Source organism: Bidens hawaiensis, unplaced genomic scaffold, assembly GCF_021521415.1.
Source record: "Bidens hawaiensis isolate Kalapana, Puna unplaced genomic scaffold, B.hawaiensis_p1.1 tig00012045_1, whole genome shotgun sequence".
In the NCBI taxonomy this organism is placed as follows: domain Eukaryota; kingdom Viridiplantae; phylum Streptophyta; class Magnoliopsida; order Asterales; family Asteraceae; genus Bidens; species Bidens hawaiensis.
The window spans coordinates 218,582-506,939 of NW_027491966.1; the positions used below are offsets into that span (position 1 = coordinate 218,582).

At 37.5% G+C, this 288,358-nt stretch overlaps 1 protein-coding gene across 1 annotated transcript; it reads right to left on the reverse strand.

The window, feature by feature from the left end:
- Positions 1–74,752: 74,752 nt before the first annotated feature.
- Positions 74,753–198,223, reverse strand: LOC143539772 (uncharacterized). Its single transcript, XM_077032989.1, has 3 exons — positions 197,907–198,223; positions 78,030–80,180; positions 74,753–74,757 (listed from the first exon to the last, which is right to left on the reverse strand). The coding sequence occupies exons 2-3, from the start codon at positions 79,369–79,371 to the stop codon at positions 74,753–74,755; spliced, it is 1,347 nt and encodes a 448-aa protein (XP_076889104.1). The 5' UTR covers positions 79,372–80,180; positions 197,907–198,223.
- Positions 198,224–288,358: the final 90,135 nt, after the last annotated feature.

Sequence of the window (288,358 nt, forward strand, 5' to 3'; positions counted from 1 at the left end):
TGTTTAGCTGCTGGCTTCATTGTTGAGGAGTAGTAGTTCTTGGCTTCGACTTGGTCATCATCTATCCTTACCACTCCCCAAGGAGTTGGTAGCTTGATGCATTGATGGTAAGTAGAGGCCACTGCCTTCATCCCATGTAGCCAAGGCCTGCCTAAAATAACATTGCAACAAGAAAGGTTATCTATAACACAAAATTTTTTGTAAGAGTTTAACCCTTCAATGTTATTGGGAGTTTGATGTCCCCCAATGTCTTCTTTGTTTCTCCATTGAAGCCGAGTAACACTGACTTCCTCGGGATGATTTCTGAGCCTGGGATATTCATCTTCTGAAGGACATCATGTTGGATGATGTTGACCAAGCTTCCACCATCGACAAGGATCCTGCGTACATAATGGTTAGCAATAAACAAAGTAACAATCAAACCGTCCTGATGAGCATCCTGGATGCTTGATTTATCTTCTTCATCAAATAAGATTCTTTCGCCAGTTGTCAAGGTAGTGGATATAACCGGTCGTTCCCCGTTATCCAACTTGGTCTCTTTGGCCAGCCTCTTAGCTGCAGAGAAAGAAGTTCCACATATGTCTGAGCCACCGGAAATGAAGTTGATCACTTGAGCATCTGGTGGGGGCGGAGCTGCTTTTTGAGGAGCCTCTTCAGGATCCTGGATCCTTGACTTCTTTCTTCCTAACAGCTCTTTGAAGTGGCCCTTGCTCAGGAGGTACCCAATTTCCCTCCTTAAACCGATGCAGTCGTCTGTCGTGTGGCCAAAATCCTCATGGAAAGCACACCATTTGGACTTGTCTCTGAAGGTGGTTGACTTTTCGTTATTTCGGGGCCACCTCTCTTTCTCATCCAGATCCTTCATGGCACAGATTAAACTATGAGTATCTACTGAGAAGCAGTATTCTTAGATGCTGGGGTAATCCTCATCGTCATCCTCCTCTTCAACAGCTCGAACGTTTTGATTGTTGAATTTGGAGTAGGGCTTTGAGTTGTTGTTCTTGAATGAGAATCCTTTCTTCTTGTTGGAAGATTCTTGATTTGTTTGATTCCCCAGACGATCCTAGATCCTCTTGTCATCTTCTAATCGAATGAATCTGAGTGCCCTATTTCTGACTTCATCTAAGGACCTGCAAGGAGTCATCACAAGATCATTATAAAAGGGGGAGCCTATCTGAAGTCCCATCTTGAATGCTTCAACAACAGTAGCCATGTCAAGATTAGGGATTTCCAGAGCTTCCCTGCCGAACCTGATAACAAAATACCTAAGGGATTCATCACTAGGTGGATAACTCGGTATAAATCACTAGTTAACTTCTCAAATTTCCTACTACAGGAAAATTGACTGTTGAACAAGTTAACTAAGTGTGAGAAAGAAGTAACTGAGAAGGGAGGAAGACTTAGCAGCCATTTTAATGCAGATCCTGTTAGTGTGGATCCGAAACCCTTGCATAAACAAGCTTCTTTAAGTCTCTTAGGAATGGGATTGATCTCCATCCTTTCTCTGTACTGAGCTACATGCTCCTCAGGATCAGTAGTCCAATCATAAGTCGTCATAATCTCTTTGGGATTTCAGCATCACAGATAGGTGGAGCAAATCTGGATAACTTGTGGCTCCCCTCTGGTATCTCAGGGATTGGACGGATCACCCAGGGTACGTTGGATATCATATCCTTAAGTTTCTGCAATTCCTTAGCCATTGCTTTGTTGAAACCTACATCCTGCATGGAACCACAGTTAGCATCTAAGTATATGGGATCATACGTGTTACCTCTTTGCTGTGTAAAAGTTGGCATCCCAGAAGAATGGCTGATATAAGAAGTGTCTGCTATAGGAAATGGTCAACCCGAAGCTATGGTCTGCATGGGGATTATATCTCCTTCATGGACCTCAGAAGATTGTTGATGTTGAACCCCAGAGGATCCTAGATCCTGGAAGAAGGATCCTTGATTGTGGATAAAAGATCCCAGTGGTTGGGAGTTGAAGGATCCTTTTGGATATGATCCGAAGGATCCTGGTTGAAGGATCAATGGTCCTTGCTGAAAGGTCAAGGATCCCTGAGCTCGCTGACCCATGGACCCTGGTTGAAGGATAGATGATCCTTGCGGAAAAACTAAGGATCCTTGAGCTATCTGACCCATGGACCCCGGTTGAAGGATGGATGATCCTTGCGCATGCTGATCCAAGGATCCTGGAGTAGTGAAATCCAGCATCCTAGGCATTAGAGGAGTTTGATCCTCTGCCGGCCTCTTAGTCCTCTTGAGGTCTTCTATCTCCCAGAGGATCCTCTGGTTAGTCTTGGTTGGCTGTTCCATGTATGCTTTAACCTGCGAAAACATAGATGAAACATCACTGTTAGTATTAACCACCGGCACGGCAGCAACGGTTTTCGAGCTCTGGAAGACTGGTAGTTGCTTCTTGCTTCCAGCAGCAGCAGCAGCTCGTGCGTGGTGCTCCCGTGATTGGTGGAGGCATCGGTGGCAAAATCCTTGATGAGAGAGAAACTGATGACGGCATGGTTGATGAAGCAGAAGTTGATTGAGAGGCCATTGATAGCGATATGGGTATGAAAAAATCGAAAATTGATAGGAATGATATGGATTATCGCACCAATTGCCCCATGGTGGGCATCAAATTGTTTTGGATAAAAATCTGCTAAGGATAACGTATCCATATTTGTAAAAGTGTGATATAGTGCTATGCTAATAATATCGATTGTATGAACAAAAATGAAATGAACACCGAAATTTATTGTGAGGAAAAACCCTTTGATCTTGTTCAGATCAAAAGAAAAAAACCCCGGGTGATGACAACTCGTCGATCACCAATTTATTAATAAAAAAGGTTACAAGTTTTTGGAGATTGTGATCGATGTTACAATGAATGCTAGTGTGTAGAGAGAATAGTTCTGCTCCAAGTATGTGTGAGAGTACAAGTGAGTCCTAATCGATCATCATCTCAATGTTTATAAAGAAAATATTAACTAACAACTGTAGGTTCCCTGGATGGATCTGCACGGGATATCTCGATCTACACAGGTGCGGAATCCCTGCGTAGGTCGTTAGGAGCGTAGAACACGAATCAAACAAACACACGATACGAATAAACGAACACACGTTATATTATAACCGAAACACGTGATATACAGACTCAATACTCTCTGGTTCTCACGTCTCTCGACTCACACACGTCTGTATACGATTACCTTCAACAACTTCTAAACAAGCCGTGACCTATACGTATAAATACACGACAACTTCGCCTGATATGTTCAGGCGAAGTTGTTGCTAACTTCGCTTGACTAACAAGTTCGCCTGTTAAGCGAACTTGTCAGTAACTTCGCTTAAACATAAACAAAACACAATTAACATTACAGACTGGATTACAGACATTAGACTATGAACTACTGACATTATGCACCAACAACAACCTCTCCTAAAACTCGTCCATAATTCCTCCAACATTCATTGACCACGTGCTTGGGAGCTTCCAGTAGCGAAGTTTAGGGTAGACCGAGTCATAAAGTCGTTATACCTGGCTAACTCATCACCATTCAAATACAATCATTAGTAAATAAATAATACCGAGGATCCTTAATCCTTCATAACTTGAAACAGATCTCAGGGATAATCTATCCACAAGATAGTCAAGAATAATGGATCCTTAGCATAAAATTCATGCTCTAACATGCGTCGGCTTGATACTGATGTTGGTTTCGTTTGCTATGATAAAGAAAATAACCCAATAATATCCGACCATTCAATTTTGAATAAAATTTTTATAAAAAAAAGTTAATAATAAACACATCATAACGATATATCCAAAACTTTATAGTGTTATGCTGTGTTATCTTATATTCTCAGAATGGTAGAAAGGGAATCAGAAACTATATTGATTTGTTCAAAAATCGGATTCAAGGATAATGTAACCAAATTAGTTTTATGAGGTAAGGTGCTTGAATGAAAATGGTGATTATCAGAGTAACAATGGAAAAACACAATGATTTTGTTACGAGGAAAAGCCCTTGATCAATATGAGATCGCTGGCATAAAATACCCAGGTGATGACAATTATCTATCACTGATATTATTTTTAAACAAAGTAATGCTGTATAAACCGAAGGCTATGGCAACGATTATAAGAGAAAATTCTGAGTTTGTGTATGTGTATGTTATAGGTGTGTAAGTTGTGTGTATATTCTACTGCCAAAGCCTCTTAAAATAGAAAATATATCATTAAATAACACTTCTATTTTCTCGCCCCTAATCAAGCTCATTTCTTCCACATAGCCGTTACATGTTTTGACCACGTTCTTTAATGACTTTGATGGCGAATGGACTTAGTCGTTAGCCGTTTTACGTGTGCTAATATTAATATCATAAGTAGAACAATCATTAGTAATCAATAATTAGTTATAAGGATCCATGATCCTGACAAGATTTGGAACACATGCTAAGGAAAACTGATCCATAACATATGCTAAGATAATATATCCACAACGTCAAAATTTCTGAGCCCTAACAATTTCCCCCGAAATGGTGGTTGGGGTAAGATCACAACTGTCATTTTGCCTTTAAATTCAAATCCCTACAAAATAGGTGAGATTTGACATGCTAAAAATAATCATTATATAGCTATAGGGTTTTATCGGGAACTCCCCTTCCGGCTATATCTATACCGTCTCTTATTATTCATTCTTCATAAAACAATGGAGCGAAACCATGTATCCTTCTTCTTGTTTTCTTTCTATTAGTTTTAGATCATGTCGAAGAAACATATTTGTTCCTCTGAGCAACCGGATCCTTATTATTTGCATTCGCAAAACTTGCTTACTAACCCGTCTTCCGATATCTGTAAGTTCACAGATCCATAAGTTGACGCCCTAATTCCTCTTTTTCCGACCGCCACTGTTTTCAGTCCCCCCGATTCTTCAAAGAGAAGTGATTGTGGTTCCCAGATGTTGCTTTGCTTTCCTGCTTTCCCATTTCTTCTTGGATATTCATATCCTTTCCCGGAATTCACTCAAAGATTCTTTACCTTGACTGGTATGAGCTATATACAAGCTATGCCTATGCTATGGAGAACGTTGTTTACTGTGCAGGAGATCATTGAAAAGGAAGGTTTTGAGTTTGTTGTCTTGGAGCTTTCGTATATTTTGTAACCCATGATTCCGGCCGCTTTGTTTTATAAACCAAGCCTCGTCAACGAGTTCCTATATACAAAACCACCTAGAATGGTTCCTTTTGGAAGAACCCGTTCTTTTTCATGAGCAGAGACTCGATCCCTGGTGGGGATAGTTTACCCTTCAAGTGGATAATGAAGGGTAGGATACTGGATCCTTTGATATGTTGTTGTTTCTAACTTATCCTTATTTTGACATGTATCTTTTCTTTTTGCAGCGGACAACTTTGCTCTTCTCTCTTATCTTCCAGGTGTCAAGGAAAGAGTAGGTACCTTCTAGGCTCTGGATCCTGCTGATAGGACATTCATGGATAAAGTTCAAGATATTTCCCGAGAATCTACTCAAGTATCAGAATCAAGGAAAGATGTCAAGTAAGTTGTTTTAATATTTTGTAATAATAAATAAAAGTAATAGATAGAGACTTATCTTTTTTCATATGTTCTGTAGGTGCCCAGAAGTCAAGTAAGTCTATCTCCAAGTTCTCTTTGGAGGATATCGACAGTCTCATCATCAAGAAGGAATCTTCCAAGATTTCACACTCCCTGAACCGTGAGCTATGACTCCCGTGCTAAGTCTTCGAAGCATGAGTATCCTTTTGAAGCCTAGAGGTAGCTCCATGAAACGCTGACCACGGTAAGAATCCTCCATCCTATTTGTTTCTATTTATGGATCAATATATTTTAGCTTTGTCTCACATCATTTTAATGTGTAGGCCATGAACTCTTCAAGAATATATCATGAGAAGGTCGTCAAGGAGCTGGAAGATACTCACTCCGCAATGCGGGCCATGGCTGCTGCCAAAGACAAGACTATTTATAGCTGATGAGGGAAAAGAAACAACTGGAGGATCAATCATATGCAGTGGAGGCTCAGAACCAAGAGGATGTGAAGCAAGCCACAGAAGAAGCCAATATGTGGGCGGCCAAATCCATGTTTCAGGAGAAGAACAAGATGGCTACTGAAGCTGGTGATCCTGCTTTTGACAAGTCAACATAGGAGGTGGCTAAGGGGAGGCAGGATTTGGTTGCACTTGGTGGAAATGAGGATGAGGCTGGTGAGAGCATTGTGGATGCAGCTGGTGAAGGTGAATGTGCAGGTGAAGGTGCAGGTGATGGTGGAGGTGCGGCTGAAGAAGGAGCTGCTAATGCGGGCGATGAATGATGTTGAGCCTAGGCATGAGCCCACTTTTTTATGTGTCCTTCTGATTTTGAATGATGATGGTGTGTAATAAGACAATAGATAGTTAGGGTAAAGGATCCATGATCCTTAGACAATTCTAAGGGGTACGAAAGCTGGATGGATCCTCTTTTTACGGGGATGAAGCCTTTGGTTCCCCTTCTTTTAATTTCCCTGCATATCATGAACAACTAGTAGCACCTGCTTTAACCCGGGTGGATGGACCATGTTTAGATGGGGAAGTCCGGGTTAACACTTTTGGTTAATTAAAGGTGGTACAATAATAAATTTTATTCCCTATTAATTTGTTAACCGTTTATTATTATGAAAACATAGTTGTTTTGATTTATACTTTTGAAAGAATTAAAAACAAATTAGCCTTTCAATTAAAGATTAAGGATCCTAGATCCTTGAAGATAATAGTTTTCAAAAATATAATTAAACCAATATGTCACACCCCAAAAATATAATTACACCAATCTGGCACACCCCAAAAATATAATTAAAGATTAAACCATCTTCGGCTGTGATACCAATCTCTCACATCCCAACCTAAGGCGGAAATGTCGGGACACGAACTGATTGTTCATAGCTCTCAAGGTACTATCATGCAACATTTAAAAATGACCATATCTATTAATTTAACTTAATTATCCAAACATATTCAAATAACAAAGTACATAACCATTAAAGTAAAGACAAATAAGTTCAAATTCAAAGTCTTGTTAAATGTAAATCTTGATAAAGTTCTTTTAACTTAAAGCATCAATAAATCTTCATCAATGTTGCAATTAGTTTAATCTAAAACCTGTATATGCGTATAAAACAAAAATAGATTTGTCAACAAGAGGTTGAGTGATTAAAACACCAGTCAGTTAAATATAACATAATATAAAAGGAGAAAAAAATATCCTTATGAGATATACAATCAAGCCAATGAGCAATTAATGAGTGTCGGTAAAACCATTGGCTTGCAAAGTAGGCTTTGGCTACTACGACGGTCGTATGATCATACTAATAGTGTGAATATGATAGAACTCTCCGAATGCGTTCGAATAAACAAATTAATATATAGCAAGTTAGGAAAATAATTGATAGCACACAAGGTTATCAGTTTGCTAATGTGAATGCTAATAATATATAAATAATGTAAGATACGCATATTGCCTGCCAAGAATAACATTGCAACAAGACAAATAATCAATAACACAAAATTTTTTATAAGAATTTAGTCCCTCGATGTATATACGAAGCTTGATGTCCCCCATTGTTTTCTTGGTTTCTCCGCTGAAACCAACGAGCAAGGATGATCGTGGAACGATTTTTGAATTTGGGATATTAATATTGTTGAGCACATCATATTGAATGATGTTGACTGAACTTCCTTCATCAACTAGGGTCCTGCGCACATAATGATTAGCAATAATTAGAGTTACAATCAAACCATTGTGGTGAGGATCCTGGATGCTTGTCTTATCTTCCTCATCAAAGAAGATTCTCTTATCAGTTGTTAAGGTAGTGGAGATGACAGGTCGCTCTCCGTATTCCAGCTTGTTTTCCTTAGCGTATCTCTTGGCCGAGGAGAAGGAGATTCCACATATATCCGAACCGCCGAATATGAAATTGATGACATGTGCATTTGGTGGGGGCGGAGCTGCCTTATGTGGGACGTCTTCAGGATCCTAGATCCTCGACTTCTTTCTTTCTAAGATCTCCTTGAAGTGGCCCTTGCTTAGGAGGTATCCAATTTCCCTCCTTAAGCCAATACAATCTTCGGTATGATGGCCAAAATCCTCATGGAATGCACACCACTTGGATATGTCCTTGAAGGATGTTGTTTTCTCGTTTTTTCGGGGACACCTTGCTTTTTCTCCAAGATTCATCATGGCACAAATTAAGCCATGAGTATCAACAGAGAATCAATACTTGGAGATACTTGGATAATCTTCATCATCGTCATCTTCTTCCTCGACAGCTCGGACATTCTGTTATTGAAGTTTGAATAAGGCTTGGATTTGTTATTCTTGAATGAGGATCCTTGTGATGACCCTATGCAGGACGTTAGATGAAGTTAGAAACATGGCATTCAGGTTTATAAGGCTAGAGGACGACAAGAATATCCAAGAATGGTTAGGAGCTCCAACAAAACAAGAGTCTCCTGACAAGAAACAAGGATCCTCATTCATGAACAACAACTCGAAGCCTTATTCCTAATTCAACAATCAAAATGTTTGAGCAGTCGAAGAAGGAGACGATGATAATGAAGATTATCCAAGTATTTCCGAGTATTGCTTCTCTGTTGATACTCATGGTTTGATTTGTACCATGAAGGATCTTGGAGAGAAAGCAAGGTGGCCCCAGAAGTATGAGCAAACAACATCCTTCAAAGACAAATCCAAGTGGTGTGAATTCCATGAAGATTTTGGCCATCAGACCGACGATTGTATTGGTTTAAGGAGGGAAATTGGATACCTCCTAAGCAAGGGCCATTTCAAGGAGCTCTTAGGAATAAAAAAGTATAGGATAATTAACTAAGTGTGAAAAAGATGTAACATAGTAGGGAGGAAGACTTAGCAGCCGTTTGACAGCGGATCCAGTTAATGTGGATCCAAAACCTTTGCACATGCGCTCTTCTTTAAGCCTTTCCGGAATGGGATTGATTTCCATTCTCTCCCTGTACTGAGCCACAAGCTCCCCTGGATGGGTTGAGCTATTGTAAACCTTCATGTTGGGTGTTTTGAAGCGTTTTGGGATTTCAGCAACACATATTGGTGGAGCAAACCTCTATAGCTTACGGCTTCCTTTTGGAAGTTCAGGAATGGGTCGAACAACTCCCGGAACACTAGATATCAGTTTCTGTAGTTCTTTGGCCAGGGCTAGATGGATACATGTATCTTGCACAGAACGAAGGTCAGTGTCTAAATATATGTGATTATAAAGGTTACCTCTTTGTTGACTGAATGTTGGCATTCTAGAAGAGCATCCTGGATAAGAAGCATCAACTATGATAGTTGGTCCACCAGAGGCAATGGTCTGTATAGGGATGAAGTATCCCTCATGAACTTCCGACTACCTTTGATGTTGAAGTCCCGAGGATCCTGGATTATGTATGAAGGATCCTTGAGGTTGGAAGTTGAAGGATCCTTGATGATACAATCCAGAGGATCCTGGATGAAGGACGGATGATCCTTGCTGAAGGAATGAGGATCCTTGAGTTTGCTGACCAATGGGCCCTGGTTGGAGGATGGGTGATCCTTGCTAGAATATAGAGGATCCTTGAGTATGCTGACCCATGGATTCTTTTCGAAGGATTGATGATCCTTGTTGAAGGATGGAGGATCCTTGAGTATGCTGACCCATGGATCTTGGTTGAAGGATTGATGATCCTTATTAAAGAATGGAGGATCCTTGAGCGTGTTGAGCCACGGATCCTGGAGTGGTGAAATCCAGCATCCACGGCATCAAGGGAGTCTGATCCTCCACTGGCCTCTTTGTCTTATTGAGATCCTCTATCTCATGTAAGATCTTCTGGTTGGACCTGTTCTGCAGCTCCATGTACACCTTAACCTACGAAAACATAGCTGATACATCATAATTCTAAGTTACTGTGGAAGTGGCAGTAGTGGACTTTGAGCCTTGGAAGACAGGAGTTTGCTCCTTACTCCCGACAGCACTGGTCCTTTGTACTCCCACGGGTGGAGGAGGAAGTGGCAATGAGGTTTTTGATGAGAGATAAAGTGATGAAGGCAAGGTGGTTGAAGCAGAGGTTTGTTAAGACGCCATTGGTAATAGTATAGGTAGAAAAGGTTGAAAACTGATTAGAAATCTTCTTGACTAAAGCACTAATTTCCCCAAGGTGGCCCCCAAATTTTTTTGGTCAAAAATCGGTTTAAGGATAATGTAACCAAATTTGTTTAGTGAGGTATAGTGCTTGTATAACATGGATAAGTATGTAGCAAAAATGGACGAGAACATAGAGATTTGATACGAGGAAAAGCCCTTGATTGTGATAGGATCGCCGACACAAAAACCTCGGGTGATGAAAAATCGTCTATCACCACTACATTAATAAAAAAACTAAGATTACAATGGTGGAGGTAAAGATCGGTGAATACATATATTGCTAAGTGTAAGTAGTGTAGCTAGAATAATATTTGCCAACTAAAGCGTTGAAGTTGTGTGTTTAACCTAAACCAATATAGCTCAATATATACAAATAATAAGCTAACAAAATGTCCTAAAAATACGCCACTCTTCCACTAGAACGTTGCATCCACTTTGACTACGTGTTAGATACTTTAGACTGCAAATTAGTTGGCTGACTTGGTATCTTAGCCGTTATACCGGTTAAATACAATACCATTCAAAGAATACAATCGTTAGTAGATAATTAACATTGAGGAAACTTAATCCTGAGCGACTTGGAACATATCTTAAGGATAAATGATCCATAAGCCGTATAAGGATAACATATCATCAGCCCAAAAATCTTTGCCCTAACAGAAAGGGCTTGAGTTGATGTAGATGGAGGAGCAATAAGCTTAGACACTTGAGGAGCATAGGTTTGCGGTGCATAAAATGGAGAAACTTGGGGTCGGTAGGTTTGCACTTTGTAGGCTTGGGAAGTATAGTAAGATGCGGGGTATACTGGGGCTTGTTGTAGAGTGCATGCATCACATGGTCTTGATGAGCTTTGGAAAGCAATGGGCAAGTTTTGCAGAGATGGTTAGGGTCTCCATAATGATAACAATCAAGGGTATTAGGAAATCCGGGTTGATCAAGGTTAGTAACAGGTCTAGAAGCAAGTGATGTTGACCGTGTCTAGAAGACTTGTGAACTAGGTGGTGCACGTTAAACGTTAGCAAGATAACTGTAACAATTGCAATGGGTGCACATCCGACAAAGGGATTGTGCCGGGTGATGAGGGTTACATTTAGCACATAGGGGAGGTTGGTTATTGGGTTGGTTAACGATATAGTTTGGGTGAATGGCCTTACGCTTGTTGCTGTTTTTGTTCTTGTTGTAGCAGTTATTGTTGTTGTTGTAAGCGGGTTTGGGTTCAGCGTTTGCACTAGTGGATGAGTTGGTTTTGGTCTTCATAGGAGCAGGCTTGGAATCCTTTCAGGACAAGGTTCCATCCTTCACATGATCGTTGGTGAGGGAAACAACTATTCCATAGCCTCACCGATGGTTAATGGGTCACGACTCACCACAACATCACGGATACAGTTGGTAAACCGTGAATGTATTTCAGAATGCCATGGTTCTCGGGATTTAGAAGGTGGGGTACGATACATCTAGGCTTACGAAAGCGGTTAAAATAGGTGCAGTTATCCCCACCATTTTGGTTGAGCTCCCAAAACTCAGCCTCAAGCTTGTGCAGTTCATGATCAGGGCAAAACTCTTTCATCATGGCCTCCTTGAGTTCCTCCCAAGGTATGGCCACAGCCAACTCAGTTCCTTGGTTAGCCTTGAAGGCATTCCATCAAGTGACAGCTCGGTCCTCGAAAACGCTCGATGCGAACTTAGTCCGCTTGGCTTTCGGACATTCACAATGGATGAGCACATTCCCCATCTTCTCGAACCATTGCAAGAGTTTGGTGGCATTTTCCTCATCATGAACAAGGTAGGTTTGGTACTTAATAAATTCTTAAAGTCATAGTTGTTCGGAGCAGCAGACGTAGCAAACCCATTCAAATCAAGGCTCTGGATCTGGGTTATGATAGTGGACATAGCAACAACAAACTCTTTGGTAATCCTAGCAGTCATACAACGATTGTGAGAACTAGATACAGTCGTTTCTTAGGGAAGACATTCTACTAGAAATGAATGTAAATGATTGTAAGATATGGGTAAATTGTGGAAATATTTATGAGATGACGTAGTTAATGCGATCAATGAGAGATAACTAGATGAGGAGATGAGTTTAGTTTAAAAGTAAAAAATTATTTGATTAAGTTAACTCTATAATAAACTAACGATACATAATTTGTGTGTTGGCCTCCCATGAGCTTTCCATGGCAGTTTAAATGGCCCAACGAACTAACGAAAAAAATAACCGAGTTGGACGGCCCATAAGTGTTACATGACTGTATCAACTAAATTACGAAAAAACAAACAAGTGAGTTGGACGACCTATGCGCGTTACATGGCATTTTAGCTGTACCAACTAATTAACGAATTAACAATGCAAGAGAGTTAGACGGCCCATGAGCATTACATGGCATTTTAGCAGTACCAACTAACTAACGAACTAACGAAATAAAAATATGAGTAGTTGGAGAATCCCGTGAACCACCACGTATGATTAATTCCCACAAAAACATAATATTCAAAACAAATTGAGAAATGGATAGTAGGAGTGCCCATGGATTCTATGGACTTTTTACCCAACTAACCATTTAAAAATAACATAACACGATAATCGGAAAAACATTTACCGAATTTAGCCACGAACCACCATGAATGCGGATTTAAAAAAATAAGGAATGTAACCGCTAATGCGGTTATGTTTGATAGCCTATGGTGTCGGTCATTTGACAGTTGTGTTCCGCTTTGGCCTATATGCTCGAGTACTGTGGCTAGGTTATCCTACAGGTAAGTATTAGCATCTTACCTTGGGTTCTTGGAACCGTTTTGCCAAGGCCCAACTCATAGTATTCTCCACCTTCCCGTTATAACAAGAACTTGTCTTACTATCTAGCCTTAAGGTGAAAGAGTAAAAAAAACACTAGGAAATTCTTAAGGAATTTCCCAAAAATAAAAGGAAATCTACTTGATTTAAATTAATTAAGAAAAAATGTTTTTGAGGTTGAGGCATAGCCTCGGAGTTATGTGTGTGTGCATGATAATAAAATAATAAACAAAAATAAATTAACTAGGAAAGCAGTAAACAAATAAGTTGAACACATAAGGCAAGCAGGTAAGCACGTATGGGGCTCCTAAGCATGTTACAAGGTACCACTAACGACCTATCTTAAACCTTCAGCTTTGATACCTGTTAGGGCACATATATTTTATGCCCTAACATATTTCAAGAATACTTGATCCATAAGTCATTTAAGGATAGGGGATCCTCAGCGTAAATTCTTTGCCCTAACAGTTGCCCCCAAAATGGCGGGTGTTTTGGCAATATAACTGTCATTTTGAAATTTAAAATCCCTGCAAAAGATAGAACAATTAGACTGGTGTTAGATATCATTATTATCATAAACCCTTATTATCAAATCTAGCAACCTATATATGCGATCATCCCACTCCTTTTATAACCAAACAATTCGGCAGCCAAATAGGTATCCTCTTTCCTTCATCTCTCATTTTCTTAGAATAATATTTACTCTAAAATCATGTCAACTGCCTCCTCTTCTTCTCCCGAACATTCCGATCAGTCTGAGCTATCGGAAATGCAATCAAAGAACCTTATTACAAGTCCATCCACGGAGATTTGTATGTTTATAGATCCCGAAATAGATCAAATATGGCCACTGTTTCCTCCGGAAATCGTTTTCCGACTGTTCGATTCCTTAATCAAGTGTGATACCTATTCAAAGACCTGGGTCTGTTTCCCCTCCTGGAACATCCTATATCCAAGGCATGCCCATGATTTGGATGGTTTTGTGTACCATTGTAAGAATCATAAAGGAAGAGAAGATCAATTCAGCATCCAAGAGTTATCACATCTCTATATTCTAACCACTCATGGCTCCAACTGATTTATCTTGAAGTCCAAACCCCGACAGCCTAATCCGATTTCAAAAGTCACCCAGAATGGTTCCTTTTAGAGGAATCATTTCTTTTTCATTAAAATAAGCTCCATCACCGGTGGGGTCGATTTACCTTTAAAATGGGTGAAAAAGGGTAGGATTATAGATCCTTGGAAAAGGACGATTTTAGGATAACTGGTCCTTCTTCTAATTATTTTTCCTTGTTTATTCTTCTTTGTAGTGGACAACTTCGCTTCCTTAGCTAATTTACCTGGAATAAAGGAGAAAGCAAAAAGGTTTATCGCCCTGGATTCCTAAGTCCGTACTTTCCAGACCAAGTTCATTGATGCTTTTTGTGAAATTTCTTCAAAATCCACCAGCATGTCAAGTAAGACTTAAATTTGTATAATAAATTAATTGGATTAGAAAACTTATTTGTTTCTTGTGTTTTATAGGCGCTCAAAGGTCCAACAAATCCGCCAGCAAGTTCTCTCTTGAGGATATTGACAACCTCATATCCCCTCAAGTTGTCAAGAAAGAAGCTTTAAAAGCTGCCACCACTTCTGATCCAAGGACTGCAACCACCAGTGCCAAATCAGCAGCTTCAAAGAGGAAAATATCTTCTGAACCAGAGAATCCCTTTGAAATGATTATCGCTGTAAGTATCCTTGATCCTGAAATCCCTTGTTTATGAGTCAATAATCCTTCCAATTTTACGTAATTGTTGGGTACATGCTGTGAACGTTTCCAAGGACTACCATAAGAAGATTGTAGGCCAACTGTGGGATAGCCTCACTGGAATGGGAAGTGCTGCATTGGAAAAGGACAAGGCTATAACCCATCTGACTAGGGATAAAAAGCGCTTGGAGGATCTTCTATCCACTATAGAAACTCAACATCTTCAAGAGGTGAAGTAAGATACCGATGAGGCAAAATTTGGGTTGCAAGATCAGTTTTGCAAACCAGGATCAAGATGGCCGCAGAGAGTCGGTGATCCTGCTTTTGATAAGGCTACTTGGGATGTAGAGAAATGGAAGCAAGCTTTGGTGAATCTCGGTGGTGCTGAAGACGAAGAGGATGTTGAGATAACCGATGCGATTGGAGCTGGGACAAGTGGAGCGAAGGATGTGGTCGAGACTGATCATGGAAAGGGAGCAGCAACAGATGGTTAAGAAGCTGCTTAAGTGGGCGATGAAGGATATCAAATACAAGGCCAGAGCCCGTTTTTTATTTTGTTTGGTTATGTTTTGAAGGATATTTTATAATGTTCTGTAATGGATAATAGTAATTAGGATAAAGGATCCATGATCCTTAAGACAATTTCCGGGGGGTAGGAAAGGTGGATGGATCCTCTGTTTGTGGGGATGAAGCCTTTGATGCCCCTGTTTTTATATTTCCCTGCACTCTATGAACAATTAGTATCACTTGCTTAACCCAGGTGGATGGTCCATCTTTTGAATGGTGAAATCCGGGTTAAGGTTTTTGGGTAAGTCCAAGTGACTTAATAATAATTTAAATCTTTTGGCTATTTATGGGTTATTTATTATTCTTAAAGTAGGTCTGATATATTCTTTGTTTTATTAAAGCTTTTTTTTCAAAAATATCTTTATGTAAAAAGTTTTAAGCATAGAGTATCCTTATACAAAATATACTAAGGATATCAAGTCCTTACAAAAAGAATTAATGAAAGCACTTAGTCGAGTAAATGTAAATTGATAATTAGAAATCATACCATATGGTCTAATTAGACCTAAGTTACCATAAGTATTGATCCTTCCGTGATCCTTGTAAAGCTTAAATTAAGGATCTTGAATCCACAAATGTTGTTATTTATGTGATCCTCATAACTAAACTTAGGATACCTGATAGAAATAACATATGATATTAACTGGAATTAAACTCAATAAACTGGGGACAAACCAACAAATAAATTGGGGACAAGCAAGTGTAATGGGGACAAGCCCTAACTGGGGACACCCCGTGTGACTGGGGACAAGCCTAAACTGGGACTGGCCCAAAGATACGGATGTTAACTGGAGACTCGCCCAAACCGTGATTTAGCCCAAACGTGAATGACTTGAAAACGCCAAGACCTTAACTAACATGAAGATGTTAGAAACCTTTGTCTTGAGATAACATGAAGATGTTATTAACTGGTGGTATGGTACGTCTACCATAAAACATAGGATACTCCATATAGCCGAAGACAACAGAATTGTAAGCCACTAAGTGTGTACTAGTCCCGCTGCCCCAGACTATACGTTGGATAACGTGCGTTCCAGGAGAGCGTGTAGATACTCTAGTTTATAAGAAAGGTGAAAACCATTAAACCTTGGAAGATATGACCATCGGGGGTCACACCTTAATCGTGGGCTAGGCCAAATGGAACAATAGTGTAACTTAAGTGTGAGAGAGATGTGGCCAACCTCTTGATCATTGAACCTTTTACTAGTATCTTGCATTGTTATTTAAAACTTGGAAAATTAAAAGTTAAGAATATATTATCCTTAAATTAAAAAGAAGCTTAATAAATAAGTGATTACATAGATATTACCAATTTTAGGATCCTTGATCCTTTAAGGATACCCGATACTCGGAGGATACTTGATCCTGACAGAAAAAGTACTTCTTGAGATAGATAGCATTCCATGCTCTCGGTAACCTGTTGCCTTCCATAATCAGCAGGTGATATGCCCCTTTCCAGCTTCTAACTCGATCAAGTAGGGGCTTTCCCACTTAGGTGCTAGCTTTCCATCTGCAGAATTAGTTGTATTTTGGATGGATTTTCTCAAGACCAGATCTCCTTCTTGAAATCGTTTGATCCTTATACTCTTGTTGTATTCCCCGGTTACCTTTTGTTGATATGCTGCCATTCTGATGTTGGCTAGATCTCTCAGCTCTTCAACAGTATCCAAGTCTTTGAGAAGGATTTCATTATTGGCCTTAGGATCACGGATGCTTGTTCTAGCTGATGGAACCACCATCTCTGTAGGGATTACAGCTTCTAATCAAACACCAATGAGAAGGGTGTTTGGCCTGTTGCATTCTTTGTTGTTGTTCTATCAGCCCAAAGAACATAAGCAAAGTTCCTCAGCCCATTTGCCCTTCTTGGATCCTAGTTTCTTCTTCAAGTTGTTGATGATGATCTTGTTACTTGATTCTGCCTGGCCATTGGCTTGAGGGTGAACTGGTATAGATGTAATCATCTTGATGCCCCAACTGTCACAAAAGTTGGTAGTTCTTTTCCCAATAAACTGGGATCCATTATCACAAACAATTTCAGATGGGATTCCAAATCTAGTTATAATATTTCTTTTAATGAAGGATATAACTTCCCTTTCTCGGACCCAAACGAATGCTTCTGCCTCAATCCATTTAGAGAAGTAGTCTGACATGGAAAGCATAAAGACCTTTCCGCCTGGTACCTTTGGTAGATTTCCAACAATATCCATTCCCCACATCATGAAAGGCCATGAAGAGGATATAGGATACATTGGTTCTGCTGGGTGATGAAGGATGTTTCCATGCCTTTGGCAAGCATCACATTTCTTTGAGTACTCCATTTCATCCTTTTTCATTGTTGGCCATAAGTATCCGGTCCTAAGTATCTTGGAGAATAATGCTCTCCCCCCTATGTGGTTGTCGCAATCACCTTCGTGGAAGTCTTGGAGTACCTCTTGTATTTCAGGATCCTCGATGCATCTCAAATAGGGACCTGCAAGAGATTTTCTATATACAGTATCTTGTAAAATAATGAATTGTGATACCTTCATTCTGAAAGCTTTAGGTTTTTCCCCTCTAGGGATTTCTCCATCTTGGAGGAATCTCTTGATTGGAAGGATCCAAGTCCTGCTTTTGGAGAGGAAGGATCCTTAAGTTCTTATGTGCAATCCACTGTTACCTCCACAGCTTCCTATTCTCCTATTGCCGAAGACAATATATGAATAATAGGAATCTTTATTTCATCTGGGATCTTTAATGATGATTCTAAGTTCACTAAGGCATCTGCCCCAACATTTTCTTCTCTTGGTACCTGCATGATACTAAACAACTCGAAGGATTTTGCTAATTCCTTCACAATTTCTAAATACTTGATCATATTCTCACCTTTCACGATATAAGATCTGTTAAAGTGGTTAGTTATAAGTAAAGAATCTATATAAACTTGAAGATACCTAATCCTCATTTGTTTGGCTAAAAGTAAACCAGCGATAAGTGCTTCTTATTCTGCCTCATCGTTGGTGGCTTGATATGCACATGCAATGAACTGGGGTATTATGTCCCCATGTGGCGATTTCAGTAGGATACCTAATCCTGTTCCTCTTACGTTGGGTGCTCCATCTGTGAAAAGGATCCAAGGATCCTTGGTTTCTTCTAGTTGATGGACCTTTAGATCAACTTCCTTCTGCATGTCACTACTGAAATTAGCCACAAAGTCTGGAAGCGCTTGTGACTTAATGGCTGTTCTGGGCTCATACTGAATATCATATGCACTCAGCTTCACAGCCCACTTGGCCATCCTTTCTAACAATTCTGGCTTTCTAAGCACATTCTTAACAGGATAATTAGTTCTTAAAATAATAGTATGCGTTTCAAAATAGTGTCTCAACTAGGTTGAGGCCATAATCAAAGAAAGAATTAATTTTTCAATGAGAGAATACCTAACCTCTGCATCTAAGAGGCTTTTACTTACGTAATATACCGGGTGTTGTTGTCCTTCATGCCAGAACATCAATGACAACATTACCTGATACGGCTAAGTATAGAGACAGCGGCTCACCATCAAACGGCTTCATCAAGGCAGGCGCTGAGGATTGATAATCTTAAGAGCCATTAGTGCATCCTCATGCCTTTATGTACATTCAAACTTTTTATTCTTCCTCAAGATATCATAGAAGTCTTTGCACTTCTCTGAGGATCTGGAAATGAATCTGTTGAGAGCAGTGTTTTGGACAAAAATCTACTAAGGATAATGTATCCAAATCCGTAATTGTGAGGTATAGTGCTATGATAATAATAATGAATATGTGAACAAAATGGAGATGAACACCGTGATTTGTTGTGAGGAAAAAACCCTTGATCTTGTTTATATCAAAGGAAAAAAACCCCAGGTGATGACAACTCGTCGATCACCACTTTATTAATCACAAAAAAGGTTACAAGTGTTTTCGAGATTACGATCAATGTTACAATGAATGCTAGTGTGTAGAGAGAATTATGAGTTCTGCTCTAGTGTGTGTTAATACAAGTGTCTTTCTAATTGATCGTTATCTCGATAATATAAAGAAAATATCAACTAACAACATTTCCTAATAATCCGCCACTCGTCCACAAGTCCTTCAACGTTCTTTGACCATGTGCGGGGAGCTTCCAGTACCGAACTTTGAGGTAGACTCAGTCATATAGTCGTTATAACTAGCTAACACATCACCATTCAAATACAATCATTAGTAAACAAAAAATAGCGAGGATCCTTGATCCTTTGTAACTTGAGACATATCTCCAGGATAACTTATCTATAAGGAAGTCAAGGATAATGGATCCTTAGCATAAAATTCATGCCCTAACAGTTGCCCCCAAAATGGCGGGTGTTTATGCTTTACAGCTGGCATTTTGAAATTTGAAATCCCATAAATACAGAACATTTGGTGATCCTTGTAGAGATAAGCTAGGGATTTTAAATCCATAAGTCTTGATTCTTGTTATTGGACTTAGAACATCAATTACAGAGAACTTATAATATTAATTGGGGTTAAACCCGTTAAGCTAGGGCAAGCCCAATAATAAACTGGGGACAAGCCCGTGCAACTGGGGACAAGTCCGTGAACTGGGGACAAGCCCGTGAACTGGGGACAAGCCCAAAACTGGGGATAAGCCCAAAACTGGGCACAAGCCCAAACTGGGGACAATCCCAAACTGGGGACAAGCCCAAACTGGGGACTGGCCCAATATACTGATGTTAACTGGGGACTCATCCAAACCGGGATTTAGCCCAAACGTAAGATAACATGAAAATGTTATAAACCGGTGGTATAGTACGTCTACCATAAATCGTAGGATCCTCCATATAACCGAAAACATCGAAATTGTCAGCCACTATGCGTTTACTGGTCCCGCTGCCCCGGACTATACGTTGGATAGCGTGCGCTACAGGCGAGAGGGTAGAAACTCTAGTTCGTAAGAAAGGTGAAAACCTTTAATCCTTGGAGGGTATGACCATCGGGGTCATACCCAATTGTGGGCTAGGCCAAGGGAAATAGTTTAGTACCTTAAATGTAAAGGAGAGGTGGCCAACCTCTTGATCATTGAATACCTCATTAATATCCTGCACTGTTACTTAAAATATGGAAAATACAAGTGTTAAGAATATGGTATCCTTAAATAAGAAAAAAATCAAAAATGAATAAATGATTAGACAGATATTACCGATTTTAGGATCCTTGATCCTTTAAGGATACTCAATCTTCAGAGGATACTTGATCCTGATCAGAAAAAGTATTTCTTGAGGTGGATAGCATTCCATGCTCTTGGTAACCTGTTGCCTTCCATAGTGAGCAAATGATATGCCCCCTTTCCGGCCTCCGATTCAATCAAATAGGGACCTTCCCACTTACGAGCTAACTTTCCATCGGCTAGGTTGGTTGTATTCTGGAAAGCTTTCCTCAAGACTAGATCTCCTTCTTGAAACATTTTGATCCTTATGTTTTTGCTGTATGCCCCAGCTACTCTTTGTTGATAGGCCGCCATTCTGATCTTGGCTAGGTCTCTGAGTTCTTCAACGGTATCCAAGTCTTCGAGAATGATTTCTTTATTGGCTTTAGGATCACGGATGCTTGTTCTGGCTGTAGGAACCACCATCTCTGTAGGAATTACTGCTTCTGATCCAAAATCCAACGAGAAGGGTGTTTGGCCTGTTGTGTTCTTGGGTGTTGTCCTGTCAGCCCTAAGAACATAAGGTAGCTCTTCGGCCCACTTGCCTTTCTTGGATCCTAGCTTCTTTTTTAGGTTGTTGATGATGATCTTGTTGCTTGACTCTTCTTAGTCATTAGCTTGAGGATGTACTGGAGTAGATGTAATCATCTTGATGCCCCAACTGCCACAAAAGTTAGTGGTTCTTTTCCCAATAAACTGGGAACCATTGTCACAAATAATTTTTGAAGGAATGCCAAATCTAGTAATAATATTTCTTTTAATGAAGAATATCAACTCTTTTTTGCGAACTTGAACAAACGCTTCTGCCTCTATCCACTTTGAAAAGTAGTTAGTCATTGCAAGCATGAATACTTTTCCTCCTGGTGCCTTAGGAAGCTTACCCACAATATCCATGCCCCATTTCATGAAAGGCCATGATGAGAATATAGGATACATAGGTTCTGCTGGTTGATGAAGAATGTTTGCATGTCTTTGACAAGCATCACACTTCTTTGAATAATCCATGGTGTCTCTCTTCATGGTTGGCCAATAGTATCATATTCTCAGAATCCTTGAGAATAGGGCTCTACCTCCAGTATGATTACCACAATCATCTTCGTGAAAGTCTTTGAGCACCTCTTAAATTTCAAGATCCTCGATACACCTCAAGTATAGACCTGCAAGAGATTTCATGTATAGCATATCATATAATAAAATATATTGTGATACCTTGAGTTTGAAAGATATAGGATTCTCCGTGGCTGGAATCTCTCCAGTTTGAATGTATTTTTTGATTGGGAGGATCCAGGATCCTTGGTTGTTTGAGGATGATGGATCCCAAAGTACAATTTGTTTGTCAGTTGTTATCTCTCCAACTTTTTTTTCTCCTATTGGTTGCGAGAGTATATGAATGATTGGGATTTTTGTGTCTTCTGGAATCTTCAAAGATGAGGCTAATTTTTCCAATGCATCTGCTCCAGCGTTCTCTTCCCTTGGTACCTGTACGATGCTAAATAATTCGAAGGATTTTACTAATTCCTTCACAACATCTAGATATTTGATTAGTTTTTCTCCTTTAACAGCATATGAGCCATTAAAGTATCTATATATACTTGAAGATACCTGATCCTCATACGTTTAGCTAATTGCAAACCTGCGATCAAGGCTTCATATTCTGCCTCATTATTTGTTGCTCGGAACTCACATGCTATAGACTGGGGTAATATGTCCCCTTGTGGCGATTTTAGTAGGATACTTAATCCTGTCCCTCTTACATTGGAAGCTCCATCTGTGAAGAGGATCCAAGGATCCTTGGTTTCTTCTAGTTGTTGGACTTCTAAATCAGCTTCCTTTTGCATGTCACTGCTGAAATCAGCCAGAAAGTCTGCTAGTGCTTGCGATTTGATGGCTGTTCTAGGCTCATATTGAATATTATATGCACTCAGCTTCACAGCCCACTTGGCCATTCTTCCCGACAATTCTGGTTTTCAAAGAACATTCTTAACAGGATAATTAGTTCTCAAAATAATAGTTTGTGTTGCAAAGTAATGTATCAATTTAGTAGAAGCCATAATAAGTGCATGGATTAACTTTTATAAATGAGAGTACCTGGCTTCCGCATCTAAAAGACTATTACATACATAATAAACGGGATGCTATTCACCTTCATGATCCTTAACGAGGACTGCACTTACTGTATTTCCTGAAACATCTTGGTATAGATATAAGAATTCTCTATCCACATGCTTCATTAGAGCTTGTGCTGAGGATAAGTAATCCTTTAAGGATTTTAGGGCGACTTCATGCTTCTCCGTCCACTCGAACTTCTTGTTTTTCCTAAGAATGTCATAGAAATCTTTGCACTTCTCGGAGGATGTGGAAATGAATCTTTTGAGAGCAGCTACTCTTCCTGTCAATCTCTAGACATCCTTTGCATTCACAGTAGACTTCAAGTTGATGATGGCTTCTATCTGTTCGGGGCTCGCTTCTATTCCTCTTTTGGGCACCATGTATCCTAGGAACTTCCCAACTTTAACACCAAAATGACATTTTGATGGATTCAGCGTCATATTGTACTGATCCAGGATGTTGAAAGCTTATTCTAGATCTTTGAAATGATCCTCTGACCTTTTTGATTTCACCACATGTCATCAATGTAGACCTCCATAGTCTTGCGTAATTGATCCTTGAACATCATGTTGACTAATCTTTGATATGTTTCCCCTGCATTTCTTAGTCCCAATAGCAAAGCAATATAACAGTATATGCCGGTAGGAGTCATAAATGTTGTATCCTCTTGATCCGATGGTTCCATTTGAATTTGTTGAAATCTAGAGGAAGCATCCATAAATTTGAGCATCTCATGTCCTACCCTTGCATCTAACATGGAATCTATATGTTGTAACGGGAAAGGATCCTTGGGGCATGCCTTTTTTAAATCAGTAAAATCGACACACACCCTCCACTTTCCATTCTTTTTAGAAACAACAACCACATTAGCTAACCATCGAGGATACTTAACCTCTCTGATCATACCGGCCTTAAGAAGTTTTTCAACTTCTTCTTGTATGATCGCGTTCCTCTCAGAAGCGAATTTCCATCATTTCTAATGGACGGGTTTATCAAATAAATCAAGGCCTAATTTGTGAGTAATTACCTCCTGGAAATACCTGTCATGTCTTAATGTTTGAAGAAAAACATGGACTTTCTTCGTTTTAGGAAGGATATCATATCCTCCTCAGTCTCACTATGGATACTGGATCCTACGAACACTTTCACATCTGGATCCTCGGGGTCCAAGGATTCTTCCTTTAAGTCCTTTTCACAAGCTTCCAGCACGTCCCTAGGATGTTGTTGTGGTTGTTATGCTATCGTTTGTTTAGCTGCTGGCTTCATTGATGAGGAGTAGTAGTTCTTGGCTTCGACTTGGTCACCATCTATCCTTACCACTCCCCAATGAGTTGGTAGTTTGATGCATTGATGGTAAGTAGAGGCCACTGCTTTCATCCCATGTAACGAAGGCCTGCCTAGAATAACATTGCAACAAGAAAGGTTATCTATAACACAAAATTTTTGGTAAGAGTTTAACCCTTCGATGTATATTGGGAGTTTGATGTCCCCCAATGTCTTCTTGGTCTCTCCACTGAATCCGACTAATAACGACGTCCTCGGGATGATTTCTGAATCTAGTATTTTCATTTTCTGAAGGATATCATGTTGGATCATGTTGACCGAGCTTCCACCATCGACAAGGATCCTGCGTACATAATGGTTAGCAATAAACAAAGTAACAATCAAACCGTCATGATGAGGATCCTGGATGCTTGATTAATCTTCTTCATTAAAGAAGATCCTTTTGTCTGTTGTCAAGGTGGTGGATATAACTGGTCGTTCCCCATTATCCAACTTTGTCTCTTTGGCCAGCCTCTTAGCTATGGAGAAAGAAGGTCCACATATATCTGAGCCACCGGAAATGAAGTTGATCACTTGAGCATCTGGTGGGGTGGAGTTGCTTTTTGACGAACATCTTCAGGATCCTGGATCCTGGACTTTTTTCTTCCCAAGAGCTCCTTTAAGTGGCCCTTGCTCAGGAGGTATCCAATTTCCCTCCTTAAACCGATGCAATCATCCGTCATGTGGCCAAAATTTTTGTGGAAGGCACACCATTTGGATTTGTCTCTGAAGGTGGTTGACTTCTCGTTCTTTCGGGGCCATCTTTCCTTCTCACCTAGATCCTTCATGGCACAAATTAAACCATGAGTATCTACCGAGTAGCAATATTCTGAGATACTGGGGTAATCCTCATCGTCATCCTCTTCTTCAACAGCTCGAACGTTTTGATTGTTAAATTTGAAGTAGGGCTTCGAGTTGTTGTTCTTGAACGAGAACCCTTGCTTCTCGTCGGGGATTCTTGCTTTGTTTGATTCCCCAGACGATCCTGGATCCTCTTGTCATCTTCCAACCATATAAATCGGAGTGCCGTGTTTCTGACTTCATCTAAGGACTTGCAAGGAGTCATCACACGATGATCATAAAAGAGGGAGCCCCTCTGAAGTCCCATCTTGAATGCTTCAATAGCAGTAGCCATGTCAAGATTAGGGATTTCCGGAGCTTCCCTGCCGAACCTTATAACAAAATCCCTATTGGATTCATCACTAGGTTGGATAACTAGGTATAAATCACTAGTTAACTTCTCAAATTTCCTACTACAGGAAAATTAACTATTGAACAAGTTAACTAGGTGTGAGAAAGAAGTAAAAGAAAATGGAGGAAGACTTAGCAGCCATTTTAACGCAGATTCTATCAGTGTGGATCCGAAGCCTTTGCACAGACAAGCCTCCTTGAGCCTCTCAGGGATTGGATTGATCTCCATACGCTCCCTATATTGTGCAACGTGCTCCTCAAGATCTGTGGTCCCATCATAAGTCTTCATGTTGGGGGTCTGGAATCGCTTTGGGATTTCAGCATCACAGATAGGTGGAGCAAATCTAGATAACTTGTGGCTTCCCTCCGTTATCTCGGGAATTGGACGTATCACTTCGGGTACGCTGGATATCATATCCTTAAGTTTCCACAATTCCTTGGCCATAGCCTGGTTGATACCTGCATCCTGCATGGAACCACGGTTTGCATTTAAGAATATAGGATCATATGTGTTACCTCTTATTTGCGTAAAGGTAGGCATTCCAGAAGAATGGGTGAGATAAGAAGTGTATGCTACAGGAGTTGGTCCACCGGAAGCGATGGTCTTCATGGGGATTATATCTCCTTCTTGGATTTCGGATGACCTTTGATATTGAACCCCTGAGGATCCTTGATCCTGTAAGAAGGATCTTTGACTAGGGATGAAGGATCTTAATGGTTGAGAGTTGAAGGATCCTTGAATATACAGTCCGGAGAATCCTGGTGGAAGGATGGATGATCCTTGCTGAAAGGTTGGGCATCCTTGAGCTAGTTGACCCATGGACCCCGGTTGAAGGATAGATGATCCTTGTTGGAATGTTGAGGATCCTTGAGCTAATTGACCCATGAACCCCGGTTGAAGGATAGATGATCCTTGCTGAAAAGTTGAGGATCCTGAACTAATTGTCCCATGGACACCGGTTGAAGGATAGATGATCTTTGCTGAAAAGTTGAGGATCCTTAAGCTAATTGACCCATGGACCCCGGTTGAAGGATAGATGATGCTTGTGCATGTTGAGCCAAGTATCCTGGAGTAGTGAAATCCAGTATCCTAGGCATTAGAGGAGTCTGATCCTCTGTCGGCCTCTTAGTCCTCTTGAAATTCTCTATCTCCCGAAGGATCCTCTGGTTAGTCTTGTTCTAGTTGCTCCATGTAAGCCTTAACATGCGAAAACATAGAGGAAACATCACTGTTAATATTAACCGCCGACGTAGTGTATTGGATAAAAATAAGCTAAGGATAACATATCTAAATCTGTAAAGTGAGGTGTAGTGCTAACATGATAAGAGTGAATGTATATTAGAAATCTTGATGAACACAACGATTTGATCACGAGGGAAAAAACCCTTGATTATGATAACCTTACTTCGGTCAAAAACTAGAAATGTAATCTTTGGTCAAATTGCTTCGGTCAAAGATTAACAATGTAGTCCTTGGTCGGATGGTACGTGATTATTTTAATCTGCGGCACAAAAAACCCTCGGACGGTGAAAACTATCACCGTCAAGTTTATTAATGGTAAAAAGATTGTTACAACTGTTGTGGAGTTGTTGATCAACGAATGCTATATGTGTGAATACAAAATATCTTAGCAGTTAGAATACGTATGTTTGTGTGTGTTCTAATGTTGATCACGACTCGGTATATAAAGAAAAATACATATAACTAACTTAACAACTATGTCCTATAATCACGCTAGTCTTCCAATCTCTTCCATCGTGCTCTTTGACCTCGTGCCAACAGACGTTTAATGACGAAATAAGTGGTAGACTAGGTCTAGGAGCCGTTGTGCTTACTTAAGCATCAATCTTCACACGAAATCGTCCATTAATAGATATGCAGAATAAGGATCCTGGATCCATATTCCAGCCAGAGAATACTCCATAAGGATAATTGATGCAAGCACGTCTACAAGAATAACATATCTTGTCTTTTAGTACTCAGCAATCGGTCTTATTATTCCGTTACTTCTCGTTTTAGCTTAGTCTTCAATCTTGACCATATGCTATAGATGTCTCGTAGCGGAACGCTCAGTAGATTGGATCTTAGAGTTGTTATACCTGCCTAACATATCACCATACTAAACACAATCATTAATAAACAAATAACACCGAGGATCATTATCCTTTATAACCTGCTACATATCTCAAGGATAATCTATCCATAAGATAGTTAAGGATTATGGATCCTCAGCATAAAATTCATGCCCTCATAATTGCCCCCAGAATGGCGGGTGATTCTGTAAATCAGCTATCATTTTGAATTTCAAAATCCCTGCAAAAAAGAAGGTGATTAGACGTGTGTCATGTGGTTAATATTGATAAGCCATAATTATACGCCGCCTATATATGAGATAATCATAATTCTCTTATAACCATAGATTCAGGCGTCTTTCAGGTATCCTTCTTCCTCATTCTTTATTTTCCTTCAATATGTCGATTTCTTCTGTATCCTCTTCCTCTTCTTCTTTCAATCATACCGACCCCGATGATCTATACTCGCAAGGTATCCTTCAAACCCCTTCCTTCGAGATCTGTAAGTTCACAGATCCGGAGATTGATGAAATCCGATCACACTTTCCGGCCAACACAGTTTTCCGACCCTTCGATCCTTCAACCCGTAGTGACAGTATATCGAAAAATTGGGTTTGCTTTCCGGCCCAGTCGTTTGTTATAGGATACAAGTACCCTTTTCCCGATTTTACCCAAAGATTCTTCACCTTGACGGGGATTAGTTATATTCAAACCATGCCGATGTTGTGGAGATTTTTTCATACCATAGAGAGGATAATCAAAGAAGAAAGTGTCAAGTTCGGCTTAGCAGAGTTGTGGTACCTGTACAATCTAGTTACCCACGGTTCCAGTCACTTCGTCTTCAAATCGAAACCCCACCAAGTGATCCTCATTTCCAAAGTTACCCTAAATGGTACCCTCTGGAGGAACCAATTTTTCTTTGTAAAAATGGATTCCATACCGAGCGGAACTGACCTTCCCAAAAAGTGGGTACCAAAGGGTAGGATCTAGGATCCTTAGGTAACCAAGGTAGGATACTTTATTCTTTTGCTAATAATTTTCATTGCTTGTGAAGTTGAGAATTTTGATTTGCTGTCTGATCTTCCTGGAGTCGAAGAGAGAGTTAAGAAGTTCTTATCGCTGGATCCTGCAATCAGAACCTTTCAAGCCAAGTTTATTGAAGCTTTTCAAGAATCACACTCAAAGTCAATCATGTCGATTAAGAGTAAAAAAAAATTAGTATTAAAAAGTGTAATAATTGAAAACTTATATGCTAATTACTGTTTACATGTGCTCAGAAATCAGGAAAGTCTGCTTCCAAGTTCTCCCTTGAGGATATCGATTGCATGTTTGCCAAGAAAGAGACCCCGAAACCAACTCCTATGTCCGAGCCTCGTCCAATCACAACTCGAGCCAAGTCAGGTGCTAAGAGAAAGAAGAGTTCGGAACCAGAGAATCCCTTTGACACTGAGAAACAGATCGTTGAAATGCTTTCTACCATAAGGATCCTTTATCCTTTCAACTTTTATTATCCAAGTATCCTTCTAATCTTATCATGTTTTATTTTATAGGCCATCAACTCTGCCTGAAGCCATTATGAGAAGACTGTCAGAGAATATGAAGAAACCCTCGCTGCGATGAGATCAATGGCTGCCGCTAAGGATAAGGCCCTCTCCAAGATGATCGAAGAGAAGAGATAGATAGAAGAGCATGCCGCCGCACTCGCAGTCCAAATGCAGGACGAGATCAATCGAGCTACCAAAGAGGCAATGGTCTGGGCTGCCAAGTCGGTTCTCCAAGATAGAATCAAACTGGTGACTGAGGCCAACGATCCATCCTTCGACAAATCTTCATGGGAAATCAAGAAATGGAAACAAGCTTTGATTGGCTTGGGTGGAGACGAGGATGAAGCTAAAGGTGAGATGGTTGATGCAGGTGAAGCAGGGACGAGCGGTGTGAAGGGTCAGGATGAAGCTGAAGGTGTCCATGAGGCGACGGTGGAGGTTGAAGCAACTGCATAGACGGGCGATGAAGGATACAGAAGACAAGGCCCAAGCCCGTTTTATTTTGCTTTTATGATGTTTTTATGAACAATAATTTTGGTTTGTAATACACAGTAGTAACTAGGGTAAAGGATGCATGCTCCTTAAGACAATTTGCGGGGGTGAAAAAGGTGGATGGATCCTCTGTTTGTGGGGATGAAACCTTTGATGCCCCTGTTTTTATCTTTCCTGCACTCATGAACAGTTAGTAGTACTCACTTAATCCGGGTGGATGGTCCATCTTTTGCATGGTGAAGTCCAGGTTAAGAGTTTTGGATAAGTCCATGTGACTTATTTTTTAATAATATAAACTTTTAACTATTCGCTTGTTATTTATTTTAAAAATTTGTTTGATATAACTTTAGCATTATTAATAGTTTTGAAAAATAATCTTGAGTAAAAGATCTTAGGATAAAAGATCCTTATGAAAATTAATTAGGATAAAATATTCTTAAAGAACAAACTCTAGGATAAAATATCCTTAACATTTGGTAAAAGTTTTTATAACAGATTATCCTTAAGGAACAACTCTTTACATTGAAACATCCAAATTATTGCAACTAAGAGAATATATATTTATTAATAGAAAATATACCAGAAGGTCTAGGTAGACCTAAGTTACCATAAGTATTGATCCTTCAATGATCCTTGAAGTATTAATCTTTGGATTTTGAATCCATGGAACTTTGTCTTCATGATGAACTTAGAAAACCTGTTGCATTCAATTTATAATGTTAACTGGGATCAAACCCATTAAGCTGGGGACAAGCCCATAAAATAAACTCGGGACAAGCCCATGCAACTGGGGACAAGCCCGTGTAACTCGGGACAAGCCCGTGAACTGGAGACAAGCCCAAACTGGTGTTAAATTGGGGACAAGCCCATAACTGGGGACAAGTCCAAACTGGGGACTGGCCCAAAGATACGGATGTCAACTGGGGACTCGACCAAACCGGGATTTAGCCCAAACATGAGATAACGTGAAAACGTTATAAACCTTGGCTAACATGAAAATTTTAGAAACCTTTGTTTTGAGATAACGTGAAAACGTTATAAACCGGTGGTATGGTACGTCTACCATAAATCGTAGGATCCTCCATATAGCCGAAAGCAACGAAATTGTCAGCCACTAAACGTGTACTGGTCCCACTGCCCCGGACTATATGTTGGATAGCGTGCGCTCCAGGCGAGAGTGTAGAAACTCTATTTCTAAGAAAGGTGAAAACGTTTAAACCTTAGAGGATATGACCATCGGGGGTCATACCCAAACGTGGGCTAGGCCAAGGGAAATAGTATAGTACCTTAAATGTAAAGGAGAGGTGGCCAACCTCTTGGTTATCACACATCTTATTAACATCCTGCACTGATACTTTAAACTTGGAAGAAATAAATTATTAATGATATGTTATCCTGGAATTAATAATAGGAAAGTGTAAAAAATAAGTAATCAGATAGATATTACCAATTTCGGGATCCTGGATCCTCTAAGGATAATGGATCCTCAAGGATACTTGATCCTGATCAGATAAAATACTTCTTGAGGTGTATACCATTCCATGCTCTTGGTAACCCGTTGCCTTCCATTGTGAGCAAATGATATGCCCCTTTTCCTGCTTCCGACTCGATCAGATAAGGGCCTACCCACTTGGGTGCTAGCTTTCCATCGGCCGGATTTGTTGTATTTTGGAAGGCTTTTCTTAAAACTAAATCCCCTTCTTGAAATCTTCTAATCCTGATGTTCTTGTTGTATGCCCCAGCTACCCTTTGTTGATAAGCTGCCATTCTGATCTTAGCTAGGTCTCTTAGTTCTTCAACAATATCCAAGTCTTCAAGGAGGATTTCTTCATTGACCTCAGGATCACGGATGCTTGTTCTGGCTGTTGGCACCACCATTTCTGTAGGGATAACTACTTCTGACCCAAACACTAATGAGAAGGGTGTTTGGCCCGTTGCATTCTTGGGTGTTGTCCTGTCAATCCAAAGAACATAAGGTAGCTCTTCATCCCACTTTCCTTTTCTGGATCCTAGCTTCTTTTTCAAACTGTTGATGATTATCTTGTTGCTAGACTCCACTTGACCATTAGCTTGAGGATGCAATGGAGTAGAGGTAATCATCTTGATGCCCTAGCTGTCACAAAAGTTAGTGGCTCTTTTCCTGATAAACTGGGAACCATTGTCACAAATAATTTTTGAATGGATACCAAATCTAGTAATAATATTTCATTTAATGAAAGATATAACCTCTTTTTTCGCGTACTTGAACCAAAGCTTCTGCTTCTATCCACTTTGAAAAGTAATCAGTCATTGCAAGCATGAATACTTTTCCTCCTGGTGCCTTTGGTAATTTGCCTACAATATCCATTTCCCATTTCATGAAGGGCCATGAAGAGGATATAGGATGCATAGGTTCTGCTGGTTGGTGAAGGATATTTGCATGCCTTTGGCAGGCATCACACTTCTTCGAATACTCTATTGCATCCTTCTTCATTTTCGGCCAGAAGTATCCAGTCCTAAGTATCCTAGAGAATAATTATCTTCCCCCCTGTGTGGTTGCCGCAATTTCCTTTGTGAAAATCTTTAAGTACCTCCTGGATTTTAGGATCCTCGATGTACCTCAAGTATGGACCTGCAAGAGATTTTCTGTATAGCATATCATCTAATAAAATATATTATGATACCTTGAGTTTGAAGGATTTGGGATTCCCAGTGGTTGGAATCTCTCCAGTTTGAATGTATTTTTTGATTGGGAGGATCCAGGATCCTTGGTTTCTTGAGGATGATGGATTCCAAAGTACAATCTATTTGTCAGTTGTTATCTCCCCAACTTCTTGTTCGCTTATTGCTGGTGAGAGTATATGGATGATTGGTATCTTCGTATCTTCTGGAATCTTTAAGGATGAGGCTAAATTTGCTAAAGCATCTGCCCCAGAATTCTCTTCCCTTGGTATCTGTACTATACTAAACAATTCGAAGGATTTTGCTAATTCCTTCACAACATCTAGATATTTGATCATAATTTCACCTTTCACGGTATAAGAACCGTTAAAGTGGTTAGTTATAAATAAAGAATCCATATAAACTTGAAGATACCTGATCCTCATTTGTTTTGCCAAAAGCAAACCTGCGATAAGTGCTTCGTATTCTGCCTCATTGTTGGTGGCTTGGAATGTACATGCAATGGACAGGGGTTTTATGTCCCCCTGTGGCGATTTCAGTAGTATGCCCAATCCTGTTCCTCTTATATTGGATGCTCCATCTGTGAAGAGGATCCAAGGATCCTTGGTTACATCTAGTTGCTGAACCTCCAAGTCGGCTTCTTTCTGCATGTCACTGCTGAAATCAGCCACAAAGTCTGCTAGTGCATGTGATTTGATAGCTGTTCTAGGCTCATATTGAATGTCATATGCACTCAGCTTTACAACCCACTTAGCCATCCTTCCTGACAATTATGGCTTTCTAAGAACATTCTTAACATGATAATTAGTTCTTAAAATAATAGTATGAGTCTCAAAATAATGTCTTAATTTAGTAGAAGCCATAATTAAAGCAAGGATTAACTTTTCTAAATGAGAATACCTGGCTTCTGCATCTAAAAGACACTTACTTACATAATACACGGGGTACTGTTCACCTTCATGATCCTTGACCAAGACGGCACTTACTGCATTACCTGAAACTGCTAGATATAGATATAAGGATTCTCCATCCACATGCTTCATCAGAGCTGGAGCTGAGGATAAGTAATCCTTCAAGGCTTCGAGCGCAGCTTCATGCTTTTCCGTCCATTCAAACTTCATATTTTTTTTAAGAATTTCGTAGAAGTCTTTGCATTTCTCGGAGGAACTTGAGATGAACCTATTGAGAGCGGCTATTCTTCACGTGAGCCTTTGGACATTCTTGGCATTTACAGGCGACTTTAGGTTGATGATGGCTTCAATCTGCTCAGGAAGACTGGTTTTCGAGCTCTGGAAGACTGGTAATTGCGTCTTGCTTCCAGCAGCAGCAGCCCTTGGTGCTCCCGTGATTGGCGGAGGCATCGGCGGTAAAGTTCTTGATGAGAGAGAAACCGAAGATGGCATAGTTGACGAAACAGAGGTTGATTAAGAGGCCATTGATGGTGATATGGGTAGAGAAGGTTGAAAATGATAGGAATAATATGGATTATAGCACCAATTTCCCCACGGTGGGCGCCAAATTGTTTTGGATAAAAATAAGCTAAGGATAATATATCCAAATCTGTAAAGTGAGGTATAGTGCTAACACGATAAGAGTGAATGTATAATCGAAATCTTGATGAACACAACGATTTGATCACGAGGGAAAAAACCCTTGATTATGATAATCTTACTTCTGTAAAAAACTAGCAATGTAATCTTTGGTGGAATTGCTTTGGTCAAAATTAACAATGTAATCCTTGGTTGGATGGTACGTGATTATTATAATCTCCGGCACAAAAAACCCTCGGACGGTGAAAACTATCACCGTCAAGTTTATTAATGGTAAAAAGATGGTTACAAGTGTTGTGGAGTTGTTGATCAACGAATGCTATATGTGTGAATACAAAATATCTTAGCAGCTAGAATACGTGTGTTTGTGTGTTCTAATGTTGATCACGACTCGGTATATAAAGAAAAATACATATAACTGACTTAGCAACTATGTCCTATAATCACGCTAGTCTTCCACTCTCTTCCATCGTGCTCTTTGACCATGTGCCAGCAGACGTTTAATGACGAAATAAGCGGTAGACTAGGTCTAGGAGCCGTTGTGGTTACTTAAGCATCAATCTTCACACGAAATGGTCCATTAAAAGATAAGCTGAATAAGGATCCTGGATCCATACTCCAGCCAGAGAATACTCCATAAGGATTATTGATGCAAGCACGTCTTCAAGAATAACATACCTTGTCTTTTAGTACTCGGCAATCGGTCTTATTATTCCGTTACTTCTCGTTTTAGCTTAGTCTTCAATCTTGACCATATGCTATAGATGTCTCGTAGCGGAACGTTCAGTAGATTGGATCTTAGAGTTGTTATACTTGTCTAACACATCACCATAGTAAACACAATCATTAGTAAACAAATAACACCGAGGATCATTGATCCTTTATAACCTGCTACATATCTCAAGGATAATCTATCCATAAGATAGTTAAGGATTAAGGATCCTCAGCATAAAATTCATGCCCTAACACGCAGCAGCAGTTTTCTAGCTCTGGAAGACTGGTAGTTGCGTCTTGTTTCCAACAGCAGTAGGCCGTGGTGCTCCCGTAATTGGCGGAGGCATCGGCGGCAATGTTCTTGAGGAGAGAGGAACCGAAGATGTCATGGTTTATGAAGCAGAGGTGGATTGAGAGGCCATTGATGATATGGGTATGAAAGGTTGAAAATTGATAGGAAATAATCTGGATTATAGCACCAATTGCCTCACGGTGGGTGCCAAGTTGTTTTGGACAAAAATCTGCAAAGGATAATGTATCCAAATCTGTAATTGTGAGGCATAGTTCTATGATAATAATAATGAATATGTGAACAAAATGGAGATGAACACTGTGATTTGTTGTGAGGAAAAACCCCTTGATCTTGTTTAGATCAAAGGAAAAAAAACCCCGGGTGACGACAACTCGTCGATCACCACTTTATTAATCACATAAAGGTTACAAGTGTTTTGGAGATTACGATCAATGTTACAACGAATGCTAGTGTGTAGAGAGAATTATGAGTTCTTGTGACACCCGGTAATTTCCCAATCCCATAAACCAAGTAATCAACCTAATTATTAGGTGAGTGTAAATGTTATGCGCGCCATGTTATGATCAGCGCGGGCATATGTTATATGCGCCGTGCGCGGGTGCGATGCGCGCCATGTTATGATCAGCGCGGGCATATATTATATGCGCCACACGCACAGGTTTTTGTTGTGTTTTCATGACAACTTAATTTTATGTCGTTTCTGTCTAATGGGTTGCATACCTCTTCAATGATCAATAAGTAAAACTATGTTCAAACAATATCCTAATTTCCTAATTAAGACCCAAATCATTTATGCGCGCGCGGAAAAAGGGAACTAACCTCCCCGCATGGCGGGAACATTGAGAGCTAGTTTGTTTGAAGCTCCAAGATGGAATTGACTTCAACATAACCGATCACTATGTTGAAATACCAAGACCTCATGGAGAATCTACAAATGAAACTCAACGTCCCTGACTACGAGAAGGTTACGCACCTACCCGCATCAAATAAAAAGGAGTTATGTGCGACACCTGCAGGAAGAATCCCCGCGGGACACCTTAAAACTAAACCCTTTATGCATGAACGTCTGCACAGAAACCAACCACCTTTTCGCTTAAATCCAAAAGTTCACCCTGTTAATAAACTCTGAGAACGCTGGTTCCAGCAGAGACAGATGGACTCGCAGGATTCCTTATAAGGACGCCTGCGCAGTGATACGCGCAGGATTCGCTACAAGGACGCTTGCGCGAAGACCAACTGGAGCCGCCGGACCCACAACGTTCAAAGAAATGGCCTACACGCAGAAGGCTGTACGCGCAAGGTTACGCGCACAAAACACTTAGTCTATTCTTCAGATGAAAGGGGATTACCCCCGCCCAGAATGAACCAGTTGCGTGTTTCAGAGATTTTTACCTTTTGACAGCACACTGACAACAGTACCAGAAACAGTACTGTAACACGAAATGTCAACTGTCAGCCGCACCTACTCTCACCAACCACAGTCCTGCATGTACTGTCAAATCAATCAGAATCTTCATAACCACTCCCTAGGACCATCACCCCCATCCCTAAATAAATAATAATAAACCCCATACCTTGTCATCACTACACCCAATATGATAAGATCTCAATCCCCTAAATCAAGGGATTGTGTTCCCTTGAATTTGCCTATAAATATCAATTCTTGAATAAAAATATCACAACCACAAGAAACACACTCCAAACTCCTCTCTTAAACCTGTAATTCTGCACTAACCATCTTCCAAGCATCCGTTTCCAGTTCCATCGCTAGGTAAGCCGAAACTTTAGTCTTGAGATTTACTTTTCTGACCAGCCCTTATATTCTTCGATTACTTGGTCTTAATACACATATTTCTTGTTATTTAAACATATTCTAGACTTCCAATTTCGAGGCTAACACCAAGAAACCCGAACCTCGTTTAATCTCTCTAAACCATCACTTAACAAGAATCACAGGTGAGTCTCACAGCCCCTATTTTCACTATTTTTGAACTGTTTTCGGGGCTAGGGACACGTGTATAAATTATGTTTTATCATGGTATATTTACAAGCAATGCAAACGATTATCTGTTCATAGTGTCTATCTTGATTATCAATGTGAGTGCGCTAGAACGAGAAAGTGATCACTTTATCATTGGAACTCTAAGGGTAGGGACTACTGGTTTGATCAACCCGCTCATAGGGGTCGCACCTCTTTGCATGGACGAGCGCCTAGTATGGTCATGGGGTAGTACTACTGGTTGTTAAACCCGCTCGTAGTGGTCGCGCCACTTTGCATGGACGAGCGCCTAGTTTTCCGAACAACGATGTCCGCGCGTAACCCGCGGGACGGTATTATTAAATCCGCTTGTAGTGGCCACGCCACTTTGCATGGACGAGCACATAGTTTTCATCGATGTCCGCACGTAACCCGTGGAATGGTACTATCAAGAATATGTTTCAATATGATGTTATCAAGAATATGTTTCAATATGATGTTATCAAGAATATGTTTCAATATGGTTTTATCAAGAATATGTTGCAAAACGATTTATCAAGTCGCCAAAACCTGTGAACTCACTCAGTTTATACTGATTCAAATATTTTTACGTGTCTTTCAGGTGGTAATTAAGTAGCGCAAGGGGTCACACGTAGAGCACTTCACGCAGAACAGCTATAAAAATGGTTTTTGGAAGATTTTAGTTCTATCCCTTCCACACGCGTGGTTGTTCCCGCCGTGTAAGGGGATATGGCGCGAAAATCTTCAACGTTTTTCATATTTGGATGTTTTTATATGTTCTTCTAAACAATGTAATGTATTTTGTACTAGACATTTTATGAGAACTGGGAAATTTATTTGAATGTTTGCAATGACCCGTGCTTGATTATCAATCCCCACGCGCGCACGCCCGGCTGTTTCCGCCGTTAGGGCCGGGTGTGACAGATTGGTATCAGAGCACTGGTTATAGCGAACTAGGAAAAAAGTTTTAACCTAGACTATAACCGTAGGGGAATCGCATGAAATCTTTTTTTCAAAGAAAATATTTTCAAAAGAAAAATCACACACACTTAGGAACACGGGTCACACAATGTCTAGTGAACACTAAGGATAAAAACGTTATGTGCTCAGGGTACATGCGCTAAGTTTGATATATTTTCACTCTTTCAAGAAAAACGAGAATGCCTCCAACCAGAGCCAAAGGAATTACCATGACACCCGAGGAACTCGCAGAAATAATCGCACAGGCGATCGCAACGCATGAGGCCAGCAAGGCCGAATCCAGTCAGGGCCGTCAAGAGACCGAAACCCCAGAACCCGAATCAGGAGCTTTGGACAAAGGATGCTCCTATAAGACATTTGTGGCCTGTAAGCCTTGGCCATTCAAGGGCACCGAAGGGGCCATTGGGCTCTACAACTGGATCGACAAAATGGAGACAGTTCTCTCCATTAGCGGGTGTAGTGAAAGTCAAAAGGTCCTTTACGCGACCTGCATGTTCCAAGAAGCGGCCTCGTCTTGGTGGAAGCTTCAAACGAAAACATTGGGACGAGAAGTTGCTCTCCACAAGACCTGGGAGGAACTAAAGGATATGATGATGAAGAAGTTCTGCTCTCGCGCCTAAATTCAGAGTCTACAGCAGGAATTTTGGAACCACGCCATGGTAGGAGCTGATATCGACGCCTACAACAACTGATTCAACGAACTTTGCCAGATGGTGCCGGATATGGCAAACACGGAGGAGAAAAAGATCGAGAGGTATATCTTTGGGTTACCCCATGTTATCAGAGTTCCGCTCAATGCCGCAGCGCCTCCAACCTTTGATGATGCAGTGGCGCGGGCCATCACTCTTACAAGAGATACGGTCCGTGCGGGCATGTTGACCTCGCGCGGGAACGAGCAGCGAACCTCTGACCCCAAGAGAAAATGGAACTCTCACCACCGAGGGTCCGACTCCAAGCAACCACCATTCAAGAGACAGGAGAGCGTAAGGGCTTACGCGATACAAGCCTTGGAGCCACCACGAAGAGGGTACAATGGGCCTCGCCCATGGTGCAGCAGATGCAAGTATCAACACGAGGGTGAATGCGCAAGCATCGTATGCGCCAAATGTAGCAGACCAGGGCACAAGGCGATAAATTGCCATATCAAAGAAACTGGAGTAAACGATAACTGCTACGCATGCGGGAAGCCAGGACATTTCAGTCGGGATTGCCCGCAAAAGAGAAACCAAGCTCGCGGGAGAGCCTTTGTGATCAGCGCGGGCGAAGCAAAAGAAGAACTGAATGTAGTATCCGGTACGTTTCTACTTAACGACCATTTTGCATCTGTCTTATTTGATACTGGCGCTGACCTAAGTTTCATATCCACTGAGTTTAAAAACTCCCTAGGCTTAGCAACCAGTAGGCTAGACACGCCTTATACTATAGAACTAGCCAATGGTAGGCAGATACGCGCGAACGAGAGGACTGAGCAATGTGTATTGGTCATGGGAGGTCACGGATTCAATATTAACTTATTGCCAATAGACTTGGAAGTTTTGACATTGTGGTAGGCATGGATTGGTTAGTCGAGAACCACGCGGAAATTATTTGCCATGAGAAGCAGGTTCGGATCCCACTGTTGAGCGGGGAAACCTTAGTAATTCAAGGGGGAAGAAGTAGAGTTGCGATAAAACTCATTTCGTGTCTAAAGGCGCGCAAGTGCCTGAGGAAAGGATGCTACGCCTTCCTGGCACACGTAGTAGAGAAGAAAGGAGAACGAAAGATTGAAGACTTACCAGTGGTGCGCGAATTCCCAGAAGTTTTCCCTGAAGATTTGCCCGGATTACCGCCACCGCGACAAGTCGAGTTTCGAATCGACTTGGTTCCAGGAGCTGCACCAGTAGCTCGAGCACCCTATCGACTAGCTCCATCCGAGATGCAAGAGCTATCCAATCAGTTGCAGGAACTATTGGATAAGGGTTTCATACGCCCAAGCTTTTCACCCTGGGGAGCTCCAGTGCTTTTCGTGAAGAAGAATGATGGTTCATTTAGAATGTGTATTGACTACAGGGAACTGAACAAGCTGACAGTCAAGAATCGGTACCCCTTACCAAGGATTGACGACTTATTTGATCAGTTGCAGGGATCTAGTTATTATTCAAAGATAGATCTACGGTCAGGTTACCACCAACTTAAGGTCCATGAGGAAGATGTGCCGAAGACAGCCTTCCGAACTAGATACGGCCATTATGAGTTCTTAGTGATGCCCTTCGGGCAAACTAATGCGCCGGCTGTATTCATGGATCTGATGAACCGTGTGTGCAAGCCATACTTGGATAAGTTTGTGATTGTGTTTATAGATGATATTCTGGTTTACTCCCGAACCAGAGCTGAGCATGAACAACATCTGAGATTAATTTTGGAAATGCTGAAGAAAGAAAAGTTGTATGCAAAGTTTTCTAAATGTGAGTTTTGGATTAGAGAGGTTCACTTTCTCGGTCACGTTGTAAACGAGAAAGGAATACACGTCGATCCTTCCAAGGTCAAAGCCATCGAGAATTGGGAAGCGCCAAAAACACCAACTGAGGTGAGGCAATTCCTACGACTAGCTGGCTACTATCGACGTTTCATTGAGAACTTCTCCAAGATAGCTTTACCTCTAACTGCGCTAACACAGAAAGACAAGAAGTTTGATTGGGGCGAAAACCAGGAAGCAGCGTTTCAAATGTTAAAGCAAAAGTTATGTAGTGCGCCAGTTTTGTCTCTGCCCGAGGGGACGGACGACATCGTCGTCTACTGCGACGCTTCACATCAAGGGCTCGGATGTGTCCTTATGCAGAGAAACAAAGTCTTAGCGTATGCCTCTCGTCAACTCAAGGTCAATGAAAGGAACTATACAACGCATGATCTGGAACTTGGAGCAGTTGTTTTCGCGCTAAAGATTTGGCGCCATTATCTTTATGGTACAAAGTGTTTAATTTTTACGGATCACAAGAGTCTTCAGCATATATTTGATCAAAAGGATTTAAACATGAGGCAACGAAGATGGGTAGAATTATTGAATGATTATGATTGTGAAATAAAGTATCATCCTGGAAAGGCGAATGTGGTAGCAGACGCTTTAAGTAGGAAAGAGCGAGCAAAGACGCTACGAGTTAAGGCTCTAAGATTGACCATTCGCGCAGATCTCACTACCCGCATCCGAGAAGCTCAACAAGAAGCCTTGAAACCAGAGTTTGTCAAGAACGAATCCCTTGGGGGTATGATTAAGAATTTAGAGCTCAAAGAGAACGACACTCGATATTTTGCTAACCGCATATGGGTCCCTCTCAAGGGAGGATTGCGCGAGCAAGTGTTAAACGAAGCTCACAAAACGCGGTATTCCGTACATCCTGGCGCAGACAAGATGTACCAAGATGTTAAAGCGCTGTATTGGTGGCCCAATCTTAAGGGTGACATCGCGACGTATGTCAGTAAGTGCCTGACGTGTTCGAAGGTGAGGGCTGAATACCAGAAACCATCGGGGTTGCTTCAACAGCCAGAAATTCCCATGTGGAAGTGGGAACAAATCTCCATGGACTTCATTACCAAACTGCCAAGGACACCTGGGGGTTACAACACGATTTGGGTTATTGTAGACCGACTAACTAAGTCAGCACACTTCCTGCCGATCAAGGAAACCGATAAGATGGAAAAGTTAGCCCGATTGTATATTCGAGAAGTGGCTTCAAAACACGGAGTTCCGGTATCCATCATTTCTGATAGAGATAGTCGGTTCACCTCAAGGTTTTGGAGATCGTTACAAGGGGCTTTAGGTACTCGTCTTGACATGAGTACGGCTTATCATCCCCAAACAGATGGACAAAGCGAGCGAACCATTCAAACATTAGAAGATATGTTGCGCGCATGCGCAATCGATTTCGGAGGTAGCTGGGATACTCATCTCCCATTGGTTGAATTTTCATACAATAACAGTTACCACACAAGCCTCAAGGCTGCGCCATTTGAAGCCTTGTATGGGCGCAAGTGTAGGTCCCCGCTGTGTTGGGCTGAAGTGGGTGACAAGCAAATGACTGGTCCAGAATTGATCCAAGAAACGACGGACAAAAATTTCCAGATACGGGATCGCCTTAAGGCAGCGCGCGACAGACAGAAAAGCTATGCAGATGTGAGAAGAAAACCGTTGGAATTTCAAGAAGGGGATAAAGTACTTTTGAAAGTCTCTCCATGGAAAGGAGTCCCCCGTTTCGGCAAGCGAGGAAAGATAAATCCGCGATACATCGGACCATTTGAGATCCTGGAAAGGATCGGTCCAGTTGCTTATAAACTACATTTACTCGCCAAACTTAGTGGAGTTCACGACACGTTTCATGTGTCCAACCTCAAGAAGTGCTTATCTGATGAAACGTTAATTTTACCATTGGACGAGATTCATATCGACAAACAACTACACTTCATGGAAGAGCCCATAGCAGTAATCGATTGGAAAGAACAAAAGTTGCGAAGAAGCCGAATCAAGTTAGTAAAGGTTCAATGGGACTCAAAGCGTGGACCTGAATTCACTTGGGAAAGAGAAGACCAAATGCGCAAAAGTACCCATACCTCTTCCAAAGGATAGCTCCTACCAGCGACACCTCCTAATTTCGGGACGAAATTCTCCTAACAGGGGGAGAATGTGACACCCGGTAATTTCCCAATCCAATAAACCAAGTAATCAACCTAATTATTAGGTGAGTGTGAATGTTATGCGCGCCATGTTATGATCAGCGCGGGCATATGTTATATGCACCATGCGCGGGTGCGATGCGCGCCATGTTCTGATCAGCGCGGGCATATATTATATGCGCCACACGCACAGGTTTTTGTTGTGTTTTCATGACAACTTAATTTTATGTCGTTTCTGTCTAATGGGTTGCATACCTCTTCAATGATCAATAAGTAAAACTATGTTCAAACAATATCCTAATTTCCTAATTAAGACCCAAATCATTTATGCGCGCGCGGAAAAAGGGAACTAACCTCCCCGCATGGCGGGAACATTGAGAGCTAGTTTGTTTGAAGCTCCAAGATGGAATTGACTTCAACATAACTGATCACTATGTTGAAATACCAAGACCTCATGGAGAATCTACAAATGAAACTCAACGTCCCTGACTAAAAGAAGGTTACGCACCTACCCGCATCAAATAAAAAGGAGTTATGTGCGACACCTGCCGGAAGAATCCCCGCGGGACACCTTAAAACTAAACCCTTTACGCATGAACGTCTGCACAGAAACCAACCACCTTTTCGCTTAAATCCAAAAGTTCACCCTGTTAATAAACTCTGAGAACGCTGGTTCCAGCAGGGCCAGATGGACTCACAGGATTCCTTATAAGGACGCCTGCGCAGTGATACGCGCAGGATTCGCTACAAGGACGCTTGCGCGAAGACCAACTGGAGCCGCCAGACCCACAACGTTCAAAGAAATGGCCTACACGCAGAAGGCTATACGCGCAAGGTTACGCGCACAAAACACTTAGTCTATTCTTCAGATGAAAGGGGATTACCCCCGCCCAGAATGAACCAGTTGCGTGTTTCAGAGAGTTTTACCTTTTGACAGCACACTGACAACAGTACCAGAAACAGTACTGTAACACGAAATATCAACTGTCAGCCGCACCTACTCTCACCAACCACAGTCCTGCATGTACTGTCAAATCAATCAGAATCTTCATAACCACTCCCTAGGACCATCACCCCCATCCCTAGATAAATAATAATAAACCCCATACCTTGTCATCACTACACCCAATATGATAAGATCTCAATCCCCTAAATCAAGGGATTGTGTTCTCTTGAATTTGCCTATAAATATCAATTCTTGAATAAAAATATCACAACCACAAGAAACACACTCCAAACTCCTCTCTTAAACCTGTAATTCTGCACTAACCATCTCCCAAGTATCCGTTTCCAGTTCCATCGCTAGGTAAGCCGAAACTTTAGTCTTGAGATTTACTTTTCTGACCAGCCCTTATATTCTTCGATTACTTGGTCTTAATACACATATTTCTTGTTATTTAAACATATTCTAGACTTCCAATTTCGAGGCTAACACCAAGAAACCCGAACCTCGTTTAATCTCTCTATACCATCACTTAACAAGAATCACAGGTGAGTCTCACAGACCCTATTTTCACTATTTTTGAACTGTTTTCGGGGCGAGGGACACGTGTTTAAATTACGTTTTATCATGGTATATTTACAAGCAATGCAAACGATTATCTGTTCATAGTGTCTATCTTGATTATCAATGTGAGTGCGCTAGAACGAGAAAGTGATCACTTTATCATTGGAACTCTAAGGGTAGGGACTACTGGTTTGATCAACCCGCTCGTAGGGATCGCACCTCTTTGCATGGACGAGCGCCTAGTATGGTCATGGGGTAGTACTACTGGTTGTTAAACCCGCTCGTAGTGGTCGCGCCACTTTACATGGACGAGCGCCTAGTTTTCCGAACAACGATGTCCGCGCGTAACCCGCGGGACGGTATTATTAAATCCGCTTGTAGTGGCCACGCCACTTTGCATGGACGAGCACATAGTTTTCATCGATGTCCGCACGTAACCCGTGGAATGGTACTATCAAGAATATGTTTCAATATGATGTTATCAAGAATATGTTTCAATATGATGTTATCAAGAATATGTTTCAATATGGTTTTATCAAGAATATGTTGCAAAACGATTTATCAAGTCGCCAAAACCTGTGAACTCACTCAGTTTATACTGATTCAAATATTTTTACGTGTCTTTCAGGTGGTAATTAAGTAGCGCAAGGGGTCACACGTAGAGCACTTCACGCAGAACAGCTATAAAAATGGTTTTTGGAAGATTTTAGTTCTATCCCTTCCACACGCGTGGTTGTTCCCGCCGTGTAAGGGGATATGGCGCGGAAATCTTCAACGTTTTTCATATTTGGATGTTTTTATATGTTCTTCTAAACAATGTAATGTATTTTGTACTAGACATTTCATGAGAACTGGGAAATTTATTTGAATGTTTGCAATGACCCATGCTTGATTATCAATCCCCACGCGCGCACGCCCGGCTGTTTCCGCCGTTAGGGCCGGGTGTGACAGTTCTACTCTAGTGTGTGTGAATACAAGTGTCTTTCTAATTGATCGTTATCTCGATAATATAAAGAAAATATCAACTAACAACAATTCCTAATAATCCTCCACTCGTCCAAAACTCCTTCAACTTTCTTTGACCACGTGCTGGGAGCTTCCAGTAGCGAACTTTGAGGTAGACTCAGTCATATAGTCGTTATAACTGGCTAACACATCACCATTCAAATACAATCATTAGTAAACAAATAACAGCGAGGATCCTTGATCCTTTGTAACTTGAGACATATCTCCAGGATAACTTATCCATAAGTAAGTCAAGGATAATGGATCATTAGCATAAAATTCATGCCCTAACAAGCAGCTATTCTTCCCGTTAGTCTTTGGAGATCCTTAGCATTCATAGGAGACTTCAAATTGATGATGGCCTCTATCTGCCCGGGACTTGCTTCTTTACCTCTCTTGGTCACCATGTATCTTAAGAACTTCCCAACCTTGACACCAAAATGGCACTTTGACGGGTTCGGCTTCATATTGTGCTGATCCAGGATGTTGAATGCTTTTCCTAGATCTTTGAGGTGATATTCATCCTTCTTTGACTTCACTACCATGTCATCTATGTAGACTTCCATGGTCTTCCTTAACTGATCCTGGAACATCATGTTGACCAATCTTTGATATGTTGCCCCTGTATTTCTTAGTCCAAATGGTATAGCAATATAACAGTATATGCCGGTAGAGTCATGAATGTTGTATCCTCTTGATCAGGTGGTTCCATCTGAATTTGTTGAATCCAGAGGAAGCATCCATAAAGGTAAGCATCTCATGCCCTGCCGTTGCATCCACCATGGAGTCTATATGATTTAATGGGAAAGAATCCTTGGGGCATGCCTTGTTTAAATAGGTGAAATCGACACACACCCTCCACTTTCCATTCTTTTTTGAAACACCAACCACATTAGCCAACCATCGAGGATATTTAACCTCTCTGATCATATCGGCCTTAAGAAGTTTCTCAACTTCTTCTTGAATGGTCGCGTTCCTCTCTGGAGAGAATTTCCTTCGCTTCTGATGGATGGTTTTAACACAATAATCAAGGCCCAACTTATGAGTAATTACCTCCTTAGAAATACCTGTGATGTCTGAATGTCTGAAGAAAAATGTGGATTTTCGTCGCTTTAGGAAGGATACTATATTCTCCTCAATCTCATTTGGGATACTGGATCCTAGGAAAATTTTTCATTTCTGGATCCTCGGGGTCCAAGGATACTTCTTTTATATCTTGCTCCCGAGCCTCCAGCACGTTCCTAGGATGCTGCTGTGGTTACTATGCTATCGTCTGTTTAGTTGTTGGCTTCAAGGATGAAGAATAATAATTCTTGGCTTCCATTGGTCACCATCTATCCTACTACTTCCCAAGGAGTTGGTAGCTTGATGCACTGATGGTAAGTAGAGGCTACAGCCTTCATTTCGTGTAGCCAAGGGCTGCCAAGAATAACATTGTTACAAGACAAATTGTTAATAAAACAAATTTTTGGTAAGAGTTTAACCCTTCAATGTAGATTGGGAGTTTGATGTACCTCATTGTTTTCTTGGTCTCGCCACTGAAACCAAATAGCACTGATATCCTCGATATGAACTCCGAGTCTGGGATATTCATTTTCTGGAGCACATCATGTTGAATGATGTTGACTGAGCTTCCCCCATCGACTAGGATCTTGCGCACATAACAGTTAGTAATAAATAAAGTTATAATCAAACGGTCATGGTGAGGATCATGTATGCTTGTTTTATCTTCTTCATCAAAGAAGATTCTTTTGTCAGTCGTCAAAGTAGTGGAAATGACCGGTCGTTCCCCGTTCTCAAACTTGGTCTCTTTGCCATGTCTCTTGGCCGAGGAGAACGAAGGACCACATATATCTGAGCCGCCGGAGATGAAGTAGATTACTTGTTCATCTGGTGGGGGCGGAGTTGCTTTTTGTGGGATATCTTTAGGATCCTGGATCCTTGACTTTTTTCTTCCCAATTTCCCTCCTTAAACCAATGCAGTCATCAGTCATATGGGAAAAAACAGAAATGAGTATCCACGGAGAATCAATACTCAGAAATGCTTGGGTAATCTTCATCGTCATCTCCTTCTTCGACTGCTTGAACATTTTGATTATTAAATTTAGAGTTGGCTTCGGATTGTTGTTCCTGAATGAGGATCCTTTTTTCTTGTCAGGAGATTCTTGCTTTGTTTGAGCCCCTAACCGTTCTTGGATCCTTTTGTCATCCTCTAACCGTATGAATCTCAGTGCCATATTCCTTACTTCATCAAAGGTCCTGTAAGGAGTCACCACAAGATCATCATAAAAATGGGAGCCCATATTTAGTCCCATGTTGAACGCTTCCACAGTCGTAGCCATATCAAGATTAGGGATCTCGAGGGCCTCCCTGCCAAACCTCGTAACAAATTCCATAATGGATATATTCATAAGGTTGGACAACTCTATATAAGTCACTAGTTAACTTTTCAATTTTACTACTACAAGAAAACTGGTTGTTGAACAAGTTAGCAAAATGTGAAAAAGAAGTAACAGAAAAGGGAGGAAGACTTAGCAGCCATTTTAGTGCAGATCTTGCTAGTGTGGATCTGAAACCCTTGGATATACAAGCTTCCTTGAGCCTCTCAGGAATTGGAATGATTTCCATCCTCTCCCTATATTGAGCCACATGCTCTTCCGGATCAGTTGTTCCATCATACAACTTCATGTTGGGGTTCTGAAATGGTTTTGGGATCTCAGCATCACAAATAGGTGGAGCAAATCTGGATAACTTGTGGCTTCCTTCTGGTATCTCGGGGATCGGTCCGACCACCCCTGGTACGCTGGATATCATATCCTTAAGCTTCTGCAATTCCTTAGCCATTGCCTGGTTGATACCTGCATCCTGCATGGAACCAAGATTAGCATCTAAGGATATAGGATTATATGAGTTACCTCTCTGCTGAGTGAATGTTGGCATCCCAGAAGAATAGCTGAGATAAGAAGCGTCTACCACGCAGTTGGTCCACCGAAGGCAATACTCTGCATAGGGATAATGGCTCCTTCTTGGATCTCTGAGGATCTTTGAAATCTCGTGGATCCTAGATCATGGAGGTAGGATCCTTGATTTTGGATGAAGGATCCTTGAGGCTGGGAGTTGAAGGATCCTTGATGATACAATCCGGAGGATCCTGACTGAAGGATTGATGACCCTTGTTGGAAAACTGAGGATCCCTGAGCTTGTTGACCCATGGATCCCTGGTGAAGGATAGATGATCCTTGCTGGAAAACTGAGGATCCCTGAGTTTGCTGACTCATGGATCTCGGTTGAAGGATAGATGATCCTTGCGCTAGTTGAGCCAAGGATCTTGGAGTGGTAAAATCCAGCATCCTAGGCATTAGAGGAGTCTGATCCTCTATTGGCCTCTTGGTCCTCTTGAGATATTCTATCTCCCGAAGGATCATCTGGTTAGTCTTGCTTTGCTGCTCCATGTATGCTTTAACGTACGAAAACATAGCTGAAAAATCATTGTTAGAATTAGCCACCGAAGTGGTAGCAGTGGTTTTCGACCTCTGTAAGACTGGTAGTTGCGCCTTGTTTCCAGCAGCAGTAGTCCTTGGTGCTCCCGCAAGTGGAGGAGGCATTGGTAGTGAGGATCTTGGTGGGAGTGAAACTAATGAAGGCACGGTGGATGAATCAGATGATTGTTGAGAGGCCATTGAAAGTGGTATTGATAGAAAAGTTTAAAAAATTGATAGAAAATGTTATGGATTATAGCACCAATTGCCCCACGGTGGGCGCCAAATTGTTTTGGTCAAAAATCGACAAAGGACAAAATAACAAAATTCGTTAGGTGAGGTTTAGTGCTAAGCTGACAATAACGATTACGGTTCGGTTGCGAACACAAACACAAGGATTTATATGAGGAAAGGCCCATGATCTTTATAGGACCGCCGGCATAAAAACCTCGGGTGATGAAAATTGTCTATCACCAGTTTATTTAACAAAGAATCGAGTTAAAAAGGGTAGAGATTATGATCAAAGATTACAAGTATGCTAAGTGTGTGTGAACTGCTAGCTTGCTCTATGAATGAGTGTGAACGTGTAATATATGACCTAATTTGATCATAACCTCGTCTATAAACATAAATAACAACTAAAAACTACTACTACAAATCCGCCATTCTTCCACTAACTCCTTCAACGTCTTTTAACCATGTGCTGGGAGTCTCCAGTAGTGAATTATGAGGTGGACTCGGTCATAGAGTCGTTATACCTATCAAACACAACACCACTCAAACACAATTATTAGTAAACAGATAATACCAAGGATCCTTGATCCTTTAAAGCCTGGAACATATTTCAAGAATACTTGATCCATAGGTCACTTAAGGATAGGGGATCCACAACATAAATTCTATGCCCTAACACAGCTAAAGGACTTGGTCTACCTATTATTTCACAGTCTATGGGTGGCACGTTGTCAAATAGAGTGCAACGTAAACATTAGAATAGTGGCGGACTAATAGGACTTATAGTTAGTTATCTTGTGTATTTATTTGACCTATGATCAGTTTAGGTCACATACATATCTTTTATAATATACTTCACAGAGATCATTCTAGCTACAATCACTTACACTCAGATCCATTGTATTCACTGATCATAAGCTCCACCTTTGTAATATCCTTTTTGATTAATAAAGTGGTGAAAGACGATTTGTCATCACCCTGGGTTTTTGAGCCAGTTGTCCTAAATCGATCAAGGGTTTTTCCTCGTATATATCTCCGTGTTCATATCTATTTTAGTTATATATTCACTATTGTTATACAAGCACTCTACCTCATTAAATCGATTTGGTTTACATTATCCTTGAAACCGATTTTTGACCAAAACAATTTGGCGTCCACCGTGGGGCAAGTGGTGTTTTAACCTAGAATATTTCTCATCAATTTTCAACCTTTTCAACCTAAACCATAACCAATGGCTTCTCAACAAACCTTTGCTTCAACTACCATGCCTTCATCACTTTCTTTCTCATCAAAAGCCTCATTGCTGATGCCTCATCCAACCGCGGGAGTACAAAGGACCAATGTTGCTGGGAGCAAGATGCCAACTCCAGTCTTCTAAGGCTCAAAGGGCTCTGCTGTCACATCTTTGGTAACTTCTAACAATGATGTTTCAGCTATGTTTTCATTGGTTAAGGCGTACATGGAGAAGCAGAACAAAACCAACCAGAGGATCCTACACAAAATTGAAGATCTCAAGAAAACAAAGAGGACAGTGGAGGATCAGACTCCCTTGATGCCTAGGGTACTAGATTTCACCACTCCAAGATCCATGGGTCAACATGCTCAAGGAACCTCCATGCTTCAACAAGGATCATCTTTCTTCCAGCCAGGATCCTCTATCCTCCAACCACGATCCATGGGTCAGCATGCTCAAGGATCCTCCATCTTTCATCAAGGATCCGTGGGTCAGCACATTTAAGGATCCTCGATCTTTCCACAAGGATCATATATCCTTCAACCAGGATCCATGGGTCAGCGTTCTCAAGGATCCTCAATCTTCCATCAAGGATCCATGGGTCAACAGATTCAAGGATCCTCGATCTTTTAACAAGGATCATCTGTCCTTCAGCCAGGATCCTTAGGATTGTTTCATCACGGATCCTCCAACCCTCAGCCTCAGGGATCCTTCATTTAGAGACAGGTATCCTCAGTAGTTCAACAACAAAGGTCGTCACAATTTCATGAGGGAGACTTTATCCCTATGCAGAGCATTGCTTCCGGTGGACCAACTGTCGTAGCTAATGCATCTTATCCTGGATACACTTCTGGGATACCATCATTTAATCAACATAGAGGTAACCTTTATAATCACATATACTTAGACACTAACCTTGGTTCTACGCATGATAACAAAATGAAAGATATGATATACAATGTTCCAAGGGTGGTTCGACCCAATCCAGAAATTCCGGAAGGAAGTCACAACTATCAAGGTTTGCTCCACCGATATGTGATGCTGAAATCGCAAAGCGCTTTCAAATCCCCAACATGAAAGTTTACGATGGCACAACCGATCTAGGGGAGCATGTGGCTCAATACAGGGAAAGAATGTGTCGGTCCGGTATAACGACCACTATACCACTGTCGCAACCCACATCGTTAGGTGTTGACAAGAGGGTTTATGACTTACTATTTAGGGTAAGAACAATATCGTATTATTGGCGGTATATGTTGCTTGAAACTACTAAAGTTAAGAAAAACAGACTGTCGCTTAAAAGATTTCCATTTATAGAAAGATTAATCAAATGAGAATCAATCAGGGTTTCAAAAATAGAATGTTTTTGTCAGGACGTAATAAAGAACAGGCGTCGCAATCAAAGTAAAGAATAATATCAGGCTGTCTTAATCGTATCTCTCGTCTCTTTTTAGGCGTTCCTTAATAACTCTATTTATAGGCCTACCCTGACAGCTATCATTCCTTCTAGAAACCTAATTAATGATACATAATCAGAAAAACATATTACAAATGATTCTAAGTGTAAAACAGGTCTTCGAGTAAGCTTTGCAGCTTTTGTCTTCTTCGACCGGACCTGGTAACTAAAGTGTGCTGGGGAACAGTTCTCCGGGTAAACTTTACTTAGAATATTTTTTTTAGAAAATTCAATTAGCAGACTTCAATCTTCTTGACAATAGCAAACTTTGCCCCATATGGTCCTACGAGCAAACTTGTTCTTTAGAGATCCCTTCAACTCACTGTTAACTAAAAACTTATTGAAAAACTCAAGTGTGATGGTAACACTGTAGACTTGTGTTGGTAGCACTGTAGCTTGCTCGGAGTTGAACCTTGCCCGACAAAGTCCTTAAGATAATTCCTTATCAACTTTCTTCAAGCATGCTCGGACTACTGTTTATTAATGAATAACCACAACAAAAAGATTGGTTTTTCGGGACTGAAAAATTAGTCTCTAAAACTCCCTAATCAGTACCTAATAATTATCTAAAACTAATTTGTCAGTCCCCAACCAATAACAAATGCTTAGTCCTAAATAGTGGTTTTGGTAACTAAAATCAGTCCCCGTTGTATGGCACCAACAGTGACTAACAGTCACTCTCCAATACAAAAAAAATCCAGTCCTTAATTTGTTGCATGTTACCATGTCATTTCAGTCCACAATACATTTTTTTAGTGACTACAAATCAGTCTCGGATACTATGATATTCCAGTCACTAATGATAACTTTAGTGACTAAAAATCAGTTCTTTAAGCATGCTACATTGTCCCTAATACATTTCCTTATGTTCATAATGTTATATCAAATCAGTCTTCAATAAGATGTTTTAAAGATTGAGAACTAGTCTCGATAGCTCTCAATTTCAGTTGTTACTATCCTATCAATGACTGAAAACTAATATCAAATACCATGACAATTTAGTCTCGGATGTGCTCCTTTAAGGTCTAATAATCAGTTCCATGCAAAAAACTTGTTTACATAAATATTTAAAATATAAAAATAATTTACTCAATCAACCAAAGCATAACACAACAAATATTTTTTTTCCTAAACCAAACACAGTGACATTCAACAAAACCAAAATAATAAATATCCGAGTTAATACAAATTAAAGTGCACCAGTTCTCTTGATCTCCATTGTAGTCTCTTTTCTTCATTTTCTCTCTTTTAACCCTATTGATAGTAAATACAAGTTTAAACACTATTCAGTATCCACCACCTGTAACCATGTAAGCCTTAGCAGCATTCTGGATATCCATAAGCATGCAAAGTGTTAACCAATTCAGCAAACACGCATACACATTAAGAAATTCAGAAATGATCATCACCTTTTGAATTGTTTATGCCATATGGTGTTTCATGAAAAAACAAGCTTTGAAAGGAAATTTCTTTGTGCATTGTTGATCATTTTGATTCTTGCTCTAACTCCTCTCGAGTCGGGGTCTTTAGGGGTCCGTTGTCTTTTGTGATTTGTTTGTTTTCTGTTCTCGTGTGTACATGGCTACCATAAAAAGAATTCGGAATGTAAATACAGGATGGCTTGGTCCTAGCTCTACTAACGGTTTAAGTTGATGCCCCTTTAAGCATTTCCACGAGTGTAAGGATGGTAGACCTGGGTCCTCGGGGTTTTTCCGCCTACTTGAGCACATGCAAAGTACCAAATTCAAAACGGATACTCGGAAGAACCTTTTAAAAGATGCTATCTCCAAGGATTTGGACCTTTTTATAGATGTTGGGGAAGCCCTTCGGGCGGGGGATAAATGGTTATGTGGGAGGTGGATGACGTTGCATGCCCTTAGCAGGGGGTGCAAGCATGCTGATGGTGTCTATTCTTTTTCTGTGGATTTTGGAGATGCTGGAGAATTCATCGTTGGGATCCAGAAACCTAATCGTGTGTCTGTGGATAGGGACCCAGGTCCATCTGTAGGAGTGGTTGGGGATGTATCCCTTTTGGAACGGGTTTTCTCCCTTCCCATTCAAACGGTTAAGAGCATCCCCCAAGTTGTCGCTTTACGCAAGGTAGTGGATTCACCAGGCTCGATTGAGAATTGGGTCAAATTACTATTGTTGCCGCGTTGTACTTTAAGGGTGGTGAAACCTTCCACTAGGCAGGAACGCAGGTCAGGGAATCGAAAGTCTTTGCAATGTAGTAGCATTCAGCAAGCACTTGCGGTGTGGAAAGATGGATCTGGTTTTGCTGACTTGGTTCTTTCTCTCTTTGAGAATCTGGGAGGGAAGCATTTTTTCTAAAAGAAAGGTGGGATGGGAAGAGGGTTCTGAAAACAGCCTCAATATTAAACAATGTCTCAGGAAAGTCAGCGATGGTCATTTCACAGCTGCAGTCAAGGTATTATGCTCAAGTGGGGTTGCCCCTCTCGGAGATTCAACCATAAAAGCCCTCATTGATAAACACCCAGTGGTGCTGCCTCCGTCCTAGCCTTCTAGCTCTGTCACCCTGCCTACTCTCTCTGTGGATGGGGACTGTGTGCTTAGATGTATCCGATCATTTCCTAAAGGGACCTCGTGCGGGAGAGACGGGATGCGGGCGCAACACTTGTTGGACGCTCTTAGTGGTGAGGGATCAATGACTTCCATGGGTCTGCTCTCAGCCATCACTAAAGTCGTCAACTTATGGCTAGGGGGTCTGTGCCCCAAGGTGCTCGCTGAGTTTATTGCTTCCCCCCCCCCTACCCCTTTATTAAAGCCGGATAATGGAATTCGGCCCATGGTTTTGGGGGCTATCTGGCGTAGGTTGGTTTCTAAAGTGGCTATGAAGATGGTTGGTAAGGAAATGACTCAGTATTTAGGGGACTTTCAGTTTGGGGTAGGGACCCCTAATGGGGCAGAGGCGGTTCTTCACAGCGCGAACCGGTTTCTTAACTCCTTTCACGCGGATGGTTCTTTAGCTATGCTTACCGTGGACTTCTCCAACACCTTCAATATGGTCGACCGCACAGCCCTTCTCCAGGAGGTTCATCATCATTGCCCGTCTATCTATCTATGGGTTCAGTTCCTTTATGCCCAGCCGGCTAGGTTGTACGTTGGTGATGACTGTATAGGGGCTACTACTGGGGTTCAGCAGGGAGACACCCTTGGGCCCCTCCTCTTTGCCTTAGCATTACACCCTCTTGTTCTCCGGGTACAAAATGACTGTAACCTCCCATTTAATGCTTGGTACTTGGATGATGGGACTATTATTGGTGGTGCCAACGAAGTCGCTAAAGCCCTAGATATTATCAGCGCGGAAGGGCCATCATTAGGGCTTCAACTTAATATTAAGAAAACCGAGGTTTTTTGCCAGCGTGTAACGGAGTGAAAGTTAAAGATGGGCTTTTCCCTAGTGGGATTGGTAGACCAGAGAGAGGGGTAAAGCTTCTTGGAGGGGCTGTTAGTTGAGATCCCTACTTTATTAAGGAGTTGGCGATGCGGAGAGCATCTCGTGCGGTTGATCTTATGAAACTCTTACCTTGCCTTAGGGATCCCCTGATCGAACTCTTCATGCTTAGGTCTTGCATGGGGGTTGCTAAGTTGCTTTTTGGGTTACGAACATGCCACCCCCATATGATAGATGATGCGGTATCATATTTTGATAAGGGGCTTCGAGAAGCCATCGAATACATAGGTGTATGTGAAGGCCCGTTCTTTGGTGATCTTCAGTGGCGACTTGCATCTTTACCGATGCGCTTGGGGGGTTTAGGCCTTCTTTCGGCTCATGATGTTGGGGTTTACGCTTTTGTAGCGTCGAGGGCTCAGTCTTGGAAGCTACAGAATCACATCTTAAGGAATAGAGGAGTTGTCGACCTGGACTCAGACTACTTGCAGGCCCTGGAACGCCTAAATGGCGCTATCCCAGAGTACGTGCATATGTTCACTAATGCCTATTGCATATATACAATAGTGTTTTATTGCATATAATACAAAACAATTGCATTATCCAATACACACTATTGAATATTTGCAAATACGACACTGATAATTGTATGCAAAACACATTATCGCATATATGTAATACAACACTAATGCACATATGCACTATATCGATTTTTTTTAATTTTTGTATATAATATAACACTATTGCAAATAAACAATACAAACAACTATATATATGCTATTCAACACTATTTTAAATATCAAAATGCACACTATTGCACATATGTATTATAAAAAAAGTCGGTGTATGTATTACTCGTTATTTTTTTTATTTTTTTATTTTTTTTGGTGAAGAATAACAACAAATAAGAAGGATGAAAAAAAAATTAAAAATACATTTTTTTAATTAAATTAAAAATACTTCATTATTAGTTCTCTAGTTCTCTCCATAAAATAGAGTTCTCTCATGATCCTCTCCCTATATATATACATACATACATATATATATATGTGTGTGTGTGTGTGTATTGCAAAATTACTAATATGTACATTAATAACCAAATATAACAGCAAAACTGTTCATTTCATTTCTTAATTAAACATCGTACGTCAAAATATTACAAATTTTCCCAAAGTAACAAAAATATTGGTTAATATTCAATACCATTCATATCACTGCCGGAAAATAAATTGTGTCGCATAACTCGACCATTCTTCTCGAACCGCAATCTCCTTCATGAAGTTTAAGACATAATAACCAGACTCGGACATCCCGGCTGAGTTGGGCGCTACAAAATTACAAAAACTTGAATAAATAAGGCATATAATTAAGCTTTCTAATGTTTTATAAAAAAAAATATAATAGGTTTTTGTATTAAAAAGTAAACTGCACATTTTATGTGATTTAATTTGAACCAAAATTAATGACTTTATATGGATTTCGTTTGTACAGTTCATATTCCAAGTATTCACTAATGAAGCAAATAATATACGATATTGGCCTGATAATCGATTTTCATCTCGATTTAAGTTGGTAATCTTTTGTGTGTTTTTTTAGCACCGGATATGGATGGAAAATATATTATAGGTTGTGATAGGTTTACAAAAACAAATGTTAATAGTTATATTTTGTCAAAATTAGATAGAAACCTGAAGATTATTGAGCAGGACCCAACGAGTGTTTTGTCAAAACCCAATCATAACCCGAAACTCGATGGGTATCCGATCAATACCCAACAGGTTTGGAAAGAGTTTTAGTAATCGAATATGGGTTTGGAAAAACCAAAACCCAACCCACTGCCATCCCTAGTCACAACCTAGTACTATGGCTTGCAAAAAGTTGTTAAATTTTAAATACCCAACAAAAAAATATTCAAGAAACAGAAACATTTACAAGAATACATATGTTACTCACATACTGGGCCTCTAAGTTGAGTAATTTGGTATGATTCTCTTTAATTCAATACTTATGTCTGAAATATGTAGCAGATTATTTATGTTATACCATGGGTTGTTTCCCTACCTTACTCACAATTCACAATTTAATATCTACCCACAAAGTATTTTTTTTATTCACTGCGGTATCCTGTTTTGATAAGGGGCTTCGAGAAGCCATCGAAGACATAGTTGTATGTGGAGGCCCGTTCTTTGGTGATCTTCAGTGGCGACTTGCATCCTTACCGATGCGCTTGGGGGGTTTAGGCCTTCTTTCGGCTCATGATGTTGGGGTTTACGCTTTTGTAGCGTCGAGGGCTCAGTCTTGGAAGCTACAGAATCACATCTTAAGGAATAGTGGAGTTGTCGACCTGGACTCAGACTACGTGCAGGCCCTGGAACGCCTAATGGCGTTCTCCCAGACTTTGACATTGGCGGTTTCTCTAATAAGGACACCGCCCCACCAAAGCCTCAAAAAACTTTGGGAAATGCCCTTTTTGGCAAAATCGCTCAAAGCCTGGGAGAAGTTTTTGGATTGTCCCCCGACAGAAGACGGTTATTGAATGCTTACAAGGTCCTCATGCCCAAGATTTTCTGACCGTTATCCCGATTGATGGCTTGGGCCAAAGCATGTCTGCGGTCGAGTATAGGGCCATTCTTAAGTACCCTTTGATGGTCCTAATGTACCCAGAAGACGAAACATGTCCGATCTGCCGTAAGGATTGCCTGGATAAATTCGGAGAGCATGCGGTTCATTGCAAGGAGATGCCTGGGTTCAAATACCGACATTATTGGGTGCGGGACGTTCTTTGAGACATCTTAAGGCGAGCTGGGATATCAGCTAAAAATGAAGCCCCCGTAAACTTCCTTACAGTCCCCACGGAAGGGAGATCCACTCTACGATCGGCATATTTGCTCGTCTTTGGTTGGGCCGGGGGAAAACACGCTTGTGTTGACCTCACAGGGGTATCTCCCTTAGCTGGTTTGAGGGATAATGAGTTTGTAGCTGGGCAAACAATGAAAAGGGCTGAAACGAAGAAGATGGAGAAACATGCTAAAGCCTGCGAAGAGAACCAACATGTTTTTGTCCCTCTGGCTTTTGATACCTTTGGCTCCTTGGCACCGGAAGCTATCCGTTTCCTAACCAGGGTCCAACGGGTTGTGCATAGCAATGTGTCGACTCCAAGGGGGCAGGGGTATGTCTTTAGCAGGTTAGGGTTTGCAATTCAGAAAGGGGTGACGGCGCAGCTTGTTGCCCGCCTACCTACTATGTTGATGTAATATCTATGTTTCTATACAAGACTTTTAGCATTTAAAAAAAAAAACAAAAAAAAAACGTACCTTTTTGGCTTTAATGACACGGAGAGCCATTCTAATGCTGAAAAAAAAAGAAAGCATATACAATTCCATGTGTGTCTAAAAAACAAAGATTAAGTGCATGATTAGTTTCTATTCTTATGTTTTCAATCTCCCACTTTAACTACTCATACCAAACTAACTAAAACCAACATTCAATTTCAAATTCACATATATTGCATGAATTACATAACCCACAACTATGATGGAACTTTTATCAAACACATGGTGGGCATAAATTAGGTACATAGGAATTATACTCAACAATTTCACACCGAAATACTTGATATCCAATTTTGATCGCTGATGATCAAAACTAAAAAGTGAAGATCGGCGTTGTTTATTTAGCTTGATTATACTAAATTAAAGAACCCTAGCATGATGTTAAAAGGCTATACTTTCTAACACTAAAGAAACTATGAGGAAAGGAGACTTAGGATAAGTGATTTTTTTTAATTTAATAGATTTTGAAATTTAGTTATAAAGTTTCATATGCCATATCTAAAATGAATGTATCCAGAGAAGAGAGAAGCCATAACTAAAGAAGCAGACATCTAAAAAAAATTGACAACTTATAACAATCTAATTTGTTAAGAACAGAAAGCCAAAAACAATGTACATAATTCATAATTGGGTTCAAAATCCATGATATACACAAGAAGACACCTATAACTTGAATTACAAATTACATATTAAAAATGAAAAAAAAAAGAAAGAAAGAAAGATGAATTCCATACATTAGTTAATGAAAAAAACCTAACCACAAACAGAGGTCCCTTTGCATATAACAAATCTGTAGTACTCAAATCTTAATTTTGCAATAGAAACAAAATCAAATCTTAAACCTAAATTAACAACTACATTGACTGTTGAATCAACTACAACCCTAAATGATATCTAATAGCATTTTAACATTCGAATTTCGACATATAGAACGCAAAAAATTTTGTTTTTGCAAGCATTAAATTAATAGTCGATTAAACCCTAGCCAATTAACACGAGTAGGACAAGGTAATATTGAAGGCATACACCTAACAGAAGATGAAATCGATCAAAAAAATCCTTTAAAGACAGAATTTTTACTTCAATTAACTCCAAATCAAACCTTGGCCGAACCCTAGCCGACTGAAAAATTGAACTGTTTTGGTATATCAGCCGTGGTGGTGTTGTGCCATGGTGGTGACGGATTCGTGGTTTATCAATCGTGGAGGTGTAGTGGCGTGTTGGTGATGGAGTCGTGGTGGGACTAATTGAAACCTGGCCGGTGAATAGATGTTCAATTGAGAGGTGGAGTACTGATGATGTTGAGTGTTAGGTACTACGTTGAGAGATAATGTGCTAGAGGTTAATTTTTTTTATTTGGATTTAAAGATGACATACATAAATGACACTCAAGGTTATTTTTCTAGTTTATGACATCGGTGTAATGACACATAAAAATAACTGTCATAAATATTTTAATTTTTTAAAAATGTGACGTTTTTTTAATGACACACATTCGCATTATAAATCACTGCGTGTCATTATACGCATGTCATTGAAGGTCTTTTTTCTAGTAGTGTTGACAGAATGTGTGTTTACAGTTAAAAAAGAATTTAATTATACACGCACCTGTGAGGTTAAGTTTTAGAAAGAGTTCACACTGAAATCTTTAGATACATCAGTATATCAACTAATATCAACATTATCTAGCAAAGTTGAACCAAATCATGCATAAGGACTATATAATAATTACTTGCAAGTGGTTTTTAGACGTGTTCAGCATGCCTCAATTATAGGTTCAACCTGCATATGTGGCCAAATATACTTATAAACTGAATAGTGATAGTTAATGCATCTTAAAGTTCACATGACATTAAAATATATGCAATGACAGCATTATATAAAGCATAAAAGATGAAAAGGTTCACACAGCTAAATAGATTAAACTTACAATATGTCAGTGGAGAGCATAAAATCGCTTAATCAAACAATAACTGAGAAATCGAACCAAATAAACCAATTACAAATTTAACCAACAGTTCAGTTTCAGTTTCTTTGTTAACCAAAATACATCCACAAAGCCAATTTAACCAAGCGAAACCTACTTGAACTTCAGCTGTTGACTCGATTTAACCGAACTGAACTGGTTTAGCTCTACCATTTAAGAAACTTTAGCATTTAACCAGTTTTGGGTTTGAAAATTTTGGACTTCATTTCCTATATTTTAAACAATTTAATCACCTTATTTTTGCAATCTCAATATACAAATGCTAAGACTACCTGTAGGATAAGCTACTAATAGTATGTAGGGGTGTAACGAGCCACGCCGCTCGCGAGCTACTCAAGATGAGGAGCTCGAACCTTAAAATAGGTTTGTTAATAAACAAACTCGAGCCGGTTTGCGAGCTTAAGCGAGCATATAATATAGTTCCATTTAATATGTTTATTATATATTTATTTAATAATTATACATAAAAGTATAAAGCTATGATAAGACTACTCGCTACGGGGGCCATTGGCCCCTTTTTGGGCGCGGTGGGCTCCGTACACCGTTGTGGGGCGCCGTCCAACCAAGGGCACCATTGGGGAAGTGGTTCAAACGGCCGGTGCGGAAGATGGAATTGAGTGGGCCCCTCCCCTATACAACGGCTCTTTTGACCGTTCGATATATATATATATATATATATCAAACTAAACCTTTTATAATTTTCTCAAACTTTTTATAATTTACAATCTCATACTTTTTATAATTTTCTCCCAAAAATGTCTTCCGATTCTTCTTCGACACCTGACTACTACCTTGATCCCGACGTTATTTCAGACTAGGATTCAGGGGATGAGGTAATATTTAGTGCTATTCTAGATGCTGCCCGAGTCTTAGTCGAGCATTGCGAAAGCTCAAAACCGCTAACAAGATGTCCTCATCGACAACGTGATCGTGTCGGTGCCCATGAAAGGTTGATGCAAGATTATTTTTCGCCGGACGCGACTTTTGATGCGGAACAATTCCGGCGGTGTTTTCGGCTGAGTCGCCAACTTTTTTTTACGAATTGTTGGTGATTTAGAACGCGATTATGATTTTTTCCAACAACGGGATGACGCGAGAGGTAAGCCCGGTTATTCTCCATTAAAAAAATGCACGGCAGCGATTCGTCAACTCGCGTACGGGAACACGAGGGACGCCATGAAAGATTATTTACAAATGTCGGAGACAATGGCTCGTGAAGCCCTTCACACGTTCTGCGAATGTGAGTATTATCATTTTTTAATATGTATTTATAAATCCTCTCATTTTAAATGCAAAGTTAATAAACTGACACTAAAAATTTAATATTAGGTATTCCTCAACTATATCATAAAAAATATTTGAGGAAACCGACTCAAGCCGACATACAAAAAATATACGAGGTGCATGAACAGAGGCATAGTTTTCCTGGATTCTTGGTGGTCTTGATTGCACACATTGGGCTTGGTAAGCTTGCCAAGTTGCTTGGCAAAGTCAATATCATTGGGGTGATCATGATAGACCAACAGTTATCCTTGAGGTTGCTGCATCATTTGATCTTTGGATATGGCATGCTTTCTTTGGGATGCCCAGTGCAAATAATGATATAGCTGTGATAAATGCGTCTCCTCTTTTCGACCGTCTCGTAAACCGGTTGGACCCAACACCTCATTTTCCACTAATGGTGTCAACTATGAATACAAATATTATTTAGTCGATGGCATTTATCCGGATTGGGCAACATTGGTTCATAGCTTTACGTGGTCGACTGATGATACACGAAAATATTACAAGAAAAAACACGAGTTGGCCAGAAGGGACATCGAAAGGGCATTCGGGGTATTAAAGAAACGTTGGTCTATAGTTAGACATCCGGCTCGTATTCTGCACATGGATAGTTAAGAAATGTAATGTACACTTGTATTTCTTGCATAATATGATATTGGAGGACTCGGGTAGAGCAATATGTTAAGGCAAGTACGACGATGCGCCGGATCCGATGACAACACTAAACGAAGATGAGAGATTTGCTATATTATAAAGAACACGAAAAAAATAAACTGATTTCAGTCTTCGAGCGGATTTGGTTGAACATATTTGGAGAAACAAACAACAAAACGGCGACGCCGACGGCGACGACTAAAATTTGTTGATTTTTTATGTATATGTTTTTAATTTTATTTTAGTTTGTATTTGATAATTATTTTATTTAATAAATTTGTTAGTTTATTAAAATAAAAAAAATAAGGGGCTTCGAAGCCCCCCACCATAGAGGATAGCCTAAAAAGAACTAAACAAAACGTATTATATTATATATAAAATTTTAATTGCAATATATATATATATATATAAATTAAATAATAATAATAGTAAGAAAACTAGCCGAGCTCAATTGAAAAATATCCATAGATAGCTCTTGTAATGAGCCAAGCTTGAGATCAACTAGGCTCATTTACACCCCTAAATAAATGTATGAGTTTTGTTATCAGAGCTCTTCATGAAAACTAAATTCATACGCCAACTTTCTTGTTGCAACTTTAGTGAACACAGAGAGCTGTAAATAAATCTTAATTTCTATTAGGAATTGGAAGCTTTGTGAACATTGTAGTAATTTAGGTTCTTTATAAAACATAAACATATGCATGCACTAAAATAATATACTTTTATGTGTACGTAAATAAGCAGTTTGACCTACATTATGTTTTCCCTTATTCTCAGTTCAAAATGAAAAATCTCCTAATTAGCCTTATCAGTGTATCTGATAAAATTCAAAGATCCAAATACATGGCTACACAAATCAGAGAGAAAAGGATTAGACTTCTAACACGTATGTATTTAAGAAATCCCAATTTAAATCTTATTCATACCTGGGTTAATGAAACCAAACTTCGATTGTTTCAGTTCAACGTTGGACAACGTAGGCATTCTTGAACAACTGTTGTCTTCTCAAAACACTAGGTTTTTGCGCATTCTAGATAAACCCTCTCTAAAGCTTCAACATTATCAGTGGTTTACCGTGCATAACTCCTTTTATCCAATTAAGATGTTTGGTGATTTTGTTATCACCATTTTAAACACAAATCCACGAATCATCTTCGAAAGCGCCTATTTTGATTATGAACTTGAGATATGGCATGTGTGCCTCATACTTTCTTCTTCGTCCTTGCAAAAAAAAGAGAAACCCTAAATGTGGTTTACAAGGCTGATTTGGGCGAGAAACCTTTAGGGTGGGAAATATAAAAGGAGGGAACATAATAAGTTTTGAGAGAAACGTATTTGGGAAGAAGAGGGTATTTGAATAATTTTCAAGAAAATAACAAAGAGAAGTCATTTAACTTTACATAAAAATTATATATTAAATTAATTTTGTGAAAGTATACAAATAAATATACAGAATTACAAAAATTGTCTTTTATATTTATATCAGATTTCATTGGTTGTCTTTTATCTTCAAAATTAACAGGATTTGTACTTTATGTTTCCAAATATTATACGGTTTATCCGTTAGCCCAAACACTGTTAAATTTACTCGTTAAATAATATCATGTGCCCTGCACACGAGGGCAAATTAGTCATTTTACTCATTTATTAAAAAAACATTATAATAATATTAATAACAAAAATAAGATGTTTATAAATATATTATTATATACTATAATATATTGTAAACTAATCTAACCCACCCACTCACCCACCCACCCAACCTCCCCGGCTCCCTCACCCCCTACGCCACCCCAACTCAACTCCGGCAAGCCACTACCACCTTGTTCTCCGGCGTCAGAAACCACCACCACTACCAACGAAAACAACCAACCCCACCACAACTGAACCATCCTCTCTAAAAACATTTAATAGTTACTAATGGTTTACCTTCAACGAACGCTCTTTCCGGTATCATCGCCACCACTTAACGTCTCCCGTCACTTTCTCCGGCTACCAGCTTGTGATATTAATGTTTCGTTACTTAGAAAACCATCCATATGTGCTAAATCAAAACCAAATGCAAAACACGTCTAGGGTTTCGTCATCATCTTGGGGATGGTAAGAGATCCGCAAAATTGATGAGCAAATTAACAACAATTAGAATCAATAATCCTATGATTCGATTACAAACTAACCCGTTGAAGACCTATACTTGAAATCTAGAGATTGTTGTAATTTGTTAACATTTTCCGGTGTTGGCTTAGTTCGACGGAAGTACAGTGATGGTTCTGATTAGATATCTGATATGCGAGGTGAGGCGAGGAAAGTATGATTTAGAGCTCTGGTACCGTGGTGGTTGTATGGTGTTGTGGTGGTGGTTATCGGGTGCTGCTGGGGGTGATGAATTGATGATGGTGTCGAGAGAGTAGAGAGAAAGACGGGGTAATGTTAATATAAATTTATTTATATGTATTATAGATTTTTAATTTAATTTTTAATTTTTTAAAGTAAAATGACTGATTTACCCTCATGCGCTTTGCACATGACCTTACTTAACGAGAAAAACTAACTGGGTTAGGCCAAACGGACAAACGATGTGACATTTCGAAACATAAAGTACAAATTATGTTACTTTCAAAGATAAAGAACAACTTCTGTAATTGAGTACAAACATATAAGACAATTTCTGTAATTCTGCCCAAATAAATACGAACAAATAAATGTGAAGATATTTTGTTCCACCATGTGTTACGTAAGAGAATTATGAATTTACATTCTTGTGGTAGTGGGGATGATAATGGGTCGGGTTTATGTATTCCCAAACTCATACTTGATTATGAAAGCTCATCCCAAACCTGCCAGGTTTTAATCGAGTAATTACCCATCCGGTTTTTCAATCGGATTTTGTCAAAATACCTGTTGGACATACCCGGTCCAAAACCCATCGGATTTCAATGGGATTTTGACAAAATATAATGAATCGATTACAAATAATGATTACTATAAAAATAAAATTTCTCAAATAATTGTCATAAATAAGTTTTGACAAAATATTTATTTAGAGTATGCTATATATAAATATAAAAAAAGTTATGTCAAGTACATCGGGTTTTTTAATCGGGTAAAAGAGTTAATGTTATAGGGTAATCAGGTATTACCCGTCCCAATTTTGTCGGGTTTCATTGCCATCTCTATGTGGTAACGCAACGAGTTATAAGTGGCAGCTGACGATATGGTTTTTAGGGGAAACGCCCAACATAAACTCTGAAAGCCAACATGGATCCGTTTAAAACAATACGTCTGGCTAAAGTTGGACAGCGGAGCTCTCCAAATTTAAAAAGTGCAGTAACCTAACACACAAGAAAGTCGTTGTTACAAAAAAAAAAAAAAAAAAAAAGAATTCTACGTCTGTAACTAAAAATCGTAAAAATATAAAAATTTAAACAATAAATTAAAATAAGTTATTATTTTCACATATGATAGGTACATACATAAATGATAAGTTATTTTTTTGGCTGTTAATTTAAAAGATAAATTACTATAAACTAGTTGAAAATCATACTAATTGAATATTGTTATGGATAACTGACCTATACTTTACCAACAACGACCATAATTGACATTAAATGTCGATAATTGAGCATCAACAAGCCTAAATCATCAGCGTCGGCCATAAAAGATCACAAATCATTATTACTGCTCCTAATTGTACCTCATTACTAGAATTTGGCTATAACTTTACCACAGCTGATGTATTAAATATTTGGTACATCATTGAATAGTACGTCCCTAATTAACAATCAATTATCACAACTTATCGTCGATAGTTGAGCCTCGACAAGCCTAAATCATCTATTCACAATGTTGTGATTGATTTGAGACCCATTTTTTAATTACATATTTTCACAATTTAGCAACCGATTAAAGACACATTTTTGTAATATGTTGTAATTTAAAACAAAATAATCATTTCCTATACAAAATTCATTTACGGCTAAATATAAGTCTCCAATACAGTCTCTCATAGGGATTATGAGGGTTGATTTTTAGTATTCGATATCTTTCTGGTAATGATAGAATATGTATCGATTAATTCAGACTAAAAATCAGTCCCTGTCTATGTTATCTACAAAATACCTCAATGACTTAATAACATTTCTAAATTACACAATTCAGTATTTCCCTTAAAATGACAGAATTTGCATCAATTAATTAGAGGATGACAATTAGTCCATGATCCTTTCATGCACAAAAGGTGTTGAATATTGAATATTAGTTAATTCGTTTTGTGAATACTAAGAACTAGTTTTCAGTCTCTAATATGTTAATTCCACATTAAAGACTAAAAACCAGTCGTCATACATTTGCAACATGTTTCATTAAGTATTTAGTATTGAAATTCAGTCACCCATAATCTTACTTTTAAACCTTAAATTGTCTACATATAATCGTGCCTGAAAATCAGTCTCAGATAAGGTGCGAAAATATCAAGGACTAATTATTATTTACTAAAATTAGTCACATAAAAATTAGTCCCTGGTAATATTAGTAACTAATAAATCAATCCTAAATAGTAAGTATTCGATACTGATATGTCAGTCCTTGATAATTTAGTTCCTAAGCCAAGAGCTTGCTGGGAAAGCAAACATTGCTTGGCTTTGAAGAAAAACCTTGCTAGACAAAGTGCACCCTGCTCGGATTGACACATAAGAAGACTTCAAGAAGATAACCTTGCCCGGAAAGCAAAATATCTTGCTAGGCTAAGTAAAACCTTACTGGGAGGTCTGAGCTTGCTTGGTTTCTATACTTAGCTGTTTCTGGAGAGGTTGAGAAGTTTCCAATCTTCATTTAGCACTTTTCTCATCCCAACAATCTTCCCCTATATTGGAACAACCTCAACTGTACCAAAACACTCTTATGGTTACATACACTTAGTCAAAAATACACATCAAATTTTCAAACTCAAATTTCATAACATAATTAAAAAAAGATTACACATGGAAATTATGTCCAGTGGACATTACAAAGTAAAACCTAAGCTAGAATAATAATCTCATCTCCTCGAGCTTGAGGCTGCTTGTCTTCTTGCAACTTAGCACTTCCTGCTCTTTCCTTGAACATGAATAATAGCTGATGATGATGGTGGTTTTCAGGCAAAGTCTACTCCTTAATGTCCCTTAAATCATCATCATGCAGGAGTGTTAAGTCTTCATCTATTCTGATAATCCCCAAGGCAAGTCCATCCGAATTTTTGAGAATGTAGGATTCATCTTCTTCTTTGTAATAAATTCGAGCAATCCTACCATTTCTTTGGACTTCCAGATTAGGCCTTGTCATCCTCCTTCTAAAACTTATACAGACCATCATGTTAGCCAGAGGATCTTTGTCTCACTTGTGAAATATATCCATTCTCAGCATATGTGATATCCTTCATCCTCTTTGCTCTTCTGGTCTTTTCATACTCAGTCAATCTCCACATCCTCTTCTTATTAAGTAAAGGGAATCCAGTTCTGGCCTCCTCCTTTAGATGTTTAGATAGTTCATTCTTTTGTATTCCTGCAAGTCTATCCCTGTAATGATAATCATACAGCTCTAGACTTGCCATCTTTCCAGTTGTTTCAGTTTAAACTCAACAAAAACATCCTTGAAGATGATATCCCTCAAATCTCAACTCCTCATTATCAACTTCAATGATTCAGACACAGAGTCATAAAAGAGCCTCTTGGGTAGGTACATCAGATGGTGGTCTATTTTGTCGTTGTGCAGCTCTTGTTGTTGGAATCTGGACTCTTGAGGCTGAGGGCCTAGAAGGAATTGCCTTCTTGGGTTTAGAGGCCCTCAATTCTCCAAATTTCTTCGTAAACATGAAATTACCATTTCCACTAGCATAGCCATCAAATCCAAAAGATTCTCACCACCTTCTCTAGCCAATCTATCAATAATCCTCAATAATCTTTCATCTCCAAGTTGACCGGAAGGAACAAATCGAACTCCTCCTGGTCCAACCTCAAAATTACTGGGATCTCTCTATTCAGCCTCCGGTCTCTCTCATGTATCCTTTTGTTCATAAAATAGTTGTTTCAGTTCAGCCATTCCCAAGAGATCAAACACATTCTCTTCCATTCCTTTGCTCATCATTAACCCTTTTAGGGTTCTGATTCTGTTCTCATCTTCCCATGGATTCCGGTATGCAACTGTTTCAGGCTTTACTTCCACAACAGTAGGGACTTTGGCAGCCTTTGAAGATCTAGCCTTTTCTAGATTAATCTTAATAAGTTCAAACTTGTATTGGGCTAACCATTCACTTTTATTCATTCCCTGAATCACATTCAAGCTCCCTCTTGCTTCCATTAATCTTTCAACTAATTTGAGCTGTTCATCCTCCCATTTTTTTTTTCAGCCTTCTCTTTTTCAGCCAAAGTCACAACTCTTGGCCTTTTTGCTGTTTTATCAGTAGAGTCTTTCATTGACAGCTTTTTGAAATAGGATTCAACTTGAGCTTTTGACATACTATCAACTCTCTCCATTGCAATGCCTCTATCAATCAAGTATTTGTATTTTCCTCCAAATCTCTTCTTTAGTTCGTCAATCTTTTCTTTCTGAGCTGCTTCCCTTCTCATTCTCTCCTTTTCTTCTCTCTCAACTCTTTCAACATTTGTCTTGTAATGATGTTCCAACTCATCAAATTTCATTCTGCTCAAATCTTTATCAGATAAACCATGCATCCTTAAGTAAGTTTTGTACTTGATGGAATCACGGTTCTTCTTTTCAATTCTTCTTTTGATTTTATCAGCCTCTCTATCAATCATACTTTGCGGCTCCTCATCTGTCTTATGAGCCAAAGTCTCAAATTTGTAACCATGTTTAATCAGGTTTATAACCAACGAATTATTTCTCCTTGCATTGTCCAACTTTGCTGTATGTTCTCCCTTTGTTCATCAGTCATTTCAATATGTGGGGAGTCAGCAGTTTCAGCATTTGCAGCTTTGTCATCAGCATTATCATTATTATCATCAGCATTGTCATCATCTTAGTGTCATCTTCTTTTTCAGTTGATTCATCCAATGCTGTGATTCTTGGCTCATTTAAATCAGGTTCAGTTTCTGGCATAATAACCTGTATAGGAAAAGCCATCACATGGCTTTCATGTTCCTTTGGGCTTTCAACAGTGTACTCAGGTTCATCAGACCTTTTTGCCCTCTTCTTCTCAATCTCATCACCACTATCATCCCTCCCATCAAATCTGCTCATTTTTCTAGAGTATTTCTTTCCAAATTTGCTTTTAGTCTCCTTATCATAACCCTATTTATCAAGGTTTTTCTCAAAATCTTCTTCAACTTGTTTCACCTATATTGTTAAGGCTATTCTTGTAATTGATTCTCCAGCCTCATCAGGCACCATTTGCTTAACTGAATCATCTTTAGTGTGCTTAGCAGTGGTTGGAGTTTCAGTTTCTGGTTGTGGTTGTTTGAATTTGTATATAACAAGAGCCAAGGTGTTGTCAACTTCTTCAACTTGTTTCATCTTTATTATCACCTGTATCACCTCCTGCTCAACTTCTCCTTCTTGATTTAATATTTTAGCATTGTGGGCTTGTTCAAACAAGGTTTCATGCTCACCAAATTCTTCAGCAGTCATCGATTGGGCAATTCTTTCCCTCTCCAGTGTTTCAAATACAGTATCAGCATGCCTCTTGGCAGCCTATTCAGCCAACTCATCTTTATCAACCATATCATTATCAGATTTATCATGTATATCAACAGGTGAATCTTCATCCGTTTCAACAATGGCTTTTCCTTTGGCTTTCCTCCTCAATTCTTCTTCAGATACCCTCACCATTTCTGGTTCACTGGGATAGTTCTCAATATCCGTAAGATTTCTCATCTCCTCATCGTCTTCACAGACCTTCTTGGAAGTTTCAATATTTTCAATTTCTTCAGTCAAAACAACTTCCTTAGTCTCAGCACCTTCCTCCATAATTACATCCATCATCGCATCAGTACCAATAGCATCAGTTTCTATGGCCTCTGTGGTCAAAATGTTATCAGTTGTTTGCACATTCTCCTCAACATTGATCTCCTTCTCTACTTCCCTCTCCTCTCTGCATTCACTTTTTTCTTTGATATAGTATCATCTGCATCATAATCCTGTTCACCAACATCAGAATAGTCACCTTCATATCCATCTTCATCAAGCCCTCTTTATTCAATCTCATCATCAACATCACTCTCACCATAAGAAACTGAATAGCGTTTTCAGACCATCATCATCATTATTCACTTCCACATTCTCCTCCTTCTCCTCCATTCCAATAGTAGCAGCATCAGTTTCAACAGTAACATTCTCCCCACTGTTTTGGTACAGCTGAGGTCTTCTCAACCTCAGCCTCCATGGCTTAAATCTTGTTTAAGGCTTGTGCCAACTAAGCCATTAGATCATCATTTTCTTTCCTCTGTTCCTCATTACTCCCCATTAGATCCACATTTTCCACTACTAAATCCAAGTTCTTCTGAATAGATAAGCACTAGGAGAAGTGGTTTGGGTTGGTGGTTTAGGGAAAGGATCAGGTATGTTGGTTTGGGGTTGGGTTGGTTCAGTGGATGGGCGTGGGCTCCCAATGATGTTTTTAGCTGTTGAGGGTAAAGGGTTTATGTATCTTGGTGAAGGGAAATGGGTATGGATAATTTTAAAAGTTGGTTGGTGGGATTGGTCTAAGGTATGGGAATGTGTTGGGGATTGGAATGGTGTGTTTGGAAGGTTCAGTAGGTGGGCTGGGACTTGCTGTGGGATGAAAGGTTCATGTATATCTTGGTTTTGGTATTGGATAAGGGTTTGGGTTTGGGTAAGTGGTTGGTTAATGGTTTGAGGTGGGCTTTGGTTAGTATAGGTGAGGTTGGTGTCCTTCAACATTTCCAACATCTCCATCTCCTTGATTTTATCATCATCTGCACCTCAATAATCAATTTCATCCAAATCATCATCCTCCTCATCCTCATCTTCATTTCCTTCCTCCTCGGATGTCACAGGTGGCGACTCTGGTACTCGCATAATAGCCAAAGCATGGTTCATCAACCATGGAATAATATTAAGTTCAATATTAGGATTGAAGCGGCTAGTGGAAGCCAATCTTGCAAACCTCTTATATGTATACGGATCTTGTGAAACATGTGTGGTGCCAATAGTTGGATGATCCTGTAATTTCCTGTTAAAGATGATTTGGAGAAATCTAGGGTACATTAAGAATTTCTCCCTATTTGGGTTCCTCAAATTTGATACCATTCCTTCAAAGATCATCTTAGAGTAGTTGAATTGTAGTCTGAACATCACATCAACTGTTGCATTTGCTAGGTCTCTACTTATTAGGATCCAGGATCCCTTTGTTGCTGCATATCCCTGAATAATGTGATGAATCAGGAATCTATAAATATTAGGGGACATCTCCTTCTTAAATTGACCTTCAAATACATCTCCTTGATATCGCATTGTATCGGTAAAAATTGTCAACAAACGGTGGGTGGAGAAATTATATGATTTTCAACAGCATCATTAAGTTGAAGGTTCTCTCGGATGAGTTGTTCTGTAATAATAATCTCATGGCTAGCAACGGTAGCTTCCAATCACCTACCACCAGCATCATCAAAAAGTTGTACTAAACGCCAGAATTCCAAATGGTGATTTCTATAAATTACAAGGCACTCTGTTAATGAAAATCGTAAGTTGTATAACTGGAGCCATGTAATCATCTGAGCCACCTCCTGGTTGTCAGGAATAACTTGCAACAAGGCGCACATATTGTTCTTTTACTTGAATGGATATGTCGGTTCGTTCGCCATAACTGTATAAACACAAACAAAATCATATTCAAAGTAAAAAATTAGTCATAAAGTTCATAACTCTGAAACATTTTTTGGTTAAAATTTGAAGAAGTAAGAAGAAGTTTTCTTTAAGAACATGCGCTTCGACAAATTTGTAACCTACATAAGAAACAGAGATGTCATTTTAATCAGAAATTAAAGTGAGAATATACATAATCTTCATCAGAAAACATTCAAATGAATCTTACCGAGTCGGATTGAGTGGGCTAACTAATTAGGGTATGGAAAATGATTAAGCGGTTGATATTCTGGAAACAAGAGCAAGAGCAGTTTGCAAAAGTGTTTAGAGAGAGAAGTGAAGCATGAAATTTCACCAAGTCCCTGTTAAATACCTTTTGAAAGTGGGTTTAAATGCATTTTGTCTTTTTGTGGGAAAAAGCTGTCAAACCGTTACAATATCTTATTTAAAAATTTTCTCATTTAAAACCTTGCTCAATAAAGCACATTTAGCGAACCTTGTTCAGAAAAGTTAATTTCACAAAGCTTGCTAGGTATAATGTAATTTATAAACCTTGCTCGTTCCAGAATTTGTTCAGATCTTATAAAGATAAAAATAAGTCAAGAGAATAAAATGAAGGAAGCTTATTCGAAATACAAGATTGTTTGCTAGGAATCAATAAAGACACTCAAAATAACATCTTAGAAATACTTCTAATAGACAACCTTTCTCGAATAACTTAACATATCATAAACCTTACACGAAAACTTAAAGTAGTTAACAAATATTCAGTTTAGTTCATTCTCATAATAAAGTGTGCCCGAAAACAATTTAGAAGTGCAAAGTGTGATAGAGAATACTTATCTATCCTAAGATATAAAAGTATGCTCTAAACACAAAGTGTACTCGAAAATATATAAATCATTTAAGCAAATATAACCATCAAGCTTGCCCGGATATCTCAAATAGTTAAACAAAACAACTAAGTTTGCTAGAATTGCCTAAGAATCTCAAAGCTTGCCTAAGAATCTCAAAGCTTGCCTAAGTCAAATGTTCAATAAAACAACTAAGTTTGCTAGAATAAATTAAACTTGTTAAAGCTTTCTTGAAATAACATACCAAGCATAAAGCTTTCTAGGATGACATAGAAATCCTATAAATAGCTAAGTTTGATAGAAAGTGCAGAAATCATCAAAGCTTGCTCGAATCAACATAATCAAACATATTCAAGTTTCAAGCTTGCCCGAAATAGTTAAACTTCAAATAAAACAGTTAAGTCTACTTGAAAGTAAGTAAAACATCAAAGCATGCTCGAAATGGATAAACTTAGACAAAAATATCTATGTTTGCTCGATAAGGTTGAAAATAATCAAACCTTACTCGGAAGAACATATTCTAACCTTTTCAGGTAAAATGCAACTCTTTTTGACTTAAACCAAATTTCTTAAAAGATTTTTTCATTAAAACTCATGTTTAAGAGCAAATGGTGCATTAAGAGATCAAATTTCAGTTACTTTCCTTTCTTTTTCTTTTGAAAAGATCTCAACATGGGATCATATTGGTTAAGTTGCCTCTCATTACTTCATTCTCAGCATTATTATGACATATCAGACAGGTTACCAGCAGGTCTATACTTAGCATGATTTTCGTTGCTTATTGGTGATATGCATTAAGGTTCATTTAAGTAGCATTATACATAAATGGACAACACTAAAAGTGCTATGATGCCTCATATCTCTTCTTAAAACTTATTTGGCTTTCCCTAGATCACCCCAATTTGACGTCAACCCCCTGACATTTGGTCAAAATCTTGTTATGACAGAACAGTTTAAATGATTTAGTTTTTTCTTTCCAAATTTACAAAAAATGTGAGGTTGAACATTGGACTTACATGCCACGCAAGTCGGACTTATAGGTCTTTCATTCGGAATGTTTAAAGGACTTATATGATTGCCTCCACCCCTGTAGTTCTAATTTAAACCCTCATGTTTGCATTTTCATAAAATTTGTGAACATTTCAACTTTCGGTAGAATAAATATCAAAATAACAAGTTCACATTTGTTCTTTGTCATATGTATAACATAAATCATTTAGTAGACCAAATACCAACGGGCTTGTGTATGGGTAATCACTTTTTTGCCTATCTTTCGGAGAGATGAATCTTGAGACATGCAAAGTCAACAATGTATCTGTTGGGTTTTAACAAGATTATCAAAGTGATAAAATCCCTATTTTACCAAAAACGCAGCGGATATAAATGTTATAAATCTTGTTAATATGATATGTATAAAACCAATTTTAAACATGCAAAACCCAAACCCGGATCCAAATACGAATTACACACTATCAAATACATGCATGTCACTATAAGTCCATGCATGTTACTACTACCTTTCAATATGACAAAACCGGGTGAAAGAGATGATAATTGAAAGGTAAGAACTTGAATATGGAAGCTCCTCAAGCTAGCATACCCCAAGCTTCACCAACACACCACTTCTAACTAGGATTTGCACTTGAAATTTTCTTCTTCTTTTCTTATGTTGGATGAAAATACCCAAGAGAGGAAGAGAGAAAAGTTTACTTGGAAGTTATGTGTGTTATGAAAGAATGAAAGAGAAAGACTTGGTTTTATTCAAAGGCATCTTTCTCTCCACCAATAATAACCATTGCATGTCACCACTCACCTTGCATGTCTCCACTCAAACATATAATAATATTACATTTGAAAGAGTATTATTCCTTTTCCTTTTTTTTATAAAGTTTTATATATATATATATATATATTATAAGTTTATAACTTATAACTTATGAAACTTATTATATGTTAAGATACATGCTTGGTTATTATTATTCACATATTGTTATTTAACCAACTTAAATACAGTATGTAATGTTCTTTCATAAAACATAAATCATCCATATGATTTGTTTATTACACAAGTACATTTTATTTAGAAACCCCTTTCCAAATAACTCAAGTGTTAATATTCATTTGTTATGATCACATCATATATGAACGAATACTATCGGTGTTTGTCTAGCTTGTTATTGGGTATGACCCGACTTGGATCATAACGTAGTAGCCACATCAATTTAATATGTCTCTTGGGCAGACCGAGTCCAACAATCTCCCACTTGCACAAGATACATAGAATATTGATGCAAGTAGCAAATACCGCCTAACTACGGTTTACTACCCCTAATACGTATGACGAAGTGCCATTCAATAACATCATCCCTTTCAAGTCCCATACTTGAAAATGATTTAGGTGAAACTATCATTTATCCTTTTGCCACAAATGTCATGTTAAATCCAGAGACACAGAGTGATCATTCTCTGTTGATTTAACTTGTCAAGCCTTAGACATTTAACTCTCAACGAATAAGAGGGAAAAATCCCATATTGACTACATACGTCTCTCACTATCACCTTGTACTATACTTGAGCTTAGCCTTATGTACTGACATATTTCAGAGCAGCGAAGAACTAAGTTAAACCATAATAGTCGATGAATATCAAGACCCAATATGTATCTCAGGTCGGAGGATACTATGAAGTTCGCCTTTACTCAAATTTACTTATGATCACAAATCCCAAGGATTCCATGCAGTAAAATTGAGAGCGGGTCAGTCCAATATTTATCACATAAATATCTATGAACCTTGGCAGCAACCCTTTGCTATATTCATACCTCATGAATATCTACCAATCCAAGTTCATAATAGTCTTACATTCACATTTGTTCCCACAAATATGAACAACTACGGACATTTAGAATAATTCAAATTATTCACGGATTTAAACATACTAAAATGGAACATAACTCAAGAACATGACCATAACCAAAACCAGATGATTGAGTTAAACTAAAATTGTTCCAATATCCAAATACAAATTTTGATCAAATCCAATCACTAGAATATCGAAGTCCTAAGGCGCAAGTATGACTCTCATGCTTCGGCCTTTCAAGGAGTTTCGTGAGTGGGTCCGCAATGTTTTGATCAGTGTGAACTTTGCGAATACATATGTTTCCCTTTTCAACCTCATCCCTTATGTAGTTGAATCTCCGCTCAATGTGCCTAGTCTTTTGATGTGCGCGGGGTTCCTTGATTTGAGCAATCGCACCCTCGTTGTCACAAAAGATCTCTAGAGGGTCCTAAATGGTACGAACCACTCCTAGATCGGCAATGAACTTTCTAATCCATGCAGCTTCTTGAGCTGCCAGGGAGGCGGCGATGTATTCAGATTCAGTGGTGGATAAAGCTACCACGTCTTGTTTTGCACTCTTCCATGAGACAGCACCACCATTGAAAACGAAAACGTATCCCGATTGTGATCGAGAAACATCTCGATCAGTTTGGAAACTCGCATCAGTGTAACCCTTTACAACGAGTTCCTGCTCACCAGAGCCATATATTAGAAATATATCCTTAGTCCTTCTAAGGTATTTCAATATGCTCTTAACAGCCATCCAATGGCTAGTTTCTCGGATTTTGTTGGTATCGACTTGTCATGCTCAAGGCGCATGACACATCCGGTCAAGTGCAAATCATGGCATACATGACGGATCCTATAGCAGATGCATATGGGATACCACTCATTTTGTCTTGCTCATCCTTTGAGCTTGGACATTGAGAAGCACTCAACATCGTTCCTCTTTGAATAGGTACCAAACCTTTCTTAGAGTTTTCCATCTTGAACCTTTTCAAGATCTTGTCAATGTATGCACTTTGATTAAACCTATCAACCGCCTTGATCTATCCCTATAGATTCTTATTCCCATAATATAGGCGGCTTCACCAAGATCCTTTATGGAAAAACAGCTTCCAAGCTAGGCTTTCACACTTTCCAAGGTTGGAATGTCATTTCCAAACAGTAATATGTCATTGACATATAATACCAGAAAGGTTATGATGCTCCCACTAGCTTTCTTATACACACAAGCTTCATCAGCGTTTTTGATGAATCCAAATTTCTTAACTTCATCATCAAAACGGTGATTCCAACTTCTGGATGCTTGTTTCAATCCATAGATTGATTTCTTCAACTTGCATACTTTGTTAGGATGTTGTGGATCGACAAAACCTTCAGGCTGAACCATATAAACATCTTCATTAAGATGCCCATTTAGAAAAGCAGTTTTGACATCCATTTGCCATATCTCATAGTCATAATATGCGGCTATGGCAAACAATATCCTTATAGACTTTAGCATCGCCACGGGCGAGAAAGTTTCATCATAATCAACCCCTTGAGTTTGAGTGAAACCCTTTGCAACAAGTTTAGCTTTATAAGTATCCAAGTTTCCATGCATATCAGTTTTCTTCTTGAAAACCCACTTACTTCCAACCAGCTTGGAATTTAGAGGTGGAGCAACCAAGTCCCATACTTGATTGTCATGCATGGATTGCATCTCAACATTCATGGCTTCTAGCCATTTGTCACAGTCAGATTGCGACATTGCATCTCGGTATGTGGTGGGTTCATCCGAATCAACCACGTAGCATCCATCCATGAAAAATCCATATCTCTCAGGTGGGGTGCTAACTCTACCAGATTTGCGAATGTTTTGTGTGTTTTGATCAACCATTTGATCATCCTCAACAACCTCTTGTTGATTGCTAGTGTCAACCAAACGTGTATCGGCTTGTAGTTCTCGATCCTCCTCGAGTTCTACAGTTCTATCAGTTCCTTCCATAAGGAACCTTCTTTCCAAGAACTTAGCCTTTCGAGCTATAAACACTTTATACTCGCTTGGATTGTAGAAATAATATCCCATCGAATCCGTGGGAAATCATACAAATATACACTTAGTGGATCGATATTCAATTTTGTCAGGGGTGTAGATCTTAACATAAGCCTCACAACCCCATACCTTTAAATATGAAAATTTTGGAGCCTTTCCATGCCATATTTCAAAAGGTGTCCTATCCACTTTCTTGGTTGGTGCCATATTTAAAATACGGGCAGCAGAGATCACAGCGAAACCCCAAAATGATAGAGGTAATGAGCATCTAGCCATCATGGATCGAACCATGTCCAATAAAGTTCGATTCCTCCTTTCGGACACACCATTATGTTGTGGTGTTCCAGGTGGAGTAAGTTGTGAGACAATCCCACAACTCCTAAGATGTTCTAGAAACGCATCATTGAGGTATTCACCTCCTCTATCGGAACGTAGTACTTTGATTGTTTTGTTGAGTTGATTTTGTACTTCATTTTGGAAGACTTTGAACATTTCAAAGGCCTCATTTTTGTGTCTTAACAAGAACAGATACCCATAGCGACTATAATCGTCGGTAAAGGTAATGAAGTATCTTTCACCATTTCTTGTCATTGTCCTAAAAGGTCCACATACATCCGAATGTATGATACCTAATAAGTCTTTCGCCTTTTCATTTGTTCCATTAAATGGTTCTTTGGTCATCTTTCCCAATAAACAAGATTCACATTCATCAAATGAATCAACATTTGATTTCAAAAGACCATTCTTTCGAAGTGTATGAATACGATTCTTTTTTATGTGACCAAGACGACAATGCCAATGAAAAGTATTACTCAAATCCATTTTGAGTCTTTTGGTGTTAGCTTGGTACAACGAGTTATCAATGTATGAGTCATCATGAATTAATTCATAAATGCCATAAAACGGCTTCGCTTTAAAATAAAAGACATTATCCATGAAAACATAAATACCATTATCAACAAACTTAAAGTCATAACCAGATTGTCTTAATACAGAAACAGAGATAATATTCCTAGTCAAACTAGGGGAATATAAAATGTTTTTCAAAACAATTTCCAAACCATTTGGAAGCTTTAAAACATAATCTCCTCGGGCTTGGACGTCAACCTTTGCTCCATTGCCCATGAAGAGACTTATATCTCCTTTCTTCACCTCATTTCTTCTTTTGAACCCCTGCAATGAATTGCATATGTGAGTTCCACATCCGGTATCCAATACCCATGTGTTAGAAGAAATAATATTAAGATCAATGTGAATCATAAAAGTTGTACCTGAGGTTTGCCCCATAGCTTTCAACTCCTTGAGATAGGTCGGACAGTTTCTCATCCAATGACCTATCTCACCACAACCAAAGCACGGATCCTTAGTGCTAACCTTAAGCTTCTTTGGCTTTGGCTCCGCCTTTGCCTTTCCCTTGAACCCCTTCTTGACTTGCCCCTTACCAACGGCAACCTTTGCTTTTGGTTCCGGGTGATGCCTTTTCTTCGAGCCACCCTCATTGATCGCAAGAACGGGTAAAACCTTTTTACCCATGCCGGCCTCGGCTGTCTTAAGCATTGCGTGAAGCTCACCAATGCTTTTGTCCCATCCATTCATGTTGTAGTTAATGACGAATGTCTCAAACCTTTTACTTAAGCCATTTAGGATTAAATCCGTGGCTAACTCTTTTGAGACGGGACAGTTAAGCCGTTCAAGCCGATCAATGTGGCTCTTCATCTTAAGTACATAAGATGAAACAGATTGGGTTTCTTCCATATGACATGCATGAAGCGCTCGAACCGTTTCGAATCGCTCAACCCGAGCTTGAGTAAGGAACATTTCCTTAAGTTGGGTTATCATGTCATACGCCCCATGATTCTCGAAATCCTTTTGGATCTCGGGAATCATTGTTCCCAACATGAGGCAAGAAACTTGCACCGAATCCTCGGTGTATTTTAACCAATCCGCATAGGCATCCAAGTTATTGACATCGGGTTCATCGGGAATAGGATCGTCTAAAATATAAGACTTCTTTTCTTGCTTGAGAACAATTCTCAAGTTTCGATACCAATCCATGAAGTTGGTAAAGTTTAGACGATCCTTATCCAGAGGGGATCTTAGTGATAGATTATGCACGTGTGGGATAATTGCGTTCGGTGCGTTGTTTGCGGCCATCTAAAAGAATTTTAACAAAGTTCAAATTAGTATTTTCAATATTAATAAATTTTTAATCTTTAATACCCTTTAAATGTCTCCAAGACAATTATTGATTAAAATCTAGAACCCAACGTTTCATTCAAATAATAGTTAGGTGACCTTTATCCTACTATTCAAATTAACAAGGTAGTCAACGTTTGACGATTGCAACCCTTTGCAACTTCTAGTTTTATGGGATCGGTTAAACATCATATGTTTAGTTGGTATGTTTAATCCCATCAACACCTTTGAACGCCATGTTAAGGTGATCCTATAATCATGGTTTCAAATCAAGTCATCCTACTTATACACACGTGTGAGTTTACTCATACAAGTGGTTAGGTGATCCTAATGCCAAAAGTACTTGTAAAATCACCTTAAGATCACAAGTTTTCTTAAAAGTGCTTAGGTGATCCTAACTCACTTTCAAGTCTACAAGTGACTTAAGTGTCGTATAAAAAGATGGTGTTTAACTTGTTTTAAAAGGGATTTAAGTTTTCTAAATTCTAGATTGGAAAACTATTTATTGTACCTTTCATTTGCATGCATTCAAATGTATGGTACTTAGTTGAAAAACCCATTTTCAAAGTTCCTATTAATAAAACCCATTTTATTATGAAATCATTATTTATTAATAAAACCAATTTTTTTATTACCTAACGATTTCTAAGGAACCAATTTTATGCTAGTTGATTTTAAGCAAACCATATTGCAAATAATACAAACATAAGTAAATCAACCATGCAAGCATAAAATATACACAACCACAAGTTCATAACCATAGCCTCCTAATGTTGACCACACTTGTTGACCGAAGACAAGTGTGTCAAAAAGTCTCTCCTAAGGGACCCAAAAGAACATGCACTTGTGTCGGTGAACTCCCACTTGATTCCGCATCCATATGCTCCAAGTGTTTACCCTGGTGTTGTGGTCTCCATCATTTTATTTGGGCTTCCATCCATGCATCTTCTTTTACAAAATATATCCTAATACATTTTTTTAGTAAAAGAAATACATCTAATCTACTTATTATTACAAACCAAATAAATGAATAAATAGATTACAAACCCAAATAAATATTACAACCAAATCGAATGAACAAACAACCAACACAATAATTCAACCAAACACAAGGCCATGGCTAGGTTATGAACATCTATTACACATCCAAATATGCAATAATACAAGACCAAAATGGTTCCCCTTTTGCCTCAAAACTTTCGGCCAAAGCTTAAGCAAACCGAAAGTTTCGGGTTTTGTCCAAACAAACTAAACAATCGTCCAAATGACTTGGTTTTTCAAGATTACCACATGCATGTAAAGTATAACCTTGAAAAACCATGGGGTAACCAAAACCCCAAAAAGTTTCGGCCAAATGGTGAAACCCACCATAAACCCGAAAAATTTTGGGTCTAATAAAGCATGCATTCGTATAAGCGGCTCTTGATGCCATTATTGGGTTTTAACAAGATTATCAAAGTGATAAAATCCCTATTTTACCAAAAACGCAGCGGATATAAAAGTTTTAAATCTTGTTAATATGATATGTATATAACCAATTTTAAACATGCAAAACCCAAACCCGGATCCAAATACGAATTACACACTATCAAATACATGCATGTCACTATAAGTCCATGCATGTTACTACTACCTTTCAATATGACAAAACCGGGTGAAAGAGATGATGATTGAAAGGTAAGAACTTGAATATGGAAGCTCCTTAAGCTAGCATACCCCATGCTTCAACAACACACCACTTCTAGCTAGGATTTGCACTTGAAATTTTCTTCTTCTTTTCTTATGTTGGATGAAAATACCCAAGAGAGGAAGAGAGAAAAGTTTACTTGGAAATTATGTGTGTTATGAAAGAATGAAAGAGAAAGACTTGGTTTTATTTAAAGGCATCTTTATCTCCACTAATAATAACCATTGCATGTCTCCACTCAAACATATAATAATATTACATTTGAAAGAGTATTATTCCTTTTCCTTTTTTTATAAAGTTATATATATATATATATATATATATATTTATATATTTATAAGTTTATAAATTATAACTTATAAAACTTATTATATGTTAAGATACATGCTTGGTTATTATTATTCACATATTCTTATTCAACCAACTTAAATAACACTATGTAATGTTCTCTCATAAAACATAAATCATCCATATGATTTGTTTATTACACAAGTGCATTTTATTTAGAAACCTCTTTCCAAATAACTCAAGTGTTAATATTCATTTGTTATGATCACATCATATGTAAACGAATATTATCGGTGTTTGTCTAGCTTGTTATTGGGTATGACCCGACTTGGATCATAACGTACTAGCCACATCAATTATAATATGTCTCTTGGGCAGACCGAGTCCAACAGTATCTCCACATATAGATTAGCATTTGTCATTATGTTTATATCACCTCATATTTTACACATCATGGAAAACAACCATACTTGATAATGAATGTACCAAATGTCTTTTTAGCCTATTAAATCCATAAGATTAGCGAAAATAACCAATGTACTATCATTTCCCAATTAGGTTGGATCAATTTTTCACTTTCAACTTTTTAAGCTTCTACAAAGCTTGAACTAAATAATCTTATCACGTCTTTGCACCGTTAAATTTGCTTTGTTTTGACATAAGTGTTTTGAGAAAAATTTTCTTTATTAAAATTCATTCGAGCAGCCAATTTTGTCACAAAAACACATTTTGACACAAACATTTTGAAGCATATTCAAAACACATATTCAAATCTCAAAACAATGACATCATCAAAACAAGCAGACATCACAAAATTAATAGTCTAGCATATCCTAATAACATCATCATATAAGATAATTCACATAATCCAGATATCAGATAAGCACATTCATAGAGATCTAATCAAATACTTATCATGACATCACATATTCACTGATAATTACCTTAAGTATCAAAGACACCTAACTTACACAAATAGTCATTCAGATCACATATTTGCAAACATTAAACACAGTTTCACACATCAATCAAACATGCATTCATCAAGACTTTAAAAAGATAGTTAGTTCGCAAAAGAAGCACACATCATCAATCAGACCTCATTAGAGTTGATCATTCCCAGGGCTTTCAGAAGAAAGTTAAATCTGGTTCTATCAAGTGGCTTGGTGAATAGGTCAGCTAAATTATCACTTGTGTCAACTCTTTTCACTTCAATTAAACATTTTTCACTACAATCTCTAATAAAATGATGTCTGATTTCAATGTGCTTGGTCTTGGAATGCTGTATAGGATTTTTAACAATAAATGATGCAACAGTATTATCAATGAAAACAGGAGTGTTTAGAAAATTCAAACCTTAATCCAGCATTTGATTCTGAATCCAGAGAACTTGTGCACAACACGTAGAGGCAGCAATATACTTAGCTTTAGCAGTTGAGATGGACACAGTAGTCTATTTCTTACATCGCCAAGACACTAGCCTATTGAGATGGACACAGTTGATATGGACTTGAATTGTCACTTTCAACAGAAACTTGATCACTTGAATCACTCAAGTCATCTTTGTTCAAACAATAATTATCAAAGTCATCCTCATAGACTTGAATTCCCACCGGTTTCTCTTCTTTCACATTTTCTTTCAGTACAGACACTCCATCTTCACTCACTTCTACCAACTTGTAGTTGTCAAGAAATTCCTCTTTATTTTGAAAAACATATCTGAACTGATTAAGGTATGCCTCCCTCTTCTCTTTATCAACTTTCAAAGAGTAGTTGTCATTGGATGGTGGAGGTACAACCATATACTTATCTTCCTCTTTCATCCTGTTCTGAATTCCATAAATATTTCTAGTTGAGACAAGGTTTTTCAAGAATTCAGTTTCCACTTGAAGTGTGGTATTCTTCACCTTCTCCTCAACAACCATCCTTTTCAATCCTTCAACTTCTGTCACATATCTTGACTGTTTTCTGTAGCTATCCATACAGTCTTGCTCAAGGATCTTGATTCTATCTTCATATGCCAGATCACTTGATTGATATACATTAATCATGCTTTGCTTTCTAAAGCAATCACTTTCAAGTATTCCTATCTTCAATTTAAGATATTCAATAGTTTCAAGTAATTCAAGTGTTAAGTTTGAATGTACCTGAGTAGAAGAAGAACCAGCTTCATTTTCTCTTTGAGCCATTAGTGCAACATTTGCTTTGCTTACGTCATCAGCATGATTACTCCAGTCAAAATCACCATCTTGTTGATTAGCAGCCAATGCAACATTTCCCTGATTTCTAGGCTGATTACTGATGTTTCTGCTGGTGTTGTTGGGAGCATTTGGAGGGTTTTGATTGTTGTTTCTCTGGTAGTTTTGGTTTTGAGGGACAACTTTTTGATTGTTCTTTTGTGGCTGTTGGTAATTGTTGTTGAAGTTGGGGTTACTGTTGAAATTGCTGTAGTTTCTTGACTGGCCTTGCTGGTATTGATTCTGAAATTGGTTACGATTTCTGAGCTGATACTGCTGACCTTAATTGTTGTTGAACTGTCTACGCAGGTTGCACCCTCTTGCAAAATGTCCAGGTTGTTGACAGTTATAGCATATGGCTTTTGACTTGTCAAACCCAATTCTTTCATTTGGACCTGATAGAAGAGATCTACTAGTCATGTTGACTAGCCTTTTGCTTCTTAATGCCAGCATGGTTGCCTGCCACTTCAAGTCCATGTCCTCCAGATCATCACCATCAATTTGCTCAAGATCATCTTGAACAACACTGGTATGGATCATGTTCTTGCAAAAAAAGGCATTGTAGGAGTCTGTGAACATTGAGAACAAAGCTTGGTATTCATTTCCTTGACTTCCATTTCCACCAACAAAAGGTGCATGCCCACTTGCCATTGAGGCAGAGTCATCATCAATTAACTGAACATTAAACCTCGATTGACTTCCTTGATTACTTGAAGCTTCCAACAACATTTTCTCTTGGTGTTTCACCACCATACTCACTTGCTTCTTAAATAATTGGAATTTGTTGTTGGTTCTTGGTAGAAAAATTACCCATTGGAGCAATAAGAGCATTTCATACTTGGAAACAAGGCTTGTCTTCCCTAATCATTTCATTCTCTATCATCTCAATCTCAGCAGCCTGTAAATAGCAAATCACATCATCAAGTTTCAGTGTGTCATAATTTGGTTTCTACCTGATAAACTTGCTTGCAGTGTACCATTCTTTTGACAATGATGACAGTAACTTTGTGTTCAAGTCAGAGTCAGACACAACATAATCATTTGTTCTTATCTCATTCACAATTGTTAAGAATCTCTCCAGCACAGACTTGAGTCTCTCACCATCCTTGTACTTGAACCTGTCAATTTGCTGCTTCATCCTCTCCTTCTTGATATTCTTCAGTTCCGAGTTGCCTTCAAACATCTCTAGTAAGGCATCATACATAGCCTTTGCAATATGATGGTGAGCAACTTTTGTGAGAATCTCCCAAGATAGACCCAGTTTCAACATGGCAAGTGCTCTATCGTCAACCTTCTTCATTCGTGCTTCAACAACCGGATTGTTGTTTGCTCCTTCAGGCACATAAGGTCCGTTTTTGATAGAAGTCCACATTTCAACATCATTATAACATACAAAAGCTTCAAAGAGCACCTTCCACTTTTTCATGTGCATACAATCTTGGAATCTTGTTAGTAGAGACTTCTTGCTCTTCGTAACCAGACATCTTTTTGGAATTTGTAGAAGATTTTTGAAAAACAGAGAACAATAGTTGAAAAGCTTAAACAAACTTTTAAAACTCTTTTAAAAAATAATCAGTTTGTGGATGAAATCCTCAGATCTGATGTATCTAGTCAAATAAGAGCAAGATCTAAAAATAAAAATGCAAACTTTAATGTAGACAAAAGAAAGAAGACACCAAATGTTGTAGATCTGGATGAAAAATGGAGAAACAGAGCTACTGACGTCACAGATCAATGAAACAGTGCTTCAACTAACGTCATTCTTCATCTTCAAATCTTTAACAATAAGCTACCGTTCTTTACCCGAATAGCAGGACACATCTCTGATACCACTTGTCGATCCCGTATAACGATCATTATACCACTGTCGCAACCCACACCATTAGGTGTTGACAGGAGGGTTAACGACTTACTATTTAGGGTAAGACCATTATCGTATTAATGGCAGATCACTAACACAATGTACGTTGCTTTAAAATACTAAAGTTAACAAACACACACTGTCACTTAAAATATTTCCATTTATAGAAAGATTAATACAAGTGAGAATCAATCAGGGTTTCATAAAGGGAATATTTTTGTCAGGACCTAATAAAGAACAACCATCACAATCAAAGTCAGGAATAATAACAAGCTGTCTTAATCGTATCCATCATCTCTTTTCAGGTGTGCCCTAATTATTCTATTTATAGGCCTACCCTGACAACTATCATTCATTCTCGAAATCCTAATTAATGATAAATAATTAGAAAAACATATTACAAAAGATTCTAAGTGTAAAACAGGTCTTCGAGTAAGCTTTGCAGCTTTTGTCTTCTTCGAGCAGACCTTTTAACCAAAGTGTGTTGGGAACAATTCTCCGGATAGACTTTACTAGAATATTTTCCTTAGAAAATATTCACCTAGCAGAATTCAATCTTCTTGACCATAGCAAACTTTGCCCGATATGGTCCTACGAGCAAACTTGTTCTTTAGAGATCCCTTCAACTCATTGTTAATTAATAACTTATTGAGCATACTCAAGTGTGTTGGTAACACTATAGACTTGTGTTGGTAGCACTATAGTTCTCGGAGTTGAACCTTATGAACTTTTCTTCAAGCATGCTTGGACCACTTTTTATTATTGAATAACCTTGCTAGATCTTCCAAAATACTTGGTTTCTTTAGCTTGGTTTAGCCAAGAGCTGGCTGGGAAAGCAAATCTTGCTTGGCTTTGAAGAACAAACATGCTAGACAAAGTGCACCCTGCTCGGATTGACACTTATGAAGACTTCAAGAAGATAACCTTTCCTGGAAGGCAAAATACCTTGCTAGGCTAAGTAAAACCTTGCTGGGAGGTCTGAGCTTGCTTGGTATCCATACTGAGTAGTTTTTTGGAGAGGTTGAGAAGTTTCCAATCTTCATGTAGCACTTTTCTCATCGCAACAGAATGGAAATAATCCCATTCCGGAAAGACTTAAATATGCTTGCTTGTTCAAGGGTTTTGGATCCACATTAACTGGATCTGCTATAAAATGGCTGCTATGTCTTCCTCCTTACTCAATTACTTCATTTTCGCACTTAGTTAATTTATTCGATAGCCAATTTTTTTATAGTAGAAAGTTTGTGAAATTAGCTAGTGATTTATACCGTGTTGTCCAACCTCATGATGAATCCTTAAGAGATTTTGTCACCAAGCTTGGAAGGGAGGCCTTGGATATCCTAAATCTTGACATGGCTACGGCTGTTGAGGCATTCAAGATGGGATTACAAAAGGGCTCCCCATTTTATGATGATCTTGTTTTAACCCCATGTAGGACATTGCAAAGGCATAATATTTATGCTGAGGATACTCAATCCTTAAGTGACTTGTGGATCAGTTATCCGTGAGATATGTTCAAGGTTGCAAATGATCGAGGATCCTTGGTATTATTTGTTTACTAACGATTTTATTTGAGTGGTGTTGTGATCAATAGGCATAACGGCTCTATGACCAAGTCTACCTGATATCTCGCTACTAGACTCCTTCCGCACGTGGTCAAAGGGAATGAGAGCATCTAGTGGAAGAGTGGCGCAAAAGTAGGAGCATTTGTGATATAATGCTAAATATTTATGTTTCCCTTGTTTATTTTATTTAATATTTTTTTGTTCGTTTTTAGTCAAGATTTGTATACTACTAACGTTTTTATGTTTCATAGATTCCGGGATTTTATCGTGATTAAAAAGTGCGAAAAACGAGCTACAACGAGCCGAAACGGAGATCTGGAACACATCAGGAAGGAGCCGGACAGAGAACCGGTTAGACCGGGCCGGTCTGACCGGCCCCCTTGGTGGAGCACGCGGCGCTGCACCTAGGGGAAAGGCAAAAAGGGCGCCTAGGCACAACTGGGCTAAAATTATTTTGTTTTTGCTTACTGTCGGGCCTTGTTTTCGCTATTTAAACACCTTTAACTTAAACCTGACATAACCTGGAAGACACCAGACGATTTTAGAGTTTCTTGGAGCATACTTTGGTGTCTTGTGGTGATTTTGAAGGCACAAGAACAACCGGTGAATAGCTTTACGTTCAAGATCGAATACTACGGGTTTTATCGCCTTTAATCTTTTGTTTCTCATTATTTCACCATGTTTTCTGTTTTATTTACTTTGTTTGATTTAGATTATATGATGCTAGGCTAAACTTCAAAAACTACCTAGGTCGTGATGAACCTTTGTTCGGTTTGATTTTGATTAGGATTTCTTTTCGTTATGGATTTTATGTTCTAAGTAAAGTGCTGAGTTTGAATTAATTGATGCGTGTGATTGATTGGTTTTATTTACTTGGATTTATTGTTTCACATTACGCTTGGTGATTGTTTCATAGGATAGGGTTTTGTTAGGTCATTTACTATGTGTTCTTGACTAGTTTATGATTGATATGCATTAAAATGATAGAAACAATAAAATCAATTAAATAGATAAAAGTGAGCTGCTAGCCTAGAAAGCTGTAAGATGATAGGTTATTGATAGATCTTTGTTGGTCAGGATTGCTAGATTTAATTGTTCGTAAGGAGTCCGTCTAGGTTTGATTGTCAGCTTAGTATATTAAGTCAATCGAGTCTTCTTAACTATCGTTAATTTCTGCGCTGTAAGGTATGATTTCGTCATAAAGATACTTAGACATAAATTATTAAATAACCGTAAGGAAGTTTAATTCATAAAACTGGTGAGTCTTAAAACTTGTTAGAAATCCATAGGTGTCTTCTTGAAGGTCAAGGGTCCTGTTCGGGTTTTCTGTCAAGGGTCAATTTTATGATCCCAGTTCCATATCTTAAGTTTCCCATTTGATTGAATGTCGTGACATCGGGGATTCTAGCCTAGGTAGTTATTTTTATCATCTGAGTTAATCTAAGTGTTTTGATAGTTTATTATATTTTATTTAATTAGGTTTAGGTTTAGTTAATTAATAATTAGTTTATAACCCCCCTTTAAACATTATTATTAAATAGTCACGTCTTGTAGTTGAGTCTAATTAGCTAGTATGCGTAATTTATAGAGTCTCGTGGTTTCGATATCCGGACTTACTTAGCTGTACTAGAGTCGACCGGTACACTTGCCGGTTAGTAGTTTAAGTTAAGTTTAAGAGTCTAGAATTATTACTTAGTGTCTAGATTAGCTTATTTTTAGTTAATAATTATTTGAATACTTCAAGCACATCAAGTTTTTTGGCGCCGTTGCTGGGGACTCTAGGCAATTGTGTTGTTAGATTTGATTGGACTTACTTGCTATATACGTGCTATTGTGATTTTGCTTTTGAGTTTTTAGGGTTTTAGTTAATTAGATAATTACGTGTTTATTTATTTATTTATTTTTCTGTGAGTCGTAGGTGTCTAATTGTCCGTGTCTTTTGCTTGTTTAGATTCTTGTAATTATGTGTGAAATTTGTAATGAGCCTCACTTTACCATTAAATGTCCATACAATAGTAACCTTAATTGTGATACGTGTGGTGATCTTTATTTACACTATGATTGTCGATACAAGGGTTCTCTCTTTATTTGTTATAGATGCGTTGGTTCTCATATGACTCGTGCATGTCAATATAATCGTACTAACCCTTATGTGAAGCCGGTACAAAATTTTTCACAGGGACCTTTTCCGTATTATTTTGATAATTCGTATCAGCAACCTCAGCAAAAACCAGGAGCAGTGTTATGATCAATTTTCTAAAAGCCTTTCTGATGAGGATGTAGCTGCTATGGGTATGATAGAAAAGATGTTGGTCCAATACATGGCTACAGATACCCAAAAGATGCTCGTTGAGCATGATACCATCTTCAAAAATCACCAGGATATTATTACTGATCTCCAACGTCAAGTAGAAGAAATTTCTAGGAGACTGGATGAAGAAGATGAAATGGAGAGGTTAAGATCCTTGGAATATGTTGAGCACTCAGATGAGGAGATCATTCAAGTAACGGAGGGAAAAATGGATGTTGAAGTTCCACCTCCGGTTTCACATGCTATTATTGATTTTTGGAGTGACTCTGATGATGATTGTGACGAGGAGGAGTGGGCTGCATATCTGAGATCAGTTATGGTGAAACCTGTGTTTGAGGAAGAGATAGAATTGGGAGAGTCATTTGAGCTAATGTTTGGTGTTGAGGATATGGTTAAGGTTGATAATAAGCTTAATGAGGAAGATGAATTCTTGAATCTGGAGTTGGATAGATTGTCGGATTATGACGGCGGAGACACATTAGACGTTAATGAGGATGTTGCGTTTTTCGAGGCCCTACTTGTAGAGGACAGTGTAGATGAGGATGTGCTGTTAGAGGAAGAACACTATTGCCGACCCGTGGATTGTGTTTTGAATGCTTCCCGGGAATTAAAACCACGGGAGAAGGTCGAGGATGATAGGCTACCTGAAAACCGAAGTTGCGTTTACTTTAGAAGATGGTCTACGGGAATGAAAAAGCCTTTGCATGTCAAACACGACGAGTCTTCTCATACTTAGAACGCATTCGGCTCTTGCCAGGTAAGTTTAAATATAGGTGGTCTGACCCGTTACTGATTTTTAATTCTAAACAGGTTAGATAGGGTCCAGATAAAGAAGAAACCTCCTGATTAAGTTCAAGTGTGGGGAGGCTTCACAGGGTTTGTATAATTTATCGAGTCACTAACGTAGTATTTTGTAGTTCTTCTTTGTTTTGGTGTTTTTGAGTTTTGCTAGGTAAAAAAGAGACTGAATGAGCTAGAGAGAAGATCCCCCAAGGAAGACTTTAATGAAAAAGACAAGTGTGGGGATGGAGCAGCCGAGCCATATACTTTTTATTTATTTATTTGCTGCTAATTATTCATGTGTTATTTGTCGGTTGATTGAAACACTTTAATTGCTGAATATCTATCGTTACGATAAGATACATTTTTAGATATGTTTGTTTTGTTTTGCCGCTTACGTTCGTGAGAAAAGGAGTTACCATTTGCTGAGCACGTTCGTAGTTGGAGGGCATCCATGGAAGAAGACCTTAGCATCGTGTTCCATTCGCATATTACCAGCTAAGTTTTTTCCATTATCTAGCATTTTAATTTTTTTTATTTTATTTTGTTTTTATAATTTTTTGAGTTCTAGTTTTTGTAGTCCACTTTTATTTTATTTTTGTTTTAAGTCGTCATTATCCTTACATTGAAGACAATGCAAAATTTAAGTGTGGGGATAGGATATTTGAGTCGTAGTTTAAATGGAGTTTAAATTTAAAAAAAAAGACAAAAATAAATAAAAAAATTAAAAAAAAAATTGAAAAAAAATTGAAAAAATGTTTTAAAAATGTCCCTTGAGTTTAGTTTTTTTGCGTTAAAGTGGGAGATGATGATTTTATCGGAATTTAGTTTTTCAAACTACTAATAATATGAGATAAATAAAAGAAAGCGCACTTAACTTGGGATGTGTCGGTAGGCTCAGCCTTGAAAATGAAAGGGCAATTTGATAAAATGGTTAAAACGGAAATCTCTTGTGGGTAAAGCGTTTTGTCAGTGGAAAATAAGTAATGAAAAGTTTGGGCCATACTCAAGCCTCAATTTTTGGTATGAAAAGTGGAAATGTCATAATTTAAAAAAAAAAAAAAAACTGAATACGTTATCATATGATGCTTGGGTAGGTTTAACGTTAGAGAATGCCGTGTAGCCTGTGATATAAACTTAAAACTTCTAATTTAGTGTTTTACACCTCATCGGCGTATGGTTTTATAATCTCAAATCCTGTATTGATGGGATGCTTCGGGTCTGGAGACCATGGGTCTGTATGCCGACTATTCATCTAGGTATTCACAATTCCAAATGGGGGTGTGAATATTTAAAATAAAGCCAAAAAGAGCAAACCCTTATAAGTCTATAAACATGATCACAAGAGTACAAAAGTACAAATTCACTACAGACTTGATCATCCACGCTGTTAGCCATGTGGGGTCCCCTTGCTCGCGTCTCATTACCATTAAGAAACGGACCACAAGGGACACGCTACATGTATGCCCTACAGATGAAATTTTGTATACTCACCTATGGTGAAGGGTTCGGGGTGTTTCTTGATAACGGGGGTATGTCATGTTATGGGGAACACTAGCTATAAAATAATTGGACCTTAATCGTATCTAATGGCTGCTTGGTAGACTTTGATGCTTAAGCTTAGGTGGATAAACAATACCCTTGATCGTCTTAGCTATTCATGAAAAAATAGAGCAACAAAAGTTTTAAATCTGCTAATTTTGAGGTTTAAGTCAAGTTGGGGTGGTCTGGTCCGGTAAAAGCTGAAAACAAGCGGGTTTTAATTGTGTAAACCACTGAGAAAAAAATTGTCGGATCATATTTTTCCTGGTAAATATTAACGCATGGTTTTAAGTGGACAACAATATCGGTGATCGCGGTTTTGGCGTTATTCTGAGATTTAAAAATTAACCTATATGTTTTTTAGACTTTAATTTTCCGATTCTGATCCAACTGCATCAAACTTTTTCAGGGACGAAAAAAGAATAAGTGTGGGGATATTTGATATAATGCTAAATATTTATGTTTCCCTTGTTTATTTTATTTAATATTTTAATTGTTTTTGTTCATTTTTAGTCAAGATTTGTATACTACTAACGTTTTTATGTTTCGTAGGTTCCGGGATTTGATCGTGATTAAGAGGGGCGAAAAACGAGCTTCAACGAGCCGAAACGGAGATCCGGAACGCATCAGGAAGGAACCAGACAGAGAACCGTTCAGACCGGCCCCCTTGGTGGAGCACACGGCGCTGCGCCTAGGGGAAAGGCAAAAAGGCCTAGGGTTTTGTCGGGCCTTGTTTTCGCTATTTAAACACCTTTAACTTAAACCTGACACAAGCTAGAAGCCACCAGACGATTTTAGAGTTTCTTGGAGCATACTTTCGAGTCTTGTGGTGATTTTGAAGGCACGAGAACAGCCGGTGAAGAGCTTTACGTTCAAGATCGAAGACTACGGGTTTTATCGCCTTAAATCTTTTGTTTCTCATTATTTCACCATGTTTTCAGTTTTATTTGCTTTGTTTGATTTAGATTATATGATGCTAGGCTAAACGTCAAAAACTACCTAGGTCGTGATGAACCTTTGTTCGGTTTGATTTTGATTAGGATTTCTTTTCGTTATGGATTTTATGTTCTAAGTAAAGTGTTGAGTTTGAATTAATTGATGCGTATAATTGCTTGGTTTTATTTACTTGGATTTATTGTTTCACATTACGCTTGGTGATTGTTTCATAGGATAGGGTTTTGTTAGGTCATTTACTGTGTGTTCTTGACTAGTTTATGATTGATATACATTAAAATCATAGAAATAATAAAATCAATTAAATAGATAAAAGTGAGCTGCTAGCCTAGAAATCTGTATGGTGATTGGTTATTGATAGATCTTTGTTGGTCAGGATTGCTAGATTTAGTTCTTCGTAAGGAGTCCGTCTAGGTTTGATTGTCAGCTTACTCTATTAAGTCAATCGAGTCTTCTTAACTATCTTTGATTTCCGCGATGTAAGGTAGGATTTCGTCATAAAGATACTTAGACATAAATTATTAAATAACCGTAAGGAAGTTTAATTCATAAAACTGATGAGTCTTAAAACTTGTTAAAAATCCATAGGTGTCTTCTTAAAGTTTAAGGGTCCTGTTTGGGTTTTCTGTTAAGGGTCTATTTTACGATCCTAGTTCCATAACTTAAGTTTCCCATTTGATTGATTGTTGTGACATCGGGGATTCTAGCCTAGGTAGTTATTTTCATCATCTGAGTTAATCTAAGGGTTTTAATAGTTTATTATATTTTATTTAATTAGGTTTAGGTTTACTTAATTAATAATTAGTTTAAAACCCCCTTCAAACATTATTATTAAATAGTCACGTCTTGTAGTTGTGTCTAATTAGCTAGTATACGTAATTTAAAGAGTCTCGTGGGTTCGATATCCGGACTTACTTAGTTGTACTAGATTCGACCGGTACACTTGCCGATTAGTAGTTTAAGAGTCTAGAATCATTACTTAGTGTCTAGATTAGCTTATTTTTAGTTAATAATTATTTGAATACTTCAAGCACATCAATTTGATACTTCTATTTTTGTATTTAATAAGAGATATGATTAGTAGTTAAGGACACAGAACACATTCGTTAAGCAATACCGAGATCTCTCTCTAGCAACACACACATAAAGCTTTCATTGTATTACTGATCATTTTCTCAACACCTTGTAACACCCATTTTTGAGATTAATAATGTGGTGATTGACAATTGTCATCACCCGGGGTTTTTGTGCCGGCGATCCGATCAAGATCATGGGCTTTTTCTCGTAACAAATCACTGAGTTCCTTCATATTTCATTTACGTGTTCATCATCATCAATTAAGCACTAAACCTCACTTACGAATTTGGTTATACTATCCTTAATGATTTTTTGACCAAAAAAATTTGGCGCCCACCATGGGGCAATCGGTGCAATAATCTTTAATATTTCCTATCAATTTTCAACCTTTTCTACCTATACTACTATCAATGGCCTCTCAACAAACCTCTGCTTCAACCACCATGCCATCCTCGGTTCCTCTCTCATCAAGAGCTTCATTGCCGATGCCTCCACCACTAGCAGGAGCACCAAGGACTACCGCTGCTAGAAAAAAGACTCAAACTCCAGTCTACCATAGCTCAAAAACCACTGTAGATACTTCAGTGGTTAACTCTAACAATGATGTTTTTGCTATGTTTTCGCAGGTTAAAGCATATATGGAGCAACAAAGCAAGACTAACCAGAGGATCCTTTGTGAGATAGAAGATCTCATGAGGACTAAGAGGCCAGCGGAGGATCAGACTCCACTGATGCCTAGGATGTTGGATTTTACCACTCCAGCATTCTTGGCTTAACTTGCTCAAGGATCTACTATCCTCCAACCAGGGTCTATGGGTCAGCTGGCTCAGGGATCCTCGATTTTCCAGCAAGGATCATCTATCCTTCAACCAGGGTCCATGGGTCAGCAAACTCAAGGATCCTCGTCCCTTCAGCAAGGATCATCAATCCTTCAACCAGGATCCTCTGGGTTGTATCACCAAGGATCTTTCAACTTCTAGACTCAAGGATCCTTCTTCCAGAATCAAGGATCCTCGAGAATTCAGCATCAAAGGTCTTCAGAGGTCCATGAAGGAGACATCATCCCCATGCCGACCATTGCCTCTAGTGGACCAACTACCATAGCAAATGCTTCTTATCTTGGCTACTCTTTTTGGATGCCGACATTCAACCAACTAAGAGGTAACACATATAATCACATATCCTTAGAAACTAATCTTGGTTCCATTGAGGATGCAGGTATCAATCAGGCTATGGCTAAGGAACTTCAGAAGCTTAAGGATATGATATCCAGCATGCCAAGAGTGGTCCATCCAATTCCTGAAATATTAGAAGGGAGGCATAAGCTGTCCAGATTTGCTCCACCAATATGTGATGCTGACATCACAAAACCCTTTCAAACCCCCAATATTAAGGTGCATGATGGGACCACTGATCCGGAAGAGCATGTGGCTTAGTATAGGGAGAGGATGGTGATTAATCCAATTCCTGAAAGACTCAAGGAAGCTTGTCAATGCAAGGGCTTCAGATCCACACTAACAGGATCTGCACTTAAATAGCTGCTAAGTCTTCCTCCATATTCTGTAACTTCTTTTTCACATTTAGAAAACTTATTCAACAACCATTTTTCTTGTAGTAGGAAATTTGAAAACTTAACTAGTGATTTGTATAGAGTTCTCCAACCTTATGATGAATCCCTTAGGGATTTTGTTAGAAGGTTTGATAGGAGGCCCTAGAGATCCCTAATCTTGATATGGCTATGGCTGTTAAATACTTCAAGATGGGGCAACATAGGGGCTCCCTGTTTATTAATGATCTTGTGATGACCTGACTTTAGAGTTTAGATAAAGTCAGAAACAGGGCACTCATGTTTATAAGGCTAAATGATGACAAGAAGATCCAAGAACGGTTAAGAGCCCCAACAAAACAAGAGTATCCCAACAAGAAACAAGGATCCTCGTTCAAGAACAACAACTCGAAGCCTTATTCCAAATTCAACAATCAAAATGTCCGAGCATTCGAAGAATGAGATGATAACATTGAAGATTATCCAAGTATTTTCGAGTATTGCTTCTCTGTTGATACTCATGGTTTGATTTGTGCCATGAAGGATCTTGGAGATAAATCAAGGTGACCTCGGAAAAACGAGAAAACAACATCTTTCAAATACAAATCCAAGTGGTGTGCATTCCATGGGGATTTTGGCCATCAGACCGATGATTGTAGTGGTTTAAGGAGGGAAATTGGATACTTCCTAAGCAAGGGCCATTTCAAGGAGCTCTTTGGAAGAAACAAATCTAGGATCCAGGATCCTGAAGATGTCCCACAGAAAGCAACCACGCCCCCAACGGATGCACAAGTTATCAATTTCATCTCTGGTGGCTCAGATATATGTGGAACTTCCTTCTCCTCGGCCAAGAGACATGCTAAAGAGACTAAGTTGGAGAACGGGGAGCGACCTGTCATATCCACTACCTTATCGACTGAAAAGAGGATCTTCTTAGAAGAAGAGGATAAGACAAGCATCCAGGATCCTCATTACGACGGTTTGATTATAACTATGTTTATTGCTAATCATTATGTGCGCAGGATCCTAGTTGATGGAGGAAGTTCGATCAACATCATTCAATATGATGTACTCAAGAAGATGAATATCCCAGATTCAGAAATCGTTCCCCGATCATCCATGCTCGTCGGTTTCAGTGGCGAGACTAAGAAGACAATGCGGGACATCAAGATTCCTATATATATTGAGGGAGTAAATTCTTATAAAAAATTTTGTGTTATTGATAGTTTGTCTTGTTGCAATGTTATTCTTGGCAGGCCATGGCTACATGGAATGAAGACTGTAGTGTCTACTTATCACCAGTGTATCAAACTATCAACTCCTTGGAGGGTAGTGAGAATAGACGACGACCAAGTGGAAGCTAAGAACTATTACTCCTCATCCATGAAGCCAGCAGCTAAGCAAACGGTAGCATAGCAACTACAACAACATCCTAGGAACGTGCTGGAGGCTCGAGAACAAGACCTGAAATAAGTATCCTTGGACCTTGAGGATCCAGACGCAAAATTTTTCCTATGATCCAGTATCCCTACTAAGATTGAAGAGGATAAAATATCATTCCTCGAGCAACAAAAATCTACATTTGCCTTCAAGCACTCAAACATGACAGGTATTTCAAAGGAGGTAATTACTCATAAACTAGGCCTTGATAATTATATTAAACCCATCCATCAGAAGCGAAGGAAATTCACTCCTGAGAGGAACGCGATCATACAAGAAGAAGTTGAAAAACTTCTTAAGGCCGGTATGATCAGAGAGGTTAAGTATCCTCGATGGTTGGCTAATGTGGTTGTTGTTTCAAAAAAGAATGGAAAGTGGAGGATATGTGTCGATTTCACCGATTTAAACATGGCATGCCACAAGGATCCTTTTCCATTACCACATATAGACTCCATGGTGGATGCAACAGCAGGACATTATATGCTTACTTTTAAGGATGCTTCCTCTGGATTCCAAAAAATTCAGATGGAATCATCTGATCAATAAAATACAGCATTCATGACTCCTACTGCAATATATTGCTATATTGCCATGTCTTTTGAACTAAGAAATGCAGGTGCAACTTATCAACGCTTAGTCAACATGATGTTTAAATACCATTTATGGAAAACCATGGAAGTCTATATAAACGACATGGTAGTCAAATCCAAGAAGGCTGAGGATCATCTTAGAGACTTGGAAGAAGCTTTCAATATCCTTGATCAGTATTACATGAAACTCAATCCATATAAATGCCATTTTGGTGTTAAGGCGAGAAAGTTCCTTGGTTATATGGTCACTAAGAGGGTTATAGAGGCTAGCCTAGAACAAATACAAGCCATTATCAACCTAAAATCTCCCGTGAATGAAAAGGATGTACAAAGGTTGACTGGAAGAATCGCAGCCTTGAATAGGTTCATATCTCGATATTCGGAGAAATGTAAGGATTTTAATGATATCCTTAGAAAGAATAAAAAGTTCGAGTGGACGGAGAAGCGTGAGGCTGCACTCAAAGCCTTGAAGGATTACTTATCCTCAGCACCAGCATTAATGAAGCCAATAGACGGAGAACCCCTATCCTTATACCTAGTTGTCTCGGGAAATGCAGTAATTGCTATCCTGGTAAAGGATTATGAAGGTGAACAACATCCAATTTATTATGTAAGTAAAAGTCTCCTAGATGCTGAAGCTCGGTATTCTCATTTAGAAAAGTTAATTCTTGCACTTATTATGCCTTATACTAAGTTAAGGCATTACTTTGAAACTCATACTATAATTGTGAAAACTAATTATCCTATCAAGAATGTTCTTAGAAAACTATGGCTAAATGGGCTGTAAATCTTAGTGCATATGATATCTGATATGAGCCAAGGACCACTATAAAGTCTTAAGCATTAGCTAACTTTGTAGCTGATTTCAGTAGTGATCTACAAAAGGAAGCTGACTTGGAGGTCCAATAGTTAGAAGAAACTAAGGATCCGTGGATCTTTTTCATAGATGGAGGATATAACATAAGAGAAATAGGATTAGGTATCCTACTGAAATCGCCACAAGGGGACATAATACCCCATTCTATAGCCTGTGAGTTTCAAGCCACAAATAATGAAGCGGAATACGAAGCCTTAATCGCAGGTTTGCAACTAGCTAAACACATGAGGATCAGGTATCTTCAGGTGTATATAGACTTTCTATTAATAGCTAACCACTTTAATTACTCATATGTTGTTAAAGGTGAAAAACTAATCAAATATCTAGATATTGTGAAAGAACTTTCAAAGTTCTTTAGTTCTTTTAGTATTATACAAGTACAAAGTGAAGAAAATGTTGGGGCAGATGCCTTGGCAAATCTAGCTTCATCTTTGAATATCCCGGAAGCTACAAAGGTTCCAGTCATCCATATCCTCTCACCAGCAATAGGAGAACAAGAAGTTGGAGAGATAAAACTAACAAAGATATTGTGCTTTGGGATCCATTTTTCTCAAATAATCAAGGATCCTGGATCCTCCCGATCAAGAAATTCATTCCAAATGGAGAGATTCCCGCCACAGAGAATCCTAAATCCTTCAAACTTAAGGTTTCACAATACATTTTATTACATGATATTCTGTATAGGAAATCTCTTGTAGGTCCATACTTGAGGTGTATTGAGGAACCTGAAATCCAAGAGGTGCTCAAAGACTTTCACGAAGGTGATTGTGGTAATCACACTATAGGCAGAGCCCTATTCTCTAGGATTTTAGGAAAAGTATACTTTTGGCCAACCATGAAGAGAGATGCCATGGAATATTCAAAGAAGTGTGATGCTTGTCAAAGATATGGAAATATTTTACACCAACTGGCAGAACCTATGTACCCTATATCCTCATCCTAGCCTTTCATGAAGTGGGGGATGGATATTGTGGATAAGCTAACTAAAACGCCAGGACGAAAAGTGTTCGTGCTTGCCATGACTGATTACTTTTCAAAGTGGATAGAAGCAAAAGCTTTTGTTCAAGTCCGCAAACAAGAGGTGATATCCTTCATTAAAAGAAACATTATTACTAGATTCGGTATTCCTTCAAAAACTATTTGTGACAATGGTTCCCTGTTTATCAGGAAAAGAACCACTAACTTTCGAGATAGTTGGGGCATCAAGATGATTACTTCTACACCAGTTCACCCTCAAGCCAATGGTCAAGCAGAATCAAGCAACAAGATTATCATCAACGACTTGAAGAAGAAACTAGGATCCAAGAAAGGCAAGTGGGCTGACGAACTTCCTTATGTTCTTTGGGCAGATAGAACAACACCAAAGAATGCAACAGGTCAAACACACTTCTCATTGATGTTTGGATCAGAAGCCGTAATCACTACAGAAATGGTGGTTCCTACTACTAGAACAAGCATCTTTGATCCCGAAGTCAACAATGAAATTCTCCTCCAAGATCTAGATACTGTTGACAAACTCAGAGACCTAGCGAAGATCAGAATGGCAGCATACCAACAAAGGGTAGTTGGGACATACAACAAAATTATAAGGATAAGAAGATTGCAAGAAGGAGATCTAGTCTTGAGAAAAGCCTTCCAAAATACAACTAACCCTGCAGATGGAAAGCTAGCACCTAAGTGGGAAGGCCCCTACTTGATCGAGTCAGAAGCTGGAAAGGGGGCATATCACCTACTGACTATGGAAGGCAACAGACTACCAAGGGCATGGAAAACTATCCATCTCAAGAAGTACTTTTTCTAGTCAGGATCAAGTATCCACAAAGTATTAAGGATCCTGAAATTGGTAATATCTATCTGATCACTTGTTCAATTGAGATTCTTATTAATTTAAGGATAATATATTCTTAACGTTTATCTTTTCCAAGTTTTAACTAACAATCCAGATTTCTATAAGAGGTTCAATGACTAAAAGGTTGGCCACCTCTCCCTACCGCTTAAGGTACTTTGCTATTTTCCTTGGCCTAGCCCACGATTAAGGTGTGAACCCCGATGGTCATATGTTCCAAGTTTTAAAGGTTTTCACCTTTTTTTATAAATTAGAGTTTCTACACTCTCTCCTTGAGCGCGCGTTATCCAACGTATAGTCCTGGGCAGTGGGACCAGTACACGCTTAGTGGTTGACAATTTCATTACTTTCGGCTATATGGAGGATCCTACGATTTATGGTGGACGTACCGTACCCCTGGTTTATAACATTTCATGTTATCTTAAAGACTAAGGTTTCTAACATTTTCATGTTAGCTAAGGTTTTGCCTTTTTCACGTCACTTACATTTGGGCTAAATCCCAGTTTGGGTGAGCCCCCAGTTTAACATCCGTTTATTTGGGCTTGTCCCCAGGTTATTTGGGCTTGTTCCTAGTTTATTTGGGCTTGTCCCCAGTTTGTTGGGTTTAATCCCAGTTAATATCATAAGTAATTTGCATCAGGTATCCCAAGTTCAATTGTGAAGATCACAAAAGTATCAACACTTATGGATTCAAGATCCTTAACTTATTTTGACAAGTATCGCAGAAGGATCAATGCTTATGGTAACTTATGTCTAATTAGATCTTATGGTATGATTTCTACTTATTAATTTACATTTACTTGGCTAAAATCTTTATAAACTCTTTTATGTAAGGATTCAAGATCCTTAATTTCTTTTTACAAGGATATTCTATCCTTAAAGCTTTTTACTCAAGAATATTTCTTAAAACTTTCAAAAAACTAAGACTATATCAAACTTACTTTGGGAATAATAAATAATATGCATATAGACAAAACGTTTTAAGTTGTTATAAATAATAAGTCACTTGGACTTACCCAAAATTCTGAACCCGGATTTCACCATTCAAAAGATGGACCATCTACCTGGGTTAAGCAGGTGTTACTAATTGTTTATCGAAGTGCAGGAAAATACAAACGGGGGCATCAAAGGCTTCATCCCCATAAATCCCTCCACCTTTGCTACTTTTGGAAATTGTCTTAAGGATCATGGATCCTTTATCCTAATTACTATATTTAATACAAGCCATGATAGAATATACCTAAAAACATCAGCAAAAAAAAAAAAAAAAAAAAAAAAAACAAACTCAGGCCTTGTCTATCTTATCCTTCATCGCCCGCTTAAGAAGCTTCCTCATCACCTGTCGCTGCTTCCTTTCTTTCATCTGTCTCACCCGCATCCTTCGCACCAGTCGTTCCAGCTCCACTCCCAACAGGCATCTCAACATCTTATTTGTCATCTCCTCCACCAAGTTCCGCCAAAGCCTGCTTCCACTTCTCCACATCCCAAGCTGACCTATCGAAAGAAGGATCACCGGCTTACGTAACCATCTTGATCATGCCTTGCAACGCTAACCTTTCCACCCACATTTTGGCCTCTTTGTTAGCTTGCTTCACTTCCTGTTGATGTTGGGCTTCAAAGGTGGATAGAAAATCCTCGAAGCGTTTTTTTCTCCTTGGTGAGTTTTGCTAGAGCCTTGCCCTTCGCAGCAGCCATAGTTCCCGTTCTAATAAGGCTCTCCCCAGGTGGTTCACGATTTTCTCATGATGCTCCAGGGAAGAGTTTACGGCGTGTACAACTAAGTGGTTCAAAATTAGAAGAATGCATGATTCATAAATAAACCCCATCAGGATCCTTATCGCAATGAGCTTCTCAAGAAGCTGTTCCTCGACATCAAAGGGGTTTTCTGGCTCTAAGGGTTTCTTTCTTTTTGAAGCTCCAGATTTAGCCCGAGTCGTGATTGGACGTGGCTCAGGCATTGGGGTGGACTTCGGGGATTCCTTCTTTACAAACATGCAGTCGATGTCTTCAAGGGAAAACTTGGATGTAGACTTGCCGGACTTCTGGGCACCTATAAACAGTAAATCAAAGATAACTTTTCAATTATTTTCAATCAATATTAAGCTTATTTGTAAAAATACATACTTGACATGTTTCTGAATGAGCCTGAGTTTGATTCTTGAAAAGCTTCTATGAACTTGGCTTGGAAAGTTCTGATATCAGAATCCAGGGCAAGAAATCTTTTAACCTTCTCTTTGACTCCAGGAATTTCAGCTAACAAGGCAAAGTTATCTACCGTACAAGCAAAACAAAGTGTTAATACAAGAATCAAGTATCTTACTAGTGTTATCTAAGGATCCTGGATCCTACCCTTCATTATCCATCTTTCGGGTAAAACGGATCCACCCGTGATTACGTCCCTCTTTACGAAGAAAAATTGGTTTCTCCAGGATGAACCGTTCTGGGTATCCTTTGAAATGGGGATGGGTTGATGGGGTTTTGATTTAAACAAAAAGCGGTGGGAGCCGTGAGTCACCAAGGTGTACATGTAAGATAAATCTGGTAGGCCGAACTCGGCGTTTTCTTCATCGATTATCCTTTCAACAGCATGAAGTACTCTCTATAACATGGGCATGGCTTGGACATACTAATTCCGGTCAAAGTAAAAAACTTTGGGTAAAGCCGGGAAAAGGGTAATGATAGCCTATTAAGAACGGTTGAGCTGGAAAGCAAACCCAAGCCTCGGATATGCAATCGCTGCGAACGGTGGAGTCGAAGGGTTGGAAAACGGTATTGGTCGGAAAATGTTGTCGGAGGTCGTCAATCTCTAGATATGTAAACTTACAGATCTCAAAGGACGGGTTCTCTATTATACCCTGTGACCGGAGTTCATTGGGGTCCGTTTGGCCAGAACAAGAAGAAGAAGAAATAGAAACGGTTGACATTATTACGAAAAAGAAAATGAAAGGAGAAGAAAAGAGGATACATGTTTGGCAGCGGAAATATGTTGATATAAAGTGTATAACCGTCACATATATAGGCGGCTAAAAATAATAAGGATTTATTACATCTGACACAGGTCTAATCAATTTATCTTTTGCAGGGGATTCAAAATTCAAAATGACAGCTGTTACACATTAACACCTGCCATTTTAGGGGGCAATTGTAAGGGCATAGAATTTATGCAGAGGATACTCTATCCTTAAGTGACTTGTGGATCAGTTATTGTAACACCCCGTAACCGCAGCGGAAACATACACGGGATGCAACAGACACATCTGATATCAACAGCATTGCTTATAAAGAAAACACCACTACATTAATTTAAGCGAATTACATTGTTCCGAGTTTCGTTACCATCTAGGTGTTATCACATAGGTTTTACCGATAGTACATTAACATATTTAAAACAAAATATAGATCCTTAATCTTCCACAAAATAGCACACATCATCAAGCACGTATCACTCATTCCAATTTGGGTGTACCTAGAAAGTATGTAAAGAAAACGGGTCAACTACGAATAGTTGGTGAGTTTCACTGATTTAAATAAACATTGACAATTTATTATAATAAATCATATATTAGCGATGTAATTATGCTGAGCCCACAAGTGAAACCTCTGACTATCACACACAATCCCCGTGGCATATCCCCTGCCCACGGACCCGTGACATATTCCCCGTCCACGGAACTGCCCCAAACCGCTATGTCTAACATTACATAGCAAAATATATATAACATCAAAATAGACATGTGCAACTGGCTGGGAAACATCAGCAATCCATGCCGGACCAGTTGGGTTTGTCAGAACAATAGTACTATTCACACTCTACCGGCTTTTAGCTAATCACTCGTGTTGCGGGGCCTTACAATGTTAGCAACTCAGACAATTACCATCTTAGTACATTTCCGTACGATTCCCGTACAATAAACATTATATAAATACATTCATTTCCATGCGATCGGCATGTACTTAAACACTTTGATAATAACATGCTTTCCGCCCCGATAAATATTTAAAACAGTTCAATAAAAGGGGCTCGTGAAAACTCACCTTTTTGTGAGCGAAGATGTAATACTGTGTACAGCTACCGGTCCGGATCTGTAATACAATCCCTAAGTCGTTACTACACAATTTCTATTAATATATCTTAAATTCGTGTTAACCGGTACGTCCGGGGACACTGTTAACCCAGTACCGTACACGATCCGGGGACAATGTTAACCCCGATACACTTCTCAGGACTTAGATTGTGATATCACTTAGAGTTCTTTAGTCAAAACTACCATTAGTTTGTTTTCTCGTTTTGCGTGCCTAGCACGGTTAACCGTCTTTATGTTTTCAAAAATGAGTTTGGTCACATACGACCCGAAAATAGTTTTTATTTATATTTTAATTAGAGTGGTGAAATTAGAGCTCGGTTTAGACACCCCGTTTGGCCGCGGGGCCCGTTTCCGTCTTTAATATGCCGGAAACGACTAAATCGGGTAAAATTACCCAAATCATCCGAATTATTTTCGGATGATTTATTTTTACTTGATTAACTTAGTTTCATGAAAATAGTCCATTTTTAGGGTTTTTATGCACCAGTCAGCTCGCTTAGGCGAACTTTGCCGGTTTACACGTTTTATGCTTTAAAAGTTTGTTTTAATGTTCTGTTTAGCACAAATAATTATCCGTTTAGTCTCGGGTCTTGAAATTTAGCTCAAATCAGTTTATGACAGTAAGGAATTTTATAAAAATATTTACAGAATTAATTTTTATATTTAACATTTATTTATCTATTTTTAAACGTCATTTAAACACCAAATATGTCGAAAATACCAAACGACCTTAGAAAAATCCCAAATTTTTCTGGGATGTCTCCTGCCATCCACATAGTTCCCAGTAATTTTTACAGAACCAAAAAACTCATTTTTCAAGCTGTTTTTACCAAAACCGAGCTAGAAAACCTTAGATCTTGTTTTACCGAAAAGCCTACTTTGACTTCTCCAATGGACCTGAAATTTTGTGTGCGACTTTTATATGTTATAAAAAGCTTATCTAAATTTTTCCAGAATTTTTCATGATGTTTAGCTATTTTTCACCATTTTTAGCCAAAACCGAGCATTAAATTCACCAAATATTCATCCTTTATCCAAAAATTACCAAAATTTCACAGATCTCATATTTTCATGTGTATATCATCTCTGTGAAATTTCATGACTCAACTCTAAGTCTACCACAATCTGTCCAAATCTTACAAATCATACGAAAAACCGAACTACCTTGTGTTTCTAGCTTTAGATCGCAAAGATCTTGATTTCTAGCCTTTGCTAGCAACTAGATACAACACCTACAAGCACAACAACACCACACCAAGCAAGTTATACCCACAATCAAGCCATTTATTTCATGGTTTCGGTTAAGACATCAAAACAAAGATTTTAACCGTAAAAATTCGTTTTTGAGTCTTTTAACTCCTTTCTTGGACCAAGATCCCTTGTATAACTTGTATACATCACTTGATCATTCAAGAATCAGTTTCATCTCGGGTTTACACCCATTTTTCACTTGAAACCTCATTTTCTTGTAAATGACTCGAGAAAAAGACGATGAACACGACTATAATCCGATCTTTACCTCGGTTTCTTGGTATAAATCAAAGGGGGTTGGATGAATGTGTAAAGGGTTGAGAGGATTTGGAGAGTTGGGATGTAGAAAAAAGAAAAATGAAATGTGTGTGTGTGTGCATAACACGGTTAACCGTTTTTATGTTTTCAAAAATGAGTTTGGTCACATACGACCCGAAAATAGTTTTTATTTATATTTTAATTAGAGTGGTGAAATTAGAGCTCGGTTTAGACACCCCGTTTGGCCGCGGGGCCCGTTTCCGTCTTTAATATGCCGGAAACGACTAAATCGGGTAAAATTACCCAAATCATCCGAATTATTTTCGGATGATTTATTTTTACTTGATTAACTTAGTTTCATGAAAATAGTCCATTTTTAGGGTTTTTATGCACCAGTCAGCTCGCTTAGGCGAACTTTGCCGGTTTACACGTTTTATGCTTTAAAAGTTTGTTTTAATGTTCTGTTTAGCACAAATAATTATCCGTTTAGTCTCGGGTCTTGAAATTTAGCTCAAATCAGTTTATGACAGTAAGGAATTTTATAAAAATATTTACAGAATTAATTTTTATATTTAACATTTATTTATCTATTTTTAAACGTCATTTAAACACCAAATATGTCGAAAATACCAAACGACCTTAGAAAAATCCCAAATTTTTCTGGGATGTCTCCTGCCATCCACATAGTTCCCAGTAATTTTTACAGAACCAAAAAACTCATTTTTCAAGCTGTTTTTACCAAAACCGAGCTAGAAAACCTTAGATCTTGTTTTACCAAAAAGCCTACTTTGGCTTCTCCAATGGACCTGAAATTTTGTGTGCGACTTTTATATGTTATAAAAAGCTTATCTAAATTTTTCCAGAATTTTTCATGATGTTTAGCTATTTTCACCATTTTTAGCCAAAACCGAGCATTAAATTTACCAAATATTCATCCTTTATCCAAAAATTACCAAAATTTCACAGATCACATATTTTCATGTGTATATCATCTCTGTGAAATTTCATGACTCAACTCTAAGTCTACCACAATCTGTCCAAATCTTACAAATCATACGAAAAACCGAACTACCTTGTGTTTCTAGCTTTAGATCGCAAAGATCTTGATTTCTAGCCTTTGCTAGCAACTAGATACAACACCTACAAGCACAACAACACCACACCAAGCAAGTTATACCCACAATCAAGCCATTTCTTTCATGGTTTCGGTTAAGACATCAAAACAAAGATTTTAACCGTAAAAATTCGTTTTTGAGTCTTTTAACTCCTTTCTTGGACCAAGATCCCTTGTATAACTTGTATACATCACTTGATCATTCAAGAATCGGTTTCATCTCGGGTTTACACCCATTTTTCACTTGAAACCTCATTTTCTTGTAAATGACTCGAGAAAAAGACGATGAACACGACTATAATCCGATCTTTACCTCGGTTTCTTGGTATAAATCAAAGGGGGTTGGATGAATGTGTAAAGGGTTGAGAGGATTTGGAGAGTTTGTAGAAAAAAGAAAAATGAAATGTGTGTGTGTGTGCATAGGACCGATCGGTCCAATGTAAGGTGGGGGGGGGCCCACATCTCAAACCATGGCCACACATTTGGATTGTGTAATCCGGATAATGTTGTGGATAATCTGGTTCAGTTCGTTTTTCGGTTAAACACTTAATTCGGCTTAAAACGAGGCTAAAACGGTCGTTTTTCGGCATAAAAATAAAATTTATATAAAACCGATTTAAAATCTTTTAAAAACTTAAACCATGACATTTATTGACTCAACACATCATATTGTCGGTCATTGTGCATCTTTTTCGGCGTGATCGATCGTCTCTTGCTTGGTTTGATGTTAAAGGTTTCGTTTAACGTACCGACGTACTAATAAATCGAAATCCTTTTTCTGTGCTATAATTCACTCATCCCGAAGCCTTAATACTTCGTAAACCTTACTAAACATCATATATTTCATCTATGACGTAATCCCCGATTCGTTCGGGTTTCAATAACCGTTCATCGGTTAATCGTAATTCCAATACGACTAACTGTACATTCGAGTATAATTCGTACTGGGAATCTTATATACTCGTACAGACACAGTATAATTCATATATTTAGTATTAAATAACACATAAATGGTATATTCTGGCTAGGGTATACCTGAATTTGCCGGAATCGTTACATTCTCCCCCCGTTATAAAAATTTCGTTCTCGAAATTTTACGCATCAACTACTTTCTTTTGCGGAAATAGGTGGGGGTATTTCTTCCGAAATTCGTCCTTTCGTTCCCAAGTATATTCTGGGCCTCGTTGCGAGTTCCATCTAACTTTGACCAACGAGATCTTATTGTGTCTAAGTTGCTTGATCTTCCCGTCTACTATTTCTATGGGCTCCTCTGCAATGTTGAGCTTATCATTTATTTGGACACCCTCTAAAGGTAACACCGATGTCTCATCCGACAGACACCTTTTCAAGTTCGACACGTGAAACACGTTGTTAACTGCACTCAGTTCATCGGGCAGTTCTAATCGGTATGCTACAGGACCGATTTTTGCAATAATGTCGAACGGTCCAATGAATCTAGGGGCTAACTTCCCCGCCTTTCCAAATCTGACTACTCCTTTCCAAGGTGATACTTTCAAATACACTTTATCACCTTTCTCAAATGATAACGGTTTTCTACGGGTATCGGCATAACTCTTCTGCCGATCCCGTGTGGCCTTCAGATTGTTCTTAATTTCAAGGATTTTGCTGGTCGTTTCCTGGACCAGCTCTGATCTAATAACCTGTGTGTCGCCCACTTCAGTTCAGCAGAGTGGTGATCGGCACTTCCGTCCATACAATGATTCGTAAGGTGCTGCCTTTATACTGCTATGGTAACTGTTATTATAGGAAAATTCAACGAGTGGGAGATGTTGATCCCAATTTCCCTTTAAATCCAGTACGCATGCACGAAGCAAATCCTCCAGGGTTTGGATGGTCCTCTCAGGCTGACCATCGGTCTGAGGGTGGTAAGCTGTGCTTAGATTAATACGCGTTCCCAGCGCTTCTTGTACAGCTTGCCAAAGATTGGAGGTGAAATGGCTATCTCGGTCGGAGATGATTGAGATGGGTATCCCGTGACGAGACACAATTTCATTTATATAAATCTGCGCAAGTCTCTCTGTGTTATAGTTATTTCTAATCGGAATAAAATGTGCCGATTTGGTTAATCGATCAACGACTACCCAAATTGCATCATGTCCTCGGGACGTCTTGGGGAGATGTGTCACAAAATCCATCGTGATCTGCTCCCACTTCCATTCAGGAATTTCCGGTTGTTGTAACATTCCCGAGGGTTTCTGGTGCTCCGCCTTAACCCTCGCACACGTCGTACACTTGCCGACGTATGTGGCTATATCCTTTTTCATACCCGGCCACCAGTAGAACTCCTTCACATCCTTGTACATCTTATCCGATCCCGGATGTATGGAATATTTCGATTTATGCGCTTCGTCCATGATTAATTCACGAAGGTCATGGAGGGTGGGGATCGAAATCCGATTTTTGAAATAGAGAATTTCGTCCACGCGCTGTTCGAAATTCTTCTCGTTACCGTAAAGTCCCTCTTTTTCCAATTGTTCCTCTTTCAACGTCTCGCGTTGAGCGACTCGAATTAAATCTGAAAGGTTCGACTGGACAATCATCCCCAGCGCTCACACACGCAATGGTTTAACTCGATCTTTCCTACTCAAGGCATCGGCTACAACGTTAGCCTTGCCGGGGTGATAACGGATGTCACAGTCATAGTCGCTTAACAACTCGACCCATCTTCGTTGCCTCATATTCAGTTCTTTCTGATCGAATATGTGTTGCAAACTTTTATGATCGGTGAAGATGGTGCACTTTGTACCATAGAGATAATGTCTCCAGATTTTAAGTGCGAAGATAACTGCTCCCAGTTCTAAGTCATGAGTAGTGTAATTTTTCTCGTGTATTTTTAACTGTCGAGAAGCATAGGCTATGACCTTATTATTTTGCATCAACACGCATCCTAACCCTCTCCGGGATGCGTCACAATACACGATAAAACCATCGTCTCCGTCGGGGAGACTTAAGATCGGCGCTTGGCACAATCTTTGTTTTAGCGTTTGAAACGCCGTTTCCTGCTCTTCACCCCATTCATACTTTCGATCTTTTTGGGTCAGAAGGGTTAAAGGTTGGGCGATGATGGAAAAGTTCTCTATAAATCGACGATAATATCCAGCTAAGCCTAAGAATTGGCGGATTTCCTTTGGCGATTTAGGCGCTTGCCAATTCTTAACTGCTTCAACCTTACTTGGATCAACGTGTATTCCTTGATGGTTTATAACGTGACCAAGGAATTGCACTTCTTGTAACCAGAAGTTACACTTGGAGAATTTTGCATACAACTTCTCCTGATTTAGAAGCTCTAAAATTAATCTTAAGTGTTGTTCGTGCTCTTCTTTACTCTTCGAGTATATCAAAATATCGTCAATAAACACAATGACGAATTTATCGAGGTAGGGTTTACAGACTCGATTCATGAGATCCATGAACACTGCTGGCGCATTTGTTAGCCCAAAAGGCATAATTAAGAACTCGTAATGACCGTAGCGAGTCCGGAATGCGGTTTTTGGGATATCCTCCTCCTGAATTCTAACCTGATGGTATCCCGATCTAAGATCAATTTTTGAGAAATAGCTCGCACCTTGCAGTTGGTCGAACAGGTCATCAATTCGGGGGAGAGGATACCTATTTTTGATTGTCAACTTGTTCAGCTCCTTGTAATCAATGCACATTCTAAGGCTTCCGTCCTTCTTTTTCACGAATAGTACCGGTGCACCCCATGGGGAATAACTAGGACGTATAAATCCTTTATCCAACAATTCTTGCAACTGGTTGGATAATTGTTGCATCTCGGATGGTGCAAGTCGGTAGGGCGCCTTAGCAACAGGGCCAGCTTGAGGTAATAAGTCGATTCTGAATTCGACCTGTCGGGTTGGCGGTAATCCAGGAAGTTCCTCTGGGAAAACTTGTGGAAATTCGCGTACCACTGGAATATCGTCCACCCGTTTTTCCTCAGGATCCGTGGCCGTCAAGCTCGCTAGATACGCCACGCATCCCTGGCGTATATATTTTAACACCTTCAGGTGGGATATAAACGGCATTATATTGCCCGACTTCTCACCCTGCACTAATACCTCTTCGTCATCCGACACCCGGATCTTGACGATTTTCTTTTCACAGTTTATTTCTGCCTTGTTACGTGCTAACCAATCCATTCCCACTATCACATCGAAACTACCCAATTCTACTGGTAACAAGTCAATCAGAAAGGGTTGATCGTTCAGAATAAAAGGGCAATTCCGAAATATCTGATTAACTATCATGGTTTTACCGTTAGCTACTTCTACAGTATAAGGTTCTATGGTTTCACTAATCGGAAGGTTTGCTATTGATAGAAACTTGACAGAGACAAAACTTCTATCGGCGCCTGTATCAAATAATACAGAAGCGTAATGATCAGAGACGAGGAATGTACCTGTCACTACGCTGGGGTCCTGGCGTGCTTCGTTTGCCCCCAACACAAAAGCTCGGCCTCTCGCCGGATTGGATGACGATGCCTGACCCACTACTTGTCTCCCATTTCTTCCCTGGTTCAGCCTCGGACAGTTTCCCTTGAAGTGATCTGTGCTGCCACATTCAAAGCAAACCCGGCTAGTGGTCATCATTGGTTTCCTTGTGGGTTTTGTTGTCGGGTTGGTTGGGTCCTAAATGGCTGCGCACGGATAGGTTGCGGTTGTCGGTTCAGATTGTTCAGGGTTGTCCTACAACTCGGTGCGTAGTGCCCATTCCTGCCACACCGGTGGCACACTACCTCCTTGCACACACCACCATGCTGGCAACCGCATTTCCCACATTTAGGGAACGTCCCTTTCTGCGATTCCTGCCTTCCGCCTGAACTAGTCATGGTGTAGTTCTGGGCAGCGGGCCTAGCACGTTTACTTTGCTGCTTCTCCCGGATCCTATTGTCATACGTACCTCGCTTTCCCCCAGCAGACTCTCCTGCCACCTTCAGTGACCCACTCCTCACGAAATCGTATGTGACGATACCAGCTTGCGTCACCACACTCTCAAACGTCTGGTGTCCCCCAGAGTTGACTATACTCCTTACTAGCGGAGTTAGTCCCCATATATAACGCTCAACCCTCTTTGACTCTGGGGTGACTAACCATGGCACTAATCGCGACAATTCATTAAATCGGTTTGTATAACCTAAGTGGTCTGCCCCCTGCATCTCCAGGTTCCACAATTCGTTTTCTAACTTCTGCAATTCGTTTTTCGGGCAGAAATGTTCCAGTACGAGATCCTTGAGCTCTGTCCAGGTCATGCGGTTTGTCGCCGCCTGACCGCGAGTCTGCACTATGGTGTTCCACCATGTCAAGGCATGGTCCGTGAACGTGCAGGTAGCATACTTAACAACGTAATCCTCAGGGCAGTTGCTGATGTTCACAACAGCCTCTATTTTCTCAATCCACTTAACCAACCCATTGGGTCCCTCAGTTTCGCTAAATTCTAGTGGTTTGCACAACATAAAGTCTTTGATCGAACATACCATGGATGCAGGAATCGGTTCAGTACGGTTCGTCTCTACAGTAGGTATAGGGCCATTACTGTCTGTAACGACCACCCTAGGCGGTGCGTCATTACTCGGAATCGTGTTATCATTCTGCGGAGGATTAGTATTTCGTTCCCCGTCATTATTGGTGGTCGTTTGATTGCTCGGAGGGGTTGGATTGGCCGAATTGTTAATACTGGCGGCGATGCGCGATACTATATCCGGTATCGCCGCCTCTAACTGTTGAGCAATCAAATGACTCACGTCCACTTCCGACAATTGGGCTGAACGTTTTGGTGCCATTTTACACAACATCAAGAAAGTATATATAATTAATACAAGTTCCAATCATAAAACACAACAAACATTCCATTCATTAATAAACATTAGTACATTTTACATCCATGTCAGTTCACATACGTTTCCTGTCATCATTACTTAAATTAAGTTTTCCTACATAGGGCCTATGTCGGTATCATCTCGACATAACCCACAATGGGTCAGTGCTTGAATGATACCCAAAAGTATCTATAACGATATACCCCAAAAGAGACCCCCTAAGGGCCAGTGGTTGTATTATAACTACCCAAGATTCACTCTATGTTAGCATCACCACTAACTGCTTACACAGAGTATCAAAAAGCGGCCCCTGTCTACTCCCATCCTAACACAACTAAACACGGTGGTATACCAACCACACCAACACCGCCGCCATCTCCACAATCACTGCCATTAAACCCCGGATCCGTGTTTCCATCCGGTCAATCAACCCCAGGGGGTAGGCGTCCTCCCTCCTCAGCTGCGCGATCGCATGCTGGCTGTCCAGTATGCAATCCACCAAGAGGTTCATCCTCTGAATACCCACCGTCAAGGCGGTGGTGTGCTCATTCATCCGCTCGGTGAGCACCCGGATCCACGCCGCCTCGGTGGAGGGACGCTCATCCCTCACTGGCCTGGGGGTACCCCACACAGGTGGCGGCACAGGCCCGGGCTGGGGGCGGGAGGATTCGCCTCTGTGGTAAGTGGATCTGGGTGGGGTAAAGGTAGGTGGAACATACGGGACACTGATCCGCGCCGTGAGGCGGGGACCGGGTCTGGGAGGGGTGAGGGTGACCTGAGGTGAGGGTGGGGTGGGAGACCTGGTAACCCTAGCAGGGGAGGACATGCTAGCACTCCTAAGGCTAGTCTCAGAAGGTTCGGTGCTGGAAGCTAAGCGTACACTCCTAGAGTCCCCGGAACTGGCCTCCTCCGGGTCCTCCTCTACAGATAAACTTCGTGATCTTGACATGCTTACCTGTACACAAGTTAGCAAACATATAGTCCTTTTCATAATGTAAATCCTAATTAAATTAATATACACGCATTTATACAACCTTGTCACATAAAAATATTATCATATACTTACACATATGTTGCCGATTTTACCTATTAAAGTCCCCCGTGACTTCCTCTGAATTCCCTCGTGCGGACAAGTCTGTTATTATGTTCCGGACCATAATAACTCACTTGTCCATCCAAGATCATCCAGACCTCGTCACAATAATTTATTAGTTGATATTCAGATCCTATAACACTTGAGCTACTGGTTATATTTTAGGTATCTTTTAAAGACATCCTAATTCTTTATAACCAATGGCTCTGATACCAAGTTCTGTAACACCCCGTAACCGCAGCGGAAACGTACACGGGATGCAACAGATACATCTGATATCAACAGCATTGCTTATAAAGAAAACACCACTACATTAATTTAAGCGAATTACATTGTTCCGAGTTTCGTTACCATCTAAGTGTTATCACATAAGTTTTACCGATAGTACATTAACATATTTAAAACAAAATACAGATCCTTAATCTTCCACAAAATAGCACACATCATCAAGCACGTATCACTCATTCCAATTTGGGTGTACCTAGAAAGCATGTAAAGAAAACGGGTCAACTACGAATAGTTGGTGAGTATCACTGATTTAAATAAACATTGACAATTTATTATAATAAATCATATATTAGCGATGTAATTATGCTGAGCGCACAAGTGAAACCTCTGACTATCACACACAATCCCCGTGGCATATCCCCTGCCCACGGACCCGTGACATATCCCCCGTCCACGGAACTGCCCCAAACCGCTATGTCTAACATTACATAGCAAAATATATATAACATCCAAAATAGACATGTGCAACTGGCTGGGAAACATCAGCAATCCATGCCTGACCAGTTGGGTTTGTCAGACCAATAGTACTATTCACACTCTACCGGCTTTTAGCTAATCACTCGTGTTGCGGGGCCTTACAATGTTAGCAACTCAGAAAATTACCAACTTAGTACATTTCCGTACGATTCCCGTACAATAAACATTATATAAATACATTCATTTCCATGCGATCGGCATGTACTTAAACACTTTGATAATAACATGCTTTCCGCCCCGATAAATATTTAAAACAGTTCAATAAATGGGGCTCGTGAAAACTCACCTTTTTGTTAGCGAAGATGTAATACTGTGTACAGCTACCGGTCCGGATCGGTTATACGATCCCTAAGTCGTTACTACACAATTTCTATTAATATATCTTAAATTCGTGTTAACCGGTACGTCCGGGGACACTGTTAACCCAGTACCGTACACGATCCGGGGACAATGTTAACCCCCGATACACTTCTCAGGACTTAGATTGTGATATCACTTAGAGTTCTTTAGTCAAAACTACCATTAGTTTGTTTTCTCGTTTTGCGTGCCTAGCACGGTTAACCGTCTTTATGTTTTCAAAAATGATTTTGGTCACATACGACCTGAAAATAGTTTTTATTTATATTTTAATTAGAGTGGTGAAATTAGAGCTCGGTTTAGACACCCCGTTTGGCCGCGGGGCCCGTTTCCGTCTTTAATATGCCGGAAACGACTAAATCGGGTAAAATTACCCAAATCATCCGAATTATTTTCGGATGATTTATTTTTACTTGATTAACTTAGTTTCATGAAAATAGTCCATTTTTAGGGTTTTTATGCACCAGTCAGCTCGCTTAGGCGAACTTTGCCGGTTTACACGTTTTAAGCTTTAAAAGTTTGTTTTTATGTTCTGTTTAGCACAAATAATTATTCGTTTAGTCTCGGGTCTTGAAATTTAGCTCAAATCAGTTTTTGACAGTAAGGAATTTTATAAAAATATTTCCAGAATTAATTTTTATATTTAACATTTATTTATCTATTTTTAAATGTCATTTAAACACCAAATATGTCGAAAATACCAAACGACCTTAGAAAAATCCCAAATTTTTCTGGGATGACTCCTGCCATCCACATAGTTCCCAGTAATTTTTACAGAACCAAAAAACTCATTTTTCAAGCTGTTTTTACCAAAACCGAGCTAGAAAACCCTAGATCTTGTTTTACCGAAAAGCCTACTTAGACTTCTCCAATGGACCTGAAATTTTGTTTGTGACTTTTATATGTTATAAAAAGCTTATCTAAATTTTTCCAGAATTTTTCATGATGTTTAGCTATTTTTCACCATTTTTAGCCAAAACCGAGCATTAAATTCACCAAATATTCATCCTTTATCCAAAAATTACCAAAATTTCACAGATCTCATATTTTCATGTGTATATCATCTCTGTGAAATTTCATGACTCAACTCTAAGTCTACCACAATCTGTCCAAATCTTACAAATCATACGAAAAACCGAACTACCTTGTGTTTCTAGCTTTAGATCGCAAAGATCTTGATTTATAGCCTTTGCTAGCAACTAGATACAACACCTACAAGCACAACAACACCACACCAAGCAAGTTATACCCACAATCAAGCCATTTCTTTCATGGTTTCGGTTAAGACATCAAAACAAAGATTTTAACCGTAAAAATTCGTTTTTGACTCTTTTAACTCCTTTCTTGGACCAAGATCCCTTGTATAACTTGTATACATCACTTGATCATTCAGGAATCGGTTTCATCTCGGGTTTACACCCATTTTTCACTTGAAACCTCATTTTCTTGTAAATGACTCGAGAAAAAGACGATGAACACGACTATAATCCGATCTTTACCTCGGTTTCTTGGTATAAATCAAAGGGGGGTTGGATGAATGTGTAAAGGGTTGAGAGGATTTGGAGAGTTGGGATGTAGAAAAAAGAAAAATGAAATGTGTGCGTGTGTGCATAGGACCGATCGGTCCAATGTAAGGTGGGGGGGGGGCCCACATCTCAAACCATGGCCACACATTTGGATTGTGTAATCCGGATAATGTTGTGGATAATCTGGTTCAGTTCGTTTTTCGGTTAAACACTTAATTCGGCTTAAAACGAGGCTAAAACGGTCGTTTTTCGGCTTAAAAATAAAATTTATATAAAACCGATTTAAAATCTTTAAAAAACTTAAACCATGATATTTATTGACTCAACACATCATATTGTCGGTCATTGTGCATCTTTTTCGGCTTGATCGATCGTCTCTTGCTTGGTTTGATGTTAAAGGTTTCGTTTAACGTACCGACGTACTAATAAATCGAAATCCTTTTTCTGTGCTATAATTCACTCATCCCGAAGCCTTAATACTTCGTAAACCTTACTAAACATCATATATTTCATCTATGACGTAATCCCCGATTCGTTCGGGTTTCAATAACCGTTCATCGGTTAATCGTAATTCCAATACGACTAACTGTACATTCGAGTATAACTCGTACTGGGAATCTTATATACTCGTACAGACACATTATAATTCATATATTTAGTATTAAATAACACATAAATGGTATATTCCCGCTAGGGTATACCTGAATTTGCCGGAATCGTTACAGTTATCCTTTTAGATATGTTCCAGGTTGCGAAGGATCAAGGATCCTTGGTATTATTTGTTTACTAAGGATTGTATTTGAGTGGTGTTGTGATCAATAGGTATAACGGCTCTGTGACCAAGTCTACCTGATATCTCGCTACTAGACTCCTTCCGCACGTGGTCAAAGGGAATGAGAGCAAATAGTGGAAGAGTGGCGTAAAAGTATGAGCATTTGTTATTTCTATTTTTGTATTTAATAAGAGATATGATCAGTTAGTTAGGGACACAAAACACGTTCGTTAAGCAATACTGAGATCTCTCTCTGGCAACACACACACAAAGCTTTCATTGTATTACTGATCATATTCTCAACACCTTGTAACACCCATTTTCGAGATTAATAAAGTGGTGATCAACAATTGTCATCACCCAGGGTTTTTGTGCCAAAATTCCGATCAAGATCAAGGGCTTTTCTTCATAACAAATCACTGAATTCATTCATATTTTATTTACGTGTTCATCATCATCAATTAAGCACTAAACCTAACCTTACGAATTTGGTTATTTTATCCTTAATTATTTTTTGACCAAAACAGACATTAGATGAAGTCAGGACTAGGGCGCTCAGATTCATCTGACTAGAGGATGATAAAAGAATCCAGGAAAGACTGGGTAATTCAGCAAAACAGGATTCACCCGAGAAGAAGCAAGGATCCTCCTACAAGAACAACAATTCCAAACCCTATTCAAAGTTCAACAAACAAAACATCCGAGTATTGCTTTTCCGTTGATACTCCTGGCTTAATATGTGCTATGAGAGATCTTGGAGAAAAAGCAAGGTGGCTTCGGAAGAATGAGAAGTCAACATCTTCAAGGATAAATCCAAGTGGTGTGCATACTATGAAGAGCCATATGACTAATGATTGTATTTTTCTAAGAAGAGAATTTGGGTATCTTCCAAGAAAGTGTCACACCCTCAATTTTCGACTAACAGGGTTTTACCGTGAGGCGCGTGACATACCAGGATCTAGCCATGTGTCATAACGAACAACCAATTTATAATGGAATATATTTAAATATTATTGCTCATCATAAATGAGGTAAGTACATTTACAATAAAGTGGTTACATTTGCGGAAGCGGATAATTTATGAAAAACACTTAAAAACCCAGAGTGCGTGTCAAGACGCCCAGACATAACATTTCATTAAATACTCCCAGCCTAATTCGATGCTTAGTGGGATCCATGCATCCTAGACTCATTTCAACTTCGCAAGTGCACCTTAAACACCTGAGAAAGACATGCTAAAACGGGTCAACACAACGGTTGGTAAGTTCACAGGTTTGAGTTTAAAAACAAGTTTGTTAAACAAACCATTTAGTAAGTAAACGTTGTAAGCAGTAAAGCAAGATAATGTATGCATTAGTAATACCGCTAGTTAATTACGCTTGCAATCATGTTACATTAGTGTGAGTTCCATTGTGACCGATGCTGACTTGTTCGTTTGTTTGCCACCCACGGAGTCTAATATAAGACTAGTGCATATTGCGTTTTTAGTAAATGAAACGCCCGGCGACTCCCTCAACCGAGAGCCCCAAGGGGGTTCGTCAAACCCAGTAGTACTACCATTCATTACCGAGCCAATGTACAATTGTTAACGGTCCAATATGCATGGGGGACTTCAGTTTATGTGCACTATGTACCCATGAGGTATTAAAAAGTCTATGATTATCCAAAAAGTTTGTATGTTGCATGCTTTCCCCTCAAAAGGAGTAAGTAAAAAGTGGGGTAGTGAAACTCACCTCGAATGCGGTTCAAATCGAAAGTCAACTGCTTAAGTCAAAGTTGTTTTAGTGCCTAAATCATACAAGCACTATAAGTATTTGCTAAGCGATTCCTAGAACCCTTAGTATCCAAACAATTCTCTTGTTTATTTGAAGTATGACCAAAGTTTGACTTTTTGTTGACTTTGACCAAATTTTGACTTTTCGTTTTACTTTTGACCAAAAGGTCCAAGTTGTTGACCGTTGACTAAAAAGTCCAAGTCTCGATGACCGAAGACTAAAAATTGAGTTTTGTTGACCGTTGACCAAAATGTTGACCTTTGACCCAAATGTTGACCGACGGCCGGTTGGTGACTTTTGACTAATTTGTTAGACTTAGAATGATTACATGATTTTCCTAGTCACAATTTACTAACAATCAAGTAATGTGCACTTAGCCACTTTTCATACAATTCTATGACTAAGTCTAACTTCTACCACTTTTCAACACTTCACAAATAAGACTAACCACTTAGTCAAATAGTTCTAATTTGACCCATCAAGTCAAAATCCAATTTACCACAATCATTCTATTACAAACTACAATTATTTTTACTAACCAATATGCTAGTCATCCTTAACAAGTTTTCAATCATCAAAACTGATTTCCAGCCAACCAAAACTTGTAATTAAATTACCAAATAATTCACACATATTCTTACAAATATTAGGTATAACATATATTTTTCATATAATTTTCAATTCACCAAAACATACAGAATATTCAAACTCTACAATAACCTAATTTCAGTCCCTATTTAACCACAACAGTACACAAATATTTGCCAAATATTCTATATTTGTACAATTGATGCAAGACCAATTGTATTAGATTTCTACTTCAATTTAAAACATTCCAGAAGTGGATACATACCCATATCTATTTTTAATATCAAGTTATGCAATTTATCACACAGCTCACAAAATTTATCTTTCAATAAGGATTGCAACCAGATTTTGTAAATTAATAAAAACTAGTCAATCAAAGTCCAAAAATTATGATTCTTGACTTTTTGAAAACTATATTCAAATTACTTAATCATAGAATCAATAATCAATTAGAAACACCAACATAGCATCAATTTATTCAATCTACAATCTAAAACACAGAATCTGTCAACAAGCAGATTCATACTAAAAGTCACAAAAATCATGATTTTTATATCTATGTGATCCTAAATCACCAAGGGACTATTTTATATGATCAAAATACATCTTTTTATTGTTCATACATATTTTATTACAAAGATTTTAAGGGTTTTCATATCAATAAATAAATAAAACAAGTTTAACATGTAGATTGTCAAGTTTAAAGTATTTCGTTTTCTTATGATTTTATGTGCTTGGATACGGTCATACCACAATCCCAAATCAAAGAAAAGTAAACAAAACATATAAAACATGATTACTTTCTTGTTTCATCAATGAAGACTCCAAAACATTGATTCAAGAATCACCAAAATCAATTGTATGTATGTCTAGGGAGGAGTTTTAAAGAAAGTGTTGTTTAGAGAGAAAAATGTGATGTGTGTGTGTAGTGTGGATTTCGGCCAAGGAAGGAGAAAATGAAGTGAAAAGGTTTTCAAATCAAAGGTTGTGTAATCAAAATCTTATTAAAAACATATTAACTCTCATTTACAACAATTTAACTACTATTAATCAATAATAAACTTTTGATTAAGACTTTAATTTAATAACATGTATCATGTAACATAATCTAATCTAAAGTTCATGGTACATTTTAATAATTAACATGTACATGTAATATAAGATGCATGTAACAATCATTATTGACCATTTATTACACATAACATACATATAGCATATGACATGTAGCATGTAACATATATTACCATAGTTCATAATGTAAAATGTGACAAGTAGTGTGTAATATATATCACATTAGTTTATGATGTAACATGTTACAGGTAGTATGCAATATATATCACACTAGTTTATATAACACGTAACATGTAGCACTTAACATTTTGCCTACCATATGTATCATAACATTTATAACAAGCTTATTATTTTATTTAATAGCACTTGTTATTGTTGTTAGGTCGCCAACGACTCAGAAAAACTCCTGTGTGTGATTATGCGACATGTGACATGCGATATGGATGATAGTTTTCTAACTGAGTTAACAAAATTAACCGAGCTTAGTTAACGGGGTTAACCTACAAATGCCGAGTGTCACACAAGGGTCACTTCAAGGAGCTGATGGGAAGAAAGAAATCAATTATACATGATCATAAAGAAATCCCACAAAAGGCTGCTCCACCACCACCTGATGCCCAGATTATCAATTTATCTCAAGAGGATCGGACATTTGTGGAACCTCATTCTCCTTAGCAAAACGACATGCTAAAGAAACCAAATTGGAGAATGGTGAATGACCCATCAGGACGACAAGTTTAATCGATCAAAGGGTCATAACTTTCGACGAAAAGGATCGCATGCACCTCTAGGATCCTCACCACGACGGTTTGATTATTACTTTATTTATTGCTAACCATTACGTTCGAAGAATCCTCGTAGACGGTGAGAGTTCGGTTAACATCATTCAGGTCGATGTACTAAAGAAAATGAACAATCCTGGAACATAAATCACACCAAGATCATCTGTCCTCATTGGTTTTAGTGGTGAAAACAAGAATACACTAGGGGACATCAAGCTTCCTATTTACATTGAGGGAGTTACTTATTTCCAAATTTTGTGGTACAGATAACCTATAATGCTGTAATGTGATTCTTGGCAGGCCCTGGATACATGAGATGAAAGAAGTAGCCTCCACCTACCATCAATGTATCAAGCTTACAACCCCATTGGGAGTAATGAAGATTTACAATGACCAAACTGAGGCGAGGAACTACTACACTTATTCTATGACGCCAGCTACAAAGCACACCATCGCATAAGAATCAAAGCACAATTCAAGAGAGGTGCTGTAAGCTAGGGAAAAGGATCTTAAAGAAGTATCCTTAAACCCGGAGGATCCAGATGTAAAGGTGTCTATAGGATCCAGTAAACTCAACGACATTGAAGAGGATCTGGTATCCTTCCTCAAATAAAGGAAATCCACCTTTGCCTTCAAGCACTCTGACATGACAGGTATCTCTAAAGAAATTACTACGCATAAGTTAGGGATAGATATTTCTATCAGGCCTGTCCACCAGACACGGAGGAAATTTGCGCATGAACGAAATATCAGTATCCAGGAAAAAGTCGAAAAACTTCTCAAAGCAGGTATGATAAGAGAGGTAAAGTATCCAAGATCCTTAGCCAATCTTGTGGTTTTTTCTAAGAAAAACGGAAAATGGAGGGTATGTGTCGATTTTACCGATTTAAACAAGCCATGTACCAAGGATCCTTTCCACTTACCATACATTGACTCCATGGTGGATGCTACGACATGACATGAGATGCTCACTTCTATGGATTCTTCCTCCGGATTTCAACAAATTCAGATGGAACCATCTGATCAAGAGGATACAACATTTATGACTCCTACCGGCATATATTGTTATATTGTTATGTCGCTCGGACTAAGAAATGCAGGGGCAACATACCAAAGACTGGTCAACATGATGTTCAAGGATCAGCTAGGAAAGACCATGGAAGTCTACATAGATGACATGGTAGTGAAGTCAAATAAAGTTGAGGATCATCTCAAAGATTTTGAAGAAGCATTCAACATCCTTGATCAATACAATATGAAGCTAAACCCATCGAAGAGCCCTTTTGGAAGGCCGAAAAATTCCAGGTATATATGGTGAATAAGAAAGGAATAAAATCAAGTCCTGAGCACATTGAAGCCTTAATTAATTTAAAGTTTCCAGTGAATGCTAAAGATGTCCGGAGACTGAAGGGAAGGATAACTACCGTGAATAGATTCATTTCCAGATCTTCAACATTGTTCAAAGACTTCTATGATATCTTGAGGAATAATAAGAAGTTTGTATGAACTTAAAATCATGAAGATATGCTGAAGGCTCTTAAGGATTATCTATCCTCAGCACCAGCCTTGATGAAACTAGCAGATGGTGAACCGCTGTCCTTATACTTAGCCGTTTCAGGTAATGCGGTTAGTGCTGTTCTAGCCAAGGATCATGAAGGTAAAAAACATTCAGTATACTATGTATGTAAAAGCCTCTTAGATGCCGAGGTCAGGTATTCTCACCTTGAGGAATTAATTCTTGCTTTAATTATGGCCTCAACTAAGTTGAGACATTATTTTGAAACCCATACTATTATTGTAAAGACTAACTATCTTGTTAAGAATGTGCTTAGAAAACCAGAAATGTCAGGTGGCCAAATGGCTATGACGCTGAGCGCATATGATATTCAGTATGAGCGTAAAACAACCATTAAATCACAAGCACTTGCTAACTTTGTGGCTGATTTCAGTAGTGACATGCAAAAGGAAGTTGATCTAGAGGTCCAACAACTAGAAGAAACTAAGGATCCTTAAATCCTCTTCACATATGGAACATCCAATGTAAGAGGAATAGGATTGGGCATACTACTAAAATTGCCACAGGGGGACATAATACCCACATCCATAGCATGTGAATTCCAAGCCACCAACAATGAGGCAGAATATGAAGCACTTATTGCAGGTTAACTTTTAGCCAAACAAATGAGGATAAGGTTTATATTGATTCTTTACATATAACTAACCACTTTAACGATTTTTACATTGTAAAAGGTGAAAATATGTTCAAATATTTAGAAATTCTGAAGGAATTAGCAAAATCCTTTGAAATGTTTAGTATTGTTCATGTAGCAAAAGAAGAAAATGTTGGGGTGGATGCCTTAACAAAATCAGCATCATCTATGAAAATTCCAGAGGACACAAAGATACCCATTATTCATATATTTTCTCCAGTAATCGGGGAACAAGAAGTCATTGAGGTAACAACTGAATGTCCTAAGGAACATAAGGATCCTTCATCCTCTCCAAAAGTAGGATCTTGGATCCTTCCAATCAAGAAATTCCTCCAACATGGAGAAATCTATAAAAGGGAAAATCCTAAAGCCTTCATAATAAAGGTATCACAATTTATTATTTTACAGGATACTGTATATAGAAAATCTCTTGCAGGTCCCTACTTGAGATGCATTGAGGATCCCGAAATACAAGAGGTACTTCAAGATTTCCACGAAGGTGATTGCGGCAACCTTACATGGGGGGCAGAGTACTATTCTCCAGGATAGTTAGGACAGGTTACTTCTGGCCAACAATGAAAATTAATGCTATGAAATACTCAAGGAAGTGTGATGCTTGTCAAAGACATGGCAACATTCTTCATCATGCAGCAGAACCTATGTATCCTATATCCTCTTTATGGCCCTTCATGAAATGAGGAATGGATATTGTAGGCAAGCTACCCCAGCTACCAGGTGGAAAGGTCTTCATACTGGCTATGACAAATTACTTCTCAATATGGTTTGACGTAGAAGCATTTGTTCAAGCCCATGAAAGGGAAGTTATATCCTTCATTAAGAGAAACATTATAACTAGATTTGGTATCTCATCTGAAATTATTTAAGATAATGGATCCCAATTTATTTAGAAAAGAACTACTAACTTTTGTGACAGTTAGGGTATCAAGATGATCCCTTCTACACCATTTCATCCTCAAGCCAATGGTCAAGCAGAGTCAAGCAACAAAATTATCTTCAACAACTTGAAAAAGAAGCTAGGATCCAAGAAAGGAAAATGGGCTAAGGAACTTCCTTATGTTCTTTGGGCCGATAGAACAACACCCAAGAATTCAACAGGTCAAACACCTTTCTCATTCGTGTTTGGAGAAAAAGCTGTGATTCCTACAGAAACGGTGGTTCCAACCGCTAAAATAAGCATCCGTGATCCTCAGGCCAACAGTGAAAGTCTTATCCAGGATCTAGATATTGTTGATGAGCTCAGAAACCTAACAAAAATCATAATGGCTGCATATCAACAAATGATAAATGGGGCATATAACAAAAACATCAGGATCCGAAGCTTTCAAGGAGATTTTTTCCTAAGGAAGGCTTTTCAAAACACTAATAATCATGCAGATGGAAAGTTAATACCTAAATGGGAAGATCCCTACTTGATTGAATCAGAAGTAGGAAAAGAGGCATACAATCTACTTACCATGGAAGGTAACCGACTGGCAAGAGCATGGAATGCTAGCCATCTTAAGAAATACTTCGTTTAATCTGGTTCAAGGATCCTAAAGTTGGTAAAATCCTATTTTATCATTTATTCATTTCATATTTATATTACTAACCAAAGGAAACAATATTCTTAATATTTATTTTTTCCAAGCTTTAAGTTTTTGCAGACAATGCAAATTTCAATAAGGAATTCAACGGTTAAGGGGTTGGCCACCTCTCTCCCACGCTTAAGGTACATTAATATCTCTCTGGTCTAATCCCACGATTAAGGTGTAATCCCCTATTATCACACCGTATCAGGTTTAAAGGTTTTCACCTTTCTCACCAAAGTATATTTTGGGGGCAATGGGAACAGTACATGCTTAGGTACTGGTAATTTTATTGCTTTCGGCTATATGGAAGATCCTGCGAATTAATGATAGACGTACCATAAACAAGGTTTCTAACATTTTCATGTTAGCTCAAGTTCCAAGGTTTCTAACATTTTCATGTTAGCTAAGGTTTTGGCGTTTTCACGCCACTTACGTTTGGGCTAAATCAATGTTCGGGCGAGTCCCCGGTTTAAAATCCGTATCTTTGGGACAGACCCCTGTTTGGGCTTGTCCCTAGTTTTGTCAGGTTTGTCCCTAGTTTCTTTAAGCATAATATGTATATCTTCGGGATTGTCCCAGTTTCTTGGTTGTAACTCTAGCTCGTATGATTATTTGACTTAAAATCATAAGCTGTATGCATCAGGTATCCTAAGTCCATCTATAAGTGTTATGGAACCATTCACATTTGTGGTAACTTAGGTCTAATCAGACCCTATGATATGATATTTACTTATCAAGTTTGTTTCATTCAGATTGTTTCTTTAGAAATTACTATATTCAAGGATCCAAGATCCTTAATATATTTTTACAAGTATAATTTATCTTTAAAACCTTTCTCAAAACTAAACTGTAAAACTATGATTTCATAACAATAAACAATAGGCAAATATCAAAAGATTTAAGTTATTATTATTAAAGATCACCTGGACTTACCAAAGATCTCAACCCGGATTTCACCATATAAAGAATGGACCATCCACCCGGGTTAAACAGGTGTTATTAACAATTCATAAAGTGCAGGAAAGATAAAAGAAGGGGCATCAAAGGCTTCATCCCTGAAAAAAGAGGATCTATCCACCTTTCCTACCCCCACATGATTCTCTTAAGGATCACAGATCCTTCGCCCTAATTAACTATTGTCTTAGTACAAACCATCAAATACTCATAAAAATATAAACAACTAAAAAAGTGGGCTCAGGCCTTGTATTTTTTATCTTTCATTGCCCACCTCGGCAGCTTCTTCCTCTACTGTTGCATCCTTTCTCGCCTCTGTCATCTCAGCTTCATTTCCACCAACTGCCGTCTCAGTACTCTCGCCAGCTTCATCCTCACTACCACCCAATGCCACTAAAGCCTGATTTCGGTTTTCCAAATCCCACGCTGACTTATCAAATGAAGGATCGATAGCCTCAGTCACGATTCAGATCCTCGCTTGGAGGACAGACTTAGCGACCCAAATTTTGGACTCGTTGGTAGCACATGTCACTTCCTCTTGCAGCTGGGCTTCAACTGAGGATGCATGATCCTCCGCCTGCTTCTTCTCCTTGGTCAGCTTCGAGATGGTCTTTCCTTGGCAGTGGCCATAGCTCTCATCCCTGACCTAGTGTCTTCAAAATCTTTGACAATCTTGTCACGGTAGCTTTTGGCAGGATCCATGGCCTATATGAAATAGCGAAATAAGTTCAAGAGGATATTGGATCCACAACAGTAGATAAACATGATAAAGGATCTTTACAGTGGTGATGAGATACTTTCCGGCTTTATAAGGATCTCCCGGCTCAGCCATCTTCTTTCTTTTTGAAGCTCTGGACTTGGCGTGGGATTTTACGGGACGTGGCTCATGGACTGGAGTGGTCTTAGGAGTTTCCTTCTTTACAATGAGACAATCGATGTCTTCCAAGGAGAACTGGGAAGCTGATTTGCTGAACTTATGAGCGCCTCCAGAGCACTATATAAAGATAAGTTTCCTCTTATTTTTCGTTAATGTAAATTATTATTATTAAATTTTTACTTGACATGATGCTTAATGACTCCGAAAATGATTCTTCAATGGCTTCAGTAGATTTGTCTTGAAATGTCCTTATCTCAGGTACCAGTGCAAGAAACTTCTTCACCATCTCCTCTACTCCAGGAAGATCAACAAGCAAAGCAAAGTTATCCACTGAAAAAGAAAAACATAAATAATACATTAGAAGAAGGATATGTTATCCTCTCCAAATTGTCAAAGGATCTAGGACCCTACCCTTCCTAATCCACCTTATGTGTAGATCAGACCCACCAGGAATAGAGTCTCTTTTAACAAAAAAAGAAATGATTTTTCCAAAATGCACCGTATTGGGTACCTTTGTGGATCGGAGTTGGCTGATGTGGCTTTGATTCAAGATAAAGCGGGTAGAACCATGGGTGACTAAGGTGTAGAGGGATGCTAGTTTTGACAGCCCAAACTCGATATCCTCCTATTCGATGATTCTCTCTACGGAATGTAACACCCTCCAGAGCATCGACATAGCTTGAATATAACTCATGCCGATTAAGGTAAAAAAATTCTGGTTGAATGTCAGAAAAGGGTATAAATAAACGATCAAGAAAGGTTGTGCCGGGAAACAAACCCAGGTTTTAGAATAGGAATCCCTCCGGACAGAGGAGTCGAACAGTTGGAAAACCGCGCCGGAAGGGGATAGTGGAATAGGATCATCAATCTCGGGATCTGTAAACTTATAGATTTCGATGAAGGGTTGGTGAGAAAGCATTGAGATCGGAGGTCAATTGATTCCGATTGCTCGAAATAAGAAGAGATAGAAACTATAGACATTATTAAAAAGATTGAAAGAGTAGAAAGGAATAGAAAGGATACCTGATTTATGCCAAGATGTGATTATAAGAGGATAGGAGTGGTCGCATTTATAGGCGGGAGATGGTAAATCAAGATATGTGATAGTTATATCTAACCGGTCACATCTAATATTCTTTTTGTGGGCAATTTGAATTCAAAATGGCAGTTGTTATCTACTCACAACCGCCATTTTGGAGGCAATTGTTAGGGCACAAATAATTTATGCTGAAGATATGTTATCCTTATATGACTTCTGGATCGAATATCATTAAATATTTGTTCCAGGTTATATCAGGATCAAGTATCTTCGGTACTTATTATTTACTAACGGTTGTATTCTTTGAATGGTTTCGTGTGTAACATGTATAACGGCTAAAGGACTTGGTCTACATATTATTTCGCAGTCTATGGGAAGTGGCACGTGGCAAAATGTTGTGCAACGTAAACATTAGAAGAATGGCGGATTAATAGGAGTTATAGTTAGTTATATTGTGTATTTATTTGAGTTATGATATATTTAGGTCACACACACATCTTTCATAATATACTTTGTAGAGATCATTCTAGCTACAATCACTTACACATAGATCCATTGTATTCACTGATCATAAGCTCCACCTTTGTAATATCCTTTTTGATTAATCTCATGGTGATAGACGATTTGTCATCACCTAGGGTTTTTGTGCTGACGGTCCTAAATCTATATGGGGCTTTTCTCGTAAAATCTACATGTTCATGTCTATTTTAGTTATATATTCACTATTTTTATACAAGCAATCTACCTCATAAAACCGATTTGGTTACATTATCCTTAAAATCGATTTTTGACCAAAACATTACCAATCTGTCACACCCCAACGTAAGGCGGAAATGCTGAGGCGTGAACTGATTATTCACAGCTCTTAAGGTACTATCATGCAATATTTAAAAGTGACCATATCTATTAATTCAAATTAATTATCCAAACAGATTCAAATAATATAGTACATAACCATTAAAGTAAAGACAAATAAGTTCAAAATTAAAGTCTTAATAAATGTAATCTTAATAAAGTTCTTCTAACTTAAAGCATCAATAAGTCTTCATCAATATTGAAGTTAGTTCTATCTAAAACCTGCATATGCATACAAAATAAAAAAAAATTCAACACGAGGATGAATAAGTAAAACACCAGTCAGTTAAATATAATATATTATAAAAAGAGTAAAAATTGTCCTTATGAGATATACAATCAAGCCAATGAGCAATAATGAGTGTCTGTAAAACCATTGCCTTGTGAAATGGGCTTTGTCTACTATGACGATCGTATAATCATACTAATAGTGTGAATATGATGGACCTCTCTGAATACGTTCAAATAAACAAATTAACATATAGCAAGTTAGGCAAATAATTGATAGCACAAAAGGTTAACAGTTTGCTAATGAGAATTCTAATAATATATAAATAATGTAGGATATGAATATGTCCCAAAAACATTTAAAGGATTGTAAAAGAAGGGAGTGATTACTCACCTTATCAAATAAGCAAAGGAAAATTAATTCTATACGAACGATAAATATACGTCACGCTCGTTGAGAAACATCAACGACAAGTCCTAAGTAAGAGTAATGACGGAAAATAGCTATGAATTAATAAATGATTCGGTGTTTGAGATATATTTGAGATTGATCGGGTGTTTGTGAAGTAATAATTTATTTAAATTTATTATTTATTTTTAAGGGTTATTTTTAAGGAAAAGAGTAATAAATAATAGTAATATATAACTATTCATAAAAATACATTTGTTTATAAAATACTTGTATCAATAATTACTTTAACATGTTACATGTAAATATATGTTTTTAATTTTGTATTTTAAATAAAAGCCCTATTATAATTTTTTTTATTTTTAAATCCTTTAGCATTTTTAATACTTATTATTTACATGTATATGCATATATATATATATATATATATATAAATGACTAAATAACAAGCCGGTTTTGGTTAAATATTAATTAATTATTATATTTATATGTATTTTAATGATTTAAAATAATTAATATATTATTAAAGGATTTTCCAAAAATAACAGAACCATAAATGACTAGGGAGGCTCGAATCCGTGCCCCCATCAGACATGATCCTGGAACACACACACCCAACCAGCTAAGCTGGGGTGTCAGTTGGTTATATCATGAAACTAAAAATTTATAAACACACAGTTACAAACCCAAATCAATCTATGGACCCTATAAATTCAATCGGCCAATACGTTAATCATTTGGCCGATTAACCATAGGGTTAATTTAGATGGTTTATCGATAAACATAACCATATAAACAATTACCTTAAATGATGTTTAAATGTTGGTCAATTAGAACTATTACAAGCCGGCATGAACAAGATCAAGAACGGGTATCAGAACGTAATAATATTGCAATTGGTTAAGGGGGTATGATTTGCGTTGTGAAAAGGAATGTGCAGACGATACCAATTGAGTTATAATCAACGTTAGATGGTATAACACAATTAGGTTATAGTCGGTTTGTATATTAGTCAATTCGTATCAAAATTGTTCTCATTCTACGATTAAAGTGTTGGTGTAAGTCGTTTATGTATATTGAATGATATACATAGATCAATTCCATGTATAACGCGAAGATTAAGGTTCAAGACATTAGAATGGGCGTGAGTTACAGTTTGGATCATGGGTTTACGGGTTTGGGTAACGGGTTTGGCATAATAATTTGCAGATTTGCACTTTAGTCCTTGGACTATAGATGTGGGTACATACAGAGATAAAACTTAAAGTTAGGGTAAAAAGTGTATAGTTTTCAAAGTTATTATTTAATATTAATTAAATATAATAAACAAGAATAATTAAATAATAATACTCGATAAATGCAACATTTTATTGATAAAATTACCCGAACATAGAAATGGGTCCGGTAACGGATACAAAATAATATATGGAAAATTCGAATTGTTACATAAAACGGGGTCAAACCCAAAGAAACTGGGTCGGGCCCAAAAAGTAATGGGTCAAGCCCAAACTGGGGTCTAGCCCAAACCGAGACCCAAATGTAAGTGAAGTAAAAATGCAAAAACCTTAGCTAACATGAAAATGTTTGAAACCTTGGCTAACATGAAATGTAAGAAATCTTTGTATGGTACATCTACCATTTTTCATAGGATCCTCTTTATAGCCAATTGGAATGAAATTGCCAGCTACTAAGTGTGTACTGGTCACATTGTCCCAAACTATACTTTGGATACCATGCGCTCCAGGCGAGAGTGTCAAATATCTGTTAGTATGAAAGGTGAAAACCTTTAAACCTTAGAAGATATAATCATTTAAGATTATACCTTAAACGTGGGAGAGAGGTGGCCAACCCCTTAACCTTTGTATAATCACTTAGAATTTGCATTTTCTGCATAAAATCAATACTTGGTGAAAGAATATCAATATCTTTGTTTAACAATAAGTAACAATTAAGAATGAATAAATAGTGGGATAAGATTTTACTGACATTAGGATCCTTGATCCTGATCACATAGAATACTTTTTGAGGTGCATAGCATTTCAGGCTCTGCTCCAAATACCAATAAGAATGGTGTTTGACGTGTTGCATTATCGGGTGTTGTTCTGTCAGCCCAAAGAACATAAGGAAGTTCTCCAGACCATTTGTCTTTCTTGGACCCTAGCTTATTCTTTAAGTTATTGATGATGATCTTGTTGCTTGATAGTGTTTGATCATTAGTTGTGGGTAGACTGGCGTAGAGGTGATCAACTTTTTGCCCCAACTGTCACAAAAGTTAGTTGTTCTTTTCCCAATATACTGGAACCCATTATTACAAATAATTTTTGATGGGATACCAAATCTAGTTATAATGTTTATTTTATTAAAGGATATAACTTCCCTTTCACGAACTTGAACGAATGCTTCCACTTCGATCCATTTTAAGAAATAATTGTCATGGTAAGCTTGAAGACTTTTCCACCTGGTGCCTTAGGTAACTTACCTACGATATCCATCCCCCATTTCATGAAAGGCCATGAAGAAGAGACAGGGTACATAGGTTCTGCTGGTTGATGAAGAATGTTGCCATGCCTTTGACAAGCATCACATTTCCTTGAATGTTCCATATCATCCTTGTTCATTGCTGGCCAGTAGTAACCAATCCTAAGTATTCTAGAGAATAATGCTCGACCCCCTGTATGGTTACCACAGTCACCTTCATGGAAGTCTTTAAGTACTTCTTGGTTTTCCGGATCTTCAATGCACCTTAGGTAGGGACATGCAACAGATTTTCTATACAAAGTATCATGTAATATAATAAATTGTGATACCTTGGTTCTGAAAGCTCTATGATTGACTTCATTAGGGATTTCTCTGTGTTGGAGGAATTTCTTAATCAGGAGGATCCAGGATCCTACTTCATGACTGGATCGAGGATCCTTAAATTCTTTAGGACGATCCGTTGTTACTTCCATTGCTTCCTATTCCCCAATTTCTAGAGAAATTATATGAATGGTTGGTATCTTTATATCGCCTGGGATCTTCAAGGATGATGCTATACTTGCTAAGGAATCTGCCCCAACATTCTACTCTCTTGGTAGCTGATTTATACTAAACAATTCGAAGAATTTTGAGAATTCTTTTACAATTTCTAAATATTTAATCAATTTTTGACCTTTGACAGTGTATGAACCATTAAAGTTGTTAATAAGGAATCTAGCTATGTAAACTTTAAGATACATGATCCTCATTTGTTTAGCTAGTAATAAACCAACAATTAATGTTTCATACTTTGCTTCATTGTTGGTAGCTTGAAACTTATAAGCTATAGACTGGGGTATTATGTCCCCCTGTGGCGTTTTTAGTAGTATGCCTAGTCTCGTTCCTTTGACATTTGATGCGCCATCTGTGAAGAGAATTTACGGATCCATGGTCTCTTCAAGTTGTTGGATCTCCAAATCGGATTCTTTCTGCAAGTCACTACTGAAATCCACTAGAAAGTCAGCAAGAGCTCTTGATTTGATGGCGGTTCTATGCTCATATTGTATATCATAGGCAATGAACTTCACAGCACACTTAGTCATCCTACCCGACATCTCAGGTTTTCTAAGCACGTTCTCAATAGGATAATTAGTATTAACAATAATAGTATGAGTTTCAAAGTAATGTCTTAATTTAGTTGATGCCATGATTAAAGCATATATTAATGTTTGAAGATGAGAATACCTGACCTCGGCATCTAAAAAAATTTTACTTACATAGTAGACTTAATGTTGTTGTCCTTTGTGATCCTTAACTAGAATGACACTGATAGCATTACCTAAAACAACTAGATATAAGGATATCAGCTTACCATCCGATGGTTTCATCAATGCTAATGTAGAGGATAGATAATCCTTAAGGGCTTTAAGTACAACTTCATGCTTCCGAGTCCACTCTAAATTCTTATTTTTTCTTATGATGTCATAGAAATCCTTGAATTTATGAGGATCCATAGATAAATCTGTTCAAGGCTGCAATTCTTCCTGTCAACCTTTGGACATCCTTTACATTTACCGGGGACTTTAAGTTGACAATGGCTTTGATCTGCTCAGGGCTGGCTTCTATTCCCCTTTTGGTCACCATGTATCCTAAGAACTTTCTAGCTTTGACGCCAAAATGGCACTTGGATATTGAAGGCTACTTCGAGATCCTTATGATGATCTTCTGCTTTATTCGATTTGACCACCATGTCATCTATATATATTTCCATGGTTTTTCCTACGTGATCTTTGAACAACATATTGACAAGTCTGTGGCAGATTGCACCTGCATTTCTTAGTCCAAAATACATAGCAATATAACAGTATATGCCAGTAGGAGTCATGAATGTTGTATCATCTTGATTAGATGGTTCCATATGAATTTGTTGGAATCTAGACGAAGAATCCATAAAGGTAACCATCTCATGTCCTGTTGTAGCATCCACCATAGAGTCAATGTGTGGTAAGGGGAAAGGGATCCTTGGGACATGCTTTATTTAAATAGGTGAAATCAACACATACCCTCCACTTTCCATTTTTCTTTGAAACAACTACCGCATTGGCAAACCATCTTGGATACTTAAGTTCTTTAATTATACATGCTTTAAGATGTCTTTAACTTCTTCTTGGATAATGGCGTTTCTCTCAGGAGCAAGTTTTACCGCTTCAGGTGAAAACCCAATTTATGTGTAATAATATCTTTAAATAATATCTTTAGAAATGCCTATCATGTCGGAATGTTTGAATGCAAAAGTAGATTTCCATTGTTTGAGAAGGATACTAGATCCCATTTGATGTTGCTAAGGATATCAGATCCTATATATACTTTGGCATATGGGTATTTAGGGTCTAAAGATACTTTTTTAACGTCCTTCTCCGTTGCTTCCAACACTTCTCTAGGATGGTTGTTTAATTGCTATGCGATCATTTGTTTTGCAGCTGGTTTCATAGATGAAGTATATATCAGTTTGTATCTTCTTCTTGATCACTGATTTTCACCACTCCCCATGGGGTTAGTAGCTTAATGCATTGATGATATGTTGAAGTGACAACTTTCATTTCATGGATCCAAGGCCTGCCAAGGATAACATTACAACACGATAGATTGTCAATAACACAAAAGTTTTTTATTTGAATTTACTCCGTCGATATATATTGGAAGTTCAATATTTACCAGCGTGTTCTTAGTTTCACTGCTGAAGCCAACAAGGATAGAGAATCTTGGAGTTAGTTTAGCCTCAGGGATATTCGTCTTTTTTAGATTATCAGCCTGGATGATGTTCACAGAGCTCCAACCATATACAAGAATCACGTGAACATAATAATTAGCAATAAATAGTGTAATTATTAACCCATTATGATGAGGATCATGAAGTTGCATTCGATCTTCCTCATCGAAAGTTATGAATCTTTGATCTGTCAAAGTGGTTGTTTGGATAGGCCTATCTCTGTTCTCTAACTTTGTCTCCTAAGTGTGTCGATTTGCTGACGAGAAAAAATGCCACAGATGAAGTTGATTAATTGTACATCCGCTAGAGGTGGAGCAGCCTTATCTAGAACTTCTTCAGGAGCCTGGATCCTTAAATTCTTCCTGCCCAATACTTCTTTAAAATGACATTTACTGAGGAGGTATCCTATCTCTCATCTAAGGCTGAAGCATTCGGTCGGGTGACCAAAATCTTCAAGATAAGCACACCAATTAGATTTGTCTTTATAATAGGTTGACTTTTCTATCTTTCATGGCGACCTTGCTTTTTCACCTAAATCTTTGATAGCACATATTAAACTAGCAGTGTCAACAGAGAAACCATATTATGATATTCTAGGGTATTCTTCTTCATCCCTGTCTTCTACTGCATGGCCGTTCTGGTTGTTGAATTTTGTATAAGGCTTGGAGTTGTTATTTTTGTATGAGTATCCTTGTTTCTTGTCGTGTTGTTCATGCTTTGTTGAAGCACCTAATTTTTCGTGGATCTTCTTGTCATATTGTAGCCTGATGAACCTTAGAGCCCTATTTCTGACTTCATCTGGGTTCCTGCATGGAGTCAAAATAAGATCATCATAAAAGGGGAATCCTTTTGCAATCCCATCTTGAATGCTTTGACAGCCGTAGCAATATCAAGGTTTGGGATTTCCAAGGCTTCCTACCAAATTTAGTGACCAAATCCCTTAGGGATTCATCACGAGATTGGATAATACAATTTAAATCACTAGTTAACTTCTCAAATTTTCTAGTACAAGAGAACTGATTATTAGAAATATTAACTAAGTGAGAGAATGAAGTAATTGAATAGGGAGGAAGACTTAGCAACCATTAAACATGCTTCTTTGAGTCTTTCTGGGATAAGGTTAATCTCCATTCTTTCTATATATTGGGCTACATGTTCTTCCGGGTCACTTGTGCCATCATAGACTTTCATGTTGGGAGTATGGAAACTCTTTGGTATCTCAAGATCACAGATGGGTCGAGCAAACTTGGATATCCTGTGACTTCCATATTGACTTTTAAGAATGGGTTTTACTACTACTGCTTCATTAGATATCATATCCTTTTAACTTTTGTAACTTCTTAGCCTTAGCTTGATTGAGATCTGTACTCTGCATAAAGTCTTGGTTAGTGTCGAAGGATACATTATTTTGTTGTTACCTCTTGGTTGTCTGAAAGATGATATCCTAGAAGAATATCTAGGATAGGGTGTCTCAACCAAAGCAATTGGTCCACTGGAAGCGATAGTTTGCATAGGAATAATGTCTCCTTCATGTACATCCGATGGTCTTTGGTGTTGGATTCCTAAGGATCCCTGATTCTGCATAAAGGATCCTTGTGGCTGATAGTTGTGAGGTCCTTGATGAAAGGTTCCTAAGGATCCTGATTGAAATATAAAGGATCCTTGTTGTGGAAAGATAGAGGGTCCATGTTGAAAGATGTCTAAAGATCCTAGTTGAAGGATAGAGGATCCTTGAGCATGTTTGGTCATGGATCCTGGTTGAACGATAGGGGATCCTTGAACATGTTGGGCCATGGATCCTGGAGTGGTGAAATCCGGTATCCTAGGCACCAATGGAGTTTGATCCTCCGCTGGCCTTTTTGCTTTCTTGATGTCTTCAATCACGCGAAGGATCCTTTGGTTAATCTTTCTCCTGCTGTTATTTTTGACAATTAGCATTTAATAAAATAAGACAAAAGAGTCAACACGGTCGTGCCCGTGTCAACACGAGCCATGTTGAGAGCCCTGCTCAGCATATAAATTGAATGTTGATCCACTGCATTCAAAACAAAATCAACAACACTTAATACACTTCACCCACCTCCTTTCACCATCATTGATAAGGAAATCATCCCATCCATCCACCTTTTGAAGATCAAGTAGATTAAGCTTTTGGAAGAAGTCATTAGCATCAAAGATTAGTTTGCTCATGTTTGTATCTGTTACTTTGATCTATAAAATTATGCTTAGTAATGGCTAAACTTTCATAGTATCATATTCATTTATAATGAATCTTAACTAAGTTAATAATATTGGTTACACATGTGATTGTTTGATAAAAAGTAAAGGTTATGTTGTAATTTTCACTTAACGAGGATTGTTAAAACATTGATAAAACAAACACCAAGTGTCGAGCTTGATGTTAAGCCGGGAAAATGCCATTCTTGTGAGGCCTTGGATAATACACTAAGTACCTAGCTTGATGATAAGCCGGTGAACTGCCATTCGTGCAAAGGCTTGGTTGATAAAACGCAATTTCTAATATAAACACAAACAAAATGGAGTATTAGTGGTAATTAATCATTTTTAAAATGGGAATGTTAACAATGACGTTAAAATGAATTGTTGATATTAATCCACTAAAATTGGTTGCTACACGTGAAAACGAATCATTTACTTGTCAAGTGAGTGTGCAACATAATCTGTTTTAAACAACTCTTGCATGGTTATTACAAAGTTCTAAATTATCCAAGAGTTGTGTGGGTTAATACTTGTTAAATCAAGATTGATCCTTTACAACTTAACTAATTTTAATAGGTATTTTAAGTATAATTGTAAGTCCTTGGAACAGATCTTTCAATGTGATATCAGCGAACTCGTTGTTAAGCAGAAATTAACAGGAGATGATTCAATAGAAAACAGTTAAACACGTAAAGAACACACGAGGAATGCTTCAAAATTCACGTATATTACGGCTAGTGCTTAAGCACAAACTTTCACTATAACTCGTTCAACAACAATTATGAATAGCCAACCTTAAACCTAGATACAATGTGTGTGTGTGTGTGTGTGTGTGTGTGTATATATGTACTACACCCAAGCCAACATAAGCCCAAAAGCTCACCGAGATCATTTAGATCTCGGTTTACATGCAAGCCCAAAACATAATACAAACAAGCCCAAAACTAAAGTACAAACCAAACTAATATAAGCCCAACAATCACCCTCTTGGTTTGTATCTTCATCTTCAGTCACGCTCTAGAATATTGCATCTACTTCTTTGTATCCACCAAACCACAAACCCATTCTGATAATCGATCCCATTCTTGTATACTCTTTAGCGGCAGGCTCAAACAGTGGTTCAGCCATAATCTGAAAATTGCTAAGACTATTGATATCTCTTTCATGGAATTTTAGCAAATCACGTGGATCAACAAAACAAAATTGCCCCTTTCGTAGACAAATAACAACGGTAGATGTTTCACTGTCGTACATCCAGAACTTCATCTCGTCAAGCGACCCCTCTGGAATTGAAGTAGGCAATGAATGTGAGTTGCTTTATTAGTTGCAGACCACATCACATTGACCATATTCTTTCCGATGTTCAGATCTTTAACTCCCTTTGCTTTCTTAAAAACGACTCAACAATAGATATATTAGGAAATCCTTGATCAACATGTCTTCTCAAGAAGTTCCAAAAATCTATAGCCCTTTTGTCATTATTTGGGTTGTGAAATGGAGCATTGATAAGGTTAATGAGATCTACCCTCATCCAAGATCCAAAATTCTTCATTTTCCGATAATACTCAGTAGTCCCAGACCTTCTTTTCACCCACCACCTGAGTTTATCAACATCAAAACCATATGACATGACACCAGAACGATCACCATATTTGTCTGAGAAGCCTTTCTTCAATCAACAATAAAATTATCTGGATGATCGAAAGATTCCACATTCTGATTCGAATTCTTCATGATAAGAATCTACTTCTGAAGTCTTTTAGATTCTTCAGCTGTTCTTGTAGGCGCCGAAATATATTGTTCCAGTGGTCTAGATGCATCGATATTTGAAGTCGGATGGGCACTGGAACTGCCACCTTGATCCTCAGCAGGAGTCTTTGCAGCAACGTCTTTACCGCTTTTGAATTCTTCCACAAACTTCTGAACAAGCTTCTGTTGGAGGTACATAGCGTTGAGACCACCCATGTTAGCTTGAAGCTCTTTGATCTTCAAATCTTTATCCGTGTTTCTAGCTTCAAGCTCTTGGATGCGTACATCCTTCACAACTGAGTCTTGTTCAAGTTCAAAGACTCGTCGTTCCAAGGCCTGAACATAAACAGGTTCAGCATCAAATGTGATTCCATTGCCCTTATATTGCATAAATTTATCTTGCATAGCAAGAATGTGAGCAATCTTTTCAGTAGCATCGGAGCTTGATTGACCAATCGGGTTAGATGACCCTGATGGCTCGGCAACAGATGGAATATCAGTCTCAAACTTGAACTCATGTGACATATCATCGAGAATCTGTTCCTGAGGCTGAGGTTCAGCAATGGATAGACTCGTATCAACATGAGTCTCAGCAGGTTCTGACTCAAGTTCTGGCTGTTGGCTTGTCAGTATAGTTTCAGTAACCAGCACACCGGGTCTTGGATCTTTCTTTCTTCGCTTTCGTAGAATAAGATCGGTAGCTGGTTCTTCAGTAATCTTTTCATCATGTGTCGCAGCGACTGATTGGGGAGGTTTCAATGCAGTCGACTGGAGATGATCTTTGAATTTCTCAAAATATGCTAGTTGATCAGCAGTAGGTACGGTTTCTTGTTCTTGGTTTTCTATCTCCATGCGTTGTACTGGAGTGATTTCTAGCTCATCCGTCCGAGATGGTTTCAAACAAAGCAGTGAAACTCCGAGCAGGTGTCACATGCTCCTGAGCAATCGAGGCACTTGCATGGGTAGCCTCAGTCTCAGCAAACTTCCAAACTTAACCAATTCGTGAAGGCCTTTGTACACAACCTTCGATCTCTTCTTTGATTTCTTCTTCAATCCAAAGGTATTTGGGCCCATGGCTTTCAGATCGAGTGTCTCCACATATTTGACAACATCAGGGTAGTGTGAGTCTAAGATCATCTGTAGAAACCTCGGATACATAAGAAACATCTCCTTCTTCTTCCCCTTTAGATTGCTCATCATCTCATCGAACATGAACTTGGAGTAGTTATAGTTCTAGTACATTATCAAAGCAACCACAACCGACATCTGAATGTGGCTAATCTCATCCGAACCCCCTTTGTGTCCTGACAAACACATGAAGAACGTCTGAATCAAGAACCTTCAATAAGGATGAAACAATTTCTTGATTGCTAGAGGGTAGGATCCTTAATATTCCATCTTGAGTGCAACTTCAGCAATGGCATCAGTTGAGTATTCAGTTAGACAGTTTGGTTGATCACCGAATAGTAACACTTCACGGATGATGGCCTCTAAAATGATGACCGGCTTCTTTTGAATCTTGGATTCAATTGTAATGACTCCCCCTGCACCCCGTTGATTGATGGAGGCGTTGTTCCAGAACTCCGTCACCATCTTCTTGCATATAATAGGAGTTTCTCGTATAGCGTGAGAAATCCTGCATGTGTTGAGCCCCACTATCATTAATTTAATTCTTTGTGCACTAGGGGTGGATCGTATATGCATCCGGCTATATTATGAGCATCTACAAACTTCAAAGGTGCTTTATCAGCCATTACTGAAACAAAGGAGTCAAGTTAATAAACCATTCAATTGACTTAATCAATTACTCAATATTATAATGATAAATATTCAATTTTCAAGAGTATAGGTGTGACATTCATGACAAAACGAGGTATACTTGTTGGTGCATAATGTCAGTAGTTCAGTATCTCGTGTTTTGTATGTGTCTGTAATCGTGTTAGATTGTTTGTTTGGGTTTGAATATTTTTTTACACAAGTTCGCCTGGGATGTAGGCGAACTTGGAGATAAGCGAAGTTATGACAACTTCGCTTAGTATGTTAGGCGAAGTTGTCGGGGTTTATTTAAAACTCACTTCGGCTTATTTTGGTTATGTTTTTCCGAACGTGTATTGGTGATTATTGATATCAGGTGTTGAAGTGTTGCAATACAATCGTGTTTATTAGTATTGTAACGTGTCTTTGTTTATCGGTTCAACGGATTATCTATCTTACGCTTGTATCGTATTACGTGGGGATTCCGCACCCTCGTGTTACGAGATACTCCTGTGTAGATCCGGCTGGGAACCTACAATTGGTATCAGAGCATTTGCTCGTGATTGTGTGGTTCGGAATTATCACACGGGTGTTAAGATCGTTCCGTTCGACTATTCGCGGAACGAGTTTACGTTGAAATACTTAGTTTTTGTGTCTTGCCCATTTCCCACCATCAAATATACCCCAAAACACCTTCGCATACCTCGCAATACATCCAATTAAATCCTGCAAAACCTCGTGTTCATCAGACGAAGTTGCCGTCATCTTACGTAGAGTTTAAGTGAACTTATAAGGTTTAAGCGAAGTTACTGTGAAAGCGAAGTTAAGCCCAAGCGAAGTTAAGCCCAAGCGAAGTTAACCCAAGCGAAGTTATAATAACTTCGCTATCTGGTCACTAATTTAAATAAAAAAATATAAAATACTTTCTTTGTATTTCGAGTCGTGTTTCTTTCAAATATGACTTCAATAAACATTACAGAACTGGTAAAAATGGAGATTGAAGCCAGTTCAGCAACTAAAGCTCCAAAAATGCTTAAGGGTACCGATTTCGTTGCATGGAAAGATCGGTTTGAACAGTATGTGAAGTATCAAGATGCTAAGATGTGGGTGGCATTCAAGACGGATACATTCCACCAACATACTTGTTTGAAGGTCGTGAACAAATTAAGAAGTACAGTAAGATGGAAGAGGAGGAAAAGAAAATGTATGAGGCAGAGAGTAAAGCTCATGCAGCAATAACAATGGCTCTTCCACAAGAGATTCTTCATACCTTCAAGAAGTACAAAACTGCTAGAGAGCTATGGGAAGCACTAGAAAATAGATATGAAGGTAATGTAGGGATACGTGCTTCCAAGACAAAGCTGCTAAAAACCCAATTCTCTGTATTCAAGTATTTGAAAAATGAATCACTTGACGATATCATCACAAGATATTATCACTTGATGACCGAACTTAGTAATTACTCCATTGAATACAAGGAAGAAGAGATGGTAGAGAAACTTCTTGATGCTCTTCCACCGAAATGGGAAATGTACACGGTTCTGATGAGAGAGGATAAAGACTTTGCCAAGATTGATTTGGAAACGGCGGTCAATAAATTATGAAATTTTGGACTTAAACATGGTTCGGAAGGAGACACCAATTGATCAGGTTCATGATCCGGGAATGTATGGTGCGAAAGTCACTCCAAGCTCAAGTTCAAAATCAGAATCATCTGTCTACTACTCAAAGGGAGAGTCAAACTCAAACTCAAACTCAGCTCAGGATGGTCATGTGATTCTCAATATGGATGGCGATGTATGTTTCGTAGCTGGAGGTAGTAATCCTTCAAAACCTCAAGCCACAACTGGAAATCGTCGAATGTTCCAAGCTACAACTATTCACAGATGCCCATGAGTGTTAAATCAGCTGAACAGCAGTTTGCTCTATATGCATCCTTCATTGCATCTTATGAGAACTACATCAAAGGTAAAATAGTCGACCCTGCAACTTTGGATGAAGAGTATGATCAGATCTATGCTGATGATTTGGAAGAGATGGACCTGCAGTGGTAGATGGCTATAATAGTAAGAAGGGTAAAGAGATTCATGAAGAAAACGGGTAGAAAGTTCGTTGGAGAAAGACCAGGGTTTGATAAATCAAAGGTTCGATGTTACAACTGTCAACAAAATGGTCACTTTGCTAAGGAATGTACAAATGAGAGAGTCGAACGAAGTCAGAACATGCCTGCATAACAGAATGGGGGAGGTAGTGAGAATAGGGCTATGGTATCTAGACAGAATGGTGGATACAACTGGAATATACAAGTTGAGGAAGTGTTCGAACATGCTAATTTGGTAAACATCGAAACTGGAGGAAGTGAGAGGGAGACGGGAGAAAATCAAGCATATATGGCAGAAGTGAACGATCAGCTCTCTGAGGTAAGTTCTGAACTTCATTGTGAAAAATGTGAAAATCTGTCTGAACAATTGAAAACAATAACTGATCAGTTTGTTAGTTTGGACACACAATTTAAAACCTTAAAAGTAGATCATCAATATACAAAAACTAGAGAAAACAGTTACTCGGTAAAAATAAAAGCTAGTGAAAAGGATATCAGAAGTCTTAAAGCCAGTCTAGCTGAAAAAATACAAGTAATTGATCTTAGTTATGAAGTGTTAGAAGAAAAAAACCAAACTAATTGCTGAAAAGGATAAACAGATAGCTGATTACCAGGTAAAAGTGGTGGAACTAAATAGAAAAATTGAACAATTTAAAAATTCTTCAGCAATGCCCATCACATCATAAGTGTTCAACGTTCCCCAGTTAACAAAGGGGGAATTGGATTTTCTGAAGTTCCACCACCGTATAACAATAACTATACTTATAATCATAGTAATCGGCAATCTGCGAATGTTGAGATTAGTCAGACAGTTCCAATCATAATTTCTACAAAACAAACTGAAGCTAATAAGAGCGAGACGAGTAAGTCAGGTTCTAACGTTGCGATCTCTGTCCCTAGCTCTGTCTCATCAAATTTGGACAAGTCATCCGAATTGGGTGAGATAAAAGAAGAGGTAGTGTTACTAAAACGTGGGGAGGAATATAAGCCCGATGAAAAGAATTCTTCCCTAAATCCGTTTGACCCACCATATGTTAGACAAACGGGTAGTAATGCAACCTCGACATCTGCAACAACTGTTGAGACGAAAGTTCAAAACAGAAGTTGTTTCAGATGCAATCAAGTAGGACACCTTATTGTTGATTGTCCTCTAAACAAGAGAAAATTTAGAGGTATGAGGCCTCCGAAAACTGAGAATAAAACGAATATTAATTATGATACTGGTAAGGATGCGAACACACCAAATTTCAGACATTGGACTAATCCAAGATTTCAAAGAAATCGGTCTCATTTTTTCCCAGTTAACTACCAAACCAACAATTATAATTCAATTAATTCACTAAGGTTTGGATGGCCTCATGGCCAATCCTCTAGAAGGTTTCCTTTCAGAATTTACAGAAATCATCCTCAAACTGACTTTAGGCAACCAAAGTACTGGATGCCGGTCAATAGATTTAATCGACCCAAGACCAGTAGGTCTTGGGTCCCCAGATTTTAATCTATTTCTTTAATTGTGCAGGAATAGTCAAACAGGGCTGTAAACAATCTGTGGGTTGTTAACAGTGGTTGTTCCCAGCACATGACTGGTAACAAGAATTTGTTATGTGACTGGAAATCTGTTCAAGGAGGAAGGGTTAGTTTCGCTGGAGAGAGTGGAGGTAGAATCAATGGTATTGGAACTATGACAAATGGAAGAATGAAGTTAGAGAAGGTGAATTTTGTGGAAGAGTTGAAGCATAACTTGTTGAGTGTGTCTCAGATTTGTGACAAAGGATACACAGTGCATTTTACCAAAAATGAAGCAATCGTTCTTTATCCTGGTTTCAAGATACCAGAGGCCTGGGTGGTGATGAAAGCTCCAAGAGAAAAGAACAAGTATGTGATGGATATGAGGTCAACTGAGATGACCACAGAAGAGTCATGTCTTCTGTCAAAGGCAACTGAGTCGGAGTCAGAGTTATGGCATCGAAGAATGGAACATATACATCTTCGCAAAATGAATTACATTGTCAAGAATGGGCTGGTGCTTGGAGTTCCCTTGAAGAATTTTAACTTTAAAGATCAATGCTTGTCGTGCAAGAAAGGAAAGCAACACAAAAAACCTTATCACTCCAAGAAGGTTAACTCAATTGTCAGTACCCTAGACCTACTTCACATGGATCTATTTCGTCCCGTGAATGTAAAGAGTCTAGATGGAACGTCATACTGCTTGGTTGTAACCGATGATTACTCTTGATACTCTTGGGTATACTTTCTGAAGGCAAAAGATGAGACAGTTCAGTTGGTAATTAACTTGATTACCAAGGTTGAAAATATTGTTGGGAGAAAGGTTAAGTACATCAGGAGTGATAATGGTACAGAATTCAAGAACTACCAGATGGAGATGTTCTGCTTACAAAAAGGGATAGAACATCAGTACAGCACCTCGTATACTCCGCAGCAAAATGGGGTAGCTGAGAGGAAGAATAGAACGCTAATCGAAGGAGCCAGATCCATGCTAGCAGATGCTAAACTTCCCGTGGTGTTTTGGGCTGAAGCTATTGCCATAGCCTGTTATATCCTTAATCGTGTTTTAACTGTTAAAAGATTAAATAAAACTTGTTATGAACTCATGCATGGTAGAAAGACAAACTTGAATGGTATCGAACCTTTCGGGTCCCCATGTTCGATATTAAAGACAAACTCAGAATTTGGTGAGAAAGCCGACGAAGGTATTTTAGTAGAATATGTTGTTGGGACTCCCAACAGAAGAGTCTTTAATTTATCGAACAACAAGGTTGAGGTGGTATGTAACACTGATATTACGAGTTACAAATCACCAAGGCCTAGCATGGGACCCGCTGAAGCTTTCGACTATGATAAACTATTCAAATATTTTAATATGCCTTACTTGGATTTTGCAGAAGTTGATGAGAAAATTGCTTCACAGATTCTGTATGACGAGGAGGAGAATATTGTGCAACGTCCGCGATACGACGAAAGTCAACCTTCCTCGTCAAGTGCCGTTGATACTCCTGCTGCCTCTACTGAAGAAGAATTCTACAATCCATTTCACTCTCAACATCAATCACACACTGATGAACTCTCTTCGAATTTAGAAAACAATCTGGAAGTCGGTCCGGTTCAGACTACTGGAATTCACAAAAATCACCCTTTGGAGAACGTGATAGGTAATCTGTCTGATGGTGTTCAAACAAGAAGAAGTATGGATAAACACACACGTGTTTACGCAAGCATTAAAGACAAGGGTATCATAAATAAATGCTTGTACACCTGCTTCATCAGCCAGATTGAACCGAAGAATTCTCAAATGGCTCTAAAGGATAGCTCGTGGGTCGAAGCCATGCAAGAAGAATTAGCACAGTTTGAGAAGATGGAAGTATGGAAATTAGTTGAAAAACCACAGAATGTAATTGCTATCGGAACAAAGTGGGTTTTTAAATGTCAGAGAGATGAGAAAGGGATAATCATATGGAACAAGGCAAGGCTGGTAGTAAAAGGGTTTAATCAGCAAGAAGGAATCGACTACAACGAAGTGTTTGCTCCTGTGGCAAGATTGGAGGAAATTCGACTATTTTTGGCTTTTGCTGCACACAAAGAGATGAAAGTGTTCCAGTTAGATGTGAAAAGTGCCTTTCTTAATAGTAAAGTCGATGAGGTGGTGTATGTTGAACAACCTCCGGGATTCCCTGACCCAGATTATCCTGATCATGTGTACAAACTGAGTAAAGCTTTATATGGGATACATCAGGCACCTCGTGCCTGGTACGCAACCTTGTCCGATTACTTGCTTGAGAATGGGTTCGAAAGAGGAAAGATCGATAGCACGCTGTTTGTCAAGAGAAAAGGGGGAGATTTTCTACTAGTTCAAGTCTATGTGGACGACATCATTTTTGCTGCATCAAAAGTTGCCATGTGTCAGGAATTTGAAGCAGTCATGAAAGAGAGGTTTGAAATGATGGGATGCAGGTAGATCAGAAGAAAGATGGGATGTTTATTCATCAAACAAAATATGTCCATGATGTGCTCAAACTCTTCAAGATAGACGATAGCACCCCATTTGATACTCCAGTTTGCATCAACCACAAACTGGGTGCTGATTCTGACAGTGATGAAGATGTTGATCCCACCCAATATCGAGCAATCATAGGTACTTTAATGTATCTAACTGCATCTAGACCTGATATTATGTTTGCAGTTTGTCTTTGTGCTCGTTTTCATGCAAGCCCGAAGGAATCTCACATGAAGGGAGTGAAGAGGATATTGCGGTATCTCAAAGGCAAGCCTAAGTTGGGTTTGTGGTACACGAAAGGGGGAGAACTGGATTTGGTAGCTTACACAGATTCTGACTATGGAGGTTGCAATCAGAACAGGAAGTCAACAACCGGTGGATATCAGTTTTTGGGAGGAAGATTGGTGTCGTGGTAGTGCAAAAAGCAGACCTCAGCAGCCATTTCCACCTGCGAAGCAGAGTACATGGCAGCATCGAACTGCTGCTCCAACGTTCTTTGGATACAACAGCAATTGCGTGATTACGGTCTGAATTTCACTCAAACTCCTATTTGCATTGATAACACTGCTGCAATCTCAGTAACTAACAATCCCGTCAAACACAACAAAACTAAACATATTGACATTCATCATCATTTTATACGGGATTGTGCTGAGAAGAAATTAATTATGCTTGAAAAGGTTGATTCTTTGGATAATTGCGCGATCTTTTTTCTAAAGCGTTTGACCGATCCCGTTTTCAAAATCTTGTTGAGCTTAATGGGATGATCAATCCCGAGTAACCTTGTTTTCCGTTCTATTTAAAAAAAAAAAAAACATCACTATCGCTTAGAATTATGTCGGTTGCTTCAGTTTGAAGGACACATCTTCGGATATGTTTGGTCCTTACTTCTACCAGTAGATTATGAGGATAGCCATTAACCAGATGACTGAAAGTGACCGGGGCGGTTTATGATGGGTTTTTATTCTTTCGCTGTAAAATAGTCGTTCATACTTAGTTAGAAGGACACATACTCATATGTGGTCGGTCCAGCTGATCCATTGGATCTTCGGGATAGCCGTTTACCTGAAGACTTTGACTTGAGCGGGGCGATAGAATTTAAATTTTTTTTAGGGAGATGATATAATTTTTCAAGTCTATAACTTCGAAAGAAGTTTCAATATAATGTTTAAAAGAAAATTGATCCAACCATGGAAAGTGATAGAAAAACTAATTCTGTGTGCTTAACTGGTGAAGTTATTAGGCCTTAAAGACTCTAGAACAGCCATTGTATGTTATGGTAGCTTACTATGGTGCGTAAAGTAGAAGTGATACAAACTAAATCTCCTCGATTTAATGTGGAGAATCACTCTGAGTTGTGCATGTCTCCATATACATCTTTCCGAATGACAGGAAAAAAAGTGATTACCCAGTCATACACGAGCCCGTGAGTGTTCTGATTCCCGAGAAGATGGTGTGTCAAGTACCTGCAGTGATCCAGATTCGGGACTTGCAGTTGTCTATTATTTGAAGCTGTATTAATATCTTTAAGAAATAAAAAAAAAATGTTGTTGAGCCTTCTGAAGCTTATGTTGTTTCAAATATCAATCAAGAGGTAAGAAAGAGAACGGGAAGAAGACTCTAAAGATCGATATGTACTTACTGTTTAATCAGACACTACGGGTCGAAGTCAACTCGGGGTGACTTGGGGAAAGCCAAATACGCTTTGAGAATAGATAGGAGGCATCACAAACTCTCATGTGATGTCCATCTAAAGTTTGAGCTTAATTGAACCTAATCCGTATCACATAAGCGATGAAAACCATACTAAGTTTTATACCTGCTTACAACCTGTTTCTTCATGTCAGAATACCGCTGAACATGGATCTATGTGACAGCCACTTAATGAGTATGATTCCTGTTCGGATCTTTTCTAAAACATGCAGGTTCTCGTCAAGACTGAAATTTGATCCCGTTTATTTTATTACTAAAATTTTCATTGCTTATTTTGTTTTATGGCTTATAACTTGGTTACTTGGTTCTTTGATCGTAATGTTTAAATCTTTAATGGAGGATCTTAAAAACCAGTTGCATTTTGATCAAATTTACAAGGTTATGTTTGTAAATTAATAAAGGCGAAGTTAACGGTAAGCTAAAGAGGCGAAGTTGACCATCTGGTTGACCATAAGCGAAGTTAATGTCATAGGGCGAAGTTAAGCATAACTTCGCCCATGTATTTTCAAAACTATAGAAGGAGTTACAGTGGTCAACTTGGTAATATTTTCCAAACTACAAACCCTCGGCGAACTTAAACCTTGAATCGAACTTTATTATTATCTGTTTCTTGTCCATGTTAAAGGTGTGTAGGATCGGTTTAACCTGTTATTCATGTTAATGGTGTTAATCAGATTCCTTTGTGGTCCGATTTGAGACATTGTTTGTGCAACCCTTTAAACACCCGATAAACTATCTGTTTCTACTGCGTTTGTAACCCATTTAGTCTTCTAGATCTCAATAGAACTATCCTTTCATGTTTTGATTCCCAAATAATTCAAACTAAACCTTGATCGGATAATAATAATATGCCGTTTCAGATTCAGGCGAAGTCAGGGTTTAGGCGAAGTTGTACTCAACTTCGCCTTAGGTTTAACTTCGCCTCCTCAAGAATACTTTATTTAATAAGTCTGGTTTGTCCTCAGGCGAAGTTAGTGATTAGGGCGAAGTTGTACTCAACTTCGCCATATGGCTAACTTCGCCTACACATGAAAATCTTACCTAAGTGTTTAGGCGAAGTTTGGGTCTGCGAAGTTAACATAAAACTTATCATAACTTCGCTCATGGTAACAGGCGAAGTTATGATCTGCTACGTCGATGTTCTAACTTAGACCGTTTATTGTGCAGATATGGCTGCTGTGGCAAGGGCTGGTGGTGCTGGTGGTGACAACAACCGACAGTTCTTTCCGGGTCACAACATGTATATCAATTTTGATCCGGATGCTAGTGGTATCGACGACTATCGCGAGATCATATCCTTCCTCGTTCGCTCACGTATTTTTCACGCCATCACTACTACTCTTCCCATTTCTCTACCAAATATTGAAGACTTTTGGCGAACGGTAGAATATGACTGTAGAGTTGATCCTCCGGTTATGCGCGCGACAGTGAATAATCAAGTAGTACAGTTCTCTGCAAATCAAATAAGGGTCGCTTTGCAGTTCGGGGTTGAAACTACAAATGATCCAACAGATTTTCTAGCTCCATTCAGAGATGGTGCATTTCTACGTGCGGGCTATTCGGGTCCGTTGGGTGACACTCAAAGGAGAAACGGATTTTTATTAGATTAGTGGCGTTTTCTGATGCACGTGATGATAGTGTGCATGTCTGGTCGTAAAGCTGGTACTAACGGTAGAGGGGCAACAATGCAATCTGCAATGACAGCCCTGACTTACAACAAGCCATACAGCTTTAGTCAGATGGTGTTTTATGAAATTGATCGTCAGAGACACGCGGTTGCCAAGGAATGATTTTTAATGTACCCGAGATTTTTACAGATGATTTTGAATCATGTAGCCCCTACGCTGCCTCAACGACGCCCTATTCGTTATGTTGAGAGTGTAAGTAAGAGAATCTTTGCGCAATGTTGGTCGTCAAGTGCTCGTAGCAAACCAGAGCTTCGTCCGCGGCACACTGCATTGTTCGGTTATTTGGTGAACCCTGCTTATATTGCTCCTAAAGGAGATGAATTTCGTGACCCGTCACCGCAATAGGCTAATGTTCCTCAACCACCTCCTGTGGTTCAACCACCACCTGCTGTACAGCAAGCACTGCCTGCTGATCCTGTTGCAGCTCCGGAAGAACAGGTCGATCTTGAAGTAGCCTTTGGTGGCCAAGGGTTCTTTGACATGGAAAAAATTGATCCAGCTGCTGAGGTTCGAGCCCCAGTAGCTGAGGCATCTGGTGTGAATGTATCGGTGGTAGCTACGTCTGTAGTAGATTCTGAGAGAACCGACTCTGACTCCTCCACTGATGATATCGCTAAAGCACAACAGATTCTGGTCAGACAAGAAAGAATACATGGCAAGAGAAAGAAAGACTCGGATGACAGTGAATCTAACTACGAGGAGGAGTTAGACAAGTTGATACGAAGATCGAAAAAGGTCAGAGCTGGTGAAAGTTCAGGAGTGGATGAAAGCTCAAGGGTGGTTCGTTTGTCCCCACCCTCGTTATCTGGTATGTCTATGGTTCCTTCTTCGATGATTGTGACAGTACCGATCACCTCATGTGTTCCCGTGCTGACAATATCATCATCATTTGGTATTCCACCAACCACGTTTCAGTTTTCTGCTCTGGAGATAGTTTCCTTGCCACCTCCTACTGTTACTCCATCAGAGGTTGTTGCAAGATTTGTTGAGTCAACGTTGGTAGCTACTGCGGGGTTATCGGTCACAATACCACCCGCGGTTACTGTTCAGCATGCTCCTGATACTCCAGCCAGTTTGGGAATACCTCCACCTTATGCTCAAGACGTTTCTTACATGCGTTTTGATTTTGATGCTACCTTATCTGATTCAGAAAGGATAGCTGCTCTTGAACGGGTAGTTGCTGAACAGTCAAGAATCAATCTAATCCAGACTCAAGCTATCCAGCGACTTGTAGCAGAAAATCAGATCCAATCATCCCTCCTTGTTGAGCACGGTAAACTATTTGATGCTCTAAAACAGTTCTTAGCATCTCAGGGGGAGACGAGCTGCAAGGGCGACGAGTTGAGAACCAAGAGGAGTCAAGATAGAGACGATGATCCCAATGCATCGAAAGCTGCAGGTGGTGAGTTGCCAAGAACCGAACAAACTCTTGGGACTTCCACATCTCAGGGGGAGTCAACTGGTACGGCAGGTGGATCAGGTGGTGAAAATGTCGTGGTTGTTGATGATGAGGACATGTTGGGTGATGATGATGATTTAACCGATGATGTGTTAACTATTGATGAGATTGAAAAGATAGGTGAACAGATTCTGATTGATAGTGAGATAGAAGAAGGTGAGATTGTGGATGATAGTGTAGAACATGATATTCCAGACGTTGACAAGGTGAGTGTGAGTCAAGATATGGATGTATCGGATGAGTCTGAGTGGGAAGAACAGCCGACATGTAAAGAAGGCTATGCTCAGTGGTTTGTTAAGACAAAGAAGACAGCGGTTCCAACAATGTTCAAAAAGAGTTACAATATCAAAGGGTATGCTGAGTTGAAGAAAGGTATTATTTGCTGGCTGTATGATGAGAAGATAATGTTATTTGTGATTAAACTCTTTGATGGGATTCAGTATTTAAGAGGACGTTGAGATCGCTCAATACCTTGCCTGAGTGTGAGGTGAAGGATTTGGCTAAATTGGGTTTGATTAATAGGAGTGATGACAATATGGCTAGAATAATTGGGAAGATTGTGTGGAAAGAAAGTGTGAAAGAGAAGAAATTTGAGTTGTTAAAGCCTCAGAAAGGGAATTTAGTTGAAGATAAGGAAAGGGGAATGCGAGCTGATGGCAAACCTTGGATGGTGATGAAATATAAGCCGATTCGGTGTTTGAAAGAAGTGCCGATGAAGATAATGCCCAAGGATGTTTTAAAGAGTCTCAAGTGGTGGTACGTTGATAGTCAAACAGCTTAAGCTGTTATGGAAGATGAAGACGAACAGGAAATTCTGAGAGTGTATGATCCCATGCACTTGGTAAATTTGTCTCAAGCTGACTTGCAGGTGCTAAACGATAAGAAGATATTCTATATTCCTGCATGGAAAGATGAAGCCAAGAAGTACCAGAGGGTGGTCTCTGTCTGTGTAAGACAAGGCGTTCATGCTTGAAGACGGGTGACACGAGATTTTTGGGATTACTAGATACGATAATGAAGATAGAGATACGAAGCTACTTCCAAGGGGGAGTCTGTTGGTGCATAATGTCAGTAGTTCAGTATCTCGTGTTTTGTATGTGTCTGTAATCGTGTTAGATTGTTTGTTTTGCTTTTGAATATTGTTTTACACAAGTTCGCCTGGGATGTAGGCGAACTTGGAGATAAGCGAAGTTATGACAATTTCGCCTAGTATGTCAGGCGAAGTTGTCGAGGTTTATTTAAACCTCACTTCGGCTTATTTTGGTTAAGTTTTTCCGAACGTGTATCGGTGATTATTGATATCACGTGTTGAAGTGTTGCAATACAATCGTGTTTATTAGTATTGTAACGTGTCTTTGTTTATCGGTTCAACGTATTATCTATATTACGCTCGTATCATATTACGTGGGGATTCCGCACCCTCGTGTTACGAGATACTCCTGTGTAGATCCGGCTGGGAACCTACAATACTATATTCACTACGTAACAAGTAAACGATAAATCGGTTAATTCGTAGTGCTTAAACGAGTAACCGATCGAAAATAATTATGACCCGTATATATATTGAGGGGTCATATACGAGTTGTAGATATATTTTAGAGGTTAACATATTGATATTTAGGCCCCAGTACGTTTAAAACTCTTTAAACGAAAAAGGTTTCGTTTATTGATACGCTATAAGTTTAAACACAATCGTTAACATCAAAACGAGCATTGTAGCATCCGTTAAGCCGAAAAAGATTTATAAAACACTTATATGACATGTTCTAGGCAATCCGTGAAAATATTTTGGATTTTTACAACGAGTCAGTACGTTTTTCTTATTTTATAAAAAGAAGCCGAAAAACACTCGTTTTCGCGCTGGTTTTCGCACTCGAACTAGTTTTCTAACGAAAAACCAAACCCGGACTAAATTTTGGACCGACTTTTACGCGTGGCATGAAAACCGAGGCACCATTGGGCCATAAAGAGGCCCAATGGGCCCCTTATACTTGCGGCCGCAAAAGGGTGGGACACCACCCTTGGTTTAAACTTGTTGTATATATTAGAATAGTAAAGATATTTTGCCCATTAACCAAACTAAGATCAAGATCAGCTGAGTTCTGCATCATCCCTTCCAAAACCCCAAAGGTAAACATTAAATTCATGAAGATTTCAAGCTTGTTTAGTAAGATTTAAACATAGAAAATTAGTTCTTGATTAGTATTAAACATGTTTAACCATCCAAAAACCATAAAAATCAAGTAAAATCATGTTTTGATGTTAAACATGTCTACAAAGCAGAAACATATTGATTTTTTGTCAAAAACACGGATTAGAACATGAATACAACGTTTTTACGGTTTGAAAGTTGGTTTTATACCAAAACCGAAACCCTAGTTCTCAAGGCTGTTACATGGATGATTTATGCTTGATTTGATGTTATATGATATTTAGATATACTTAGTTTGCAACCCGAGACCCGGAAAGTCGTTTAAGCTAGCAAAACTCATCGAAAACCGACAAGGTAAACCCGTAACACTCGTTTAGGGGCTGTTTAGTATTAGGTTGTGACGTACTTGTTTTTAGCTTGTGAAAATTTTCAGGGACATTAGGGATCATTTAAATGAGTCTCTGTTCAAATTTGGTAATTTTTCGATAAACGGAAAATATTTGGTGAATTTATTACCGTTTATAGGCGTTTATTCGGGAAAAATAGGTAAACCTCATGAAAAATTATGAAATTTGGTTTGGAACCCATAAATTCAATATTAAGATCACTGGTAATGTTTGAGAATATTTGGAGATGTCTAAGTATTATTTGTGCAATTGTGTTTTAACCGAGTTTTAATAGCCGAAAAACACGCAAAAAAGGCATTTTGGCCAAAAATTTATATTCTGGAGATTTTTCAGGGGCTATGTAATGATATTGAGATCACTTGGAAAAATTATCGGATTTTTCGGATATCGTTTGGTATAAACGGGCTATTTATTACTCAATTATAGCACATTAAATGAATTTTTATTAATAGATAATTAATCATAAAATTTCTGAAAATATTTTATAAAATTCTCCATATTTTAATTTATTTTTATAAAAATTTCCATAATTTTTATATGAGTACATAATTAGTTATGATTAATCAAAGATTTAAACTATATTTGTTTTAATGAAACCGACAGTTTCGTGTTTAACAGACTGACTGGTATGTCAAAATGTCAAAAGTGGTCAAATATCATAGTTTTAGATGAATTTGATAAAAACGAACTTTTTACGAGAATTCCGAACAATTCGGATGGATTGTACGCGTTTTGTATAATCAAATCCGTGTGAAAATAGAAACGAACCCTGCGATCAAACCAGATATCGAAACTTCAAAATTCTTTCATAAATTAAATCATTTTATCAATCAATATGTTTACTTAATTTTATGTGATCATACCTAATCCCGAAACGCATAAACGATAATCTTGGCTAGACCTGGGAAACGGTGAAACTGAGCCAAATCTGGTTTTTAACATTTCATAGTGTACAACGTCACAATCTAAGACTATGGTCATGTTCTGGGCCTAACAGCTATAACCAGACTAGTTATACAGCCCAATTTGGTTTAAACACTGTACTAGTATTAACAGTACGATACCGATTATAGGATACAAGTTATAATCGAGGCATAACACTTATTGATGTATATTACCTGCTCAAACTACGATAAGGTGAGTTTCACGACCCCACTTTCTAAACTGTTTTACGAACTTTTTTTGGGGGGGGAGCATGTTTACATATACTTATATACTTGAAAACGTGTGGTGATGTGAATTATCTAAGTACTAACACTTGAAAGTCCCCACAAACACAAGTGATTAACTTCGTGCCAGTGACGTGTGGATAGTACTATCGGTTTGACAAACCCAACTGAAGGCGCCGGTGGGGTATGCCGGATATACTTGTTTACGCAGTTGCACATTTTCATTTATACTTATTACATTCTGCTATGTGGTGTTAGACATAGTACATACTTGGGGCAAAGTGGCTGTTAAATGCCAACGGGAGTACATGGGCAAGGGTGGCCATGCAGTGCGAACTGTCTTGGGTTAACTTGTGGCTTAGTATAATACATCATACACATACTTATATACATACATATTGTGAACTTTACAAACTCGTATACTGATTTTGTTCGTACCCGTGAAACTTGAAACTCACCAACTAGACGTAGTTGACCCGTTTTAACATTCTTTTCAGGTAAGCCGAAGTTGGAATGATTTGCTTACGTGCTTGGTGTTAGAAGGAAAGTTGAATAGCTGTGAATAGAGGCAAATACGTGGTAATGAATAAGAAGCCCGTGAACTGGTTATGTGATATTCATCTAGTTTGTAAACTTAGTACTTACCAATGTAACATGATGCAAATTAGTTTGTTGAATTTCTTTATAAACAATGTGGTTGATACCAGTGTTATCTGTTACATTCCCGTATTACGCTTCCGCAACTACCTAGTCGGGGTGTGACAATAGGGACCAAGGATATAAACTTAGATAATATTGGTCCTTAATGTAAATTAATTGTCAATTTAATATTAATTTTCGGTCCAAGGATGAGTTCTCTGTCCATGAAAGGATTTATGTCCATAATAATGATTTCTGTCCAAGTAAGGATTTTTTGGTCCCGAACTTGATTTCTCTGTCCAGATCCACCGAGAACAAAGTTCTCGGTCAATGAGAAGAGGTTCTCGGTGAACAAGTCAACCGAGAACCCTTTGTTTGACCACATGTTTTCGGTCAAACATCCTGAGAAAACCCTTAGAGTTCTCCTCGAAATCCGGGTCATCTTCTCCAAAATAGCAAGATCACCATATATAAAAAAACCTGAAACCACATACTTATAACACGTCAAGCACATAACTCACAACCATTTTAACCTCTATCCTAAGCAATATTTATCACAGGAGTGACAATCAACCGTCAATATCATTCATACACCTTTCACGATAGACCGAAAAAGGTTCCCCTTTTCATTCATTTACCTGTTGATTAAGAAAGATCACGAGACTATCTTGAACAATGAGACTTGAATAGCTTAAAGGACAAGAACAACAAGGGTTTTCGGCTTCGAGATGGTTTGAGGATTTGAGATTTGAAAAGTGTAACATCAAAAATGCAGACAAAATCTCTTATATATCCAAATATTTAAGTTAGGACGAAAACCTTGATAGACCGAGAACCTAAAGTAAGCCAGGCCCGAAAGTTATTATGTCTAAACCTATTGTTTATGGGTTACATCGGCTGAGAACAGTTGTAAACCCAACACGAACGTGATCCATGGTTTAAAAAAACGATTCCTTATAGCATCCGTTTCGACAAGAATTATTAAGAGGTAAAAATAAATTAAAATAAAAACTAAAACCAACATATAAAAAAAAATTAATCACTTGGTCTTCTTGTCATTTTTACAATATTTAGGGATCAAATTTCAGTTTCGATTAAAAGGCAACCTTTAAAGAAAATATCCGAACATGGAATCATATTGAATAAGATGCTTTCACAAAGATTCATGTTCAGCTTTGTTATGACATAAAGAGACAAGTTGATAGCAGGTATAATATACTTAACATGATTTTCATTGCATCAGTGATACGAGTTAGGTTCAATTTGGCATAAATCTTAGATGGACATCACTCATGGACCTGTGATACCTCATATCTCTTCTCAAAGTGTATTTGGCTTTCCCTGGATCTCCCCAATTTGACTCCAACCCCCTAGAGCTTGATAAAAAATTTCATTTATACGAGCAAAGAATTAAGCTTTAAGGTTGAACATTGGACTTACAAGCCATCCGGACTTACATGCTTTTCATTCAGGGCGTTTAAAACAAATTTGAATGCGCCACCCTTGTAGTTCTAGTTTGACTTTTTAAGCTTTTGAAAAAAAACGAATTTAATAACACAATAGTGTATAATAGATATATATGTATATATATATTTAAACAAAATAAATACATAATAACATTGGAGATAAAGACACTAACGGGCTCGTGTATGACTAGGTAATAACCTTTCTTCCTATACTTCAGAGAGATGTATATGGAGACATGCACATTTCTTCAAAATGACTCTACACAGTGAGTTTAGCATATTTAGTTTATGTAACTTCAACTTTTACGCATCATGGAAAGCTACCATGCAAATCAATGACTGTTCTAGAGCCTTTTATGCCTAGTAACTTCACTCGTTAGGCACACATAATCAATTTTCCTATCATTTTCCAAAAGTTGGATCAATTTTCATTTGAAAATATTTAAAGACGACAATTTTTAAACTCACTCGCTCAGTCACTTTTAGCTCTCAGTTAAATGGCTATCCCGTATATCTAAAGATAGATAATAGGACCAAACACATATATAAATACATATCTCTCAAACTTAGAGTAACCGACATAGTTTTAAGCGAAAGAATTAAGAAAAAAAACAAAACACATCACAATCGCCCCAGATGCTTTCAGTCTTTAGGTGAATGGCTATCATGTATGTCAACAAGTAGATAACAGAACCAAAGATATACAAGTATATGTCCTTCAAACTTGAGCAACCGTAATGATATTAAGCGAGAGTGTTTAAAACAATTTTTTTAATAATAACACACACACTCTTTTTGAAATTTTTAATTTTCTCTCTCTAAATTTGCGCAACAAAAATTTTAAAGAAAATGAAAATATTTATGTACAAATTTAACCTCATAAAAACTCAATCATCGAAACGAAGAATTTTAAGAAACCCCACAAGCACATTAAATCAAGTTGTTCCGACCGGTTTTGTAAATAAGTCCGCCACATTATTATCAGTGTGAACTTGCTCAAGATGAATCATTTTACGGTCGTTAGAGTCAAGAATAAAGTGAACTTTAATATCAATGTGCTTGGTTTTTGAATGATGAACAGGATTTTTCACAATAGCAATAGCAGCATCATTACCACAAAAGATTGGGGTGTCAACAAATTCCAAACTGTAATCCAGCCATTGATGTGCATCCAGATAACCTGTGAGTAGCAAGCTGACGCACCAAGATATTCAGCCTTGGATGTGGACGTTGACATTGTTTGTTGTTTCTTGCACCGCCATGAAATGAGTCGATCACCCAAGAATTGACAACCAACAGATGTGGATTTCCTGTCAATATCATCTTCACCATAATTGCTATAATCAAAAGCGTACAAATCAAATTATGAGTTTTTGGATACCAAAGACCAAGCTTCGGTTGCCCTTTTCAAATATCTAAAAATACGTTTAAAAGAAATTAAATAAGAGATTTAGGGTTAGCCAGGAAACGGGCGCATTGGCAGAGAGCAAACATGATGTTAGGGAGACTGGCAGTAAGATACTTCAGGGATCCGATCATTGACCGATAGTACGTTTGGTCTACGGGATTCCCTTCTGGATCAGAAGACAGAAGAGGTCTTTCCGCCGTAGGAGTTGTTGCGCTCTTAGAACCTTGAAATTCGACCTTTGCTAGCATGTCTTCAACATACTTTACTTGATGCAGCAAAATTTCCTTCGAGCTCAGATGAATCTGTAACCCTAGAAACGTTGCCATCTCCCCTAATGAACTCATTTCAAATCTCTTCTTCATCGCTTCTTCAGATTCAGAACACATTGCAGCACTTGTAGATCCGAAGTTGATATCATCTACATAAATCTGAACCAGAATCAAATCTTTTCCTACAATTTTAAGGAACAGAGTCTGATCGATGGTTCCGCTCTTGTAACCATGCCCCAGAAGATGAGCCGTTAAAGTTTCATACCACGCCCAAGGCGCTTGATGAAGACCATACAGTGCTTTATCTAACTTGTAGACATGATTTGGATTCTTTGAGTCTTAACACACCCGAGTGACTGATCCACATAAATCTCCTCCTTGACTTCTCCATATAGAAACGCAGTTTTAACATCCATATGATAAACTATAAATCCCATATAGGAAGCATATGCCAGAAAAATCCGAATGGCCTCAAGTCTAGCCACGGGAGCATACACTTTAGTGTAGTCCTATGCCTTCAACCTGACGAAAACCATGAACGACGAGCTGTGATTATTTCGAACTATAACCCCCCATATCATCTTCCTTGTTGCGAAAAAAACCCATCTTGTATCTAACGCTTTCTTTCCAACTGGCAGCTCGACCAATCTCCAAACGTTTAGCTTATCAAACTGATTTAATTCCTCATTCATAGCATCCACCCATCTTGGTTCTTGTTGTGCCATTTCCACTAATATTGTCTCTATCTGAGAGATGAAACAAAAAAACAAACAACTGTTGATGTATCCGGTCTGGCATCTGGTGAACACACCTATTTCAAAAAGACCTATGACATTGTCAATTGGATGATCTTGTTGAATTCTTGATGAAATTGAATGCCCGGGAGCAGAACTGATGGAAAGTAAGTTTGATATATCTTCAAGGACTTCAGTGAGAGGGTTCTTCCATCTAGATATCACCAAACTGTGTGAGTACGAGGTACTGGAAATGTATTAATTGGGAATGACATCTGGGAATAGGGTGCTTTCAAAATTTGACGAATCAGACTGTCCCCCTCAACTGATGGAGTGTTGACAGCAGCTGTTGGTGAAGACACAGTTTCGGTAATCTTTTCTTCTTGATTGTCTGACAATGGTTAAGTGGTATCTAGTGACCCTGAAGGATCAATACCAACCACTGGAGACATGTGAGAGTCACCATGTACGGCTTCTTCCTCATCAATAGAATTTGAGATCCCGGCACTTGAAATTTCTGTATCGACAACTGGAAATACGTTGAAAGGCCTAAAAAGTTCATTATAATCGAATAACCAGTTAGGACCGACATGAGCATTGGTCTCATTTTCTTCCAGCCAGCGCACATCATACGATTCCACTATCTGCGTAGTTAACTTCTTGTAGACCCTGTAGGCGGTACTACCAGCATATCTAACAGAGTAACATTCATCAGCCTTGGCTCCAAACTTTGGATTCGATTCAAGATTCAGTAGAGTACATGGACATCCAAAGGCTCTAAAATGTGCAACTGTGGGCTTGTTACCATAGACAATCTCATATGGAGTCTTCATTCAAGACTTGTTGATCAGAACTCGATTTTGAACATAACATGCCGTGTTAACAACCTCTGCCCAGAAAAACAATGGCAACACTAAATCACACAACATAGTTCTTGCCGCCTCAATAAGAGTTATGTTCCTCCGTTCAGCAACACCATTTTGTTGCGGTGTTCGAGCTGAACCGTACTGTCGAAGCACCCCCTTTCGGCAAAAAAAAGTTTAGTGTAGAATTTGAATTCCGTGCCATTGTCACATCGAATACACTTCAGCTTTAAGTTGAGGTGATTCTCCATAAGCACCACGAGCGTTTGATCAATTTTGAAGTTTCACTCTTATTTGACAAGAAAAACACCTAAGTGAAACGTGTGTAATCATCAGTAATAACAGGACAATAAGAGCTGCAGGAAAGACTCAAAACATGAACGGGACCGAACTGGTCTATATGCAGCAACTGAAAGACTGATGAAATGGTGTTAACAAGTTTTGGCTTGAGAGAATTACGAATGTATTTACCCAAGGCACAAGCCACACATTTTTCAATAATAACAAAATCTTTGATGGGTAAACCACGTACCAAGTCGTTTTTATCAAAACGATTTAGATTTTTAATGTTCGCATGACCAAGACGACGATGCCAAAGCATGTCATTATGTTCTGACACTTTTGAAAAAAAGAATGTTATTTCATCAGGAACATTTTTGTTTATGTCTATCACATAAGCATTATCTTTTCTTTGTGATCTAACCAGAACCCAATCCTTTGGTATGATGATACCAGGTTTTAAGAACAAACACTCTTTGTTGGTAAAATGGGTTGAAACACCTTTATAACAGATCCGAGAGACGCTTAGCAGACTGTGTTTTAACTCAGGAACAATATTAACATTTTCAAACTTTAGAAAACCAGTACTTACAGTACCCTTTTGCATAATCTTCCCTTTGTATCCTCCCGCAAAGGAAACATCCCCACCGTTAAACATCTGAATATCGTGTAGTTGGGACATGTCTCCTGTCATGTGCTTGGAACAACCACTATCAACATAACAAGGTCTGATGATATTCCTCCATAGCTGTTCCTACACGATGTGCGAGATTAGTTAGTTTTTGATACCCAGTCAATAGTAACACTGGGCGAACATGATTCATCTAAACTTGTCACGGGTTGCCATGACATGTCTTCCTGATTATCTAATATAGAACTTGTTGACTTGATCACCGAAGATTTAGGCAACCATTCATATCTATTTTTAAAAGATTTACTGTTGTTTGTATGAATGGATGGCTTAGTCTCTGGTTTACGAGCGGGAGACACATATGACTTTGTCTTCCTAACTCATTTCGATCCAGAAATCGAGTTGGGTCTTGCGACCGAAGCATAGTTTCTATCACCTTTCCGAAACATGTTATGCTTGGTCTAACGAGGACTAAACCTACTAATTTTATTTCTCTTCCAGTCACCATCAGAGCAATTTTCCTTATAATACCTTGATTCTCTTTGATAGGTATTTTGAGGCATATTCCTCTGATAGTATCCATAATATGGGACATATGGACGGTGTGGACAATTTCTAGCAATATGACCAGGAGTACTACAATTAAAACATGTTTGATGTTTATGTGGAATTCATTGTGGTCAACTCCTTGTTTGGACCTGTTGTGTGAGCTATTTTGCTTCACTTGACGTTTACCACTTGACTTATTTCTTGGTTTATCACAATTTTCATCATTTTAACTTCCTTCTTTAACAAACTTTAGTGATATATATTTAGGATGATTCTTATTTTTAGCAAATTTATTCAAAGACACACCACCAGATTTCAAAGTTTTAACGGAATCAACCACAAAACTGTCTTTGCTCTTAAAAAACAAAGCCCACATAAACATTTGAAGTCACAGAATTCAAAGAAGGTAAATTTAAAGGAATATAAGAATTAAATTCTTTATTATTTGAAACAAGCAAATCATCATCCTCATCAGTCCAATTCTCAATAATTACTTCGTCTACACGTGAAGTAAACACATTAGTATCATTCACCTCTGAGGTTGATTCAGTGGATCTCACCGAGTCAATGTCACCTTTGCTATTTTCAGCTAGTTTACCGTACTACATGTTTTGAAACCTTTCTTCCTTCTTTTTGGCAACAGGAAGTGCAGTATAGTTGTCACTATATGGAGGAGGTACAATACTGTACCCTATACCCTCACCAGCATTTTCTTTCCACCATAATTGATTTTCGATCATGGAGTTAACAACAGCACTGCAACCATCGAATTTCTTAAAGTCTAGTTCAGCTCTTTCAAATTTATTAGTTAAATTTATAATTTCTAGCTTAGAGGCTTCAAGTTCAGCAGTTAACTCAGTGATTTTCTGTTTAGCATCAAGGTGGTGACAACATTTTATACTAAAATCATATTGAAGTTTAGAAAAATCCCTTTTATGTGCTTCAATTTTATCTTTGAAAGCTTTCTCATTTTTCTTAAAATGAAAATTTTCAGATCATATTCCTTTCATTCCTCTAAGCATGTTACTATTATGGGATTTGTATAGATCCACTTTATTAACCAAACCTTGGGAGATTAATTAGAAACTTACCTCGGATGAGCTGGAAGGAGTGAAGGCCATGAAAGAAAATTGAAGCTCCTTAACTTGTTCCTCAGCAACATTTTCTTCTTCAGCAATTTCAACACGAGCAAAGTTTGCAGTCTGATTATTTATGCTGAGGGCTGACATCTGATCATTCCAAGAGAATTGTTGAGCTACCAATCACCGCTCACCTTCAGTTATGTCCCATTTTCTTCTATTGCATTTCCCACTGGAACCAGCACCCTTTCCTTGTTTCCTTCCTTCGCTGGGTTAGTGCATTCACGAGCAAAGTGACCCAGCTTGTTACAGTTGCAGCACTTCAGAGTATCCTTCTTAAATCCAACCTTTTGATTTGCTGGAACGTTCCAGTTGTTTCTGCTAGTTCTCTTTGTAAATTTCTTTGCACGAAACACTACCATGGCGATTTGCCAAGAGATATCCATTTCTTCTACATTATCAGGATGAATTTGATCCAGCTCATCAGCTACTATTGGTTGAACCAGATCTCCAGCAAGAAATGCGTTGTAGCAATTCATGTACCCTTCCATTAAAGCGATGTTTTCCAGAGTTTCCTTTGAAATGGAGGGAAACTGACCGGAACACTAACTAGAAGAAGCAACAGATGTCTGAGGTTTAACGGTAGCAGCAGATGGTTGAGCAAGTTTAGGAAAGAGCATAAGAGTTGTTATGAGGCTGATACTGCTGAGTATGTTGCCCTTGAGAAGCCTTAAACATTGAGAAGCTGTCTTGTGAAATGAGTGCATTGTTAGAAGCAGCACTATAGCCAGCTGCATTACAAGAGTTTGCATGGTTTATGGCAAGCTGCTTGTCATCCATGTCACAAGCCTTGATGATTTCCATAACTTCTGACAGAGTTAACCTGTTGAGATCTTTCTTCTTCTTAATCACCGTGACATTCATATCCCAACTTTGAGGCAGGTAATTTACCAGTTTAATGTTTGTTTCAGCGGTTGTCAGATTGATATTCGTAGATATCATCTCAGTCACAAGGGTTATGAACCTATGAATATGAGTTTCCAACGACTCTCCCAGAACGTGATTGGACATGTTGAACTTCTGTCGCAACAGATCTTGACTCCTCCTCCTCATATCCTCATTACCCTCATACACTTCAATCAGAGCTTCCCGTAGTGCCTTAGTTGACTGTAATTCTCTAAATCCCAACGCAATCTTAGGTGAGAGTGCAATGGTTAAAGTAAAGAGCGCCTAGTCATCCTATTCAACCTATTCAAAATCAGCATCGTCATATAGTTCAATAGGTTTCTCAGCAACTTCCTCTCGCTAAACCCCTCATGAGACAACAGATGAGGTATACGAGTAGTAGTTCCCATTATGGAGTCTAGTTCTTGATGCAGTGTAGCATTAGTTAACCCATTTGTTATTTGGTCCATTTTAAATAAGAATAAGAATTGGTTCAGTAGCAAAGTCCCAGTGTTTTCTTAATTTGTCCTAAGGCCCAAACTGATGAGGCCCAAAGATATCTCCAAGCCATAAACAATCCAAACAGTATATTGTTTTTCTTAAAGCCCAATATGATCAGGCCCAAGTGTATAATCCAACCGAAAACTCCAGTGACCGAGAACTAAGAAAATCAGCCAAGAACTAACTCTGGTTGACCAAAAACTCTTAAAGTTGACCGAGAACATATGAAAACCACCGAGAACTATCAAATTTCATCGAGAACTCAGAATGTTGGACGAGAACACTAAAGAGATACCGAAAACTCTTGATGACAGCCCAAAAACGATCAAAACTTTACCGAGAACACGACAAAAGTGGCCGAAAACACACAGATAATTGACTTGGTATACTTGGAAAGAAAATCAAATCCCAAGAATGAGGGGATTTGAATTTAAGTTTTGAGAGTTTCTAAGTTGTTGGAGTTTTCATCAGCTGATCAATAGCATCATCCAAATTCACCTAAAAACATGTGTCTTTTCAGTTTCAGGTGCCTTAGTCACCTCTGGAGTCTTTTCAACTGATGCTCATTGAGTAATTTCAACATCCTCAGGTTCATCAACCAAGCACGAGTCAATTACAGATCTTTTTACCATGTGCTTTACTCATTTCTTTTTCGGCTGAATAGTTTCAGGAACATGTGTCTCATCATCATCAAACTATTTCTTTGATCGACGTTCTTTTCGAATATCATGCATAGCTTGAGGATCATATAAGACTTTATTTGGAATCTCCCGATCAGATTTTGTTTCTTCATCATCAACAGTTTGATCAATAGCAGATTTATCAACAAAAGGCTATTATGGAGCAGTAACAGGATCAGGAATAGGAGCAGGAGGAGTAATAACTTCAGTTTTAATCACCCGTTTCCTCTTTCTCTTTTCCTTCTGTGAACCTCCAGCTTCATCATTTTTAGCTTTTACAAACCACTTACCACCCCAAAGGCACATAACTCTGCATATTGAAATTCTCGTTCTCCCTATCAGAATCACTATCCTCCTTCCCATACTAATTATTTGTCGGAACAACATAATGAGGATTAATCGGATGTCCAAATAAAGCAAGAAATTTAGGAATTTCGTCTTCAGATTTGTGCATGTAAGATTTGAGTTTAGCACATCCAGTAACAGGCATGTTTGCCAGCTTCAACTCCTCACCAAACTTGTCAATATCAGAAAATTGATTATCAATAATCAGCTGCACAAACCTCGGGTACATCAGCCATTGGTTATCAAAATATAGCTTCATATGCTCGAATATAACTTTAGGAAAGTTATAGTTCAAGTTCAAGCATAAATCTGTATCATGCACATTTGGTATTCCAGTATTGTAAAAACCCGTTACGGATCTAGCCGCTATGATACATCGATTATACAATGCGAATCTAAGATACGTTAAATACATAGTTTATTGATAAATATGGAGAGAATACATTATAATAACTTATGGAGAACCTCACATCTCTCTTGTGTGTGAACTCCCATAATTATAAATGGGAGCACCCTATATATAGGCTGCACACTCCCATTCGTTAACATAAGCCTAATTCGCTATGTTTAGGATAATCACTTAACGAACCAGTTCTCATTCGTTATGCCACCATAACGAATGAGCTTATACCTTAACATACTAGTCTAGCATATAACGAATGGACCTCATTCGCTATACAAACCATAGTGAATTGGCTATTTACAATAAATAAACAATCTAGACTATGTATAACTTATTCGAATGCTACGGACAACCATTTCGTGCACTAACAAATATCTCTTCATAACCACCCTTTCAATGCCCAAAGCAATGTACTATTACATGCACCAAGAACTTATAAGGCCTTGACAACCCAGTCTCCAAGAGACCTCTATCCAAGTCGTTCTTATAACCCATTCTCAGTAAACAACCTTTTACCATCCTTTAATCCAACGAAGTAGGGTCAGTACATAGATTCATCACCCAATTCCAAAACATCCATTACAACCTGCTCAGATATGATAATCTCCTTCTTCTTGAAAATTTACTTTATACACTCTCCTTCAAGCTTGGCATTTTCCAAAATTCAGCAACAAGTTCCTTGATTATTATCATATTAGCGTGAATTTCTTTAAAGATTATCGACCTCTCAAAGAACGGTAATATAATCCGAAATGGTTCTATCTTGTCATCTGATCCATCTAGAAAAGCACAAATATTGTGATTCGGATCGAAATCTTTAATCTTCATCATCTGCACATACACAATAAAACAAACAAAATAACATGTTATCAAAATATTTAAAAAAAAAATTATTTAAACTTGAATCTTTTTTTTAAATCCGTATAAGTATGAATGTAAACGGATAAGTATGTCAAAAATGATATGACAAATCAACGTGTAAGTCAATACAACACGTGTAAGTATACCAATGTAACCATATAATTGTTCAACGTGCAAGTCTAAGCACAGATAAGTCCACAACACGTGTAAGTTCGAATAAACTATGTTCAGCATATAAGCCATATCAACGTGTAAGTGCTTTATACGTATAAGTTCAGGACAACGTGTAACCTAAAAACACGTATAAGTCCACAAGTAAAGATTCAACATATAAGATTTAAAACTTGTACGTCGTATAAGTCAGAAGACTTATACGCCGTATAAGTTTTGAATCTTATGCGTTCATAATCCGGACTTAATCAACAACAAAAATCAAATCAATATAGTCCATAGGGTTCGGAACAACATTGATATATAAATAAGGACAAAAACCCTATGTCAGTAATTTAAGATCAAGTTAAATTAGGTTCAAGTGTAAATGGTACTGTTCACAACAGAACTAACATTTATGCTTTGATATAAACCTTGATTCATTCTTTTAGTGTGTAAATCAATCACAAGAATCACAAATTACAGTTATACGGAATCTAATGGACAAGATATACGGATGAGATATGAACGGCGTGTATGTCTTCTCAATACGCAGATAAGTTGGAAATAATGAATATAGCGTATAACATCCAATATATAGTACACTTATACGCTTGTACAAGTAAATGACTTATACGTCGTATAAGTCAGTTAAACTTACACGTCGTATAAGTGAAATACTTATACGTTTGTTATTTCCAATCAAATTTTAATTTGACAAATTTCACACATACTATCTCGATAAAGTCCAAATTAATGACTTTGATGAACCATTTTTGAATTTATGAAACAATTTTGGTTTTTAAACAACCATTTTCAAATTTTCGAAACTAATCAAGTCCAAATTAATGACCTTGATTAATTTACTTGAACGTTTAAACCCCAATATTTGAAAATATTTGCTAGAAACAACCACTCGATCCCAGTTTTCGGATATCCAGACCCGAATCACCTTTCACCAAAATTGAAAATAATACAAAAATGTAAAATCTTTTTTGGTTTAAAATGATAAGTGGTAAAAGGAAATATATCAAAATAAGAACTAATTACAAACAAAATAGAAACATATTTTTGTGAGTTGAGCAAGAATCATATTAATCAATCCGTTCTTCCGTCACAGTTTTCAGATTTATATTGTTTGATGTTAAGCCGGTTATGGATATTGCTGTCCATTTAAAATTTCATAACAAAATATTCAAAGACATCAGTGATACGATTAAGGTTCAATTAAGCACATAATATCTGAACATGATCAAATTCTAATCATGAACCTTAGAACCTGTTTGTTCTCGTTTATCTCGTTCTAATCAATATCTAATGCTTAGATCTAATCTAGATCTATATGTTGATATTAATTATACGGACCTAACTCTATAATACCTTAGTTCGATTGCCATTAGTATGTAGTATATATTATCAGTATGTATGTATGTAATTATAATATTAATTTAAGCTTTGAGTGAGAGAGATCTGCAAATACATTAATACCTTAAATAATTTTTCTCTCTCTGTTTTTTTTGACACTTTACAAGTGAACAGTGGTTCACTATATATAGAAGGCGACCTGGTTCGCTAACATCCCCTAGCGAACCAGCTTCCCCTTCGTTAAATAAGTTAACTTAACGAACCTCCCCCTGATTCGTTAACATCCCCTAACGAATCAGGAGGGAATACAATATAATGTCCTAGTTCGCTAACATCCCTAGCGAACTAGACTTAAACTTAACGAACTAGTCTTAGTTCGCTAACATTCCTAGCGAACTAGACATAATTTTAACGAATTAGATAAATATAAACATTTAACATTACATTTAAATATCAAATAAACATTAATGATAAATACAAAGACTCTAGACGCAAAACCGTGCACTAACAGAACCAGCAGATCAAAACATTTAAAATTATTAATTTGGCAATCATAGCAACATTTTTCCATAACAAGGCATACTCCCGTTATCAAGCAATACACTAAGTTTCCTTTACCAAGGATGAGTATGCACGATTTCATCTGTCGGTTTTAGATATTATATCCCCTAAGGTCCATTTCTTATTGGTATGAAGACGCGCGCAAGCGAAGAACAATGTATGACTAACAATTTTTAATCAAGTCAGTAGTGATATTTGTACATTTGTATATAGCGATCAAAGTTTAATGACTTGTTAGGGTTCACTCCTTTGAGCAGGATTTTAAATATTCATCGTAATGAATACCCAGATGAAAACTGCATAAAGATCTTATGGCTCCAGAAATCTAATGCATCTCATCAATACAAGATTTAATGCCATAAAACCATACACCGTGGAAATGTAGACTATGTACTAGATGCTTAAAACACTTTATTAACATTTATTTTTGTTGATCTACTGAAACATAAGGTCTGAGTATGACAGGCTATTACATTAGTGTCTTCATTACCAAGACTTTTACTAGAATTCTAACACATCTTTAAACATGGAAAGTTATGTTTATATCAATTATTCCCTTACTTGTTTGTTTAAAATCCTACACATACACCGAACATTAAGGAATAGACTTTTATACCTCAATTTACCGGATTGGGAACAAGAAAATCAATGTAATATCTTTTTCCGTTTATGTTTCAAAACTCATTTTGAGGAGCGTTTTTCCATTGTTTGTGTTTTTCACATTTTTCAATGTTTTTGGCTTTTATACTTTTTAAAATGTTTTTTTCTTTTAAATATTTTTCAAAGGTTTTTGTATTTTTGCAAGCCAATTTCTCCCCCCTAAAATCAAAAACCATTTAAAGAAAAACATTTACAAAGAAAATTGACCTGGTGAACATTCCTATGTTCATTATACCGTTAAGCCCCAACAAATACAAAATTTTTTTTTATCTAAAGCTTTTAATTAAAAGATTATTTTTTGTTCGTCGATGTGAATTTTGTCTATGGTAATCAACTTCATCTCGTAACAATCATGGATGAAGTAATACCGTATGTCATTATATTTTGTTTTCAAGTGACTTACCGGGTTCTTAGTTATGGATATCGTAGCAAAATTATCTACAAAAACAGGAGTAGTAAGAAACCATTGTCGCGCATTTGTTGTTATATCCACAAAACCTGGGAACAACAACTAGAAGCAGATACATATTCGGCTTCACAGGTGGATAGCAACATAGTCGTCTGCTTCTTACACTGCTATGTCACCAACCTGCTACCAAAGAATTGACAGCCAACGGTGGTAGATTTGGCGTTCAGCTTGCAGCTTCCATAATCAGAATCAGAAAATGCTCTCAGCTCATATAAGTCGTCTCGAGGATACAAAAGTCCGACCCCTGTACACCCCTTAAGACCCTTGGACTAGATTGATATCGGGCACACAAACACGTCGGATACTTGATGTCTGGCCTTGAAGCAGTGAGATACATGAGAGAACAAATCATAGAGGTAGAGTGTTTCGTCGACCTTTTCCCCGGTGGGATCAGGATCAATTCCATGATTTAGCGGGAATGGAGTGCTGCTCGGCGATGAGTCAGCCATATTGAATTTTTTGAGGATATCTTTAACGTATTTTGTCTGATGAATGAAAACACCATCAGAATGTTGTTCGACTTGCAAACCCACCAAAAAAAACTTCAACTCTCCCATAGCGCTCATTTCGAACTTCGACTTCATAACTTCCTCATATTCTTTACACATAACATCGTTTGTTGACCCAAAAATGATATCGTCCACATAGACCTGGACGATCAGCAAATGACCATCTACCTCCTTTGTTAAGAATGTACAATCCACGGTGCCACAAACAAAGTTATTGTCTAAAAAGTGTTTAAGCTTTGTGTCATACCAAGCTCTCGAGTCTTGATGTGAACCATAAAGTGTTTTGTCCAGCAAGTACACTTTGTCTTTGTGAATAGGATCAACAAACCTCGGTGGTTGTCCTATAAAGACTTCTTCACCCAATTTTCCATTCATAAAAGCAGACTTAACATCTAACTAGTAGACCTTGAATCCCTTCCAAGATGCAAAGGCTAAGAAAATCCGAATTGCTTCACGTCTAGTAACGAGAGCATAGACTTCATTGTAACCAATTCCTTCCCTTTGATTAAAACCGAGAAACACTAATCGATCTTTATTTATGAACATTATACCATTTTCGTCCCTTTTGCATTTAAAGACCCACTTGGTATAAATGCATTTTACCATGTGGTAGATCCACAAGTTTCCATACACCAGGCTTTTCAAATTGCAACAATTCTTCTTGCATTGTATTTATCCAACTCTCTTCGGTCAATGCTTTTTTTATTTGTCTTTGGTTCATTTTGTGAAATGAAACATTCGAAAGAGAATCGGTTCTGAAGTGGAGCAACTTGGTATAATACCAACTGAGACTTTGATCAATTGGCTTCGAGTGCATATTCCAGAATTCAAATCTCCAATAATATTCTCTTCTGGGTGATATGACAATGTTTGAGGCATAACCTCATCAAGAACTATGACATCATTTTGAAAATTTATCATTCTCATCATTAACCAAAGGATCAAAAAACACAGAATCAAAAGTATGTGTTGGTTGTATCAAGGAATCAATCACATCATTGTGATCTTCACCATCATCATTAAAGGACGGTGTATCCGGCGTATCATCAACACGGTCATCAACATAAGGTGCTGGATCCTCATTAAAGATTGGAACATCTTGTGTAGTATTGTCTTCATGAAACTCTTCACCCAAATATTATTGAAATAACAATGTGGCCATCTCATCAATGATTCCCTCTTCAGGAAAAGAGAAACAACTCCACAAGCCGTCATAGTCAAACATCCATGAATCGTCCTTTCTTTGATTAGGAGTAGCATATATTTGACAGTCCACATGTTGTACTTGTACAACAGGTTGATGCTAGGTAAGAATACTCAATGCAAAGGACTAGCATAACCCACAAAGAAGTGTTCCACAGACTTAGCACCTAATTTTCCATCAGGATCCAGGATAGCACACTGAGATACCAATGGCTCAAGCCACTTCAAATTAGGCTACGTCTATTAGGTAATTTGAAACAGGTTTTGCCAAACTTCATTACCGTCAGAACACGGTTAATAGTGTAACAAGCTGAGGCAATAGCTTCTGACCAGAAACTAACATGTAATTTTGAATCAGCCCATCGCCCTAGCTGTTTTAATCAGTGTCCTATTCTTTCGTTCAGCAACTCCATTTTGTTTTGGTGTATATGGAGCACTGAATTCATGAAGAAATACCATGCTCGTTAAAGCATTGAAGCATTCGGTTGTTTCTGAACCCGGTACCATTGTCGCGTATGATTCTTTGAACTGTTAGATTATATAACATCTCGAGCTTCTTGAATAAGATCATCAAGTTGTCGAAGGTCTCATCTTTCGATCAAGAAACATCACCCACAAGAAACGCAAGTAATCATCAGTGACCACCAAACAGTAAAGTTCCCCGGTGATACTTTTGACATTCACGGGGCCAAACAAATCCATGTGTACCCTCTTGAAAGGTAAGTTTATTGAATTGAGAGACTTGGTCAGGTGCGACTTCTTCTTTTGTTTACCCTTCTTACAACTCAAGCAATCTGTACTCAAATGAAAACCCTTGACGTTTACCCCTTCAACCAGTTGGTTGTGAACAAGATAATGCATCCTGCGAACATTGATGTGACCCATACGAAGATGCCATAACACCGACTCCTTTTCAGATGGCTTGGTGACAAAACACAAGACAGTACTTTGAGACGATGATGCAACACTAATGTTAAGCACATAAAGATCATTCTCCCTTGGTGCTTTCATAATATCCATTCTCCAGGAATCTTATTCCCAGGCTTTAGAATCATACAATCTTAACTTGTAAAGTGTGTTGAGAAACCTTTCTCACAAATTTAGGAGATACTCAGTAAATTATTCTCAATATCAGTGATGTAATTCACCTTCTCGAACATCACTTTCCCGTTCGATAAAGAACCCTCACCAAAGATCTATCCTCCTTGATTTCCTGCAAACCCCACATATCCTCCTTGAATAGATTTAACATTCTTTAGCAAATGAAGAGTTCCCGTCATGTGTCGAGAGGCTCCATTGTCCATAATTCAACTTGAGTCATTGGATCTTGAAAGCCCCTACAAAAGTAAGCAGTTAGTGAAACAAGGAAACCCAAGCCTTCTTGGTCTTGGGTTGTTCCAATTTCTCATAGAAACAATCATCAAAATTATCATCCTCATAATCAGTCAAAGAATCAACCGATGAGCAGGATTTAAATGAGTTATAAGACTCAGATTTTAAAGATTCAACTTCTTTACCTTTCTCAATTTTACAAGACTCAATTTCATTCTCAGTGGTTGAATTAACTGGTTTATCTTTAATGTTACCTTAACCACCCATTTTTGACTAATAGAACGTGTCTTCTTGTAAAAACCATCATTTTTCTTAACATTTGAAGATTTACCCACTTCAAAAATATTTTTTACAAGTTCCTTATCTACACCCCTTTTATAAATCTTGATTAGTGGAGGTGTAGATTTTACTAATGGAACTTTCACATATGGTTTTTTGTTCACCACATTTTTTCTTTCTTTAAAAAATCTTTTAGGACATGAATAAAATAAATGTCCATCTTCACTACAACAGAAGCATTTCCTCCTATCAACAAACTTGTTAATAGAATGAATATGATTCTCTTATTTCTCTCTTTCAGCTTCGAGTTTATAAAACTCATCATTTGATTGCCTTGTAAAAATAGCCTCATTTTCCTCCTCAGTGGTCTCACCTTTAAGGAAATCAATCTTTTGAAAACCCACATTTGGTTTAACAGACACCTTATCTCCCTCTTTAACCCAATACCTTTTCTTATGTAATAAAAACTTGTTTTAAAAAATTTTAAGTTATTATTACCAGTTTTAGTACATGGTTGAGTTTCAAATCTGGTTTTAACATTTTGGTTACCAGATTTATCACATGTTTCAGTTTTTACCTCAGAAAACACAAATTCAGCAACTTTCTTACCCATTTTGCTCTCACATTCAGAGCTATTGAAAGTTTTAAGATTTTGCTCATCACATGAAACATATGATAAAACATCATGATGTGGTGAACTAGTCACCACATTCATCGCCTTAAAACCCTACAGGTTCTTTTAGAACATAAGAGCTCAAGATTGGTGGCGGAACAACATGATATTTTGAATCATCTTTTTTGTCCTCGACATAATGTTTTGGAACAATGTGATCAAGGACATATGATGAGGTGGAATAGATTTTAAGTTTGTTGTCAACTCTTTCAGTTTCAGTTTTAATCAACTGAAGTTACTTTTTTAATTTCGCTTTCTCATCAACGTGCCTATTGATTGCAATTTGTGTTATCTTTTACTGTATGAGTTAGCTTAGAAATTATTTTCTCATCTTGTAGGATTTTCACCCATAAGCTTTTCTCACAATTTTTAAGTTTATCAAAAGCTTCTTTAACTCTTTTATGATCTTGAAACATGTTATCATAATCAATTTTAAGTTAATTAATGACAAAATCCTTTTCGTCACATGATTCACAAACATGTTCAACATTAGTAGAGAATTTTACCTGACCAGCCATGAATGCATGATTAGTAGACTCTACTTCAACATCTTCAATATCAACTATCACTGGTACAGTTTCATTACACACTTCTTCAACTTTTGTAGCTTCATGAACTTCATTAGTTACTACACTCTTGTCTTCTTCATCATCAATTTCCAAAGTCAATTTTCCATGTGGAACTTCCTCACCATTGAACCATCCTACAAAACTTTCAAACACGTCAGGAGGTAAAAAAAATTAAAGAATTCATTAATCGAATCAAAACTTTTGGTAGATTTGGTCCCCTCAGAATCACTAGAAATCTCCTCAGTAATGTTCTCTTGATCAATATCAATCTTTTGAAAATTAGTTTGATCAGCAACAATCTCTTCAGTTTCCATACTTTTCTTATCATTACTTGCGTTAAAAACATAAACCTGTTCTGTAGCTTCCTCATCAATCACCTCAGCAACATTTACTCGATGAACAATAGAATTCCAGTTGAAACCCTCATCCAAATGTACATGACTAGCTTTTGATGAAGATTCTTCATTCTTCTTTGATGATTCAGCAGGAGCAGGAGAACTCTGATGATAAATGGCTTGACGATTGTAATCCCTACCAAAAGGATTAGGACTTGCTCTCCAACTTCTGGATTCGTACATCCTTCTTGAAGTGACCCTTCTCTTTGCATTGAAAACATCGGACCCTTGACTTGTCAAATCCTAGTTTTGAAGTTGTCTATCAAAGAAATTCTTTCCAGTAATCTCTTTGAATCTTTATGCCTTCTCACAACACTTGCCATACACCAACGAATATCCAACATTTCCATTTCTTCTGGATCAATCTGATAATAATCTTCTTTAGTCATGATGTAATTACCAATACGCCCAGCTATCAAACACTCATATGACTCAAGGATGGATCCTAAGCATGCCATATGTTCTTGAACATTTTCGACAGTCAGTCCATTATTGTTTTTGATATTAGCAGCAATGTTACATTAAACAACATCAGATGGTGAACTAGCGAGGTTAGGAGATTGATCAGGAACATTTGTTTAATTGGTTCTTGTGTAGGAGCTTGTGTAGTGTGGTATGCTAGAGGATTGATTTGGTTGAGAACTTCCACCAAAACTACTATTTGTGACAAAAGCATTTTGAATCTTTGGACTATGAGCAATCACAGATTGTGATACATTAATGTATAACCCAATGTCTTGAGTAACCGAAGTGCTCTTCATTTTCTGTTTCTTTCTTAGCTCAAGTTCATGTACTTCCAACTTCTCAATGAATCGGGCTAAATTCAATCTTACATAATTGATCGGGTTTGATTGTTGTATCATATTGAAAGTATTCTAGTCATCAGAAAAAGAATCAGCAAGCTCGTCAATATATTCATACTCTTCTTTATCAATTCCCAATCTTTTAGTCTCATTCACAAGATGACAGTGTCTCTTAATCAATTGAGGCATCGCTTCACCTTTAACCATGGTGAAAATGTCAAACTCTTTCTTTAACAGACCCCTCTTTGATTTTCTCATGTTAAGATTTCCTCTGCTTTATTCAGTAATGCTTCCCATATTGAATGACATGATCAATTGTGTTGTAATAATTGAAAGAACTCAGACTTGATTGCTTGTTGAAACAAATTCATCATCTTTTTCTCTCGAATAAATCTTGCTTTGTCAGCTTCAGGAATTTGAGATAATTGATGACTTGTACCATTCTCATTTCTTGGAATGATATATTCAACCTCAACAGCTTCCCAAGTGTCATAGTTCACATCTTGTACTTAGGTTTCAAACATATCTGCCCAACTAGGATAACCTTCCAAGCTTCGGGGTCTTAGTTGATGTTCTCATTTTGTTTTCCAAGTTGATATTCTGAATAATCGGTGACGTGTGTGTCTCAAACGCATTTAAATCCTCCATATTTGCATAAATTCCAAGAAAGCATTGTTCACACCAACGTATATGTCACTTCCAAACGTAAAACCACCTTATACGGACAATATAATCAACGTATAACTTTCTTATACGGAAAAAACCTCAACGTATAACTAATTTATACGTTTAAACACCTTATACTCCGTATATCTACTTATACGAACGGATAACAACTTACACGTGAACCGGAATCTAATACGCTAAAACAAACACTTATTCACCGAACCTACTATTTTTCCATTAATATCAAAATCTTATATTTGAGCTTGAATTAATCAAAACCACTCGTGCAGAAATGATTGTCATGTAACAACGAACAGATTCACCAAATCAATTGAAAATAGATCAATAAACGAGTGATAAATTGTAGAATATGTGAACGGCTATGACTTTGAATTTGTATCTTCAAATCTTCATCAATTAAATCAATGAATGTGTTGCAATCAGTAGCAAATATGAGCCTTAAGCTCTGATACCACTTGAAAGAACATGATCCTAATCATGTAATGCATCATGTACGTGTAAACGAGATGATAAGGGTCGATTAAATTGTATTTGCTATACTAAACAATATTGTGGAATAATATCATAAAGGATTCACAACACAATCACTCTTAAGCTCCAGTATATTGATATAACAACGTGAGTACAACTGATCAAAACAATTACAAAATCATAAGATGTAAGCCTATTTATACTAAACAGTGACACGAATAAGTCTATTTTCGGCGTATATGACTTATACGCTCCGTATGTCTTATACGGTTTATTAGACTTATACGTTCATTATATCTTTAGAAATTTGACAATTTCAGCCCTTTACAATACAAATATGAGATAATGATCCACGAAGACCTAGCATTAGGCACTAATGCTCTAACAAATTATCATGGAATAACAAGACTTAAGAATAAGGTGTTATTCACACATTTAATTACCAAAGTTAGTTTATATCACATGTTTTCCAACTAATTGTTAAACTAAGTTAAGTAGAGTTTTAACAAAGATGGTACACGTTTAACCTTGATCATTTTTATAAAAATATAAAAACCCAAAAATATTGTCTTTAATTTATGTTTTAAATTAGTTTTAAACTTTACTTGTTAAAAACAAAACAATTATGATGTTTACTTCCGATTATAATAGATACGACAATTTAGTAGTAAAAGTGTATTAGTGGATCGATACCTGGTTCTTATCCAATATACTATATATATGATAGGTACACTTGCCTATTTGTTTGTGGTCTATTAAAGATAAAAATCATTTTGTAAATTTAAAACTAGAATTGGTGTGAAGCAAAACTCTTTTGAAAAACTAACAACCTTTCATACCACACCCACATCAAATCACACATTATCATTTAGCAATTAGCAACTAATCGAGCAATATTACAACTACGCAAATAGTGGAATTGTGTTTGAGTAAATACATGTATAATAAATAAATAATAAAGTTGTGTAAGCCTAAAGCCCCCAAAATATAAAATAGTAAAAAGAAGAGTGTGATTACTCACCTTTGAGATTAAGCAAGCTAATATGATAATATAAATAAAATAAGTGTGCCGACTGATCCAACATAAAACAGCTTATAAACTTAATATGTGAAAATATCATAACGATTCTCATGTTAAGAAAAAACGAGATTTAAGCTGGTTTGTATACATACTGAGTCCGAACAATGGTTTGAGACCATGCTAGAGTCCAACTAAAAATATAAAAACGAACAAAAAACTTAACTAGAGCGAAAGCCAATTTTGATTAGTACATAATGTAATTGAAATTTTCAATTTTAATGTTTTAGGACCCTAATCGACTCAGACCGTAATTGAATAGCAAAACCCTCTGGTCATTAATTTGATAGAGGGCGTTTGTAAGTTAGATAAAAATTACATAACTTTCATGAAGACAACTTACTCGGAAAAAGGATGGATATAGGCGAACAATGAATAAAGATTTTACTTCTACGAGTCAAACTTAAATAACTTGGATAATTATTGATAGAGAATTGAAGTGGGTAAACGAGTATCAGTAGATAGGGTCATTTATAAAATGGTCAATTGAGCTTGTAGGGGAAGAAATCGTCATAAATGGTGATTCAATTGCTCATTAACTAAAATAGTCAAATATCTTAATAAGTTATTAAGGAAAATAGCATAATTCTTGTTCCTTACTCCAAGCAATCAAGGGAATATGCCTTGGCATGTTGTTCTAAATGAAAAATACACGAAATCGGATTACAAAAATAAGCGAAGCGTTCGAACAAAATTAAATGGTTTTTAAATGCGCAGACGCAGTAGCCGCGATGACCGATGCAGAAAGAATTTCTGAAATTTTGATAAATGGTACAAATGATCCCTAGACTTGTTTAAATGTGATTCACAACACCAAAATGCATGAAATGGAATTTGTAACTTGCTTAAATACATAAATTAATAATTTTTAACATAAACCCACATAAAAAATTCAAGAAAAATGAAATCCAAATATTTATATAGGTCAAGTTTTCGGATTTGAAAAATAGCGAATGCTACACGCCTCATCTCTTCTCCGATTTTCTCTAATTCACTTTTGATCGTAGAACCGAATTTTGTAAATTTTGGAATTTAAGATTGGTCTTTTATGTGAGTAGATACATGAAATTTAGGATCAGTTTTTGGAATTTAATATTATGATCGCAAGCAGTTTATAATTTATACTTGTAGTCAAAGATTTAGGTTTGGTGTTTATTGTTTTGTAGTGGTGGTGGTGGTGTTTGGTAGCAGTGGAGATGAGATTAAGGAGGTGGTAGTGGCGGTGGTTGTAGTGGTGGTGGAGATGAAGATAGAGGTGATGAAAGTGGAGCGGCGTAATATGAATGTTACGCAATATGATTTTCTGAAAGGGCATAATAATGATATTACTTCATTTGTTAACAAAGTGTGAACGGAGGAACTCAAAAATATGCGCTTTTAAACCATGGGGACTCATTATGTCATTTTGAATTTCATGGGCGTAAACGTTGCCCACCCACAAGAACAGAGACGCCAATAGGAATTTTCTGTATTATATATTCTTAAAAAGTAAATAAATATGAAGTGGTTAGTTCTTTGAAATTATTCAAATAATAGGATGCAGTTTAGTATTTGCTATTTTCAAGTTGATTATTTATGTGAGTGTTTAAGATCAAAATAATGACTATCTGACAAGTAATTTTTAATCACATAAGACCATAAATGACGACTAGTAGACTTGGTCTATAGGATTTAATATAGTTGGAATAAAATTAGAGTTCATGTGCTTATCACTTAAGACTTGCTTAAACCTTATTAAGAGTCATTAACTTGTAAATTTTTTAAGTTTTGTCAATGATTGCCTCGTTAGCATTTCATTGAAATCATAGTTTTCAATTTTCGATTGAACATTATCATATATGTGGTAAAAGAGATAACAGAACGAATATAAATTGGAATGACTGGTTGAGTGATTATTACTAACTGGCTAACGAACTTGATGACCTCGTCAACAACCTCTTATCTAGTTGACAAATGTTAATTTGAAATGTTTTCGTCTTTTACAATCGTACCATATATTGACTTTTTCTTTTTCTAATTTTCTTTTGGGTAGTCAAACACTCACCTTAAAAAATAATATAAAAAAGAGTAATTTCTTACAATCGTTTTTTTTCTAACATCATGACTACAATTATACAGATCATCATACCAACAAAAAAAAATTAAATTAATAATAGTTCCAGTGCAAAGGATTTGAAGTTCAACTTAAAGTTAACGAAATAATTGTTTATATTTGGTATTGTGGTATATTAAAAATAACGATAATCGCTTAAATTCGGCAAATATGAAAAAAAGATTATCGAAAACCCACTGGCAAGAGCATGCCGAGTAGGGACACGGTCATGTCAACGGTGAGACATCAAGTCGTCTTGTGCCTGAGTTGCGCTTTGAAAGAATAAATATATAGATATGTATATTTATGTATGGCCTACATGATCATTTATATTATAAGATCAAAGTTAATTAAATTATACCTTATAATTATGTTAGCTAGGTAATTGTTGATGGACCAAATTACCCTTTTTGCTAACCAAGGGTTTCCCCCTTGGATGTATATAAATATGGAGAGACTAATTAACATCAGATAACTTAACCCTAAACCCTCACATCAAATTCGTGAGCCTCTCTCTCCCTCTATTATTCGGTTTCTCAAGAACCCTAATCCCCATCACTAATATACATCCTAAAGGGGAACCCGACCAAGCCGACTGTCATGTCGTCTGGATCGTACTCATCAGCCGTGGCCACCCTCTCTGCTGTGACAGGTATGTTTTAATTATAGGTTTATCATAACATCCATGTTTTCTATTATATACATGAAGAACTGATCAACATGTGGTATCAGATCGATGTTGATTAATCAGTTCTTCATGTCTTCCTTTAACTCAGGATCTAAACCGGAAGACATGGACTAACACCTGATAAACCCTAACAGTTTTCGGTTTTCATTAGTTCGTATTATTTATTTATAGTTTTGATTGAAATCCGAAAACTGATAAACCCTAACAGATTTTCATTTTTTTTCTTATTAATTCGTTTTATTATATTATTGTTATTAAAATCGCGAATGACAGAAACCTAACAATTTTTCGGTTTTAAAAATCGCATCTGATATAAACTAACAGTTTTTTCGAAATCTGATAAATTAATGATTATTCATGTTCATAACAGTTTTCGAAAATCGTGTATAATCTGGTTCAATATCTGGATTGTTATATTGTTTTACTAAATTTTGATTAAGATTTAGACCAAGATATTTCGAATTTTGTAAACTTAATAAAGGAATTACTTTGAAAATAATCAAATCTTGGATAAACAAACAATCTCTAAAGAATTCAGATTAATCATTATTAACTGTTCATAAACTTATGGGTGTATGTGTTTACGGCAAAAACAGTTTCCGAAAACACTAAAACCAGAAAACTAATTTCCCGAGACTAAAAATTTTTCGTGAACAGTACGCTAAAACTGTTTCGATCCACGCTAATCGTTTTGTTTGCTATTAACTAAACTAATGTTTTCTAAATACTTAAAATTCATATTTATCACCAAAACAAATAAAAGCTTAACTTGAATGAATGATGATGTACACTTCTGCCGAAAGGTGATGTGATACATCTAACATATCATTCAAGTCTAAATACAAGCTATGTTAGTTTAGCTTAAACATGATTTTAATGTATCAATTCTGCCCAAAGGTGATACGATACATTTATATCAAAGCAAAACTAACTCGTGCATAATTAAAATGGTTGTTTCACTTCTGTCCAAAGGTGATGTGTTACAATTATTTTGCATATATACTTAAGTAAAACTTAATTCTGCCCATAGGTGATTTATCTTTTATTTAAGTAGAATTTTATTAATTACATTAATCTATTATTTTGATGTTAATAATAGATATTAATTATCACAGCTTCATAATTTAAAATGGTTCTTATTTATGTCTGCATTAGTTTAAATTGCCCCTAGTTCACTCTAAGTTCCTTCTAGTTTAGTATCTTAACATTCTCATATAAATTCCAATAACAGCGCCAAATGGTGGAATCACATCATTAACTGGAGATAACTTTGCTGCCTGGAAGGACTCTCTTATGCTTAATCTCTCCTTCCTAGATTTCGACTTTTCTCTAAACGAGGATGAACCTCCAGCACTAACCACTGAAAGCACCCCTGCTCAGCACTTATTGTTCGAAAAATGGAAGAGATGTAACCGCATGTCTCTAATGCTTATGAAAAACTCCATTAGCATGCCCATAAGAGGATCCATTCTGGACTCTGACAACGCTAAAACCTATTTGGCTTCTGTGGAGGAACAATTCAAGGGAACGTCTAAGGCGCATGCTAGTACTCTTATTCTCAAACTGGTGAATACTAAGTACGATGGAAGGAGTGGCATTCGTGGGCACATTAGGATGATGAACGACATGGCCCATAAACTGAAGGGATTAGACAAGGAGATCAGCGACGGTTTTCTGGTACACCTCATCATGACCTCTCTTCCACCTGCCTATGGAGCTTTCAAAATCAATTACAACACCCAGAAGGACAAATGGTCCATGAGTGAGTTGATTGCTATGTGCGTGCAAGAGGAAGAGCGTATGAAGATGGACAAACCTGAAGTTTCTTACCTTGCCACCAATTCCAAGAAGAGGAAGAACACTAATCCAAGAAAGGAGTTTGCTAAAGTTTAGAAAAATAATACAGGTGCCTTAACCAGCTCTTAGAACTACACGGGAAAGCCCTTCTGCAAGTTCTGTAAGAAGTACATTCATAAGCAGAAGGACTGTTCAGACTTTAAGGAGTGGTTGTCTAAGAAAGGTAATTATCTCTTTATTATACCTGAGTCCTATAACTTAACTGTTCCTGCTAATACATGGTGGTTTGATTCTGGTTCTATGGTTCATGCAACCAATTCTACTCAGGGATTTCTTTCAATCCGGAAGCTGGAAAGAAACCAAAGAACACTAAGACTGGGGAATGATAAAGAACTTGAAGTCAAGGCTGTGGGAACTTTACAATTAATAATGAAAACTGGTTTATGTATTCAACTTTATGATACCTTATATATTCCTGAGATTACTCGGAATCTTGTATCAGGACCAAAGTTAGACATGGACGTTTTGATGTTTCTCATGGTCGTGGCAAACTTACTATTTCTTTAAATTCTCTAGTGTTTGGATATGGCTTTTTGGATGGTGGTCTTTATAGATTAGAACTGGATGATAATTTTTCTAAATCTTTGTTGTCATATAATATTAATGAATCACTCACAAAGATTAAAGAGAAACGAGACTTAGAGACTTCTTCTATGTTGTGGCATCAACGTTTAGGCCACATCTCACGAGACCGGTTAGCCCGCCTCGTGAAGAATGAAGTCTTACCACATCTCGATTTCACCGATTTTGGAACATGTGTCAAATGTCTTAAAGGCAAAATGACATCAGCAAATAAGAAAGGCGCCACTAAGAGCTCTAATTTGTTAGAACTCATTCATACTGATATTAGTGGTCCTTACCCCATTGCTGGCATAACTAGACATTCTTCATTTATCACTTTCATTGATGATTATTCCCGATATATGTCCTTGTATCTCATTAAAGAAAAATCTGAATTTGTAACAACTTTTAATGATTATAAAACTGAAGATGAAAAACAATTAAATCGTCAAATAAAAGTTGTCAGATCAGATAGAGGAGGTGAATTTTATGGAAGACACACTGATGTGGGTCAGGCCCCTGGTCCATTTTATGAGTTTTGTAAGGGCCATGGGATCGTGAACCAATATACCATGCCAGGTACTCCTCAACAAAATGGTGTCGCAGAACGGAGAAATCGAACCCTTATGGTTATGGTACGCAGTATGTTAGCCAACACTAATTTGCCTCTATTTCTCTGGACTGAAGCCTTAAAAGCAGCCGTTCATATACTCAATAGAGTTCCTTCTAAGTCTGTCCCTAAAACTCCTTATGAACTTTGGACAGGAAGGAAACCGAGTCTTAATTATATGAAAGTATGGGGCTGTATTGTTGAAGCAAAACTTTATAACCCTATCCTAAAGAAACTTGACGCTAAAACTGTTACCTTCTTTATCGGGTATCCTGAAAATTCAAAGGGTTATCGTTTCTATTGTCCTTCCCATGTCACTCGTATTGTAGAAACCAAGCGTGCCGTGTTCCTGGAGGATTACAAGATCAGTGGGAGCAGTACTAACCCTCATGAAGAATTGCAAGAAATACAAGATGCGGGGGGGAAACTCGTCGATTATTGTAACTCTGGCTATTCCTCTTGTACCCCATGCAATTGAACCTTCTGCACCACCTTCTCCACACTCAGAACCCGTTATCACAGAAAATGAAGGCACATCAAACACTCAAAACCAAGACAATGTTGAACCCTCTAATCAACTCAGGAGGTCATCTAGGTCTAGAAGACCTACTAACTTTGATGATTATGTCACCTACCTGACTGAAGCTGACGCCGGAAAGCTTAAAGATCCTATCTCTTATAATGAAGCCATGAGCAGTGATCAGTCTTATGAATGGAATAAAGCAATGATTGATGAGCTTGATTCCATGAGGAAAAATGACGTTTGGAATTTGGTTGAATTTCCCAACGGTGTCAAACCCGTAGGATGTAAATGGGTGTTCAAAACAAAACTTGATCCAAATGGTAACGTTGAACGCTATAAAGCGAGATTGGTTGAAAAGGGCTACACTCAGAAAGAGGCAATTGACTATCAAGAGATTTTTTCACCTGACTCTCAAAAAGATTCATTAATGATCGTTATGGCCCTAGTAGCTCACTTTGATTTAGAGCTGCATTAGATGGACGTGAAAACAGCTTTCCTTAACGACACTTTAGACAAAGAGGTGTACATGAAGCAACCTGAAGGTTTTAAACCTGAAGGTCAAGAACATCTAGTCTGTAAGCTCAAGAAGTCAATATATGGGTTGAAACAAGCATCACGTCAATGGTACCTAAAGTTTGATGAAATCATGAAGAAACAAGGTTTTGCAAAGAATCAAGTGGATCAATGCACCTATCTCAAAATGAGTGGGAGTAAGTTTACTATACTTGTCCTTTGCGTAGATGATATTCTATTGGCAAGTAATAGTTTAGACATGTTGCATGAGTCGAAGTGATTACTCTCGCATAACTTTGACATGAAGGATCTCGGAGATGCTTCTTATGTTATTGGCATCAAAATTCACCGAAATAGACATAGAGGAATCTCAGGATTATCTCAAAGGGCCTACATTGACTGTGTCCTTACTCGTTACAAAATGCAACATTGTAACTCAACTGCAGCTCCTGTAGTTAAAGGAGACGTTTTCGGGGCATTACAATGTCCGAAAACAGAGGTTGAAAAGGAGCAAATGAGATTGATACTTTATGCATCAGTAGTCGGGAGCCTTAAGTATGCACAAGTTTGTACTCGCCCGGATATTGCTTATATTTCTGGAATGTTAGGCCGTTATCAGACTAATCCTGGCCTTGAACACTGGAAAGCAGCTAAGAAGGTGCTTCGATATCTTCAAAGGACGAAAGACTACAAACTAACTTATAGAAGAAGTGATAATTTAGAAGTGGTAGGTTATTCTGATTCTGACTTTGCTAAATGCAAAGATGACAAAAAGTCCACTTCGGGGTATATCTTTATGTTAGCAGGCGGGCCCATCTCATGGAGGAGTCATAAGCAACAGTTAACGACTACTTCCACTATGATGGCAAAATATATAGCTGTTTATAATGCTACCTGCTGAGGAATGTTGCTTGAAAATCTGATCTCCTGACTCAAATTAGTCAATTCTATTTTTAGACCATTGAAACTTTATTGTGATAATTCAGCTGTCGTTAATTTCTCAAACAGTAACAGTTCGACTGGAGCTGGTTTGTATCTTGATACAAAGTATTTGTTCGTGCGTGAACGAGTTGAGGAAAATAAACTTTCTATTGAGTATATTAGTACACATAATATGCTAGCGGATCCGATGACTAAAGGTTTCCCACCTAAAGTTTTTGAAGAACATGTTGCTAATATGGGATTTACTGAAGATCTTATTTGATTGCATATTGTGCTTATTTACATTTTATTTAATAACATTTCCTCAGTTTTGATTTTGTATGTCTCTTAATATGTTCTGAATGCGAATGACATATAGATAAATTATTATACAAATCAAATATATGAAGGGCTTTCTTATATAATTTTGATCATAACTACTTAGGTTTTAAACAAGGACTGCAGTATGATTAATGGGGATCTTGAACTGATGTTCAAATCAATGATTGTATTTCCCTGCTCCAGTTTAAGTTTAAAGCTAAAATGAGTGTCTGTTTAAGTTTAAAGCTAAAATGAGTGTTAAAATCTGCAGACTAATCTAATGCTCATAATAAATGATTATTTGGCCAAGTGGTAAAATGTAAGAATAAATATATAGATATGTATATTTATGTATGGCCTACATGATCATTTATATTATAATAGATCAAAGTTAATTAAATTATACCTTATAATTATGTTAGCTAGGTAATTGTTGATGGACCAAATTACCCTTTATTGCTAACCAAGGGTTTCCCCTTGGATGTATATAAATATGGAGAGACTAATTAACATAAGATAACTTAACCCTAAACCCTCACATCAAATTCGTGTGCCTCTCTCTCCCTCTATTATTCGGTTTCTCAAGAACCATAATCCCCATCACTAATATACATCCTAAAGGGGAACCAGACCAAGCTGACTGTCATGTCGTCTGGATCGTACTCATCAGCTGTGGCCACCCTCTCTACTGTGACAGGTATGTTTTAATTGTAGTTTTATCATAACATCCATGTTTTCTATTATATACATGAAGAACTGATCAACACGCTTATGTCCGAGCATCATGACCATGGTTGACTTTGTGGGTCTTACACATGATATGACTGTGTTAGCACTTACTTATACTAAATAAAAATTCATTTAGAAAACCATTTGTTAAGCGTCACCTTGTGATTGAGTTACGTTTTCCCGTATATATTTGAAACTTTGGGTTAGTCATGTTCACCACAAAGAAAACATTCACACCTTCTAGAGAGTCTATTCAGAAGAGGCAAGGGAAAGGCATCTTTTCTAGGAATTTCCGTGTTTCGAGCGAGTGCCAAAACTAGTTTGAGTATATTTTTGTTTTCTAGGGGCTAAAGTAGGTATACTCAGTAAAAAAAGCAGATGTACTCTTAATACATACTCTCAGTATACATGGAATTCCATTTGGGTAGAGATGTGAGTACTGCACGGTGCTGAGATAATGCTCGCGTGACTGGGTCGGCCTTGAGAATTCACATGCCCCGACCAACCAAAAAAAATATGCCCTTTGGGACTTAACGTATGTTTATTGTCATAACTTTAATTGTGATATAAAAAAATGTGTTATCTCAAGGGGCATATGAATTTTCAAGGCTGACCCAGTCCTGTGAGCATTATCTCAACACCATGTAGTACTCACACCTCTCCCCAAACGGAATTCCAATTATACCAAAAGTATGTATTAAGAGTACATCTTGTTTTTTACCGAGTATACAGGCAATACACCTAGCACACCAAAAATATACTCAAAGTATATTTAACACTCTCTCGAAACACGGAAATTCCTAGAAAAGATGCTTATATGGCAATTAAAGTTATGACAATAAACATAACAACTAGCAAAATCATGGTATTAGAATTAGTTTATGACATATTAAATAGGCTAATAACCTAGGATTTATGAAACTCTCATAACATTCTTGATAGCAAATTGGTGAATCAATTGTCTGCAGTTATGCTCTATATTATTCTGTTCTCAATAGCAATCATCACCAACCCACTAAGTCTTTCTTTGGGCATTGTGGGTTGTAAACAAGATTTCAGTAACATAATTTTGAAAAACTCCTTTCTGCAGATGCTACTGTGATTCTTGGTGTTCTAAGTCGACTTTGTTGTTATCTTTATTTAACTTTTATTGTTTAATTAAAAGTAATGGGTTTTTTTCTTTTTTAACAGGCTTATAAGTCTCTAGGTAATAAAAAAATGGGTCTAAAAGGTGTTTTGAGTATAATAAAAAGTGAGATTATAATAATTTGGGTATTCAATATATATAACAACAAGCGTAATTTCAGCAACTATATTAGAATAAATATATAAACACTAATGTTAATAATGTTTATATATAGGTATATATAGCCCTAAGGAATAAAACAAGTTGAAATACGAAGATAAACAGTGAAAAGTAGTAAGACACATCCCATGGTCAATCAAGACATGGTCATGCCTATTACATACGAAGTAGAGACAAAAAACAGAAAATAGACATGGCCATGTTAACAAAGACAAAACCCATGTTATCAAAGGAAATAAGAGAAGACAAAATAGAAGGTTCTGAAGCAAAACACGACCATACCTTCAGAACAAGAGAAGCATACAAAAACCCATCCGCGCTTGCTTAGCACAGTCGTGTTACCCTTGAGCTGTACGATCTGACATCACAATTAATGCAGCAACACAAAATTGGCGACACGGCCGTGCCTTGCTTAGCATGACCGTACCTTGAGGGTCTGATCAACCTATAAATTGAATGCTCTTCACCTTCATTTAAGTGACTTGAAAACCCTTTGGAAGAGTATTCAATACCCACCAACCACTTCTTTTTACCACCATTAATAAGGGAATCACTCTCATCCATCCAACACTTGAAGATTAAGTTGATTAAGCTTTTGGGAGAAGTCATTGGCATCAAATATTAGTCATCCATATTGGTTAGATTGTTTCAATCTGATCATGTTTGTGTCTGTTACTTTTATAACTAATATTATGTCTATTAGTGGCTAAACTTCCATAGTATCATCTTAGATTATAATGAATCTTAATTAGACTTTGATAATGTTATTAGAGCATGTGATAGGGTTTTTATAACTAATGGTTGTGTTGCGAATATCACTTGATGAGGAATGTTAAAATACTCTTAAAATATACCCCAAGTTCCATTGACGATAAGCCAAGAAATTGCTAGTCTTGCGATGCCTTGGTGAACCTTAAATAGACACCAAGACCCTGAACTTGATGATAAGTCGGCAAATCGATATTATCGTGAGGACTTGGTTGATAAATTAAAAATCATTAAAATCACCCCCCCCCCTCCAAACGCATAAATTGGGGAACTGCCAATCTTGTGAAGGTTGGGAGAATAAGTTAAGAAACTTTTAAAGAGCCGCCAAGATTCTGAGCTTGATGATAAGTCAAGAAATCACAATTACTGTAAGGGTCAGGTTGGGAAAAATATATGAATCTTAATATTGAGATGAGTGATTAACTATTTTAGAATGAGAATTGTTAACAATGTTGTTAACACGGATTTTTAGTGTTCATCCACTAAGATCCGTTAATTACTCATTGAGTGAGTGTGCAGCATAACCAATTTAAAGCAACTCTTGAGTGATTATTACATGAGTTCTATAATTGTTCAAGAGTTGTGCGTGTTAAGATTTGGTAATTCAAGGTTAATTCTTTAAAACTCAATTAATCACAATTGGTATTTTAGGCATAATACAAGGGTTATTTTAGTAAAGTATCAAGGACAATTTACTTAGTAATTTAAATGATTGTCTCATCTTTAAAGTGAGTTAATTTATCTTTATTAAAAACCACTTGTTTACATCAAATGATGTTTTAGTAAAAGGGGCGCAGGAGTTATATCATTCTTTAATTATCAGATTAACATGACTAACTATATTATTCTCCCATTTAATCACCAAAGCAAGCACAAGATCACATGTTTACTAATCAACTATCAAACCTAGTTAAGATGAGTTTTAACCAAGGTGATACCCTTTTATCTTTGATTTTCTTTCCACTATAATAAAAAAAAACCAAAAATATTGTCTTTATTTCTCCTAAAACTTATTCAAAAACCAAAACAAGAATGATCTATACTTTTGGTTAAATAAATACAACGATTAAGTAGTAAAACGGTATAAGTGTGTCCGTGGATCAATACTTGGCTCTTACCTATACTTTACTACATTAACGATACGTACAATTTCCTGTTGTGTGTGGTTTAGTTAAGATAATAATCATTTTTATAAATTTAAAACTCAACGGTGTGTGAACAAACCTTTGAAAAAATTAACACATTTTTCATATTACTTCCACTTCGCATCAATTTCTAATCCTTTAGCCTAAGCTTGTAGGTTGACCCTTATTTAGATTTTTACTGTTAGTTTGGTGTCCAAGTTATGGTTAGGAAATCATGGGGATCAAAGGCTTTGTGTACGTGAACGTGACTGCATATAAGATGTCGGATCGCTTTAGGAAGCTTAGTGATCAAAACATCCATGTAGTGAATGCACAAACAAGCCAGTAGTAATTAGGTTGTGCATTGACGTTCATGAAAGCACGATCGTGCTAGCTGCATTCAAGCGGTATTCATAATGTACATAAATTGAATGTATAAATTAAACATATATTGAGGAACTAAACCCCTAGGTTAGAATTAAACTATTGATCTAATGAAAATGTATCAACGATATAATTTTTCTAATGAATTAGAAGCAAATATATACACATGTATATCTTAGAGACTAGGAAGACTTTACATATATGTAGGAGATAAACTAGCATGTTACAACAATATAAATAATTCAAAATAGTTTTAATTAATGGTGGGAAACAAAGTTGGCTTAACATTCCCCCGCAAGATGGACGATCGTGAGATAAGACTAATCTTGGATAAGAGAATAAGAAATCGTTGTTTTAGTAATGGCTTTTATAGAGCTTCAACAAGTTGATCATCCCCCGATACGTGAGTGACACGTATGGTACCGTCTTGAACCTTTTCACGAATGAAGTGGAAGTCTAACGCAAGATGCTTCATTCTTGAATGAAAAACTAGATTACGAGAATAGTGTATAGAGCTTAAATTAACAAAGTAAATAGTAGGGGTAACAGTGGATTTATATCCAAGTTCAAACATTAAGGACATTAATCATTGTACTTCTGTAGTTGTTGAAGCTACTGCCCACAATTAAGCTTCGGTGGATGAACGGGCTAATGTTGGTTGGCATTTCTAGGTCCAAGAAATCGGGTTGGAACCAAGGTACACAACACAGCCAGTGGTGCTCTGATAGATTGGGCGATCGCCCGCCCAATCAGCGTCGGTGAAGGCATGGAGATGCAATGGCGAATTCCGTTTAAACAATATACCTTGATGCATTGTTCCATGAAGGTAGCGGAGCAAACATTTTTAAGAAGCTCAATGAAGATCCATGGGTTGGTGCATGAGCTGTGATAACATGTTCATAGAAAAGGCTATATCAGGTCTTGTTAAAGACAAGTATCGGAGAGCCCTCACAATTTCACGATAATTAGTTGGTGAGGAAAGTGAATAACCTTCCACTTTTGTGACGGTAACTAAGATCGACATAAGAGTTTCAGTCAACTTACATTCACTCATGTTGGATTTTGTGAGGATGTCCAAGATGCATATTGTTTCTGAGGGGAAAATTCCTTTCGTATGAGGAATAACTTCAATACCAAGAAAATAAGATTAGGTACCGAGATTTTTTAAAGGGAAACAATTTAAGAATGATTTGATGAATAAATTGATGATTGAAGTGGTTGGCCAGGTAATGATTATATCATCAACATAGACAAGAATGAAAATCAGTGATGAATGTTGGGTTTTAACAAGATTATCAAAGTCCAAAATAACCATTTATTAAGGAAAACGCAGCGGAAGATATAAATTTAAATCTTTTTATATTGATTAATATAAAACCCATTTTATATTCAAAACCCAAGCCCCGGATCCATATACGAATTACATGCATACCAGAACTAACAAACATAGGGGGTTTATGTAATACAACCTTTCAAGAGGCAAGAAGATGAAGGAGATGACGGTTTGAATGGCTAGTCTTCAATGGAGAAGATCCTCAAGCTTGTATACCCTCCAAGCCTTTAACAAACACCTTGCTTGCTAGGATTTTATCACTCTTGCACTTTGAAAGATACCCTTTTGTGTTCTTCTTCTTTGAACGATTTTGAGAGAGAAGAGAGAGAGAGAGAGATTACCAAGAATGCATGTAATGTGGTTGGTTGTGTCCATGTGTTGTGTCCCAAGATAGACAATAAAGAAGAGAAAATATTTCAAAAGGTGGGAAGGAAATTTCCCCCCAAAAGTGGGCTGATCCTACCAGATATTATTTTCTCTTTCTTCCTGGAACAGACTAATACTCCATGTACTAGTCTCAGGACTAATATTCCATATACCAGTCGCATGACTAATACTCCATGTATTAGTCACAGGTCTATTGAAACTTTGTGACATTTAACACTTTTAACATGCCATAAGCTTCGTGCAACATACCACAACCATTATCATATGTATATTATTTAACCAACTTAAATAATATCATAAGATAATCTCTCTTAATAAGTTATCCTTATAATTTATCAATTCCTCAAGTGCAAATATTTAGAAACCCATTTTCTAAATATCATAAGTGTTAATATTTACTTGCTAGATCATATCTACAATAAAAATTATGGTGATTGTCTAGCTTGTTATTGGGTATGACCCGACTTGGATCATAACGTACTAGCCACATCAACTCTAATATGTGTCTTGGGCAGACCGATTCCTACAATCTCCCACTTGCACAAGATACATAGAAGATTGATGCAAATAGCAAATACCGCCTAACAACGGTTTACTACCCCTAATACATATGACGAAGTTCCATTCAATAACATCATCCCCTTCAAGTCCCTTACTTGATATGATTTAGGTGAATCTATCATTTATCCTTTTGCCACGGATGTCATGTCAAATCCAAAGACACAGAATGATCATTCTTTGTTGATTTAACTTAGCAGGCCTTAGACATCTCACTCTAAACGAATAAGAGGGACAAATCCCCTATTGACTAGATACGTCTCTCACAATCACCTTGTACTACACTTGAGCTCAGCCTTATGTACTGACATGTTTCAGAGCAGCGAAGAACTAAGTCAAAGTATAATAGTCGATGAATATCAAGACCCAATATGCATCTCAGGTCGGAGGATACTATGATGTTAGCCTTTACTAAAATTTACTTATGATCACAAATCACAAGGATTCCATGCAGTAAAATTGAGAGCGGGTCAGTCCAATATTTATCCCATAAATATCCATGAACCTTGGCAGCAACCCTTGCTATATTCATACCCTATGAATATCTACCAATCAAAGTTCATAATAGTCTTACCTTCATACTTGTTCCCACAAATATGAACGACTACGGACATTTAGAATAATTAACTTATTCACGGATTTAAACATGCTAAAACGGAACATAACTCAAATGTCATAATCATAAAAAATAATCATATGAATGAGTAAAAAAAACAATTGTTCTGTTATCCAAATACAAAATAGATCAAATCCAATCACTAGAATATCGAAGTTCTAAGGCGCAAGTATGACCCTCATGCTTCGGCCTTTCAAGGAGCTTCGTGAGTAGATCCGCAATGTTTTGATCAGTGTGAACTTTGCGAATACATATCTTTCCCTTTTCAACCTCATCCCTTATGTAGCTGAATCTCCGCTCAATGTGCCTTGTCTTTTGATGTGCACGAGGCTCTTTGATTTGAGCAATCGCACCCTCGTTATCACAAAAGATTTCTAGAGGGTCCCGAATGGTATGGACTACCCCTAGATCGGCCACGAACTTTCTAATCCATGCAGCTTCTTGAGGTGCCAATGAGGCGGTGATGTATTCAGATTCAGTGGTGGACAAGGCTACCACATCTTGTTTTGCGCTCTTCCAAGAGACATCTCCACCATTCATAACGAAAACATATCCCGATTGTGATCGAAAATCATCTCGATCATGTAACCCTTTACAACGAGTTCCTCCTCACTAGAGCCATATATTAGAAACATATCCTTAGTCCTTCTAAGGTATTTCAATATGCTCTTAACCGCCATCCAATGGCTACTTCCTGGATTTTGTTGGTATCGACTTGTCATGCTCAAAGCGCATGACACATCCGATCTAGTGCGTATCATGGCATACATGATGGATCCTATAGCCGAAGCGTACGAGATTCCTTTCATTTTCTCTTGCTCATCCTTTGAGATTGGACATTGAGTCGCACTCAATATCGTTCCTCTTTGAATAGGTACCAAACATTTCTTAGAGTTCTTCATCTTGTACCTTTTCAAGATTTTATCAATGTATGCACTTTGGTTTAAACCTATCAACCGCCTTGATCTATCCCTATAGATCCTTATTCCCAAAATATAGGCGGCTTCACCAAGGTCTTTGATGGAAAAACAACTCCCAAGCCATGCTTTTACACCTTCCATGGTTGGAATGTCATTCCCAAACAAAAGTATGTCATCAACATACAATACTAGGAAAGTAATGATGCTCCCACTAGCTTTCTTATACACACAAGCCTCGTCAGCGTTCTTGATGAATCCAAATTTCTTGACTTCTTCATCAAAACGGTGATTCCAACTTCTAGATGCTTGTTTCAATCCATAGATTGATTTCTTTAACTTGCATACTTTATTAGGATGTTGTGGATCGACAAAACCTTCGGGCTGAACCATATTGACATCTTCTTCAAGATTTCCATTTAGAAAAGCGGTTTTGACATCCATTTGCCAAATCTCATAGTTATAATATGCGGCTATGGCAAATAATATCCTAATAGACTTTATCATCGCCACGGGCGAGAAAGTTTCATCATAATCAACCCCTTGAGTTTGAGTGAAACCCTTTGCTACGATTCTAGCTTTATAAGTATCCATGTTTCCATGAATATCAGTTTTCTTCTTGAAAACCCACTTGCTTCCAACCAGTTTGGAGTTAAGAGGTGGAGCAACCAAGTCCCATACTTGGTTGTCATGCATGGATTGCATCTCACCGTTCATGGCTTCCAGCCATTTATCACAATCAGATTGCGACATTGCATCTCGGTATGTGGTGGGTTCATTCGAATCTACCACTCAGGTGGGGTGCTAATTCTACCAGACTTGTGAACGCTTTGTGTGTTTAGATCAACCATTTGATCATCATCAACAACCTCTTGTTGATTGCTAGTGTCAACCAAACGTGTATCAGCTTGTGGTTCTCGATCCTCCTCGAGTTCCATAGTTCTATCAGTTCCTTCCATAAGGAACCTTCTTTCCAAGAACTTAGCCTTGAGAGCTATAAACACTTTATGCTCATTTGGATTGTATAAGTAATATCCCATCGAATCTTCGGGATATCCTACAAAGATACACTTAGTGGAACGACTTTCAAGTTTATCAGGGGTGTAGATCTTAACATAAGCCTCACAGCCCCATACCCTTAAATATGATAAAGACGGAACCTTTTCGTGCAATATTTCAAAAGGTGTCCTTTCCACTTTCTTGGTTGGTGCCATATTTAAAATACCGGCAGTAGAGATTAGTGCGAAACCCCAAAATGATAGAGGTAATGTGCTTCTAGCCATCATGGATCGAACCATATCCAATAGAGTTCGATTCCTCCTTTCAGACACACCATTATGCTGTGGTGTTCCAGGTGGAGTAAGTTGTGAGACAATCCCACAACTCCTTAGATGTTCTAGAAACGCATCATTGAGGTATTCACCTCCTCTATCGGAACGTAGTACTTTGATTGTTTTGTTGAGTTGATTTTGTGCTTCATTTTGGAAGACTTTGAACATTTCAAAGGCTTCATTTTTGTGTCTTAACAAGAACACATACCCATAGTGACTATAATCGTCGGTAAAGGTAATGAAGTATCTTTCACTTTTTCATGTCATTGTCCTAAAAGGACCACATACATCCGAATGTATGATACCTAATAAGTCTTTCGCCCTTTCATTAGTTCCATTAAAGGGCTCCTTGGTCATCTTTCCCAATAAAAAAGATTCACATTCATCAAATGAATCATCACTTGATTTCAAAAGACCATTCTTTTGAAGTGTATGAATGCGATCCTTGTTTATGTGACCAAGGCGACAATGCCAAAGAAAAGTTTTACTCAAATCCCATTTGAGTCTTTTGGTGCTAGCTTGGTACAATGAGTTATCAAAAGATGTGTTGTCATGAACTAATTCATAAATGCCATTAGATGGCATCGCTTTAAAATAAAAGACATCATTCATGAAAACACAAATACCATTGTCTACAAACTTTAAATCATGACCACATTATCTTAAAAGAGAAACGAAGATAATGTTCCTAGTCAAACTAGGAGCATACAAAATGTTTTTCAAAACAACTTCCAAACCATTTGGAAGCTTCAAAACATAGTCTCCTTAGGCTTCGACATCAACCTTTGCTCCGTTGCCCATGAAGAGACTTGTATCTCCTATCTTGAAATGTTTATTTCTTTTGAACTCTTGCAACAAGTTGCAAATATAAGTTCCACATCCGGTATCCAATACCCATGTGTTAGAAGAAATAACATTAAGATCAATATGGATCATGAAAGTTGTACCCGAGGTTTGCCCCGCATCCCTCTTGTCTTTCAACTCTTTGAGATAGGTTGGGAAATCCCCTTTCCAATGTCCTTTCTCACCAAAACCAAAGCACAAGTCGTTTAAGCTAACCTTTAGCTTCTTTTCCTTTGGTTTGGGTGGTTCCGCTTTTAGCTTTCCCTTTGACGTTACCCTTGACGTGTCCCTTACCTCTAGAAACCTTTGCTTTAGGTTCAGGGTGACGCCTCTTCACCGATTGTGTTTCTTTCATATGACATGCATGAAGCGCTTGAACCCTTTCAAAGCGTTCCACCGTAACTTGAGTAAGGAACATTTCCTTAAGTTTGGTGATCATGTCATATGCCCCATGATTTTCAAAACCCTTTTGAATCTCGGGAATCACAGTTCCCAACATGACACAAGAAACTTGCACCGAATCCTCGATGTACTTCAACCAATCATTATAGGCATCTAAATCGTCAATGTTTGGTTCATCGGGAATAGGATCATCCAATATGTAGGATCTTTTCTTCTTGTTTGAGAACAATTCTCAAATTTCGATACCAATACATTAAATTATTATGGTTAAGACGATCCTTATCAAGTATATCTCTTAGTGATAAGTTATGCATGGGGTGGGATAATTGCGTTAGGTGGATTGTTGACTGCGGAAATCTTTCAAGATAACAAAGTTCACTAATGGTATTTTTGATATCAATTAACAAATTTTAATCTTTAATACCCTTTATGTCTTTAAGACAATTAATGATTTAAATCTAGAACCCAACGTTACATTCACATAGTAGTTAGGTGACCCTTATCCAACTATTGAATTAACAAGGTAGTCAACGTTTGACGATTGCATCCCTTTGCAACTTCTAGTTTTATGGGATCGGTTAAACATCATATGTTTTGTTGGCATGTTTAATCCCATCAACACCTTTGAACGCCATGTGTCGGTGACCCTATTCACATGGTTTCCAAATCAAGTCGTCCTACTTACACACACGTGTGAGTTTACACAAACAGGTGGTTAGGTGACCCTCATCCCAAAAGTATTGTAAAACCACCTTAAGATCACAAGTTTTCTTAAATGTGGTTAGGTGACCCTTACCCCACATTAAGTCTACAAGTGACTTAAGTGTTGTATAAAAGGATGGTGTTTAACTTGTTTTAAAAGGGATTTTAGTTTTCAAAATTCTAGATTGGAAAACTATATAATTTACCTTCCATTTGCATGCATTCAAATGTATGGTACCATTGAAAACCAATTTTCAAGTTCTTTTAGTAAAACCCATTTTATTGTGAAATCATTAACCTTTAATAAAACCATTTTTATTACCTAATGATTTCTAAGGAACCAATTTTATGCAAGTTGTTGATATTAAGTTTGTTGATTATCCTTATCCAAATAAGATAAAACAAAATATATAAATCAACCATGCAAACATAAATAAACAACCAAAAGTTCATAACTTAGCCACCTAATCTTGGCCACACTTGTTGACCGAAACAAGTGTGCCAAAAGGTCTCTCCTAAAGGACGAGAAATGACACAAGGTATGAATCGGTGAACTCCCACTTGATCCCGCATCCATATGCTTCAAGTGTCCACCTTGTGTTGTGACTTTTCCACTTTATTTGCGCTTCCAATGGGCTCCAACTTCAGCTCTTAGCTTCCTTGGGCCTCAACATTTGGGCTTTGGCCTTTGGGCTAAAATCCCATCTTAGACTATAAGGTCCATTAAGGCCCAAAACCAAAACCGTAACCTTGTTGCATCTTCTTTTACAAAAAATATATCCAAATATATTTTTCTCTAGTAAAAGAAATACAACTAATCTACTTATTATTACAAACCAATAAGAATGAATAAATAGATTACAAACTCAAATAAAATAATATTACAACCAAATCGAATATTGAATAAATCACAACACAAACACACATCCAAACACAAGGTCATGGCTAGGCTATGAACATCCAAATGCACATCCAAATATGCAAGTATTACATGTCTAAAATGGTTCCCCTAGTGAACCTCAAACTTTCGGCCAAGGATATGAAAAACTGAATGTTTCGAGTTTTGTCCAAACAAAACAACCAATCATCCAAATGACTTAATTCTTCAAGATTATCACATGCATGTAAGTATAACCTTGAAGAACCAAGGGGTAACCAAAAGCCCCAAAATTTCGGCCATATGGTGAACCACACCATGAAACTAGAAATTTTTTTTAGATCTATTGATGCATGTATCCGTATAAGCGGCTCTTGATGCCATTGTTGGGTTTTAACAAGATTATCAAAGTCCAAAATAACTATTTATTAAGGAAAACACAGCGGAAGATATAAATTTAAATCTTGTTATATTGATTAATATAAAACCCATTTTATATGTAAAACCCAAGCCCTGGATCCATATACGAATTACATGCATACCAAAACTAACAACCATAGGGGGTTTATGTAATACAACCTTTCAAGAGGCAAGAAGATGAAGGAGATGACGGTTTGAATGGCTAGCCTTCAATGGAGAAGAGCCTCAAGCTTGTATACCCTCCAAGCCTTTAAAAAAAACCTTGCTTGCTAGGATTTTATCACTCTTGCACTTTGAAAGATACCCTCTTGTGTTCTTCTTCTTTGAACGATTTTGAGAGAGGAGAGAAAGAGAGAGAGATTATCAAGAATGCATGTAATGTGGTTGGTTGTGTCCAAGTGTTGTGTCCCAAGATAGACAATAAATAAGAGAAAATATTTCAAAAGGTGGGAGGGAAATTTCCCCCCAAAAGTGGGCTGGTCCTACCAGATATTATTTTCTCTTTCTTCCTGGAACAAACTAATACTCCATGTACTAGTCTCAGGACTAATACTCCATCTATTAATCACATGTCTATTGAAACTTTATGACATTTAACACTTTTAACATGCCATAAGTTTCATGCAACATACCACAACCATTATCATATATATATTATTTAACCCACTTAAATAATATCATAAGATAATCTCTCTTAATAAATTATCCTTATAATTTATCAATTTCTCAAGTGTAAATATTTAGAAACCCAAGTTCTAAATATCATAAGTGTTAATATTTACTTGTTTGATCATATCTACAATAAATATTATGGTGTTTGTCTAGCTTGTTATTAGGTATGACCCGACTTGGATCATAACGTACTAGCCACATCAACTCTAATATGTCTCGGGTAGACCGATTCCTACAATGAAGTGGTTCGGTTTATGAAAAAAATGGATTTGAAATGGTGGGTTTGAAATTAACTGAGAAAAGATAAGATTTCAATTTGTTATACCAAGCGTGTGAAGCTTGGAGAAGCCCATAAATGGCCTTATTGAGCTACACAAATGATTGGGTAAAGAATGGCCGATAAAACCAGGTCGTTGAGCCATGTAAAGTTGTATACGGACTCGGCGAGAGAGCCTTGTAGGAAAGCGTTATTTATATCGATTCGGCAAAGACACCAACTGGATGAGGTTGCTAAAGAAAGATTAAGAAGAAGGGTGGCCGGTTTATAACGGGGCTAAAAGTTTGAACATAATTCAAGACCTGGCGTTGATGAAAACCTTGAGCAATAAAACGAGCTTTAAGTTTAGCCACTGATCCGTCTGGTTTAATCTTAGTTTGATAAACCCATTTTCAGCCTAAAAGGTTAGGTCCGGATTCACGAAGGACGAGAGTCCAAGTGTGATTGCACTAAAGAGCATCAAAATCTTCTTGCATCGCTTTACGCCATAAGGGTTGTTTTAAGGCATGTGTAACTGCAGAAGGTTCGGGAAGTGAGTGAGTGGTGGAATGATATTTGACGTAATATGAATTATTGTATTACGGATTGGGTTTCTTAGTGGGACGAGTGTTATAAGGCGGATTAAGAGAGTTGGTGTTTTTGGAAATGGTATCTGATGAGTTAGAGGTAGATGAAGTGGGTGCGTTTGAAGGGGCATTAGAAGTAGGGCAGATTGGTGATGGTGAATCAGAAGGGGAGGAGGGCTGATTTAGGTGAGAGAATGTTTTGGTAATCATTTCTGTTTCATTAGAAGTGGGAGTAAGAATATTAGTAGGATCAGAATGAGAAGGTGACAAGATTGGTTGAATAGTTAGTGCTAGCCATCCATCAAGAGTAGGAGGAAATTGTGTAGGGGATTGAACAATGGACTCGTATGGAAAATTATTTTCTACAAAATGAACATGGCAAGACATGTATAAACGGTTTTTAAGTGGTTCAAATAGATAATACACACTTTGCGAAGAAGAGTAACCTACAAATATGTACAGTTTTGATCGTTGTTTGAGTTTATGATGTGAATAGCGTTGTGGCCATGGATAGGCAAGACAGCCAAAGACATGAAGTTTGATATAATTAAGAGTTTTGTGAAATAAACGAGAAAAAGGAAAATCATTGTTGAGAGTTGGTATAGGTAAGCGATTCATGAGATAAGTAGCGGTTGTGAAGGCTAATGGCCAATATTATAATGGTATTTTGGCTTGAGACAGAACTGTTAAACCCGTTTCTACTATGTGGCGATGTCGATGTTCGGCAAAGCCTTTGTGTTCAGGCATGTGAGGAGGAGATGTGAGATGGGAAATTACACAATAGGCTAGGTGAGAATATAATTTAAGGTATTTTCTTTCATTGTTGAATGTTAGTTTTAGTATAGTTTTCAGCGAGACTTTGAAATCTAATAAATGTGGTTAAAGAATCTGATTTGTGTTTAAGAGGGTAAATCCATATGTATTTTATGAAGTGATCTACGAAGCTAATGTAATATTTATAATCATCATATGATTTAAAAGGAAAGGACCAAAATTCATAATACAATAATTGTAAAGGTGCATAGAGGAAACATAGAAAGGAAGTTTGCGACTTTTATTTATGCAACAAGAGTTACAAGAATCATGTTTATTTGAAATAAAGGAAAATGACGAAGCTAAATGTTGCAAGAATTTCAAGTGTGGATGTCCTAGGAGATGATGTCAAAAGGATGCCTTATTATTCTATAAATGTCTTGTTCGTTATTATGAAATATCCTAATACTTCAACCTGTTGCAAGTATAAAAATAATATTTTTCCAACAAAATTTTTGGTAAGAATACACGAGTTTTTAATATATATGTATATAAGAAAGAAAATACAATTCACGTGTAATGAGGATAAATACAAGTATAAATGAATATGATAAATAAATAAATGAGGACTCGTTCTTTTTGATACAATGTCAAATTATTTGGATAAGTGTATGATCGTACTATATAAGGCTCTACTTGCGGTTAACACATAAACATAGTCATAAAATTCGTGAGGCATAAACATTAAGCACGTAGATAATCACATATATACATGTAAGTCCCGTGAATGGATCTTTCATTATGATATCAAGTGAACACATTGTTAAACGACGTGGTGATTGCAGAACAACGATGAAATATTAAACGATGAACACAAAGGTATGACTTAAAAGCATACGTATATTACATCAGGTACATAAGTCCCTTGATCAAAGAGGATTACAAAGAAGTTACTTGTCATGTCTAACCCTAAACAATAATAAGCATAATAAGAATATATATGGTAATACAAGCTATCTAGGTTAAGCCCAATCTAAAACAAAACCGTTAAGCCACCGAAATCCCACAAGGATTTCGGTTATCACTCATAATACCATAAACTAAAATAAAACTTTCCAAGCAAATTATAAACCACAAATTACATCCTAACAATATCCCCTTGGTTTATAGCTTTCTTCTGTCAATGTTTGCTACAACATATACATTTGCTTCTCGTAACACTAAAGGTCTATAGTTCCAGTCCGACAAACTATATTTCTGTCAACCCTTTTCTTGACCCTTTTCTGTTGATCCATCTGGTACAAAAACTAGATCCCTTTTCTGACCCCAACCTGATCCAATAATTTGACTTTTCATTGCACCCATGTGGATCCAACTTTCGGTTCCTTTCCAATCTTTACACCCCCATCCAGATGGATCAGCATCCGCTTTAACCACCTTTTGGCTCCACGAATATGATCCTGAGCCTGTTGTCGTCTCGTAATGATGTCTTTTTGCACTTCTTTTCATTACGCTTTCGGAGATCCCACAAAATGTTGAGCTTTCTTCATCTTGTCCCCACCTTATCGATAAAAAGAAATATCCTTAAGTTCATCCGGTCAACCATAATCTGTATAAAAAAATCAAAAACAAAAAAGACTATAGTCAGGAAATAGAGACTTCGATCAACATAAGCGATTTCGGTCAGCCGAATAATCCTACAAAACAAGAGTTTTCGTTTTTCATGACACCTCGATTTCCACGTCAATCTTCCTCAACACATCAAACCACCATTGTTGAACCAGCAACCTCCAAATAATACACTGAAAATGTTCAAACATGAAATTAAGTATTTGTATGATCAATTACATATTCATCAAATACTTATTGTAACAATTGTCAATTTTCAGATCCCAAAACCCATCCCGTTTAAAATGTTTACTCTACTATTAGGACGCTTATAATTTACTAAAATCAATAACTACCTGTCTCGACGTTAATTTTACTCGTTAATCAAATATAAACTAATAAACTATTGCAAAAACCACCCTTGTCCATGTTTTAATCTAACATGAATAACTGATCTAACTCCAGGGGCTAGAGTGCAATATATTCAAAATTAATATATATATATATATATATATATATATATATATATATATATATATATATATGTAATTATTTTTCTTCTTCCCACCTCTTTCCCGCCGACCGACCCCACCCCCTCCCATCTCTTGATTTTAACTCTCCAAAGCAGTCGTAAATCACGAAATTGACCATGTCTAAACGATATTGATCAAAAACGTGTCCCAATCATACCCTAAGTATGTTAATCGACATCAATTTGACAGTTAATGATGAAAGTGATAGCCCAAGACCTAGCGGTCCTCAAATCACTATTTATACTTGTCTATAATTCAATTAACTCATCACACACTATCCCTATACCGGTCCGAATCAAAACCCTGAATCAATTTCAACATACAAGCTATTTAAGATCAGTTTTGAATTTGTATTCGTTCCGGAAACCATAATCTATGATCCACCTTTAATTCAAACTTGAAACCGGTAATTATTACATGTTTTTAGTTCGGTTTTAAGCGAATAATTAAAGCCCTCTGTTAGTTTTAATTCACAGAGGGCAGTCAAACTTCAATTTAGGATTTTGTTATTTTAGGGTTTATGTGGATTTGGGGACTACTTTATGTTTTTCCTGATCCATTCCTTTAACGAACTGAAGCACCAGCCCAGTTGGTTAGTGCATGGCGGGTTAAGCCATGAATCGTCCTGGAGCATAGGTTCGAGTCCCCCACGCCCGGTTTTGTATTTTTATTTGATTTATATTTTTTTATTACTTTTATTGTTTACTATTGTAATATAATATAAATAATATTATTTTTAACCATTAAACGAACCAAACCCCTTTTGTATCTCTAAATAAATCATCTCATAAACTTTTTTGTGTGTGTATATATATACACATACATTCATGAATATATATAAACTTTATATATATAGATCTATATACTTTTCCAATTTAACCAATATGATATTTTTATGAATATGTATTTAAACAAAAAGAATTGTCTTTTTATACGTCTAAGCAAACCGATCACCAAAGCAAGTTTTTCGTTTAATATATAATTTTAAATGGTGTTTTATTATTTATAAATCTATAGGTACCTTGTAACAATATTAAATTGGTTATTATTATTATTAACTTTATTAATAATAAAGTTGTAACACTTTTACTTTATGTTGTTTATTGGTTGTGAATTTGTCCGAGTAGACGTGTCTTTATCTTGTGGCATGATTGAAAAGATACATACTCTTGTTTATATTAATTGATTTTTTTCATTTGAATTATTTGTGTACGATTGATGTGAATAAATAATTTTAGATATTGAAATTTGTTTTTATTTTTAGTCTCTTTGAGCTATGATACAAATATTTTCGAGCCTCGCCATGTTTCGCCGTTAGGTTGTGGTGTGACTCTTATGCGATTACCAAAATCAGATATCAAAACATTGATTTCCAAAACTTTACTACTGAAACATGATAGTATGATAAACATTATTCTCTTACCTTTTATGAGAATGAATGATTGATAAATACATAAAGGGGTTGAAGCTTATAAATGAAGTTCATTTTGAAAATTGATTGATGTTAAGACATCCCAAGAGTATTTAACTCTTGGCAATTCGGTTCCCTTTGGGCCGAAAATGAACCATGATTCAAGCAAAATTAATCATCTTAGGCCAGGTATGAACATAATTACGGTGGGCCTAATCTAGTATGTGAGACAGGATACCATAATGGGCTTCTATAATAGATTAATCAATTCAGCTTAAAAAAAATTGATCGCCATAAAACGCTCGTTCCAATAATAGTCTTAAAAATGATAGAAATAAAACAAAAAAAAAAGAAAAAACACAAAATTAAACTTCTAAAAGACTCAATTCTAAACATTAGACAAAGTTGGGATCAAATCATTCTAGGACTTAATCAAGGAACGTTTTTCAGCATACACAAACTTTACTAGATCTGGTCAACTGATAATATTGTTGCCTACTTAAATGCATGCCTTTAATACTTACTTTGAGGGATAAGACTAGGCACAATTTATGTTGTTAATATCTAATGGGACCCACATTTAAAAGTCACAAAAATGTTTTACCATGCTTCATTATAGTTTTACTGGATCAAAACACACCAACTTTACTTAAACCTTAAAATCAGTAGACCATTATGATAGCACAATAATTTCCCACACAAAAGAAACACAAAAGACATTAATTCCCCATGGATTACATAAACTATGTGTTGCAGCTACAGTGCCTTACATGTGTTGATCTTATTGTTAAGACGAAGATTCGTATAATTTCCCACACACAAGACATTTTTAAATTTTTGATATTATATTTTTTATTTTATTTTCAAATAAAACACACACACTAAATATTTTTTTTCTTCCAAAAACACACGCACACTATTTTTGTATTTTTTTTAAACTTCCCCCCACCCCTAAATTTTTGCAAAAACTAAAACTAAAAAGAGAAAAAAAAAACTTGTACGTACAAACTTACTCCAAAAATAGACTCCAACTATCGAACCAACCATTTTTTAGGAGCCCTAAAAGCACATTGAAACGAGGTGTTCAAAAGGTTTATTAAACAGGTCTGCCATATTATTATTAGGGTGGACCTGTTCCAAATAAATCAATTTACGTTCAAAATAATCTCGTATAAAATGACTTTTAATGTCAACATGCTTGGTTTTAGAATGATGAACTGGAATTTTAACAATACCAATAGTAACATCAATATCAAAAACTATATGAGTGTCAAGAAATTTCAAACCGTAGTCCAACAATTGGTGTTGCATCCAAATTACCTGTCCAAAACAAGCGGATGCGGCTACATATTTAGCCTCAGCAGTGGACGAATACACCATTTGTTGCTTTTTGCATGGCCATGAGATGAGCCAGTCTCCCAAAAATTGACATCAGACAGATATAGATTTTATGTCAAATATCACAACCTCCATAATTGCTATTAGCATAAGCATATAAGTCAAAATATGAATTCTTTGGATACCAAAGACCTAACTTCGACACCCCCTTTCAAATATCCAAAAATTCTTTTAATAGAAATTAAATGAGAGAGTTCAAGATTAGCCTGGTAATGAGCACATTGACAAACTGCAAACACGATGCCAGGACGACTGTTTGTCAGATTCATCAAGGAGCCGATCATAGATCGATATAGTGTTTGATCTACGAGTTTTCCCTTCCAGATCTATAGGTTTGTGAAATTTTCTTGGTTTCCTAATGTGAAATGCATTTCCCAAAAGAAAAGTTGTGTAACTAAGATGTACTTGCGACATACCCATTCGAATTGGACTTGGGAAAATGTAACTTCCAAATGTCTAACGAACGGGTCGTTGAAATTTGTTGCCTCAGCATCAACTGTAGGTTGTGCAGACTCTTCTGAAACGTTAGTTGAAGTGTCTATCTCAGCAATTGACTCCTGAACAGATGTTGATATTTAGGTGCTTCATTATGCATCTCTGTAGGATCAATATTCAGCACTGTTGGTTTATTTAGGGGCTGTTTGTCAAGTTCTGAACCATTAAGTGTTGAACGATTAAGAGATCTGAATGAGTAAGAGGCTCTGAGCCAGTAAGTGTTGTTTGGTTGGACCTCTGAAAGATTATGCAGAATGACTATTTTACCCCTTAGTACTATTTTGTGTTGAATGAAGTATATCTGTTTAGTCAGAGCGCATAATAATTGTACTTAATAACCAAACTTTCATTATAACCAACTAAAATACATCTTAAAACAAAATTTTATTATAATCATTTCAAATACATCTTAAAAATAGTTAAACAAAACACTAACACAAAATAAATTAACAATACACCCACCAGTAGACAAAACCCCTAAACATCAAGCACGTCTTAAGCTAGATCCGGACAAACATAATACCCATTTTAATACAACCAAAACATCTTGCATATATATTGAGCTTTGGAAATTCTATTGCATATTTGCATAAATATTGACCAAGCTTAGAGCCCTAGATCAGAAAGTCAACTTGATCACCTAAAGGATTAATAAAACAACTTGATATAAAAAAGATACAACAAACCGAGGTTGACATGAACTTGTTTTGACCCATTACTTGACCTGCCCATTTTGTGTTTGTAACATCCTAAAATTTATAATGTTGAATAAAGAAAGTTACGTTTAGTGATTTCGCGTTATTAATTAATTAATATCGAGTAAAGAACGGATCATGGACTTAGATTAATTGAGATGGGTTAAATGAGAATGGGCCTTAAGTCCATGGGCTTTAAGGGATATAAATATCCCCTAAACCAAGCTAAAACCCTAAACCCTCATTTCATTTCCATCATAATCTCTAACACACTCCAAACACACACACCATATTTCGGCCGAGAGAGAGAGAGACGTCCAAGACCAAAATCGAGCCAACCATTATTAGATCTTCTATATACGAGATAACCAAGCAAACCGCGACCACACCGAACGTATAAAAGGTATGTTCTTGACCTTTAAAGTTTACGTTTTATTGAACGTTTAGCCTTTTGAATGTCCTTAAGCTTAAAGATCCAAGCTTTATAGTATATACGGGATATATATACGACCGAAAATGGTTAGGGAACGTAGTGGGTGATGTCGAACCATAACAAGGGTATTAAAATCGCCAAAATGCTTGATAAAAACCAAACCCGTAGCTGAACTGGGCAACTTCGCCTGCGAACTGGGCAACTTCGCCTGCAAAAGCTTAACTTCGCCTTCAAAGCTTAACTTCGCCTTCAAAGCTTAACTTCGCCTACGGCCAAGTTCGCCTAACTGGTAACTTCGCCTAAGGCCAAGTTCGCCTAATTGATAACTTCGCCTACGGCCAAGTTCGCCTAATTGATAACTTCACCTAAGGCCAAGTTAGCCTAATTGATAACTTCGCCTACGGCCAAGTTCGTCTAACTGATAACTTCGCCTAAAGCTAAGTTCGCTTAAGGTTTAACTTCGCCTAAAGTTAAGTTCGCTTAGAAAATAAATTAAAAACCTAATGAAAAATGTGTTAAGACACCTCGACCCCAGCCAGGGGCTCTGCCCCTTGGACCCTGCTAGGGGCTGCCGCCCCTAGACCCCGCTGCCAGGGGCGCTGCCCCCGGACCCCCGTTCGTTGTGGATCATATAAAGATAGAAATACAACATGAGTAGTAGTAGTTAATTGATACGTGTAAATATTATACAGTTAGCCGTGCACAGCTCAAGAAGGGAATAACTATTAACGGAGAGCGTATCAAGATTCAGGTGAGTTTCTAGCCCCATTTATGTGTTATGTTTTCTGGGCTGTGTGCATACTCAATATGTTTGTTAATACGCTTATCCTAAGAGATAAGTGTATGCCTTATGTGGATAATGTGAAATGTATGAATGATTGCTTGATGGTACGTGAACGATCTTCGGATATTGCACGTACTGTCAGGTTGTAACGCTATGTATAAGATAAGTATGATATGTATGCTTATGTGTATGAAATTGATAAAGTTAATAAAAGAAGGAAATGATGGTTGTATGGTTGTATGGCTACGAAAAGGGTACCGAGCCCTAATAATACTCGAGGTATGATGTATGGTTGTATGGTAACGAAGAGGGAATCGAACCCTACTAATATTCGATAACTAGGGAACCGAACCCTACTAATATTCGAGGAAAGAGGGTACCGAGCCCTAATAATACTCGAGGAAAGAGGGTACCTAGCCCTAATAATACTCGAGGAAGGAGGGTACCGAGCCCTAATAATACTCAAGGAAGGAGGGTACCGAGCCCTAATAATCTCGAGGAATGTAGGGCGTAGTCCTCTTTATAACGTAAGATATGAAAGTTAGTTAATACAAAAGAAAGTATGAAAGTATGAAAGTATGAATGAAAGAATATAAGTTTATGTGTATTGTATAGTGTATGATTAACTAGAACTCACTCAGCGTAGCTGACTTTTAGTATGCACGCAGGTGAGTAGGATGAGGCAGCTCGCTTGAGGAGACACGTGGCACTGAATAAGAGGCTGGCATCGGAAGACTCAAGACGTTTAAGTTTAATGTTTCGTTTATTTTGAAAGACAAAATGATGTTTTAAGACAAGACGTGTTTTGTTATGAAATGTTTTATGAAAGCTTTTATATTCCGCGAAAGTTTTAATTAACTCTGATATTTAGAACTGTGTTTATGAGTAAATCCAACACGAAAGTAGGGCTACCAGTAACGGGGCCTTACAGTGTTACTTTTTTGTTCAAAATATAATACAACCGTTCTTGATTAATAAGATCAGTAATATAACATGATAAGTTGAGACTTGAGATAAAGTCAATACAAAAGTAAACTTTCTAGATACATGTATACAGTTATAGCAAGAAACAATCTATGTACTTATCAAACTGACTTTTCAGTATTTACATATACAAGTAGTAAAAAAACAAACAAATTCCTAAAAAGAAGACAAACATCCTTGGGCCTTGACTTCTTTGACCTTTTACCATCACTATATTGTTGTAAGCATTGTTTACATTTATAAGTTCTTAAACATCTGATGGCCTTTCAAATTGTTTTTTCCTCGGATATTTCGAACCAGCTGGACCGTCATTATCGTTCATGTTTGAGCTATTTGGTCCTGTTTCACGTACATTGTCAGTTCATGATAATCCGACGGCTGAACTAGATATGGGTTGCATCAAGTATCGTTTGTTAAATATTTCACGTAATGAGACCCGGCAAACAGGACACGTGTAGTGTTGCTACAGCCATATGTCATGCATGATGAGTGGAAAAAGTGTCCATATGAGGGCAAAATGTGAAGTGTGTCATCAGCGTGTTAGTCTGAAAGACAAACTATGCATCTACAAAAAGTAAAAGAATACGGGCACATGTCATATCATTGATCCATTGAAGCAACCAAACAGTTCAAGAAAAAAGTTTGACCTTTCCAAGTCAAACTGAGCATATTTTGTATTGCAACTTCAAGGTGGTTGTGGGAATTTTGACAAAAAAGTTGAATGTCACTATAGAATCTTAATATATAAAAACAATAGAATTGTATAAAGTTTGCATTTTTATAGATCCTAATGATTAACTTCTTCTTATCAAATAGACCAAGACCTTAAAAACCCACTCTTGTAAGTAGTAACACATTCATATGTAAAAATCGATTCAAAAATGAATTTTCATTGCAGAAAGATTGGCCTCTTTACAGAGTCTAATTTAGGTGGTTTTAAAAGTTACACTTAATTCCCCTGAGCCTAACCCATGACAATATGTCAGAACCGTCCAAGCAAACCGAACCCATCCAACCCATCTTTGCGGAAGACTACAGCCTCATGGAGATTATTGTAGTCCCAACCCAATCTGTTGCATCCCATGATGATGAAACCCAACCCACAAGGCCCATCCGTTGCACCCAATTTCAAAAGATATAAGTTGACAGTATGATTGTTGCATCCATTTGTCATTACTTTAACATATGTAGATCACATAACAAGAGATAAAGGTACTTTTATAAGTCTGGTTTCATAATATCTTTATAAGAAGAAAATACTTTGTGAATTAAATCATAACAAGTATTATATAAAATTGGGAATATAAATATATATGCATATTGATGTACAACTGAGTTTTAATATATACACCCATAAGTCAACAAACTTGAAAGGAAAAGGAAGGAACTGGAGAAATTCTGCAAGTTTTGTAATCCAAAAGGAAGAGTCCAAAATAAATAGCAATTACATGGCAACTAGCAAATTCCCGGCGTGTTTGCCATAACTGTTTCAGTACGATTCGTATACCAGGTTTTTATGCTTATGCACCTCTACGAACGAGTCTATGCGGTTAATGTTTCATAACATATTAATATTTATTAAAAACAAAAATCGTTGTTTGTAACCTTCAATTAACAACTCAGTAATAACTAGAGCAAGCACAACAGTGAGACCAAATATTAAACACTTGTGATAAATGATTATGGCTCCATGTTAGTAATTTTTCACTACTTGGGCTTGAGGTTGTGATTGTATATTTGCAGAAACATGCATGGCCTAACTAAACTTAATCAGAACTATTCATTGGATTACCTACTTCTATATACGTCATCTCTAGCCTCGAGGTTATAACATTCGAGTTATCTACATTTGTTTCAAGCATTTCATCAAACCCTTCTAAGCAAAACCTTTTAGTACAAAGTACAAACAATTGGGTAAAAGGTTAAAATTGAAGCCTAACAGAGCGGATAGAGTAAAAGACTAAACAATACCTAAATTAGGGACTCATATTCTAATGTAGTTGCTGAAGATGGGACTGATTATCAGTCTAGGTTCATCAGAATTGTGTTCTTGTTAACTAAATGCAATTGTAGGTTCCTAAACTCATAAACAGTAATCAAACCTATTATAATTGAATATTCGGCTAGAACATTTTCGTTCTTCTATAGAAAACATAAATGAAATCGCTAACCCAATTGAAACCAATGTATGCAACCTAAACCCCAAAATGGAAAATACTAAGCGTTTAATAAATTCGGTTCTGAACCATAAAATTAACCCAAAGTCATAGAAATTGAATCACATAAGAAAAATTATGATAAAATTACCTTAATTGATGGGTCTTCAATTGACCATAGTTCAACGACAACCTCTAACATTGGCGGTGATACAGTGTTGGTGAGCATATTGTGATCGGCGGTGGGTGGGATGGTGGGAGGATGGAAGCGGTGGTATCTGAATTTGGATGAGGAAGGGAGTAGTAAAGATAATTAGGTCTGAATCTCATTCAGCAACAATTCATCGCTTACCAAATCATATGTTCAAAAAATCATTCAGATACATTTCTTAAACGAGCCAAACACTCTGAAGGGTCTTTACGTCTGACCTAATCAAATCTATAGATCTGAATGATCCCATTCAGTGGTAATCAAGCAGCCCCTTATTGTAGTTGTGGTGATAGTAATATCATCTTCATCATCAGCAATAATTCAAGATGGTTGAGCAACCAGTCAGGGTCGACTCTTGCATCCGTCTCATTTTCTCTAGCCAACACACATCATAGGACTCCACAATCTATTTTGTGGCTTTATTGTAAACTCGATTAGCAGTGTGTCCATCGAGTCCAACGAAATAGAAATCGTCAGCTATTGAATCAAACTTTGGGGTTGCCTCCAAGTGCAGAAAAGTGAAAGCACATCCGAAAGCGCGAAAGTAAGAAACAGTTGGTTTATGTTCATAAAGCTGCTCATAAGGTTCCTTCATATGTTGTTTGTTGATGAGCACCCTATTTTGCACATATAATGATTTATTAACTGCTTCGGCCAAGAAGAAATATGGAAACTTTGAGTCATATTGCATAGTGCAAGCAACATCAATCAAAGTAAGATTCCTTCTTTTAGCCACCCCATTTTGTTGTGGTGTTATAACAGTACTGTATTTTCATTTCACCCCCCCCTCCTCAGCACATAAATGATTCAAAAATACATTCGTGAATTCAGTTCCGTTTTCGCATTGTTTACCCTTCACCCTGACATTTGCCTGATTCTCCATCAATAATATACATCTTTTTATCAGCTATGTAGTCTCACTCTTATAAAAAAAATGAAAACCCAGGTGTAACGTGAGTAAACATCGGTAATAATCAAACAGTAAGAGTACGAGAAATCCTAAGCACTCTAACATGACCAAACAAGCTCATGTGAAGTAGTCTATAGAAATAATCATTAGAGTTAATAAATTTAGGCTTACGAGGTTTACGGTGATGTTTCCCTTGTGTACAAACAAAACATTTCTTAACAGTTATAAGAACCTTGATTGCCAAACCTCGAACAATGTTATTCATAGCAAGAAGATTTAGGTTTTTCACTTTAACATGACCCAGACGATGATGCCAAAGCATTGCGTTATGTTCTCTTAGGAACCACATATCATATATAACATGGTTTGATACGTTAACGATCTAGTAATTAATACGAATTACGATTATTGTGTGTCTTGAGAGAGTAATTTGAAATCATAACAGTATGTAAATTGATAATAATAAGAACTGTTATAAATTCATAATAAATACAGGGTATATATAGATAACGAGCTCATTTGTTAGATAGACCTAACGAATGAGCCTCTCATTCATTATCATACGTTAAGTTCAGTATTTACCATCCCCTAACGAATTAACCTTATACATTAACCATTATTCGTTAACATATTATAACGAATATAAACAATACTAAGCGGGTCTCATTCGTTAACATCCCCTAACGAATGAGACTTTACAAAAATGACCAAAATACCCCAATACATTTATCTAATAACCAAAATACATTATACAAAGACCGATACACAAATTCGTGTATCAAAAAACTCCCCCTCGTCTTTAGCTCTATGGCTTTCATATCTTGAACCTGCTAGCTTTCCAATCTTCACAACTATGAATTCCAAATGCATAACAAATGCGAACAACATGTTGAAACTGCATAGCCTGCTCATTGTCTATGACATCCGCCCATCTGATCCTATTCTGGTACATAACTTCATTATCGCCATTATACTTTAAATGTATAAATAACCCATTAATCAAGTCTTTGTAAAACTCGCATATGTCATCATTTGTATCTTGGAACTATAATACTTTATGTATCACATCGATGTTAACTACAATCTTCTTTCCTTGTATCTTAGCCTCGATATGATACTTCTCTGGAATATATATATAGCGGTATTCTAGAAAGGTCTGACAATGCTGAAATGGATTGGCAAATCAGCATATATAGAAAAATGAATCCTAGACCTCTTGAGAAGTCTTATCACACTCCCAAACTTCGCTAGCCCAAAGAAGTCTTTATTCAAGAAAGCACAAATATTTTGTTTCTAATCATATGATAACTTGACCTTTTGTGCTTATTGAGCCTCGGGTTTTCAGTAGCATGACAGGAGTCTCTTGTGCAATTGAATGTTCCTGCTCGCCCTCGAGAGCATTAATCCAAATATTTTCAACCATTTTGGCAAAAATATACACGTTATTACTTCAAACATACATTAAAAAGGACAAAACTGCTCTCATTCGTACATAATTATTAAGGAGTAGCTCTCATTCGTTAATAGTCAATATCGCATAGGCACATTCGTTAAAAATACACAACGAATGAATACATTCATTAAAGTCTTGCATATTCATTATATTAAGAAATATCTCAGTCGTTAGATAAACGAACGAATGAAGTTATTCATTAAACACCATAACAAATGTGAACATTCATTATCAATTATACACGAATGAGTACTCATTCGTTACAAGATAAATAACTGTAGTTTAAAATTCAAAATTGCTCAATACTCAATCATTTTATACTAAAACTTGGTTTAATAGCATCAATACATCATCGATATTAAACCTTAAACATCTAATTGCTTTTTAATACAAGTTGGAATGTCCAATTAATCTAATATGTGTCCCTTAAGGGTTTTTCCATTTACGACATTCAATACGGAATCAATAATAATATTAAGAGTATCACTAGCTTCGTCTATACCTTCCGAATACAATCCAATGACCAATTAATCAGAATAACAGGTTTAAAATTTCGGGAAAATTTTGGCAGGGTTTCTCTCTGTTTTTGTGATGTTTGAGGAAATTGACGAATGGGTTTCCATTCGTTGTTTAGGGTATATATAGGCCATACATATTTGACCAATTTCCCAAGACAACAAATAACTCATTCGTTATTATAATATTATCGAATGAATCAAACATGGAAAGTCAAACATGCAGTTTGAAATTAACGTAAAATTTAAGATGAACAACGGAAAGTTAAACATGCGTTTGAAATTAAAAATTTCTCAATACTCAATCATTTTACACTAAAACTTGGTTTAATAGCATCGATACATCATCAATACTAAACCCTAAACATCTAATTCGTTTTTAACGTATGTTGGAATGTCTAATTAATCTAATATATGTTCCTTAAGGGTTTTTCCATCTAAGACATTCAATACGGAATAAATAATAACAATAAGAACATCACTAGATTCGTCTATACCTACCAAATACAATCCAATGACCAATTACTTAGAATAGCAGGTTTAGAATTTCAGGAAAATTTGGCAGGGTTTCTCTTTGTTTTTGTGATGTTTGAGGAAAATGACGAAAGGGTTTCCATTCATTGTTTAGGGTATTTATAAGCCGTACATAGTTGACCCATTTCCCAAGAAAACGAATAACTCATTCGTTATTATGCTATTATCAAAGAAATCAAACATGGAAATTCAAACATGTAGTTTGAAATTAAGGAAAAATTAAGATGAACAATGGAAAGTCAAACATGCATTTTGAAATTCAAAATTTCTTAATACTCAATCATTTACACTAAAACTTGGTTCAATAGCATCCATACATCATCGAAATTCAACCCTAAACATCTAATTGGTCTTTAATATATGTTCGGATGTCCAATTAATCTAATATGTATTTGTTAAGGGTTTTTCCATCCAAGACATTCAATACGGAATCAATCATAACATTAAGAGTATCACTAGCTTCGTTTATACCTTCCGAATACAATCCAATGACCAATTAATTAGAATAACAGGTTTAGAATTTTAGGAAAATTTGGCAGGGTTTCTCTATGTTTTTGTGATGTTTGAGGAAAATGACGAAAGGGTTTCCATCCGTTGTTTAGGGTATTTATAAGCCGTACATATTGGAACCATTTCCCAAGCAACGAATAAATCATTCTTTATTATAATATTATCGAAGGAAACATTATTCTAGAAAAAGTAAAAGAATAACTTCTCATACGTTAAAACAGTAACTAATAACCCTTTATTCGCTCTTCATTCGTTAATAGTTCAACGAATAAGCCTTCACTCGTTATCAGTGAGCAGAAGCGAATGTGCTTGTATAACGAATGTAACACATTTGTTATTTAAATTTAACGAATGAACATTCATCGTTACATTGTAGTTACGAATGAACCATTACCCTAACGAATGGGATTTTTACGAATCAAAATCCATTAAATTAACCATCAAAACCAGTCTTTTGATGTATTTACCTTAAACTACTTTCAATATTACCTTAAAGGCTCTTACATTAACCGTTTTTAACTTAAAATTGTGGGTAAAATCTTTTGTTTTTCAACTTTCAAATTCTCATAGCTCGGTAATCAAAAAATAAAGCAGAATATAAAATCTTTTTGAATTTTTCAAATTCTATATTAAAACAAAAATTAATAAATAAAATATTAAACGAAAAATAAAATGTAAACTACGAAAGCAATACATATTTTTGTGAGTTGAGCAGGGAATCATATTGACCAAGAAATCCGTCCATCACAGTTTTATATTTTGGCTTTATTATGAATGGTGTTAAGTCAGTCATTGGTATTGTTGTCCACTTAAGCCATATAAAATTTTTTTTAGAAATTTCTTTGATATGATTTAGTGTTCAAGGGCACAAAATATCAGAAACTATCAGCCTCTAATCTCGATTCAGGCTTATATTTTAATTTTTACCATGTCACCCCAATTTGACTTAAACCTTGAAATCAATTGATCAAAATACTTTGATTTTTCAGTATTATTAATAGCAAACTAGAAAATAATTCCCACTACAAGATGTATCTCCATTATTAAGCAATACTTCGAGTTCGTTTCCCATGGATGAGCATGCATGATTTCATCTGTATGGCTTACATACATTGTGTTCCTTGTGTTCCGTTTCTTAATGGTAATAAACGCGAGCAAGGGGACAACGTATGACTCACAACATGTTTTGATCAAGTTTGTAATGAATTTGTACAAATTTCATAAGTAATCAAGTCTAATGACTTATAACGGCGGATAAACTGCGGATTCGCCTTTTGGGCATAATAATATTTACATAAATGAATACCCATATGAAAACCGCAAAAAGACCCAATGGAGTCCAAAACTTTCGAAGCATCCCATCAATATAGGATTTAAGGTCGTAACATCGTACATCGTACATCGTTGAAGTGTTAACCATTAACTATCAGCTTTAATCAATTTAATTTGTAACGAATTTGGTGATCAAACTGATTTAAGGCTTGAGTATGACAATATATTACATTTCTGCCATCATCACCAAGCTTTTGCTATAGACTAGCACCTCTTTCAACTTGACAGTATTTATGTTTATGTCACATACTCTTTCTTACTTATTTGTTTAAGACCTACCAATGCACTAGTACAATTAAGCACGCAGTCTTTTTCACCTATTTTTTTTACTGGATTTAGGATATAAATGATCAATGTACTATTATTTTCCCTTTTTGCTACAAACTCATTTTTTAAGGATCAATGTTTTAATGATTTTGACTTTTTAGATATTTGATTTTCTTGGATTTTATCTATACAACACAAAACACAATATTTTTGTATTTTTCCCATTTTCTCCCCATAAAAACCAAAACATTAAAGAAAGAAAATAACCAACCAAAAAATGTACAAAAACTAACTAAAATGATTAACCAAGCTTTTGAATTTTAGCAAGTGATTTCAAACCATTTAAACCAAACACAAAGTTAAATCTTGTTTTATCAAACGCTTAGGTAAAAAGGTCTGTCTTTTGATGATCCGTGTGAATCTTTTCAGTATCAATTAATTTCTTTTCATAGCAATCACAAATGAAATGATAACGAATTTCAATATGTTTCATTTTTAAGTGGTGAACAAGGTTTTTTGTGATGCAAATTGCAGCAGAGTTATCAATAAAAATTGGAGTAGTAAGAAATTTCAAACTGTAATCCCGCTATGGTATACTTGAAGTTGATCTTACACCCTCTAGAGTCAGAATCTGAAAAAGCAGTAAGACTAAAACTACCATCCTTCAGATACCATAACCCGATGTCAAGATTATCCCTCATATAGTGAAAAATATGATTTACAGCTGCGAAATGAGTCACTCGGGGACACAATTGATACCTGGTACACAAGCAGACAACAAACATTACATCAGGACATGAAACAGTTAGATACGTTAAAGAACCAATCATAGCTCGATATAGAGTTGGATCAAGAGTATTTTCCAATTCATCCGAGGACAAATTGTAACCTAAGTGAAGAATAGTAGAAGGGGATTTTCAGGCAGCTATCTTGAATCGGCTCAAGGCATCATTAACATTCCTGGTCTGTTGAATAAAAATACCCTCATTAGATTGGTAAACCTACAACCCTAAGAAGAAACTCATCTCTCCCATCAAACTCATATTGAACTTGGTTTTTCATCGTAATATCGAATTCCTTACATAACTTGTTAATTCTTGAGCCAAAAAAGATATCATCCACATATATCCAAACTAGAAGAAGTTCATCTTCCACAGTCTTATAAATTAGGGTACAATCCGCCGTCCCTCGTTTAAAGCCACTATCAATTAGATGGTGAGCAAGTATGCTATACCAAGCTTTCGGGGCTTGGTGAAGACCATAGAGAGCCTTATTTAATCGCTAAACATGCTCAGGATAATATGAATCTTTAAAACCGGGAGACTGCTTCACATGTGAATTCCCATTAAGAAACACACTCTTAACGTCCAGCTGGTATACCTTAAAATTCTTAAAGGAAACATAGGCTAAGAAAATATGTATAGCCTCCAATCTCGCAACCGAAACATATACTTCAGTGTAGTCCACGCCTTGTTGCTAATTAAAACCTTGAAAAACTAATTGTGCCCTATTTTGCACGATGACCCATGATCATCTTTCTTACACTTAAATACCCATCTCTTCGGGATAACCTTTTTCACCCGATCCGTTTTATGAATGATATCCCAAACACCCAGCCTTACGAACTGTAATAACTCTTCTAGAATTGCTTCCACTAAAACGAATCTTGAAGTGCCATATGAACACTTGTTGGTTCAATATGAGATAAGAAAAAGGTGTACCTGGAGATACTCATGATGCTCGATGCATGCATGTCTGCATATGCACACAATACAACATCATCACATACATTAGCAAATTGAAGTCACGTACGAACACCTTCATTCACATCACCAATGATATTATCCTGAGGATGATAACAATGAATCTGAAGCTTTGGATTCTCAGGAACTCCAACATTGACTTGAAGATTGGTGACATTTTCTTCAGTCGATTGATCATTCAAAGGTTAGGGAGGTTCATCAATGTGTATCTCAGTGTAACAACCGCTTTCATGAAAATATATATAGATATAATTAATATGAGTTTGAAAGGTTATTTTGTTCAAGAGTAAAGAGATATCAATCAACTAGGAGGATATGGTGAAATATAAAATGTTAAGAGCAGGCCGTAGGCCATGTATTCTGTAGTTATCACTGTCATTATTTTTATTTTTACAATCAAATGAATCACCATTTTGAAGCCGCGAATCAACATTTTTGCGAGGCCACGTAGATTATTAAAACCTCCCTAACATACCACCTACCATTTTATCCAACCTCCCTATGATATTGCTCCCTAAGATATTGCCTGTCAATTATCTTATATAAATGTATAAGTTTGCTTTTTCTTTTGAGAAAACACTCATTCACCACCATATAACATTGAGTATTACTATTAAGGCTTTAATACTCGGCCAATATTAGAAGAAATTAAAAGGCGCGAGAGTAAGCAAGAGGGAGAAAGAAAGGTGATTGTAGTAGTAGGTGGTAATCATTTTCGGCAAGCGATGACAAATGGCGACCAACGGCGGTTATGACCATAGTAGTTGATGGTGATTTTATTGTGGAGCAGCGTCAGTTTCAGTGGTAGTATTACGATGAGTAATGGTGGTACTACCATAGAAATACAATGATGATAATCGATAATTTTATGGCGATGATAGTAGTGGTAAGTGCGGTATCAGTGGAACTACAACGACAGATGCCAGAACAATTGCCAAGGGCTATCAAAGGCGGGCCGAGACGGTGATCCTTTGTGATGGTATTGGTGGTACATTATTGACGGTACTACATATGATAGCGTGACAAACATGCTATGGTAGAGACACAGAGATTGTGGTAAAGGGAATGGTCTCGTGGTGGTGGTTACAATATGGGTGAGTATATCCTGATTTTTCTAACAAGCTGGTATAAACCATTTTAATTATGAAATTTAGTAAAATATTGAATAGTTAATACTGAGTACGTACTGGTCAAGTTTAACTATTGATTATACATAATATAAATGTTAAAATAAGTTTTATAGCAAAAGACATCACGAAGATAGTGATATAAAGATGCAAATAAAATAGACTATATAATACATAACATTAGTTTGGTATCAAACTAATTGTTTGATATATATAAAAAAAACATGTTTTGTATATGACATATAAGTTCATGTGAATACAAGTGGTTTATAAATAAGAAGATTATTTCTATAAAATGTATCAACTGATTACTAGGTTATCTTAGTACTTAAATTTTAGTGGCTCGTAAGATGACTTAGAGTATTATTAGTATATATTCAAGTATATCAACTCTGAGGACATTTTGTAAAAATAAAAGACTTTACTAATTAACTAGAAGGCTTGGACTACGGGTAATATCTTATAGGTGAGTTCTTTTGCATTGCCCCATTTAATATTATTTTGGGCTGAGACACATGCTCGTGTAGTACCTCGTAATAAAATTATGAGTTATTAAAACTCTGCAATTTTTTTTATCATTTTGAGTTGAGATACACATAAATTATATTGATTTAAACCAATTATAAATACTAAAAATAATTATTGATATGGACCATATGCTTTTCAAATCTTTATAGTCTCATATTGAACACTTATTTTAAAAGTTTGTTAAAGCTATAGAAAACACTTTGATAAAAAGATTATTTGAAATGGTTTTAATTGAACTAGCACGGTTGCATAAAAACATTGATTTTAGAAACATATGCATAATGACTTGGCACAGTCATAAGGCAAATGATTAATTTGAAATATTTTTATGAGTGGTTTTATACCACGGGGCCTACGGGCTGGGAAACTCTATGTAAGACCTTATGGGCATTGGAGGATGGTGTTATGCCACAGACCTTCGGGAGATTAACTCCATGTACGGTTGGTGAAATGGAGGGTGGATTAGTACCACGGGCCTTCGAGCTGGATAACGCGGAGGTAAGAGCTTAAGGCTTTGGGGTATTTGTGTACATGTACAGTATGACACCGAGAGTGAGGAACTCTCTAGTAGCTGGGCTACATTGGAATTGACGAGTAAAGGGTGAGGTTATCGTAGAGCTGGTGGCCCTAATAGATAACCGTAATCCAACAACGCTTAGGTGGAGGATACCGTAGAGTGGGTGACTCTAATAGGTAACCGAAACCAAACGAGCGGCTTAAGAAATCTATAACTGCGACCTTGAAATAAATTTCAGTGCCAAACTTATTTTACATATTAAAGCATTTTATACTTTATTGTTTATTAATTATAAACTTAGAAGTCATAGGCGAATGCTGACTTGTTTTAGCATGTATTTCAGGATAAAGTAGTAAGTGTCGTAGAAGGCATCCTGTGGCTATTTGGCATGAGCAACATTTGGCACAAGGAACTCTGATAAACATAGCCTCGTTCAAGTTTGTTGTACATTTTTTTAAATAAATACTTGAGACCTCCGTTGTGCTTATCAATAAAGAGGCTCTATTTTTGTGTAAATCCAAAATTTCGTAAAGCCCCGATTTTGGGGTGTCACACTCAGGAACATCCTAAGGTTCAACAAATGGAGGGGAGGAAGAATCTTCAAAGTTGGAAACATCAGAAGATATAGAAAAGTCATCTAATGCTTCTAGGTGATCTTGTACAATGTTATCACCATAATTAGAAGATGTTGGTCTAGAGAACAATTTTTCTTCAAATAAGCACGAACCAGATCTTCTACTTGTACTTCAACCGAAGGTGTAAATTAAATAAATAAACCATCATAGTTAAACATCCAATAGGTAGTTTAGTGTATCGTTGATAATCAACGCGATACCATTCCTCTAAGCACCCAAAAGAGAAGTTAAATACACGTTTCCGAGGTGACGCATACCCAAGAAATTAACCCTCAATTGCTTTCTCTTCAAATTTATGTCACACCCTCAAAATCCACTAACGGAGTTTTACCGTCAGAGGGCGTGAACTAACAGGATCGGAATCATTAGTTATAATCAAACCATAAAACAAAGTTTCAAACCATGAAAACGTTTACGAGAAATTAAATGCGGAAGCGTAAAAACCGTTAACCAAAAGTTGCGTCACGCAGGACGACTTAAAACCAATGATAACTGTTAAAAATAAGTTTGCATAACAAAAGCGTTTTCAAGCAATGCATGTTCTTAAACCGCGCGCCCGCCTCGGCTACCTGAGAATAACATACTAAAAGTGTCAACACAAAGTTGGTGAGTTCACAAGTTTATATAAAAATAAATGTTTAGCGTTTGCGTTCAGCGTTTTGCGTTAAGCGTTATGCGTTACAGCGTTTTGCGTTACCCGATAGTGTTATGTCAATTATATATCTATAGGTAGCTAGCCTATAAAACAAGTATCACTAAGTGTTCGACACCGAAGCTGACTGTTTATCAATTTGCCTTGCCACCAGGTCGTCCAGACTATGGTATGTGTTTAGCCAAGATTACACCCGCTCGACATCCAGTCGAGTTTAGCGTTGGGTGGGGTTTGTCAAACCCAGTAGTACTACTCAACAGTGACTCGCTATTATCCAAATATTAACCGGTTCGATGTTATGAAGGACTTTAGTTTACGCGTTTGCCACTTAGTCTTTACAAGTGATATATAATCTATATTAACAAAATCTTAAATGCGTTGCGGAGTATGTTATCTCTCCCAAGAGAAATACGTTTAAAGAGTTTAAAAGGGGAAAGTGAAACTCACTGTTTGCGAAAAAATTCCCAAATTAAATCACCAAGATGCGCGTCACAAAAAAACTCTCTCTAGCGTTCTAAAACAACAAAGAGATTTTTCTAAGTGTCGGAATATTATCGAGTCTCTAGACCCGGCACATAATACCTATGCACATAACATGTTTCGTGTTTCGATTGTGAATCGTGTGTGACTTTATCAAGTGTATTTGTGACACATTACATGTGTAAGCAATCATATACGTGTCATGTATTCATAAAGTACATCACTAGCAATTTCTCCCCGTAAGGACATTTTGGTCAAATCATGACAATTAACTAGCCATTATTCCCCATAAAGGCAATTTGGTCAAATTATGACAATCAGTTAGCAATTATTCACCGCAAGGGTAATTTGGTCAAAACATAACAATTATATAGCAAGTATCATGTTTCATGCGTTTTCACAAAACTCAGCTGCTAGTTTCACCGAGACAGAAATTCTACTTGAAAGATTGTACTATTCCACCGATCATAGCATCTCAATTAATTTATCAAAAATCATCACAGAAGCATATATGTCTTAGGTTTGCATAACATATTTTATTATATTTTTATTCCACATAGTTTTCTCACAATCATCAAATCATTACAGCAAACTCATAACAGTCCAATTCATGCGCAACAGAATTTTATTTGAAATTCCCGTTAAATGAAAAATCCAATAAATGCAAGACCACTTGGGTTAGGTTCCTAACTCAATAAGTCAACTTCCAGAAGTGGAACCAACCCAATTGGTCTCGTAGTTCAGGAGATATAATATTTACAAAACAACCTAACAGCAGGTCTAACAGCTCAGCTTTGCACAACGTTTTTGTAAAATCATAAAAGTTAACTTCTGTTTGTACAAAAATTACAAGTTTATATTCTTTAGAAACTAGACTCAACCTAGTTTACTGTAGTATCAATAATCTCAAAGACTTTTCACATTTACACTTCGTTACAGTCAGTTAAACATCAATAACACAATCTGTCCAGAAACTGTTTGCATCCAAACTCAACATATTAACAATCTATGAACTATCATGCATTCATATAACACTTTAGACTCCATAAACACCATCCATGCACATCAATTACACATTACATACATGATTAGGGTTTTTGTTTGAACTCAAATCAAATACACAACAATTAACGTGTAATAATATCAATACTAGTTATCATATCATTACTCAATCAACAACAATCATATTGGTTACATGCACACATGAAAACGGCTGCTAGGGTTTGTAGTTAACCCAACAAACATCAAAATCAAGTATAAAGGATGCATAGGATAATCAATTATACCTTCCTAGCACCTAATTCTTCAATCAAACACTTGATTTCTTGATTGTATGTGTGTGTGTAAGTCGACGGCAGCCAAGGGTTCACAAGGAAGAGAGAGACCGATCGGAAGGTGTGGGGGAAAGAAAAGAATAGTTAGGATTTAGTTAATGATGTATTTATAAACATAACATGTTACATTCAAGTCCCTCCACTTCTTACTTTTCTAGCCTAACTAACTTGTTTACATCTTGAGTTAACGTTTATAACCATGTTATCACATAACACATAAGTCTAACACATAGTTATCACATAATTACTGTTTTGACGTTTTTCGTTTATTCACCAATCGTTTGCGTTAACTCGTTTGTGTTTCGGTGCAATTCCCGAAAGACTACACATGTAGTAAGTGTTAAGCGTCATTTAAACCCTAGTTTAAATGTAATGAAGTGTGCGTTATAGATTCAATGATCTTAAGTTTGAATTGACGGAGTTGAGTTAACGGAGTTAACCTGAAATTGACGATTGTCACATCATTCCCATGTTAAAGAATTTTCGTCCCGAAAATTTGAGTCAAGTCGTGATGAGTGTCTGAAAAAGTAAGAAAAATTTTCAGTTTGTCATATCATCCCCTAGTAGAAAGAAATTTCGTCCCGAAATTTAATTCATACCTCCGGTGATGTCTGACGGTTTGCCGAGTTTCGCGGTTTTTGGTGTTTGGTCAGCCCTTCAAAAAGGGGAGGATACTTTTTCATCATTTGATCCTCGCGTTACCACGTGAACCCCGGTCCACGTCTCGAGTTCCAACGAACCTTAACGATTGGAATTTTGTTGTGCTTGAGCGTTTTGGTTTCCCAATCCAAAACCTCGACTGGTTTCTCAATGAAACGTAACTGTTCATCAACTTGTAGTTCCTCCAAAGGGACTACTTGGGTTTTATCAGATAGGCATTTCTTCAAATTGGACACGTGGAATACATTGTGTACGCCACTGAGTTCCGTTGGTAGGTCCAGTCGGTACGCTACCGGACCAATGCGCTCAGTTATCCGGTAAGGACCAACATATCGTGGGTTTAGTTTGTTTCGCTTACCAAAGCGAACCACACCTTTCCAAGGTTAGACTTTAAGTAACACTTGGTCATTCACTGAAATTCGAGAGGCTTTCGGCGCTTGTCGGCGTAACTCTTTTGGCGATCTCGTGCTGCTGCCATGCGATTTCGGATTTGAACAATCTTTTCCGAAGTTTCGAGTACCAGTTCTGGACCAGTGATTTGGCTGTCACCCACCTCTGCCCAGCAGAGTGGTGATTGACACTTCCGTCCGTACAGTGCTTCAAACGGCGCTGCTTTAATAATTGCGTGGTAGCTGTTATTATACGAAAACTCTACCAAAGGTAAGTGAGGTTCCCAACTTTTTCCGAAATCCAACACGCATGCACGCAACATATCCTCCAGTGTCTGAATAATTCGTTCACTTTGCCCATCCGTCTGAGGATGGTATGCTGTGCTCATATCAAGACGGGTGCCTAGTGCGCTTTGCAGCGACTTCCAAAAGTGCGAAGTGAAACGAGAATCTCGATCAGAAATGATTGAGACAGGCACTCCGTGTCTAGACACTACTTCCTTCATGTAGACGCGAGTCAGTCTTTCCATTTTGTCCGATTCCTTAATCGCTAAGAAGTGTGCAGACTTAGTCAACCGGTCAATGATCACCCAGATGGTATCGCATCCCGTCGGTGTCTTAGGTAAACCCGTGATAAAATCCATTGAGATGTGTTCCCATTTCCACATTGGGAGTTCCGGTTGTTGTAGTAGACCAGATGATTTCTGGTATTCTATCTTTACTCTGGCGCAAGTCAAGCATTTGCTCACGTAGGTGGCAATGTCGGCTTTCATGTTCGGCCACCAGTAAAGTGCCTTTAAATCATGATACATTTTATCTGAGCCAGGGTGGATAGAATACCGGGACTTGTGAGCTTCGTCCATCACTAGAGTTCTCAACTCTCCATATCGTGGAACCCAAATCCAGTTCTCAAAATATCGGACCCCGTCCGATCTGGTTTCAAGTTGCTTGTTCATGCCCCGCATGAGTTCTGATGGAAGATTATCATCTTTCAAAGCTTCAAGTTGTGCATCGCGAATCTGATCGGGTAAGCTTGCATGAACCGTGAGTTGCAATGCTCGCACTCGTCTGGGTTTATCAGTTTCTTTTCTGCTGAGGGCGTCGGCCACTACATTGGCCTTGCCAGGGTGGTACTTGATGGCACAATCATAATCTTTGAGCAGCTAGACCCAACGACGCTGTCGCATGTTCAGCTCCTTCTGATCGTAGATATGTTGGAGACTCTTGTGGTCGGTGTAAATGGTAAACTTGGTACCGTATAAGTAATGCCTCCATATCTTAAGGGCAAACACCACAGCTCCAAGTTCCAAATCATGGGTCGTGTAGTTTTTCTGGTGAACGCGTAGTTGTCGAGAGGCATAAGCTATAACCTTCTCGAGTTGCATCAGCATACAACCGAGACCTTGTATAGATGCGTCACAGTGTACCTCAAAATTTTCCGTTCCCTCGGGGAGGGCTAGAATAGGGGCGCTACAGAGTTTGGTTTTCAACAGTTGAAAAGCGGATTCTTGCGCGTCACCCCAATTGTACTTAGTACCTTTGTGAGTCAAAGCGGTGAGGGGTTGAGCAATCTTTGAAAATCCCTCGATGAAACGTCGGTAGTAACGGCCAGTCCTAGGAATTGCCGCACCTCAGTCGGAGTCTTAGGTGCTTCCCAGTTTTTGATGGCCTCTACCTTACCGGGATCGACATGGATACCATTCTCGTTGATCACATGTCCTAAAAAGTGAACCTCGCGAAGCCAAAACTCACATTTCAAAAGTTTAGCATACAGTTGTTCCTTCTTCAATAATTCCAGAATTACCCTTAAGTGTTCTTCATGGTCAGCTTCGTTCTTGGAGTAGACGAGAATATCATCGATGAAAACAATCACAAACTTGTCGAGGTACGCCTTGCATACTCGATTCATGAGATCCATAAATACGGCTGGTGCGTTGGTTAGGCCAAAAGGCATAACCGAAAACTCGTAGTGACCATACCGTGTTCTGAATGCCGTCTTTGAAATATCTTCTTCGCGCACTCTTAGTTGATGGTAACCGGATCGCAGATCGATCCTCGAGTAGTAACTCGATCCTTGAAGCTGGTCAAACAGATCATCAATTCAGGGTAAAGGATAACGGTTCTTGACCGTCACCTTGTTCAACTCCCGATAGTCGATACACATGCGGAAAGTCCCGTCCTTCTTTCGGACAAATAAGACAGGGGCTCCCCATGGCGATGAGCTAGGTCGGATAAAACCCTTATCCAACAAATCTTGCAACTTAGTGGACAACTCCTGAAGTTCCGCCGGTGCGAGCCGATACGGGGCTCGTGCTATGGGTGCTGCACCGGGGGTTAACTCTATTTGGAATTCGACTTGTCGTACAGGAGGGAGTCCGGACAAATCCTCCGGGAAAACTTCCGGAAAATCGCGCACAATCGGTATATCTTCAATTCGTTTCTCCTCCGCGGGTATCTCAACGATCTGCGCCAAAATTACCGGATGACCCTTTCGTAGGTACTTCTGCGCCTTCATGAGGGTAATGACGCTGGGGGTCATGCCGCTTCTCTCACCTCGGACCGAAATGATTTCGTCGGAAGGGGTAGTAATGTGAACTATCTTGTCGTGACATATAATCTCCGCGCGGTTCTCGGATAACCAGTCCATGCCGACCACGACATCGAAACTACTAAGCGTAAAAGGAATAAGGTCGATATCAAAGACATGACCTGACAGTTTTAACTTACATCCCGCAAGTACATGAGTTGTTACTATAGTCTTACCGTCAGCTAATTCAACAGGAAACTTAGCATCTAACGGAGTTGGAGTTAAGTCTAAGAGTTGGCTAAAAGCTTTCGACACAAAACTCCTATCAACTCCAGTGTCAAACAATACAGAAGCAAAACAATCGTTCACAGGGAACTTACCAGTCACCACGTGCGGATCATTGCGGGCTTGACCCGACCCAATTACAAAAGCTCTTCCCTTGCCATTGCTTCCACCACTACTGCCACTTCCATTACCTTCGTTGTTGTCGTTCTGTTGTAGCTTGGGACAATCTTTCCTGAAATGACCTTCCTGCCCACATTCGAAACATCCCTTCGTCGTCATAGGTGGTTTAGGAGCACCCTTTTCCGCAAGGTCTCCTCTACATTCCTTCGCCTGGTGACCCATCATTCCGCATCTCTGACACTTGACACGGTCACACTGGCTAATATGGTGATAGTTGCACCTATTGCACTTTGGATATTTCCCAGCATATCCACTCGAACCCTGCCCGCTACCGTTGTTATTGTTGTTGTGACTCTGATTGTTAAAGCTCCGAGTGAATTCGGGCTTACGGTAGTGTTGTTGCTGTGGGAGGTTCGAGGACGAGGATCTGGTGTTGTCAAACTTCCTCTTTCCGCTGCTCGGGTTGCTGTTGCTGTGGTTGTCATTACTCTGGTTGTCACGGGCTTTAGCGGTTGAACCCCTAGGTGGTAACGCACCTTGGGTCACAGCTTGATCCGTCAGTTTGTGAGCTAAACGGATCGCTTGTTGAATCGTGGCTGGTCTGGAAGACGTCACCATGCCCTGAATCTGCGGTGCTAGCCCATCAAGATACATTTCAATCCTCTTACTCGGCGGATCCACCATCCGCGGACACATCACAGCCAACTCGTGAGAACGGGTGGTGTAGGCTTCGATTTCTGAGCCCACCATCTTCAGTGACCAAAATTCCGACTCTTACTTTGAAATCTTTTCTCTCGGACAGTACTCCTCTCGCATCATGTTCTTGAACTCCTCCCAGTTGATAGCGTTAGCCAGTTCCAATCCAAGGATCTGCACGTTCGAATTCCACCATGTGAGGGCAGAATCCTCAAGTGTTCCAGCAGCGAATTTGACCCTACTGGCAGGGGGACAATTGCACATTTCAAATGCCGACTCGGCCTTCTCAGCCCAACGCAGGAAGCCTATAGCTCCCTCAGTGCCCTTAAACGTACTGGGCTTGCAGTCAAGGTAGTTCTTGAAGGTACACGTTCCACTTGGACCTCCAACTTGGTTCTGAACATGTGCGGCTAAAGCGGCCACTGCATGGTCGTTCAGCAAGGTTTGGAGTTCAGCTGCAGTCAAGTTGATGTTACCACGTCCGTGTCCAGCGTTTCTTCCGGCCATTTCCTATAATCACAGTATAAAATGTTAAACTTGAATTTTTCTTTCATATACAACACACCATACATGTAAAAAAAAGATAGGTAAGAAAGAAATAAGAAACAACATCATATCACAACCATATATTAATCTAATAAATAATTCATGATTAAAACCATTGTATTTGCTACAAAGTATTTCCAATCAATCCTTAAAATCATAGAAAATAATATTTCGGATGGAGACAACCCCTCCATCTAGGTGTCATCATCACTAGATGTCATCGTCTGAGGACACCTCTGAGTGTGCCTCCTCCTCAGCCTGTTCTTCCTCCGGTTCTTCTTCGGGTTCCTCCTCGGGATCTTCCTCGGGATCTTCTTCAGGCTCCTCTTCGGGATCTTCTTCAGGTTCGGCCTCAGGCTCTGCCTCAGGTTCGGCTGTGTTCTGAGCAAGTTGCATTTGTAAGACATCGCAACGCTCTAGAGCTATCTCGGTTCGGGTCCTTGCTACCTGGAGTTGCTCTTGCAAGTCTATCATCTCGGCTTGCATCTTCCTCATAATCTTCATCTGTTGATCACTAGCCTCTTGCATTTCTTTCATTTTCGCTGCCATGCGGGCAATCTCCTCCTTTGTCTCGGTTCCGTCTTTTAACAGTCCGGAAACGTTCGCTCTCGTATAGCGCATGTAACCCACGTCACGCTCCAAGCATGAAACAACAGCTGTGAGAACTCGCTCTACAGGTTCGGTTATGGGTGGTAGGGTGTTGGGGTAAGCAGGGTGGTTCGGGTGACGTAACGGGGGAACTTGTTCGCGATAGACCATACGTCTGATCATGTTAGGGTACCAATCCCAGCTAACGTCGTTTTCGTATATGCCTACGGATAGGCGGTACCTCTTCGGTGCGAGAGCTTCGAGTTCCGGGACTACTCGGGGTGGCGATGCGGTGGGTAACTGCGGTTCCTTCCCGTGAGCATGCGTCATCGAATCGGATGATGATGAGGGTGGCGTCGACATTCCTACAGGTAAGCCGTGTATGCGCGCGCGTATGAGTGAAAGAGGTAAGAGATAAGATAACAAAGACTACACAAATCTATGCAGTGCGTATCATTATAACTAATGGGTCGTCACGGTTATAGTCTAGTATGCATGCAGCTTCTAGTTCGCTATAACCAATGGCTCTGATACCAATCTGTCACACCCTCAAAATCCACTAACGGAGTTTTACCGTCAGAGGGTGTGAACTAACAGGATCGGAATCATTAGTTATAATCAAACCATAAAACAAAGTTTCAAACCATGAAAACGTTTACGAGAAATTAAATGCGGAAGCGTACAAACCTTTAACCAAAAGTTGTGTCACGCAGGACGACTTAAAACCAATGATAACTGTTAAAAATAAGTTTGCATAACAAAAGCGTTTTCAAGCAATGCATGTTCCTAAACCGCGCGCCCGCCTCGGCTACCTGAGAATAACATACTAAAAGTGTCAACACAAAGTTGGTGAGTTCACAAGTTTATATAAAAATAAATGTTTAGCGTTTGCGTTCAGCGTTTTGCGTTAAGCGTTTTGCGTTACAGCGTTTTGCGTTACCAGATAGTGTTATGTCAATTATATATCTATAGGTAGCTAGCCTATAAATCAAGTATCACTAAGTGTTCGACACCGAAGCTGACTGTTTATCAATTTGCCTTGCCACCAGGTCGTCCAGACCATGGTATGTGTTTAGCCAAGATTACACCCGCTCGACATCCAGTCGAGTTTAGCGTTGGGTGGGGTTTGTCAAACCCAGTAGTACTACTCAATAGTGACTCGCTATTATCCAAATATTAACCGGTTCGATGTTATGAAGGACTTTAGTTTACGCGTTTGCCACTTAGTCTTTACAAGTGATATATAATCTATATTAACAAAATCTTAAATGCGTTGCGGAGTATGTTATCTCCCCCAAGAGAAAAACGTTTAAAGAGTTTAAAAGGGGAAAGTGAAACTCACTGTTTGCGAAGAAATTCCCAAATTAAATCACCAAGATGCGCGTCACAGAAAAACTCTCTCTAGCGTTCTAAAACAACAAAGTGATTTTTCTAAGTGTCGGAATATTATCGAGTCTCTAGACCCGGCACATAATACCTATGCACATAACATGTTTCGTGTTTCGTTTGTGAATCGTGTGTGACTTTAACAAGTGTATTTGTGACACATTACATGTGTAAGCAATCATATACGTGTCATGTATTCATAAAGTACATCACAAGCAATTTCTCCCCGTAAGGGCATTTTGGTCAAATCATGACAATTAACTAGCCATTATTCCCCATAAGGGCAATTTGGTCAAATTATGACAATCACTTAGCAATTATTCCCCGCAAGGGTAATTTGGTCAAAACATAACAATTATATAACAAGTATCATGTTTCATGCGTTTTCACAAAACTCAGCAGCTAGTTTCACCGAGACAGAAATTCTACTTGAAAGATTGTACTATTCCACCGATCATAGCATCTCAATTAATTTACCAAAAATCATCACAGAAGCATATATGTCTTAGGTTTCCAGAACATATTTTATTATATTTTTATTCCACGTAGTTTTCTCACAATCATCAAATCATTACAGCAAACTCATAACAGTCCAATTCATGCGCAACAGAATGTTATTTGAAATTCCTGTAAAACGAAAATTCCAATAAATGCAAGACCACTTGGGTTAGGTTCCTAACTCAATAAGTCAACTTCCAGAAGTGGAACCAACCTAATGGGTCTCGTAGTTCATGAGATATAATATATACAAAACAACCTAACAGCAGGTCTAACAGCTCAGCTTTGCACAACGTTTTTGTAAAATCATATAAGTTAACTTCTGTTTGTTCAAAAATTACAAGTTTATATTCTTCAGAAACTAGAATCAACCTAGTTTACTGTAGTATCAATAATCTCAACCAATTTTCAAATTTACACTTTGTTACAGTCAGTTAAACATCAATAACACAATCTGTCCAGAAACTGTTTGCATCCAAACTCAACATATTAACAATCTATGAACTATCATGCATTCATATAACACTCTAGATTCCATAAACACCATCCATGCACATAAATTACACATTACATACATGATTAGGGTTTTTGTTTGAACTCAAATCAAATACACAACAATTAACGTGTAACAATATCAATACTAGTTATCATATCATTACTCAATCAACAACAATCATATTGGTTACATGCACACATGAAAACGGCAGCTAGGGTTTGTAGTTAACCCAACAAACATCAAAATCAAGTATAAAGGATGCATAGGATAATCAATTATACCTTCCTAGCACCTAATTCTTCAATCAAACACTTGATTTCTTGATTGTATGTGTGTGTGTAAGTCGACGGCAGCCAAGGGTTCACAAGGAAGAGAGAGACCGATCGGAAGGTGTGGGGGAAAGAAAAGAATAGTTAGGGTTTAGTTAATGATGTATTTATAAACATAACATGTTACATTCAAGTCCCTCCACTTCTAAGTATTACTTTTCTAGCCTAACTAACTTGTTTACATCTTGAGTTAACGTTTATAACCATGTTATCACATAACACATAAGTCTAACACATAGTTATCACATAATTACTGTTATGACGTTTTTCGTTTATTCACCAATCGTTTGCGTTTCGGTGCAATTCCCGAAAGACTACACATGTAGTAAGTGTTAAGCGTCATTTAAACCCTAGTTTAAATGTAATGAAGTGTGCGTTATAGATTCAGTGATCTTAAGTTTGAATTGACGAAGTTGAGTTAACGGAGTTAACCTAAAATTGACGATTGTCACATCATTCCCATGTTAAAGAATTTTCGTCCCGAAAATTTGAGTCAAGTCGTGATGAGTGTCTGAAAAAGTAAGAAAAATTTTCAGTTTGTCATAATTTACCCCCATCCCGTTTTAACATTGTACAAGGTCACCCAAATGGTTCGAGAAATTGAAGATTCAGAGAAACTGAAGATTCGACTTACGGTTATTAAGCAACTCATAACTCGTCTTCTTGTGCTTCTTAAGCATTATAACATGATTCAATGTATAGCGTGTGGCACAACCTCATTCTATAATTGAATAGGAAGCTTAGAATCCACTAACATATTTCTAGCTTCATCAATCAGTGTCCTATTTTTCCTTTAAGTTACACCATTCTGTTGTTGCACATGCAGAGCACTATATTCACGATGAATACCTCTTCAAATAAAGAAAAAGTCAAGCATACTATATTTGAACTCCGTGCCATTCTCACTTCTATTGCGTCTCACTTTATGTTATAAAGCGATTCGATCTTAGTGATCAATTTTTCTACAAGAATTGGTGTCTCGTCCTTTGTACACATAAATAACACCCACGAAAATCTTGTACAATCGTCGATGACAACCAAACAATAAAGAGCTCTAGAAATACTCTAATGTTTCACTGGACCAAAAAAATCCATATGAAGTCGTTCCAAATAAGTATCAATGGAGTTAATCTGCTTAAACTGGTGCAATTTCTTCTTTTATTTAACCTTTTTTCACGTAAAACAGTGATCGGTCAATTTAAAACACATAAATGATACACCATCCACCAAATCACTTTCCATCAAATTATTCATTTTTACGAATGTGGATGTGAAACATTGCTATTGAAGAAGATAATACTTTTGAAGCCATGTCAAGTACATAGATATCATTTGATTGAGGTGATTTCATGACAACCATGGCCTCGGGAATAACAAATCCGGTTTGAGAATGATGCTTTATTTATTAGTGAATAAAGTGGTGTACTTATCATAAATCTGTGAAACACTCAACATATTATGATCCACTTTGTCACAATAATTTACATTCTCGAATGTAATATGACCATTCGATACTTCTCCATCTTTGGTAATCAAACAACCTTGATTTCCCGCAAACGCAACGTAACCTCCTTGTATATCTTTCACATTTGAAAGGAGACTAAGCTTGTCGGTAATATGTCAAAAGCATCCACTATCCATGATCTATTTGTCTCTCGAAATAGACTTAGATAAACTCCACACAATGAACTAGATGATTAGGTTAAAAGGCAGCCCAGACATCGGTCTTAGGCTCTACCTTCTTTCCATTCGACATACATTAATTTCGTGTTTCCTTATTGGAAGATCATCAACAAAAACCATACTCACATTTGATTCCTTTTTAATAATATTCTGATGTGACCAATAAACTTGATGATATGTCAAAGGCTTCTTTTACTTAAGTTTAAGTTTCTCATCATGGATCACACCCGAATCCACATTCTTACAAATTGGTTTAACAAGCTCAACCGGTTTTCAAGTTACTTTAGACTCATTAATATTCACATTCACAATTTTTCTTAGATGAATATCATGAAACATTATGTGAGTATCATCAAGCTTGAATTGTGAAGACTGTCCTTTTAAAATACTTTTAATCAAAGGAACTTGTTCTTTGACCAAAGGTTTCTTAATTGGTTTAATCCTAGATCCATACTGTTTTGTCACATTCCCGCGTTCACCACATGAGAAACAAGTTCTCATATCCAAAAACATTAAGGGTACTCTGTTTGTTTGCACGTTTGTTCTTGTAAATATCCATTTTAAAAAAAATCAGAAAAACTCTAAAGTGAATTTGTTCCAGTTGATTTTACAAACTGCATAGGTTTCAGTGATTGATTTTTCAGTTTTGTTTTAAGTTTATTCTTGGTAACCATCTTTGACTTTTCAAAAGCCTTCTCAAGTTCATTCAGTCTTGAAGTCTCGTTCTTAAACACGTTATCAATCAATTCAAGTATAATCAAACTTAAAGGGATATCTTTTTCATTAAACACTTTATCCACCCATTTTAGTTTCTAAACCCTATCATTTTTACTTTATTCTCAACAGGATTAGTGAATCTCATCATATCCTCATCAGAAATCACGGTTTTTTATGATTTAGTCTCACTCATATTAGAAGTGTGTGAACCATCCACAACTTTCTCAAATTCATGTGGTTCACAAAGAATATGATTAGAAAGTGGAATATTCTTTTCTTTGTGTATCACATCTGGTTCAACAACATCTTCAATTAGAACTCCACAATCAATTTTAGAGAAAATCGTATTACTTTGAACATAAGATTCCACGTTAGCTTTTTAATAATTTATTTTTTCAAGTTTTACATGTTTAGGTTCTTCCTTTTTTATTACCTTATTCACATTCACAAAAGGGTCAATAGTCAAAGGACTATCAATATCAACTTCCTTACAATCTCCCGTTACTGGAAATTTAGTATAATTATCTTGAAAAGGACGAGGAACTTTAACAAATCCCAAACCATTTTACTTCCCTTTTTACAACCACTAACTTCAATTATTTCGTTTAACAAAAAGAATGAATCTCTAAATTTCTCCAATTTATTCTTCAACTCTAAAATCTCATTTTCATGTTTAGTAATATTGGTTGTCAATTTCAAGATCCCTTGAAACTGTTAATGAATAAGACTAATTTGACTGAAACCTCTACTTTCAAATCATGATTACGATACGACAAAGCATCAATCTTTGCAATAGATTTTTTTTCTGTCTCAGTTGCTTTTCTATATTTATCACAAAGAATGGTCAAATCATGCACTAATGTTTCATTGTGCTGACGATTAGCCTCAAGTTTAGACTTGTTTTCATCGCGTTGAGAACATTTCGTGTTTAGAGTATCATCACCAATTGATGATATTACATTAACATATTCAATTAACATAGTGCTAGAAGAGTTAGAATTAACCTCTTCAATCTTTTTCTTGCAAGCGAAAGCTTCTGACTACTCTATGCATGAATCATCCAAATCAGTGTCAGTTTCTGATTCTACACTATCTTCTGTTAGCTTATCTCCACTTGCATATTCAAACTGCTCAGTTTGCTCAAATAATGCCATATTCTTTTGGTTACTATCAGAAAGTGTATTCCCCAAAAGTCTTTGTGACCAGTCAATCCCTTCTTGAGTAATCAGGGCTTGTAACCCAACTGGCTTGACTAACTCAGTCCGTTTGTCTTCTCATTGGACTCAAAGTTGCTATACCTCTGGTTTGAGTTTCTATCTTGAGTTCGAGGGGCCCGAATATTCCTTCTTTAGCTTGTCACACTCCTTCGTGAAATGACCGAACTCCTGAAAATTGTAGCATTTGACCTTTAATTTTTCAAAGCTAATTCTTGTAACATTCTGAAATTTCTTTGAATAATATTAACATATTATTTATGTTGGAAGAATTATTTTGAGTTAGAAGAAAAATAATAATAATATAATAATAATGATAAAAGGATGGTAGGCTAAAATAGATGGAATTAATTATGGACTTAAGTGAAAAAGCGCCGAAGGTCCATTGGCTTAAGTAGTAAAAATACCCCTTAAACCCTAATCCTTTCAATCTCCATCCATTCTACACGCTATCCTACACCATTAAAAACACACACTTAAGCTAAACACTCTCCACACTATGGTATTCAACGATAAAAGACCAACCAAAGGTAAGAAATCACTTATCTTAGCTAACCCAACATTTTAGAACCCAACACCACACCCTCGAGATGTTGAATGAGCCGTTTGAATCTAGCTCTAGCTTTAATCGGGTGTTTAATCAGCCAAAAAGGAGCTGAAGGGACAACTTAGCTTGGATGTCGACACCCCGAAGCTACCTGTGTTAAACAATCAAAATCTGGATAACCATGGTGGTTAACGGAGGCTGACGGTGCCGGAATCAAGGAAAAACCCTCAAAACGCGATCTGATCTAAACCTATGCGGCGCATAAGTATTGCTGTATATGTATGTATGAAATATATATATGCATAACGTATATGCATGTATAACGTATACTTATGCTAATAACTTATGCACTGACTTATACGTGGAAATGACTTATATGCTAGAATGTCTTATATGTTGGGGATAACTTATACACCCCAAAACATATACGGGCTTAGGTGAATTTCCAGATAAAAGAAAGATATACAGCGAATACATACATAAACGACGAGTATGGACTTATACGGTATCTACGCTAAGAATAATGAACTAATTAATAATGAAATGTAATCTTTAAAATGAGAAAGACCTAGAAAGAATAGCCAAAACCACAAACAAGCACTAGAGTAGTAGTTAACTTATGTTCCTTATTACAATCAGTCGTGCACAGGTAAGGAAGGGTATTACGATTAGCTCTGAACGTAACATAATCCAGGTGAGTTTCTAGCCCCATTTCCTTGTTTCGTTTTTGGGATTGTGTGCATACTCGATATGATTAGTTAATACACTTATCTTAAGTGGTAAGTGTACGCTATGTGAATGTTTATGAATAATGTATGTATGATATATGAATGATGTAGAAAAGATTAAGAGTATGTATGAAAGTATGTAAACGTAAAAAAAGGAAGGTATGTATGAATTGATGGTAAAAGGGTGGCAGACCCTAATAATATATGTGAAGGAGGGTGGAAGGCCCTAATAATATATCTGAAGTCGGGTTGCAGACCCTAATAATGTATGACAGGTTATAGGGCGAAAGGCAGGTATATACTTATGTATGAAAGTAAGAATGAAGGTATATACTTATGTATGTAAAAAAGAAAGTAAAACAGGTTAAGTTGTAATCTATGAATGTATTGTATGTTGCCTAATTAACTAGAAATCACTCAGCGTAGCTGACTTATATTATGCACGAAGGTGAATTGGTTAAGGTAGCTCGCTTGAATGAAGACACATAGCATTGAACTGAAGAGGCTGCCATCTTTGGAAGAATGTTTTGAAGTTTTAATATGACTTTTTAAATTATATTTAAAGAAAAAAGTTTGTCATTATGTAAGGATTTGAATGATTTAGTAATTTATTGTTGAAGTTTTATATTCCGCATAGAGTTTTAATTCACTCTAATACTTAAAACTGTGTTTACGTATAACATATATGTATGTATAACGTATATGTATGCTTGATTGTATATGTAGAAGCGCATATGTATGTATGTGCGCCTATGTATGAAAGTATATGTTATATGGCGTATAAGTCCACAAAGTACTTATACGGGCGCATAACTTATGTGTCCGTAAAAGTTATACGGACAACTTATGTTTAATAACTTATACGTTGAGTTATATGTGTAAACAACTTATACGCTAGAATGAATTATACACCCAAAAACATATACGGGCTTAGGTGAATTTCCAGATATAAGAAAGACGGCGAATACGTACGTAAACGACAAGTATGGACTTATACGGTGTATACGCTAAGAATAAGGAACTAATTAATAATGAAAGGTAATGTTTAAAATGAGAAAGAGCTAGAAAGAAGGGCCAAGGACACAAACGAGCACTAGAGTAATAGTTAACTTATGTGCCTAATTGCAGTCAATCCTGCACAACTAAGGAAGGGGATTACGATTAGTTTTGAATGTATCATAATCCAGTTGAGTTTCTAGACCCATATCCTTGTTATGTTTTCGTGGCTATGTGCATACTCGAAATGATTAGTTAATACACTTACCTTAAGTGGTAAGTGTACGCTATGAGAACTTTTATGAATGATGTATGAATTATATATGAATGTATGTATGATATATGAATGATGCAGAATAGATTAAGAGTGTGTATGAAAGTATAAAACATAAAGAAAAGGAAGGTCTGTATGAATTGACGGTAAAAGGGTGGCATACCCTAATAATATCTGTGAAAGGAGGGTGGCAGACCCTAATAACATATGTGAAGGAGAGTGGCAGACCTTAATAATATCAGTGATGGAGGGTGGCAGACCCTAATAGTATCTGTGAAGTCGGGTTGCAGGCCCTAATAATATCTATGAGGTTATAGGGAGAAAGGTTCTCTAAAATGTATAAGTATGTATGTAAAGTAAGATATAATATGTAAGTATGAAAGAAAGAAAGTATGAAAGTAAGAATGAAAGTAAGAATGAAGGTATATACTTATGTATGCACGAAATAAAGTAAATCAGGTTAAGTATGAAATATATGAATATATTATATGTTGCCTGATTAACTAGAACTCACTCAGAGTTGCTGACTTTTAATATATAAGCAGGTGAATAGGCTAACGCAGCTCGCTTAAATGAAGACATATGGCAATGAACTGAAGAGGCTGGCATCTTTGGAAGAATGTTGTGATGTTTTGATATGAATTTTTAAATTATGTTTAAAGATAAAATTTTGTCATTATGGAAGGATTTGAATAATTTCATAATTTATGGTTGAAGTTTTATATTCTGTGAAGAGTTTTAATTAACTCTGATATTTAGAACTTTGTTTATAAGTAAATCCAACGCCAAAGTAGGGCACCGGGATCGGGGCCTTACAAGTTGGTATCATAGCATAAGTTCGTGAGAAATAAGCATACTACATGCTTAGACTCGAAAGGAGAATGAGACTTATGTAAGAAAAGAAAGAAGATGCGAGTTCAAGAAAGACATGTGTTACTCAAGTAAGATTGGTAAAGGTAAAATACGTGATTAATTTCAGGTGTAATGTAAGAATGTGTAAGTAAGTTAGCTTAATTTCTAGAGATAGGAGTATATGATTATATGAACTATTTGATTGTCTAACTGTTTAGAAGTAGAACTAGCACAAGTGGACTCACAAAGGGAAGTGTGTAGGACATGCAAAGTAACGTGATCAGTTAATCACAGGTGGACACTGTTATTAGCTATTAGCCTTACTATCATTGTACTAAATAGTTCCTTGAGTGAAAGGTTGTTGGTCAAGGAGGTCGTACTGGACGTCGTGGTATGCCACGTATTGTCCGAGGACCTTCTGAAGAACCAGTTACAACACAAGGGAGGAAGGATGTGCAAATTTGCAATATCAGAGCAACAATGAAGGGTATCAACTGAACCCTGTTTTTCAAGCCGCCATTGCTCAAGTTGTAGCTACTGTAGTGAAGAACTTACATCCTAGTAAGTCTGCTGAAAGCAATGCAAGAACTGCTTAGAGGGCAGGGGAGGGCGGTATGAAGGTTGATGAGAATGAGCAGGGTGACTCGAGTGAGGTTAGGTCTGTGAATGTTCTTGAGGGAAGGAGAGGCCAAGGTGGGTGTAACTACTAGACGTTCAAAGGTTCCGACCCGCCGAAGCTGACTGGTTTGTGGGATGCAATCGCTACTCTCCAGTAGATAACGCAGTGGACAACTTATAGATCAAGCGGTGGGTTATGCCACCCAGTTGTTTGGTGACGAGGCTATGTTCTAATGGGAGACAGTGGAACAAAGAAAGACCCGAGAAGAGATTAAGGAAATGAGATGGGATGACTTGAAGGAAATGGTTATGAAGTGGTTTTGTGCTGATGCTGAGGTTGAGAGGGCTGAGATGAAGTTTCTGAATTTTAAGGAGGGGAAAATGACACACCCCGAGTACACTAATGAATTCAACCGCATGTCTAGGTTGGTTCCTAATATGGTGAACACAGAAGCAACAAGGATCAAGTGTTACATCAGAGGACTTCCAAAGAATGTTCGCACTTTAGTCAGGGCAAGTAAACTTGCTACTTTTGACTCTGCTGTCAAACTTGCAGAGATGGTTTAGGATGACCTGGCTATGGATGATGTGGTGGTGGAAGAGAAGAAAGAGAAGAAATGGGTTTCTTCTGCTAAACGATCTGGTACCCAGAGGTGGAACCCTAGGGATAAGAAACAGAAGGTGTGGGAAAAGAAGTCGTGTAAGACTTGCGAAAAGATGCACGCTGGTGAGTGCAAGTGGGGTACTGGTTCTTATTTCTGCACAAGTGTGGGAAGTCACATAGTGGAGAGTGCAGGCTAGGTTCAAACACTTGTTACAAATGTGGGAAGGTAGGGCATTACTCTCATGAATGCAACGCCGATATGATTAGTTTTGGGAACAAGACTGAAAATCAGTACAATGTATCATCCTCAAACAAATGGTCAGTCTGAAAGGACTATCTGAACCCTTGTGGATATGCTACGTGCTTGTGTGTTAGACTTTAGAGGAAGTTGGGATGATCATTTTCATCTTGCAGAGTTCTCTTATAACAAAAGCTACCATTCGAGTATTGGTATTCTGCCGTTTGAGATGTTGTATGATAGACAATGTAGAACTCATGTGTGTTGGGGACAGATTGGTCAGAAAGAGATTTAATGTTTGGAAGTTGTGCAAGAAACCTCTTCAAGGTTTGATCAGATCAAGGCAAGAATGAAATGTAACACCCCGTAACCGCAGCGGAAACATGCACGGGATGCAACAGACACATCTGATATCAAAAGCATTGCTTATAAAGAAAACACCACTACAATAATTTAAACGTATTACATTGTTCCGAGTTTCGTTACCGACTAGGCGTTATCACATAAGTTTTACCAATAGTACGTTAACATGTTTAAAACAAAATATAGACCCTTAAGCTTCCACAAAATAGCACACATCATCAAGCACGTATCACTCATTCCAATTTGGGTGTACCTAGGAAGCATGTAAAGAAAACGGGTCAACTACGAATAGTTGGTGAGTTTCACTAATTTAAATAAACCATGACAAATCATTTTAATAATCATAAATTAATGATGTAATTATGCTGAGCCTACAAGTGAAAACTCTGTTAACCCAGAAACACATTTAATAACCTCTAGGGACACTGTTAACCCAGAAACACATTTAATAACCTCTGGGGACACTGTTAACCCATAAATACGTTTAATAACCTCTGGGGACACTGTTAACCCAGAAATACGTTTAATAACCTCTGGGGGCACTGTTAACCCAGAACACTGTTTCGGGCCTTACAATATTAGCAACTCAGACAATTACCATCTTAATACATTACCGTACGATTCCCGTACAATAAACATTATATAAATACATTCATTTCCATGCGATCGGCATGTCCTTAAACACTTTGATAAAAACATGCTTTCCGCCCCGGGAAAATATTTAAAACAGTTCAATAAAAAGGGGCTCGTGAAACTCACCTTTTTGTGAGCAAGATGTAATACTGTGAACAGCTACCGGCCCGGATCTGTAATACGATCCCTAAGTCGTTACTACAAAATTTCTATTAATATAACTTAAATTCGTGTTAACCGGTACGTCTGGGGACACTGTTGACCCGATCCGGGGACAATGTTAACCCCGAAACACTTCTCAAGACTTAGATTGTGATATCCCTTAGAGTTCTTTAGTCAAAATTACCATTAGTTTGTTTTCTCGTTTTGCGTGCCTAGCACGGTTAATCGTCTTTATGTTTTCAAAATGAGTTTTGCCACATACGACCCGAAAATAGTAGTTATTGATATTTTAATTAAAGTGTTGAAATTAGAGCTTGGTTTAGACACCCCGTTTGGCCGCGGGGCCCGTTTCCGTCTTTAATATACCGGAAACGGCTAAATCAGGTAAAATTACCCAAATCATCCGAATTATTTTCGGATGATTTATTTTTACTTGATTAACTTAGTTTCATGAAAATAGTCCATTTTTAGGGTTTTTATACACCAGTCAGCTCGCTTAGGCGAACTTTGCGAGGTTTACTCGTTTTAAGCATTAAAAGTTTGTTTTTATGTTCTGTTTAGCACAAATAATTATCCGTTTAGTCTCGGATCTTGAAATTTAGCACAAATCAGTTTTTGACAGTAAGGAATTTTATAAAAATATTTCCAGAATTAAGTTTTATATTTAACATTTATTTATCTATTTTTAAACGTCATTTAAACACCAAATATGTTGAAAATACTTAAAGACCTTAGAAAAATCCCAAATTTTTCTGGGATGACTCCTGCCATCCACATAGTTCCCAGTAATTTTTACAGAACCAAAAACTCATTTTTCATGCCATTTTCACCAAAACCGAGTTAGAAAACCCTAGAACTCGTTTTACCGAAAAGCCTACTTAGACTTCTCCAATGGACCTGAAATTTTGTGTGTGACTTTTATATGTTATAAAAAGCTAATCTAAATTTTTCCAGAGTTTTTCATGATGTTTAGCTATTTTTCACCATTTTTAACCAAAACCGAGCATTAAATTCACCAAGTATTCATCCTTTATCCAAAAATTACCAAAATTTCACAGATCTCATATTTTCATGTGTAGATCATCTCTGTGAAATTTATGACTCAACTCTAAGTCTACCACAATCTGTCCAAATCTTACAAATCATACGAAAAATCGAACTACCTTGTGTTTCTAGCTTTAGATCGCAAAGATCTTGCTTTCTAGCCTTTGCTAGCAACTAGCTACAACACCTACAAGCACAACAACACCACATCAAGCAAGTTATACCCACAATCAAGCCATTTCTTTCATGGTTTCGGTTAAGACATCAAAACAAAGATTTTAACCGTAAAAATTCGTTTTTGACTCTTTTAACTCCTTTCTTGGACCAAGATCCCTTGTATAACTTGTATACATCACTTGATCATGCAAGAATCGGTTTCATCTCGAGTTTTCACCCATTTTTCACTTGAAACCTCATTTTCTCAAGATTTTGGAATTAAAAAGCAAGATCAAACCATAATAACATGTTTATACCTTGTGGATCTTCTTAAAAATCAAAGGTTTTGGTTGAATGTGTAAAGGGTTAAGAGGATTTGGAGAGTTGGAATGTTAAAAAAAAAGAAAATGAAGTGTGTAATGGATGGGTAAGGACCGATCGGTCCATGTAGGGGTGTGGGGTGGGGCCCACATCTCTAATCTTGGCCACACATTCGGATTGTGTAATCCGGATAATGTTGTGGATAATCTGGTTCAGTTCGTTTTTCGGTTAAACGTTTAATCCCGCTCAAAACGAGGCCAAAACGGTCGTTTTTCGGCTTAAAATTTAAATTTATATAAAACCGATTTAAAAACTTTAAAAACTTAAACCATGACTTTTATTGACTTAACACATCATATTGTCGGTAATTGTGCATCTTTTTCGGCTTGATCGATCGTCTCTTGCTTGGTTTGATGTTAAAGGTTTCGTTTATCGTACCGACGTACTAATAAATCGAAATCCTTTTTCTGTGCTATAATTCACTTACCCCGAAGCTTTAATACTTTGTACGCATCACTAAACATTATATATTTCGTCTATAATGTAATCCCCGATTCGTTCGGGTTTCAATAACCGTTCATCGATTAATCGTAATTTCAATACGACTAGCTGTATATTCGAGTATAATTCGTACTGTGAATCTTATATACTCGTATAAACACATTATAATTCATATATTCAGTATTAACTAACACGTAAATAGTATATTCCGGCTAGGGTATACCTGAATTTGCCGGAATCGTTACATTCTCCCCCCGTTACAAAAATTTCGTCCTCGAAATTTTACGCATCAACTACTTCCTTTTGCGGAAATAGGTGGGGGTATTTCTTCCGAAATTCGTCCTTTCATTCCCAAGTATATTCTGGGCCTCGTTGCGAGTTCCATCTAACTTTGACCAACGAGATCTTATTGTGTCTATGTTGCTTGATTTTCCCGTCTACTATTTCTATGGGCTCCTCTACAATGTTGAGCTTGTCATTTATTTGGACACCCTCTAAAGGTAACACCGATGTCTCATCCGACAGACACCTTTTCAAGTTCGACACGTGAAACACGTTGTGAACTGCACTCAGTTCATCAGGCAGTTCTAATTGGTATGCTACAGAACCGATTTTTGCAGTAATGTCGAATGGTCCAATGTATCTAGGGGCTAACTTCCCCGCCTTTCCAAATCTGACTACTCCTTTCCAAGGTGATACTTTCAAATACACTTTATCACCTTTCTCAAATGATAACGGTTTTCTACGGGCATCGGCATAACTCTTCTGCCGATCCCGTGCGGCCTTTAGATTGTTCTTAATTTCAAGAATTTTGCTGGTCGTTTCCTGGACCAGATCTGATCTAATAACCTGTGTGTCGCCCATCTCAGTCCAGCAGAGTGGTGATCGGCACTTCCGTCCATACAATGCTTCGTAAGGTGCTGCCTATATACTGCTATGGTAACTGTTATTATAGGAAAATTCAACGAGTGGGAGATGTTGATCCCAATTTCCCTTAAAATCCAGTACGCATGCACGAAGCAAATCCTCCAGGGTTTGGATGGTCCTCTCAGACTGACCATCGGTCTGAGGGTGGTAAGCTGTGCTTAGATTAATACGCGTTCCCAGCGCTTCTTGCACAGCTTGCCAAAGTTTGGAGGTGAAATGGCTATCCCGATCGGAGATGATTGAGATGGGTATCCCATGACGAGACACAATTTCATTTATATAAATATGCGCAAGTCTCTCTGTGTTATAATTATTTCTAATCGGGATAAAATGTGCTGTTTTGGTTAATCGATCCACGATTACCCAAATTGCATCATGTCCTCGGGACGTCTTGGGGAGATGTGTCGCAAAATCCATCGTGATCTGCTCCCACTTCCATTCAGGAATTTCCGGTTGTTGTAACATCCCCGAGGGTTTCTGGTGCTACGCCTTAACCCTCGCACACGTCGTACACTTGCCGACGTATGTGGCTATATCCTTTTTCATACCCGGCCACCAGTAGAACTCCTTCACATCCTTGTACATCTTATCCGATCCCGGATGTATGGAATATTTTGATTTATGCGCTTCGTCCATGATTAATTCACGAAGGTCATGGAGGGTCGGGATCCAAATCCGATTTTTGAAATAGAGAATTTCGTCCACGCGCTGTTCGAAATTCCTCTCGTTACCGTAAAGTCCTTCTTTTTCCATTTGTTCCTCTTTCAATGCCTCGCGTTGAGCGACTCGAATCAAATCCGAAAGGTTTGACTGGACTATCATCCCCAGCACTCGCACCCGCAATGGCTTAACCCGATCCTTCCTACTCAAGGCATCGGCTACGACGTTAGCTTTGCCGGGGTGATAACGGATGTCACAGTCATAGTCGCTTAATAACTCGACCCATCTTCGTTGCCTCATATTCAGTTCTTTCTGATCGAATATGTGTTGCAAACTTTTATGATCGGTGAAGATGGTGCACTTTGTACCGTAGAGGTAATGTCTCCAGATTTTAAGTGCGAAGATAACTGCTCCCAGTTCTAAGTCATGAGTGGTGTAATTTTTCTCGTGTATTTTTAACTGTCGAGAAGCATAGGCTATAACCTTATATTTTGCATCAAAACGCATCCTAACCCTCTCTGGGATGCGTCACAATACACGACAAAACCATCGTCTCCGTCGGGGAGACTTAAGATTGGCGCTTGGCACAATCTTTGTTTTAGCGTTTGAAACGCCGTTTCCTGCTCTTCACCCCATTCATACATTCGATCCTTTTGGGTCAGAAGGGTTAAAGGTTGGGCAATGCTGGAAAAGTTCTCTATAAATCGACGATAATATCCAGCTAAGCCTAAGAATTGGCAGATTTCCTTTGGCGATTTAGGCGCTTGCCAATTCTTAACTGCTTCAACCTTACTTGGATCAACGTGTATTCCTTGATGGTTTATAACGTGACCAAGGAATTGCACTTCTTGTAACCAGAAGTTACACTTGGAGAATTTTGCATACAAATTCTCCTGATTTAGAAGCTCTAAAATTGATCTTAAGTGTTGTTCGTGCTCTTCTTTACTCTTCGAGTATATCAAAATATCGTCAATAAATACGATGACGAATTTATCGAGGTAGGGTTTACAGACTCGATTCATGAGATCCATGAACACTGCTGGCGCATTTGTTAGCCCGAAAGGCATAACTAAGAACTCGTAATGGCCGTAGCGAGTCCGGAATGCGGTTTTTGGGATATCCTCCTCCTGAATTCTAACCTGATGGTATCCCGATCTAAGATCAATTTTTGAGAAATAGCTCGCACCTTGCAGTTGGTCAACAGGTCATCAATTCAGGGGAGAGGATACCTATTTTTGATTGTCAACTTTTTCAGCTCTCTGTAATCAATGCACATTCTAAGGCTTCCGTCCTTCTTTTTCACGAATAGTACCGGTGCACCCCACAGGGAATAACTAGGACGTATAAATCCTTTATCCAACAATTCTTGCAATTGGTTGGATAATTCTTGCATCTCTGATGGTGCAAGTCGGTAGGGTGCCTTAGCGACAGGGCCAGCTTGAGGTAATAGATCGATTCTGAATTCGACCTGTCTGGTTGGCGGTAATCCAGGAAGTTCTTCTGGGAAGACTTGTGGAAATTCGCGTACCACTGGAATATCATCCACCCGTTTCTCCTCAGAATCAGTGGCCGTCAAGCTTGCTAGATACGCCACGCATCCTTGGCATATGTATTTTAACACCTTGAGGTGGGATATAAATGGTATCATGGTGCCTGACTTTTCTCCTTGCACTAATATCTCTTCGTCATCCGACACCCGGATCTTGACGATTTTCTTTTCACAGTTTATTTCTACTTTGTTACGTGCTAACCAATCCATTCCCACTATCACGTCAAAACTACCCAATTCTACCGGTAACAAGTCAATCGGAAGGGATTGATCGTTCAGAATAAAACGGCAATTCCGAACTATCTGATTAAATATCATGGTTTTACCGTTAGCGACTTCTACGGTGTAAGGTTCAATGGTTTCACCAATTGGGAGGTTTGCTATCGACAGGAATCTAACGGAGACAAAACTTCTATCGGCGCCCGTATCAAATAATACAGAAGCGTAATGATCAGAGACGAGGAATGTACCTGTCACTACGCTGGGGTCCTGGCGTGCTTCGTTCGCCCCCATCACGAATGCTCGGCCTCGCGCCGGATTGGACGATGATGCCTGACCCGCGGTTTGCCGCCCATTTCCTCCCTGGTTCAGCTTCGGACAGTTTCTCTTAAAGTGATCTGTGCCACCGCATTCAAAGCAAGCACGACTGGTGGTCACCACTTGATTTCCTTGTGGTTTTTGTTGTCGGGCTGATTGGGTCCTAAATGGCTACGCACGGATAGGTTGCGGTTGCCGGTTCAAGTTGTTCAGGTTTGTCCTATAACTCGGTGCGTAGTGCCCAATCCTGCCGCACCGGTGGCACACCACTTCTTTGCACATGCCACCCTGGTGGTAACCGCATTTCCCACACTTAGGAAACGTTCCCTTCTGCGGTTCTTGCCTTCCGCCTGAACTAGTCATGGCGTAGTTCTGGGCAGTGGGCCTAGCACGTTTACCTTGCTGCTTTTCCTGGATCCTATGGTCATGTGTACCCCGCTTTCCCCCAGCGGACTCTCCCGCCACCTTCAGTGACCCGCTCCTTACGAAATCATACGTGACGATACCAGCTTGCGTCACCGCACCCTCATACGTCTGGTGTCCCCCAGAATTGACTATACTCCTTACAACTGGAGTTAGCCCCCAAATATAGCGCTCAACCCTCTTCGACTCTGGGGTGACCAACCATGGTACCAATCGCGACAACTCATTAAACCGGTTCGTATAACCCAAATGGCCTGCCCCCTGCATCTCCAGGTTCCACAATTCATTTTCTAATTTTTGCAATTCGTTTTTCGGGCAGAAATGTTCCAGTACAAGAGCCTTGAGCTCTGTCCAGGTCATGCGGTTTGTCGCCGCCTGACCCCGGGTCTGCACTATCGTGTTCCACCATGTCAAGGCATGGTCCGTGAATGTGCAGGTAGCATACTTAACAACACAATCCTCGGGGCAGTTGCTGATATTCACAACGGATTCTATTTTCTCCATCCACTTAACCAACCCATTTGGTCCTTCAGACCCGCTAAACTCTAGAGGTTTGCCCAACATAAAGTCTTTGATCGAACATCCCCTGGATGCACGAATCGGTTCAGTACGGTTCGTCTCTACCGTAGGTATAGGGCCATTACTGTCTGTAACGACCACCCTAGGCGGAGCGTCATTACTCGGAATCGTGTTATCATTCTGTGGAGGATTAACATTTTGTTCCCCGTCATTATTGGTGGTCGTTTGATTGCATGGAGGGGCTGGATTGGTCGAATTGTTAATACAGGCGGCGATGCGCGATACTATATCCGGTATCGCCGCCTCTAACTGTTGAGCAATCAAACGGCTCACGTCCACTTCCGACAATTGGGCTGAACGTTTTGGTGCCATTCTACACAACATCAAGAAAATATATATAATTAATACGAGTTCCAATCATAAAACACAACAAACATTCCATTCATTAATAAACATTAGTACATATTACATCCATGTCAGTTCGCATACGTTTCCTGTCATCATTACATAAGTTAAGTTTTCCTACATAGGGCCTATGTCGGCATCATCTCGACATAACCCACAATGGGTCAGTGCTTGAATGATACCCAAAAGTATCTATAACGATATACCCCAAAAGAGACCCTCCTAAGGGCCAGTGGTTGTATTATAACTACCCAAGATTCACTCTATGTTAGCGTCACCACTAACTGCTTACACAGAGTATCAAAAAGCGGCCCCTGTCTACTCCCGTCCTAACACAACTAAACACGGTGGTATACCAAACCCACCAACACCGCCACCAACACCACCATCACAGCCAGCATAACCCGGATCCGCGTCTCCATCCGGCCGATCATCCACTGGGAGTATGAGCACTCCCTCTTCAGCTGCGAAATCGCATACTGGTGGTCCAGTATGCAGTCCCCTAGGTACATCCGCCTCTGTACCCCCACCGTCAAGGCGGCGGAGTGCTCATTCACCTGTTCGGTGAGCACTCGTAGCCACGCCGCCGCGTCCCTCTCCTGCCTAGGGAGACCCCACACAGGTGGAGTCACAGGCTCGGGCTGGGAGCGGGAGGACTCGCCCCTGCGGGTAGCAGGTCTGGGTGGGGGCGAGGTAGGTGGGACCTGCGGAACACTGATCCGCGCCGTGAGGCGGGGTCCGAATCCGGGAGGGATAGGGACGGCCTGTGGTGCGGGTGGGGTAGGAGATCTAGCAATCCTGGCAGGGAGGACTGGCTAGAGCTCCTAACACTAGCCTCGCTAGGCTCAGAGCTGGATGATACGGGGAGGCTCCCAGAGTTCCCGGAGCTGACTTCCTCCGGGTCCTCCTCCATCGATACACTAGGTGTTCTTGACATTCTAACCTGCACACAAGTTAACAAACATATAGTTCTTTCCATAGTGTAAATCGTAATCAAATTAATATACACTTACTTATACAACTTGACCACACACAATATTATCATATATTTGCACATATGTTGCCAATTTTACCTATTAAAGTCCCCCGTGACTTCCCCTGAATTCCCTCGTGCGGACAAGTCTGTTATTATGTTCCGGACCATAATAACTCACTTGTCCATCCAAGTTCATCCAGACCTCGTCACAATAAATTATTAGTTGATATTCAGATCCTATAACACTTGAGCTACTGGTTATATTTTAGGTATCTTTTAAAGACATCCTAATTCTTTATAACCAATGGCTCTGATACCAAGTTCTGTAACACCCCGTAATCGCAGCGGAAACGTGCACGGGATGCAACAGACACATCTGATATCAACAGCATTGCTTATAAAGAAAACACCACTACAATAATTTAAACGTATTACATTGTTCCGAGTTTCGTTACCGACTAGGCGTTATCACATAAGTTTTACCAATAGTACGTTAACATGTTTAAAACAAAATATAGACCCTTAAGCTTCCACAAAATAGCACACATCATCAAGCATGTATCACTCATTCCAATTTGGGTATACCTAGGAAGCATGTAATGAAAACGGGTCAACTACGAATAGTTGGTGAGTTTCACTAATTTAAATAAACCATGAAAAATCATTTTAATAATCATAAATTAATGATGTAATTATGCTGAGCCTACAAGTGAAAACTCTGTTAACCCAGAAACACATTTAATAACCTCTGGGGACACTGTTAACCCAGAAACACGTTTAATAACCTCTGGGGACACTGTTAACCCAGAAATACGTTTACTAACCTCTGGGGACACTGTTAACCCAGAAATACGTTTAATAACCTCTGGGGACACTGTTAACCCAGAACACTGTTTCGGGCCTTACAATATTAGCAACTCAGACAATTACCATCTTAATACATTACCGTACGATTCCCGTACAATAAACATTATATAAATACATTCATTTCCATGCAATCGGCATGTACTTAAACACTTTGATAAAAACATGCTTTCTGCCCCGGGAAAATATTTAAAACAGTTCAATAAAAAGGGGCTCGTGAAACTCACCTTTTTGTGAGCAAGATGTAATACTGTGAACAGCTACCGGCCCGGATCTGTAATACGATCCCTAAGTCGTTACTACAAAATTTCTATTAATATAACTTAAATTCGTGTTAACCTGTACGTCTGGGGACACTGTTGACCCAGTACCGTACACGATCCGGGGACAATGTTAACCCCGAAGCACTTCTCAAGACTTAGATTGTGATATCCCTTAGAGTTCTTTAGTCAAAATTACCATTAGTTTGTTTTCTCGATTTGCGTGCCGAGCACGGTTATTCGTCTTCATGTTTTCAAAATGAGTTTGGCCACATTCGACCCGAAAATAGTTGTTATTGATATTTTAATTAAAGTGGTGAAATTAGAGCTCGGTTTAGACACCCCGTTTGGCCGCGGGGCCCGTTTCCGTCTTTAATATACCAGAAACGGCTAAATCAGGTAAAATTACCAAAATCATCCGAATTATTTTCAGATGATTTATTTTTACTTGATTAACTTAGTTTCATGAAAATAGTCCATTTTTAGGGTTTTTATACACCAGTCAACTCGCTTAGGCGAACTTTGCCGGTTTACGCGTTTTAAGCTTTAAAAGTTTGTATTTATGTTCTGTTTAGCACAAATAATTATCCGTTTAGTCTCGGATCTTGAAATTTTGCACAAATCAGTTTTTGACAGTAAGGAATTTTATGAAAATATTTCCAGAATTAATTTTTATATTTAACATTTATTTATCTATTTTTAAACGTCATTTAAACACCAAATATGTCGAAAATACCAAACGACCTTAGAAAAATCCCAAATTTTTCTGAGTTGACTCCTGCCATCCACATAGTTCCCAGTAATTTTTACAGAACCAAAAACTTATTTTTCATGCCATTTTCACCAAAACCGAGCTAGAAAACTCTAGAACTCGTTTTACCGAAAAGCTTTCTTAGACTTCTCCAATGGACCTGAAATTTTGTGTGTGACTTTTAAATGTTATAAAAAGCTTATCTGAATTTTTCCAGAATTTTTCATGATTTTTATCTATTTTTCACCATTTTTAACCAAAACCGAGCATTAAATTCACCAAGTATTCATCCTTTATCCAAAAATTACCAAAATTTCACAGATCTCATATTTTCATGTGTAGATCATCTCTGTGAAATTTCATGACTCAACTCTAAGTCTACCACAATCTGTCCAAATCTTACAAATCATACGAAAAACCGAACTACCTTGTGTTTCTAGCTTTAGATCGCAAAGATCTTGTTTTCTAGCCTTTGCTAGCAACTAGCTACAACACCTACAAGCACAACAACACCACACCAAGCAAGTTATACCCACAATCAAGCCATTTTTTTCATGGTTTCGGTTAAGACATCAAAACAAAGATTTTAACCGTAAAAATTCGTTTTTGACTCTTTTAACTCCTTTCTTGGACCAAGATCCCTTGTATAACTTGTATACATCACTTGATCATGCAAGAATCGGTTTCATCTCGGGTTTTCACCCATTTTTCACTTGAAACCTCATTTTCTCAAGATTTTGGAATTAAAAAGCAAGATCCAACCATAATAACATGTTTATACCTTGTGGATCTTCTTAAAAATCAAAGGTTTTGGTTGAATGTGTAAAGGGTTGAGAGGATTTGGAGAGTTGGAATGTTAAAAAAAAGAAAATGAAGTGTGTAATGGATGGGTAAGGACCGATCGGTCCATGTAGGGGTGTGGGGTGGGGCCCACATCTTTAATCTTGGCCACACATTCGGATTGTGTAATCCGGATAATCTTGTGGATAATCTGGTTCAGTTCGTTTTTCGGTTAAACATTTAATCCCGCTCAAAACGAGGCCAAAACGGTCGTTTTTCGGCTTAAAATTTAAATTTATATAAAACCGATTTAAAAACTTTAAAAACTTAAACCATGACATTTATTGACTTAACACATCATATTGTCGGTAATTGTGCATCTTTTTCGGCTTGATCGATCGTCTCTTGCTTGGTTTGATGTTAAAGGTTTCGTTTATCGTACCGACGTACTAATAAATCGAAATCCTTTTTCTGTGCTATAATTCACTTACCCCGAAGCTTTAATACTTTGTACACATCACTAAACATTATATATTTCGTCTATAATGTAATCCCCGATTCGTTCGGGTTTCAATAACCGTTCATCGATTAATCGTAATTTCAATACGACTAGCTGTATATTCGAGTATAATTCGTACTGTGAATCTTATATACTCGTATAAACACATTATAATTCATATATTCAGTATTAAATAACACGTAAATAGTATATTCCGGCTAGGGTATACCTGAATTTGCCGGAATCGTTACATGAAAGCTGCTCAAGACCGTCAGAAGTCATATGCTGATAAACGGCGACGAACCATCGAGTTTAACGTTGGTGACAAAGTAATTCTCAAGGTCTCGCCTTGGAAGGAAATTATTCATTTTAGGAAGAGAGAAAAGTTAATTCCAAGGTATATTGGACCGTTTAAGATCATCGATTGTGGAATTAGTTGATGACACTTCTCACGTGGCATTAGTAGACATCGAGAATGATGAATAGTTAAACTATATCGACAAGCATGTAGGGATCGTTGACCGCAAGGAAAAACATTTTATTCATAAAGTTATTCCTTTGGTGAAGGTGATATGGAAGCATCGTAAGGGATCGGATGCCACTTGGAAAGTTGAACAAGAGATGCACAAGTTTTACCCATATTTGTTTAGGCAATAGTTAGGTTTTGGGGATGAAACCTCTTTAAGGAGGGAAGACTTTTAACATCCCGAAATTTCTATGAATAATATTAACATATTATTTACGTTGGAAGAACTAATTTGAGTTAGTACAAAAATAATACTAATATAACAATAATGATAAAAGGATGGTAGGCTAAAATAGATGGAATTAACTATGGAATTAAGATGAAGATGGGCCTAAGGTCCATGGGCTTATGGATTATAGATACCCCTTATACCCTAATCATTTCCATCTCCATCCAAACGAATAAACAAATAACGAATGTTCCTTGATGTGTTGGGTTTCCCATGAGCTTTCCATGACATTTTATTCTCCCAACTTATTATCATACCAAAACAAAACAAATGTGTGAGTTGGGCTTCCCATGAGCTTGTCCATGGCATTTTATTGCTGAGATAAATAACATATCAACAGTATAATTTAGTTTGTCGGCCCATGATCTTTACATGGCGTTTTAACCGACCCAACTAAATAACGAATAAATGAATGTAAACATGAGTAGTTAAAGCATCTCGTGTATCATCACGGATGCTAATGCTCCAACAAAATATCGTAAATAAAATGAATTGTGCAAATGAACAGTTGGCGTGCCAATGGCATCCCATGGTTTTCCACCCGACAAGACATATTAAAAGCAATAAAACACAATAAAGAATGTAACCGTTTAGCCGATTACGTTAAACGCTTAAAGTGTCGGTCGTATGACAATTTCCACTATGGCAGGGAATTTTGTCACACTCCCTAGTTTTAAGTGAAAAATAGCAAAAACAAGACTAGAGAATTCTCAAGGAATTTCTCAATAAAAAGCAATCAACTAACATTAAATAAAAATATTTTGAGAGGTATCATAAAAATATTTTGAGGGTGAGACATAGTCTCGGAGTTATAAAAATATTTGAATGTGAAGCATAGTTTCGGAGTTGTATGTGCAAGACAATAGAAATAAACAATTAACTAAGCAAAAATAATTTAACAAAGGAAAGTTGTAAATAATTAATTTTAACACATAAGGAAAACAGATAAGCATGTATGGGGCTCCTAAGCATGTTACTAAGGCACCACGAACGACCTATCTTAAACCTTCGGCTCTGATACCAATTTGTCACACCTCAACCTAAGGCGGAAATGTCGGAGCGTGAGCTGATTTCTCACAGCTCTTAAAGTACTACATGCAATATTAAAGGTGATAATATCTATTAAATTTAATTAAATATTCAAATAATCAAATACCAAGTGCAACTCATTAAACAAACAATAAATACAAATTTAAATTTTGATTATATCTCTTCTGACATAATTCTTCACTAAATCTTCCCAACTTGCATTAATTCCTACGATAACCTTCATATGCATATAAAATAGAGATTTTGTCAACAACACATATTGAGTGAGTAAAACACCAGATTTTAACACTACAATAATACATATAAGAGAAAATGCATATTGTTCATGTGAGATAAGCAATTGAGCCATAGCATATAAACAATTCAATCAGATAATAAAGATAGGACTAAACCGTTGCCAAAGCATATAAAGGGACGTGCAGGTCAATTAATTGGATTATTATGAGTTCCAGATCGTCTCTCCATAAATTGTTAAAGACGGTTTACATAAAACTTTAATTCGTGTCCTTTTGATTTTGATTTCCAAAATAATATAGTCGGTATAATACATAATACAAGTAATGACGATATGCAAGATCTAATTTTGAATTGAAATGCGTTAATTAAGTATCAAGAAAAGTATGGGTTACTGGTTTGGTTTATAAACGGTTATGGGTATGGGTAAACGGATCTAAAGGTCCTGATTATAATATAAGTTTTATATAATTTGCAGTCCAGTCCCTGAATTTAATGGATTAAACTAGAGTTTACGGGGTATTTCGCTTATAATTCAAAGTTATAAGAATATTAATAAAATATGTATTTAAATAATATAATAAGGAAAAAGAAAAGATAAAATATAAAAATTTTAATATCTTATTGATTAAAATTACTCGTAAATGAAATTGGTCGGGTATTGGATATTAATATAATAGATGAAAAACCCGAGTTGTTACAATCAACACGGGTTTATATATAACATCCAAACTTTGCATACTGTCTTGATGAATAGATCCCAAGTGAGCTCTAAACCTTGGTTCCCATTTTGGAAAATCACATAAATTCATGTGTCTCGGGCATTTAGTATGAGACCAGATCTCAGAATCCAGGTTCAACATTTGTTGCATTTAAGCATTCTGGATTCAAGTGCATAACATTTTGCCATTTCTATTGAATTTGAAACTGTATGATGTAAACTGTCAAATTTTTAAACATTAAGGTAATGAATGAGATACTTTAGGTAACGAATGTGGTGTATTTGTGTAACGCATGAACAATAACGTATGAGACAGTTCACACGAATGAGGAGTATACGAATGTGGTAAACAAGTAATGAATGAGACAATGACGAATGAAGGTTAATGAATGAATGAGTAACTATAGAGAATAGGTTGTTATGAATGTTAAACATATATCAAAATCAGTTACAACTGGAAAGTGAATGAGTTTTGACTAATGAATGAGCTCAAAAAAGTACGAATGAGCATTCATATCTTCAAATCTTCAATGTTTTTCCAAATTCAAACTCAATACAAACCAACACTAAACCAAGCCAAACACGTTCAAAACTCAAGCAAAACACACAATCTACCACTCAATCCACTCGTAATCTCATCATGAACCTCATCATACCAATCCAAACCACAAAAAAAAACAATACTCGGCCAATTTTACCAAAAACTCATCTGTTCCCGCGTAAACTGAATTCAACAATTCACGATGAACTAAAACAATTAAAATCTACCAGATGTTCATATCATCATTATGAACAATCTTGTAATCCAAATAATACCTATATGATGATTTCAGAAACTAATTGAATGATTCTATATGGTTAACAGTCCGAAATTAATGTTCAATACATTCAATCACAATTAACAATCAATATATGAATCAATTGTGTCGTAAATGACTCCTAATTGGATCCGATACCACTTGGCGAACCACGTATCTGATCTAACATGGTTCTATACGTTAACGATCTAGTCATTGATATGAATTACGATTATTGTGTGTTGAGAGTAATTTGGCAGCGTAACTGTACGCAAATTGACAATAATAAAAAATTTTTATAAATTCAGAATAGATACACTGTATATATAGACGACGATCTCATTCGTTAGACAAGCCTAACAAATGTGCCTCTCATCTGTTATCATACGTTAAGTTCATTCGTTAACATCCCTTAACTAATGTGACTTTACATTAATGACCAAAATACCCCAATACATTAATCTCATAACCAAAATACATTCTATAATGACCGAGAAACAAAACCGTGTATCAACGCCGAAACTTTTGAAAACAAGCAAGTAATTTTATCAGGAACATTTTGATTCATGTCTATCACGTATGTAATATATTTCTTTGTGATCGAACAAGAACCCTGGTCATTAGGTATGAAAATGCCAGATTTTGAAAAAAGGCATTCTTTAATTTTAAAATGAGTGGAAAAGCCTTTATCACAAATCTGAGAAACACTCAACAAACTGTGTTTCAACTCAGGATCATAATTCATATTATCGAAATGTAAAACACCATTACTTACAGTACCCTTCTGAGTGATATTTCCATTTTCTCCTCCCGCCAAGGACACATACCCTCCATTAATATATTGAATGCAATATATTTGAGAGATGTCTCTTATCATGTGCCTAGAACAGCCACTATCAACATACCAAAGTCTGATGATATTCCCCTATAGATGTTCTTGCACAATGCGGGATTAGTTAGATTTAGTTACCAAATCCAGTGTAACACTGGGTAAACCTGATTTGTCTACACAAGGCACTTGTCTCCATTTCATATTGTTGGGTCAAGAGTTTGACCCAAATGAGGAGATTTAACCTAAACGAAGAACATGGAAGATTGGACTCTTCTCAACCTCCTCAGAAATTGCTAAGCATTGAATCCGAGCACACCTTGGAACTCCGAGCAACCTTTTACTTAGCCGAGTACGAGATTTTACCTTCGGGGAATGGTTTACTTCAAATAGTCTTCTTAAGAGGATATCCGAGCAAGTTATGCTTTTTAGTGATTTCCCGAGTAAGGATCACTGATTTGGCATCTCCGAGCAAGGTTCACTTTGTCAAGCAGGGTTGTTCTTCAAGACCAAGTATTTTACTCATCCGAGTAAGGTCTGGTTAACCAAGTCCAAGAAGCCAAGTAATTGGAAGACCAGGCAAGGTATTTATTAATAAATATGGTCCGAGCATACTTGATGAGTTAAGAGAATATTTCTAAAGTTATATCGAGTAAGGTTCAGCTCAAGCAAGGTACAGTGATTCCCGAGTACGCTTTGCAAATAAGTTATTCAATGACAAAGAGCTGAACAGAACCATAGAAGAACATGATTGCTCGTAAGGAGTTATCGGGCAAAGTCTGATAAATTCAAGAAGACTGAAGTCTACTCGGTGAATATTTTACTTGGTAAAATATTCTTTAAGTAAAGTCTACCCGGAAACTGATTCTCGAGTACACTTCTATGTTTACCAAGTCTGAAGGAAGGCCGAGTACACTGCGTACTCGGAGACTGAAGATTAATGAAAAGCCTACCCGGAAGACTTGTTTTACACTTAGTTTTATTTTTGAATATGTAATTGGAATATGTATTATCGGATAGGGTTTCTAGAAGGAATGACAGCTGTCCTAGGTTGGCAGGCCTACAAATAGAATATTTAGGCACGCCACCAGCAGATAAAAAAAAAGACACAAAAGAAAAAAGATGCAGATGGACACATGATACAGATAAGACCGACACATTAATTGAGAATATTGTGTGTGTGCCGGCTGTCCTAGGATTCCATATAAAACCCTAAATCGATTACCCCGTTTGTATGATTAACATTATATAAATGGAAATCTTTTGAGTGAATCCTGTGTGTGCCATCTATCTTTGAATATTCATTGCAACCGTATGTTTGTTATTGATTCTGCCTTTAACAAACGGGTATCTTTCTAAATATAGTAACCCGTCATTAACTCTCTTGTCAACACGATTAATTTTGTGTGAGTTATGACATGATTGATTAAGATCCGAGCAGAATCGACCATCTGAAGGGTACCTGACAAGTGGTATCAGAGCTCTGTTTCTTCTTTCTACCACACCATTTTGTTCAAGAGTTCTAGGACCTGACAAGTGGTATCAGAGCCTGAATACTGCTATTTTTAGAAAGAGTGTTGCTGATTGAAGATTTGAAGAAGAATGACGTAAGCAGGAACTGTTTGATTGATTTGTGACGTCAGCAGCCCTGTTCTTCATTTTTCTTCCAGATCTACAACTTTTGGAGTTTTCTTTTCCTTGTTTAAATTAAAGTTTTAATCTTTATATCTAAATCTTGTTCTAATCATATCAGACACATCAGATCTGAACTTTCGGTTTCATATCTGATTATTTTAAAAAAACTTTTTATCAAAGAAACTGATTTTTGATTTCTCAAAATGTCTGGATATGAGGAACAATAGGTGTCTACTAACAAGATACCAAGGTTGTATGGACAGGAAAACTTTATCAAATGGAAGGTACTCTTTGAAGCAGCCGTATGCTACAATGACACTGACATGTGGAACTCCATCAAAAATGGTCCGCAAACTACTGTAGAAGAAGGTGCAAATGCTACTACAACTGCTGCTGTAAGAGAAAAGGTGAGAAAGGTGGATGACAAAGCCTTGGCTATGATTAAGCTAGGTTTGTCGTGGGAGATACTGACCAAGGTGGCTCATCACACAACTGCCAAACAAATGTATGATGCCATCCTTGAGATGTATGAAGGGAACTCTGAACTGAAAAACATAAAGAAGCAAAGATTGAAGCAACAGTTGGAAAGATTCAAATATAGGAATGCAGAAAGGTTGAAATCAATACTAGAACGTTTTCTGAGTATTGTGAATGAGTTGAAAACAACTGATTATGTAATGACTGATTTTGACTTGAATACAAAGTTACTCAACTCAATGCCAAAAGAATGGTATACTGCTTGCAAATTCATCCTTCAAAAGCAGAATTTCAATGAATTGAAATTGGATGATGTGGTATGTTTTCTTCAAGCTGCTGAACTTGAAATGATTGAGAATGAAATGATTAAGGAAGATAGACCAAGCTTCAATGTTTCAAATGCATTAATTGCCCCTATGGGAAACCTGTCAACAAAGAACCAATAACAAATTCCCATCATAGAAGAACCAGCTGAACATAATGTTATGACTCCAAAATCTTTCATTGGGGTAGCACAAGCACTCAAGGAAATCAGCAGAGGTTCAATGTGCAACTAATTGATGATCTTGACTCTGCCTCTATGTCTAGTGGAAATGTTACTAACCCTGTAACAGAACATGTTCAAAACAATGAGACACAAGCTTTGTTGTCTATGTTCATTGAGTCATATAATGCATTTGTTGCAAAGAACATGATTCACACAAGTGTGGTTCAAGATGATTTAGAACAAATTGATGCAGATGACTTAGAAGACATGGATTTGAAATGGCAAGCTGCCATGTTGGGTTTGAGAAGTAGAAGGCTGTATAACAGAACTGGTAGAACTCTGGTTTCTGGTCCTATTGACAGGATTGGGTTTGACAAGTCAAAAGCAATATGCTACAATTGTCAGCAACCTGGTCATTTTGCAAGAGAATGCAATCAACCAAGAAATTTTCAGATAAATCAATTTCAGAATGAACAACCAGGAAGTCAGCATCAATATCAACATAATCAACCAAGAGGTCAGCAGCATTACCAACAAAATCAGCCAAGATTCAACCACAACAGCAATCAAATGAACAACTTCAATAGCAACAACAGTTACAATCCAAACTTCAACAACTTTCAGCCTCAGATGAACAATCAACAACAGGGTATGCAACAGACTCAAGGCTTTCAGCCTCAAATGAATCACAATCAAAACCTTCAAGCAACTCAAACTAGTCAAAACAACATTATTCCAGCAAATCAAAATCAGATCAGAAATCAAGGAAATGTGGCAGTGACTACACAACATGAAGGAAGTTTTGATTGGAGCAGTCATGAAGATGATATTGCTGATGATATTAGGAAGGCAAATGTGGCATTCATGGCCATAATTGAGAAAGAAAAGGGAACCTCCTCTCAGGTACACTCTGCTCCTACAGTTGATTTGAATGAACTTATTAGTGAACTAAAAACAAAAGTATGCAAGCTGGAAGGTGAGTGTTTTAGAAAGCAAAGTATCATAAATGAGTATGAGGCAAGTGAAATGATTAGTGATGAAAAGATTAAGAGCCTTGAAGATGATTGCATGATCATCTACAGAACTCAAACAAGATACATCACTGAGATTGATGGTTTAAAGAAGATGTTGGTTGAAGAAAAGGTGCAAAACACAAGACTAAAGGTTGAAACTGAATTTCTTAAGAATTTGGTCTCAACTGGCAACATATGTGGAATACTGAATCAAGTGAAAGAACAGGACAAATACAAGACAGTTCCACCTCCATTCAACAACAACTTTATGCCAAAAGTTGACAAAGAGAAAAGAGATGCATACTTACAACAATTCAAAGATGTCTTTCAAGACAGGGAAGAATTTGTTGATTTGTACAAAAAGGTAGAACTAAATGAAGATGGAGAGTTTGTGATTAAGAAAGAAGTGAAAGAGAAAAATTCAATTGGAGTTCAAGTCTCTGAGGATGACCTTGATTCAAATGAGTTGGATCAAGATGATTTGAGTGATTTGAGTGATCAAATTACTGAAAAGGAAATCAAAGCTGCTGAAAGAGGAAGAAAATACAAGAAACTTGAATCTGTTGATAAACTTCCAAAGTATCCACCAGTCCCACCAAGATTAAAGAAGAAAAATGATAAAATGAAAAGAGAACATGTTTCTTTTGATATCTATGAAAGGAGGAAGATAAACTACAATGTTGTCAGACCACCAAGCAAAGCTGTATTGGCTAGAATAAAGCAGAACAACAAAAGGAAAATGGTGACTGAAAAGGTTGAAACAGAAAATTTTATTCCAGTTTATCCAATCTTTTCTAGTCATGAGGTGTTGGATGTTGAAGAAGTGGAAACTATGGAAGAATATAAGAAAAGACAGTCAAGGGTTAGAGAAAGCAGTGATGAAGAACCTATGATTATGAAGAAAGTTGTCTTTGTCAAAAGCAAAGTTGCAAGACAAGACATCAAGATTGAGGAGTTTGTTCCTTTTTCAATTGATTTTGATGGTCTAAAGAATCAGAAGACTTTAGGAGTCAATACACCTAAGACAAGTGAAAGATTCAAGAAACCAAAAGAATATGAAGCCTTCAAGGGCAAGGATTGGTGCAAAAAATGTGATGAATATGGTCACCACACAGATTCATGTAATGAAAAATTCAACCTCAAACCATTTCATGTCCCAAATGGAACAAAATATGGTCAAGGCTTTGTTTTGTACAAACAGAAGTATGATATGTATTTGGGAAAAAGGATATGTGTGTGGAAAGGAGACAAGTAACAAAAAGAATGCTGAAATCAAAGGAAAGAAACAAATGACTAAGTCTGCAAGAAGAAGTGAGTCACCACAGAAGCACAAGAAGGTGACAAAGAAGAAAAGTCAGTCATTGAAGATTAATCAAGGCATTCAATCAGTTGAGTCTGATGAAACTCTAGAATCATCAAACAGTGAGAAGACAGGAAGGAATGAAATTTATCTGAGAATAAAACCAAAGGAACTGACTGGTGATGAAAAATTCTTAATGAAACATGGATATGAACCACAAGGTTTCACTTGGAAACCTAAAGCAGAAACTGAAATTAAAGATGTGACTGATATAAGAGACTACTCAGAAACAAAGGACTATGTCTTGAAAGAGAATGTCACTGACTCAGTTGAGCCTCAATGTTCAGTTTCACTTTTCAAAACACCTAGAAAATGTGGCTATGAAACTGGGTCATTCTGATAATCTGGAGATCACTCATGCAGATCCTAAACCTACAACACTCACTTCCCAAGCTACCACTGAAATTGACACTGATAAGTTGCAAGTTGATGAAGCTTGAACCTCATCACTTAACTAATCAAATTTCTCTTTGTGCAGGAACAGGCCACTCCATTGAATGATATATGGTATATGGATAGTGGTTGTTCTAGGCACATGACTTGTGACAAGAGGTCACTTGTGAACTATGAAGAGAAATATGAAGGTCCTGTTGCCTTTGGGAGTGATGAAAATGGTGGAAAGATTGTGGGAAAAGGAATATTGACAAATGGAAAGGTGTCATTTGATAATGTGTTTCATGTTGAGGGACTTCAATACAATCTTATGAGCATATCACAGATGTGTGATAAAGGTTACAAAGTTAGTTTTGATGATTCTCATTGCTTCATTTTAAAACCTGAATTTGTAATTCCACCTGAGATGATTATGATGATGGCACCCAGAAATGGCAACTTATATGAGTTAAATATGAAAGAAGCCATTTCAAGAGGTGGTGCATGTTTTGTCTCCAAAGCCACTGAAAATGAATCAAAATTGTGGCATAGGAAATTGTGTCATGTAAACTTAAAAAACATGAATAGACTGGTCAAGGGTGAACATGTGATTGGTTTACCTACAAGAGAATTTAAGTTGATGATCACTGTGACTCATGTCAAAAGGTAAAACAACACAAGTCTACTCATAAGACAAAGCTCATCAATTCAATTGATCAACCACTTGAGTTACTTCACATGGATCTTTTTGGTCCTGTGAGTGTGCCAAGTATTGGAAAGAAAAGATACTGTCTGGTGATCATTGATGACTATTCTAGATATACTTGGATCTATTTCCTAAGTACCAAGGATGAGTCTGCTGAGTTGATTATTGGTTGTGTTACAATGATTGAGAACAAGCTGAATAAGAAAGTCAAAATGATGAGAAGTGACAATGGTACAGAGTTCAAAAATGGAGTTATGGAAGAATTTTGCCAAAGAAAGGAATATTTCAACAATTCTCCGCTCCTAGAACTCCTGAACAAAATGGTGTAGCAGAAAGAAGAAACAGAACTTTGATAGAAGCTGCAAGAACCATGATGACTGATGCAAATCTGCCTGTCACTTTTTGGGCTGAAGCAATCAATACAGCACGTTATGTTCAGAACAGGGTACTTGTAAACAAAAGGCATAACAAGACTCTATATGAAATTTTCAATAATATAAAGCCTTACTTCAAGTTTTTCAAGCCCTTTGGTTGCAAATGTTTTTTCTGTTGAACACTTGAGATTATTTGAACAAGTTTCAAACTAAGTCACTAGATTGTTTCTTTGTTGGATATTATACTCACTCAAAGGCATACAGAGTTTATGTGAAAGATCACATGAGTGTGATAGATGTTGGAATTACGTATGCCCGAGACACATACTTATACTAATGTGGCTAACTGTGTTTGATCCAAGTCGGGTCATACCCAATAACAAGCTAGACGACACCAAATGTATTCTTTTAATGATTTGATCATTTAAACGAATACCGAACACTAAGTATTTAGAAAATTGGTTTTCTAAACAAACACACTTGAGGATTTAAATAAATTATCTGGATAATTTGTTTATATAAATTAATTATTTAATTGGTTAAATAATTATATAAATGTATGTACATTTTATAAAAATGAGTTTTATAAAATGAATGGAGATGTTTTAAATGGTTAAAACAAAATACAAAAAAAAAAAAAAAAAAGAAAAACAAACAAAACCGGCCACCCATGTGGGGGTGGTGGTTTTACCCAATCAAAATTTAGATGCTCTTTGCATATTAACAAGGGCTCTCTTTTTGATCCTCCATTCAACTCACATGCATTTGTGTCTTGTCCATTTTGAATTTCAAGTGCAAAAATATCTCTCTCTTCCTCTCCAAAACTCACGGCCACTTTGGCCAAAGAAAGGGGGTGTTTTGTGAGCTTGATTCAAGTGTTCTAATCCTAGCAACAAGTTGGTGTTGTTGTTTAAAAGCTTGGGGTATCAAAAGCTTGAGGGTTTCTCCTTTGCAACCTTGCCATTTGAAGACATTATCTTCTTCATCCACCTACATCTTCTCATAAGGTATAAGAAGGTACAATTTACTTTTGTGAGCATCTTGTTCTTGTAATATTGATCCTTGTTCTTTGGGTTTTAGTTTTAACATAATGGTATGTTCATAACAAGTTTTAAAATCTAAGCTTCCGTTGCGTTTTCATGTTAAAATGGTTAACTTGAAACTTTGATAACCTTGTATAAAACCCAACAATGGTATCAGAGCCGGTTACAAGGACTTATGCTTCTTTTGTGTTCATAAATTTCGGATTTTTCATGGGTGAAAAGGGAGGTCCGAAAATTTAGTAGATTTTACCCCCTCATGGTTTTGTAAGATCTTGACATGCATGGAAAGATCTTAGGAAACCATTTAACATTTGGATGTTGAAATATCAAAATTGTAAAATTTTGGGGGGAGGGGCCGTAGCCTCTTGGGGGGGGGGGGCGCTTTTTTGGTGATGTTTGGGCATTGGTTGCTTAGGTTGCATGCATAGAACATTTGGTATGTTTGGATGTGTCATAACCGAAACCTAGACCTTGGATGTGTTGATTGTTGTTTTGTGTATGTTGATTATGTTTATTATTCAATATGGTTGTAATAATTCATAATCTTAGGCTTGTGTAATTTATTTATTCATAAATTGGTATGTAATAAATAGATTAGTTGCATTTTCCTTTTTTTTAGAAAAATATGTATTAGGATACATTTTGTAAAAATTGAAGATGCAAGAATTGGTGGATTTGGGCCTTGGACCGAAATTTTGGGCTTGTTGGGCCTCACCGGCCCATCATGGGATTCAAGCCCATTAGGCCCATAAATTTCACTCTTGGGCCCAAGAAGACTTTTGGAAGTTTGGAGCCCATTAACAAGCCCAACAAGAACACAACAACTTGGAGAGGATACTTGAAGCATTTGGATGCAAGGTCAAGTGGGAGTCAACATTCCATCCTTGTGTCATGTTTTGTCCCTTAGGTGTGACTTATGACCTATACTTGTTTCGGCTAACAAGTATGGTCAAATTTAGCGGTTTTCGGTTATGACTATATTTTGCATGTGTATGCTTGGTTGTTTGTTTTACTTATGTAATGTGTGGTTGATAGATATTAGGATATCCAAACCGTCACATAGGAACGACAACAAGCATAAAACGGGTTCTAATATATATTTGGTAATATCGCGTCAATTAGTTTAATTAAATGGGTTTATTAAAACTAAGCGATCACTCACTTATAATAAAATTGGTTTTATTATAACTAGAACCTTGAAAATTGGTTTTCAAAATCGCCATATTACTAAATGCATGTTAGGATATGGCATAATGTTTTTCAACTAGAATATTTGAAAATTTAAAATCCCTTTTTCATAATTACCAAAGAAACAAGTCTAACACCATCCTTTTGTATGACATTTAACGTATTAGGGAACTTTAAATGGGATAAAGGTCACCTAACCATTTTGAGCAAACTAATATACTTAGGGTAATATTAACATATTTGTGGGATAAAGGTCACCTAACCACTTGTATGTTAATCTTACATGTTTATACAAGTAGGACGACTTGAATTGGAAACCATGTGATAAAGGTCACCTAAGCATGGGATCCAATGGTGTTGATGGGATAAACATGCCAACACGAAATAAGGATTTCAAATGGTCCCATACCTCTAGAAGTTGCAAAGGGTTGCAATTGTCAAGGTTGACTACCTTGTTAAATCAAATAACGGGATAAAGGTCACCTAACCGAAATTTGATTTATCGTTGGATTCTAGAATTTAATTATTATTTTAAAATCTGGAATAAAAGGGTATTAATAATTAAATTAATTATAATACTAAATAGAACTTTGTTAAATTTTGTAGATGGCCGCTAACAATGCAAACACCTCTACCCATAACACCCGTAACCTATCCTTAAGAACCATCCTTGAAAAGGATCGTTTAAACCATAATAACTTTATGGATTGGTATCGCAACTTGAGAATAGTTCTCAAGCAAGAAGAGATATCATATGTCTTAGACGATCCCATTCCCGACGAGCCTGACGTGGAAAATGAGGAGGCTTATAACGATTGGGTCAAGTACACCAAAGATTCGGTGCAAGCCTCTTGCCTCATGTTAGGGACTATGATTCCCGAAATCCAAAAGGATTTCGAGCATCATGGGGCATACGACATGATAACTCAATTGAAGGAAATGTTCCTTCAACAAGCTAGAGCGGAACGTTTCGAAACGGTTCGAGCGTTTCATGCATGTCGTATGGAGGAAACCCAAAGCGTCTCATCTTATGTCCTAAAGATGAAAAGCTACATCGAAAAGCTTCGTAGGTTGAATTGTCCCGTGTCTAATGAGTTGGCTACGGATTTGATCCTCAACTCTTTGACCAAAAGGTTTGAAACCTTTGTCATGAATTATAACATGAATGGGTGGGACAAAAGCATTGGTGAGCTTCACGCAATGCTAAGAACGGCCGAAGCGGGAATGGGTAAAAGGGTTTTACCCGTTCTAACAATCAATGAAGGAAAAAGGGGACATAACTCCAACCCCAAAGCAAGTGTTGCTAAGGGCAAGGGCCATGTCCAAGGAAAGGGAAAGAGGAAAGCCATCACGCCCACCAAACCGAAGGAAAAGAAGCAAAAGGTTGCGGCGCAAGATCCATGCTTTGAGTGTGGAGAGATAGGTCATTGGAAAAGAAATTGTCCGACCTATCTCAATGCGTTAAAAGATAAGAGGCATGCGGGGCATACCTCAGGTATTATCTTTACTATACATATTGAACTAAATGTTATTTCTTCAAATACATGGGTACTTGATACCGGATGTGGAACTCACATTTGCAATTTGTTGCAGGGGTTCAAAAGAAGTAAACAACTCAACAAAGGGGACATTAGTCTCTTTATGGGCAATGGAGCAAGAGTTGAAGTCCAAGCCCAAGGAGACTACTTGTTAAAGCTTCCAAGTGGTTTGGAAGTAATTTTGAAGAATGTTTTGTATGCTCCTAAGTTAAGGAGAAACATTATTTCCGTGTCTCTTTTAAAACAATGTGGCTTTGATCTTAAGTTTATTGATTATGATATTCATGTTTTGATGAATGGCATATTTTATTTTAAAGCTATACCCATAAATGGTATATATGAAATAGATCAAATTGGTGCGTCACATAGTAGTTCAATGTACAATGTCAACACCAAGAAACTCAAGAAGGACTTGGGTGATTCCTATCTTTGGCATTGTCGCCTTGGACATATAAGCAAGAATCGCATGCAAACTCTTCGCAAGAGTGGTATTCTAGAAACAAATGAGTATGATTCATTTGATGTATGTGAATCTTGTTTACAAGGCAAAATGACAAAGCAACCCTTTAATAAAACTTTTGAAAGGTCAAAAGAATTATTGGGTATCATACATTCGGATGTATGTGGTCCTTTTAGACCAATGACTAGGAATGGTGAAAGATACTTCATTACCTTTATTGACGATTATAGTCGATATGGTTATGTGTACTTAATGAAACACAAAGATGAAGCTTTTGAAATGTTCAAAGACTTCAAAACTGAAGTAGAAAGACAACTCAAGACCACAATCAAAGTACTTCGTAGTGATAGAGGAGGTGAATACCTAAGTGGTGTTTTTCAAGATCATCTTAAGAGTTGTGGAATTATCTCACAACTTACTCCACCTGGAACACCACAACATAATGGTGTGTCTGAAAGGAGAAATCGTACCCTATTAGATATGGTTCGATCGATGATGGCTAGAAGCACTTTACCTCTATCATTTTGGGGCTATGCTTTACTTTCCGCTGTTCGCATATTGAATATGGCTCCAACCAAGAAAGTGGAGAAGACACCTTTTGAAGTATGGCATGGAAAGGCTCCATCGCTATCATTCTTAAGAGTTTGGGGTTGTGAAGCTTATGTAAAGCAATACACCCCAAACAAATTAGAAGTCCGATCCACTAAGTGTATCTTTATAGGTTATCCTAAAGATGATTTAGGATATTACTTTTACGATCCTAGTGAGCAAAATGTTATTATTGCTCGAAAGGGTAAGTTCTTGGAAACTAAGTTCCTTAAGGAAAGAACTAATAGTAGAACAGTGAAATTTGATGAGGATCAAGAATCACAAGATGATACACAATTGGTTGATACTAGCACTCAACAAGAGATTGTTGAAAGTGATCAAGTGGTTGATCAAAACACACAAAACGTTCGCAGATCTGGTAGAGTTAGCAATCCACCTGAAAGATATGGATTTTTTGTAGAAGGTTGCTACGTGGTAGATTCGGATGAACCAACCACATACCGTGATGCAATGTCCAAGAATGATTGTGACAAATGGCTTGAAGCCATGAACGTTGAGATGCAATCCATGTATGACAACCAAGTTTGGGAATTGGTTGAACCACCACTCAACTCCAAAGCTGTTGGAAGTAAGTGGGTTTTCAAAAGAAAAACTGATATGCATGGAAACTTGGATACTTATAAAGCAAGACTTGTAGCTAAGGGTTTCACTCAAACTCAAGGGGTTGATTATGATGAAACTTTTTCGCCTGTGGCAATGCTAAAGTCTATTAGGATATTATTTGCCATAGCTGCACATTATGATTATGAAATTTGGCAAATGGATGTCAAGACCGCTTTCCTAAATGGATATCTTGAGGAAGATGTCTATATGGTTCAGCCTGAAGGTTTTGTCGATCCGAAACATCCTAATAAAGTATGCAAGTTAAAGAAATCAATCTATGGATTGAAACAAGCATCTAGAACTTGGAATCATCGTTTTGATGAAGAAATCAAAAATTTTGGATTCATCAAGAATGCTGATGAGGCTTGTGTGTATAAGAAAGCTAGTGGGAGTATAATTACCTTCTTAGTATTGTATGTCGATGACATTCTACTATTTGGAAATGACATTCCAACCATGGAAAGCGTTAAGGCTTGGCTTGGAAGTAGATTTTCCATCAAGGATCTTGGTGAAGCTGCCTATATTTTGGGAATAAAGATCTATAGGGATAGGTCAAGGCGCTTGATAGGTTTGAACCAAAGTACATACATTGATAAGATCTTGAAAAGGTTCAAGATGGAAAACTCCAAGAAAGGTTTTGTACCTATTCAAAGAGGGACCATATTGAGTTTAGCTCAATGTCCAAGCTCAAAGGATGAGCAAGAGATGATGAAACAAATCCCATATGCTTCTGCTATAGGATCCATTATGTATGCGATGATATGTACTAGACCGGATGTGTCATGCGCTTTGAGCATGACAAGCAGATACCAACAGAATCCAGGAAACAGTCATTGGATGGCTGTTAAGAACATATTGAAATACCTTAGGAGAACTAAGGATATGTTTCTGATATATGGATCTGGTGAGGAGGAACTCGCTATAAAAGGTTACACGGATGCGAGCTTCCAAACTGATCGAGATGATTCTCGATCACAGTCTGGGTATGTGTTCACTCTTAATGGAGGAGCTGTCTCTTGGAAGAGCTCAAAACAGGAAGTGGTAGCATTGTCCACTACAGAATCAGAATACATCGCCGCTTCATTGGCAGCTCAGGAAGCTGCATGGTTGAAGAAATTCATTACTGATCTAGGGGTGGTCTCTTCCATTCAAGACCCCCTAGAAATCTTTTGTGACAACGAGGGTGCGATTGCACAAATCAAGGAACCTCGTTCGCACCAAAAGACAAGGCACATAGAGCGGAGATTCAACTACATAAGGGATGAAGTTGAAAAAGGAAAGATATGTATTCGCAAAGTTGGAACTGATCAAAATCTTGCGGATCCATTCACGAAGCTCCTAGAAAGACCGAAACATGAGCGTCATGCGAGTGGCTTAGGACTCCGATATTCTAGTAATTGGATTTGATCTATTTTGTATTTACGTTTAAAAGACTTTTGTAATTTAACTCTTTTATATGATTATGGAATCTTGAGTTAAATTCTAATTTTGCATGTTTAATCCATGAATAAGTTATCTTATTCTAAAAGTCCGTAGTCGATCACATTTGTGGGAACAAATATGAAGCAAGACTATTATGAACTAGGATTGGTGGATATTCATAAGGAATGAATATGGAGCATAGGTTTGCTGCCAAGGTTCATAGATATTTGTGGGATACGAATATTGGACTGACCCGCTCTCAATATTACTACATGGAGTCAATGGACCTGATCATTAGTAATTTTGAGTAAAGGAGAATTTCATATTATCCTTAGACCTGAGATGTATACTGGGTCTTGATTTTCACCAAGTATTACACTTTGACTCTCCCCTTCGCTATTCGTAAAAGATGGTACATAAGGATGAGCTCAGGTGGAGTATAAAGTGATAGTGAGAGGCGTATACAGTCAAGATGGAATTTGTTCCTCTTATGTGTTGAGAGTTTAGATGTCTAAGGCCTGATAAAGTTGAATTGTAAAGAGAATGATCGCCTATGTCTCTTAGATCCAACATGACATCTAGTAACAAAGGGATATAATGATAGATTCACCTAAATCATATCAAGTAAGGGACTTGAAGGGATGATGTTATTGAATGGCACTTCGTCAAACACATTAGGGGTGGTGAACTGTTGTTAGGCGGTATTCACCACTTGCATTAATTTTCTATGTATCTCGTGCAAGTGGGAGATTGTTGGAATTACGTATGCCCGAGACACATACTTATACTAATGTGGCTAACTGTGTTTGATCCAAGTCGGGTCATACCCAATAACAAGCTAGACGACACCAAATGTATTCTTTTAATGATTTGATCATTTAAACGAATACCGAACACTAAGTATTTAGAAAATTGGTTTTCTAAACAAACACACTTGAGGATTTAAATAAATTATCTGGATAATTTGTTTATATAAATTAATTATTTAATTGGTTAAATAATTATATAAATGTATGTACATTTTATAAAAATGAGTTTTATAAAATGAATGGAGATGTTTTAAATGGTTAAAACAAAATACAAAAAAAAAAAAAAAAAAGAAAAACAAACAAAACCGGCCACCCATGTGGGGGTGGTGGTTTTACCCAATCAAAATTTAGATGCTCTTTGCATATTAACAAGGGCTCTCTTTTTGATCCTCCATTCAACTCACATGCATTTGTGTCTTGTCCATTTTGAATTTCAAGTGCAAAAATATCTCTCTCTTCCTCTCCAAAACTCACGGCCACTTTGGCCAAAGAAAGGGGGTGTTTTGTGAGCTTGATTCAAGTGTTCTAATCCTAGCAACAAGTTGGTGTTGTTGTTTAAAAGCTTGGGGTATCAAAAGCTTGAGGGTTTCTCCTTTGCAACCTTGCCATTTGAAGACATTATCTTCTTCATCCACCTACATCTTCTCATAAGGTATAAGAAGGTACAATTTACTTTTGTGAGCATCTTGTTCTTGTAATATTGATCCTTGTTCTTTGGGTTTTAGTTTTAACATAATGGTATGTTCATAACAAGTTTTAAAATCTAAGCTTCCGTTGCGTTTTCATGTTAAAATGGTTAACTTGAAACTTTGATAACCTTGTATAAAACCCAACAATAGAGTCATCTGACATCATTTTTAATGAAAATCAATTCAACACAGTCAGTGGTGCAACATGGCTGTTTGATCATGAAAAGTTAATAAAGTCATTCAAGATTTATTCTAAAGACTTTGATGATTCATTCTGCAAGACTAGTACACATGTTGAAGAGAGTAAGAAGAAAGAACTGGACTTGGAAGAGTTGTGGAAAAAGGTTGCAAGAAAAGAAAAGGAATATACTTTTTTGAAAAGCTCCTTAAGTAATGCCATTGAACAACATGAGGAAGTAACAATCAGGTCATTCCAAATGTACAAAATGATCATGTTCAGAATGGGAGTGACACATGCAACCAATCAAATGAAGATGAGAATGCTTCCACAGCAAAATTTCAAGACTTGATTCAAAGCTTGAATCTGGGAAACAATAGTGCATCTACTTTAGGACAAACCAATGATGAAGCACCAGAGTTTCATGATGCAGAAGCTGATTTGATCATTGAAGAACCTGAACTTAATGAATCAAATCTTGACACAAATTTGTCTACAAATATGATAATACAAACTCCTACTGTTGAAAAGAATCATCCCGCTGAAAAGAGCATTGGTGACTTGCATGAAATAATAACAATGAGTCATTCTGTGATAGCAAACATCTGTCTGTACTCTTGCTTTCTATCCCAATTAGAACCAAAGAATATTGCTCAAGCCTTAAAAGACAATAGTTGGGTAGAGGCTATGCAAGACGAATTTGCCCAGTTTAGAGATTTACATGTATGGGATCTTGTAGACAAGCCACATGACAGATATGCAATTGGAACCAAATGGGTGTTCAGAAACAAAAAGGATGAAAGGGGTTTGGTGATTAAGAACAAAGCAATACTTCTAGCACTGGGATGTCTTCAAGAAGAAGGGATAGACTTTGAGGAAGTGTTTGCACCAGTTGCAAGACTGGAAGCCATAAGAATTTTCCGTGCATATGCTGCCTCAAAGAACATAAGAGTATTCCAGTTTGATGTTAAATCTGCATTCCTAAATGGAAAGATTGATGAAGAAGTGTACGTGGCTCAACCACCATGTTTTGAGGATCCCATGTATCCAAACAGGGTGTATAAGTTAAACAAAGCCCTTTATGGATTGCATCAGGCTCCTAGAGCATGGAATGATGAGCTATCAACTCATCTACTTGAAAATGGTTTCACAAGGGGAGCCATTGACAAGACACTCTTCTACAAAAGAAAGGGGTCAGATTTGTTACTTTTACAAGTCTATGTTGATGATATCATCTTTAAATCTACAAATGAAGTTATGTGTTTGGAGTTTGAAGGGGTGATGAAATCCAAGTATAGCATGAGTTCCATGGGTGAAATGAACTTCTTTCTGCGACTGCAAGTTCTACAAAAGGCTGAAGGGATCTTCATTCACCAAACTAAATATGTGCAGGACATTTTGAACAAGTTCAACTGTCATGATTACAAGACTGCTTCAACTCCAATAGACACCAAAGAATAGATGATAGCTAATGAAAAGGGGGAGTCAGTTGATGAGCATGAATACAGAGCCAAGATTGGATCTCTGATGTATCTGACTGCAACAAGACCAGATATCATGTTTGCTGTGTGTGTGTGCTAGGTTCTAGTCAAATCCAAAAGTCTCCCACATGAATGCTTTTAAAAGAATATTCAGATACTTGAAGGGAAGACCAGACTTAGGGATTTGATATCCAAAGAACCAATCCTTTGATCTGATTGCATATACAGACAGTGATTATGATGGATGCAATATGAGTAGAAAGTCAACATCAGGGGGATGTCAGTTTTTGGGAGAAATGCTAGTGTCATGGCAATGCAAGAAACAGACTACAATATCAATCTCCACTGCAGAAGCTGAATATGTTGTAGCGTCTGCCTGTTGTGCACAAGTTCTCTGGATTCAAAATCAGATGCTGGACTATGGTTTGAATTTTCTCAACACCCCTATTCTTATTGATAATATTGCTGCATATTTTACTGTTAAGAACCCTGTGCAACACTCTAAGACTAAGCACATTGAAATCAGACATCACTTCATCAGAGATTGCAGTGAAAAAAGTTTGATTGAAATGCAAAGAGTTGATACAAGTGATAATTTGCCTGACTTATTCACCAAACCACTGGATAGAACCAGGTTCAACTTTCTTTTGAAAGCCCTGGGAATGATCAACTCTGATGAAATCTGATTAAGGATGTGTGCTTGGTTTTGTACCTCTATGTGCTACTTGAATATTTTAGAAGTGGTTACACTTGCTGAATATGCTGCTAAATATGTTGCTGAATATGTTACTAAGTATGTTAAATGTTATGCGACTTAACTGTTTCTATGTGTGTCTCTCTGTGATAACCGATTATTTTATTAGAGATTACACATATTGAATGTGTTTCAACTGAATGTTGATTGAATATGTTTTGATTATGTCACAAGCTTGAAGTTAACTGATAGGTGCTTAAGTAACTATCTGTGCATTTTGTTTGAAATTAATGATAATTCTTGACTATCATGTTAACTGATCTGATGTTATGATAAGTAGTTTGATCTGTTTAGATGAAATTGAATACTTATATGATGTCATGAGTAATCACATGTTTATGGTTACTTGAATATGCTCTTAATCTGATCTTCTGATGATGTCAAGATAGGATAGACATTGAATGTTAGTACAGTCTGTTTTTCTTGATGATGATAAGAATGATTAAGATTTGAGTGTGTGATGCAACTGTTTGTGTCAAAATGTATTTTATGTCAAAATTAAGTGATTCAATGAATTTTATAATGAATTTTGCATAAATACTATATTTTGGTCAAAACATGAGCAAGTTGATTAATGGTGTAGAGATATGATAAGATTATTCAGTCCAAGCTTTTAAGAAGCTTAAAAGAAGGATTTTTAAAGAAAAGTCTCAAGTAGTTGTTTTTGCTGAAAATTATGTCATTTTCCCAGTTGGAAGGACATATACTTGTGTATGTTTGGTCCTTAAATCTCTATAGATTCAAAGGATAGCCATTAACCTGAAAACTGAATGCATTTGGGGCAATTATGACTTGTTTCTTATTCCTCACTTAAAACTATGTCAATAGCTCTGACTTTGAAAGGACATATATTCACATGTATGTTTGGTCCTGTTGACCATTTTTTGGTCAAACAGGATAGCCATTAACCTGATAATGAAGAGATATTAGGGTGATTGAATATTAAACTGTATTTTTATGGGAAATGATAGTACATTGACTACTTAGCTGATCATATGGAATTAAGAGGCTAAAAAGACCTTAGTATAGTCATTAACCTGTATGGTTGCTTATCCATGATGATGTAAAATCTAAGGTGATATAAAAATAATGAATATGCTAATATTTATGTGGAGATGCATAGTTGTTTTGCATGTCTCAATATAGATCTCTCCGAATGATATGGCAGAAAAGTGATTACCCAGTCATACACGAGCCTGTTATTATTTGGTCAACCAAAATGAAACATCTTTAAATATGACAAAGAACATGCTTTAAGAAAATTTGAGAAAATATCAAAAACAAAGGGAAGAAGGAATAAATCAACCAAAAGTTGATAAGTGTTTTAAATATTTTATCAAACAAGAGGGTTACAACAAGAACTACAAAGATGTTGGCAAAATCTGTCTCATCTTGAATGAAAGGCATGTTGCTAACTGTAATTCCAACGTTCAACCTCTATATATGTTTGAATCTAAAAATAAAAAAAATACAATAAGTTCTGTCATACAAAAAAACTATTTTTGACCAAATACAGGAGGTTGGAGTCAAATTGGGGTGATCTGGGGAAAGCCAAATAAGCTTTGAGAAGAGATATGAGGCATCATAACACAGTGTTGACCATTATTGCATTATGCTCAAATTGAACTTTAATCATATCACCAAAGAGTTGAAAATCAAGCTAAGTTTATACCTGCTGTTAACCTATCTGAGTTGTCATAATAATGCTGAGAGTGATGTATTGAGATAGCTACTTAGTCAATATGATCCCATTCCAGAGAACTTTTCAGTTTATCAAAGATATTGTTTTGAAATGAATTATAACTGAAATTTGATCTCTAAATGCACCATTTGTTCTTAAACTATATTCTGAAATAATACATAACTAAGAAATGTCTTTGACAAGTGGTTTAAGTCAAAAAGTGTTGCATTTTGCCTAAAATAGGTTGAATATGTAAGTTCGAGTAAGGTTTAATGCTTTATAACCCTATCTAGCACAAACTGTTTGAATATGTATTTTCGGGTAAGGTTAATGATTTATAACCTTTCCGGGTACAAAACAGTTGATTATGTGTGAATATGTTGTTCCGGGTAAGGTTTGATAGTTTTCAACCTTTCCGAGTAAGCGTAGTCATTTTTGACTTGTTTATGAGTGAATATGTTGTTTCGGGTAAGGTTTGATAGTTTTCAACCTTTCCGAGTAAGATTAGTCATTTTTTACTAACTTTATGATTTTCGAGCATGCTTTGAAGTGTTTACACTTTCCGGGTTGAGTACACTGTTGCACTCATTTTCCCGAGTAAGATTGAAGTCGTTAGATGATTATGTGTTGTTATAGCTGTCTTTTAACAAGAAATTCTTGTTTCGAGCAAGCTATGCATGTTATATGCTAGTTTCGAGTAAGCTATGCATGTTATATGCTGATTGTGTTTCCAAGCAAACTTTGTGAATTTAAATGAGTACACCGAGTAAGCTTTGTGTGAATATGGTGTTAGGAAAGGATTGTTAATCTTTCCGGGCACGCTTAGATGTTACTGTTTAAGGTTGTCATATTTCGGGTATGGCTTGATATGTTGAGTTCCCTCGAGCAAGGGCATACCTGATGATTGAATGTGTTTATCCTAGCAAGCTTAGTGCTAACTTAGGATTTTCGGGCAAGCTCTATGAAATTTTAGACTATAGCACACCTAAATGTTTATGTGTTTAATTTCATTCCGAGCATGCTCTGTGATATGTGAGTTTATGTTTTCTTTGAAATTACAAGTGTTTTCGAGCAAACTTTGTTTTCCGAGTACACTTTATATTTCGGGTACACTTGTGTTCCTTCAATATACTTGGTAATTTCAAATTTTAACTTTCCGAGTACACTGTCTGCTAGAGTTTGTTTTCAAGCACACTGTGTACTATATGAAAGTTATTCGGGTATACTTTGCATAAGATTGTTGTCCGAGCACACTTTACATCTGAAAGAGTGCTCGAGCACACTATGTATACAAGCATACTTGAATGAATACGTTGTTTGAATATGTTTGTTAGTATGATAAAATTGATTATGATTCTTATTAGGGTTCATGCTAGATAAGTTTTAATTTGAATTTGAGAAATCTTTGTGAGGATCTTAATTGATTCTTAGTAAGAATGTTTATTTGATAACTGTGCTTGATTATTTGTCTTGTGATTTATTTCTTAAGAAATCAAGTATTTCGGGCAAGCTTTCTTCATTATTGTCTTAACTTTAAATTAATTTACTTAATCGAGCAAGATTTGTAAATGGGCATATTCGAGCAAACTTTGTATATTCAAAAATGAAAACTTTCCAAGCAAAGTTTGACCGAGTAAGATTTGTATGTGGAAGTATACCGAGTAGAATTTAGATATATTAATCTTTCGAGTAAGGTCTGATATACTTAAATGAAATTAAATGTTTTTAATATATCAAGTGGATAATGTTACTGGTTGACAGCTAGTAATGCACAAGAGGACAAAAAGCATTTAAAACCCATTTTCAAAAGGGTATAAAACAGGGACTTAAGAAAATTTTTCATAATTATTTCCCTCTCTCTCCGTCCACTACAAATTCCTATTCACTAAGAAACATAACCGACCTATCGAATTCAACATTAATCCAAACCCTAATTTTTATCAGCTTTCTAATTCCGACTCGGTAAGCATTAATAATATGTTTTCCTATCACGATTAGACTGTAATGTGACTTGATTATGTATTTGATTACTGACACTCTGTTTATGTGTTTAGGTTATAAATTTGTCGAAGAACAGGTTCTTGAAGATTTCTCCCTATCTTCTTCATTCTTATAACTTGAAATTATCTAAAGTACTAAACTTTATGACTAATTTCACTTTGAATATGTTTGTTTATGTATTACAGATATGGCAGACAACGAGCCAAAGTATGTTTTTGAGCCAAAGCACAATATGTTCGCATTACTACAAGTGACACAAGAGAATGAACCAATGGCTTTAATGATATTATGGATGGCACGGTCAAACATCAGCTTTGCACTCACTGAAAGTCCTATTATTTACAAAAATCACTCCTTGGATTTCTAGAGATCAGCAGAGTTGGTTGAAGATGTTAATGGAAAACGAATAGAAGCAACCGTGGCCAGACAAGAAATACAGATCACAGAGAGAATGATCAGGAGATGTCTAAGACTTAATGACGATGATCACAATCACATAAACTTCAATACAAAGCACTTATTGAAGATTTTTAAAGAAACGATGGAGTATCAAGGAAATGTCAATGAAGGACAGTTTCAGAAGCGTCTGTTTCCGATGTTATACAGATTTCTTATTCATCATATTATTCATGGATTTGCTCCGAGGAAGGGATCATGGACTCTAATGAGTCATGATCTAGCAAATTCCACAGTTGGAACAATCTTTGATCTGCCCTTTAACTTTTCCAAGATGATTTTTGAGGGGTTAGTGGGGAATCTGAAGAACCCAGAAAGGAAAAGATTTTTACAGTACCCAAGATTCCTGCAGATCATATTCAACAGTGTATTACAAGACTTACCAACAATTGGAGACACACATAAATAGCAAGACCCTGATGCTTACAAAAGAATCAAGAATCCTGGTGTCTCTAATACCTTTAATGCAAATGCTCCATTTGAAATTTTACCTTGGTTGTTAAACCATGATTTGGCTATAATGCCAGTGCCTGAGCTGAGCTCAAAGGAGGAAGTAGGGGGTGATGATGAGAGTGATGAAGGTAATTCTAATGATGACGATGCCTATGGAGATGAAGGGGGAGATGGTTTACAAATGGAGATCATGGCACCTGAACAAGGGGAACATAGAGAAGAACTTGAACAACCTATCCCTACACTACCACACTCACCACCACCAACCTCACCACATCAAACACTACCTCAAACCCTTACCCTAGACCAACCTGAAACATCCACACATCAATACACACATCAAGCACCAACACCACAAACACCTACCACCAACCAACCTGAATTTGAACCATTTACTACATCAGAACCTACAAGTCCACATGTTGATATATTCCAAAGAAATCTTGAGTTGATGTTGGAAAATGATGAGTTGAAAAGACAAGTTGAGGAGGTTAGGGGTGAGAATGTTGAGTTGAGAAGAAAGAATGAAGAGATAACTAACGAAAATGAAATGTTATTGAGAAAGTTGGCTGAGGCTGAAATGATGATTCGAACCCTGGTGCAGGAGGTTGAGAAGACCTCAGCTGCCCCAAAACAAGGGGAGAATATGGATGATACTGATGTGAGCATGGCTGATGCTGAAAGTGTCGATAATGTTGATGCTTTGAAGATGATAATGAACAATTATGATGATAGTGATGAGGCTGAAGGGGAAGTGAGAGGAGAAGAAATCAATGATAATGAAGAGGTTGTGATTACTGAAGAACTGACTGAGGTTGTGGATGAGGAAATGACTATTGAGAATACTGATTTGAATGCTACTACTGAGGAACTGGTAAACACTGAGCCTGAAGATGATCAAGAGGCTAGTTCTAAGAGGGTAGAGCATGATTCTGAACTAGATCAACTGCTCAAAGAAATTGATGAGTATGAAACTTCTAATGAAGAAGAAGATGAAGAGCAATTGAGAAGGAGGAAAGAAAAGGGTAAAGAATAGCAACAGAGGAAGAACCTGTTATGTATGCTGAGAAAGATGTAACTTTTAAAGATGATGCTGCTGCAGCTGCTCTTGAAGAGCAAGAAAGAATAATCAAAGAAACTTTGGAGAGGGAGAAAATAGCCCTATCACTGACTCCAGAAGAAATAGCAGAGCAAAAAAATCTGATCAGACAAGCCAACATTGAAAAAGAATTGACTGAAGATGAGGCTGAACAAGAAGTTATAGAAGAACTGATCAAAATGAGCAGGGTTGAGGAAGTGGACAACTCTCTAGCTTTGGTAGTCAGAATGTTTCAATCTAAAAGTCAAACATCAGAAACTACTGCTGAACCAGCCACTGGTATAATTCCTGAAGAGGAGATTGGCGAGTCAATTGCTTCAAAGGCTGCCAAGAAATGGGCTGAACAGGTAAAAGAAGATTTGAGAAAGAACCCCACTGATAACTGGCCTGAAAGAAGATTTGAAAAGACTTATCAAAGAAGAAAAAGAACATCTGAACAAAGCCCTATCAGGGCTACACCTTTGCAAAGTCTAAGAATTGATGAACATATGCAAGGTGTCCCTGATGTAACAACTAGATATGAAGCAGATCATCCAGCTCCTGATGAACCAAAGATTGCTATGAATGAGCTGACAGAAGAAGAGGATGACTCTGAGAACTCTGATGATGACAATAATGATAAACCTGAGAATGATGAAGGGAAATTTGGTACAACTGCTAATGTTATGTCCCCACAAGTCAAAATGACTGATGTTCATAGGGCAAACATTAAGCTGAGTATGTCTGAAGCCAAAAGACTGATGGAACAAAAGAACAAAGATGCCAAGAAATACAAAGATTATTTGAGAAGACATGGTTACTCTGAGAAAGATTTGGCACATTTCTCTTTTGATGAACTACAAGAGTTATACATTAGTGAAAGAGAGAAAGTGGTGGATAGATGTGTTAAAGAAAATGAGGAAATTGAGTTAGAAGAGCTGAAAAGAAAATTCAATGGAATGTGTGGATATTTGTTGGAGAAAGGCATGAAGCCTGAAATTGTGAAGAACTTGGATAAAAAGAAAGTTGTGGATCAGTATAACAGAAGGAAAAGAAAAGAAAAATCTACAAGGGTCCAAGCTGAAAGCACAATTCAAACTGAAACAACTATTGAGCCACCAAGGAAGAAAAGAAGAATTCAAACAATAAGGGAAAAAGAAAAGGAGAAAGTCAAAAATGTTGAAATCCCTATTGTCCAAGAAGAAGTGAAACCTGAAACAGAAGATGAACCATTCATGCCTTGGGATAATGAAGAAATGATCAATATCCTAAGGAATATAATGATGAACAAGAGAGGGATGTCTGAAGAAGATTTTAATGTGTTATAAAAAGAGGATTTGAAAACTCTTTTCTACCTTCAGAAAGATGAGTGGGAAAAGGCTTTGAGAGAAGGAGAGAATCCCAGATATTATGCTGATGGCAGATTTGTACCTGCTGGACTGGCAAGAACTCCAGGAATGATAAAAATGTTAATTGAACTGGAGGCAGCAGGACATGACATTGTGGAGATAGCCAACCTTCCTACTGAGATGGTGGAAGCTATATATGTGAAGACATTTAACTTGGGAACTCAAAAGCCCAAGAAATCAATTCCATTCAGACCTCCATTTCATCAAAGATTTCCTAGAGGAAGAGGTCAAGAAGGAAGAGGAGAATCAAGCAGCTCAGTACAACACAGAACAGGACCACAATCTGATGTGGATCTACCAAGAGAGCTATACTATGATTCGATCACGGATTCCCTCAAAGTGATTATGGAAAGCAGACTGCTAAGGGAGATTGTGGTCAGAAGTGACTTCCGTGAGTATAATGAAGATCAGTTAAGAAGAATGTCCACACTTCACTTGTATGACTACAGAAACAGGGACAGATCAGCAGGAAGACAGATGAATGACTTATCAAAGTACCTACATGAAGAAGCTGATAAGGGATTCAAGTTTTTAAAGGAAAAGAGAAGTTGGAGAATGATTCAACTTCACAGATCAAAAAGGTCAGAGAAGCTGAAGAGAATGGACAGGGCTGAACTGAACTACCAAATAAGTGTCCGAGATCAGAATCCACTGTCCAACATGGATATGTGTATAAGCTTGGGAAGAAGAATGAGAAGGCCAAACTATACAGTGCAGAAGAACGGTGTCATTGCTGAAGTGGAATACAAAGAAGACACTGGTTACTATGTGCTGAGGAACTCTGATGGAAAAGCTTTGGCGACAATCAAGAAGGATGCAGATCTGACATGCTTACACAATGATGATCTTATAGATATAAGAGACTTGGTGATACCATATAGACACACTCACTACCAAGTGCTCAATATCTTCAGAGAAAGAGCTGCATCTGTAATCCAACTGAGAAGACAAGCAGCCTACAATGAAAAGAAAAGACAAAATAGATAGAATAGGCTTTGCTTTGAAGTGTCTTCGGACAACTTTTGATTATGTAATTTTGTTTATGTAATTTGATAATGAAATTTGACTTTTAATTTGATGTGTATTTTGCTAAGTGTAAGTAACCATAGAGTGTTTTGGGTCAGCTGAGGTGTTCCAATCTAGGGGGAGATTGTTGGGTCAAGAGTTTGACCCAAATGAGGAGATTTGACCTAAACGAAGAATATGGAAGATTGGAATCTTCTCAACCTCCTCAGAAACTGCTAAGTATTGAATCCGAGCACACCTTGGAACTCCGAGCAAGCTTTTACTTAGCCGAGTATGAGATTTTGCCTTACGGGCAAGGTTTACTTCAAATAGTCTTCTTAAGTGGATATCCGAGCAAGGTATGCTTTATAGTGATTTCCCGAGTAAGGATCACTGATTTGGCACCTCCGAGCAAGGTTCACTTTGTCAAGCAGGGTTGTTCTTCAAGACCAAGTATTTTACTCATCCAAGTAAGGTCTGGTTAACCAAGTCCAAGAAGCCAAGTAATTGGAAGACCGGGCAAGGTATTTATTAATAAATATGGTCCGAGCATACTTGATGTGTTAAGAGAATATTTCTAAAGTTATATCGAGTAAGGTTTAGCTCAAGCAAGGTACAGTGATTCCCGAGGACGCTTTGCTAATAAGTTATTCAATGACAAAGAGCTGAACAGAACCATAGAAGAACACGATTGCTCGTAAGGAGTTATCGGGCAAAGTCTGATAAATTCAAGAAGACTGAAGTCTACTCGTGAATATTTTACTTGGTAAAATATTCTTTAAGTAAAGTCTACCCGGAAACTGATTCTCGAGTACACTTCTATGTTTACCAAGTCTGAAGGAAGGCCGAGTAAACTTTGTACTCGGAGACTGAAGATTAATGAAAAGCCTACCCGGAAGACTTGTTTTACACTTAGTTTTATTTTTGAATATGTAATTTGAATATGTATAATCGGATAGGGTTTCTAGATGGAATGACAGCTGTCCTAGGTTGGCAGGCCTATAAATAGAATATTTAGGGCACGCTGCCAGCAGATAAAAAAAAAGACACAAAAGAAAAAAGATGCAGATGGACACATGATACGGATAAGACCGACACATTAATTGAGAATATTTTGTGTGTGCAGGCTGTCCTAGGATTCCTTATAAAACCCTAATTCGATTACCCCGTTTGTATGATTAACATTATATAAATGGAAATCTTTTGAGTGAATCCTGTGTGTGCCATCTATCTTTGAATATTCATTGCAACCGTATGTTTGTTATTGATTCCGCCTTTAACAAACGGTTATCTTTCTAAATATAGTAACCCGTCATTAACTCTCTTGTCAACATGATTAATTTTGTGTGTGTTATGACATGACTGATTAAGATCCGAGCAAAATCGACCATCTGAAGGGGACCTGACACATATCTTCCTTGTTATCAAATATTGTAGATGAAGTTACACAAGGTTTTTCCAATGACTGGTGCTTTGCAGATTTAGGCAACCATCTGTGGGAGCTTTAGAATATCCTGATCTTGATGAATTGTGGGAGCTTGAGGATTTCCTGGTAATTTGTTCAGTTTTAATATTACCACAAGAACAAGCACATAAAGCACCTTCCTTGGCAACCTTTGATACCCTATATTTGTAGGTTTTAGCAGGTTCAATAGGATTAACATTTATCAAATTATTGTCAATAAGAGAAACAGACAGTTTAAGCAGACATATTTTGCTCTTAATAATAGAGCCCATAAAACCATCAGTTTTAACACAACCAGAAAGTAAATCAGCTTTAAGTTTATAATTATTCAAAACTTTGGAATCTTCCTTATCCTCTGACCAATCTTTCATACTTACTTCAGCTGCACGTGAAGTAGAAGCATTAGTATCACCCTTTTTACTAAGCACATGCTCAGTGGGTTTGAGTGAGAAATTGCCCGCAGTTTCATTTACAGTTTTCTTACCTTACTGTAAATTTAGTTCCTTCTCCTCGTCTTATTTAGTTATGGGAATAGAAGAATAATAATTGTTGAATTGAGGGGGGAGCTGATTGAAACCAAGGCCCATGCCCTTATTATCCTTGTACTTAAATTGATGCTCAATCATATTCTCAACCACTACACTAGATACTTCAAAAATTTTAAAATTGAATTCGGTTTTCTCACATTTAGCTTTTGTTTTAGTTGTTTCCAATTTTGACGCGTTTTTTACTATCTTATTTTTGGCATCAAGATATATACAACATTGTGTACTTAGATCTTCCTTGAGTTTAGTAATATCTTTTGATTGGGCATCTATTTTCTCTTTATATAATGTTTCATTTGATTTAAAGGTATTGTTAACGCGTTGAATATCTTCCATCTCCCTAAGAAGATTATTATAATGAACTATATACATACCAACATTATCAATGCAGGCTAAAGAACATAGTTTAGAATTTACTTACAAGGAGATAGGAGAAGATACCATAAATGTGAACTGAATCTCTTTCACCTTTTATTCAGTTTGATTCTCTTCTTCAATTGCATCAATTGAGCCAAGTTATCCAACTCTTCTCCCAAATTCAATGTCTTTATATGCTCCTCTCATCCAAACTGTTGAGCCACCATAGCTTTCTCAATGCTAGAGCCAGCTGCTCCTGTCTGTCCAACAAGAATCAATGCCCTCTAATTATTTAGCTTCCTTAGTAGGGTTGGTGCATTTACGAGCAAAGTGACCCGGCTCATGGAAGTTATAGCACCTAAGTTTTCTTTTATCAAACCCCACTTTCTTTTCATCCAGACTCACGGTGTTGTAGGAGCTAGCATAATAGATAGCACGTTGCTTGTCATCCATTTCACAAGATTTGATCACATACTTCATCTCATTGATTGTTAATATATCTAGATCCTTTGTCATTTTAATCACAGTAACATTCATATCCTAGCTTTAAGGTAATGGGTTCAGGAGTTTCATGTTGAATCCCAAAAGAGTTAACTCAATATTTGCTGATCGCATTCGAGTTACAAGTTTGGTGAATCTTTGTAGTTTTGCATAAAGCAATTCACCTAGGATGTAGTTAAACATATTGAACTCATGACACAACAGGTCTTTCTTGCTCTATTACATGTCTTCATTTACTTCAAACAAATCAATGAGAGCCTTCCATAAGGCCTTGGCTGATTTGATTTCCCTAAAACCTAGAGCAATGTCAGGGGCTAAAGCTAGCGTAAGTGTGGATAAGGCCCTATATTAAACCTCCGATTGGCATGGAGATGATTATATGAAACCTAGATCAATGTCAGTGGCTGATTTCATCATAGTACCTTTGTACTAAAAATTAGTGAATGATGATCTAAGGTTGAATGGTAGCATTTAACTGTACTCATTCTATTATAATTAATACATATTTATTCTTCAATATGAAACCTTCTGTGGTTTTTTTAATTTATGTTGCTTTTAACTTTGATAATACTAATTGATTCATAATTCAAATATGATTTAAAAATGTGATACTAATCCATTCAAATGATTAGGTCAGTTGTTTATTGTTCCATTGGTATAATTTGTGTTGATTAGCTTAGTCTAAATTGAATTTAGATCCCAACAATTTTATAGAAGATAAATAGAAACTTTTGTAAAAGATGAGTAGAATTTTTTTGGCTTGAAAAATGGATGAATAAATTGATAAATTAATAAATTTAAATTACTATAGTCATTATTATTATTATTTATAATAATAATAATAATAAGTATTATTATATTACTATTGTATATATATATTATATATAAGACAAATATTTGATTTTCAGTACCACGGTTTTTCTTTAAACTTCACTTTGGCGTTAAATAAAATTATTTCCATATGTCAACTAATTTTATGTGGTGCTATGATGGCTAGGTTTAGTGTGTTGATCAATTTCTCATGGTGATAATGGAATATATGATAATATGATAAACCCATTAATCATATGCGTACCTATTATAGCATGAAGAGTAGTAACCACATCGGAGAAGGATGTAGAAGAAATAGTTGTCAGCTTGATCGAGTTCCCCTTTATGATGTATAGTTAAGGATGATGTTGGGGTTTTTGAGAGGACCCCATTTAGGAGAGAGGAAGCACACAAAATTGTATGTGTGTGAGATTAGATATGATAATATTTATCTCTCTTTATATACATCCAAGGGGAAACCCTTTATTAGTTAATTATAATAAGGTATAATTAATATTTTGAACTGATATTATATAAATGATAATGGTGGCTATATATATATATATTACTAGTTCTTACATTATCCCCCTTAGCTGAATAATCATTTGTTCTGAGTATTAGATTAGTCTGTCAGAAGTTAATACTCATTTTAGCTTATCATTGAATTGAACATCAGCTCAAGACCCCATTAATCATACTGCATTCCTTATTTAAAACCTAAGTAGTAATGATCAAAATTTTCAAGTAAGACATTCAAATGTTTGATTTGTATAATTATTTGTATATATGTCATTATGCATGCAGAACATATTAAAAGACATATAGAATTAAAACTGATGAGGAAAATTAATAGTTAATCATTCATAGTACGATATGCAGTTACACATGGTCATCTATAAACCCCTCATGATTATAAGCGCTTTTATAATACTCATGGGTAATAGACCTTTAGTGATAGGATCCTTAAGCATATCATGAATCTATTCGATATGAAATTTTAGATTCCTCAATTCATTCATAAACGAATAATTAATTTGATATCAAAATTTGATACAACACATCTCAAAATGTTATTGTTTGATAAAACATGGTAGCTGACTTTATCACAATAAGTATTCAATATACAATTTATATGGAGTTTAATAAAACTTAGTCCACTAATAAATATTCAACAACATTTATTGATAACAACATTGTAATTAATCAACATATTATGTCGTTGTGATTTAGGTTGTTGTTATCAGTTCATTATGGCTCCTCCATGAGTTAGATTTATCTACTAACATAAGAATATATCTCGAAAATTACATTTTCTTATCTTTGAATATGACAAAGTTTAGAGTAATCTACAGTTTGAATTCTCAGTTCTTCTTTTAAATTATAGTCTTTTTTTTTCTTTTAAATATATTTTAATACTCTT

Bases quoted from the DNA above. Each gene is read 5' to 3' on its own strand.
- LOC143539772 (XM_077032989.1), bottom strand. From the start codon at position 79,371: ATGGCCGCAAACAACGCACCGAACGCAATTATCCCACACGTGCATAAT.